Below are 266989 nucleotides of genomic sequence, written 5' to 3'. Positions count from 1 at the left end.
GTCGGACTGAGAACTCCCCTGGACCGGTAAACGAGGGCAGCCCTAGCGGGGCTGACACGAGAGGAGGCCGGCAGGGAGCTGCGAGTGAGGCGGCAGGAGCGTGGTCTGAAGCACTATCAGGCGCAGACATCAAGGAGGCCTGTACACGAGGGATTCAGCCTGAGGCAGCAACAGCAGCAGCGGTGATGGACCGGGGATCGCATAGGGCTGAAAAAAAATCAGAAACTCACCAGGTAAGATTGTCTAGCTTGGGGATCAAGAGGAGGTTGCTCGTGGAGCTCCATTGGAAAGTCGAGTCATCAGGCCAGGCAGGAAGCAGGAGTGGTGAGACTGAAGTGGCATCGAGAATGCAGGGTGGGAAGAAAGGCTGGAATGATGATGTTGGAGAGTGAGGTGGATGAGGAAGATGGATAAGAGGAGCAAGACCATGAGGGAGGAAAAAGAGAGTAAATAGAGAAGAACAGAAAAGAAAGGAGGCAGAGGGCTTGATGACCTCTATCAGGGACATAATGGTGGCTATTGGCCAGATCAAACAGTGAAAAAATTGATGGCAGGTCAGGGGATGATCAAGGACAGGCTAGATAACTTGACAGAAAGGGTGACAGAAGCAGAAGAAAGAATTGAGAGAGTGGAGGAAAGGTTGGATAAGCGAGAGGAGAGAGAGAGAGAGAGAGAGAGAGTGAGAGAAAGACTGTGTGAAATGATAGATTCTTTGGAAAATTACAGCAGGAGAAATAATATCAAGATTTTGGGGATGAAGGAAGGTATGGAAGGGAGAGACTGGTGGGGCTCTTTAAAAAGTGGATCCTGGAGGCGCTGGGGAGGAAAAAAAAATTGGAAAGATTTGGAATTAGAGGGCGCCCACTGGTCTCTTGCCTCTCCCCCCCCCCACCCAACCCAGGTCCAAACCAGCGACCCCAGCTCAGTCCTGGTTAGATTCCTTCGCTATCAGGTCGGAGAGCGGGATTTAAAGGTGGCAACTTTGGGAGTGAAGGAAAGGAGGGGTCCAAAGGTATATGAGGGAGTAAAAATTATTTTATACCTGGACATTAATGTGGCATTTTTAAGGCACAGGAAAGAATTTGATTTAGTAAAAAGAAATCTTAGGCAAAAGGGAATTGAGTATACCCTCCTTCACCCAGCAACTCTGAAGGTGACATGGGGCAGAAGGGGAGAAAAGGTTTTTTAAGGAACCTGGTGAGGGAATGGTCTATGTAAAAACCATCTCAGGACTAAATATAAATAAGGGGAATTAATGGAAGGAATAACTGTACATATTTTAAGCACTGTGAATATAGTGGGGAACATGTTTGCTGTATTATTGTTTAAATATGACAGTCAAGTTAAATGAGGAATTATTATGGGGAGCTTGAATAAAGAGGGGAGAGAACAAGTAAGAGGTAGATGGGTGCATTGTGCACACCTCAAAATGGTCGGCGAGTTGACAGCAGTATCTTGGGTATTGGTGGCGGGAAGGGAAAGGGTATACTAGAGGGGACAAGGGGGGGGGTGTTATTTGGAGGTTTCTTTAAAATGAATTGTTGGTTTTAGTTTTTTTTAGCTTGCTTCGGTTTGATTTGGAGCACAGTCATCTGTGTCAAAGATTGACGGCAAATAACTGGGATGGAAGATAAGTATCGGGTGAAAAGAAAGAAGGAGAGGATAATGACAGAAGGGTTCTGGTGTAATGGATAAGACAATTAAATTTGTGTGTTTTAAAATGAATGGTACAATAAAGAGACAGAGAGTCTTGGCAATCTTTTAAAAATGCAGGTAGACATAGTATTTTTACAGGAAACCCACCTTACAAATCAAGAACACATAAAGTTGAAGAGGAGGTGGATGGGCCAGGTGGCATCAACCTCCTTTAATTCCAGTGCCAGGGGAATGGCTATCCTGATGGGGAATAAAGTTCCGATGGTGGTCCGGGGTGTAGTCGCTGATCCGTCCAGGATATTTATAATGATGCATTGTCAAATATACTCTGAATCATGGAAACTTATGAATATATATGCCCAGAATTTTGATGAAGAGCCATTTATACAAGATATATTCTTGAAGGTAACAGAGGGGTATGGGAATATCTTGATTAGAGGAGATTTCAATATCTGTCTGGATCTGGTCATGGACAAGTCAGCAAAGAAAGTAACAAGGGCCAAAGTGGCTAAATATACCCTGGCCTTTATGAAATAGCTGAATTCAATAGTCGTATAGAGAAGGCAGAATCTGAGAGAAGGATTATTCCTTTTACTCAAGACAACACGGTTTCTACACCAGCATTGATCTTTTTTTGGCATCAGTCCAGTTGAATTGTAGGCTCGTGGAGACCAAGTACATGGCTCGATTGCTATCGGACCATTCACCCTTGACTCTGTTTCTCATAATGCCAGATAAACAGGCAATGACATATAGATGGCACCTGAACTCATTGCTGTTGAGAGAACAGGAATTTTGTAGCTTTGTTAGGACTCAGAGAGAATTATTCTGTGAGATGAGCTGCCCCTCTACTGAAGATAATTTCCTAATATAGGACATATTGAAGGCTTATTTAAAGGTCCAGATAATTGGATATTTTAAAAGTATCAAAAAGGGGCTCATGAAGGAAATCAATAATTTGGAACAGATAATAGCCCAATTGGAAAAAAGACTATCAAAGAGCGGGTTCAGAAGAAAAATACAGGAACTTAATAAATAAATATTCAAATATAATACACGACAAATTTATAAATCTGAGAAATTGATCTTAAGATCTTGGGAACAGTATTCTGGGGGAGAGGGCCCATAAAGTCTTGTTCTGGCAGGTGAGGATGGAAGAGGTCTCAGGAACAATCAATACAATTGAAATGGGGGGTAGCAAGATTTCACATAAACCAGAGGAAATAAATTAAACATTTAGACACTTCTATTAAGAGCTGTATAAATCAGAGTTGGGGGGGGGGGGTCCCCTCTAAAATAGATGATTTCTTGGATACATTGGAACTAACAAATTTGGTTTAGGAAGAATAAGAGGGGCTGAATGCCCCCTTCTCTAGAGAGGATATTGAAAATGCCTTGGGCTCACTGGGGGAGGATGGTTTTCCCATGGAATTTTATAAAGTGTTGAAAAATCTCTTAATGTCCCTTCTTACCGGTGGTGGATCAGGCAGCAGAGATGCATAGCCTCCCAGGTTCTTTCTCAATAGCAATCATCACGGCGATACAGAGAAAGGACAGGGACCCATTGAACCCCTCCTCTTTTAGACCCATCGTGATTATAAAATCATAACAATTTCATTGTTCAATAGTTGGAGATATATATTTGCCAAAATTAACAAATCCAGATCAAGCTGGATTTGTAGAAAAGAGGCAATCAGCAAATAACATAGCGAGATTGCTTAATGTAATGCATCTGGCACAGTCAGGGGTGGATCCAGAAGTGGCTGCAGCTCTGGATACTGAGAAGGCCTTCAACAGATTGGAGGGGGACTTTTTGTTCAAGGCAGTGGAGAAATTTGGACTGGGACAAACATTGATTAATTGGGTTAGGATGCTCTACTATATATCCCAAGCTAAAGTTTCTACTAATGGGAGATGTCTCCAGTGTTTCCATTGAGTAGGTCCAGTAGACAGGACTGTCAATTGTCCTCAGCGCTGTTCATACTGGCCATTGAGCCACTGGCAGAAGCCATTCGGCAGGATCCAGGCATAAAGAGTTTCAAGGTGGGCCAGGTGGAACACAAAATCAACCTATTCACTGATATTTGCCGGACCAGGGGTGGGGGGGGGAAGGTTGTTGGCCAGGCTGAGGATGATACTGGAGGATTATGGGAGGTCTCTGGTATAAGGTAAATCTGGTCATGAGTGAGATCATGCCTCTGACAAAGGGGGACTATGGACAATACAAACAGGGAAGTCAATTCAAATGGCTGCAAGAAGGCATTAAAAGTCTGGGGATAAAAATAAACAAGGATTTATGAAACTTATACAAACTCAGTTATCTCCCTTTGCTCCAGAAGGTTGAGAAGGACCTTGGAAGATGGAGAACTCTACCCATAATTTTGATGCATAGAGTTAACTGTTAAAATGAAGATGATTCCAAGGCTACAATATCTATTTCAATTGTTACCCATTCCATTGCCCCAGGGCTTCTTTAACATGCTCAAAAGATGTGTCAGAAAGTTCCTTTGGAATGGTAAAGTGGCTAGAATCTCCATTGGAAAGTTGACTTGGGATTACAAATTAGGGGGTATAAAATTGGCAGATTTCAAAAAATATTACTGGGCAGCCCTGGCAAGGTTTATTGCCTCAATTTTTGAGGAATGGACCCTCCTCCAGAGCACAAATTACATTACATGAGGTAGGTGAAAAGTTAGCAGGAGATTTTATATATAAATGGGTCACTAAATTAATTTCAAAGAAAATGGATAACCCCACACTAAAACATGTACTTCAGACATGGAAAAGAATAAATAAATGTATTGGATTGAAGGTGAGGATATCTCCCAAAACCCCCTTGGCCCAGAACAACTTAATACCCATGACTGGACAATAAGATCCTGGACATCTGGTGCCAGAAAGAGATCAGGTGTATCGAGGATTGTTACAAGTGAGGGCAGCTCATGCCATTCGAGCAGTTGAGGAATAAATATGATTTGTCTAATAGAACATTCTTCTGCTACCTGCAACTAAGATCTTTTTTGAGGGACAAATTGGGACCATCTATGACCCTGCCTCTGTGAAGTGACTTGGAGATTCTAATTTGACGGGGAGATGTGCGTAAGTTTATTTCTATGACATATTGCCTGAAGCCGGGCATACACAAGTCGAGGGAAAGGTGGGAGTCGGACTTGGGCACAACAATCCACGAGCGGTACTGGTCAGATCTGTGTCAGGACAGCATGACAACTGTTATTAATGCCAGGTACAGGTTGGTGCAACACAATTTCCTGCATCAACCTACCTCACACCACAAAATTTACATAAATCTAAATCAGAAATCTCAGAAATGTGCTTTAGGTGTAGTGTGGAGATTGGAACCTTTATCCACTCAACCCGGTTGTGTACAAAGGTGAGATCCTTTTGGGAGGACCTGGGGAGATTCTGAAAAAAAATTACAAAAGTAGATTTTTCTCAGGATCCAGAATTGAACCTTTTGGGAAACATTATGAGTGTCAATTTTAAACTGTCCAAGTACCAAATTCAGTTTGTGAAGGTAGCCAGGAAATGTATAGCGGTCACATGGAAGTCCGACTCCCAACTAAATATTACTCGCTGGAATATGGAAATGCAAAGTTTCATTCACCTGGAGGAAATCATGTATGATTTAAGGATGAAATATGACACATTTGTTACGACACAGGTGCACAGATATAATTTTTACCCCTTTGGAATAAAGGAAATTAAACTATCCGTCCCAGCAGGGAAACAATTGGGATCTAAGAAGTGGGACGTGGACGATGGGCTCTCGTTTTTTTTTGTCTCTTACCCCTTTTTATTTAAGTACCTGGGGTTTTCTCAGTTTTTTGCAAGGGTTGTTGACCTCACCAGCATTTGTGTTTTTTATTTGTTTAATTGATATAACCTTATTCTCTGCTGTACTGGGGCATGGGGGAGGGGAAAATGGACTCTGTAAGTTATACATCAGCATTGTAAAAAAGTGTAGTGTTGCCTGAATTTATACGAGTCTTTGAAAAGCAAAAACAAAATATTAAAAAAAAGACAACCAATTCACCAACCCAGTTCCAATTTAAAAACATGCTACAAAATCTCTCTTTCTCACACTCACTGCTCTGTGCACGTCATTAGAACATCACTTGAAATAGACTATATCCTCCACTCTTATCAAATAAATGCAGACAGACCCACAAAATCAACATTTTGTGTAATAGTCATGAAAGCCAAGGCTGGCATCATAAAGTGAATTAAACGCATGGCTTAGCTTTAGAAGAATTGCAGGTGGTGAGTGTTGGTGCTACAAACAGTGTCCTCCTATTCCTTTGTGCATTTTCGGATTAGGTCCCTCTCAAATGCTAGCTGAACCAACTGGACCTTTCAATGGAGGCTGTGGGCCTGCTGCACAAGATGACTAAGCCCACTGAATGTCTATGGTCCAAAAATACGTTTCTCAGAGTGGAGAATGAATTCTCATGCCTTGTTGAGGAGGCGCCAAAGGTTAAGGTATGTTTGAAAGCAATCAGTACACTTGGGATTCCGATCACATGTGTGTGGTACTTTGAGAGCATGTACTGTTTGGCTGCGACTGTTTTTGTGAGCTGAAAAACTGTTTAGCAACTTCGTACTCTGGCTCAATTATAGGTGATCGTGACAGGGCCATAATAATATGCTTCACAGCCTTTACATCAAGAAGCAGATCACTTTTGGGATTCAGTGCAACAAGTGCACTAGTCAACTATGAGTTGCACTCGCTGAATCTGGGATCTATCTCTCCAAGCACTGAATCAATAGTGTTGAAGTACAGTCTTTGAAGTTCTGTTTTATCATCATCATCCCTGTGTCCTGTAGTTCCCTTAATAACATAATCATCCATAATTGTGTTTACTTTGCATCTCCATTTGGGGATCGTGGGTCTCAGTGATGCGCTGGCAGATGTGGCCATGTCCCAAATCATATTAAACTCCTTGTCCCAATGATGTTTCCATACATAAGCTGTTGTACTAGCCACGATATTTAAACCAGTCATCAAATTAGTGTCCTCTTTCTGTGGGTGCAGTGGAATACTATTTTGCAGGCATTGTACTGGTTGGCCCACCCATGATAATGTAACTCCGCCCCTTCCAGGATTTCTAATAAAGGCAGTATCACCCAATCCCCTCCCTCAGTACTGCCTTGGAATCGGGCCAACAGCATGTAAGATATGACTGTAAGTTTATAGTGATTAAAGCCTATTAATCTCGACTTCTGATCTGTTGGATCTAATTGATAGCGCTACAATGGGCCCAACAGGGCAAGAACTGTGGCGCTAACTTGACAGTGAATGAGAAACTGGTCTTGGTCATCTTATGCCGCAGGCCCACAGCCTCCATTCATATTTCTGCGCCGTAGACCAGCACAGAATCAAAAGAGATGTAATGTCATTGAAGGATTTTAGAATGACTGACGTAGTGGGAAGATGTCCCTTCCATCTCTGTTCCAGAAGGCGTTTAAGATGCACACTCTAATAGTGCACAGCAATGGTAGGCTTCTTGCAGAATTTGTGGAGGCATTGGTGGATTAACTACCACTTAGATTTTAGGCTGATGTTTAGTATGCCACCCCCCGAATTTTCCCCCCTGCCCAGCCCCACAGCTCTTTGTCCGACGGGTTGACTGTGGTAAGTCACAGAAATCCTGGAAGAATACAGCCTGTCTCATAGCGTCCACTGGAGGTAAAGATACCTTGAAGAAGGGTTCAGGCCCGAAATGTCAGAAATACATCTTTACCTCCTACGGACGCTGTGAGACCGGCTGAGTTCCTCCAGCATTTTAAAACTTAATTTACAAACCTGAGTTCAGCTTCTCCTCTAGCATGTTTGTTTATTGCACTTGACCCTAACTCTGAAGACTTTCTTGTTTAACACTTTTAACTTTCAGAATGCATTGCACTATTTGTGCTCATGGTGTTAGAATGGACTCATCCAAGGAGAGTGAAGAGATAATATAGGATTACAAGCTGTGATTTAACTAGCAGTTGATTCACTGATGATAAAAATTTACTATAAAGAATGTAGTAAATAGCTATCTCAGTTCATTGTTATTTCCCGGGTGTTAACAACTAAGTAAGCCATGAAAGACCCAACAATGAAGACGCTGTTTACATCCGGTACCGCACGGATGGCAGTCTCTTCAATCTGAGGCGCCTGCAAGCTCACACCAAGACACAAGAGAAACTTGTCCGTGAACTACTCTTTGCAGACGATGCCGCTTTAGTTGCCCATTCAGAGCCAGCTCTTCAGCGCTTGACGTCCTGCTTTGTGGAAACTGCCAAAATGTTTGGCCTGGAAGTCAGCCTGAAGAAAACTGAGGTCCTCCATCAGCCAGCTCCCCACCATGACTACCAGCCCCCCCACATCTCCATCGGGCACACAAAACTCAAAACGGTCAACCAGTTTACCTATCTCGGCTGCACCATTTCATCAGATGCAAGGATCGACAATGAGATAGACAACAGACTCGCCAAGGCAAATAGTGCCTTTGGAAGACTACACAAAAGAGTCTGGAAAAACAACCAACTGAAAAACCTCACAAAGATAAGCGTATACAGAGCCGTTGTCATACCCACACTCCTGTTCGGCTCCGAATCATGGGTCCTCTACGGGCATCACCTACGGCTCCTAGAACGCTTCCACCAGCGTTGTCTCCGCTCCATCCTCAACATCCATTGGAGCGCTTTCATCCCTAACATCGAAGTACTCGAGATGGCAGAGGTCGACAGCATCGAGTCCACGCTGCTGAAGATCCAGCTGTGCTGGATGGGTCACGTCTCCAGAATGGAGGACCATCGCCTTCCCAAGGTCGTGTTATATGGCGAGCTCTCCACTGGCCACTGTGACAGAGGTGCACCAAAGAAAAGGTACAAGGACTGCCTAAAGAAATCTCTTGGTGCCTGCCACATTGATCACTGCCAGTGGGCTGATATCGCCTCAAACCGTGCATCTTGGCGCCTCACAGTTTGGCGGGCAGCAACCTCCTTTGAAGAAGACCGCAGAGCCCACCTCACTGACAAAAGGCAAAGGAGGAAAAACCCAACACCCAACCCCAACCAACCAATTTTCCCCTGCAACCGCTGCAACCGTGTCTGCCTGTCCCGCATCGGACTTGTCAGCCACAAACGAGCCTGCAGCTGACGTGGACTTTTACCCCCTCCATAAATCTTCGTCCGCGAAGCCAAGCCAAAGAAAAAAGTCTACAACTAAGTAAAGTTCAGGCTCTATTCCAGTCCCATTCACTGTGCCCTCAAAGAACGGAAATATAATCTCTGTTCTCTCTGTGACTGCAAAGATTGTAACCTATTCCGTCCCTCCAGACTTGCCTGGGCCACTCAACATTCTGCACAAACGATGAATTAAACAGTAAGAGCTGGAAACACCCAACACACCCAAAAGCCTCTGTAAAGAGAGGGATGAAGGGGAGGGAGGGAAGGAGAGAAAATTGATGTTTGCTTGGAACCCACTATCTGCACCTCGATCTCACTCCTGCTTGTTGGGGACTACCAGTTGCCCCAATGATCACAAGAACAAAGACTGAGGGGAACGATAGGCTTTATTATACATAAGACTTGAGTTGGCCTGGATCCAAGCTAGGGAAGTGCAGAGAAGGGAGAGGTGGCTCGACCTTTATGGCCTGGGTCACAGGGGAGGAGTTCAGGGGTGAGTGTCATCAGGGGCGGGCCAGCCCGAGCCTTTACTGGACAATGAGTGCATACAATCCATACCATTACACTGCTTTATCAATGGACACTGCAATACCACAAATTCCAAGGTTCGGGCACTTTCCTGACAAAAGGTGTCACTTCAACTTCCCAACAAATATTGCCTCTCATCCTCTTGCCCCTGACCCCATCTCACTGGGAAGGAGAGATCTCTATCCCCTGTTCCCCATCCCGCTGGGCAAAGAGAAGTTCCTATTCCCCGTCCCACTGGGCAGGAGAGGTCGCATACCCTGGTCCCATCCCCTGTCCTGATGCACTGGGAGAAATCGTTGTCTCCTCTCCTGCGGGCAGGGAGAGGTCACATACCCCTGTCCTTTGTCCTGCTGGGCAGGGAGAAGTTGCCATCCCCCATCCCACTGGGCAGGGAGAGATCGCGTACCCTGGTCCTGTCCCATCCTGCTGGGCTGGGAGAAATCGGCATCCCCTCTCTCGCTGGGCAGAAAGAGACTACATCCCCTGGCCCCATTCTGCTGGGCAGAGAGAGAGGTCCCCATCCTGTCATGGTGGGCAGGGAGAGGTCCTCGTCCCCTAGCTCGCTGGGAAAGGAGAGGTCATCGTCCCCATCCTGCTGGGTGGAGAGAGGTCACCACCCCCGGCCCCAACTTCCATCCTGCTGGGCAAGGAGAAGTCCCCATCCCGTCCCTTCCCCATCACGTTGAGCAGGGAGAGGTCCCTGTACCACTTCCCCATCCCGCTCGGCAGGGAGAGGTGGCTGTGCTGCTTAGGCTGAGCGGGCGACTGAGGAAACCTGCTGTGGCCACAGGTGCAGACTCGGGGAGGAAGGGCTGCAAATGTCCCAGCAGGTTTCAGCAGTACTGTGGCCATGGCGCTCCACTCCTCCAGTGCTCCTATATATATATATATATATATATATATATGCGCTCTTCTCCAACCTGCAACAGTGTGGCCCATTTCTGCTACTTCATAAATAGTTTTGACGCCTCATTGTTTTTGTTAGCACAAAAGAAAAGAATTACCCGGCTGACTTGCTCATCCAGAATATATTTCATCTGCTGGGAGGCTAAATGCAATTTTTAATGAAATCAAACAAACACAGAGAATGAAGGAGAATAATGAACCTGATTGTTTCTGTTAAGGCAGTTTAATCAGACCATAATGTGTCAGGCCCCCTTCCCTTCTGGGGCCCTAGGTTTCAGACTATTCAGGCTAATGCTTGATCTGCCACTGTGTGGAGGGCATCAAACACATGAAAGAAGTCCACTACAGCTGCTGATGTTGTGTATAGCTAGTGGTTAAGATAGTCAACATAAGGTATCACATAACCTAGTTTCCTTGCAGTAGCTTCTGGATGCCACCATGCTTCCCAGACATCAGAGCAGCCCCAACAAATACCAGTCCAGTCCAACTTCATTTAGCTCTGCCAAAATGGGGTCTGCTAATGTCTGGACATCACCTTTGCCAGCTGTTGCCATGATTAGCAGGCATTCTGTGACCTCACATGACTCATCTACAAATTGAATAACAATCGATATATTTTCAGCCAGTGGGGTCACGGGTTCTGGTGCACTATCAAGACTATCAAGGACTAGCGTTACAATAAACTTGAAGGCTGTGACCCAGGTTTTCTGGGGAGGGGTTATGGTGTTGGAGCCTTTATACAGGGTCAAGAGGGAGGGGCCACGGATACAGTCACAGAGCAGGGCGGAGCCAGATGAATGAGTGCACAGCAGTTCACCACAGGTTCCATCTTCTTTCAAAGTGTAATAGGAGTCACCTACCTCCTCTGCTATAGCCTCTGTCACCACACTGCTGAGTGTACTTATGAGTTCATTTTGCATGTCGCTACAAGTGTATAAGGTGTTGCGAGGGATCGTTTTCATGACCTTGGCCACTTCAGGGTCTTTTTGAAGTCCAGTATAGAGAGGAAAAGTCCATACGCCCATTCCGACATGTTATCTCTCTTCCCTCGTATAGGCAACTGGTTTTCCGCCAAAAATCCAAGAACATTGATGAGAGAAGAAACATTATACATGTTCTTTTGTAGTTGTTCTGCGTTGACAAGTGTTGAAATCTCCTTTCCAGTATTGACACACCTCTCCCACTCCTTCCACAGTGTATAGCAAGAGATATGCTCCTTTGAAGATTCGTGGTTATGAAATCCCTGCTCTCTCTCCACAGCATTTTTCCATTTACAAAAGCTCACACTCACAAAGGCATCCAGTGCCCATGACAGTTGAGAGCAAAAACAAAATGCCGCATCAGCCTTGATACCGTATTTAACCCAGTCTTGGTTGTGATGCGAAGTGGAGAAAAATGAATGCTTCCTACCACTGAAAATGATGACGGTACCGTTGTAAGATGATTGGTCTGGTCATTCCTGAGGTCATCTATGGCTATGGGTTGTCTTTCACAGCTAGCGCCTACTTTAGCAGGTGCTCACAGAAAGAGGCTCTTGCTTTTCAGAGGTGGTTGTGCTGGGCATAAGCGCATTTGCTCCCTCTTCCATTGATGGAGTTATAGGAGGCCTTGAAGAAGCAGATAAATGTAGTCATTTCCTTATATCCATTTCTATTGTGCGTGTGTCTTTAAGAATCGATTCACAATGGAGAAACGATAAACACACTTTACTCAGGTTTAAACATGGCACACATACTGCTCACAATCATAACTTTTGTTATGACGTCACATGCACATGCGCATTCCACACATTACCATCCTTTCTGACGTCATGCACGTATGTAATTTTCTTTTCTTATTTTTGTTTTATTTCATTTAGCGAAAAGGTTACTTTTAATATGATAAATATAAATTAATTAATAAAATGCAAAGTTTTGCGCCAAAGGCTTGGCCTGTGGGTGGGCAGGTGGGGAAAGCACAATAACTCATTTGGGGGGGTATGGCCCGCAAATGCCGCCCCCCCTTGAGGTCAGCCATTCTGTAGACAATTTGAGGAATTCTATGTCTTGCAAAGATCAATTTAATATATTTGATCACACAGGCAGCAGACATTGTTAGGAAGCTGCAGAATAGTTTGATACATAGTCAATAACCAGCAAGTAATTGTTCCCATCCATGTGGAACAGATCAGTCCCAACCTTCTGCCAGGGTTCCACTGGTAAGTCAGTTATGATCATATCTGCTTTGCGTGATGTTTCAAACAGGTATCACAGCTCGAAACCATCCTGTCAATGTCAGCATTTATCTCTGGCCAATAAACAGCAGTTCTACTCCCTCCTCTTGCATTTTCCCATCCCAAGGTGGCACTCATGCACCCAGGGTCGGTGCCAGATTATTTTTCCCCCTAGGCAAAGCCAACTACTTGTACCCCCCCCTCAAAAAATTCCCAACTACGATTTTCAAAAACATATTTTGTGGAAAAAAATGAAAAGCACAAAACTTAAAATTGCTAAATTTATTTTAAATTCCAAGAATAAGTAATATATCAATCATTGATTATCTTTCTCAAATGCAAAAGAAAATATTTTGGCATACAAATTATTTTGAACTCAAGGGCACTCGGTAGAATGCAAACCTCTGCCAAGGGCAACACAACATTAAAACCTTTTACGTCACGCACCTTTAAGTCTATATACCTTTTAAGGTTACTTGGTGTCATGTTAGGACAATATTTTGCTTACAGTCAGGCAAGAGAAACAAACAAAAAACAGACAAACAAGGTTAAAAATGTAACCTCCTCGTCTTGTGAATTGTGTTGTTAAAATTTAAGTCACAAAAGTTACAATTTCAGGCACGTCAAAATCTCACTTTGCCATCCTTTTCCTTTGCAAATTTTGTCAACAATTCAAACAGGTCAAGTGCTGATGCCTGGGCATGTCCAATTGATAAGAGTTGCCAAGCCATCTAGTTTCTGTTGCAACATTGTTGAGCGTATGTAAGTTTTTATAAGTTTGAGCTTTGAGAATCGTTTAGCAATGTTCGCAGAAGCTAAACGTATACCCTTGCACATGTTTCGTACTAAGTGAAGACTTAAACCTCAGGTTCTAATCTCCAAAGCTTAATGCCTGCCTTTTTGCACACCTCAGAGTGGGATATTTTCCCATCGTATTTTTAATACATATTCCAAAACACTGATCATTATCAATTCTTGTTTCTGCAATGGTTATACTAGCAAAAATACCAAACAGAAATAAAACCTACTTTTCCTGTTTGGTTATTTTAGTTCAGGAACACTGAGCACTTGTGCAAATGTAAGGAAGGGGACAGTCATTCTGAAGCTTACTTACTTTGTGGCTTCAACGCCAATTGTTCCCCGTTGCCTGATCGAGCTGAGATGGCACCATGGAATCTCCAAATTCATGGTCTTAACTATCACGCATGTGCCAACTGAACTACCATACACGAATCCACCATGCATGCACCAATCGACCCCAGAATGCCAATCTATCGCGCAAATGCCAGCTGGCACTTGCGCGTGCACACAGGAATAAAGATGGCTGCACTTAGCTATCGGACCCTGGGATGCCAACTAATAAGACAAGTAAACTTATGCACATTTTACCCTTATACCAGAGGTCTGGCCACCCTGACACTATTCCTCTGCAGTTTGCACCCTAGGCAGCTGCCTAATTGGCCAAATTGTTGCACCAGTGATTGAGGAATGACAATTCTGCTCAGTCTGAGTAAAGCCCATTGACAACACTCAGCTTAGCTCTAATGTTGCAGTATGGCTGACATACACCTCTAGGTCATCCTTTATTCAGATTCTTGATGACCTTCTGTAGAACTGTGTCCTTTTCTGTTTCACCTGTGATCTGCTTGGATTTCATGTCAGATATGGGAAGAGATTCAGTGATCAGGTTCACGTGGAGATTCTGTCTCCGGGACTCTCATTGTGTGCTTCACTCTGCACTGTTGCCCTATTACAAACACAATAAATTTCCCTGGTGTATACACCAATTCAAAGTCATAATGTTGTTGCTTCATCATCAGTCTTTGGAGTCGCGGCAATATTTCACTGAGATTTTTCTTGATTATCACTATTAAAGGCTTCTGGTCTGTCTCTGCCATGAATGTTGGTAGACCATACACATAACTGTGGAATTTCTCCAGTCCTAGACCTAGACACTCTTTCTTGATCTGTGCATACCGACATTCAGATGTTGTCATTGTCCTTGATGCGTATGCTATTGGCCTCCAATCTTCTCCCACAGCCTGAAGTAGCATGGTATCTATTCCATCTTTTGAAACATCCATAGATATTTTTATCCTTCTGGATGCATCAAAGGAGGTCAAAAGCACTGGTTCTGTAGTTAGAATGGTCTTCAGTCTTCCCCATTCTTTCTTGTGGTTGGCTGTCCACTTGAATTCACATTTGTCCTGTGACAACTTCTTTAGGTACTGTTATGAGCCCAGATGACCCCAAAACCCAGCACCAATAGAAATTCATCAAGATAAATGGTTACTTAAACAAAAGTTGCCTTTAATTTTCTTTAAACATAAAAACATGATAAAAATATAACTTATTACTATTAACAACAACCCCCTTCTAATTCTAAGCGCACATGTATGTAATGTGTATATGTTCAGGAAAGTTCCTTGGTTTTTATAGTCCAATCATTCACTTCTCACTTCTCCAAGCTCACCAGTATCAGGCAATTCTTATACTGTGTGCAGAATTTAACATTTATGAATTTTCACCAGGCTCTGGTGCTTAAAGGTTACGGCTCAGGAATATTCTTGTTGGTTTTAGAGAGATATTTGTTGCTTGTTGGACGCACACAAACTGATTTCCTCCAATCAGTCACTTCAGTGTTTTGCCAAAAAACCTGCCCCATCATGGGTTTTCCAAATGATAACTCAGGTCCCCACTGAGTTCCCCTTGTATCCCTTATTTCAGGAAAAACACTCTAGTCAGCCATTTCCTCTTGTAAGGACTACAAGAGTTTTGAATAGACTGAACTCAGAACTCACAACCCGTCTTCAAAAATGGGATTTTCAACAAGCCAGCCAGCTTGCCATTTTGCAGCCTCAAAAGCTACTACAGATCTCTCTTCTCTCTCTTTCTCTCTGCTTGTAAAAATCAGAACTCCTCCTAAGGCTCCAAACCCTGAAATATTTTTATCAGAACTTGAGCCTGAACTTTTCATTTGCACCCGCTTTTGAAATTCTTTCCAAAGCAGTTCCATTGTCTCAGCAAAGTCACTGGTGACACAATGTCTCACTTCATCAAAGCTCTTGCATTTTAAATGAGATGTGTCTTGTTACTCTATTTGTGAAGTGACCTACACTGAAACCTCACAATCTATTTCTTTTAAGGACATATTTATGTATAATATGAAGTATAATATAACCCGTAACAGTGCATTGTTGTGGAAGACAGATTTGGTATGAATTTACCAATGAAATTGATCATTCTTAGCACTCCCAATATGCCTTTTTATGTCATTGGGTCTGGGCATCTCTAAAATTTCTTTCACCTTGCTCTTGTCTGGGTCCACACCTGCCTCTGACATTTCATCTCCCAGAAAGGTGATTTTCTTCATACCAAACTGACATTTTTCTCTGTTTTACTTTAATCCATACTTCTGCCAATGTTGGCGCTGAGCTGGGTTCGTTTGGTGAGGCTAGTCCACAACTCATTTTGGATCTCCTGGAGTTTGCATTGAAGATGGCTGCATGCGAGACGGAAGGCTCATTTTTTTCTCTGGCCAGGAAGGCTTTGCAAGGTCCACCTGCATTGAATTCGCCCATTGTTATTGAATGAATATCTACCCGGACCAATGCCTGAAGAGGGCGCACAAAATCAGTGAACCGGTGTGGACTCGAAAGGCCAACATGGCCTGTTTCCGCTCCATAAATAGTTATATGGTTATATGGTTATATGGATGCATTGTAGCACTTCGATGAGCCTCTTCTGTTGTTCTTGTGTGGATCCCCCATAGGACCATGTCACCAATATGAACCCCATTTCTGCCTTCTATGATGTGCTCCATTGTCCTGTGGAACACTGAGTAAATTCCAAAAAGCATCCTCAGACAGGAGTATTGGCCAAACAGTGTATTAAATGTATAGTATTTTGTGCTATCTTCATGCAGTTCTATTTTCCAGAAGCCCTGGGATGCATCCAATTTAGTGAAAAACTTTGCACTAGCCATTTAGCTAATAATTTCATCCCTGGTTGGAATCTGATAATGTTTCTTCTTTATATTGACATACAGGTCTTTTGGGTCCATGCACATGTGCAGGTCGCCATTCTTCTTTTTGATACAGACCATTGAATTCACACTTTATGACCCCCTAGTGACATCATTCGGGCGAGTTTCTGCTTGAGCTTTTCGGTTAGTGGCACTGGAAACTGCCTTGGGGAATGCACTAATTTTAACTATATCTTATAGGTGAATGGTTGAACTCCAAAACCTTTGAATGTGTCTGGAAATTGATCCACTATTTCCTCTATATGCTGTTTTGTACATTGTCATTGCTAATGTGGTACGCCCTTTTGATTAGGCTTTGTCGTCAAGAAGTGAATCATGTCCATCTGGGACTACTGAGAACCTGAGGTGGTGTTCTTTATCTTTAACTTTCACCTAGAGTTTACATGTACCTTTCGTGTTGATGCTCTGTCCATTGTAGACTTTGAGCTGTACAGGATTTTCATGGATATATGGCTTTATCTTCATTGCCCTGATGTCCCGCTCACAGATCAAATTTGTCCCTGCGTCCAGCATGAAAGAAATATTTGTTCCATATGTATGCAGTGACACAGTCCATTTATCCCTCTTGACTCTGTTCATGCTTGGCTGTTCAGTGTCTGTTAGTTTATAGTCTTTCTGCACTACAATCCCAACGAACAATGCATCACTGAGAGGAGCTTCTTCTATAGTGTGTATAGTGTGCACGCTTTCACTTCTGTTTTGTTTCATAGAACATAGGACAATGCGGCATAGTACAGGCTCTTTGGTCCTCGATGATGTGATGATCCATATATCACTTCCTAAAAACAAACAAAAAAGAGACCTCGACCCTCCCTATTTATTTTTCTATTTATTTTTCTTTTATCCATGTGTCTATCCATGAGTCCCTTAAATGCGCCCAATGTTTCAGCCTCCACCATCACCACTCTCTGTAAAAAACTTACCCCTAATGTCACCATTAACCTTCCCTCCCTTCACTTTGCACATATATATGTACTATATATCTATATATATATATATGTGTGTGTGTGTGTGTGTGTGTGTGTGTGTGTGTGTGTGTGCGTGTGCGCGTGTATATATATATATATATATATATACACACACCACACACACATACTTGTCCATGTACACACACATGCATATACACACACACATTATATATACAAACACACATATACAGTACATATGTATACAGTAGAGTCTTGAATGGTTAGAGAGACCAGTTCTTTTGGTCGTTCAGCATTCTCATTGCCCATGGGAAGAAGCAGTTTCTCAGCCTGGTGGTGCTGCTTCTGATACTCTTATATCTCTTTCCGGAAGGTAACAGCTGAAAGGTGCTATGTAGGTGCCCTCTTCAGACAATGATCTTGGGAGATCTCGTCAATGGGGAAGGGAGACTCCAGTGATCCTCTCTGTCACTCATATGGTCCTGTGGATTGACCTCCGATCCGATTCTCTACAGCGGCTATACCACACTGTGATGCAGCCCGATATCAATGTTGGAAGGGATGCAGAGCAGATTTACCCGGATGTTGCCAGGCTGTTGGACCTGGAACTCAGGAGGCTTGAGAAGAGCAGAATGGAAAAATTGTCTTTTCAAACAAGGGAGAGAATTTTACATCTAGGGGCATAGAAGGGGAGATTTAAGTGGGGCATGAAGGGTATCTTTATCAATCAGAGAATAATCTGAATGTGGAGCGAGAAAACTGTAAAAGTGGGTATAATTTCAATGTTCAAAATACATTGGATAGGTACATGTTTCGAAGAGTCTTGAAGGATATGCATCAAATGCAGGCAAATGGAACTCACCCAGAGTGACAGACAACTTGGTCAGCATGGATGATTGGGCTGAAGGACCTGTTCTATGCTATATGATTCTAATAGTAGCCACACATGCTGGATATCTCTTGAACTTACTGAATTTATTAATTCTTTATTCCTTACATTGCTATGACCTTTATCCTCATCTATTTATTTCCTGCTTCGGTTTGTTATTTTCATCAAAATTTTCACTGCCAACCACTTTCCATTCCCCCACCTAATTTCAATCTACATTTAAACCCTTTCCCCCACCTAATTTAAATCTACATTTAAACCTGTAGCTGTAACAACTTGGATTTTGTCTGGTGCAGAGATAAAGCCCTTTGGAAAAACATTGCTTCGTGTATTGATTCTACCCTTTGCACTTATTAAAGACTTTTCCATAGGCTGGGCATTGTTTTGGCACATGTCTAGTGCCGCGTCGTTTACAACTGAATGTCTCTCCACTTTTTTGTTGTTTCCTATATCCTATTTTTTGTTTGTGTGTCAAGACACTGTGGCTATGACTATGCCTTTATTTTCATTGGGGCATTTGCTATATCACTGAACTCTTTCACATGCTGCAGGGCTATTTCATTGGCATGAAAAATTTTCACAGCTCCAGCTAAGGGAAGCTCTGTCTCCTGCAGCAACCTCTCTCTCTCTCTCGCTCTCTCTCTCTCTCTCGCTCTCTCTCTCTCTCTCTCTCTCGCTCTGTTATGAATAATTGAAAACACAATTTGACCACAGGTCAATGAACCTTGTTGTAGTCCAAAATTGCAGGTTCTTGCTTTTAATTTCAAGTCCGTTAAAATAGTATCGAAGCTCTCTCTCTCTCTCTCTCTCTGCAGCTGTGTGCGCAAGTGAAACACATAGCTCTTGAACATTTCATTTTTCTTTGGTGAACAGTGTTCATCAAACATTTCGATAACCTTATTGAACCCACCCTGGTCAGCTGTCTCAGCAAAAACAAATGTATTGAAAACCTCTAGTGCTTGAGGTCCCATCATGGTAAGTAGCAGTGGAATCTTCTGTGCGTTAGGTTTGATATTGAGTCTAATGGCTTGCAGAGAGAGCATAAATTGTTGTTTGAACAACCTCCACTCGTGGTTCACACTTCCAGTCCAATTTAAAGCACCAAGTACCTTTATACTCTCCATGTTTTCTGCAGCTATTGACTGATTCTCACTCTGCACACTCCTGGTCTTTCTTCCATCCCTGGAAACGTGATTTTTTAAAAATTGTAATAAAGAAGCTTGGGTTCTTTTATAACAACTATAATTTATTAGCTTTAGAACTTATGATCTCATGGAGGCATCAATTTTGAATCTACTCTAGCTGTCAAAACTCATCTCCAACTATCTATAGTGATCAGGATTATCATTAGCACTCTATTATTACAGTCTACCACCCCTTTTATTTCCAACCTACCCTCTGGGAGAAAAAATTATTTCATAGATATAATGTTTCTTTTATTTAATAAAGAAACTTGGGTTCTTTTAAAACAATTATAGTTTATTAGCTATAGAACTCATTCATGACCGTGTGAAGGCATCCATCTTGAATCCAAACGAAGTTGCAACAAATCAGTCTCCAACTCCCTCAAGTGGTCTGGAAAATCATGAGCACTCTATCACTACAATAGATCTGCTTTAAATCTCTCCCACTTTATAATAAACCTCTATTGTCATCCTGTGACATCCATCTTGAAAGCCCCTTAATGACTGTTTCAATTAACCCTACAGGCAGAGTGCTTCAAATCATAATGACTTCCTGCATTACAAAACAGATGTTCTTTACCTTTGCTCCCTTGTAATTTTTGGCCAAAGTTTTAAATAGGTGTCTTTTGAACATTAAACCAATCCACCAAAAGAGTCAACTCCTCCATCTAACCTATTTTGGAGTATCCAAAATCTCCAGTGCATTTTCACTACTGAAACTTCTCATTCTTGGAACCATTCTATTATGATACTCCACAAAACATTTTGCACGTTCCTTCATAGAATGTAGCCACCAACGGCAGTATCAGTTTGTGCTTTCCAGTCCTACCACTAAAATAATAAGCAGTTAAATTAACCCTGCAGGAATGAATTCCACAGATTGACTATCCTTGAAGAAATTTCTCATCTCTGATCTCCAGTCCCAGGTGCTCTTGCTGGCTGTACAAGTGATCTTTCTGTCTCTGTCTCTGTCTGTCTGTCTGTCTGTCTCTCTCTCTCTCTCTCTGAGAAAAAGCCTGTTTGATTCTCCCTGCTTGCAAAGCCATATGACACTCTTTCAGAAAGAAGTGGCTCTGGCATGCTCTTTCATCTGTTTCCTTTTGTATACAACAATCCATTAGTGAAGTCTTTTGAGCACTCTTTTATTCTGGGGCTGTGATCTCTGATCCTAGACTCCCTCTCTGTTGAAAACATCTTCTCCAGGTCCAAATTATCCAATCGTTTCAATAATTAGTCATCATTCTAAACTGCAGCAAGTATAGGCCCAGCATGCTCTTTGTATGTTAATGATTCAGATTTATTGTCAGAGAACGTACATAACATCACAGACCTGCGGGCAAGGCAGAATTACCCATTATTGGTAATCCAAAAAAACTGTACACATTGTACAAATGTAAACAAATAAAGAAATGTAAACAACTGACTGTGCAATACACAGAGGAAAGAAAAAAACAAACAATCAAGTTCAAAAGTAAGACTCCTTCAATGAGTCCCTGATTGAGTTTGTTGTTGAGGAGGTTGGTGGAACACAGTACTGCGGGCATGTGCTCACTGGGCTGGGCAGGCTGGCCTGCCTTCTGTACCTGTAGCCCCACCCCACAAGATCCCCTAATAAAGGCTCCTCCCTCATACCTGCCTTGGACGTGAACCAGCAGCATTGTTACGAGCCTAGAGGACCCCAAAACCCAGCAGCAATAGATATTCACCAAGACAAATGGTTATTTAAACAAAAGTTGCTTTTAGTTATCTTTAAACATAAAAATAGAATCAAACTTTAACTTATCACTATTGACTTACTTAACCTAACCTAACCCCCTTCTAATTCTAAGCACACTTGTATGTAATATATGTATAAGTCAGCAAAGTTCTTTGATTCACAGTCTAATATTACTTCTCATTCCTCTAAGTTCACTGGTTGCAGGCAATTCTTATAATGTGCACAGAATTTAACAATTATAAAGTTTACCAGGCTTTGGTGCTTGAAAGGTAAATGGTTACTGCTCAGGAAGGTTCTTGTTGGTTTTCAGAGAGAGGGACTTGTTGATCCAGGACATCCACAACTGATGTACTTCCAACAGCCACTTCCGTGTCTTGCTGACGAAACTTGCCCCTTCAGGGTTCTCCAGATTATCTTTCTTTCAGGTCATCACAGAGTTCCTTTTTGTTTCACTTATTCCAAGTGAAACATTTGACAGCCAGTCCTCTCCTCTTGCATGAACCATGAGGACTTTGACCAGGCTGTCTTCCAAAAAGGGGCTTTCCATAAACTTGCTAGTTTGTCCTGTTCCAGTCCCAGGTGCTCTTGCTGGCTGTAAAACTGTACAAGTGATCTTTCTGTCTCTGTCTCTCTGTCTGTCTGTCTGTCTGTCTCTCTCTCTCTGAGAAAAAGCCTGTTTGACTCTCCCTGCTTGCAAAACCATATGACACTCTTAGAACAGCAAGCTCTCTTTCAGAAAGAAGTGGCTCTGGCATGCTCTTTCGTCTGTTTCCTTTTGTATACAACAATCCATTAGTGAAGTCTCTTGAGCACTCTTCAAAGCTCTTGCAAAGGCTTGGGGTTGATATGTCTAGCATTAGCAGAGCTCCAGTATTTCAACTAAGATCTGTTTTAAAGTGTTTATATGTGACCTACTCTAACAAACCTTTCCAAATTTATCTCCCAAAAAATATCTATATACTCTGTCACAGCATGTAGAGGCACGTCTGGGTCTTCTGATTAATAATGCCTTTGACTACCTGCTTTGTGTCTGCGAGTGGTCATTGATCACACTTCAATTTATTAATCAGAATTTCAAAGTGTCAGGAACAAAGCAACTCTACCAGAGAAGCTGGATATCGATACAAAGGAACCAGAGGGCTCCGTAAAGTTTTATATGTGGCCATGAAATCACAGTCAATAGTGATCGGTATGAACTGCTCTTCGCAGCTCCAGTCCATCAAGTGTACCAAATAATTTGTGACTGCACTGGATACCAAGAGGCAATGTTCCTATTCCAACAGTAATACGGAGCCCTGAGGAACACGATGAACGCACGCTTCCAGCTTGGCTCCCATGCCAGGGTTTGGGTGAGTCGGTCGAAGATTTTGTGAGGGCCATGCAGGAGCTGGGACAAGACTGCAGGTGCCGGGATGTGACCACGGTGAGCTACCAGGGGGAGCTCATCTGCAATGGGCCGGTTGCTGGCTTCCACTCCCATCAGATACGGGGATAACTCCCAGAGAAAGGCAAACACTCCCTACAGGAAGTGGTGCTGATGGCCCGAGTGATGGAGACTGTCCAAAATAACGTGGAGGCCACCAGGTGGGGAGAACAGGTGGCACCATCTTTGGTCTCAGGGCCCCTGACTGCCGCTGCCACTGCCAAGCACACGAGGTGCAAATACTGTGGCCAAAGCAAACACCCACAAAAGTACTGTCCAACCTGTAGCGCGACCTGCTTGAACTACCAGAAGAAGGGACACAATGTCAGGATATGTCGCTATAAACCCCACTCTAACAAAGCTAACTGGTGTCCCCATTGTGGTGATATGTAATTACACCACTAGGTCACCAGGGGTCATCCCGGTGACCTTGTATATAAAGCAGTCCAGAGCTACACATAGTGAACTCCACTCCCGGTACAGGCTCATGACCAAGTCACAACAAGTAGGGAGTTCACCAGAGACTTTATACTCTCTCTGAAAGACCTGGCAAGAGGCTGCAACTTTAAAGCAGTATCAGCTCAGGAGTATGCGGAGGTCCTTATTAGGGACAGAATTGTTGCGGGCTTAGGGGGGATCCTAGCGGTAGCGTCAGGTCTCTGTGGTACTGGGAAAACTGCTGCTGGGGGAGTGATGGTAGCAGTATCTGCTTTCCCTGGCTCTAAAGTGGTTGGGAATTCTGCACATATGTGGCAATTGGGAGCACGACTTGTGGAGATCCTTCCACCCGCGCTTGAAGTGGCCCCTTTCTGATTGGACCGGGGTTTAGGGTTGGTGGTGCCTGTACCAGTGAACCCACAGGCAGGCAGGGCTCTTGGCCATTTTTTACCTGCCCTATCATACTTCTGTGGTCTTCCCCGCATTCCACCACGATTCCAGTACAGCGGTCCCTCACCGTCTCTGTCCTCGGATGCACATGCATGTTAGTCATCCCCAGATTCCATTCCATTCCTCAGGAAGAGTCTCCAGGTGGCCCTAGCATAGCGAACTGGTGTGGTTGAAAGCTGAAGCAGTACAAGACTAGTAGCTCTAAAATGGCGCTGGCCAGGCTGCCCAGCTAATAGAACAACACCAGGCTGGGGAAGAAGGGTATTTATATACAAGAATATTCCTGTGGGCGGGAATCCTGTTTTTGTTATTCAAATGGCAGGAACTTCAACTGTATAAAAGGAGCATTTCCAGCCTCGATTGAGCAGAGCTTAACCTCTTACATTGTGAGTGTGTGTGTTTCTTCGTAGCAGACAGCTACAATAGTATATTTATTCTGTCCAGGAACAATGCGCTATTTGCTTCTTATCTTGCTGCACAGTACATTGAAAAGTGTAAACATACTGACAGGAAAGATCATTTTACTTCTGCTGCAGACATATTAGTGGTAAAGATGGTGAACGTATGATCGAGGGAGGCAGAGGAACGCCTGCAAGATTGCTTTGAATCAGTGGATGGACCATATTTTATCCAGACCTGTGTAGATGAGTGCGCATCCATGTGTACCTATCAGGAATTCCCCAACCAGAAAGCTTGGATGAATCAGAAGATTCGCAACTTGCTGAGGATGAGATCAAGGGCGTTTAAGGCCGGTGATCCAGATCGCTCCAGGAATTCCAGGTGCCATCTGCAGATGCTATCTCAGCAACAAAGAAGCAATTCCAAGGGAAGATAAAGAGAGAGTCAGATACTTGCCACCTGAGGCAGGGATTTCAGGCTATTACCCCCTATAAAATGAGGTCATACACTATAAATGGCTGTGATGCTTCACTACCCAATGAGCTGAACGTCTTTTATGCTCGCTTTGAGAAGGAGAATTCAGTGGTGTCGACGAGAATCCCTGGCAAGGTTGATGACCCCGTGATATTTGTTTCTGAGGCTGATGTCAGAACCCTCACAAGATATTTGGCCCTGATGGTGTACCTGGCAGGGATCCAAAAATCTGTATGAACAAACTAGCTAGAGCATTTTAAAAAATTTTTCTTCAAAAATTATACATAGTAACATTTTAAATATACAATAAATTAAACTTTTTCTCACAAACTCAGCAAACAAAATCAACACAGTCGCTCCCTCCCTCCCTTCCATATATACCAATCCATTCACTGTCAGAGCTTATACATACACACACACACAATGAACTGGGTACATAAAACAATCACAGAAAAAACGTATATAGAATACAGTTGGGGAAACTATGTTTATATATATAAGTTACTTTTATACCCTTTTTTTGTTCCTTTTTATTCCTGTATCTGGTCCCCTATGTGGAGACCTTTACAAAAGTGTTATATTTGTCCTTTAAGTTATGTGATTATTTTTCCATAGATGTACATCTGCTCATTTCCACAGTCCATTGTCCTATGAGTAGAGGGGAGTTGGACTTCCAAGTGATCGAGATACTTTTTTTTTTGCTACCGCCAGTGCTATTTTTATAAATGAGATTTGATATTTAGTCAATTTGTTGTTTTTTTCCATAAAATTATCTAATAGATACAGCTCTGGGTCACCTGTGAAGGCCACTCCTGTTATCCTGGTTAATTTTTTTGCGATTTCTTGCCAAAATGGCCTCACTTTCACGCACGACCATGTGGCATGTAAAAATGTTCCTGTCTCAGACCCACATCTGAAACATCTCTGAAATTTTGGCTTTTGATCTGTGTAACTTTTGTAGAGTAAGATATAATTGGTGTAAAAATATTATACTGGATCAGTCCATATCTTGCATTTATAATTGATGTCACGTTGAACTAGCCGGAGTGTTAACAGACATTTTCAATCTTTCATTCCTGCAGTTGGACATTCCAACCTGCTTTAAAAGGGCATCATTCATCCCAGTGTACAAGAAGAGCTGCATCAATGACAATCGCCCAGTAGCACTCACTCATGAAATACTTTGAGAGGTTGGTCATGGTCAGAATGAACCTAAGTAAAGATCTGGACCCACTGCAATTTGTATACCATCACAATCGCTCCACAGCCAACACTATATCACTGGCTTTTCACTCAGCTCTGGATCACCTAGACAACAATATCGTATACAACCAGCTACTCTTCATTGACTAGAGCTCATCCTTCAACACCATCATTCCCTCTGTGCTGGTCAACGAGCTCAAAACCCTGGACCTCTGCATCCCCTCTTCAACTGGATCCTTGACTTCCTCATCAGAAGACGAGTCAGTGCGAATTGGAAACGACGTCTCCTCCTCATGGAAATCAACACAGGCACACCCCAGGATGTGTGATCCAAGGGTGTAGTCAGGTTCTAACTTTAGGGGGAGTGAGCACATAAAAAAAGCACCACAATACATACCAGATGGTGAGTCAGTGGTTGAATGGCGGGCTGCACTGATTTTATTTGGTTGTGGTGGATGGGATCGGACTGGGGGAGGGTCGTCAGATCGGGAGGGGAAATATTGGACTGGGGGGGTGCTGTCACACTAGGGGGGCATTGGATCAGGCAGAGGTCAGACTGGAGGGGGGATTAGACCTGGGGGGGGCATCTGACTGGGGGGGGCATTGGACCAGGAGGGGGACATTGGATCTGGGGGGGGGGGGGGAAATGACACATACCAAATAATTATAAATTCATTATACAATTTTGTTTTGTATTTGTCACTGACCTATTATAATTTTGAAAGCCAAGGAGAAATAAATACTTTTGGAGCTATTCCTCCCCAGATCCCTGAGATGCGCTTCCACCAGTGGCCCACCAGCACATCACAGGAGAACTAAGCACACAGTTCAAACAGCACCACCTTTGAAGAATGCGTTCGGGGACCTGTATCCCGCTAGATATGTCACTGGTGTGCTCAGCTCACTGTTCTGCTCACTCTAGTCCCATAACTGTGTGGTTAGGCACAATTGAAATGGTGTTGACAGTTGTCAGCGGAATCACAGACGGCAATGAGGAAGCATACAAGAGAGAGATAGATCAGCTGGTTGAGTGATGTCATAACAGCAACCTTGCACTCAATGTTAGAAAAAGCAAAGAGCTGATTTTTGACTTAGGAATTGTAGAGTGCATCGAAAGAACCAAAGACTTGTTGATCCAAACCAAGGCTTTTATTAACTAGAACACTGGAGCATATCACAAGTAGGTCGACCAGTCCAAAATAACCTGGTCTGGTTAGGAGCAATCCTTTAAGACCTGCCAGTAGGCGTGGCTATGCTCTCAGCCAATCACAGTCATCCTACACTTCAGTCTGTACATATACAGATTTGTGATAGAATCTGTACTATCACAGGAAGAAATCAGGAGAACATGAACCAGGTCTCATCAAGAGATCAGCAGTGGAGAGAATCAAGAACTTCAACATCTCTGAGGATCTATCCTGAGCCAATGGAGGAGAATTTGTATGTTACCAAAGACTTGTGAAAATGTCTACAGGTGTACCATGGAGTACATTCGGTCTGGTGGCATTACTGTCTGGTATGGAGACGTCAATGCACAAGACAGGAAAAAATTCCAGAGAGTTGTTAACTTGGACAGCGATATTACGGGCACTAGCTTTAACTCCATCAAGAACATCTACAAGGGGTGGTGTCTTAAGAAAACAGCCTCTAGCCTCAAGGACCCTTTATTGGGAAGGGTTGTGGCTGTCATGTGACAGCACTGCCCACTACCTGGTCAGAAGACACACCACCTGCCAATCAAAGTTTGGCCCCACCCTGCCCCACCCATGAGTGCATACCTTGCCTTTGTACATGGCCTTGGTCCATTGGCTTTTGTTATTGACTTAACCTTGCTGGCACCAAGCCATTGGATCCTTGTAAATTATCTGGGTTGGACTCCCCCTGCCCTCCAGCACTATAAAAGGCACCATGTGTGCTTGGTTCTTTTTCTTTGCCATCTTCGAAGGACCACCCTGCTTCACTCCAGGCTGAGAACCATGGAATGGAGCTGTAGAAATCATTGATAAAGAGTTAGGAGCATTTTAATTAGTATCCCCAGTAGTATAGAGCAGTGCTTGCACTCAGTCAAGGGTGTCGAGTATTGTATTGTTTTTCCGTGATTGTTTTATGTACCCAATTCATTGTGTGTGTGTGTGTGTGTGTGTATGTTATCTCCAGTGTGATTTTCCCATGCTCACTATAAATTGTGTGTGCACATTTTATTCCTGGTGTGACTTTCCCACATTAATTATAAAATGTGCGCATTTGTGTCTTATTTCCATTACCATTTCCCACGCTCATCTTTTGTAATAAAATCATTTTCTACCAGACGGTGTTCAGAGTCCTTACTTTTGGGACCCATCAAATCTGTTTTTTCACTCATAACAGTCCCCCATCATCCAGGCCATGCCCTCTTCGCTCAGGTAAGGGAGCCTGAAGATGAGCACCCAGCGGCACAGGGACAGCTTCTTTCCCTCTGCCATCAGATTTCTAAATGGACAATGAACCATAGACGCCAATAAATTTTGATTTTTGAATATTCAGCAGCAAATAAAATGAAAAATAATTCCTCTCTCTACTGATACAATATACAGATTTAGATTTCAGATTTATTGTCAGACTACATACATGACATCACATACAACCCTGAGATTCCTTTTCCTGCAGGCTCCACAGAATTACCAATTATTGGTAGTGCAAAAATAAACTGTACACAATGTATACATGCAAACAAATAAGGAAATGTAAACAAACTGTGAAGTACAAAGTGGAAAAAGAAACAAACATTAAGTGCAAAAGTAAGAGTCCTTAAATGAGTTCCTGATTGAGTTTGTTGTTGAGTTGTCTGATGGTGGAGGGGGAGCAGCTGTTCCTGAACCTGGTGGTGCAAGTCTTATGGCTCCTATACCTCTTTCCCGATAGTAGCAGTGAGAACAGAGCATGTGCTGGATGATGTGAATCCTTGATGATTGCTGCCGCTCTCCTATGGCAGCTTTCCCTACAGATGTTCTCGATGATGGGGAATGTTTTGCCTGTGATGTCCTGGGCTGTGTCTATTACCTTTAGCAGGGCTTTACATTGAGGGGTTATGGTGTCCCCATACCAGACTATGATGTAATCAGTGAACACATATTCCACCACACCTCTGTAGAAGTTTGCCAGGGTTTCTGATGTCAAACCAAACCTCCACAAACTCCTGAGGAAATAGAGGCACTGACGTGCTTTCATCAAGATGCCATTAGTGTGTTGGATCCAGGAAAGTTCCTCCAAGGTAGTGACTCCCAAGAACTAAAATCTGCTCATGCTCTCCACCTTGGATCTCCCAGTGATCACTGGATTGCACACATTTGGTTTTCCCTTCCTGAAATCAGCTCCTTGGTTTTGCTGACATTGTATGTGAGGTTATTGCTGGTGCACCATTCGGCCGAGTTTTCAATCTCCCTCCTGTATGCTGACTCATCGCCCCTTTTTATACAACCCACTACCGTGGTATCATTGGCAAATTTGTAGATAGTGTTGTTGTCGTACTGAGGCACACAGTCATAGGTGTAAAGTGAGTAGAGCAGGGCGCTAAGAGACTGTGGAAGAGTTGTTCTTACCAATCCTCACTGATTGTGGTCTGGAGGTGGAGAAATCCAGCATCCAATTACACAATGGGGTGTTGAGTCCCAGGTCTTGGAGTTTGATGATCAGTTTTGAGGGGATGATACAGTGGTGATATGTAATTACACCACTAGGTTGCAGCATGATGCTGAAACAAGCCATGAAAGACCTCAACAATGAAGATGCTGTTTACATCCGGTACCGCATGGATGGCAGTCTCTTCAATCTGAGGCGCCTGCAAGCTCTCACCAAGACACAAGAGCAACTTGTCCATGAACTACTCTTTGCAGACGATGCCGCTTTAGTTGCCCATTCAGAGCCAGCTCTTCAGCGCTTGACGTCCTATTTTGCGGAAACTGCCAAAATGATTGGCCTGGAAGTCAGCCTGAAGAAAACTGAGGTCCTCCATCCGCCAGCTCCCCACCATGACTACCAGCCCCCCCACATCTCCATCGGGCACACAAAACTCAAAACGGTCAACCAGTTTACCTATCTCGGCTGCACCATTTCATCGAATGCAAGGATTGACAACGAGATAGACAACAGACTCGCCAAGGCAAATAGCGCCTTTGGAAGACTACACAAAAGAGTCTGGAAAAACAACCAACTGAAAAACCTCACAAAGATTAGCGTATACAGAGCCGTTGTCATACCCACACTCCTGTTCGGCTCCGAATCATGGGTCCTCTACCGGCATCACCTACGGCTCCTAGAACGCTTCCACCAGCGTTTTCTCCGCTCCATCCTCAACATTCATTGGAGCGACTTCATCCCTAACATCGAAGTACTCGAGATGGCAGAGGCCGACAGCATCGAATCCAAGCTGCTGAAGATCCAACTGCGCTGGGCAGGTTACGTCTCCAGAATGGAGGTCCATCGCCTTCCCAAGATCATGTTATATGGCGAGCTCTCCACTGGCCACTGTGACAGAGGTGCACCAAAGAAGAGGTCCAAGGACTGCCTAAAGAAATCTCTTGGTGCCTGCCACATTGACCACCGCCAGTGGGCTGATCTCGCCTCAAATCGTGCATCTTGGCGCCTCACAGTTCGGCGGGCAGCAACCTCCTTTGAACAAGACCGCAGAGCCCACCTCACTAACAAAAGACAAAGGAGGAAAAACCCAACACCCAATCCAACCCACCAAATTTCCCTTGCAACTGCTGCAACCGTGTCTGCCTGTCCCGCATCGGACTTGTCAGCCACAAACGAGCCTGCAGCTGACGTGGACATTACCCCTCCATAAATCTTTGTCCGCGAAGCCAAGCCAAAGAAAAGAAGAAGATTACTAGGTCACCAGGGGTCATCTCAGTGACCTTGTATATAAAGCAGTCCAGTGCTACAGTCGAGCCTTCCAGGTTTGTCTTGCAGAGAGACAAGACCTCTTAGTGCACATCTTAATTTATTAAAGCTGTCTTATACTCACACTGCTGGCGTGGTTATTGTCAGTACAGATACTGAACTATAGTCAATAAAGAGCATGTATGTATCTTTGCTGTCCAGGTTCTCCAGGACAGTATCTCAGAAGATATCAAACTGCAAAAATGTGTTGCTGATATAATTGATGGAGCTATGTCAATGATGGAGAAGTGCTTGGAAGTGATGGAGAAGTGATGGAGAAGTGATGGAGAAGTGATGGAGAAGTGATGGAGAAGTGATGGAGAAGTGCTTGAAAGTGATGGAGAAGTGATTTGGAAGTGATGGAGAAGTGATGGAGAAGTGATGGAGAAGTGATGGAGAAGTGATGGAGAAGTGCTTGGAAGTGATGGAGAAGTGATGGAGAAGTGCTTGGAAGTGATGGAGAAGTGATGGAGAAGTGATGGTGAAGTGGAGGAGTCACGTGATGGAGTAGTGGCCGGACGGTGAACTCCAGCCCTCTCCAGAAAAGTCGGGAAAAACAAAGGAAAACACAAAGGCACAGAAATAAAAGTTACAGAAAAGTGAGTATAAAGGTGGAAAGAAGATGGCGACAAAAAAAGAAAAATCGAAAGCAACGGTAAGAAGAGAGGAAGAGAAGACAAAGGAGGAAAAAGGTGAAGGCCTTACCTGTCCGAAGAGGCCCGCTGCGGAGAGAGAAACCCGCTCCCTCAGGTCGGTAAATAATGGACTACAAAAATGGCTCGCAGAGCCGAGTAAAAGTGCGCGATGCGAATGAAAAAAAACACACCGACGGGAGGGGGGACCAGCTGGGGAGTCGATCTCCACAGCCGGCAACAACAGCTGCAGAACACCTGCAGCAAGAAGAGACCACAGAAGACAATAGAAACAAGAAAGAAGAGGAGGAAAGGGCACCAAAGAAACAACAGATGGTCAACCCAGAGGAAGAAGAAGAGGAAGAGGAAGAGTACAGGGAAATAGAAGAAGAAAAGAAAGGCAAGGTAAAGGATATACTTGCTCTTATTAAAGGATACATGGAGTCATTTAAAGAATGGCAAACACAGGAATTTAAGGATTTAAGAAAAAGAATAAACAACACAGAAGAGAAAATAAATAAAATGGAGATGACCTTAACAGAAATGGGAAAGAAAATGGACAAGATGGAAGAGCGGGCAGTAGCAGCAGAAATGGAGGTAGAAGACTTAAAAAAGAAATTGGAGAAATCTAATAAAAAAACTAAAGAGACACAAGAACTACTAGCTCAAAAAATAGATACAATGGAAAACCATAACAGAAGAAATAACATAAAGATAGTGGGCCTTAAGGAAGATGAAGAAGGCAAGAATATGAGGGAGTTTATAAAAGAGTGGATCCCTAAGACCCTAGGATGTCCAGAACTACAGCAAGAAATGGAAATAGAAAGGGCACATAGAGCATTGGCCTCTAAACCACAACCACAACAAAAACCAAGATCTATTGTAGTAAAATTCCTAAGATATACTACAAGAGAAAAGGTACTGGAGAAGACAATGGAAAAAGTAAGAGAGGACAACAAACCACTGGAGTATAAAGGGCAAAAAATCTTCATTTATCCAGATATAAGTTTTGAACTCCTAAAGAAGAGAAAAGAGTTCAATACAGCAAAGGCGATTTTATGGAAGAAAGGGTATAAATTTATACTAAAGTATCCAGCGGTATTGAAAATATTTATTCCAGGACAACAAAACAGACTATTCTCGGATCCAGAAGAACACGAAAATTTGCAGAACAATTACAAAAATAGACTGAGGGAGGAAGACGGGTAATGAGAGTTAAAATGATCACTATTGATATGTATGTGGGTAAAGACAAAAATAGACTGAGGGATGAAGACGGGTAATGAGAGTAAAAATGATCACGATTGATATGTATGCGGGTAAAGAGGTATAAGAGTGAATAGAGACAATGAGCATACATGAATGTATCTGTACTTAGAGGAAAATATAGATAGTATAGACAAGAATTAATAAGGGAAGGTAATGGAATAGAGAGAATAAGGAGGGAATTAAAAGAGTGACCTTTGTGACATATGAAAAGTGAAATCTTTTCTGGGGGAGGCGGGGTGGGGGGAAATAGCAGTCACTGCAAAATCAGTTGACGCTTGCGAGTGGATTCGCAAATCCAAATGGAGAGGGGAGATGTGGTTGTCCGACAAGGGATAAAGGACAACTCAGGAGGTGAAGGGGAGATTGGGGATAAATAAGATAGAAATAGGAGAATAAGGAAAATGTTGGATGTTGTAGGAATGTTGTCTTATAAAGAGTTGAAAATAAGAAAACAGAAATGGAAAAGGAGGAAAGGTAATGATGGAAAAACGGAAAGAGAAGATAAACAAAATATAAAAGGGCTCCGCTGAACTATATGTCTTTAAATATTAATGGAATACATAACCAAATTAAAAGGAAGAAACTACTAAATTTAAATGAATAAATGTATTCCATTAGAAAAAATAACATATAGGTTAAGAAATAATATTGAAATATTCGAACAAGTATAGGAGCCTTACATTAAATACAATAGCGAAAACCTACCGGGGACAAACATTACCTAAGTTGATGGAAGGAGAAGGAAAGAAAAGAATGGACTCAGTAGAATTTCTGGTGTAATTTTGTTGAATGACAACATTGTCTGACTGGCTTAATGCAACCTAGATTGTATACCTAAAATGGATGAGGGGGGTGTGGGGGTGTGGTTTGGGAGGAAAGGGGGGGGGAGAAAAAGTCACTGTATATGTGTGAAAAAGAAATAGTGTATATCATGGCTAATGTGATTTATGGTGTGAAAAAAAAAAGAAGTGATGGAGAAGTGATGGAGAAGTGATGGAGAAGTGCTTGGAAGTGATGGAGAAGTGATGGAGAAGTGATGGAGAAGTGATGGAGAAGTGATGGAGAAGTGATGGAGAAGTGATGGAGAAGTGCTTGGAAGTGATGGAGAAGTGATGGAGAAGTGATGGCGAAGTGATGGAAAAGTGATGGAGAAGTGCTTGGAAGTGATGGAGAAGTGATGGAGAAATGATGGAGAAGTGATGGAGAAGTGATGGAGAAGTGATGGAGAAGTGATGGAGAAGTGATGGAGAAGTGCTTGGAAGTGATGGAGAAGTGATGGAGAAGTGATGGAAAAGTGCATGGAAGTGATGGAGAAGTGATGGAGAAGTGATGGAAAAGTGCTTGGAAGTGATGGAGAAGTGATGGAGAAATGATGGAGAAGTGATGGAGAAGTGATGGAGAAGTGATGGAGAAGTGATGGAGAAGTGCTTGGAAGTGATGGAGAAGTGATGGAGAAGTGATGGAGAAGTGATGGAGAAGTGATGGAGAAGTGCTTGGAAGTGATGGAAAAGTGCTTGGAAGTGATGGAGAAATGATGGAGAAGTGATGGAGAAGTGCTTGGAAGTGATAGAGAAGTGATGGAGAAGTGATGGAGAAGTTCTTGGAAGTGATGGAGAAGTGATGGAGAAGTGCATGGAAGTGATGGAGAAGTGATGGAGAAGTGATGGAGAAGTGATGGAGAAGTGATGGAGAAGTGCTTGGAAGTGATAGAGAAGTGATGGAGAAGTGATGGAGAAGTTCTTGGAAGTGATGGAGAAGTGATGGAGAAGTGCATGGAAGTGATGGAGAAGTGATGGAGAAGTGATGGAGAAGTGATGGAGAAGTGATGGAGAAGTGCTTGGAAGTTATTCCAAGTATTCTTGCAATGACAATGATACATTTTAATGTGGCATATCTGGTAAATATATTTTGTTAACCTAATGAATCAAATCAGCCTTTGCAGAGTAAAAAACACAATTTGAGTGTTCTGTGGTGATCACTGTAAAGAGACTACATTGTGAACATTGAATGCAGTACACTAGGTCCCTGTACGGTGGGAGGGGAAGAAATGAAAGCACAGGCATTACATCTCCTGCAGTTGCATAGGAAGGTGCTCTTAAAGTGATGCAATAGGTGGGGAGGAAAGAGTGGAGAGGGAAGTCCTAAAAAGAACCACTGAAAAGGGTAGAGGAGAGTGATTTCTGTCTGGTGGTGGTATCTAGTTGAGGCTGGCAAAAATTGTGAATACAGAGACTGATAGGGTAAGGATCAGGGGAACAACTGTTCTCATTTTGTCTAGGATGAGATGGGGTGAGACCAGAGGTGCAGGAAATAGAGAAATCTGATTACAAGCTCTGCACACTAGAGAAGAGGGGAAAGACATAGTTCAGGAAGAAAGATTACTTGTCAAAAGCACCCTGCAGAATGTTTCAACGCTGGAGCAAATGGAATGGAGACATAGGTACTAGGAGAATGAAACAAAGTCTTTGCAAGAGGCAGAGCAAGTGGAAGTATGGTGAAGAGTCATTTGATTGTAGTTTTGAATTTGTTATTTATGAATCTACAAGGCATTTGTAGAAGGCTAGACAAGTTGCCAATGGCAATAAGGCACCACACCTTATATCAGTGAATCAAGGCAAAAGTCAGGACAGCAAATTGAAATTAAAAGCTTTGTGCTCCAAAATGATTTGCTCAGCATCACAGCGTTTCAATTTCCTCTACAACTGAACAACTGAACCTAAAGTTAGTGGCCCCTGTTTGAACAATAAAAGTATGTCTTGCCATTCAGAAAAAAAACCAAGTCGGACAATGGATGGGAGCTGAATGAACTCTGCTCTGCCTATTCTTATTGTTTCAAGTCATAGTTTAAAAAAAATGTTCATGGTTGAGAAAATAAATTTACAGCACATTTTCAAATCACATTTCAGAGAGGGGTCTGGTGCAAAAGAGGGAGTGAGACACAAGAGGATGCTCCACCGACCCTGTGGTCCAAGCTGTGCATTTAAGTGTCATGTCAGTTAACATTGGCTGGAAATTCATTGTTTAGAAGGCAATGAAATGCAGTCTCCCCCTTCCCACTGCATTAAATTTGGTACTGTAATAATCTTCGCTAAAATGCTCAAAGGGCTTATACTCCTTCATCTGTATGCAGCCATCTTTATTCTTCACCTCTTGACTCCAACTACAGGCAGCCCCCAAGTTGAGTAAGGGTTATTTCCAAAAATTTACCAGTAAGCTGATTTCTCTGCAAGTCAGAAACATTTGTTTACTATGGCCAGCCATATTGTTTTGCATGAAATAGACTTGCTAAAATTCTTGCTTGCACCTAACAGCACAGTGGGAGTTCCTCCTGGACAATGCAGTATGCAAGAAGGCAATTCATTTCTAACTTTTTATAGGTGTCGATCCTCATTCCAGGTTCTAAGGTTAGTACCCAATCAGCAGATTAGTTTCCAAAGGAATGAAAGACTCAGACTTTCTTCAGCCAATTTCCTTTATTTGATACATTCAGTAAGCTTGCAGGAGACCCGCCACCTCCACAGAGGATCAAGGAGCGACCCAAACATACAAATGCATGGATTTGTAGACCCCAATGCTAATTGACATTAACCAATCTCAAAACAGTCACCTGCAAGGCAGCAAACATTATCCCATCAGCATTAAGCTATGCAATGTCATCTACATGTTGCTCCATATTGTGGACCAATCACACAGACGTATCTCCCTCCCCTCAGGTGTTTTTACAGTTTCGATTCCCCTAATTCTTGAAAGTCACATGATTCCAGAGAGAAACGGGTTTGTTATAAATTTATCAGCCAGGCTGTTGTTATCAGCCAAATCACATCCTGGGGCTTCTTGCTGTCCTCGACCAGGGCTAGTGGAATTTCAGTTTAGCTGTCGTACACACCCTAGACCCGAGAGCCTCTCACTGACCTTGGCTATCAGCATCCGTCTCAGCATAAACATTAACCAAGTTGTATGGACGTATTGATATTTTGGTTAATTAATTAATGTATTAATGTACTTGATGTATTAAATTAGTGTCAATTGTAGAGTCTTGCAAAGGAGTCCATAAGTATTTGCTGTTGGAGGTGAGAGCGGAGGCAAGAAACAAAGGGTTTAAAGATTTGCAGTGAGAAGTTTGGGGTTAAACTTAATTCCTGAATGATCCAGGAATACTAATAGAAACCATGAAAGGCTAAATATGCTGGAATCTAGGTAGGAAGAGAAACAAGCTACTTAATTTCTCAAACCTGTTTTGCCATTATGTTAGAAAACAGACAGCAGAAAAACACCACAGAACCACAGCTTCTTTATTAACCCTTTGTTACACTAGCGGGAATGAGGGATTCAAGAAAGAGTTCAGTGACTCTTCTCTGAGCCCAATACTCAAAGTACCAGAGGATTCACCATACATTTATACAGAGTTTTGGCAGGAATCTTCCATGAGACCCTCACGTTTCATACAAGGTGTATTTTGTGTTTACCATTACATATTACCTTGTAATGTCTAGAATTGTCTGGGAAGATCAGAGTCTTTTGGTAAGAAGAATCAGAATAGGACATATGTGGTAAATGGGAGAGCATTGAGGAATACAGAAGAGCAGAAAGATTTAGGAGTAACGGTACATCGTTCCCTGAAGGTAGAAACTCACGTGAATAGGGTGGTGAAGAAGGCTTTTAGTATGCTGGCCTTTATCAATCATTGCATGGAATATAGGAGTTGGGAGGTGATGTTGAGATTGTATAAGACGTTGGTGCGGCCTAATTTGGAGTTCTGTGTGCAGTTCTGGTCGCCTAATTATAGGAAGGATATAAACAGAGTGGAGAGAGTGCAGAGAAGGTTTACTAGAATGTTGCCTGGGTTTAAGCATCTGGAGTATGGGGAGAGATTGGACAGATTGGGTCTTTATTCTTTGGAGCGTAGAAGGTTGAGAGGGGATTTGATAGAAGTATTTAAGATTATGAAAGGGATAGACAGAATGGATGTGGATAGACTATTTCCGTTAAGAGGAGGAAAGATTAAAACAAGAGGACATGAGTTAAGAATTAAGGGGCAGAGGTTTAGAGGTAACATGAGGGGGAACTTCTTTACTCAGAGAGTGGTAGCTGTGTGGAATGATCTTCCGGGAGAAATAGTGGCGGCAGAGTCAATTGTATTATTTAAGAAAAGGTTGGACAGGTATATGGATGAGAAGAAGATGGAGGGTTATGGGCATTGTGCAGGGAGGTGGGACTAGAAAGGGGTGTTTGGTTCGGTGCGGACTAGAAGGCCTCCCAAATGGCCTGTTTCCGTGCTGTAATTGTTATGTTATGTTTTATGTTAAGACGTATTGACATTCTTGTGGATAATACTCTCTCACTTCAGCACAGATGTTAAAAAGCAGTTATATTTCCACGTTTGCAGTAACTGAAGGCCTTAACCTAATGCATTAACCCTTTATTAAGCATATTCATAGAACTTATTCTTCCACATTTCCTCCTTTTTATCATTTCATGATAACTAAAATGAGTGTCAGAATGTGGTTTATTACATTTTTGTTAGGTGATATTCATGATTTGAAGTTAGATATTTATCTGAGGAAGTTTTTAAGTGTAGAAATAGCAGTAGCAAAGAAATGTATGGTGGCAACATTGAAACTAGACAATAAGGTGGGGTTCAATAGATGACAAATGGAATTACAAAATTGTATGTCATTAGAGAAAATAATGTATAATTTACAGAATCAACCAGAAAATTTTTATAAGATTTGGAAATCTTATATGTATTTCATTGGTAAGAGTTCATCTACGGCGTCCGCTGCTCCCTCTCCAACTCACCCTAGTTAATTTAAGGTTTAAGATTATATTTGTAAATTTGAAATTCAATTAATCAATGAATTATACGTGATAAATTCAGGCAGGCTTTTTCCCTTGGGCTGCTGGGGGGAACAGGGACTTCGAGCTGCCATGGGGAAAGGTGACCCCGGGCTGCTGGGGGGAACTGGGATCTTGGGCTGCCACAGGGAGCGGGGACCTTGGGCTGCCTTGGGGAACTGGGGACTTCCGGATGCCGTGGGGAATGATAACTGGGGATCAGTGACTTTGGGCTGCTGTTAGGAGCCATAACCACTGTGTACAGTACTTCTAATACAAAATATGTACTTGTACAGTAATTTTAATAAAGACTTTTAAAAATAAAATTTTGGTCATATGTGCAGGTGGACTTAACTCACAAAGGTCGAAAGTCGAGGACTATCTATACTTGAAGAGGCTTTTTGTATCCTCTGATATAACCCTGCATTTTCCACATTTTTTGTGAAAACTCTATCCATTACTGCTCTGCCATTTTCCCTACTTGTGCTTCCTTCCAATCTACTCTGTCCAGTTCCTCTCTCACACCACTGTAATTCCCTTAACTCTACTGAAATATTGACACACCTGACTTAGTTTTTCCTTGTAAAATCATAAATTGATCCCATATTATGATCACTGCTTCTAAATGGTTCCTTTACTCTAAGCTCTCTAATCACCAGTGGTCACCAATCCAGTACAGCCGATCCCCTCATAAGCTCATCAGCGATCTGCTCTAAAAAGCCATCTTGTAGACTTTCTACAAATTCTCTTGTGAAATCCAGTCCCAATCTGATCGCAGGTTAAAATCCCCCATGCCTACCATAACATAACGCTCCTGATGTCTTTTCCATCTGTTGTTGTCTGTTGTCCATATTTCAGCTGCTGCATGGAGGATGTATATCACAGGCAACAATTTATTTCCTAACTTAACAGATAATGATTCTATGTCTCTGATTCTGTCTCCTTACCAGCAGCCATGCTGTCTCCTTTTTTCCTGCCTATCCTCTATATACGGATAACATTCAGTTCCAATGATATTCATCCTTTAGCCACTACTCTGTGATGGCCACAACATAAAAACTGCTCATTTTCAGCTGTATTATAATGTCATCCACTTTACACTTTGTGCTGTGGGCATTTAAATACAAAACCTTTAACCCTTTATTAATTACATTTGACTCTGTATTCCTGTTGCTCTCCGTGGCTCCAATTTTGCCCTGTCTGCCTATCCTTCCACACAAATTCCCAATCAGTTGTCTAGTTTAAAGCCTTAGGGTCCAGTTGGAGTGGAATTCCCATGCTTAATGTCCTGTATCATTAAAGGGTATTGCTACCATAAACACCTTGACTACTATGGGTTGGTACATGGCGATAAATGCATAGTTTTAACATACATTATGGAGATGCATAAATAAGTATTTGACATGCCATTCCCATTTAGCTATCTGAGTGGGTCTCTTTTTTCTTCATCAAATTAGTCATCACAAGGGTACCCAAAATAAGGCCCAAAAAGCCCTTAAGTACAGTAATTGTCCATTTTGCCACCCAGGAGCCTGATCAGGGCTCTGGCTCGTCCTCTGATGCGTCATACAACCTTTTTCCAAGGCCAATCTTTTTACATTCAGTGTGAATGTATCTACCGAGGTTGCCCCTCGACCTTTACTGCCGTGGGTGTAGTAAATAACACTTGGAAGGGGCCCTTCCACCTTGGTGCCAACTTTTTCCGCTCCCAATTCCTTATCTGACTGGATACCAGGGACTGCAGTTTCCAGTTGGATTTCTTTCCTTTGAGCATTCAGAAGCTGTGAATGTAAAGTCTCAAGAATTTAATCAAATTACTTGTCCCTTTTGTATGAAAAATGCAAGAGGAGTTCAAAATTTATCTGGGGCATGTTGAGACTTTAAAAATAAAGCTGGAAGATGCAAAAAATGAATTTAACATTTAATGAAGATACTCCAAATCAAACAGTATAATGATCAACAATGCCATAAACATGAAATTTTGATGTTGATTTCCAAACATGAATTTGAAAAATAGAACAATTTTTCTGCCAATTTTTAAAAAGGATATATCAACACCAGCAGGTGATCACTGCTGATGAGCCTGGCCATCTTCTTAAGCTCTTATTAAAATAATCAGCAGATGCTAAGTTCATTAAAAAATATAATATTTAAGCACAGAGGAAGTAAATGACTGGAAATGGAATTGTAACCAAAGAGCTGCAAACCATGTAAAGAAGAAGCCTGTTTGTTGGACTCCGCAGTCTTGTCTCCTTTATCAATGATTTAAGTTTACATTAATCTGGAGATAGTTTTGGATTATACAATAGTGTGCATATTCTTCAATGTCAAAAAAGCTGCCATATTTACTTAAATTGTTCTAAATTGCATTGTTTTTGAAGGTTCTTTACGAGAACATGTAGTACTACTGATACAAAAATAAAGAAACCTTTTATCCGGGGCTTGGGCTTACTTGGTTCAGCTGGGAGTCGGAGGAGGAGCTTGGAGAGAGTCGGGGTGTAAGTCAGAGGAGCAGGAGCTTGCTGAAAGTGAGTCAGAGGAGGAGGAGCTTGCTGAAAGTGAGGAGAAGGTAAGCTATTAAAGTCGAGGGGCTGGGAGTCGGAGGAGGAGCTTGGAGAGAGTCAGGCTGTGAATCAGAGGAGGAGGAGCTTGCTGAAAATGACAGGGTTAATTGGTCAAGGGGCCAATAAAAGGAGTGAAAGGGGAGGGAGTGGCCAGTGAGGAGTGGCTCAGGCAAGGAGAAAAGGGAAGCTGAGTTATTTGCCTTCGTATTCAGAGTCATGACAATAGGGTTAGTGCTCTGTACTGGGTGTCAGATGTGGGAACAATGGGTGACCTCCACCCTCCCAAATGGCCACATCTGCACCAGGTGTACCGAGATGCAGTTACTAAGGGAGCGAATTAGGGATATGGAGTTGCAGATTTATGACCTGCGGCTTGTAAGGGAGAGTGAGGAGTTAATGGACTCCACTTTCAGGGTGATAAATACTCCAGAACCCGTGTCAGGTAAGTGGGAAACCGTCAGGGGGGGAAAGAAAAAAGCGAGAAAAATGGAGAGCACACCATTGCTCCCACTCAGCAACAGTTATGTTGTGTTGGATTCTGTTGAGGGAGATGACCAGACAGAAGATGGTCATGGGCACCAGGTCAATGGCAATGAGCCTGGCAGAGTGGTGTAAAAGAAAAGGAAAAGGAAAAATGCAGTAGTAATTGGGGACTCCATTGTCAGGGGTACAGACAGAAGGTTCTGTGAGCCAGATAAGTATACCTGCATGGTGTGCTGCCTCCCTGGTGCAAGGGTACGAGATATCACAAATTGGGTCCAAAATATTCTGAGAGGAGAGGGAGAGCAGCCTGATGTCTTGGTACATGTGGGTACAAACGACATTGACAAGAAAAGGGAGGAGGTAATGAAAAGGGATTACAGTGAGCTGGGACGAAAGCTGAAAGACAGGAATGCTAGGGTGGTGATCTCGGGATTACTACCTGTTCCAAATGCAAGTGATGAAAAGAATGTAAGGATAAGGAAAATGAACATGTGGCTGAGGTGCTGGTGTACAAGGCAAGGATTTGGCTTCTTGGATCATTGGGATCTCTTTTGGGGAAGGCATGAGAAAAAGTTCATACTGGCTCAAACGTGCATAAGTCACGTGCCATAACACTTCCAAGTGTTATGGATTGCACCTAAATCCAAAAGGTGTCAACATTTTGGCAAGTATGTTTGGTACAGCAGTGGGGCAAGGTTTAAACTAATTTGGCAGGGGTATGGGAACCAGAGTGATAGGAAAAAAGGGTAGGGAAGATAAAGTAATGGCCAGGAAAAGTAATGTTGGGAGGAGAAAGTAAAAAATCAGATGGTGCAGTGAGTTTTCGGGTCAATGATAGTGTTAAGAAAATTACAAAGAAAAATAGTGGACAGAAAAATCAAAAGAAAAGGTTATAGAAGTCATTAGATATTAAAAGGACAAAGAGCATAAGGGCACTTTATCTGAATGCCCGCAGTATTAGAAATAAGGTTAATGAACTTGAGGCGCAAATCGGTACCCATGCCTATGATTTGGTAGCCATCACGGAAACATGGCTACAAGGTGACCCTAAATGGGAATTAAACTTTCAAGGGTATCAGGTGGTGCAAAGAGATAGACAGGATGGTAAGGGAGGTGGAGTTGCACTCTTAATCAAAGATGAGCTCCAGATAGTAGTGAGGAATGATATAAGATCGAAAGAGCATGATGTTGAGTCCATTTGGGTAGAGATAAAGAATAACAAAGGGAAAAAATTATTGGTGGGTGTCATCTATCGCCCACCATATAACAATAGTTTAGTGGCACAGGAAATAAATAGAGAGATAAGTGAGGCATGTAATAATGATATGGCAGTCGTCATCGGGGACTTTAACTTCCACATAGATTGGGAAAATCAAGTTGGTCGTGGGAGTCTAGAAGAGGACTTCATAGAATGCATCCGCAATAGCTTTCTTGAGCAGCATGTTAAGGAAGCCACAAGAGAAAATGCTCTCCTGGATCTAGTGTTGTGCAATGAGATAGGTAGAGTAAATGATGTAATAGTCAGAGACCATCTGGGAAATAGCGATCATAGTATGATTGAATTTCTCATTCAGATGGAAGGGGAAATAGTTAGATCTAAAACTAATATATTATGCTTAAACAGGGGTGACTACCATAGGATGAGGGAGGAACTGGGCAGAGTGGACTGGGAGCACAGGCTAATTGATGAAACAGTTGAGGAACAGTGGAAGATTTTCAAAGAAATATTTTGTAATGCTCAACAAAAATATATTCCGGTCAGGAAAAAGGGCAGCAAGAGAGGGAAAAATCAACCGTGGTTAACAAAGGAAATAAAGGAGAGTATAATTGAAGGCGCAGTTGTACAAAGCTGCAAAGAGCAGTGGGAAACTGGAAGACTGGGAAAACGTTAAGAGACAACAAGGGGTTACAAAGCGGGTAATAAGAAATGGGAAAAAGGATTATGAAAGTAAATTGGCACAAAATATAAAAACAGAAAGCAAAAAATTTTATAAATATATAAAATGGAAGAGGGTGGCCAGAGTTAACATAGGACCCTTGGAGGATGAGAAAGGAAAACTGGTAGCAAAAAATGAGGAAATGGCCGAGGCATTAAACAAATATTTTGTGTCAGTCTTCACGGTGGAAGACACATCCAGCATGCCCAAGTGCGGAGTTAAGGATGCGAATGTTGGGGAGGGCCTTGATAAAATAGTTGTTACAAAGGAAGTAGTGATGGAGAAACGAATGGGACTAAAGCCAGACAAATCACCTGGTCCTGATGATATGCATCCAAAGATTCTGAAGAAAATGGCAGAAGTTATAGTTGATGCATTAGTGGTCATATACCAAAATTCCTTGGATTCTGGGCAGGTCCCGGCAGATTGGAAGACAGCAAATGTCATGCCACTTTTTAAGAAGGGATGTAGGCAGAAGACTGGAAATTATCGGCCAATTAGCTTGATGTCTGTGGTTGGAAAAATGCTTGAAGCCGTCATTAAAGATGAAATAGTGAAACTTTTGGAATGTAAGGGTTCAATCAGGCAGACGCAGCAATGTTTTAGAAAGGGAAGATCTTGTTTGACAAACTTGTTAGGATTCTTTGAGGATATAATGGGTGCGGTGGATAGAGGGGAACAGGTTGATGTTGTATATTTGGATTTCCAGAAAGCGTTTGATAAGGTGCCGCACAAGAGACTTATCAGTAAGTTACAGGAAAGTGGAGTCCGGGGAAGTCCATTGGTCTAGATTGAAAATTGGTTGTCTGACAGGAGGCAGAGAGTCGGGATAAATGGGAGTTTTTCAGATTGGCAGAGAGTGGTAAGTGGGGTGCCGCAGGGGTCAGTGTTAGGCCCACAACTGTTCATCATTTACATTGATGACTTGGAGGAGGGGACAAAATGTGGTGTAGCCAAGTTTGCGGATGACACCAAATTGAGTGGAAGAGCAAATTGTAATGAGGATGTGGAGAGTCTGCAGAGGGATATAGTTAAGCTGGATGAGTGGGCAAAGGTCTGGCAGATGGAGTACAATGTTAGTAAGTGTGAGGTTATCCACTTTGGCAAGAAAAATAAAAGAGCTGAATATTATTTAAAGGGTGAGAAACTACAGCATGCTGTTGTGCAGAGGGACTTGGGAGTGCTTGTGCATGAATCGCAAAAGGTTAGGTTGCAGGTGCAGCAGGGTATTAAGAAGGGAAATGGAATGTTGGCCTTCATCGCTAGAGGAATTGAATTCAGGACTAGGGAGGTAATGTTGCAACTGTATAAGGTACTGGTGAGACTGCACCTGGAGTACTGTGTCCAGTTCTGGTCTCCATATTTGAGGAAGGATATACTGGCTTTGGAGACGGTCCAGGGGAGGTTTACTAGGTTGATCCCAGGGATGAAGGGGTTGACTTATGATGAAAGATTAAATTATGTAGGATTGTATTCGCTTGAGTTCAGAAGAATGAGAAGAGATCTTATAGAAACATATAGGATTATGAAGGGTATGGATAGGATAGATGTAGGAAGGTTTTTTGAGCTGGCTGGGGAAATAAAAACGAGAGGACACAGTCTCAAGATTCGGGGAAGTAGAGTTAGGACAGAGATGAGGAAAAATAGTTTTTCCCAGAGAGTAGTGAATGTTTGGAATTCTCTAACCAGGGAAGTGGTTGAGGCTGCCTCATTAAACATATTTAAAATTCGGTTAGATAAATTTTTACATGGTAGAGGAATTAGGGGATATGGGGAGAAGGCAGGTAGGTGGAGTTAGGTCATAAATTAGATCAGCCATGATCGTATTGAATGGCGGAGCAGGCTCGATGGGCCATTTTTGGCCTACTCCTGTTCCTACTTCCTATGTTCCTATGTTATCCAAGTTTTTACATTCATAAAGTGCATATAAATAAGTGCTTTTTTCCCCCAAGACATGAGGTAGCTCAATCTTTGAGGTAGATCAATAATAACAAGACCATACTTATAGCTACATTCTCAAAGCAATTCTATAAAATCAATCTATATACACTCAAATGATAGACATTCATGTCCTTCCCGGAGGGCACTTAATTGCTTTACCAGAATTATTTTGTTGACCGATAATAACATTCCTGTGCATTTCTTTGTGCCACTTTTCTCAAATTAGTATGCCACTCCTACCATTCCCTCCTTAGCGAAATATATTATTGCATGTATTTCATTAAGCAGTACAGGTTTAAAAAAAATGCATTAAGTACATAAATTGTCCAGCAGGGATGGTTCATGATTCAGTTTCTAGATTTTGGCGCACCCTCGCTGTTTCCAGAAGTTAAACAAATTTGCAGGGGTGTCCCCCTGAAGTTATACTACATACCCCAAGACGGTTATATTTACAAGCAGTTGATTGCTTTCTGAATAAGTGGTGAAGGGACCGTTTATAACAGCTGCTTTCGCAGTGGCATCTGTGTAAGCATTCTCAAGGGATACAGGATTCTGCTTTGGGCATAAATATTAAATGACATTCCCTTTCCTGTGATGTAGGCTCTAATAAGGACAAAAAATTTAGATTGCTGCAAAAGGCTGGATGGTGGAAGGCAGCCACCTTTATTACTTCAACTGTATTTTAGACAATGGCATAAACTGAACAGTATTGACCTGTATCTTTAACAAAGACTGACCCATCAATAAACCAAGTCACAGCTTCATCAATGGGACTACCTATGAAATCTTGACATTCCAGAGGTCAAAAAATAATTATGCTGCAAACAATCATAATCTGGTCCTTCAAGTTCATCTGGAGGCCGTATTAAAAAGGTTGTCGAGTTAACAGTAATACAGGAGTGGAAGGTCAGATAGAAATTCACTAAGAGAAAAAGTTCATACTGGCTCAAACGTGCATAAGTCACGTGCCCTGTTTGATTAGACGTCAGGAGAGGTGCTTCTGAATGCTGGATATTAAACTTGTACTGACTGATGTCAGGTGGTATGGAAGGTAGTTGAGCAGGTTTATTCTACCTCAGAAGGCAACGCTGACCATACCTCTTCTGATACTTTTCCAGTATTTTGCGAACAATTGTGCCATGGACTTCTTGAGGTGTCATTCATTATGTCAATACTCTCTGCGAGAGATCTTGTAAAGTTGTTCATGTATCAATCAAAAATGGGAGAGACAACCTGCACCCATATTGTAATGATAGATTTCTCACTCCTTCTTTGTGTTACTACGAGGGAGGCAGTGAGAACCTCCGGCCCCTTATTGAATCACTAGCAGAAGGCATTATTAGTAATAAAAGATACCTAACAGCAATCGTCCTCTCCACAGTAGGGGCTCTCCCAGCACAAATCTCTTTCTTCACAACACTTCAAATTGGCACGTCGGTGAGGAGATGGTCCACGAGATAATTATTAGATGTACCTGGGCAGGGTGTCTAAAATCGGTCTTGCCCCTGAGGTGGATTAGAGTGATGAACCTATGTTGGTTTGCAGGAATAAAATCAACCTTTCTCAGTGTTCTTGAAATTCATATTTCACTCTGGGATCCAGTGGTGCCTCAGCTCTCTCCTTATTACTCAGCCAGAATGCCATAATTGCTCTTCTAGGTTGTACTTTGGTATTATCTGAACAATTTAAATTATTCTTAAACAATGATCCAGTTTTTTTTTAAAGATTGCATTAAATTAAATCAAGGGCTGGCCATTGTTAAATGTCTGATCTGCAGCACAAATCTGGTGTGCTATAATAAAGTGCTCCCAAAATTCCTGTGCAGTTTCTTTGGGGAGGGGATAAGATTCCAGGCAACAAGTCACTTTAAATGATCAGCTAGCGCCGTGAGCGTGATATTTATCTGATCGAATGGCTGGGCACAGGGGAAAAAAAGGCCTGGGGTTGAGCCCCATACATGATTTAAGTTGATTTCCTCATTGGATTTTTATTTCTGTCAGGAGCTTGTTGGGCTATTAACGTTTCTTGTAGTTTTTCCCTGGTTTAATTTTTATCTTTTCTGTGTCTCATTTTTACTCCTTCTGCTGTACAAGTTAGTAACTGAGATTGTGGGTGTGGCTGTAAACACCGAAGGAATGGAACACCATTTCTGAACTGTCACTTTAATGTCCAATAGCAGTGAAGCTGCTACATGAAATTGGCTTCGACGTTGTGACCTGTAATCTGGGTCAGCCAATTTAATTCTACAAAGTGCAAATGAAGCAGATACATTACAGCATGTTCATAAAAAAGGAGACGCATTCCATTACATGTTTGTAAGAAAAAAGGAGATTCATTCCATTACATGTTCATTTAAAAAGGAGACTCATTCCATTACATGTTTGTAAGAAAATCAGATTCATTCCATTACATGTTTGTTTAAAAAGGAGATTCATTCCATTACATGTTCATTTAAAAAGGAGATTCATTCCATTACATGTTCATTTAAAAAGGAAACTCATTCCATTACATGTTTGTAAGAAAATCAGAGATTAATTCCATTACATGTTTGTTTAAAAAGGAGATTCATTCCATTACATGTTCATTTAAAAAGGAGATTCATTCCATTACACGTTTGTAAAAAAAGGAGACTCATTCCATTACATGTTCGTAAGAAAAAAGGAGATTCATTCCATTCCATCTAGAGGACAAGATTCAAATTACTGCTGACAATGCATTCAGTTCAAGTTTTTTTTACCTCCTTTTCCTCAATTCCTGCACAGTATCATTAGATAAACAAAAGTGCTCGAGAAGCCTGAAAGGTGCGAGGCAAACCTTCATTTCTTTTTCCAAAATGAGCAACAATTCTCCATCAAAGCTGAGTATGAAACCTCATTTCGCTACTGTGTGGCTGCTGGAGTACATGTGGGAGTGGTCTTGACCACAAGGAATCTTTTGATTCCTCATCCGTTTCATTCTGCATCAGGTCCCTGGAGTCTTCTTCTATCACCTTCTGTTTGTTAATGACTCTCATTCTCTCTCCCATTTTTCACTTGATTTTCATCCCTCTCACACTCAGTTTGCAGAACTTCCCAGTCTTTGGGTGCACCCTCCTTTGCACATACCTTACTGAAGTCCAAAACGTTAGTTATGTCTTTGCTATAAAGAACACAGTTTGACCTGCTGAATTTCTCCAGCGTTGTGTTTTTACTTCAACCACAGTGTCTGCAGACTTTCATGTTTTATTTGCAGCAATGTTGCTTGTTTTGCTTGGACTTGAGTGTGGAAATAAAGGTGGTATCAAATTCAGATTTCATTATGTTAGAAACAGAAGAACCTTCACAGAAATTGCTCGAGACAAAAATTGAGAACAAAGAACATTTATAATACAACAATGCAAAGTTGGGTGCTTCCCCTTACCCTGGGAATACACACACACACTGGGGCTCACCCAACTTTTATACAGTTGATTTCAGTATAGGAATACCCTCCCCCTTACATTCTTCTGCCTCCTGGATGGGTTTGGCATTAGGCAATCCTGTCTGCCTACTGTCACATTTGTGGCCTGAAATGTGAAGTTAAGAACACTACTACTGCAGGTTTTACCAGTTAAATATCTCCGTGTCTTTCTTCTCCAGTTTTCATTGTTCCTCCATTTCGCGCTCTTCTCTCTCTCTCATACCATCTGACTTCCGGTCAGGTGAATACATCTCATGCATATTCATTATCATGAGATCCCTCCTTTCACCAGAAATAAACTTTACACCTTAATGTTGAAATGTAAACACCGTCACCTTATCAATATCCCTCGGAACCCACAAACAATTTCAAACTCCTTCTACGCACAATGTAACATAAACATGTCGTAACCAACTGTAATACAATAACTCAACTAAACAAAAATGTACTTCATACAGCACTTATACACGCACTTTATGATATATGATGAAATCACTGTCCCAATGTTCTATTATCATTCCAACTGTCACAAACTTTCCCTTTCGTGATAATGCGGGTACAATTAGAAATACGGCACAAAGTCTTCGTATCGTTTAGGTGGTTTCCTGTCTCGTTTCGGCCTTCCTGCGATGCTATCGTTGCCACTCGGTTGTTCACTCTCAGCGTTGGAAACACTGCTCGCTACGGCCTCGGGTGTTTCTGGCACTCTGGTCACTTCATCAGGAATGCTGGTAACTGCCTTGGGAACCTCATCTGGTCCCTCAGGTTGAGCATCTCGTATTGGACTTTCAACCACTTCGCTCGGTGTCGCACTGGACTGGTACCTTTTTACACCAGACACATTTCTTTTGTACAGGACTCCAGCCGGAGACTTGACTGTTACCATACTGCCACTTCTGGATACGACAGTGTAGGGTTGATGGTAATAAGGTGTGTCTAGCTTACCACCACTCTCTTGCCTCCCCAGAACATTATCTCCAGGCATGATGTCTGAGTACCTGGCTCCACGTCTCGAATCTGTGTACAGCTTTGCTGCTCCTTTCTTTTCAGCATCGTGGTCCCTCATCTCCTGGTCGTCCCTGATTTCCTTTATTTCGGGCATTTTTGTGCGGATTTTTCTCCCAAAAAATGCTTCTGCAGGACTTTTTCCTGTGGTTGCATGAGGCGTTGCCCGATAGACAGCTACATAAGATAGCAATGCTTGTTGCCAATTTTGTCCTTCTGCATGAGCAATCCGTAATCGTTTTTCAATGGACTGATTCTGTCTCTCTACTTCCCCATTGGTTTGCGGCCATTTCAGAGTTACTTTATGATGGTGGACACCTGTGGTCCTCATGTATTCAGCAAATGTCTCTGAAATGAACTGTGGACCATTGTCAGAGTATAGCGTAACAGGCAATCCATATCTTGCGAAGATCTCTGCTAATGTTTGTATTGTTTTTTCAGTGGTCGTTGACCTCATCACAGCGTACTCTGTAGTATCTGCTGTAGTAATCTATCACTACCATGATTGATTCACCAGTCGGTAAAGGTCCAAGAAAATCAACGGCTACGTCGATCCACGGTCCTGTCGGGAGTTGCATACTCCGGATCGGCTCTGGAGGATTACTCCTACTTGTGATTTGACATCCATGGCAGGTTTTGACGAATTTCTCTGCGTCTTTATCACAACCTGGCCACCATACTTTACTCCTGAGGTTTTGCTTGGTACCAACAATACCTAGGTGTGCTTCATGAGCTAAGGATACGATTTTCGGTCTCAACCTCTGCGGTATCACCAATCTACAACCTCTCAATACACACTGTCCGATGCAACAAAGTTCGTCACTAATGGAAATGTAAGCCTTGTGAGTACACTTGTCCCATTGTCCACTCTGGATACATTCTCTCACTTCCATGAGTTCTGGGTCATGTTCGGACTCTCTCTCGACTTCCTTCGTGGTCACAGCTTTCGGTGTCGACTGAATAGCTACGAAGCGTACAAAGCTCTCTGCTTCTGTCCCCAATTCTGACTTGGATTGTGGGCATCCATCCTTCACCAATCTGGACAGCGGATCAGCAATGTTTGCTTTCCCGGCAATGTGAACTATTTTATATTTGTAGGGTTGGAGTCGGAGCACCCATCGCTCTATTCTGGCACACGGTTTGGATCTAGCGGCATAGATCACCTCTAATGGCTTATGATCTGTGATGAGTTCAAATTCAATGCCATACAAATATGCATGGAACCTCTCACAGGCCCATACAAGTCCGAGTGCTTCTTTCTCTGTCTGAGAATATCTCCTTTCCACATCTGACAATGATCTGCTGGCATAGGCAATTATTCTTGGTCCTACATCACGCATCTGGACCAACACGGCTCCTAAACCAACAGGACTAGCATCTGCTATGACTTTGGTTGGTGCAGCCGGATCATAATATCCAAGAGTATCAGCGTCCGTCAGACTTTGCTTCAGCGCTGTGAATGCTTTCTTCTGCTCCAAACCAAAATGGAATAGTACACTTTTCCTGGTTAGTTTCCTTAGTGGTTCTGCCACTGTAGCAAAGTTAGGGATGAACTTTGCGCAATAATTGACCAATCCCAGGAAACTCCTCACCTCCGTTGCGTTCTGGGGTGCACGTGCATCTGCAATAGCCTTCACCTTGGTCTCTGCTGGGTTTAGTCCTTCCCGTGTAAGTCTGTGTCCCATGAAGTCCATTACTGACACACCGAACTGGCACTTGTTTCCATTCACGGTAAGGCCTGCCTCCTGTAGTCTAGATAGTACACGCCTCAACCGTCTGTCATGCTCTTCCTTTGTAGGCACATGGACAATGATGTCGTCAGAAATGTTGGCAACTCCAGGAATGCCTTGAATCACTCGATGGAATTCATACTGGTAGATCTCAGAAGCTGCATTAATGCCGAACGATAGTCTCGTGTATCGGTACAATCCACAGTGAGTCACAAATGTTGTTACGTCTCTGGATTCTGGGTCCAGCTCTAATTGATAATAGCCCCATTTTAAATCAATTTTTGAGAATATCTTACTGGTAGTTAACTCCTGAAGTATTTCCTCCACTGTTGGTAGAGGGTGTCGTTCTCGAATTATAGCTTCATTGGCCATCCTCATATCTATCAACACACAGTCTTATGTCGCCATTTGGTTTGGGCACAATCACTACTGGGCTGACCCATTGTGTCGAATGTTCCACAGGTTCAATAATGTCTTGCGCGATCAACTCTTTAATTTTGGCTTCGACTCTCCCACGAAATCCAAACAGAGGTCTGCGCACCGGTTGCGCCTTGGGTTTGACCGTTTTGTCCACCGCTAGCTTTAGTTGTCGACCTTTCAGCTTTCCTACTCCCTGGAAAACTGCGGGGAATTCTTGCTTCATATCCTCGTATGACTGAACTGAATTGACACGAGCTCCAATATGAAGTATTGCCAGGTCTTGCGCTTTGCGTCTACTCAGCAATGGTTTTCCCCTCTTGTCTATGACAACAAACTCTGCTTCGGTGTACTTATCACCAGCTTCAACAGTTGCAGTAAAACATTCAATGGTCTGCAATGGCTTGGTTGCTGTGTATGGATACAGTTTCTTGGAGCACTTCTTTGATGTACAGATGATCTTTTTCCTTTTCAATTTCTCCCATAAATGTCGGTCAATTACATTACTGTCACTGCCTGAGTCTACAATGACCTGAACTGTCACACCACCAATTTTCACTGGGACCTTCTCATGATGTACATCATTCAATGTAAATTGATAGTATCTCGGTCCATCCTGGTTATCATCATCATCGTCACTTTCTGGGTCACCGTCTATATGGCGAATAGTGTCTTTCTTTCCAGGATACTTTCCTTTCCCCCAAGCTTTGCCTTTGGAAGCTGTGCTCTTCCCCTTCTGGTCTGCATTGGACTTGCTTTTGCACTTCTTTGCAAAGTGGTCCTTATCTCCGCACTTTCTGCAAACTTTGCCTTTTGCTGGGCAGCATGGGACTTTTCCAAAATGACCTCTGTTTCCACATCGATAACACTCCACGTCATGTGTCGACGTATATCTTGGCTGGTTATGGCGATGCGAGAGCCTCTTAACTTGCTGGCTTGTGTTGTCCTTCAGGGTCATGGTATGAAATTGCCCCTCAACATCCTCTAATGCAGCAGCAATGGCTAAAGCATCGGTGAGCTTCAACTCACTCCCTTTTTCCAGCAGACGTCTCCTGAGCTTGTCTGATCTGCAGTGCTGCACGACTTGATCCAATAATTGGTTGTCCAAATCAGCTGACATGTAATTGCATCCAACAGCCAGCTGTCGCAATCTCGTCACGTACCGAGCAATCGTTTCTCCATTTTCTTGTTTCGTTCTCCGAAACAAATGGCGTTGAAATGTAGCATTCGGTGTCACTACTTAGTGTGCATTCAATGCATCGACGGCTTTCTGGTATTCATCCTTCCTTTATTCAAAAGTGTTTTAAAAGTTTCCCGAACTGCGGGTCCTGCAGTGAAAAGAAGTAACGCCCTCCTCTGCGCTTTTTGTTCCACCGTACCGCTATTGAGAAATAGGCCACGACTGTCGGCGTAGGCTTCAAATTCTTCCAGCCATGCCTTCCACTTCACACTCACAGTGCTTGCATCACCCGTCGGGTCAAAATGAGGAACACCTCGAAGTGTTAGAAAGTCAGCTTCTGCACCTGCCATGAGGAAACTTTTTCAGCCCAAAGCCACCGATTCAAAAATCAAAATGCTTATAACATTGAAGTTCCAAAATGTTGTTGTTTTAATCCTCGTCACCAATGTCACATTTGTGGCCCGAAATGTGAAGTTAAGAACACTACTACCACAGGTTTTACCAGTTAAATATCTCCGTGTCTTTATTCTCCAGTTTTCATTGTTCCTCCATTTCGCGCTTCCGGTCAGGTGAATGCATCTCATGCATATTCATTATCATGACACCTACATGCAGTTTCTGTGAACTTGGAGGACCAGGGGGTATCCTGTCGGTGTCCCAGGCAGCAACCTTCTTTGAAGAAGACCGCAGAGCCCACCTCACTGACAAAAGGCAAAGGAGGAAAAACCCAACACCCAACCCCAACCAACCAATTTTCCCCTGCAACCGCTGCAACCGTGTCTGCCTGTCCCGCATCGGACTTGTCAGCCACAAACGAGCCTGCAGCTGACGTGGACTTTTTTACCCCCTCCATAAATCTTCGTCCGCGAAGCCAAGCCAAAGATTCACAAACCTCCCTTTGTTCTAATTCACACCTTTTCGACCCGCTACAACCTCTTCATATGCAGAACTTGCTAAAACTGTCTAGGGCTAGAAGACCCTTATCTTATTCAGACTAACTTTACTTCCTACTTTCTAATATCTATTCTTATCCTATTCATACTGGCTTTATTCATTACACATATATCTATACTAGTTTCCTCATCTTCATATTTTTATATCAGTTTTACTCATCTCTCACAATCCTCACTTTTCTTTTAGATCAGTGTTACTCATCTGTCACAATCCTCACTTTTCTTTTAGCTACGCTTTGTGACTTCTCAACTGGAATGTATTACTTGCAAACTTGGTCTTTTTCCCAGCTGGTCAGTAAACGAACTGCAGTCTCAGCATCATCAGACAGAATTAGGGAAACATACATCCTTTGGGTTATAATGTTCTGACGAGGGGTTCAATTAATTAAATACTGCACACGTCTTTAGGCAGGGGAGCACCATAATGGCCAGAATAGCGAGTCCAGCTGCTATAAGGGCTGTGGGTATCAGACTCAAGTTACCAATAAAAAGTCTAGTCCATCCCACACTGGACCAAGGCTGCCAAGTCTGAACCTGGGCATGGGAAGATTTTCGAACTCCTGAAGAAGTGTCTTTAACCGCCTGACCGTTGTGAGCATTGTCATTAACCAGTCTTTCACAAACGCTGCCTTCAGCAGCCAACGAGTAATCGAGAGCCAGGCGGTTTTCTTGAACTGTGGCTCGTATCTGTTGTCTCTCTTCAGCCCATAAATTCAGGGCCATCACTGTCTGTTCGGTGATGATCTCCAAGGCTGGAGTTTGATTAAATGATTTAAATGCCAAGCAGGTGTGGTGTTCTGGAGCAGCTTACGTCATTTACAACTGGAACTCCCCTTACAGTGGTGGTTCTTAACATTCCAAATGTCTGTGTGACCCAAAGGATGATTTACAGGAGACCAAGTTGGGGAGGGGTGTTTCTTATCACTTAACCTGTGAGTTGCAGCTTGTCTGTGAACATTACCATAAGTATCACTGAACCTGTGAGTTGCAGCCTGTCTGTGAACATTAGCATTTATATTCACTCTATCTCTGCTACATGTACAATCCTGACTAACATTCTGTCTGTCATTGTCCCACCATCTTCTTTGTGCTATCCCTTTAAAACTCCTCTTTTTAATGCCTGTAGAGGCCAAAATACAAATCAAATCTACTCCTCTAGAGCCGTTCTGTTCCCCTGGTGCATGTTGGGATCCTATATTAACCCATACCCCACTATGACTATACTTTATATCTATGGCCTGTCTACATTCTAAAGGTAAATAATTGTCACCTCTGCTGCCCCTATTCCAGGAGGACTTAATACATTGTGAGTAATTTAGTGATGTCCCAAAAATTGGGAACCAACAAGTAAACAATACAGTAAATGGAAAAAACATTACAGCACTTTTTCCTGGCGTAGTGTAACTTTCAGATCAGAAGGATGAAGGACTGCACGCCAGGTGGAGGGTAGATTATCAATGTCGTTAGTCAACCAACTGAAAAACCTCACAAAGATAAGTGTATACAGAGCTGTTGTCATACCCACACTCCTGTTCGGCTCCGAATCATGGGTCCTCTACCGGCATCACCTACGGCTCCTAGAACGCTTCCACCAGCGTTGTCTCCGCTCCATCCTCAACATCCATTGGAGTGCTTTCATCCCTAACGTCGAAGTACTCGAGATGGCAGAGGTCGACAGCATCGAGTCCACGCTGATGAAGATCCAGCTGCGCTGGGTGGGTCACGTCTCCAGAATGGAGGACCATCGCCTTCCCAAGATCGTGTTATATGGCGAGCTCTCCACTGGCCACCGTGACAGAGGTGCACCAAAGAAAAGGTACAGGGACTGCCTAAAGAAATCTCTTGGTGCCTGCCACATTGACCACCGCCAGTGGGCTGATATCGCCTCAAACCGTGCATCTTGGTGCCTCACAGTTTGGCGGGCAGCAACCTCCTTTGAAGAAGACCGCAGAGCCTACCTCACTGACAAAAGGCAAAGGAGGAAAAACCCAACACCCAACCCCAACCCACCAATTTTCCCCTGCAGCCGCTGCAACCGTGTCTGCCTGTCCCGCATCGGACTTGTCAGCCACAAACGAGCCTGCAGCTGACGTGGACTTTTACCCCCTCCATAAATCTTCGTCCGCGAAGCCAAGCCAAAGAGTCTGTGGTTCAGCAGCTCGTGTAATTCGTTGGATGTGGCTCCATCCCTTTTCTTTCGTTCGCACGGCAGTGTGTGTAATCAAAAGTACACAATAGGGGCCATCCCAGACAGGTTTTAGTTGGTGATCTTGCCATGCTTTTACATATACCCAATCACCAGGTTTAATAGAATGAATAGGATACTCCAGGGGTGGGCAGTAACAGCTGCATGTCTATTTTCTCCGTGAGCGCAGCCTGTTTGGCAGCTGCATCTGCTTGTCTGTTCCCCTGTGCTTCAGGACTGTCACCACTTTGATGGCTTCGTACATGAACTACAGCTATTTCTTCAGGTAATGTAAGAGCATCTAGAGATTGGACAATTAAGTTTTCATGGATCAACTTTTGTCCTTTTCCAGTTATCATTCCCCGCTCTTTCCAGATCTTCCCAAAGGTGTGCACTACACCAAAAGCGTATTTTGAGTTAAAATCTTTAATCTCTTCCTCTGTCCAGACAACAGCTTCGCCCCCTAAAGTCGTGAGTTTATCATAGAGAAATCTGACCAGGCTAGAATAATTTTCAATCCAGATTCTACAGTATTCCACTAAACCAAGGAATTTCCTAAGTTCTTGGGCATTCTTTGGAGGTGGGTGGGATCTGTAGAATACCACGTATCCTCTCTGGACTTATTTTCCTAGTTCCCTGACTTACCAGATGACCTAAGTATTTAACTTCTGATTGAACAAATTGTAATTTGGATTCGCTCACCCTGAGACCCTTAATCTCCAGAAATTCAAAAGTTCAACAGTATACTGTTTAACTAATTCATACGTTTTTCCCGTAATTAACAAATCATCAACATATTGTATCAACTGACAATTCTCTCTCCGAGGAGCCTCATCTAGCATTTGTTCTAAGACCTGACCGAATAAATTTGGTGATTCTGTAAAGCCCTGGGGAAGGACAGTCCACCAGGTTTGATTCTTGTGTCCAGTAAAAGGACTTTCCCATTCAAAGGCAAACATGTCTCTGCTCTCTCTTGCTAACGGACAGGTCCAAAAAGCATCTTTGAGGTCAATCACGCTAAACCATTTACTATGGGGATCGATTTTACCCATTATTGTATAGGGATTAGGTACAACCGGGTGACGGGTGAGAATAATTTTGTTCAGCTCCCTCAAGTCTTGCACTAATCGATAGGTACCGTATGGTTTTTGGACAGGTAAAATTGGGATATTAAAAGGTGACATACAAGGTTCGAGTATACCATCTTCACCAACTGGTCAATTACTGGCTGCAGCCCCTTTCGGCCAGCCATAGGAATTGGATACTGTTTTCGAAACTTTATTTATTAATTTTAACATATAAAGAAAGTAAGTAATACACGTACAGAAAAAATACAAAATAACGTAATACAAGTATAAAGTAACATATGTAATACAATACCAATCTCGGCATCTCCCCCTAACAACTAAAGACTAAGACTAAGAAAAAAACTATTTTTAACCCCTAAACCCCCCCTCCGCACCCCCACGATAAAGAGTGAAGAATTAATACTATTAGTATAATAATTTTAAAAAAAAATCTTAAAAAAAAAGTTCAATATATATATATAAAAACAAACAAAAAAAAGGTATTAAGTATTAATTATTAATCCAAAAATTTTTATTATATAAAAATATATATGAAAAAAACAAAAACAAAAAGAACTTAAACGAAAATGATGAATTCAAACTTATTTAAATTGTATATAATCAATAAATGGGGTCGACTTTAACTCATAAAAAGACATCTTATCTTGTATAGAAAAAGATACGTGTATTCTTTCCATAACCAAACAAAACTTCATCTCTGAATACCACCTTTCTAAAGACAATACATTTCTATTCTTCCAAGTAATCGCTATACATTTCTTGGCCACTGCCAGCATTAAGTAAATAAAAGAGATCTGGTAATTATCTAATTCTAAATCAATCAACGGTTGCATATTCCCTAATAAAAATATATCAGGGTCCAATACAATATGAAGATTATATAGATTATTAAATACAGATTGAATAGCTTTCCAAAATTGTTGTAACCGATCACACAACAAACAGCATGTAAAAAAAGTACCAGAAACCTGATCACAACGAAAACAAAGATCTGACTTACTAAAACCAAATTTTTTAATTTTTCGGGTGTTAAATATAATTGATGTATAAAACTACAATTAATCATCACCAATCTAGCATTAATCAATTTTCGAACACTATTACGGCAGATTTCAGACCAATCTTCTTCAGTTATTGTTAAATTTAAATCTTCTTCCCATTTCATTTTATCTTTATCCCAATCTATTTTACTTTCACTTTCCAACAAAATACGATACAAACCTGATATATAACCCTTTTTTGGAAATGAGAACACGTATTTCTCAAAATCAGTTTCAGACAGTAAATTCATTTGACGACCGCATACCTGTTTTACAAAAGATCTTAACTGATAATACACAAATATAGAATGACCACTTATATCAAATCTCTTTTGCAATTCTACAAAAGAACAAAAATGATCTTCTAGAAAACAGTCAGATAAATTATCTATTCCTTTCTCCTCCCATTGTTTCAAAATAGTATTAGATACTGTGAAAGGACCAAGTTGATTATTATATAATGGTAATCTTCCCGACCACTTATTTTTCAATCCCATTTTGTGTAATTTATTTGTCCATAAGTTCATTAAATGTTTCAATATTGGTACATCATAAGTTCGTAACAAATTTTTATTCCATCGAAATAAAAATTCATTCGAAAATTTTTCAGAAATAACTGCCCATTCTATCTGTGCCCAACTAGGCGTATCTTGTGTGGCCATTAATGCGCTAAGAAATCTAAATTGAGCTGCTTCATCATAAAATTGAAAGTTAGGTAGCCGTAAACCTCCAAATTGAAAATCCCACATCAATTTTTGCAACGCCACCCTAGGAAATTTTCCTTTCCACAAAAAATCCCTAATTACTTTATATAGATCCTTAAAAAATCATTTTTTTAAACAATAGGGAATTGATTGAAATAAATATTGTATACGAGGAAAAATATTCATTTTTATAGTATTAATTCTTCCTAATAAACCCAAAGGTAAATCTTTCCATTTAACTAAATCTGCCTCAATCTTCTTCATTAAAGGAAGATAATTAAGTGAATATAAATTTTGGTAGTCAGTATTAACATTAATTCCCAAATATTTAATTTGTTTCGTCCACTTCAAATTTGTAATATTTCTAAACATTGAATAATCATCTTTACTAATTGATAAAATTTCACTTTTAGTCCAATTAACCTTATAATCAGATAATTGACCATAAATCTCTAAGGAATCTTGAAATGCTGGCAGAGAAACATCGGGATCCACCAAATACAGCAAAACATCATCCGCAAATAAATTTATTTTATAAACTTCATTCAAGACCCTCATGCCTTTGATACTATCATTCTGATGTATTAATTGTGCTAAAGGTTCAATAACTAAAGCAAACAAGGCAGGTGATAATGGACATCCTTGTCTAGTAGATCTTGTTAAATTAAATGATTCTGAAAGCAAACCATTAGTAACAACTCTAGCTTTCGGACCATTATACAAAGCCATTATACCAATAAATGAGAGACCAAACGAAAATTTTTCAAATACTTTAAATAAAAACTTCCATTCTACTCTATCGAATGCCTTTTCTGCATCCAATGAAACCACCATTGGATAATTCTTCTGAGATTTAGATCTATTTATCAAAGTAATTAATCGTAGAATATTATCAGAAGCATACCTATTTTTTATAAAACCTGTTTGATCACGATGTATTATCTTTGGTAAATACTGAGCTAACCTATTAGCCATAACTTTAGCCACTATTTTATAATCTACATTTAAAAAGATATAGGACGATAAGAAGCTACCTGTAAAGGATCTTTATCTTTTTTTGGTATAACTGTAATTATAGCATTAGAACAAGACTCAGGTAATTGAAAAGTATCATAAAGTTGTTGTATTACATTCTTAAATAAAGAAGATATATCAACATAAAAAGTCTTGCAAAACTCAATAGAAAAACCATCTCCACCAGGCGCTTTTCCATTTGGCATATCTTTTATAGCCATTTCAATTTCACTATCCGTAAAAGGTTTATCTAACTCTTGTCTATCTTCTTGAGATAACTGTGGTAAATTAATATTTTTCAAAAAAGAGTCTATTGCATCTTCTTTTATCTCTTTACATTCAGTCAAATAAAGTTTTTTGTAAAAATTACAAAATTTATCGTTAATTTCTTTTTGACTAAAAGTAATACCCAATTTATTTCTAATAGCTGGTATAATCCTAGATAACTGTTCTTTTTTTAACTGCCAAGCTAATACTTTATGAGCTTTCTCACCCCATTCATAAAATTTATTTTTTGAACGATTCAACAAACATTCAAATCGATATGACTGTAACTTATTATACTTCAACTTTAAATTAGTTATTTGGATCTTTTGGAATTCAGTAGCTTTCTTTTGAAATTCTTTTTCACAGATTGTTATTTTCTTCTCCAAATCCTCAATTTCTCTAACTCTCTCTTTCTTCAGTTTAGATGCATAACTGATAATTTGACCTCGTAAAAAAGCTTTCATTGCGTCCCACAAAACAAACTGATCAGAAACAGAGTGAACATTATTAGCAATTAAATCCTCAATTTGTTTTCTCAAATAAACAATAAATTCTGGCTTTTGTAATAACATAGCATTAAATCTCCATCTTAAAGTATGTTGTGTAACTTGAGAACTTTGATATTCCAATAATAACAATGAATGATCCGAAACTAACCTCGCCTTATAATCCACAGATATAACCTTATCCTGTAAATGTGCCGAAATTAAAAAATAATCAAGTCTTCAAAAAGAATTATGTCGAGAAGAATAAAAAGAAAAGTCTTTCTGTGTAGGGTTAAATCTACGCCAAATATCAACTAAATTCAAATCTTTCATCATATTAGCCATATGTATCACCATCTTAGATTTCTTAATTACCTTTGGATACTTATCCAATAACGGTTCTAATATCATATTTAAATCCCCCCCAATCATCACATTGGAATTAGCTTGTCCCAATAATAAAGATATTTCTGTAATAAAAGCAGTGTCTTCAACATTTGGAGCATAAACATCAATCAAAGTCTAGGCTTCATTAGAAATCATACAATTCAACTTAAGTAGTCTTCCTCCATTTTTCTCCTCATCTTGCAATTGAAACGGTAAATTCTTATGTACCAAAACCGCAACTCCTTTTGCCTTTGAATTAAATGAAGAATAGAAGACTTGTCCAACCCAGTCCTGCTTAAGTTTCAAGTGTTCTTTATCTGTCAAATGAGTTTCCTGTAAAAAGGCCACATCTACTTTAATTTTTTTAAAATAAGCAAGTACTTTCTTACGCTTATTCAAACCCTGAACATTAAGAGAAGCAAATTTAAATTTTGACATGTCTTACAACAATTAGGAAAAAAAAACCCAAACTCTTACCCCCTTACCCTCTCTTAATACAATAAAAAAAAGAAAAAAAAGAAAGAGAAAGAAAAAAAAAGGAAAAGAGAAAAAAAAATTAAAATTTTTTTTATATTAACAAAAAAACCCCTTCACTCTTTAATCTAATAATACAAAAAAAAAGAAAAAAAACGGGTGGGAGGTTAAAAATACCCCCTCCCGTCTAAACCGCGCGATGTGGTAACTCCCAAAAAAAAATGGGTGTGAGATAACTCACACATAGCAGATGACTTTCAGAAAATAGTGCCTTTCCAGTTCTCTCCCCCAAATCTCACTTCATCTTAAACTAACATCATCATTATTTAATATCCCTTTTTTTTTTTAAGAAAGAAAAGCATTAGAAAAAAAAAGGACAACTCTTCTTTTAATCAGCTCCAACTGCTGAGTCACTGTTACGACCATTCCTTCTTGGAGCACGGCTCTTTTCTTTCATCTCTTGTCTCCTTGGAGATCGCGGCGGACTATATCTCTGTTGAAACTGAGTGATTGGTAGCTCTTGAGCAAATGCTATAGCTTCCTTTGGAGAATCAAAGAACTTTGGTTGGGAACCATCTTGAAAAACCTTCAAAAGGAATTGGATACTGTTTTCGTCTAATTACTTGTTCAGAATCTTTTAAAGTAACTTGCAGGGGAGGAATATCTAACACTCCTCTATTGCCTCTTTCTGCCCATACTCCAGGATTTATTAGTTCTCGATCTTCCTCGCTTAATACATACAATTGAACCCCGATACCTGATTCCTGTGGTCTGGTGCCGATAGCCAATTGGTCCTGTAAATCTCGTCCTAACAAACAAACTCCAGCTTGGGAAATTAGTAAAATATCCTCTGTTATTACCTTTTTTCCCATTTGTATTCTTACATCTCTTAATACAGGGACCGTAAAGTCCCTTCCTCCTACTCCCGAAATCATCACTGTCCCCTCTATCTTAACACCCTCGGGTGGTTGTAAAATACTTGACCGGGCTGCCCCAGAATCTACTAAAAATACCATCTTGTCACTGTGGGGTCCTATGCTTAAATTTACCAATGGTTCTCCGTGCAGCCCCACAGTGTGTATTGACTGAGAACCGTGACCCCCCCCCACTATTCATAATCTGCTTCCATCTGTCAGACTCTGGCTTTACCCTACCCTTAATTTAGTCTATGTGTCGTCTGAGTCCAGCGTGTTCGTTAAATGAAGTGATAGGAGAATCAGTTTATTACACAGCATAAGAATAAAGCTAACAGAGCTGTGGTTCAGTCGTTAGTTCATAGGTCACCTGCACAGTGAGCTATTCCCCAAGACTGACCTCTACTGTCCAGTCTCTACAGTTTATATAGCTCAACCTGCTGAAGATCCAGCTGCGCTGGGTGGGACACGTCTCCAGAATGGAGGACCATCGCCTTCCCAAGATCGTGTTATATGGCGAGCTCTCCACTGGCCACCGTGACAGAGGTGCACCAAAGAAAAGGTACAAGGACTGCCTAAAGAAATCTCTTGGTGCCTGCCACATTGACCACCGCCAGTGGGCTGATAATGCCTCAAACCGTGCATCTTGGCGCCTCACAGTTTGGCGGGCAGCAACCTCCTTTGAAGAAGACCGCAGAGCCCACCTCACTGACAAAAGGCAAAGGAGGAAAAACCCAACACCCAACCCCAACCAACCAATTTTCCCTTGCAACCGCTGCAATCGTGTCTGCCTGTCCCGCATCGGACTTGTCAGCCACAAACGAGCCTGCAGCTGACGTGGACTTTTTACCCCCTCCATAAATCTTCGTCCGCGAAGCCAAGCCAAAGACATAGTACTGGATTCATGTATACAAACTGAATAGTATATAAGCATATATTCTACATATTTTCTATGATTAATTAACCCCTATATTCCAACACATCAGTGCGTAAGGTCGCGTCTCCCTGGCTTGCATTGGGCACTCTCTCTTAAAATGTCCCTCCTTTTACAATGGTAGCAAACTAATGCTCCTGTTTCCCAATTCCTACCGGGATTACCACGAGGTCTCGGGAACAGTCGTCCCCCCCGGAATTCCCCTCTACCCTTGCCCCTGCTCTGGTCTCTACTCTCCCACTCCCGGAGCTCCTCCCAATGTCCAGGAGCTGGCACACAGCCCCTACCCTTTCCTTGCTGTCCCTCCACGACTTCCTTGACTGCCTGCATCAAAATATTTCCTTTCTGTTTATTGGGCATTCTCTCTTAAAATTACGCACCTCCGTACTAGTCAGGGGCACATTTACAAAACCGACATCCCCTCCCAAGGGAACTTCCCGTAAAGGTCTCATCCAGTTAATTTCTGGCTTATCCTCTCCTTTATAATGTCTATATTCCTGCTCTCCGGGAAATGAATCAAAGGGTTCTGCCCTTCCCTCCCGGAGGGTCTCACACTGTTTTGAATCAAAGTCTCCTCCCTCTCTTGTCAATTGAGCTGTTAATCTAGTACTTTGTGAACGGGTCATCATACCACCCCTACTTTCTTCTCCTTTCTTTAGCTGTGGGGGAGGAGGGGAAGGTGCAGAAGGGTAGAGCATAGGAGAGAGGAGAAAGATAGGAGCCGGCATAGGAGGAGCATAAGGTGGAGGAAGGGAATGAAACACATCCCATCCTTGTGTTTCAGGGACAAAAGGTTCCTCATCCTTCTTGTCCTTACATCCCTTTTCATTCAAAACCAGTTGATCAACTGATCCACTGAGCCAGCAGGCTGCATATTCCATGCACTCAGTATTATCTCTTTGGTTTTGATAGAGCCAGATGTTCAATGCCTGACACATCCAGTCATCCTCGGATCCGAGCTTTGGCCAATATACCGAACTCCCTTTTATCGGACTTTTAACCCATTCCAGACAGCAATACCTGACCATGGTCAGTTTGTCTTTCGCACGGGTTCTCCCCGCACCCCAATCAGATAGCATTAATCCTAACGGACTTTGCTTGGTTATCTGATCTTCCCATCCTTCCTTAGGACTCCCTTACTACTCACACCTCCCATATTAACAGGTAAATAAAATTTCTCTTCTTCTTCTTTGGCTTGGCTTCGCGGACGAAGATTTATGGAGGGGGTAAAAAGTCCACGTCAGCTGCAGGCTCGTTTGTGGCTGACAAGTCCGATGTGGGACAGGCAGACACGATTGCAGCGGTTGCAGGGGAAAATTGGTGGGTTGGGGTTGGGTGTTGGGTTTTTCCTCCTTTGCCTTTTGTCAGTGAGGTAGGCTCTGCGGTCTTCTTCAAAGGAGGTTGCTGCCCGCCAAACTGTGAGGCGCCAAGATGCACGGTTTGAGGCGATATCAGCCCACTGGCGGTGGTCAATGTGGCAGGCACCAAGAGATTTCTTTAGGCAGTCCTTGTACCTTTTCTTTGGTGCACCTCTGTCACGGTGGCCAGTGGAGAGCTCGCCAAATAACACGATCTTGGGAAGGCGATGGTCCTCCATTCTGGAGACGTGACCCATCCAGTGCAGCTGGATCTTCAGCAGCGTGGACTCGATGCTGTCGACCTCTGCCATCTCGAGTACTTCGACGTTAGGGATGTAAGCGCTCCAATGGATGTTGAGGATGGAGCGGAGACAACGCTGGTGGAAGCGTTCTAGGAGCCGTAGGTGGTGCCGGTAGAGGACCCATGATTCAGAGCCGAACAGGAGTGTGGGTATGACAACGGCTCTATATACGCTTATCTTTGTGAGGTTTTTCAGTTGGTTGTTTTTCCAGACTCTTTTGTGTAGTCTTCCAAAGGCGCTATTTGCCTTGGCGAGTCTGTTGTCTATCTCATTGTCGATCCTTGCATCTGATGAAATGGTGCAGCCGAGATAGGTAAACTGGTTGACCGTTTTGAGTTTTGTGTGCCCGATGGAGATGTGGGGGGGCTGGTAATCATGGTGGGGAGCTGGCTGATGGAGGACCTCAGTTTTCTTCAGGCTGACTTCCAGGCCAAACATTTTGGCAGTTTCCGCAAAGCAGGACGTCAAGCGCTGAAGAGCTGGCTCTGAATGGGCAACTAAAGCGGCATCGTCTGCAAAGAGTAGTTCACGGACAAGTTTCTCTTGTGTCTTGGTGTGAGCTTGCAGGCGCCTCAGATTGAAGAGACTGCCATCCGTGCGGTACCGGATGTAAACAGCGTCTTCATTGTTGGGGTCTTTCATGGCTTGGTTCAGCATCATGCTGAAGAAGATTGAAAAGAGGGTTGGTGCCAGAACACAGCCTTGCTTCACGCCATTGTTAATGGAGAAGGGTTCAGAGAGCTCATTGCTGTATCTGACCCGACCTTGTTGGTTTTCGTGCAGTTGGATAATCATGTTGAGGAACTTTGGGGGACATCCGATGCGCTCTAGTATTTGCCAAAGCCCTTTCCTGCTCACGGTGTCGAAGGCTTTGGTGAGGTCAACAAAGGTGATGTCGAGTCCTTTGTTTTGTTCTCTGCATTTCTCTTACGAGTGTTAGAAACAGAATTACCTTTAAAGAAATTGCTCGAGACAAAAATTGAGAACAAAGAACATTTATTATAACAACAATGCAAAGTTGGGTGCTTCCCCTTACCCTGGGAATACACACATACACTGGGGCTCATCCAACTTTTATACAGTAAATTTCAGTATCAGAATACCCTCCCCCTTACATTCTTCTGCCCCCTGGATGGGTTTGGCATAGGCAATCCTTCCTGCCTACGTGCAGTTTCAGTATACTTGGAGGACCAGGGGGTATCCTGTCGGTGTCCCTTCATGTTATTGTCCTTATTCACACCTTCCTGATTCTCGGAGCTACAGTCTCTTGGTTTGCAGAGTTGGCTCATCCTGTTTAGGGTTGACTAATTTAATATGTATAACTTTGTAAATCTGTGTAAGGTTAACTAATTAGATATGTAGAACTTGGCACTTCTGTCTATCCAGACTACCTCAACTTCCTACAATCTATTGTTCCTTACCGCTCCTTATCTTATTCTTATGGTGGCTCATTGATCTTGTCACAAAGACTAGAAGATTCTTATGTTAATCGTGCTGACTCTGCTTTCCTGCATCCTAATTCCCAAGCTCATCCTGTTTGTACTGGTTACAGCCATTAACTGATGTATGAATTTGTTTCCTTCATGTTCATAATTTTAGATCAGTTTTCCCATCTCTCACAATTCTCACTTTTCTTTTAGATCAGTAATACTGATCTTTCACCATGATCAGTGTTACTGATCTTAGGTTACTGGTCTCAGTGGTACTGATCCCCCCCCCCCCCCCCCATCCTCACTTTTCTTTTAGATCAGTATTACTGATGCTGTAAAGTGTAAGGTGTTGTTTTTCCCAGCTGGTCAATAACCGAATTGCAGTCTCTGTGTCGTTGGAGAGTTAAGGATTTGGGGTGTAGTGTTCTGATGAAGGGTTCGATGAATTTAAAGTCTTTAGGTAGGGGAGCACCATAAAGGTCAGAGTAGTGAGTCCAGCTGCTATTAGGGTTGTGAGTATCAGGCTAGTTCTCAGTAAAGAGTCTAGTCCATCCCACATCAGTTCGAGGTTGCCAAGTCTGAACATGGGCATGGGCAGATTCTCGTTGAAGTCCTGAAGCAGTGTCTTTAACCGCCCGACTGTTGTAAGCATTGTCCTGAAGAAGTCTGTGAGAAACGCTGCCTTCAGCAGCGAACGAGTCCTGAAGAAGTCTCTGAGAAACGCTGCCTTCAGCAGCGAATGAATAGTCGAGAGTCAGGCGGTTCCGTTGAATTGTGGCTCGTATCTGCCGTTCCTCTTCAGCCCCAAACCCTAGGGCCACCGATCTCCGAAGGCTGTCTGGAGTCTGATATTGAAATGCCAAGCAGCTTTAGAGTACTGTAGCAGCTCACGTTGTTTGTAACTGGTGCTCCCCTTCACGGGGTGGTGTTTGTGATGAGAAGAGACCAAGCTGGGGGGATTGTTTCTTGTGATTTAACCTGTGTGTTGCAGCTTGCCTGTTAAGCTTAGTCCGAGTATCAGTGAGGTTGTGAGTAGAAGCTAATGTGTGTGAATGAGAACATGTATTCTCTCCCTGTGTGCGAAATGTACATTGATTAGTAACATTCAGTGTGTCTATGTCAAACCATCTCCGTTGTGCTAGAGGTTTAGAACTCCTGTCGTCAATACCTATGTAGGCTGTAAACTGACTATAGCTGCTCTGTTCCCCTGGTCCGTATTGGAATGCCTTATGAAAACATATCTGTCTGAAATCTATGCCCTGTCTACACTGTAAAGTAACACAATTGTAACCTCTGCTGCCCCTATTCCAGGAGCACTTAAAACATAGCAAGTAATTAAGTGACATCAACAGTTTAAAAAAAAACAATACAACAATAAATGTAACATTACGGCACTTTGTCGCGGCGCAGTGTAAGTTTCAGGTCTGAAGGATGAGGAACTGCACGCCAGGTTGAGGGTTGAGTCTGTGCGTCGTGATGTTGTGGTTCGGAAGCTAGTTTCATTCTTTGAATGTGGGTCCAGCCTATTTCTCTTATTCGTACGGCGGTGTCTGTAATTAAAAGTACACAGTAGGGACCATCCCAGGCGGGTTTCAGTTGGTGATGTTGGCATGCTTTTACATATAACCAATCACTAGATTTAATAAAATGAATAACAATCTGACTTTTCTTTGTGTTAGTGTAAAAATTGTAAAATAAAACACAAACCATATTTCCATGGGTTTTGAATATATTAGACCTTATTAAAATGCAGTTGGAGCTGTTTGTCTGTATGGGGCAACAACCCTCCAATTTGTTAGAGTGAGTACATAACAGACATTGCAGCACAAGAGCCCCTGCAAGAGAACTTGAAACATATTCAACCTTTAGTTCTGCCTTAAGTACACAATTAGCCATAATGATTCGGCGAGTGATATTAACTGTATTCTAAATGAATTTATTTTAAAATAGCCGAGTGGGAATAAGACATGTCTTTGTCACTGCAGACGGCAACGAATTTGACGATTATTTAACATCGCTACTGTAATTTTAAAATTAAATGCCTTGTGCCACAGCTCACAGGAGCTGGCCTTATTTAAAACAGTCTGTAAAACCGGCACCAAAAAAAGTTAAAAGATGTTCTTATGAAGAGTGCACACACAATCATTTAAGTACAGGCTAGTTTCTATAATATTGCACTTAAAGTTCTGCTGCATGAATCCTGGAGCTTGTGGAGTCATTATTGAATCAAGAAATATTGGTGCCGTGCCGGAGGAGTCACGCGATGGAGTAGTGGCCGGACGGTGAACTCCAGCCCTCTCCAGAAAAGTCGGGAAAAACAAGAGAAAACACAAAGGCACAGAAATAAAAGTTACAGAAAAGTGAGTATAAAGGTGGAAAGAAGATGGCGACAAAAAAAGAAAAGTCGAAAGCAACGGTAAGAAGAGAGGAAGAGAAGACAAAGGAGGAAAAAGGTGAAGGCCTTACCTGTCCGAAGAGGCCCGCTGCGGAGAGAGAAACCCGCTCCCTCAGGTCGGTAAATAATGGACTACAAAAATGGCTCGCAGAGCCGAACAAAAGTGCGCAAACGCGCATGCGCGAAGTTTCGCGCATGCGCGATGCGAATGAAAAAAAACACACCGACGGGAGGGGGGACCAGCTGGGGAGTCGATCTCCACAGCCGGCAACGACAGCTGCAGAACACCTGCAGCAAGAAGACACCACAGAAGACAATAGAAACAAGATAGAAGAGGAGGAAAGGGCAACAAAGAAACAACAGATGGTCAACTCAGAGGAAGAAGAAGAGGAAGAGTATGGTGAAATAGAAGAAGAAAAGAGAGGCAAGGTAAAGGATATACTTGCTCTTATTAGAGGATACATGGAATCATTTAAAGAATGGCAAACACAGGAATTTAAGGATTTAAGAAAAAGAATAAACAACACAGAGGAGAAAATAATTAAAATGGAGATGACCTTAACAGAAATGGGAAAAAAAATGGACAAGATGGAAGAGCGGGCAGTAGCAGCAGAAATGGAGGTAGAAGACTTAAAAAAGAAATTGGAGAAATCTAATAAAAAAACTAAAGAGACACAAGAACTACTAGCTCAAAAAATAGATACAATGGAAAACCATAACAGAAAAAATAACATAAAGATAGTGGGCCTTAAGGAAGATGAAGAAGGCAAGAATATGAGGGAGTTTATAAAAGAGTGGATCCCTAAGACCCTAGGATGTCCAGAACTACAGCATGAAATGGAAATAGAAAGGGCACATAGAGTATTGGCCTCTAAACCACAACCACAACAAAAACCAAGATCTATTGTAGTAAAATTCCTAAGATATACTACAAGAGAAAAGGTACTGGAGAAGACAATGGAAAAAGTAAGAGAGGGCAACAAACCACTGGAGTATAAAGGGCAAAAAATCTTCATTTATCCAGATATAAGTTTTGAACTCCTAAAGAAGAGAAAAGAGTTCAATACAGCAAAGGCGATTTTATGGAAGAAAGGGTATAAATTTATACTAAAGCATCCAGCGGTATTGAAAATATTTATTCCAGGACAGCAAAACAGACTATTCTCGGATCCAGAAGAAGCACGAAAATTTGCAGAACAATTACAAAAATAGACTGAGGGAGGAAGACGGGTAATGAGAGTTAAAATGATCACGACTGATATGTATGTGGGTAAAGACAAAAATAGACTGAGGGAAGAAGACGGGTAATGAGAGTAAAAATGATCACGATTGATATGTATGCAGGTAAAGAGGTATAAGAGTGAATAGAGACAATGAGCATACATGAATGTATCTGTACTTAGAGGAAAATATAGATAGTATAGACAAGAATTAATAAGGGAAGGTAATGGAATAGAGAGAATAAGGAGGGAATTAAAAGAGGGACCTTTGTGACATATGAAAAGTGAAATCTTTTCTGGGGGAGGCGGGGTGGGGGGAAATAGCGGTCACTGCAAAATCAGTTGACGCTTGCGAGTGGATTCGCAAATCCAAATGGAGAGGGGAGATGTGGTTGTCCGACAAGGGATAAAGGACAACTCAGGAGGTGAAGGGGAGATTGGGGATAAATAAGATAGAAATAGGAGAATAAGGAAAATGTTAGATGTTGTAGGAATGTTGTCTTATGAAGAGTTGAAAATAAGAAAACAGAAATGGAAAAGGAGGAAAGGTAATGATGGAAAAACGGAAAGAGAAGATAAACAAAATATAAAAGGGCTACGCTGAACTATATGTCTTTAAATATTAATGGAATACATAACCAAATTAAAAGGAAGAAACTACCAAATTTAAATGAATAAATGTATTCCATTAGAAAAAAAAATAACATATTGGTTAAGAAATAATATTGAAATATTCGAACAAGTATAGGAGCCTTACATTAAATACAATAGCGAAAACCTACCGGGGACAAACATTACCTAAGTTGATAGAAGGAGAAGGAAAGAAAAGAATGGACTCAGTAGAATTTCTGGTGTAATTTTGTTGAATGACAACATTGTCTGACTGGATTAATGCAACCTAGATTGTATACCTAAAATGGATGAGGGGGGGGGTGGGGGGGTGGTTTGGGAGGAAAGGGGGGGGGGGAGAAAAAGTCACTGTATATGTGTGAAAAGAAATAGTGTATATCATGGCTAATGTGATTTATGGTGTGAAAAATAAAAAAATTTAAAAAAAAAAAAAAAAAAAAAGAAATATTGGTGCCGTGCCAATTTCTCTGTACCATGCCAATTTCCCAGTCCTGAAGCCGAGACATAGTGAATAGCATCTGGTACAAGATCTGTGAGTAATTAATGATATTATTATTCCTATGCACCCAATTGTTCTGAACGATGCCACCAATTTATATCATATTTCACCTATTGCAGTACTCACACACCACCATAGACCAGTTTGCAGGTTTATTTCTCCATTAAGCTAAATCCAGTCGCGCAGGGTTTACCTCCGTGATTATTTACAATGTAACTTCCGCACGACCAGATTTAAATATAAACCTGATGAATGGGGGGGAAAGTTATCATGAATTAAATAACAGCGGCAATACAGAGAAATTGTGCTGAGGCATTAATTTCACTCCGGAGGAAAATGCACCAGAGAAATGAATGATTAAATTTATGGGAATCACCAGAGGTATCTTTATTCACCAGAGGTGGGTGGTCTTTAAACTCACGGACCTTGACTGCTGAATGTGTAGAAGGAATGTACTAAATCTATTGATAGGGCTCCATACCTCTAACTGCAAGACAAGAGCCTGAAGCCTCAATTTCAAGTGCCACAGTGCACTTAAAGGGACATGCACACTCCCCCTTCAACTGGCTGATCCAGCAACTTAACACATCAGATCCTTTCTTTATCTTACACATACTTAAAATAAGACGTGTAGAGCTCACCTTATTAGCGCAAACATTTCTCCCTGCGACTGTTATAACATCGCTCAGTTCTCATGTACTCCCTGTGCAAAATCACGTTTGAATACAATTTATTTCTTGAAATGGAATTAACTGGTAGTTAAATTAGCTCATTCTCTTCTTTGGCTTGGCTTCGCGGACGAAGATTTATGGAGGGGGTAAAAGTCCACATCAGCTGCAGGCTCGTTTGTGGCTGACAAGTCCAATGCGGGACAGGCAGACACGGTTGCAGCGGCTGCAGGGGAAAATTGGTTGGTTGGGGTTGGATGTTGGGTTTTTCCTCCTTTGCCTTTTGTCAGTGAGGTGGGCTCTGCGGTCTTCTTCAAAGGAGGTTGCTGCCCGCCAAACTGTGAGGCGCCAAGATGCACGGTTTGAGGCGATATCAGCCCACTGGCGGTGGTCAATGTGGCAGGCACCAAGAGATTTCTTTAGGCAGTCCTTGTACCTTTTCTTTGGTGCACCTCTGTCACAGTGGCCAGTGCAGAGCTTGCCATATAACACGATCTTGGGAAGGCGATGGTCCTCCATTCTGGAGACGTGACCCACCCAGCGCAGCTGGATCTTCAGCAGCATGGACTCGATGCTGTTGACTTCTGCCATCTCGAGTACTTCGACGTTAGGGATGAAAGCGCTCCAATGGATGTTGAGGATGGAGCGGAGACAACGCTGGTGGAAGTGTTCTAGGAGCTGTAGGTGATGCCGGTAGAGGACCCATGATTCGGAGCCGAACAGGAGTGTGGGTATGACAACGGCTCTGTATACGCTTATCTACATTCTACAGTATTGATAAATGATCATTTATGACATTTACAACAGAAATGGGAAAAAAAATGGACAAGATGGAAGAGCGGGCAGTAGCAGCAGAAATGGAGGTAGAAGACTTAAAAAAGAAATTGGAGAAATCTAATAAAAAAACTAAAGAGACACAAGAACTACTAGCTCAAAAAATAGATACAATGGAAAACCATAACAGAAGAAATAACATAAAGATAGTGGGCCTTAAGGAAGATGAAGAAGGCAAGAATATGAGGGAGTTTATAAAAGAGTGGATCCCTAAGACCCTAGGATGTCCAGAACTACAGCATGAAATGGAAATAGAAAGGGCACATAGAGTATTGGCCTCTAAACCACAACCACAACAAAAACCAAGATCTATTGTAGTAAAATTCCTAAGATATACTACAAGAGAAAAGGTACTGGAGAAGACAATGGAAAAAGTAAGAGAGGGCAACAAACCACTGGAGTATAAAGGGCAAAAAATCTTCATTTATCCAGATATAAGTTTTGAACTCCTAAAGAAGAGAAAAGAGTTCAATACAGCAAAGGCGATTTTATGGAAGAAAGGGTATAAATTTATACTAAAGCATCCAGCGGTATTGAAAATATTTATTCCAGGACAACAAAACAGACTATTCTCGGATCCAGAATAAGCACGAAAATTTGCAGAACAATTACAAAAATAGACTGAGGGAGGAAGACGGGTAATGAGAGTTAAAATGATCACGATTGATATGTATGTGGGTAAAGACAAAAATAGACTGAGGGATGAAGACGGGTAATGAGAGTAAAAATGATCACGATTGATATGTATGCGGGTAAAGAGGTATAAGAGTGAATAGAGACAATGAGCATACGTGAATGTATCTGTACAGAGGAAAATATAGATAGTATAGACAAGAATTAATAAGGGAAGGTAATGGAATAGAGAGAATAAGGAGGGAATTAAAAGAGTGACCTTTGTGACATATGAAAAGTGAAATCTTTTCTGGGGGAGGCGGGGTGGGGGGAAATAGCGGTCACTGCAAAATCAGTTGACGCTTGCGAGTGGATTCGCAAATCCAAATGGAGAGGGGAGATGTGGTTGTCCGACAAGAGATAAAGGACAACTCAGGAGGTGAAGGGGAGATTGGGGATAAATAAGATAGAAATAGGAGAATAAGGAAAATGTTAGATGTTGTAGGAATGTTGTCTTATAAAGAGTTGAAAATAAGAAAACAGAAATGGAAAAGGAGGAAAGGTAATGATGGAAAAACGGAAAGAGAAGATAAACAAAATATAAAAGGGCTACGCTGAACTATATGTCTTTAAATATTAATGGAATACATAACCAAATTAAAAGGAAGAAACTACCAAATTTAAATGAATAAATGTATTCCATTAGAAAAAATAACATATTGGTTAAGAAATAATATTGAAATATTCGAACAAGTATAGGAGCCTTACATTAAATACAATAGCGAAAACCTACCGGGGACAAACATTACCTAAGTTGATGGAAGGAGAAGGAAAGAAAAGAATGGACTCAGTAGAATTTCTGGTGTAATTTTGTTGAATGACAACATTGTCTGACTGGCTTAATGCAACCTAGATTGTATACCTAAAATGGATGAGAGGGGGGGGTGGGGGGGTGGCTTGGGAGGAGGGGGGGGGAGAAAAAGTCACTGTATATGTGTGAAAAAGAAATAGTGTATATCATGGCTAATGTGATTTATGGTGTGAAAAATAAAAAAATTAAAAAAAAAAAAAAATTTATGACATTTACATTTCAGGATGAACTTTAATTAATATTGGTCAGTGACTGAAGTGAGAAGTTGTGATTTATGAAATTATCTCTGTTCTCAACTCTCCCACTCCCGACACTTCTCCCAATGTTCAGGAGCAGGCACACAGTCCCTACCCTTTCCTTGTTGTTCCTCTACTACTCCTTTGACTGCCTGCATCAAAATGTTAGCCTTTGCTTTCTGCTTATCCTCAGATGTCTGGACAAATGCTTTTTGTGCGATCTGTAGAAGCTGGGTTATTCCCTGCTCATGCCAATTTTCTGTCTTTTGTAATTTTCTTCTAATGTCTGGGGCTGAGTTGGTAACAAAACCCATTAGAACCAATTGTTCCCCTGCTGGAGATTCTATGTCGAGACTCCCATATTGTTGAATTGCCGTGCGCAATCTATTGAGAAATGCAGTGGGGGTCTCCTCGGGACCTTGGGGAACCTCAAAGGCTTTCTTGAAATTCTGTCCCTTGGGGACAGATTCTCTGATTCCTTTGATCAAATTAACCCTGTATTCTTCCATCAGTGTGGGACCACCACTAGTATTTTTGTCCCAATTTGGTTTTGTGAGGGGAAATTTGGCTTCTCCAGGTATCGCCTCGTGTCCCCCTTGGTGTTCCTTATCCCAGACTCTAATGCCTGCCTGTCGGATAATTCCCCGCTCATCTAAGGTAAACAGAGTCTTAAAGATAGATGTTAACTCCTCCCAAGTATACAGGTTTGGTCCCAAAAATTGGTCTAACTGTTCGGCACATCCCTGGGGGTCTTCTATCAGGGAGGTCAATTCTTTCTTAAAGTTATGCACTTCAGTCACATTTACAAAACCGAGACCCCCTCCCACGGGAACCTCCCGCAGGGGTCTCATCCAGCTAACTTCTAGCTTATTATTTCTGACCCTGCCCTTTCTTCCAGTAGGTTACGCACCTCCGTACTGGTCAAGGGCACATTTACCCTGCCCTTTCTTCCACAAGGTTCTCACTCTGTTCTAAATTACAACGATCTCTCTCTCCTGTCAACGGAGATGGTAATCGAGCGCTTTGTGAGCGAGTTACCATACCACTCCGGTTCTCTTCTTTCTTCTCTAGTGGTGGGGGAGGAGGGGGAGGTGCAGAAGGGTAGGTCATAGGAGGGGAAGGAAAGATAGGAGCCGGCATAGGGGGAACATAAGGTGGAGGGAGGGAATGTAGCACATCCCACCCCTGTGGTTCAGGGACAAAAGGTTCCTCCTCTCTCTTATCCCTGAATTCTTTCTCGTTCAAAACCAGTTGGTCAATCGATCCCTTGAGTCAGCAGGCTGCATATTCCCTGCTCTCAACATTGTCCCTCTGGTTTTTATAGAGCCAGATGTTCAAAGCTTGACACATCCAGTCATCCTTGGATCCGAACTTTGGCCAGTACACGGAGCTCCCTTTAACCGGGCTTTTAACCCATTCAATACAATACCTGACCATTGTCAGTTTGTCTTTCCCACGGGTCCTTCCCGTGCCCCACTCAGATAACATACACCCAAGCGGGCTGTACGTAGCTATCTGGTGTTCACATCCTGAACCAGGACTCTCTTCCTTGCTACTCATAATTCCCATACTGATAGGCAAGTAAAATTCCTCTTACCGGGTTCCAGTAGCAATGTTCTAGCGCGCTTCCTCCCATCGTTTGTTCTCAATGCCTCTTCTCGGATATCACTCGCTTCTTCCACTGACCAGCCACCCGTCGCCCGTGAGTCCAGCTGAATCAGCCGGGGTGCACCTACTCTCGTCGTCGGGGTACTCTGTCAGTGGAGGGAGTGTGATCCCAGACGAGCCTCCATTTGTTAGAAACAGAATTACCTTTAAAGAAATTGCTCGAGACAAAAATTGAGAACAAAGAACATTTATTATAACAACAATGCAAAGTTGGGTGCTTCCCCTTACCCTGGGAATACACACATACACTGGGGCTCACCCAATTTTTATACAGTTGATTTCAGTATAGAAGTACCCTCCCCCTTACATTCTTCTGCCTCCTGGATGAGTTTGGCATTAGGCAATCCTGTCTGCCTACGTACTGTTTCTGTGAACCAGGGGGGTATCCTGTCGGTGTCCCATCATGTCATTGTCCTTATTCACACCTTCCTGACTCTCAGGGCTGACTAACCTCTTACATGCAGAACTTGCTAATTCTGTCTAAGGCTAGAAGACCCTTATCTTATTCAGACTAACTTTACTTCCTACATTCTATTATCTATTCTTATCCTATTCATACTGGCTTCATTCATTACACATATATCTATACTAGTTTCCTCATCTTCATATTTTTATATCAGTTTTACTCATCTCTCACAATCCTCACTTTTAGATCAGTGTTACTCATCTCTCACATCCTTGTCAGGGGAAAGAGTGAACTACCGTGACCATTGTAATGGTCATTTTGATTAACCCATATTGGGGTGAAAGAAGCAGGTGAATTCCTGCATTTGGATCGTGACCATTCTGACGGTCATTTCATTTGACCCATGCCTGGATTTTGGAAACATTGTGGAAGTCGCATGTTTTGTATCCCCTATGCAAGGATGAGGGGAGTTGTGACAACCATTCGTATGAAAGAATATTTCTCAGAAAGCAACTCAACAAGGATCAATGAGTTTTGAGCAGTCTAATCACTCAGTGTCTCACCTCCTTTGTAATTACTTTTGAACATTGGTTTAAAAGTTCTGAGTTTCAACACAGGATTTCTAAGACTGAACTTTGGGAATTGACTTTCCAGAATTGTGCCTGAGCTGTAATGGTTTGGGTATCTCACATGCACATTCACATATATTTGTGCTTAGTTGGGGTTGAGTTTAGATTTAAGTAAGGTCTTATATTATTAGTAATTATTAATAAACATTTTGTTTTAAAAGTAACATTATCTTGGTGAATTTCTATTCCTGCTGGTCTGTGACGTAACACACTATAAATATATTTTAAAGGCTGAAGCTTTTTAATAGATCCTATCACACGCAAGTCTGATGATTCATTTTGAAAGTGTTTGTTGTCAATGAGGCTCATAGATGCCAGTTTTACCTTCCTGCCCTATTGACCTATTTCCTATTTCAAGAAGAGATTGGCTATCTTGTATCTCAATGTGGCAATAAAAGGAAGTCAAAAGGCACAACTCTTCTATCCTGCCACACACATCCTGCACAACAGAAGGTAAACAGTGCAGGATGTGCATGGCAGGATATTCAATTTATGAATTATACTCCGTTAGGCGAAATCCGAAAGCATCTAGACAATAAGTAACTTTAACCAATTCATTACTTCTAGCTGCTCTACAAATCTGCATGCCACCGATAAAAGTTGAAAGGCCACCATTGTCCAAGATTTCCCGACATATTTGGCAGGGTCGATATTACTAGTGTGAGGGGCAGAGCAAGAGCAGATGTTTGGGGGGGGGGGGGGGGGTTGAAGGGTCCTAGTGTCCAAGCACTCTCCCAGGAGACCCTCTCACAAGTAGAGAGGGGGAGGGACTTGGTAGGGGGTCAGAACGTGAGAAGCAAAGGCGTGGAAGAGGGATGAAAGGCGAGAGGTAGAGGATGGGACACGATTAGGTGAGGGTGGGAAATAGCATGTGAAGAACGGGCATTGCAGACCATTGCAACCACAGTGAGTAGCAGATAATTAGAGGCTGGGGGGGGGGGACTTCTTGAACCTCCATTGGGAAACGATGCAAGGCGAAGATGCTCACATGTTAATTTGCGCCTGGTGGAAGAGGGCAAGTTCAGAGCTCGGCAGGCACCGTCGGAGCCGGGGGGTGGGGGGGGGGACAGGGGCGGGGCGCGGGGGCGGACAGGGGCGGGGCGCGGGGGGACAGGGGCGGGGCGCGGGGGGACAGGGGCGGGGCGCGGGGGGACAGGGGCGGGGCGCGGGGGGACAGGGGCGGGGCGCGGGGGGACAGGGGCGGGGCGACGTATTTACCGGCTTCCCATGGCGGATGCTGAAACTGTCCCAGGAGTTACTGGGCAACCACCTCCTCCTCTCCTGATCACCCCAGCCCAGTTCCAAAAGTACCCTTAAAGATGGATTCTTTAAAACTTTTCTCTTTAGTAAATAAGTCCCCCCCCCACACCCCCACCCCCTGAGGTGGGGACGAGCCGCACGTCCTCGCAGCCTGTAGGCAGGTGGCCCTGGCCGCCCTCAGAGGTTGTCCGGGGGTCTCGGCTCCCTTCTTCCGCTTCGACTTCCCCATGTCATTTCCTGCAACATGGTGGTCAAGGCGAAGGGACGTGCGAGCCTCCCGAAAATAGATGAGCCCCACGCCCAGAGCCCACTGCACCCTCGCCTCTGACGGGCGAACGCCGCAGCACCGTCGGCAACTGGAGTCAGCGACCTGCAGGCCGGGTGGGCAGGAGGAAGGAGGAAACAAAAGCAGCCAGGCGGGGTTGGAGGAGGAGGAGGAGGAGGAGGAGGGGGGGGGGGGGGGGGGCAAAGGAAGAGTGCAGTGGATTCCACTCCTGACCCTCAGCGCTTGGTTCTTCTCAGAGGTAAGCGAGCTCCACTGGCCCATATACATATATAATGAGGCGGCCTGGTCCGCAGGACAAGCGCCTACCAAGGAGCAAGTGCCATTTAATGGGACGCCTCTCCGGGACGGAGCTGGCGGGAGGATTAAAATGCCATCTGGCCTCTCTTTATTTCTTGGATGGGGTGGATGATTTTGCTTTAGGCACCGGCCCACTTTGCGAGGGGGCGGGGGGAGGGGGGCGAGGGGCGGGGGGGAGACACACAGACAGGGCAGGTAGACTTGTGGTCAACCGTACTTGGAAGAGAGGACAAGGGGGAGGAGGCCAATGGAAGGAAAAAGACTCACCCGCCGCCGCCGTGATGGCCAACCGCGCCGGCCAATCGCGGCGTTCCGAAGTGGGGTGGGTGGGGGGACACTGGCGACGTCATGCTGGCGGCGGGCGGGTGCTCCATCAGGTTTGGTGGTGCCGATGACCTCATCAGTGTGGATTTCATGCAGCTTTTTAAATTCTGGCTGTGCAGAGTGGGCAGATTCTCGCTCGCACTTCTGTGCCTTTACGATCTTTCGGTGATGGCCGAGGTTGCTATTAATAGCATTGGAGTTGGGCTGCTAGCGCTTCGTGAAGCTCGGTGACCTCCGTGCGTTGAACGAGCCTTGCATTTGTATGGTTTAACTCAAAGTCTTTTCCGGAGTTGCAGACGGTGAAGCGTAATGAGAGTCACTGTTGTAAAATAGAAACGAGTACCCCTTTTACACAGAGGATTCTGTGTAAAGCTTCGCCTACCTCTGTGAACGAGTTGATATTGGGGTGGTCTGAATTTACCTGCCAAGGTAATTTACCTGCCAAAGTGGGGCTGTACTATGTGTCCCACTTTTTTTGGGGGGGGATGGGGGGTGCTCTGAATTTACCTGGTTTTTACCTACCAAGGTAGGTAGTGTCAGAGGTGAAGCAGGGCTGTACTATGTGTCCCACTTTTTTTTTGGGGGGGGTTGTCAGAAATAAAACTTCTCACACATGAGTCTCTTTAAAACTGATGACACGACAAGCTTTATTTACAAGTCTGCAGAGTTGGACTCAACTGGTTTCTCACCAGTTAAGCCCCGATACATACAGTGCATTGATTTTTATACCTTTATTATTTGCCCTTCCCCTTCTTATTAATACTGTTTTAATTGGTTAGTATTACAAAAACATTCTAAGTATAACTGCATTATTAATTATCACGTTCGTTACGTACGCTGTGAACTCTACATTCACTGAATTCTGTTTCTCACACTTCTTATCAATCCTTTGTCTCCTGCATGTCTCTCACTATGACCATGAAAAGATAGGTTTAAAAAAACATATTCAGCAGCTCCTTCTGTCCTTGACTGCTAGTAAACTCTCTGTCCATTCTGGCTTCCCTGTTTATGATTAATCATCACATTTTAACTTAAGTCTTTTTAACCTAAATTCTCTATATCACAGGGGTGGTCTGAATTTACCTAGTTTTTACCTGCCAAGATAGGTAGTGTCAGAGGTGAAGCAGGGCTGTACTATGTGTCCCACTTTTTTTTGGGGGGGGGGGTGGTCTGAATTTACCTGGTTTTTAACCTGCCAAGGTAGGTAGTGTCAGAGGTGAAGCAGGGCTGTACTATGTGTCCCACTTTTTTTTGCTTTGGGAAGCCGGCTTGTTGTGTATAAGGTCTCACCGACTGGCTTTTTTCTGTGTGAACAAACAAGCTGGCTTCCAGAGACAGGCTTGTGCGTATGGGATTAAGATGGCTTTTCAGTGTGTACGCTCCAAACTTCCATAAACACCCTTGATATTAACCAGATTAATATTTTTCACATCACTCTGAAAAGCTGGGTCAGTTCAGACCCCCCCTCCCCATTCTGTCTTCGACATGCTCACAAAGATAGGTGAAGCGTTCAAAAGGAGGGTAAAACCCAGCTTGAACCCTCTGTGTAAAAGAGGTATAGGTTTGCACAGGGCACGGGGGATCAAATTTTCTTTTGTAGTTTTGAGTATTAAGCAAAATTGGGTGGAGTTAAATGTTTAACTATTGCACATCAAAACCAACAAATCGTGTCATTCTGCTATTAAAATAACTTTAGTTCTTTCCTTCAAAAGGAATTGGAAAGTCATCAACTAGATTTGTTACCATGCACTTTCTCACCACTATAGATCTGGCATAGTGAGTATTTTGACCATTTTCTTTGTTTTTAAAAAAAAAAGTGTGTTCTGGAACACTTGTCAGTGGGAAGAACACTATGAAATTGTTAAACTGGAAGGACTTGAGAAAGTGTTTTTGTATTTGTTTTTTTTGGCACAATGTAGGAAGCTTTGGAAATGGAAAGCTTGAACTAGGACAGACTTAAATCAATGCTTAAAATGTGTTTGGTCTTCTCAGGCATATCTGAAATTGCATTGAAATGTGAATAGAGTTAAAGTATGTTAAATTGAAAGAAGTTCAAATGGATCTCTGCTTTACATGGAAGATCGAGCCCCAGGTGGTGGACAGAGGGATGATAACATGACTTTTGCTCGATCTCCTTTATTTGCATGGAAGGTTTCCAATTAAATAGAGGTTTTGGTGTTTGAAATACTTCAGATTGCTTTACAGGAAGAGAAAGGAGTATTTTATGGTGACAGCATGCTAGTGATTCTGGAAATGGCAGAGATCATCCTTTGGAGTAGCTGGAAGAAAAACTGATTGTGTTTCTTAGGAGGAAAGAGAAAAGTGAGCATGTGGGAAATGGAGACATTGATAGTCCTTGCCTGCGATGATCGATTGGATCCTCTGATGCTACAGAAGGTGGAATTGTCAGAACAATGTGACAGATGGGAAAAATTGCAAAAATAGAATATATTGCTTTATAGAAAACAATGTTAAGGTAGCTATACAGGCCACTGAGGTTGTAGTGAATATCAGTTGCTAGACTTGCCTGAACAAAGCTTGATTGACATCCTTTTGACCATTTGAAACATTTATTATAGCATATTCATAGCCTGCTCTGACATTGTCCAAACCTGCAATGCCTATTATCAAGGACAAGACCAGCAATTATGTTGGAATAGAATTACCTGTGGGTGTCTTTGCCAGAAATATTTTCCATTGACTTGATATGAATGTTCTTAATTGTTGTTTATCTAAATCTTGGAGTTCCTGATCCAACACTGGGATTACCTCTACCAGGAGAATTGTTGTCATTCACCAATGACCTCTTACCTGTGTTATATGAGCCCCAAGGATATTTCTACTTCTGTCTCTGTTTTTGAAATGTGATGTTTGCTTGTGAAAAGTGACCTAAAACTACCTAATCTTCTTCCCCCTTTCAAAACCTATTTTATTAACTTATCCTGTTACACCTGTCAGCTTGCACTGTTTTCTCTGCCTCTCCTCTCCCACATTTTTATTCAGGCGCCTTCCTGTATTTTGATCCCACCTTGTTAAGGGGCTTAGGCCTGAAACATGGGTCACCCTTGACTTCCTGTAGATGCTGCGTGACCTGCTACGTTTCTCCAGCACTTTTGTGAACAAGGCTAAACATTTTTATTAGAGGGATGAGCAGGAAGTGATGCTGATCCGGTCATCAACGGACCAGGAAAAGAGGGAGGACAAGGTAAAAATGAATGTTCCACATAACTGTGCTGAGTCTTCAAGCTTGGAGGGTAAGGAGCTCGTGGACCTCTTTATCTTCCCAATTTGTAGGTTTTGCAAACGAGACTCTTGGAGTTTGCCAAGGTGAAATAACGGAAGAATTCAGCCACTGAAGTTGGAATTCGAGGGCCAAACCCATCGGGACCATTGCCTGAAGAGGGCGCAAAAATCAGTGAACCGGTGCGGACTCGAAAGGCCAATATGGCCTGTTTCCGCTCCGTAAATGGTTATATGTCAAAAAGCATTGCCAGGGCCTGCAGTGGTTTTCATTGCAACATGTTATTGAAGGAAGTGAGTGGAGTCGAAGGAAAGTTGTTAGTTGGGAGGGCAACTTCAGCGAGCCATAGAAATTTCATACTGTACTGATGCATGAGAGCTGGTTTGATCTCGATTGCTGCACCACAGCAGATTTCATACAAAAAAGTTTGGATCTCTGATGACAGCATTGTTCAGTTTTAGAGGAAACTGGACTAGAATGAGTTAGTTGAGAAGAACTGAGGCAATTTGTGCCTTGCCTGTCAGAAGTATAAATTCTCACACATGAGTCTCTTTAAAATTGATGACACGACAAGCTTTATTTACAAGTCTGCAGAGTTGGACTCAACTGGCTTCTCACCAAGTCAAGCCCCGATACATACAGTGCATTGATTTTTATACCTTTTTTGTTTGTCCTTCCCCTTCTTTTTAACACTGTTTTAATTGGTTAGTTTTTGCAAAATCATCCTAAGTACACTTGCATTTGTAATTATCATGTTTGTTACGTACACTACGAACTCTACACACACTAAATTCTGTTTCTCACTCTTTTTATCAATCTTTGGCTCCTACATGTCTCTCTGTGACCATGAAAATCTCTGTTTGTTATAACATTGTCTAGCTGAACTTTTATGGTAAGCTCCCTGTCTATTCTGGCTTCCCCTTTTATGATTAATCATCACATTTTAACTTAAGCCCTTTTTAACCTAAATTCTCTATCTATAACAATCCACCCCTTTCTTTCTTTAAAATGTGTGTATTATTTCTGAATGGGGACCTTAACCCAGGGAAGAGAACCATCTTCTGATAAATCAATTTCGTGCTGAAGTAAAATTCTAACTGGGTCTCCCAGGCCCCCTGGTTGCATGGTCTGCTGGACCATCGAAATCACTAGGCTGCGCAGACAGGGAATAAGACAGGGCAAAACAAGCAGGAGGAACAAAACACCCCCGATGACCCACATTACTTCCCTCTTTCTCCATACAAGGGGTATATGGATGTTGGGTGGTATTTTCTGCCCAGCATTTCTTAGGAACTGAGGTATGGGAAATGAAATTACCCTCCTTTCTTTCCCAAGTGCGGTCCTGAAAAAGGACTACTGTGTCTCTGCACTTCTTACACTTCAGACCTGACAAAGACATAGGCAAACCAAGAAAAATCAAAGCATATAACAATAACATTGTCAATCAAGTCTTTCTGCGAAATCGCAAAGTAAGAGGTTTGTCTCCAGGAACACAAGTCCAATCTGAGTCCGTATCAGGGTCCTGAGGCGCCTCTACAGGTCCCTTAAATCTGGATGCGTGCGTCCACCCCTTCTCTCTTGTCCGTACTGCAGCCTCTGTAGTCAAGAGAACTTGGAATGGACCTTCCCACTGTGGCTGGAGTTTTTCAGTTTTCCAGGTCTTGATGAGAATCCAGTCTCCCGGTTCCACCTTGTGTAAAGAAAAGTCTAGAGGCGGTGTTTGTGCCAATAGTCCCCTTTTTCGTAAATCTGTAAGAGAGCGTGACAGTGCCTGTAAATAGTTCCTAACAAAAATATCCCCTTCCACCAAGGTGGGACACCCCTCAACTGTACTCCAGAAGGGAAGCCCAAACATCATCTCATAAGGGGACAACCCCACATCCCTGCGTGGGGCAGTACGAATTCTCAATAAGGCCAGGGGCAGACACTTTATCCAAGGCATTTTAGTCTCCACCATTAATTTTGTCAATTGCGTCTTTAGGGTTCCATTCATACGTTCAACCCTCCCTGAGCTTTGTGGATGCCAAGGGGTATGCAATTTCCAAGAGACCTGCAATGCATCACAAATCAATTGCTGGACTTTGGAGCAAAAATGTAGACCCCTGTCTGAGTCTATAGAATCCATTATACCATATCTGGGGATCACCTGCTCTAGGAGGAGGCGAGCTACTGTAGAGGCTGTAGCATTTACTGTTGGGAAGGCTTCCACCCATCGGGTAAAGTGATCTATCACCACCAACAGATACTTCCATCTTTGGACTTGAGGTAACTCTGTGAAGTCAATCTGGATTCATTGGAAGGGGCGTATGGCCAACAGTTGACCTCCCATGGTACTCGTCCTCATTACCTTCTTATTAATTCTTGTGCAGATGTGGCAGTTCTGCACCTCCTGTTGGGCCAAGGTGTAGATCCCCCTTACACACATATTCTCGAAGCACTGTGTCGCACAAGGCCTGGGTGCCCCAGTGGCTCTGATGATGCAGGTGTTTTAAAATATTGCGAGTTATTTCCTTATTTAGAACCATTCTTCCATCCGGTGTCTTCCATGTTCCATCAGGCAGCTGGCTTGTGCCCAGCTGAGCCATGTCCTTTTCTTCCTTAGCAGTGAAAATGGGAGCCTTTTTTATACCTTGTCTTATTGGGATTAAGGTCAGCAAACGGACTTCTTGTTGCATGGCTGCCCTTTTGGCCTCTTCATCAGCCAGTCTGTTCCCAATTGCGGTCGGGGTATCTCCTCTCTGATGGCCTGCTATGTAGACCACTGCTATTTCCCGGGGTAATGTCAGGGCTTCCAAAGTCAGAGTAATCATCTGTTCGTGTGCCAATTCCTTTCCTCTTGATGTAATCAGACCGCGGTCCTTCCAGATCTTACCAAAGGTATGCACTACCCCGTATGCGTATTTGGAGTCAGTGTAAATTGTTCCAGTTTTCTCTGCCAGTACTCTGAGGGCTCTCTGCAAGGCATATAGTTCACAGGACTGTGCCGACCAGCTTCCGGGTAGCCTCGCGGATTCTACCACTTTCCAAGCATTTCCTTCTATTATGGCATACCCGCTTCTCCTCATTCCGTCAACACATCTGGCGGAGCCGTCAATGTAGAATTCATATCCCTCTCCCAGAGGAGTATCGCAAAGGTCCTCTCGGGTCTTGGTCTGAAGATCCGTCAACTCGACACAGTCGTGCTCCACTTCTTCCCCTGTTTCACTGCCGTATAAAAACTGAGCTGGGTTGCAACTATTATTCTTAGCAAACTGTAGATCTTCTCTGACCATTAAAATGGTCTCGTACTTTAATATGCGGGAATCAGTCAGCCATCGATGGGCGGTTTGTGTTAATAGAACACTCACAGAATGGGAGGTGTACACAGTCATCCTTCCTCCAAAAGTAAGTTTACGTGCCTTCTCCACCAACACAGCAGCAGCCGCTACTCCCTGGATACACGTCAGCCATCCGCGAGACACTGGGTCCATCATTTTGGATAGGAAAGCCACTGGGTGTCGCTGACCGCCTTTTTCCTGCGTTAAAACTCCCACAGCTGTTCCTTGGTTATGAGTGACAAATAGCTGGAAGGGTTGTTTTAAAGAGGGCAGAGTGAGTACCGGGGCTCGCGTCAGGCGATGCTTCAAGTCCTCAAACCATCCCTTCTCCTCCTGGGTCCATTTCAATGGATATTCATCTTCATTTGTCAGCTTTTCATACATAAACTTCACCAACGCTGAGTAGTCCTCTATCCATAACCTACAGTAACTTAAGAGTCCCAGGAATTGTCTTATTTCCTTCTTATTACGGGGTAACGGCATTCTAGTGATTCCCGCAATCCGTTCAGGGGTAATCCGTCTCTGTCCTTTACTTATCTGGTGTCCCAGATATACCACAGTCCTCTCAACGAACTGTAACTTGTTCCTGGACACTCGCAGACCCTTTTTCCCCAGATAATTCAAGAGTCTAATTGTATCTCCCCTCATTTCCTGTTCCTTGGGTCCTGATGACAGTAAATCGTCCACATACTGCATCAGTTGGGAATCATCGGATCGTGGATAGTCCGCCAGGATTTGTTCTAGCATTTGTCCAAACAGGTTCGGAGATTCAGTGAACCCTTGGGGCAATACAGTCCACCGAAGCTGCCTCCGTCTACCTGTCCATGGATTCTCCCATTCAAACGCGAACATATCTCTACTTCCCTCTTCTAGTGGTCACGTCCAGAAGGCGTCCTTCAGGTCGATAACACTAAACCACTCATGGTCTGGGGGAATCCGACTCATAATAGTATAGGGATTAGGCACCACTGGGTGGCGGGTCTGAACAATAGCATTCAAACTTCTTAGATCCTGAACTAGACAATAGGATCCATCTGACTTTTTCACTGGGAGTATAGGGGTGTTATAGGGTGACATGCATTCCTCCAATAGTCTGTCTCGTATTAGGGTCTCAATTACCGGCTGTAGCCCCTTCCTCCCTTCCAAAGAAATAGGATACTGACGTTTCCTTACCGGCTGATGACCTGGTATTAATGTGACATGTAAAGGTGGGATGTCCAGACCTCCTCGATTTCCCTTCTTATACCAGACTCTCTCGTCAATCTGCCGTTCATCCTCCTCCTTCAGAGCACAGAGGTGGACTCGCACTTCTCCGTCCACGGGGAGAGCACCCAAACCTAGGAGAGCCTGTAAATCTCTTCCTAGGAGGTTAAATCCGGCCGACGGTAACAACAAGAGGTCCTGTACCCCTTCTCTCCCTTCCAGCTTCACTGTCACTTGGGGAATTATCGATACCATTCTGGGAGCCCCTTCTATCCCAGAAATTTTCAAATTGCTTTTTACAGGCTCGGTCCCGATCGGCACAGTTATTACACTACTTCGTTCCGCTCCCGTGTCCACCATAAACACCACCTCTTCTCCCTGGGGACCAATTTTTAGTTTTACCAAGGGTTCCCTCTTATACCTGGTCCCCAACATTCGGAACCCCTGACCCCCCTAATCTTCTTCCATGAGTTCGAGGGTCCGCACTTCCCTCTTATATTGGGGGCATTCCCTCTTGAAGTGTCCTTCCTCGTTGCAGTAATAGCACTTAATGGGTCTCCGGGGTCTCCCCTCTCTTGGATATCTTGGGTTGCTTAGAGGAAGGTTTTGTTTCCTTTCCCCTCTGGACTCGGCATTTATCTGTCGGATAGTCTGTACCATAATCTTCGCTGCCCTCTTTTGACCTTCCTCTTCCCTCTGCACATATACTCTTTGCGCCTTTTTCAACAGGTCGCTCAGGGGTTTTTCATTCCAGCCCTCCTCCTTTTCTAGTTTCTTTCTAATGTCCTGCCACGATTTGAAAACAAATTCAATTCGAATAAGCTGTTCGCCCATTGGTGTACTAGGGTCCACACCCGCATACTGTTGGACATTCTTTCTCACCCTCTCCAAGAAATCAGTAGGGGACTCATCTTTCCCCTGGTGGTTCCCAAATGCCTTGGTGAAATTGTGACCCTTTGGCACAGCCTCCCGTATCCCTTTAATCATCCACTCTCTATATTGTCTCATACTTGCCAATCCCTCGGGTGTTCGTTTGTCCCACCTGGGTTCATTCAAGGGATATTTTTGTTCATGGGGTCTGGGGTCCCCAGGTTGTTCACGTTCCCACATGAGGAGGGCAGCCTGTCGAATCATCTGCCTCTCCTGGGGTGAGAATAATGTTCCCATTATTGCGTGCATCTCTTCCCAGGTATACGTGTTTGGTCCCAGGAACTGGTCGAACTGTTCGGCCAGTCCCATGGGATCTTCCAATAGATTTTTCATTTCCTTCTTAAATCCCCGCACCTCCGTACTAGTTAGGGGAACGTTTACATATCCCGTTCCCCCTCCCGGTCCTCCCATAGGAACTTCCCTCAGGGGATTTAGGCTTACTGAAGACTTCGATGGTCCTGGACCAGTCTGGGATCTGGTCCAGGGTCTGTTTACCGGTGGAAGTTTAGGGTCCGACTCCCTTAATTCATCCCTTTGTTCCCGGCCCCTTCCGGGGCAATCAGATTCATCACCTTTCCCCTCCAGCAGCGAGCTTCCCTCGGGCGCAGTGGGCACCGGGGGAACATAAGGAGGGGGGAGGTTGTCCAGAGGTTCCCACTTCTTTTCTCCCGCTACCCTCAATTTAAAACATTTTGTTAAGGATCCTGGCCAGGGAACCCAACAAAATGCATATGCTGACTCTTCTTGATTCACCTTTTGTCTCGAATTTACATATATGTTTAATGCTTGTCTAACCCAATCCTCATCAGATCCAAATTTCGGCCACCAGACCGAGGAACCTTTGATAGGCTGTTTCGACCAAAGAAGATAATATTGAACCATCTTTTTCTTGTTTTTGTCTCGATATCGTTTACTATCCCAATTTTCAAACATTCTCCCCAAAGGGCTGTCAAGGGGAACTCCCGGGAAATGTTCTGATCTTTCAGACGAGTCCTTAGATTTTGATCCTCCCATTTTTCCCACCTAGATCCGTTTATCGTTGCTGAGGACCCTCCCGTTCGGGACCCTACTCCCTTTCTTCTCGGACGCCTCGTCGGAGGTACTATCCCTCCGCCGGTTCCTGCCGAGGTTTCCCTGGGGTCTATCCTAGGTTCCCACGACAGGGTCCTCACGCCACGACAAAGGCTCTACACCTGATTTATCGTTTTATAGTTTTTTTTATCCCGTCATGACTGTTACCTGGGTGGTCTCATCCGTCAATCCCCACACCACAATCGTAAGTCGTCACTTACCGGTGTCTTCCTGGGGATTGAACCGTCACCCCTCTCCTTTTCGTCTTGTCGTGTCACCTTGTCCGGATACCACTCGCTCAAGCCGCCCGAGGCGACGAGCAAGGGACTAGGAGCCGCTGAACTCAGCGGGGTGCACCACCTCCGATGTCCCTCTTTCTCGCCTCCCCCCACGGCTGGAGTGTAGATCCCGGACGAGTCCCCAATTGTCAGAAGTACAAATTCTCACACATGAGTCTCTTTAAAATTGATGACACGACAAGCTTTATTTACAAGTCTGCAGAGTTGGACTCAACTGGCTTCTCGCCAAGTCAAGCCCCGATACATACAGTGCATTGATTTTTATACCTTTTTTGTTTGTCCTTCCCCTTCTTTTTAACACTGTTTTAATTGGTTAGTTTTTACAAAATCATCCTAAGTACACTTGCATTTGTAATTCTGTTTCTCACTCTTTTTATCAATCTTTGGCTCCTACATGTCTCTCTGTGACCATGAAAATCTCTGTTTGTTATAACATTGTCTAGCTGAACTTTTATGGTAAGCTCCCTGTCTATTCTGGCTTCCCCTTTTATGATTAATCATCACATTTTAACTTAAGCCCTTTTTAACCTAAATTCTCTATCTATAACATTGCCCACAATTTACAATAGCATTTATAGAGCAGAATTAAGTCTGTGGATGGTATATTTTGATGGAGCAAAAAAATCCCCATGCAGTTTGACTAATGACAAAAAAACTGAGCATAAAGGTGATGGAGGAAGACTTCAACATGTTGAGTTTGAAGTTCTTTGCAGTTTACTATAAAAGGAGGGTACATCCTGAATAGATAGTAGCAGAGAGATTGAAGAGTAATGGTGGGGGGGGGGGGGGGGGGTGGGGGGTGGGTACAGAAGAAAGTGAAGGCGAAGAAAATGAGTTTGGTAATATCAGAATTATTGATGCCTACAATCTTTGACATGTGAAAGAATGGAAAAATATTTTTTTCAAGTAAAAGGACAGATATAGTTGTAGCAAGTGGGAACATTGCTAAAATCCAGTAAGCTTTCATTTCCAAGCTGAGAGTTGCACCTGATGACGTGATTTAACAATCTCTGGCCCAAAACGTAGGTTACTCTTTGTATTGCGAGGGAATACTTTAATTGCATTTCCACTTGCTGTCATTGAAAATAGTTTATTATCAATTTGCTTTATATTATTTTTCTGTCTTCTAATGAGTCTGCTGCTTTTTGGAAAAACTTTGCACCTCTTTATGGCATTTCAAACATAAACTGTGAGATGCAGCAAATTAGTTCTGTGACTTCTTACTGTGCTGTTTCTCTGCTTTTGCATTATCTCCAAAATTCCCTTTTACACAGCATATCCGTCATCAGCCTTCCCCATGTCTTCAGCTGCTGGATTCCAACCTTAGAATTCCCCCTCTGAAAACTCTCCACCTCTCTTATTTTTCTTTACTTTTTTTTACAATTTGCAGTTATCAATTAGTTCACAGCAGACTGTGTGTGACATGATTTGTAGCTGAATGAAAAGGCAATAGGGCACTGGATAGTGGAAAGAATGGTTTAAAAGGTGATAGTAAAATTGCTAAAATGAAACAAGCAGTGTCTGTACTCTTAAACTACATTTAAAATTGGATATTTACATCAATGAGACATTTTAATTTTTGAGAGAGCAAGGTAGAAGGTGCCAAAAACCAAATAAATAATTAAAAAAAAACTTTTGTGAAGATAGTGTTGAGAATGTAAAACACAATACCGGGGAAAGTGTTGAGCAAAATTGATGCATCCTAGTAAACACTTAAGGGGAATGTGCATAAAGTGTTTTTAATGAATAATTTTTCTTTTTTTTAATATAAGTATATTCATACAATCTTTAAACTTTTATACATTTCATATATAAATTTCCCCCATTTTCCCCACCCCCACCACACTGATAGACATAGACATGGACCTGACAAGTGTTATACTAATTACAGGGCTTTTATTAACAGACTCTCAGCCACCACTATACTGGCCAATGGGAAAGCATCTCCATCTGTTATACCAGTAGGGTGGAGCATCTCTACAGCCATACCCAATAGCAAGCAACTCCATACATGAGAAGCAGTCAATATAATACACCCCCATTACATCATCACATTAACCCCCACAAAAATCGACCAATCTTAATAAAATATTATACTGACCAAAGCAAAAGCTGGAAAAACAAGTAGGTGAAAAATTTCAGAGGTAAAGGGTCACAACAGGACAATACAAAACCAGAATTAATTTTGAACAGAAAACAGACAACAGAGATAACAGTAAGTATCCTTGGTAATTACGTCTACGATTAGAAATGGTCATCACACAGTTTCTGGGGAGGTTTAGAAATACGAGCAGATCTGCGCAAAGGCACTGGTGGGAGCGGAGCTTTATCTCCTAACGAAGGGCTTTTAACATCAGCTGTGGAAGGGAATGGAGAGCAAGAAGCAGCATTCTCATGTGGAGTGTATTGTTCCTTGGACAATATATCAAGTAACTGGTTTTTTCATGGTGGGGAGGGCAATGATGGTGTCAGAATAGTGGAAGGGCTAGCAGACCACAGACCAGGTGAAGCCAAGTCTCTAGGGGCAACTGTGTCCTCTCTCCCATCAGGGAAAAGCAACATGAGCCTACTGCAGAGCATAAAGCAGTTGAACATGAGCATAAAGCAGTTGAACACGTTCTACAAGTGGGTCAGAGTTGCTGAGTCTAAGATGTTTTCTTAATAAGACTTCTCCGGGCTCAGATAGTGAAGTCAGCAAGGTCAATCCAATCTTCGAATTTTCTAGGGAAAGTAAAAGCACATTGGTGAGGCCTTTCATTGGTAGCTGTACAAAGCAGTGTACTGTTACAAGTCCAGAGGACCCATAAACCCAACAGCAATAGATATTCACCAAATGGTGACTTAAACAAAAGTTGCTTTTAATTATCTTTAAACATGAAAATAGAATCAAACTTTAACTTATCACTATTGACTTACTTAACCCCCTTCTAATTCTAAGCACACTTGTTTGTAATGTATGTGTAAGTTCAGAAAAGTTCTTTGGTTCACAGTCCAATCTCACTTCTTATTCCTCCAAGTTCACTGGTTGCAGGCAATTACCAAAAACATATCTATATATGTGTCACACGTTCCCCCTTTAAAGGAATTTTCACTCTTGAGTGAAAATTCAGTTATAACTAAATTGTCTTTAAAATCACTAGATAACGATGCACAATATATAACGTTATAATGAATTAACTCAATGCTGAGAGTATTTCTATACATGATCAATTTTAACAACTTGATGAACAATCTGCTATCACATTATTTGTATCTCTGATATGATTAATTTGCAGATTATATTCTTGTCATATAAAACTCCAGTTTAACAATCTTCTGTTTTTATTCTTCATTTTATTCAAAAACACCAGAGGATTGTGGTCAGTAAATATCACAATTGGTTCATGAGAGATACTGAGATATACATCAAAATTCTGTGGAGCAAATATTATAGAGAACAGTTCTTTCTCAATAGTGTAATAGTTCCTTTGATGAACATTGAATATTTTGAAATGTAGACAACTGGATGGTCAATTTCATTATCTTTTTGCAATAAAACTGCACCTGCTGCTCCCTCACTGGCATCCACTGCTAAAGAAAATGGTTTCCCAAAATCAGGAGATTTTAACGCAGGGCAATGGCATAGCATCTCCTTTAAATTTTCTAAAGTTGTCTGACAACCTTTAGTCCACACAGATTTATCCCCTCTCTTCAAAAGGTTTGTTAAAGGAAGAGCAACCTCAGCAAAATTTCCTATAATATCCTGCCATTCCTAAAAACCTTCCCACTGCTTTCTTGGCATTGGGAATAGGAAACTCAGAAATTGCATTCACCTTAGCTTGAATAGGTGTAACTTTGCCATGGCCAACTACATGACCCAAGTATGTTTCAGTGGCATTTGTAAATTGACTCTTTGCTAAATTAACAGTTAAGTTTGCAACAGTTAAGATAATCTTGCAAGCAATTTGTCCAATTCCCTTAGATGTTCTTCCCATGTGTCACTTTTTGTGACCATGTCATCAATAGAGTGTAAAGCCCTTGGCAGCATGTCTTGCCAGTGGCTGGTGGGGAAACCTTTAGATTTTAGCTTTCCAGATTGTACCATTATCCCGCAGGTTATAGCTTGTAGTACGACTAGTAGTGATTTCTCTATCAAGAAGGTATTGTCTAAGTTCTGTACTCATGAAACATGACCCTCTGTCACTATGAATGAATTAAGGATAACTGAAAACATTGAAAATCATATCAAGACTTTTAATAACAGTACTAGAAGAAAAATCAGCACATGGTATAGTGAAGGGAAAACGAGAGAATTCATCAATGATGTTAAGGAAGAAGACATTCTTATTGTTTGAGGGTAGCGGTTCTTTAAAATCCATGCTGAGGTGTTCGAAGGGTCTAGACGCCTTAATCAGCGTAGAAGAGGGAGGTTTGTAATAGCATGGTTTGCATTCTGCACAGACTGGACACTCTAATCAATTGTTTGATGTCTTCTCGAGAGTACGGCAAATTGAGGGACTTAACATAATGATAAAATCTAGTGACCCCTGGGTGACATCATTCATCAAGAAGGCCTTTCAAATAGTCCAGCAGACTTGGACAGGTCATGCAAGAAAGAGCGTCAGGTGGGGGTGGGGGGGGGGGTGGTCATTAAACTTCTCTAAATTCCGATCATGATCATTTAAGTCCTTGCCACATATAGTGAGATTGTCCATATAAGGGTAGGTGGCTTACAAGTTGTGAGCATCTACTAGAATTTTCCATTTCTCTTTGGAAAACGAAACACCATTGGTAACTCCAAAAAGGACCCTTTTAAATTGAAATAGTCTGCCATCTGCCTCAAAAGCAGTAAGCTGCCTTTCGTCCTAATGCTAGGCTGATTTGAAATCATTTGTGGAGTATATTTTGTGTTGTGCAATCTGGTTTATTCTGTCTGAAATACTTGGCAGGGGATAAGCATCCAGTTGTGTAAACTTGTTTATAGTTTGGCTGTAGTCCACGACCATTCTACGTTTCATGCCATTTTTTGACGACTACTACTTGTGCACGCCAAGGACTTGTACTGGGTTCATTGATTTTTTTTCTCTCTCTCAATGAACGGCTAACCTCGTTCTTAATAAAGAGTTTGTCCTCAATACTATAGCACCTACTCTTTGTAGCTATAGGCTTACAATCCGGGGTTAGATTGGTAAAAAGACGCGGAGGTTTAATCTTAAGGGTTGACAACCCACAAACAGCCTCTTGGGGTACCGTGATCGATGGTGGGCCATTAAATGCCAGTACAATACTTTTCATTTGGCATTGGAAATCTAGCCCTTGTATCATCAGAACCCACAGACCGAGTAGCAGGTGTAATTTATAGTCTGTATAATAAACCCCCCCACCAATATAAGAATATAACTTTGTGTACCATCAGAGCTCTCAATTTTTTCAAAATTTTTTTTTCTGGGATATCACACCTTGATATCTTGAAGGGTCAGGTTATAAAATTGGGCCCCAACGTAATCCAAATATGGTTGCCATTATCTTAATGAAAACGTCATATTTATTTTTTTAAGTTAAAAGTGGTTTTCTCCATGGTAAATAACTACACGTATCCCCGTCCAATCAAGCATTAAGTAGGGGAGAATCGAACTTCCAAGTGATTGCTATATACTTCTTGGCCACAGCCAGGGCTACCTTAACAAAACAGATTTGAAGTTTAGTCAATTTGTTGCTCATGTCCATTAGGTTTCCCAGAAGGTATAGCTCTGGGTCATATGTGAAGGTTATTCTTGTTAGTGTTTCAGCGTTATCATACCAGAACGGTATTACCTTCACACACGACCATGTAGAATGTATAAAGGTTCCAATTTCGATGCCACATCTAAAGCATATTTCAGATTCTGATATATGTAGTTTTTGTGGCGTATGATATAATTGATGTAGAAAATTCTATTGAACCAATCCATATCTCGCATTAATTGCTGATGTCATAACGTCCAAACACCAGTCAGACCAGCATTCCTCTAGTATTGTAACAACTAGATTCATTTCCCACCTCTCCCTAGACTTTTGTAGGCCTGGTTTAACACTTTTGCCTTGGAGAGCAGAATACATCCTAGTTATGAATGCAGGTGCATGTCGCAGTTACTTGAGGACAGGGTCATTGTGGGATCCCATCTCTCACAAGAAGATCCTCAACGAAGAAAGCAGTGGAAGGTTCCATTTGACAGGTTATATTTCTGCTTTAGTTGTTCAAAGCCCTTCATACCATCTTCAATATGCCAAATATTTAAAATTCTATTGCCCAAGATCATGGGGGAATAATTCATTCTGGCACAATAGTGCTTTTATTGATATCCCCACTTTTTTTCCTATACTCTCATTAACCTCATGCCAAAGTTTAATCATGTGCATTAGAATGGGGTTATTGGTTTTTTTTGTTATTAATTTGACATTCCATTTATAAATGAAATCCTTAGTTGTATTCTCTCTCATTGTATATAGTCCCAATTGGATCCATGAGGGAGAGTTCCCTTCTTCGATAAAGATGAGAGGAGCCTCACCTGGGCTGCTAAATAATATTTTTTTAAAATCTGGTAATCATAATCCTGCCAACCTATATTCCCACATCAATTTTTTCCCTACTGATCCTAGGAACTTTTGTTATTTCAAATAAATTGTCTTGTATGACCATTAAGTATCTTTTTTTAAAAAAAAGTTCTTAGGCAAAGAAATCAACAATGATTGAAAGAGGTATTGTAGTCTCAGCATCACTTTCATTTTCACTCAATTAACCCTTCCAATTAAAGTAATAGGTAGATCTCTCCATCTTTTTAAGTGCTCCTCTATCTTTTCAAGCAAGGGGAGATATTTAAGTTTGTAGATTATTATCTACTATTATGCCTAAATATTTATTTCCATCCATTTTCCATTTGAACCGTCTTCCATTTTGATATTTTTCATAATCAAAATGTTTTAATGGCATAATTTTACTTGTATCCAAATTAATTTTGAATCCTGAAACTCTCCCATATTTTGGGAGCTGGGTCTGATAAGCATAGCAGCATGTCATCTGCAAATAAATTTATTTTATGTTCTTCCTGGCCAACTCTGAATCCCTTCATATCGGATCTCTCCTTATAATTTCTGCTAATTGTTCAATTGCAAGACAAAGAGGCTTGGTGACAGTGGGCACCCCTGTCTACTGGATCTACTCATTGATGACATTTGGCTATTAGTTATAATTTGGCTTGTGTTTCATGATAGAGTTTTTATCCAATCAATAAATGTTTGGCCCATTTTATATTTTTTAGTACTTTGAATAGGAATGGCCACACTGGTCGACTGAATGGCTTTTCTGCAATATAATGATACAATTATTATCTTTAAACTTAGCCAGTGAATTACTGTTCATTCTGGCATACAAGTCCAGTCATGAAGCCCAAAAAAACTCTCTATAATGGGGGTTGACTTGTACGCCAGATATACTTTTGAGACCTTAAATTCAGCTCAGGTCCAATCCGCGCTGAACTGGTGTACAAGTCGACCCCTGAAAAAAATCATTTGGTGTATAAGTCAACCCATGAAAAGCAGATTCAGTATACAAGTTGACCCTTGAAAAACCAAAAAAAAACTCCGGCTGCAGCAGATTTTCATTGAGATTTTTATTGAAAATAACAGCACAATTTGAACCCTTCAAGATCACTGTCATTGTCTGAGGCAAAGGTGGCGGCAAGTACGTCCATACTCCCACTGTTTAAGCAGTCATCATATGGGTCCCAGTCTGTATCTGATGAGGCAGTTTCAGCTTCATCTTCCATGCCATCAATTGCACAAAATTTTATTGCAATCTCTACTTTAACTTTGTCCCATGCCTTGAGCACAAAGTTACACAGCATATCAAGTGATGCAGCATGCATTGCCCTGCCTTTTGTAAGTGACTTTTCTGCACTGGACATCCATGTATTCCATTCCTCGTGCACGTGGTCTTTGAATGGCCTGTTCAAGCTGACATCTGGATGTTGCAATATAGACGTCAAACCACTCTGGATAACTGTCATGTAAGTATTATGTAGTGCTAATTTATGTTCAGTGTTCTTAGTTAAATGGCTATGAAACATATGCCAGACGAGCAAATTCCGTTCTTTGAGAAAGCCGCCTGGCTACCTGTTTCACACATCGTTCATAGTTTTACACCATTTTCATCCATCCATACTTTTTCACAAAAATGAACAAAAATACCTGCATAGAATTTTATTTTTGGTTTAATTTTGTGTTTGGATTACCATGAGTCTTAACTTCATCCCATCGGCCATGCACGATAACAGCACTGGTTTGCACAGTTTTAGCACTTTTCTATTCCACTGTTCTATGACCTATCATGTTGAAATTCATGGGGGTTTCATCAGTGTTTCCAATATTTGCCAATACAAGCTGGTGTTTCTGCTAGTTATGTATAATAAACTGGTGAAAACTTGCAACTTTATGATCAAGATCTTTTTGGTAGTTTCTATGCAATTTTTGTTTTTTGTTGTAATACCAGATTTTTCCTGTTCATGAAATTATTGCAGAGTTTACTGAAGTCTGGGTGTGACTTTGTCCACTGCAATGCAAATGTTTTTATTTTGAGTGACTAGCAACCTTGCCTCTGTTCACGTACCCATTCTACAACGTGATTTTCCAACTCTGGCCAATGAGGGATTCCTTTTCTCAGTGAACATTGCCTTTTTGGTATTTTTTCTTAAAGTCTCTTCTTCCTTCCTCCAATCTCTTACCAACTTCTCATATATATCAAATCTTATTGCAGCAGCTCAATTGGCCATTTCTATCACTTTCAACTTAAAACTCCTTTTATACTTTCAATGTGAGTTGCATTGTGTTGATGGACCCTGTATGATAGCATTTAGCACCAGGAAACACCCAGCAGATCAATCGAAGTATATGCTGGTTAATGATCCATTTCAGGCTTCACGATCTTTGGGGGTCAACTTAAATGCTTGTCAATGGTATTGGGGTCGACTTGTATGCTGGATATACCATAAAACCCTTAAAATGAGGCTGAAAAATGGTAGCCGACTTATATGCTGAAATGTACGGTATATTAAATAGTCTGCTCAAATTATCTGAAAATTGTCATTTTTTGATGAAGCCCACCGAATCTGAATTTATCAGTTTAGGTAGATAATCCCCTAGTCTATTGGCTAGCGCTTTTGCCAAAATTTTGTAATCTCCATTTAACAAGGTGTATGATAACAGGTTTAGCAGGTCTCTTTTTTTTGGTAGTACTGTAATAATAGCTGTTGAGAAAGATTCTGGAAGAGTCTTAGTTTCCACTGGCTGATCCAATGCCTCTATAATGAGAGATCTCAAAAGATCTTTAAATTGTCTATAAAACTCAGGTGGGAAACCATCCTCTCCTGGTGACTTATTTGCCTGTAATTTATTCAAGGGTTTTTAGATCTCTTTAGTGAAGGGGGCATCTAATTCCATCTGATCTCTATCTTCTAATTTTGGTAGTTCAATCACTAAAAGAAATTCATCTATTTCAGTAGAATCTCCTCAAGTCTGATTCATACAAGTTTGTATAGTATTGTTTAAAAGTATCATTGATTTCTTTCTGATTACATGTTAATTTGTCAGGCTCTTTTTGAATTGCATTTATCATCCTTGATGTCTCCTCCACCTTTAATTGCCATGAAAAAACTTTGTGCTCTATCTCTCAATTCATTATACTTCGGTTTTAAAAAGATAATTTTTTTTTCTATTCTATATGTTTGTAGAGTATTATATTTAAATATTTTAAATCCATTCTCTGGTATTCTTTTTCCAGTTCTGTTATTTCTTTTCCAGGCTATTAACCTCTGCCATATACTCCTTAATTTCATATACGAAAAAAAATAATGTCCCCTCAAATAAGCTTTAAATGTATCCCATATTAGGAAACTATCACGAGTACAGGGTCTGTTTGTTTCACAAAACAAGTCTATTTATTCCCTGATAAAATTACAGAAATTTGTCCTTCTCAACAGTGTAGAATTAAGACACCATCTGTCTACATTCTCTTGCCTCTTGTGCATCTGACCTTAATGATAACGATGCCTGAGGTCAGAGAGTAGTCTGGTTAGGTATTCCATTTCAACCACTCTGTTTTTCAATTGTGTAGACATTAAAAACAAATCTATTCTTGTATAGGAGTCATGAACCTTTGAGTAGAATGAATAATCTCTTGCTGTGGGGTGTAACTGTATCCAGGTTTAAATCTTTCATAAAAGATAGAGTAACTTTCACTACCATTGCCTTTGTATCTCTCCTTGCTGATTTATCAAGGATGGAATCCAAGCAAATATTAAAATCTCCTCTAATCGGTACATTTTGTCAACACTCTACTGTTTTGAAGAAGACATTTTGTATTGAGGATTCATCATCAAAGTTTGGAGCATAAAATATCATGAGCATCCAGGATTCTGCAAATATCTTACAATGTGCTTTTACAAACCTTCCTACTGAGTCAATGGATGTCTTTGACCAACATTGGTATATTTTTGTTTATTAAAATCGCTACTCCCCTCGCTTTGGTAATTAAAAAAAGAATACGACTTGTCCCACCCAGTCCCTTTTAACTATTGTGTTCTGATTTTGTAAAGGGTGTTTCTTGTAGAAAAATTATATCTACCTTTAAATTTTTTGTGTGCCAAAACTCTTGTACTCTATGCGTCTGTTTATCCCGTTAATATTATAACTGATAAATTTTAACATTCTATTCATATTTACAATTGTGCATATTCAGCTCTATCATTAGACCCTTTTGATTACTTGTACAGTAAAGTGACTTTCCCTTTTAACAAATGCATGTATTGCCCTTGCTCTTATTGTGACATAATCAGGAAACTCCGGAAGCCCGCAAAAAAAGCCTGCTGTACTGTCCAAGGAAGAACCCCACCCCCTAAGCTTCGATGCCTTTTTGAAAAAATTCTCCCTCCTTAATTTGGAGTATCTACCCTGCTACTATTTCACTAACTATTTACTCTGTTGAGCTCTCTGTATTCCTTTCAATATTACTTTAAATAACTGATAATAAATAGGTCAAAAATATAACTATCATTTTACTTTCTGTCTGATTTTAACAATTACAGTATTATTCATGTTCTTTTCTTCTTTTTGACATCTATTTTTGGAGCCCCTTTACAGTTCTTGTAGAAATCTCTCTATTTCCTTTACTGTTTTATAAAATCTTCAGGGTCCCTCTGTTATATCAATCCTAAGCGTTGCTGGGTACAGCATTGCATATTTTATATTTCGTGTTCTTAATTGTCTTTTAACATCGTCAAATTATTTTCTTTGTTTTACCAAATTAGTGCTAAGGTCCTGAATAGTACCTTTTCTCCTTCCTTCTCAACTAGGCCACCTTTTTCCCTGGCATACTCCACTGCTGCTCTCAATGTTGCCTCCCAATCCCAGTAACTCCAAAATCTCACAAGGACCGGTCTTTGGTCGTCTGCTCTCCTGGGATCGAGGGCCAATGGCTCTCTCTATAAGTAGTTTTTCCTTGAATTTTCCCGCTCCCAACGCTTGCGGGATCTACTCTTCAAAGAAATTCACCAGGTCCTTCCCCTGACAATTCAGACATTATTTCTTCTGCTGAAATTTGCCATGTGGTCATTTTTTGTCCAGCAGCAGTTGTTCATCTGCTTTCCATTTCTTTGCATTTTCCTCCAGGATTTTGAATTGTTCTTGAGCCATGACAGGTCATTTTCAACCTGGCCCACCTGAGTATTCAGGTCTTCAATCGCCATTGCCATTTATGGTTTTTAGACTGCAATATTTGGAAAATCATGGAAAGAATATAACATAATTACTGCCAATGTGGTCGTTTATACTGGGTGTTTTTATAGACTGCAAATACCTGAGTGCAACAGTCCCAGTGGTTGGACGTGCAGCAGAGTGGATGACCATCAACAAATTTTTCTGGTACGATTTAGACTGCAGGCTTCTTCCAAAATGTTGTAGGGGTCCTGCAGGATAAATTGTGGTACAGGAATTGACTCAAAATTCCTGCACATTCCTTTTCAGATTGCCCGTGGAGTGGCAAAATTCTTTGATTGTGCCATTACGTGCCTGAAGTCTAAAAACTATAATTTTGTTACTTTTCCTGCCATCTCCCTTAGTACATTTTCCACCTTGGAGAATTGTACACTCAGAATCTCCATAGATTTTATAATTTTTTGGGAATCCCTGTGTCAATCCCCCACTTCCTTGGGTTTGTGCCGATGACGTGGCTGCACCTTCTTCATTACTCCCTTGTGGAGATTTCGGATGATGGGCTTAGTGACTTTTGAGCTTCTTCAGTTTTATTTTTCTGGGTCTTGTTCTTCTGATCCATTAATACTTTGTTTTTAACACTGAAATATTTTTACTTTGATGACTTTAAATCGGACTTTTAATCAATCTTCATGGAGAGCTCTTCCAACTTGTGTCTGTCTAGGTCCTCAGCATGGCCATGCTCCCAAATGTGCATAAAGTGTTGTGCTAGTAGAAGCAGAAGATGTGTATTCAAAGCAAAGCTAATGTGTTTTTTTGCTACCTTTCATCTGGAAATACATTGCAGTTCAGTATAGTCCATTGGCACTTAGTGTATGGCATCTGTTTTTTTTTGGGGGGGGAGACTTGCTTCAAAGAAAAAAAAGGAAATTTTCATGCTTTGGGAAATCTCTTCCTCTAACAAGTATGTCAAAGTTTAGAATAAAAATCCAAAAATATACACACAGTGTAGAAGCATTACAAAATGTGATCTTTTTTCAAAAGAACTTTGTAAGTGTTAAGGTTTGTATGTAATTAACTGATTAAATATAAAATACACATCTCTTTATCCACCATTCACCCAAAAAATATTCCTTCCATTACCCTTTATCTTCTGCATGGTCTCTGACATTATTATCATTTGTTCTTCCTACCTTATTCCAGCTCCCACATATTCCTTTCCCTCAAATCTCTTACTACCTCCTTCCAACAGACGTCACTCTCCATTATTCCTGTGACCATCACATTGTTTATTCATCTCCCAATCCTTTCTTTGAATCACTCCCCCCTTAACCCATGTGTAATTATTCTCTCCCTTATCACTTCAATTACTTAGACAGTCCCTTTATTTCTTCCTGATGCTGCCCCTTGAGATGTTTCTCCCTTGTCTTACATTCACCTTCTGACCCATAGATGGACTATGTTATTAATAAGGAGGTGGTGTTGGGTCTCATGAAGCTCATTAAGATAGATAAGTCCCAAGGGCATGATGGGATCTACCTGAGGAGGGAGCTAAGGCAGGAAACTGTTGAGGCTTTGGCTGTGATCTTTGAATCCTCTTTGGCAACATTTGAGATGCCAGAAAATTAGAGAATAGCTAATGTTGTTTCCTTGTTTAAGGACATTTAGGAAATTGTAGGCTGGTGAACTTCGTATCAGTCAGAGGTAGGGAAATTGTTGGGAAAGAGTCTGAGGGACCGAATTTCTTGCTTTTGCAAAACGTGGACGTTAGGGATGAGAAGGTCAAGCTCACAAACTTGGTTGAGGTAATGAGTGATGATTGATGAGTGTAGGACAGTGGATCTGTTTACATGAATTTTAATAAAGCAATTGACAAGATCCCTTATGGAAGGCTGAACCTGAAGATTAAGTTGCACGGAATCCACTGTTAGGCTGACACAGAGTGGTGGTGAAGGGTTGTGATCAATGGTGTTCTGCTGGGACCATTATTGTTTGCAGCATACATAAATAATTTGGTTAAAATGTCAATGGTCTATTTCGTAAGTCTTCAGACAAAATAAATGGATGAAATTGCAGTTAACGATGAAGATTATCAAAGGATTTAACCAGAAATGGACTTGTTGGAAATTTGGGGGTGGGGGGGGAGAAGTGGCAGATGGAATTTAATCTAGAAAAATGTGAGGTGTTGAATTTGAGGAGGTCCAACTCATTAGGAAAGTGTACAGTTGTTGATAGGGGCCTTGTGAGCATGCACTGGTATCTACATAAGGATCTTGGTAATTGTGGTACAGGAATTGACTCAAAATTCCTGTACATTCCTTTTCAGACTTCCCGTGGAGCGGCAAAATTCTTTGATTGTGCCATTACGTGCCTGCAGTCTAAAAACTATAATTGTTGTTACTTTTTCTGCCACCTCCCTTAGTACATTCTCCACCTTGGAGAATTGTACACTTAGAACCTCCATAGATTTTATCATATTTTTGGAAAACCTTGTGTCGATCCCTCATTTCCTGAAAGCGTCAGCCTGTGTGAATTTGGTTGGAAAGAAGGCATATTGCATTCTTGTTGTATGATTGCCTTTTTTGGTTGGGCAATAGAATATAAAAGTGAGAAAGTAGTGTTGTTGCTGTGCAATATAGCAATTTGGCTTCATTTGGAGTATTGTGTGCAGATTGGTAACTGCATTGTAAAAGGATGTGGAAGCTTTAGAGAGGGTGCAAAAGAGGTTCACTAGTGTATTGCCTGAATTGGAGAGTTGTAGGCATCAGCAGAGCTTGGAAAAAACTTAAATTGTTTTTGCTGGAACTTGGAGTCTAAGGGGCGACCTGATAGAAGAATATAAAGCTATGTATTAATAGGAGAGATGGTCAGTCTTTTCCCCAGGATGGAATTGTCAAATACAAGAGAAGATGGGTTTTGGGTGAGAGAAGGAAAGTTTATAGGAACTAGTCAAGGTAAGGTGGATTCCTGGAACGTGCTATTTGGAAAGGTGGTTGAACCAGTTACGCAAGCAAGTTCAAGAAGTATTTAGACAGAATAGGCTGTAAATATTGTAGCAACAGGTCTACAGCAGATGCCATCTCTCTGGCCCTATACAAAGCCCTGGAACACCTGGACAGCAAAGATGCATACATCAGGATGCTCTTTGTCTACAGTTTGGCATTTGACACCATCATCCCCTCAAAACTGATAGCAAACTCCAAGACCTGGGACTCAATACCCCACTGTAATTGGATCCATGATTTCCTCACCTCCAGACCACCAACATCTCCTCCACAATCTCCATCAGTACCGGAGTACCACAGCACTGAGTTCTTAGCTCCCTGATTACTTGCTTTACGCCTAGTACTGTGTTGCTCAGTAGGACAGTAGTGGGATGTATTAAAAGGAGTGATGAGTGAGCATTACAGGAGGGAGATTGAAAACTTGGCTGAATGATGCACCAAAAACAATCTTGCACTCACTGTAACCAAAACCAAGGAACTGATTATTGACTTCAGGAAGGCAAAACTAGATGCGTGTGATCCAGTGATTATTGGGGATCAGAGGTGGAGAGGGTGAGCAAATTTTGAGTACTTGGGAGTCACTATCTCTGAGGATCTTTTCCTGGGCCCAACACACTAATGGCATTACGAAGAAAGCACATCAGCGCCTCTATTTCCTCGGAAATTGTGGAGGTTTGATATTACATGGGAAACCTTGGGAAATTTCTGCAGATGTGTGGTAGAAAGTGTGCTGGCCAGCTGCATCATGGTCTGGTATGGGGACACTAATACTTCTAAGCATAAAGCCCTGCAAAGGTCATGGATACCGCCCAGGATATCACAGGAAAAACCCTCCCTACTATCGAGAATATCTACGGGGGATGCTGGTCTCGGGAGAGGAGCAGCAATCATCAAGGATCCACATCACCAAGTACACACTCTGTTTCCACTGCTACCATCAATTTTTTTTGCACTACCAATAGGGTAATTCTGCTTTGCCCGTAGGAAAAAAAAATCTCAGGATTGTATGTGATGTCATGTATGTAATCTAACAATAAATCTTAAATCTAAATAGAGGGAACAGACAATAATCAAGACTAGTGGGAAGGGGTGATATTACATGTATAGATGGGGAAAGAAGCTGGGGATATGGTCCAGAGATGATTGGGCAGAAGATGTGAGAGGCATAGAGACAGGTTGAGGGAGAGACCACAAGTCTCCATGATGCTGTCTGACCTTCTGAGTTCCTTGAGCAATTCTTTGCTCAGTCTTCCAACCCCTGCACCTTTTGTGTTTCTCTAGGAAATAGAGCTAATATCAGATCAGATTGGATATCGGATGCTATTTATTGTCATGTAATAAAACAGAAATGTAATATTGCATGAAATTGCCTTTAGTTGGCCGTAAGGCAGACAAAAATTTGCCATTAGCAGAATCATATGATGCTGAGAGTCCAAAAGGATGTGTTCCAAAACAAGGAAAATAACAGTTATAAATAGCAGTTAAACTTTCCCTCGCTGTAGCAAGATGGACAGGAAGAGCAAGAAGCAGGCGGCAGAGGATCGGGACCTGCTAGAAGTGAAACATCAAGTAAAAACTTGCTTGACGCTAGTGACCTGCAAGCTCCTGCACTGCTAGCGGGGCCTAGTGCTGAAGGCGTGAGGACGAAGCCTGTGATGTCGGGTTCACCCAACCAAGATGTTCTGTCAGCGGTGTGGTTGCTGGTGAACCAGATTGGAGGTCTGGAGCAATGACTGGACACCAGACTAAAAGGTCTCTTAGGGCCTGCTCAACCTGCAGACTTCAATTGGGGCTCTGACAAATCATGTCAAGGCCCTGGAAGGCAAGATGGTGGACATCCAAGATAGACAAGAAAGACTGGAAAATGCAGCCAATGCATGGTTGTCGAAAAAACCCCAGCTGATAGATAAGTTGGACTATCTGGAAATCTATAATTTGCGCAATAGCATTAGACTACTGGGACTGAAAGAGGGGGAGGAAGGGAAGAATTCTGTGGAGTTCTTTGAACACTGGATCCCTGAAGTGTTGGGAAGGGATCAATTTGGAGCCTCCGAACCATAAAAAGGGCCCCCTGTCCTGCTCCAAATCAACACCCGAGGCTGGTTCTGATCTGGTTTGCAGGGAAAACTGATGGTCATAAACTACAAATTAACCAAATTCAATTCTTATTTATTTCTTCGGCTATAGCAAAAAAAATTGCATAGCGATGACCTGGAAGTCTGACTCCTCTTCTTATCAGTAAGTGGATTACTGAGATGCATAGCTGTACTCCCATGGAAAAAAATACGTATAATCTTAGAAACTGACACAGCACCTTTGTTAAAATATGGCAGCCATATCTGGCATAGTTGGGAGCACAGCCTGATAAAAAGACACAGAGATTTGCCAATAGATGGATTATTAAAAGTAATTATATACGGGGACAAGAGTAGTTCTCAAACCGTGCATCTTGGCGCCTCACAGTTCGGCGGGCAGCAACATCCTTTGAAGAAGACCGCAGAGCCCACCTCACTGACAAAAGACAAAGGAGGAAAAACCCAACACCCAACCCCAATCAACCAATTTTCCCTTGCAACCGTGTCTGCCTGTCCTGCATTGGACTTGTCAGCCACAAACGAGCCTGCAGCTGACGTGGACATTACCCCTCCATTAATCTTCATCCGCGAAGCCAAACCAAAAGATATACGGGGGTGGCTCCACAGCCTTACGAGAAGTGCTGACATCACATCTAGCCTCTTTTTTTCTTTACTTTGTCTTTTCCTTGTTTTTTGGTGGGATGGGTGGGAATGGGAGATGGAGAAATACCACATGTATGTAGATTGCTGGGAGACGTTGACATATTCTGTAACAATCAGTGATGTAATCTTGTTTATTGATGGAAAACAAAATATAAAATATTCATAAAAAATTTCCATTAGCATTGCCTGGCATCCCTTGCAGTCAGAGAAAAAGAAGCAGAAGACGGGGCTTTTTTTTCCCTCTCCCCATCCCCAAGTACCCCTCACAGAGTCACTGAGTATCTGTGGATTCACCTCCATCACTCTTGCAGCCTCTACACCTGCACAAGACTCTAGTTCAGTTTGAACCATCAGCAACCGGAGCCCAGATCCAAATCTGATGAGGAAGCCTTCAGAGGCCTTTGGGAGCCCTCTTTGCCCTCCTTGTCAGCATCCTCTCTAATCCTGGTTCCAAAGTCTGGTTTTCATGAGCCACTCTCCCAGCCTGTGTGGGTTCCTCACCCACATCGCCAACAGCTCATTGCCTGTCTGTTTCCTTCAGCCGCAGAGCCCCTTGTGGGTCAACCATCATGGTCACCTGTCCATGGGGTCATCTCTGCTTCACCTTCTCAGTGGGAATAGTCTGGGGACCTGAGCCAGTCCACTGCTTCCTATGGAGTTTACACTGCCAAACACAGATACCACAGCCTTGAGTGCAAACCTCCCAGTTGGAGGATTTTAAATAAAACATAGTTGGCTCCTTTAATATGCAATTTAAAGCCTGAATGGGGCTGTTGGAAGTAGGGCTGGGCAGCACGGTGTCTCTGCTCCCCAATCTCCCTAGGTCTGCATGAACAGCAGCACTACTGTTACAGATGCCATATGGACCATTTGCAGGCAGATGGGATTTTTTTTTTAAGGATTGCCTGCACTGACCATGATACCATTGTGGACAGAAGGACCTGTTCTGTAACAAGTCCTTCATTTTCTTTGTCACCACTGGGCTTTGGCTGGTTTCTGCCACGGCAGACATCCTAGAAAACAATAGAACACAAGTGACATTAGCGAGATGGCTCTTTATGGGAAAACCCACTTACAAAAATGCATTAAAAAAATGTTAATCAGGAAAAAAATGTTTTTACCTGTTCGACCATGTGGCCCAGATTCACTGTTTTTATTGTTGACCTCTGACAATGCTGCTAAAGACTCTAGCCGCTGGTCTCTAAGGTGTTGTCCCAGCCTTTCCAATATCAGGCCATCCTTTACCTTCCGTGTTCTATGTCGTCCTCTCCCCGGAGGGTAAGGAGCTTGCAGATCTCTTTATTTCCCTATTTTGCTGCTGCCTGCTGATTTAAAAGTTTCAAATTTCCTGCAGGTAGGTCACACACTTAACACATCATCAAAATGTCACCTTCCTTTCCCGACTTGGTCCCAGAATGCCAGATCGCCCCTTTTACACAGACATTGATTCAGCGCTGTTACTACCTCTGCTGCCGGGAAAAAAAGCCGTGACTGGAATGAGGCTCCCCCCCCCCCCCCCAAACGATTCTGTGTTCGTACCTTTTACACAGAAGATGTAGCGCAATAAAGGTGAAAATATCACGGAACAAAGTGGCTTTGTGAAAGGGACAAGTGTTGCTTGTTCTGCCTCTGCATGATGCTGGAAATCTGACTTGGGTAGGGGTCATTTCTTAGTGGATGTGCATCTTTGCCTTCCCTGTGATACTGACCCAATCCTGCAAGGTCAGGACTACTCATGCCCTCTGGCCACCTGATAAAGCCCTCCTTTGTCAGGCTCATCTATGAGCCCTTCTACCCACTGCAGGCCCACACAACTCACCTTTGACAAATGTCCGTGGGCTCCCAACTGATCATCAGCATTTCACTCCAGTCTTTGACGTGATATATCTCTGTGTTAAGGAGGTATGTTGTTTGGGACTTCCCAAATCAGTGCCTAAAAATTCGAGTTACTTAAGTAACTCGAACACAATGCAAAATAAATAAATGTTAATTTTTGTCATGGAAAATTTCTATGAATGATTTAAAGGAACACAAACCCTTTGGTAATGGAGGTATGTCCTGTAGCTGGTTTCCTTCCTGTTTTCTGCACTAGCACAATGGTCCCTGGAAATCTCCATGGGCTACAACTGCTTAAAGGTTGAAGCCCAAGGCTGCAGTGCAGCAGGCAGTATAGTTCATTCTTGATCTCCAGAATTGTTTGTATGGAGTGTGTAGATTTATACTTTTCTCTGGGAGTTTGGATTTCCTCTGTTTTAATGCAAAGAATGCAATGCAAGTGAATTGAGCCCCCCCCCCTCCCCCCACCGGTATCTCTGTTACAATTGTTGTGAGTGTTTCTCAGTTCTAAGCAATACAGTAGGTAACATGAGGTAATATTGCAGCTTGATAAAACTCTGATTAGACCACTTTTGGATTATTGTGTTCCATTCTCTTCACCTCATTACAGGAAGGATGTGGGAGCTGTGGAGAGGGTGCATGGGACACTTACCAGGATATTGCCTGGATTGGAGAATGTGTCTTATGAAGCAAGTTTAACAGAGCAAGGGCTTTGTAACAGAGATACTGGGGGAGGGGGGGGGGGGGGCTCAATTCACTTGCATTGCATTCTTTGCATTAAAACAGAGGAAATCCAAACTCCCAGAGAAAAGTATAAATCTACACACTCCATACAAACAATTCTGGAGATCAAGAATGAACTATACTACCTGCTGCACTGCAGCCTTGGGCTTCAACCTTTAAGCAGTTGTAGCCCATGGAGATTTCCGGGGACCATTGTGTTAATGCAGAAAACAGGAAGGAAACCAGCTACAGGACATACCTCCATGTGACATGTGAAAAAATGGCTAGAAATATATTATTTAAATGAGAGTCAGAGATCAGTTTTCGGGATTAAAAACTCCTGTGGCACACATGGGGGTTGGAACCTTGTGAAAGACGAGGTTGATTTACAGTAACCAGAATAGGTGCTGGTGTGTGTTACTCCTGGAAAATGGGGAATACAGAGTAAATGGCTTTTGAAATAAGGAAGACTGCTTTGCTATCTCTTTGGAAAAGAGGACAGAATTCTACTGAGCTCATTTTTGTATGGCCCCTTCATTTAACCCTTGTCTGGGTATGTGAATTCATTGTGGAAGAAAATAGCCATATTGGTTATCTCATTGAAAAGAGGGCAGATTCTTCGTGTGGAAAACTGTTTCCAAAATCTTCAGTAAGAAGATTTGATCCTGGGAAGACAGGAATTGTATTCTCCTTTTCATAGTAGGTACATTGGTGGCTCAAAAGATGATCACAGCTATTTAAATACAATCTCTCGAGACATTTCATCAAAAGAATTGTGAGTAAAGAGGCCTGAAGATGTGATGTTTAAAAGCACTTTATAATTATTTGTGAACTGAGGATTTAAGACATCCAAGCAAGAATAAAATGATGCTAAAATTAAAAAAAAAAGACTTTTCAGAGTGGGACTTTAATCTCTCTCTCTCTCACTCTCTCTCTCCCTCTCCCACACACATTACATTTGCACATAGTGGGGTTAAGTTTAGAGATAAGTAAGAAATGTTATGTTATTAATAGTTTAATAAAAACTATTTTGAATTTACCTTTGAATTTTCCATTGCTGTTCGTTTGTTAGAGCTAACAAAGTCCCTTTAGTCCCAAACAAAAAAAATCAAATGAGTTGTTAGTTCATAACAATAGGAACATACAAGTTAGGAACAGGATTAGCTCACCCAGATACTTTAAGCCTGTTTCAGTATGTTATAGGATTGAGGCTGATCTGATTGTAACCTCAACTCTCTTGCTTATCAAGTTGCCTTAAAAAAAATCGAAATCTCAGCTTCCACCACTCTTTGAGGAAGAATAGTATTGCACTGAAAATAAGTCCCAAAGATTCATAACACTCAGAGAAAAGAAATGGTCTCTTTTGTGGGTGACTGCTTATTTTTAAACAGTGATTCTCTTGTCCTAGATTCTCCCCAGGAGGGAACATCTACTCCAGAAAAATCTTCGGAATCCTAGGTCTCAATCATGTAACCCTGCATCAGTGCTTATAAGTCATCCTGTGTAAAATTTCCCCTTGGGATAATGGCTCATTCTAGGTATTACATTCTTAAACTGCCCCAATACATTAACATCCTTCCTTAAATTGAAGACTAAAATTGCACATACAATTCCAGATTAGGTTTTATCTCCATGGCTTCATAGTCTAAGCCCCTAGCAAAACAAAACAATTAAGGTTTTATTAACTTTCTTAAGTACTTGTATCTGCTTTGTAGCCTTCTGTGCATCATGCTATGTCACAAGATCCCACCACATATAAAAACTCTGTGATCAATTATCGTTTAGATAAAATGGTTAATTTAAAAAGAAATCCTACTAATTCCACACTTTCCCACATTATTCCATTTTGCAGACCTTTGCCCACTTAACCTATCTATAACCTCATTATGTCTTCAGAACAATTCCTATACTGTCTATCTGAACAATCTTTGGTGCCTTCATCCAGGTCATTTGGTATGAATTATGAAAAGTCAAAGCCCCAACTCTGATCCCTTTGGCACACCATTTATTGTGTCTTTAACAGTTACTTCCTATATCTTGAGCTTTTATTTTCCCCCAGTAATCTTTTATCAGAAACACAGTAGTGAAATTGGCCTTTTGGTGCACTGTGTCAGACTTGAACACCAACCATCTGTTTCCACTAGTCCAACATTAATCTGTTATTTTATCTTCCTCATATTCTCATCAACTAACCCCAAGTTCAACCACACAGCTGTATACTAGGGGCAATTTAGTGGCAAATTAACAGACCAACCTGGGATATTGAGAGGAAATTGAGGTCCTGGAGGAAGCCCATTCAGTTGAATGGAGATCGTATAAACAGACAGCACCCGAGGTCAAGGTAGAAACCAGGTCTCTGGTACTGTGAGACAGTGGCTGTGCTAAATATGCTGGTTTGATGCAACACCTTGTTAAATTACATGTAATAATCTAAACATAGTTCATTCATGTTTCCCTTTACCTAAAGCAGATATTATTAAATAAATATGTCAAACATGGTCCCTTTTACAAAATCATGTTGATTTTCCCTTAAAACAGAATTTTTCCCTGTGTCCTGATGCAATGTGTTTAGTACTAACTTCTAAAGGAAATTTATGAAGAAAGGTTTTTACACAGCAAGTGGTGGCTGCCTGGAATGCACTACCATGGAAGATTGTGGAAGGAGATAAAATGGCAATGTCTGAGGCATTCACACAGGCACATGAACAGTCAGAGAATAGAGGGATATGAATCATTTGTAGGAAGATGGGATATGACCATGTGCAAGAATGTTGGCATCATAGCCAACACAGACACCATTGGCCAAAGGGCCTGTGCTGTATTTGTATTCTAGCATTTTTCCTATGACAGGTGTAATGCTAACAGATCTGGAGGTTCCTACTGTACGTGTCCTTATTTTTGAACAAAAGTATTATTATTTTCCAATCTGCTGAAACTCTCTTGTCATTCAGGAAATTCTTAAAAAATTTAAAAGCAATATACTGTATCACCTATCTTGGAAGCCACTTAAGAGCTGAGGATGAAATCAACCAGAATCTGGAGACTTGTTGAACCACAATTCCATGTGTTTTGTTCAATACCACATCCCCATGGGAGTAAGCTGAGAACCTGTCAGTTTTCATTGTTTTTCTCTCTCTGCCAATTCTCTATTTAAGATTCAAGATCAAGATTAATTTTGTGACAGTATATAGATATGTTTTTGGGAGATAAATTGTGGTAGGTTTGTTAGTGTAGGTCACATACAAATACTTTAAAACAAATTTTATTTAAAATACTGGAGCTTTGCTAATGCTAGACATGTCGGGGCCTCAGAGCCTTTGCAAAAGCTTTGGAGAATGCCCAAGAGACTTCACTAATGGATTGTTGCTTACAAAAAGGCAACAGATGAAAGAGCTTGTCAGAGCCACATTCTGTCTGGAGTGGAACTTGCTGTTCTATGAGGGTCATGTGGTTTTGCAAGCAGAGAGAGAGTGTAAAACATGTTTTCCCTCTGTGTGTGAGAGAGAGATCAGTTCTACAGTTTTACAGTCAGCAGCAGCAACTGGAACTGGACAAGCTGGAAAGCTTGTGGAAAACCCCATTTTGGAAGATGGGTAGTGAGTTCTTAGTTCAGCCTTGTCAAAGCCTTTGTGGCTCGTGCAAGATGAGAGGATTGGCTGTTTAATGTTTCATTTGGAATAAGAGAAACAAAAAGGCTCAATGTGGTGACCTGAAAGAAAGGAGTTATCATCTGGAGAACCCTGAGGGGGCAAGTTTCTTCGGCAAGGAATCAGTTGTGGGTGCCAGCGAACAATAAATCTCTCTCTGAAAACTGACAAGAACCTTCCTGAGCGAAAACAATTTACCTTTGAAGCACGAAAGCCTGGAGAACTTTATAAATGTTAAATTCTGTGCACAGTATAAGAATTGTCTGCAACCAGTGAACTTGGAGGAATGAGAAGTGAGATTGGACTGTGAGCCAAAGAACTTTTCTGAACTGACACACATTACATACACGAGCACTTAGAATTAGAAGGGGGTTAAGTCAATAGTGACTTAAATCTGTTTTCATGTTTAAAGCAACTTTTGTTTAAGTAACCATTTGTCTTGGTGAATATCTATTGCTGCTGGGTTTTGGGGTCCTCTGGGCTCGTAACATTTTATTGTCATGTAATAGAATAGAACACGTAATATTACAAAAATTCCCTCTCCCTTCAGTAAAGCAGACAGAGTTGCCAATAGTGTTGGCCGGCACCCTTTATAGTATGAGAGAAAGAGAAGCAAAAGGGAGTCAATGAGTGTCCGTGGATTTACCTCCAACACTTCTGCAGCTATACAGGCCCCAAATCAATTTATCGGCAACCTGACCTCCCGATCCAAAACTCTGATTATAAACAGGATGCCTTCAGCGTCCGAAGCTGATTTGGAGCCCTTCAGCACTTACTTTCGTCCTGGCTCTGATACCTGGTTCGCATGAGCCAGTCTCCCGCAGCCCGTGCAGGTTGCCCCACCAGAGGTAGACCACAAACTTTGTGGGTCCTTCATCCACTGAGCTCATCACTGGTCTGCCACAGTAGTCACCATCCTTTATGGTCTTCTCCTCCTCAACAAAGGTGGTTGGTTGGCGAAGGAGTTTTTTCCTTGTTTCTGGTGCCCCATGCTGGTCTACTGGTCCCCAGAGACTGCTGCTGAGGACAGGCACCATCGTCTTGGTCACAGACCCTGGTTGCAGGATTTCGGTTTAAAAATACTGTTGGCTTCTTTAACAGGCCTTTTAACACCTGTAGGAAGCTGCTGGAATCAGGACCGGGCAGTTAACCCTTTCGGGGCAGTACTGAGTCTCCGTTCTCTGCTCTCCTAAGACCACACCAGTAGCAGTGCTGCCATTACAGCAGATCTGACAGCGTTGCCTTTTTTTTAAGGATGTTGCAAGTAGCATTCTGTATCTAGGATTTGAGCTGCAACACCTACAAAGAAGTCTAATGCAAGATTCACTGTTTAATTCAGTGGTTTTCAAACTTTTTTTCCACCTTCAGTAATCCCTATGCTATCAGTGCTCTGTGATTAGTAAGGTATTACTTACATTTTGTAAAAATCTTTTTCAAACATCAATGATTCTTAAGGTTAAATTGGTACCTTGTCCTTGCTATTTTTGGATCATTTCAAGATGATATTTTGACTTTAAATCAAAATCAAATTTATCTTTTACATTTAAAAAATATTTTATTTAAGAATTATATATCCGCATCTACAATTATTAAATGAATAGGCTGAAAAAATAATGCCTATGTTGTGTGTGTATGAGATATATAGTAAAGGTTAAAACCTTGTGTTTTAGATTTTTGTTAATTTTATGACTATCCCTTTAAGGATAAATTGTTTTTGTAGAGTTACCGTAGTTACTATGACATCACATGTTGTAATATTTGGGCTAACTAAGAGTTTTGTTTCCCATTCTTTGGACAACCATGGAAGATGCGTGAGATCAAATTACTTTTCTTTGAATTTGTTTTAATCATCGTATCTTATTTCGTGTTGATAATTTCTTATCGTCTGATATTGTTATGTCTTTAAATATAATCTTGATGCGAAGTTATGCAAAATATTATGTTTATATCAATGAATAAAAGCTACTTATAGCTGCAATTACAAAGTATGATTTATATTAAGGTAGTAATTCTGAATATGGATGCTTTGAAGATGACATGTTGAAATTGGGAATTAACAGAAAATAGAAAGTGTTGTCTCCATGTGTATGTAGGTATTATATATGAAGAAAATAGGGTGAATGCCAAAAAAAGAAAAAAAAAATTTGTTACACATAATATTAGATCCAGTGTGGCAAGCTTTAAAGAGTCCTTCAAATTTTCAAACTAACACATTGTAAGTATGGGCTCATACAAGAGCACAATTCAGCATATTATCTCTCTATTCTTAAATCTGTATTTGATTTCCAAGTAATGGCAATGCACTTTCTAGAAACTGCTAAAGCTAATTGAAAAAAAATCAATTTGATTAAATAGTTAATTTTAATCTAAGACTAATCATTTTAATACCACCGAACAAAAATAACATCAGATCTAGTGGGAGTTTTTTCTTTACTTACTATTTTCTCCAAATTTCTTTTACCTCTAAAAAGATTTTACTCTAGGACACTCTCAAATATAATGAAAAAAAATGAACCAATTTCTTGATTACACCTGAAACATAAATCTGATACTACTAAATTCAACTTTTTAAGCATTTTTTTGGGGAGTTAAATATAATACTGAACTAATCTATATCTTAATAATTTTCATCATACTATCCTTACGAAGTTACTTCCAATTATTTTCATCTATTTGTCTACCTAAATCAACCTCCCATTTTAATCTTGAGTTATGAATTCCTATTCTAGGAGCTGATTTTTGAAGTGATTTGTACATCTCTGAAATAAATTTATTCATACAGCCCTTAATTATTAATAAATATAATTCATTTTCTCTAAGTAATCTCAAATTATGACCTACCTTATCAATCAAAAAGGCTGTAACTTCATAATAACAGAAAAATGTATCATTCGGGACACATTTTTTCTTCATTCATCGAAAAGTAATAAATTCACCTGCTTCAAAACAATCTTCTATGTTTGTTATCCCCATATTATCCCCAATCTTCTATGCTTGTTATCCGCATATTATCCCCAATCTGCTATGCTTGTTATCCCCATATTATCCCCAATCTGCTATGCTTGTTATCCCCATATTATCCCCAATCTGCTATGCTTGTTATCCCCATATTATCCCCAATCTTCTATGCTTGTTATCCCCATATAATCCCCAATCTTCTATGCTTGTTATCCCCATATTATCCCCAATCTTCTATGCTTGTTATCCCTATATTATCCCCAATCTTCTATGCTTGTTATCCCCATATTATCCCCAATCTTCTATGTTTGTTATCCCCATATTATCCCCAATCTTCTATGCTTGTTATCCCCATATTATCCCCAATCTTCTATGCTTGTTATCCCCATATTATCCCCAATCTTCTATGCTTGTTATCCCCATTTGACTCTGTCCCAAAAATTGATTCTTCATAGAAAAATAAGTCTATTTTGATATAAAGGGAAATTAAACATTTTCCACCTTTCTCATAATCTAAATCAAATATCTCATAGTTAGGTGTATCTCTAATTCCTATTACTAATTAGAATTCCATTTGTAAATAAAATCCTGTATATGATCTTCAATTATTTTATTCAATTCTATTTTAGCCCAAGTGAATGATTTCTCTAAATCAAACATTCCATTAATAAATTTCAATTGGGCTGCTTTATAATAAATTTCAAAATGAGGATGTTATAAACCTCCTAATTCAAACTTCCAAGTTAATTTCTGTAGGCAAACTCTAGGGCATCTTTCCTTTCCATAAAAACTTCCTAATACTTGAATTTAAATCCTTAAATAAGGGTAAATAATTTAATTTATACAAATTATTTAAATCTTTGTCAATTCTTATCCTCAAATATTTAATTCTATTTTCTGACCATTTAAATGAGGTAAGTTATTTACACTGAATATCATCTCCTTTTACCAAGGGCATAATTTCACTTTTGTCCCAATTAATTTTATAACCTGATATTTCACCATATTCTTTCGATCTTGTACACAATGAACACAAAGAATTTATAGGATCTGTCACATAAATCAAAACATCATCAGCAAATAAATTAATCTTATGATCATCTGCACTAACTTTTATATCCTTAAATAGCAATATCCTGTGTTATTAATTCTGCTAATCGTTCAATTGCGAAAACAAACAAAGCTGGGAATAATGAGCATCCTTGTCGACTTGATCTAGACAATGAAAAAGCCGAAGAAATTTGTCCATTTGTTACAACCTTGGCAGAAGGATTTTTATATAATATTTTAGTCCAATGAATAAACAAAAATCCAAGATCAAATTTTTCTCAGACCTTAAATAAATAATTCCATTTCAAAACCCTTCACAGCATTTAAAGCTCACACCACCACCAATTCCCCTTTTGAGATGTATGCATTAAACTAATCAATCTAACAATATTATCCTTTAACAAACCCAGAATGATCCATATGAATTAAACTGGGTAAATAATTAGCCAATCTATTTGCTGAGACATTAGCTATTATAATCAATATTTAATAAAGATATTGATCTATAAGATTCCATTTTTTAATGGATCCCTCTCTTTTTTAGGTATAACATAATCTAATTCAAAAAAGATTCCAGTAGTGAATGGGTTTTATTTGCCTGCTTTAATACCTCCATAAAAGGAGTTATTATTAAGTCTTTAATTTTTTTGTAAAATTCTGGTGGGAAACCAGCCTCTCCGGGAGATTACCAGTTTGCAAAGAATTAAGGGCATTAATAATTTCCATCACCATAAATGGTGCATCTAAATCTTTCAATCTTGGCAATTTAATGTAGGCAAATTCATTTTAGATAAAAAAATTCTGAATCTTACTTTCATCATTATCAGTCTGAGATGTATACAACTTAAAATAAACATCTTTAAAGGAAAAACTTAGTTTTTGAGGCTTATAAGTAACTTTTTTAGAGTTCCTTTTAATAGCATTAATAGTCTTGTTCAGCTTTAAGTTGCTAATCCACAACCTTATGTGCCCTTTCTCCCAATTCATAATATTTTTGTTTAGTTCTTTCAATTGATTTTTCAGTTCTATGTCTACCTCAAATTATAATGTAATTTATTCTTTATTAATTCTTTCTTTTCACTTCAGATGTATTTTTATGTAAATCTTTTTTCAAATTCTCTATTTTCTTTTCCCAATTTATCTAAATCCTTAACATAATCTTTTAAATATTTTAAAACTGAATAACTTATTATTTGACCTCTTAAGTCATCAAGGATTTAAAGCTTCAAGGCATCCCATAAAATAAATGTATTATCCATTGAATCTGAATTAATATCTAAATATTCCTGGATTTGTCTTCTTATAAAATCATCTTTTTTTAAACAATGAATAATTAAATCTCCATCTAAACGACATTGTTTTCCTTTTCAAGAATTTTCAAGAATCTCAAGAAATAACATCAAAAGTGATGAATGATTTGATAAAATCCTAGCTTTATATTCTGCTTGCATAACTCTTCCTTGTAAATTTGCTGACATTAAAAACATATTTATGCTTGAATAATAGTCATGTCTATAAAAATAAAAAGAATAACCTTTTTCAGATTTAACCTTTGTCAGATATCAACCAAATTCAAATCCTTCATCAAAGTCAAACTTCTTTTAGAAGTTTTAATCCTAGTAACTGATTTTTGTGACTTATCCAAAATTGGATCTAAACAACAATTAAAATCTCCAATTAGAATATTTTCATATGCTTCAGCAAAGTATATAAAAGACTCACTAATACATTTTTTATCATCTACATTGGGTGCATAAATGCACATAAATGTCCATATTTCTGAATAAATTTGACAATGTACGAAGACAAATCTCTCAGCAGAATCCATAACTACAGATTGTATCTTAACAGGAACTTTTTTATTAGTCAAAATAGCAGCTCCTCTTGCCTTGGAATTAAACGACGAAGCTACCACTTACCTATCCATTCCCTTTTTAATTTTTGATGTCCCTTTTCAGTTAAATGTGTTTCTCATATGTGTGTGTGTGTGTGTGTGTGTGTGTGTGTGTGTGTGTGTGTGTGTGTGTGTGTGTGTGTGTTTATAAAAAAAAACAATATCAACCCTTAATTTTTTTAATACAAAAGCCTCTTCCTTTTGTTACGATCCCAGAGGACCCCAAAACCCAGGAGCAATAGATATTGACCAAGATAAATGGTTACTTAAACAAAAGTTGCTTTTAATTATCTATAAACATGAAAACCGGATCAAACTTTATCTTCACACTATTAACTTAACCTAACTTAATCCCCTTCTAATTCTAAGTGCACGTGTATGTAATGTGTGTGTCAGTTTAGAAAAAAATTATTTAAATCACAGTCCAATCTCACTTCTCATTCTTCCAAGTTTACTGGTTGCAGGCAATTCTTATTACTCTGCACAGAATTGAACATTTATAAAGTTCACCAAGCTTTGATGCTTGAAAGGTAAATGGTTACGCTCAGGAAGGTTCTTGTCAGTTTTCAGAGAGAGAGAGAGAGAGAGAGAGAGAGAAGGAGAGATCGCTGAACACCCACAACTTATGCAGAATTCTCTCTCTAACTCTCAAAGACAAAGCCTGTTTGACTCTCTCTGCTTGCAAAAACTGCATGACCCTCTTAGAACAGCAGGCTACACTCCCAGACAGCCTACAGCTCTGAACTACTACTCCAATCTCTTTCATCTGTTGCTTTTCAAAAGAACAACCATTGTTGAAGTCTCTTGGGCACTCTCCAAAGTTTGTGCAAAGCACCCCCCCACCCGTCTTGCTTGAGCAGATCTTCAGTTATTTTAAATGAGATCTGTTTTGAAATGTCTGCATGTGACCTACACTGAAAAAAAAATCTGCCCCAATTTATCTCCAAAAACATATCTATAATCTGTCACACTTTTAATTACTTTATTAAACCTATTTATATTAAAGGTTACAGAATTTAATTTGTTATTACCCTTCATATTCAAATCAAAGAACTCTCACCACTTCTCCCACTGGATCCTACTCCATAAACCTATTCAAATAAATTTGACATCTCTAGGAAAAAAAAGGGAAAAAAACCCCCAAAAAGTATCAGTATTTTTTAAAAAAAAACTGATTTGCTCTACTATGCGGGAAGTGGCCTTTGCCACAAAGTGGCATGTGGCTATGGAAGAAGATGACAAAAAGTCCACTCCTCCCAGACTGAAAACACAACTTTAATTGTAGTATATTCAGGTGTAGGCGGCTTCTTCGAGATCTTTATTCACTTGGTCATCATCAAACTCCATCAGTTCTTGGTTTTAAAAACTGATGCACATCTTATGCCCTCTAATTTTGATGAAATGAAAGCTGTTGAGTGAGTAGCCAGACTGAAACTTGAAGTTTGATCTTGTTTAACATTTGGCAAAGAATTAGCAAATTTCAAAACCTCTTCTTCATCGTTGAAAAACCGTGATTGATTATCTCCAGAAAACACTTGAAGTATGGCGAGGTAACGAAAAGAAAAGTTGGATACTTTTTTCAAAAGAACTGATTTTTTGCAGGGTCAATTTACTTTCTTCTTTGAACAATTGACAAACTTAAATCTGCATAGAAAAACATTGTTATTTCCCACTATTGTTGGTTTTGAGCATTTTGAACCGTCAATCTTAATATTTACGTTATCTTGATAACGTAAAGACCTGATGAAAATCAACCGTGGCGCTTAACCTGGAAATGGTTTCTTACCATTTGCTCTGAGTGCTCTATCCAAATCTAATCCATTAGAAAAATTTTCAGGACCCATGATTTCTGCAAAACCATCTTTGAAAAAATTGGACTGAATTAGAGCCTTCAAAATGTTCAGGTAGCCCAACAATCTTAACATTATTCATACTTTTAATTTTCTTTGGAAAAAAAGAACATTTAACTTTTTTCTTTCAGCAATATTTGAACTGAAGAGACCATTTTTTGATTCCTTAAGTATATCTAATCAAGTATTCAACTTCAGTTTGAAGCCAGCTCACTTTCCCCCTCCTCTTCTTCCCCTCCTCTTCTTCCCCTCCTCTTCTTCCCCTCCTCTGCTTTCCCCTCCTCTGCTTTCCCCTCCTCTGCTTTCCCCTCCTCTGCTTTCCCCTCCTCTGCTTTCCCCTCCTCTGCTTTCCCCTCCTCTTCTTCCCCCTCCTCTTCTTACCCCTCCTCTTCTTCCCCCTCCTCTTCTTCCCCCTCCTCTTCTTCCCCCTCCTCTTCTTCCCCCTCCTCTTCTTCCCCCAACTCTTCTTCCCCCAACTCTTCTTCCCCCAACTCTTCTTCCCCCAACTCTTCTTCCCCCAACTCTTCTTCCCCCAACTCTTCTTCCCCCAACTCTTCTTCCCCCAACTCTTCTTCCCCCAACTCTTCTTCCCCCAACTCTTCTTCCCCAACTCTTCTTCCCCCAACTCTTCTTCCCCCAACTCTTCTTCCCCCAACTCTTCTTCCCCCAACTCTTCTTCCCCCAACTCTTCTTCCCCCAACTCTTCTTCCCCCAACTCTTCTTCCCCCAACTCTTCTTCCCCCAAATCTTCTTCCCCCAACTCTTCTTCCCCCAACTCTTCTTCCCCCAACTCTTCTTCCCCCAACTCTTCTTCCCCCAACTCTTCTTCCCCCAACTCTTCTTCCCCCAACTCTTCTTCCCCCAACTCTTCTTCCCCCAACTCTTCTTCCCCCAACTCTTCTTCCCCCAACTCTTCTTCCCCCAACTCTTCTTCCCCCAACTCTTCTTCCCCCAACTCTTCTTCCCCCAACTCTTCTTCCCCCAACTCTTCTTCCCCCAACTCTTCTTCCCCCAACTCTTCTTCCCCCAACTCTTCTTCCCCCAACTCTTCTTCCCCCAACTCTTCTTCCCCCAACTCTTCTTCCCCCAACTCTTCTTCCCCCAACTCTTCTTCCCCCAACTCTTCTTCCCCCAACTCTTCTTCCCCCAACTCTTCCTCCCCCAACTCTTCCTCCCCCAACCTCCCCCTACTCATCCTCCCCAACTCTTCCTCCCCCAACTCTTCCTCCCCCAACTCTTCCTCCCCCAACTCTTCCTCCCCCAACCTCCCCCTACTCTTCCTCCCCAACTCTTCTTCCCCCAACTCTTCTTCCCCCAACTCTTCTTCCCCCAACTCTTCTTCCCCCAACTCTTCTTCCCCCAACTCTTCTTCCCCCCACCTCTTCCTCCCCCCTCCTCTTCCTCCCCCCTCCTCTTCCTCCCCCCTCCTCTTCTTCTCCCCTCCTCTTCCTCCCCCTCCTCTTCTCCCCCTCCTCTTCTCCCCCTCCTCTTCCCCCCCTCCTCTTCCCCCTCCTCCTCTTCCCCTCCTCCTCTTCCCCTCCTCCTCTTCCCCTCCTCTTCTTCCCCTCCTCTTCTTCCCCTCCTCTTCTTCCCCTCCTCTTCTTCCCCTCCTCTTCTTCCCCTCCTCTTCTTCCCCTCCTCTTCTTCCCCTCCTCTTCTTCCCCTCCTCTTCTTCCCCTCCTCTTCTTCCCCTCCTCTTCTTCCCCTCCTCTTCTTCCCCTCCTCTTCTTCCCCTCCTCTTCTTCCCTCCTCTTCTTCCCCTCCTCTTCTTCCCCTCCTCTTCTTCCCCTCCTCTTCTTCCCCCCTCCTCTTCTTCCCCCCTCCTCTTCTTCCCCCCTCCTCTTCTTCCCCCCTCCTCTTCTTCCCCCCTCCTCTTCTTCCCCCCTCCTCTTCTTCCCCCCTCCTCTTCTTCCCCCCTCCTCTTCTTCCCCCCTCCCCTTCTTCCCCCCTTCCCCTTCTTCTTCTTCCCCCCTCCTCTTCTCCCCCTACCCCTCCACCTCCCTCTCCCTCACTACCTCGCTCCAATTCATTTTCCTTTTCATTATCTTCTTTATCCAAAGATAAAACGGTCCAGGCTCTGAATATGGTCACTGCTGTAAATGGGTCTGACTAGCAATGAACTCTGGTTCAATCGACTCTGTAAGTCCCTATGTAGACATCATTTGTGCGGACTTTGTGCATGCGCATTCATTTCTGTGCAGTTTGCGTTCTTCTGAACTGTAGCGCCATGTTCCCCGGCTCCCTGGTGAAGTTGTGCTGATGTCAAGTGAATCTTCACCATTGTCGCTTGGGTCTTCCTCAGCGGGAATGGAGCTTGATTTGGAGGCTGAATTGTTATGGTAGGCCCAACTTCTTCAGTTATACTAATGCGTTTAGTAGTAGTTTTCTTAGCTATTTGAGTCTTTGTCTTCTTTGTAGCCATCACTTTAAATCGATCCCAAATTCTCAATTTAGAAAAATGTTTTTTAAAATTCGGGTTTTAATTAATTCTGTTGGGAGGGGCGTATTTCCATGTCTCCAACCTACGCCATCACGCCACCCGCCCCCACCCTGAATTTTATCTCTAACTTCATTGATAGCCGGATGTTCATTTTCACTAAATGAAAAAGCAGCATTCCACCTACCCATCTTTGGCTTGGCTTCGCGGACGAAGATTTATGGAGGGGGTAAAAAGTCCACGTCAGCTGCAGGCTCGTTTGTGGCTCACAAGTCCGATGCGGGACAGGCAGACACGATTGCAGCGGTTGCAAGGGAAAATTGGTTGGTTGGGGTTGGGTGTTGGGTTTTTCCTCCTTTGCCTTTTGTCAGTGAGGTGGGCTTTGCGGTCTTCTTCAAAGGAGGTTGCTGCCCGCCAAACTGTGAGGCGCCAAGATGCACGGTTTGAGGCGTTATCAGCCCACTGGCGGTGGTCAATGTGGCAGGCACCAAGAGATTTCTTTAGGCAGTCCTTGTACCTTTTCTTTGGTGCACCTCTGTCACGGTGGCCAGTGGAGAGCTTGCCATATAATACGATCTTGGGAAGGCGATGGTCCTCCATTCTGGAGACGTGACCCATCCAGCGCAGCTGGATCTTCAGCAGCGTGGACTCGATGCTGTCGACCTCTGCCATCTCGAGTACTTCGACGTTAGGGGTGTAAGCGCTCCAATGGATGTTGAGGATGGAGCGGAGACAACGCTGGTGGAAGCGTTCTAGGAGCCGTAGGTGGTGCTGGTAGAGGACCCATGATTCGGAGCCGAACAGGAGTGTGGGTATGACAACGGCTCTGTATACGCTTATCTTTGTGAGGTTTTTCAGTTGGTTGTTTTTCCAGACTCTTTTGTGTAGTCTTCCAAAGGCGCTATTTGCCTTGGCGAGTCTGTTGTCTATCTCATTGTCGATCCTTGCATCTGATGAAATGGTGCAGCCGAGATAGGTAAACTGGTTGACCGTTTTGAGTTTTGTGTGCCCGATGGAGATGTGGGGGGGGCTGGTAGTCATGGTGGGGAGCTGGCTGATGGAGGACCTCAGTTTTCTTCAGGCTGACTTCCAGGCCAAACATTTTGGCAGTTTCCGCAAAGCAGGACGTAAAGCGCTGAAGAGCTGGCTCTGAATGGGCAACTAAAGCGGCATCATCTGCAAAGAGTAGTTCACGGACAAGTTTCTCTTTTGTCTTGGTGTGAGCTTGCAGGCGCCTCAGATTGAAGAGACTGCCATCCGTGCGGTACCGGATGTAAACAGCGTCTTCATTGTTGGGGTCTTTCATGGCTTAGTTCAGCATCATGCTGAAGAAGATTGAAAAGAGGGTTGGTGCGAGAACACAGCCTTGCTTCACACCATTGTTAATGGAGAAGGGTTCAGAGAGCTCATTGCTGTATCTGACCCGACCTTGTTGGTTTTCGTGCAGTTGGATAATCATGTTGAGGAACTTTGGGGACATCCGATGCGCTCTAGTATTTGCCAAAGCCCTTTCCTGCTCACGGTGTCGAAGGCTTTGGTGAGGTCAACAAAGGTGATGTAGAGTCCTTTGTTTTGTTCTCTGCACTTTTCTTGGAGCTGTCTGAGGGCAAAGACCATGTCAGTGGTTCCTCTGTTTGTGCGAAAGCCGCACTGTGATTCTGGGAGAATATTCTCGGCGACACTAGGTATTATTCTATTTAGTAGAATCCTAGCGAAGATTTTGCCTGCAATGGAGAGCAACGTGATTCCCCTGTAGTTTGAGCAGTCTGATTTCTCGCCTTTGTTTTTGTACAGGGTGATGATGGTGGCATCACGAAGATCCTGAGGCAGTTTACCTTGGTCCCAACAAAGCTTGAAAAACTCATGCAGTTTGGCATGCAGAGTTTTGCCGCCAGCCTTCCAGACTTCTGGGGGGATTCCATCCATACCTGCTGCTTTGCCACTTTTCAGTTGTTCGATTGCCTTATATGTCTCATCCTGGGTGAGGACCTCATCCAGCTCTAGCCTTAGGGGCTGTTGAGGGAGCTGGAGCAGGGCGGAATCTTGGACTGAGCGGTTGGCACTGAAAAGAGATTGGAAGTGTTCTGACCATCGGTTGAGGATGGAGATCTTGTCGCTGAGGAGGACTTTGCCGTCTGAGCTGCGCAGCGGGCTTTGGACTTGGGGTGAGGGGCCGTACACAGCCTTTAGAGCCTCGTAGAAACCCCTGAAGTCGCCAATGTCCGCGCTGAGCTGTGTTCGTTTGGCGAGGCTAGTCCACCACTCATTTTGGATCTCCCGGAGTTTGCGCTGAAGATGGCTGCATGCGCGACGGAAGGCTTGTTTCTTCTCTGGACAGGACGGCTTTGTAAGGTGAGCCTGGTGGGCAGCTCGCTTCTTTGCCAGCAGCTCCTGGATTTCCTGGCTGTTTTCGTCAAACCAGTCCTTGTTTTTCCTGGAGGAGAAGCCCAGTACCTCTTCAGTGGATTGCAGTATGGTAGTCTTCAACTGATCCCAGAGGGTTTCAGGGGACGGGTCCGTGAGGCAGGTTGCAACGTCGAGCTTTGCTTTGAGGTTTGCCTGGAAGTTTCCTCTCGCTTCGTCTGACTGCAGTTTCCAACATTGCACCTCTTTCTGGGGGCTCTATTGTTCCTGGGCTTTGGCTTGAAGTGAAGGTTGAGCTTGCAGCGAACCAGCCGGTGGTCAGTGTGGCATTCCGCGCTAGGCATGACCCTGGTGTGGAGCACATCTTGTTTGTCACTTTCTCGCACCAGGATGTAGTCCAGGAGGTGCCAGTGTTTGGATCGGGGATGCATCCAGGTGGTCTTAAGGCTGTCCCTCTGCTGAAAAAGGGTGTTTGTAATGACAAGTCGCTGTTCTGCGCAGAGCTCCAACAGGAGGCGCCCATTGTCGTTGCACTTGCTGACGCCATGCTTGCCCAGGATTCCTGGCCAGGTTTCTGAGTCTTTGCCGACACGAGTGTTGAAGTCGCCCGGGATGACAACCTTGTCGGCTGTAGGGGTACGTTGGATGAGGTTGCGCAGGTCGGTGTAGAACTTGTTCTTTTCTGCTGGTTCCGCCTGGAGGGTTGGAGCATAGACACTGATGAGGGTGATGTGACGCTTGTTTTGAAGTGGGAGTCGCATGGACATGATTCGGACCGAGAGGCCTGTCGGAAGGTTTTCGAGTTTGGAGGCAATGAAGCTCTTGACCATGAAGCCTACACCAGATAGGCGTCGTTCATCCGAAGGCTTGCCAGACCAGTAGAGTGTGTAGCCCGCGCCGCGTTCTTGGAGGCTGCCTACATCTGCCAGGCGGACTTCACTGAGAGCTGCTATGTCGATGTCAAGTCTGAGGAGTTCATGTGCAATGAGGGCAGACCGACGTTCAGGTCGGTGGCTGTCAGCCTTGTCTAGCATGGTTCTGATGTTCCAGCATGCTAGCTTGAGTTTGTGAGCATCTTTTGAGGGGGAGGACGTGGAGGGGGAGGACGTGGAGGGGGAGGACGTGGAGGGGGAGGACGTGGAGGGGGAGGACGTGGAGGGGGAGGACGTGGAGGGGGAGGACGTGGAGGGGGAGGACGTGGAGGGGGAGGACGTGGAGGGGGAGGACGTGGAGGGGGAGGACGTGGAGGGGGAGGACGTGGAGGGGGAGGACGTGGAGGGGGAGGACGTGGAGGGGGAGGACGTGGAGGGGGAGGACGTGGAGGGGGAGGACGTGGAGGGGGAGGACGTGGAGGGGGAGGACGTGGAGGGGGAGGACGTGGAGGGGGAGGACGTGGAGGGGGAGGACGTGGAGGGGGAGGACGTGGAGGGGGAGGACGTGGAGGGGGAGGACGTGGAGGGGGAGGACGTGGAGGGGGAGGACGTGGAGGGGGAGGACGTGGAGGGGGAGGACGTGGAGGGGGAGGACGTGGAGGGGGAGGACGTGGAGGGGGAGGACGTGGAGGGGGAGGACGTGGAGGGGGAGGACGTGGAGGGGGAGGACGTGGAGGGGGAGGACGTGGACCTGTCCTCGGGCCTGCGCAAAGGAGCTTTTAGGTGGAGTGCAGTGCGCGCAGTACTGGCCCCACCCTTTACACCCATGGTTCGTGTGCCGTGGCCGAGCAAGCTGGGACGTGGCAGCGAGGTCCTTGGGTCGTAGGTTTTATATCGGAGTGGCCTTCTCCTATGCAGGTTTCTTACCCGGGCTGGAGGGGCCTGCCTCCCCTCCTAAGTCGGTCCATACTGCCCGGACCGGGGCGAGGCCGCCGCAGTTCACCCTGTGCCTGGATTGGGGCCGCCGCCTCCCACTCCCTGCCCGGACCGGGGCCTCCGCCTGCCCCACTCGACCGAGGCCGGGGCCGCCGTCTCCCCCTTGCTCCTGCCCGTATCGGGGCCGCCGCCGTCTACCCTTCGCCCGGACCGGGGCCGGGGCCGCTGCTGCTCTCCCTGTGCCTGGACTGGGGCCGCTGCCTTCCACTCCCTGCCCGGACCGGGGCCTCCGCCTGCCTCACTCGACCGAGGCCGGGGCCGCCGTCTCCCCCTTGCTCCTGCCCGTATCGGGGCCGCCGCCGTCTACCCTTCGCCCGGACCGGGGCCGGGGCCGCTGCTGCTCTCCCTGTGCCTGGACTGGGGCCGCCGCCTCCCACTCCCTGCCCGGACCGGGGCCTCCGCCTGCCTCACTCGACCGAGGCCGGGGCCGCCGTCTCCCCCTTGCTCCTGCCCGTATCGGGGCCGCCGCCGTCTACCCTTCGCCCGGACTGGGGCCGGGGCCGCTGCTGCTCTCCCTGTGCCTGGACTGGGGCCGCCGCCTCCCATACACACTGGCTATATGATATATGTTGTTTAAGTTTAGAAAAAATTAGATATGCCATTAAAGGTTCAAATACCAATTTCATAAAGACATGGGACCCTTTTATGGACCATTACCACAATCTAAAGCTTCAGGGTTGTTATAAACTTCAAAGCTGTGCTGTCTATTTCCAGGTTGTTACCACTTGATACTCGCATGCTACTTTTTTTCCCTCAAACTTGTATCGTGATAGTGGTTTTGAATTAATGGGTTTTTTTTTTGTTTTTGTAATTTGTACCTCAATGTATGCTTAATTTTTGTATTCTTGCAAACTTCAATAAAAATATTTTAAAAAGAGAGATAACCACTGTTTTAATCATACCTAATTGACTCGTTATGTGCACGGTTTCATAACTCCAAAGGAAATGGGTCAGTGACAATTTTTCTCAAGCTAAATATTTCAGTAACAATTGGGTCTAGAGCAGTGATTCTTCATCTTTTTATCCCTATTCACATACCACTTTAAGTAATCCCTTACTAATGGCATAGGGATTATTTAAAGTGATATGTGAGTGGAAAGAAAAAGATTGAAAGTCGCTCGTTTAATTATTCTAACATTTCCTTATTTTTCAGTATTGATTTCCACAACTCACTTTTTCCAACATGGTTTCCTGCAAATTTTGTTTTCTAATCCTTATTGATCTTTCAGCCATTCTTTCTCTTCCATATAGTTCAGTTTTCTGATCCGCTGTCTATCTTTGTATGCTGTTTTGTATGATGCTTTCACTTTTCTATTTAACCACAGATAGTAGCTCTTCACCTTAGTTTTTATAACCCTTTGGTGCCTTGTTATAGAATGATATTCTCTGCATATTGTAGCCGAGATTTTGTATCATTGAGAAAATGATACCAACCATTATGTTGTCTCTGACTTACAAATTTTCTATCGGCTTTTGTTCTGTAGCATAACTAATTAGGATGCCACATCTGAATCATGGCTTCTCCAAGAGATTTATACACAGTATAGCCACCAATCAGATTAAAAAATTGTTACTTGGGCAGACAAAATATGCACAATAACAAAAAAGAATATTTTAGTTGAATGCCAAATGGATATGGAACATGAAATGAGAGAAAAACCTAGGTGGGATTCAATTTAAATCTGTCACAATAATACAGCATTTATAAAAATTAATTTGCAGTATTTTTGGTTGTTAGCATTTAATGCTTGCCATACTGGAAATATTATTAAAACGGGGTCACTCCAGTTGTAACTTTCCTGTGCATGCAGTAGTAAGTACCTATCCAACAAATAGTGCAGCATCTTGTCCTTGAGTCTCTTTATTTGCTATATCATTCAGTCATGTAATGAAGTTCCTGAAAATACAGGACAACTCATAGTTGAATTAGTCTTTAGTAGACCGCAGAGCCCACCTCACTGACAAAAGGCAAAGGAGGAAAAACCCAACACCCAACCCCAACCAACCAATTTTCCCCTGCAACCGCTGCAACCGTGTCTGCCTGTCCCGCATCGGACTTGTCAGCCACCAACGAGCCTGCAGCTGACGTGGACTTTTACCCCCTCCATAAATCTTCGTCCGCGAAGCCAAGCCAAAGAATGATGAATAGCAATAGCTTCACCACAAGATCTGAACTATTGTGTAATACAGTCTGGGAGTTGATGGAGTAATGAAAGTGAGAGATATGCAAACATAAAGCTTTCTGTTCAAAAGCAAATTTCTTTTGTTCATTGACCCATTCCTAAAAGTATCTTTGATTATTGGTCAGGAATGGGGAATTTTTAATATGCATTCATTACTACATTTGTCTGCCATTTATCTCTAACCTGTATTTTTTTTCTTTCTTAATTTACAATCTTTCTTCTTTTAAGTTGCTAAATCTCAGCCTCTGGGCTTGTACATAAGGGGAAGCAAGTAGATGCCTGATCAATACTTAGCATAAAAAAAACCCTTGTTCCATGAATGCAGACATTCAAAATGTGTCTTTCAAGAGAAAATAACCCTTATTTCACTTTGTTTTGCAGATAAAATGAATGAAAACTGGTCTTCAAATCAAATCAAAGAGCAATTAGACCAGGGACAAATAGCTGTGAAGGTGAAAATAGAGAAAGTGTTGCCTGAAGAGGAAGCAAAGTATGGACAATGGTAAGCAACAAAATAAATATCCAATTTAAAGCCAAAGCTATTTCCAGTTATAACAATGTCATGTGCAAATGAATAAATAATTTATTCAGAAGTTTTGAACCATGCTGCATTAGTGTGTGTGAACTATTGCAATTTTGCACAAGTTTGATGTTGGATTGGACCAATTGTATGTCGCCTCATACAAAACTTGTAGTACAAAAGTAAATGGTCCTTTTTATGTCAGTTTCTCTTGTAAAGAATTGTACTTTTAGAAGTTTAAGATAGCTACAATATTTTCTATTCATGATTATTAATAGTAACTGCACTTACTGAGAAGAATGAAGCAGGCACACCTACCTGCCACATCATGTTGACCTTCTACAAGAGCTCTATTGAAAGTGTCTTGGGTGGCTGCAACATTGTATGGTACAGTTACTGCAGAGAAATTGATTGAAGGTCAATCCACAGGACCGTAAGAGTGGCAGAGGTGTTCACTGGAGTCTTTCTTTCCCCCCCCCCCACCACATTGATGTGATCAACAGGGAACGTTATCTGAAGAGGGCAGGCAAAATTATCGTGAACCCTTCCATCCTGCACACAGCATTTTTCAGTTGCTCCCATCTGGAAAGAGATACAGGAGCATCAGAGCCAGTAACACAAGGCTAAGAAACAGCTTCCCATGAGCAGTGAGAATTCTGAACAACAAAAAAAAACTGCATACTAACCATTCGAGACTTGTATTCACTGCATTATCTATCTTTTTAATTATTTATTTATTTGTATATATGAATACTTGTCCTGCGTATATATTTGTCTGTATGTATGTTATGTCTGACTGTGTGTCTGAGTGTCAAGAGAATGCTGTTTCGTCGGGTTGTACTTGTGCAATCAGATGACAACAAATTTGACTTCAATACCCCTCTGGCTTTTGTAGATTTAATTGAGTAAGGAACTAATCAGCCTTGATAGGGTTGGAAAGCATGCAATAATCAAGAAGAGGTTAATGGTCATATTTAGCTTTTGAGCACAAGATCTTTTCTGGAAGACCTGGTGCAAGTTGATGTTAAGGCAAGGATTTTGAATTTCCGACAGAAACTGATGCTGAATTCTGTGTAATGAATATAACTACAATGCACATCAAAAATGTAATTGTAAGAAAAATAAGAAAAGGTTTGTTAGTGAAACAAATGGCCCAATCTAGAGATATGTTTAAAAGAAGAATATTAAGTAGATATCTAGTGTAGAAATAGATATGCTTTTACAAAAAAGAACTGGCAGGAAACTGTGGCACTAATTAAGCAAATAAGTCTCCAGAAAAGGTATATTACAATGTAATATCGCAGGGACTATTGAAAACACCTTTTTGTGTTTTTCATATGTTTTAATCACAATTAATACAGAGGTTAAGGTTCAATTTTTGTGACTGGTATGGAGGTGCCAAATCTCAGAAAAAGAAAAAGCTCCAGAGGATTGTCAACTTGGCCAGCGACATCACAGGCACCAGACTGTACTCCATCAAGAACATCTGCATGACCCAGTGTCCTTAAAAAAAGCAGCCTCTCTGCTCAAAGCCACCATTTCCCAGGCCATGGCCTCTTCACTCTGCTACCATTGGGAAGGAGGTACAGGAGCCTAAAGGTGAGAATTCAGCGACACAGGGACGGCTTCTTCCTCGCTAACAACAGATTCATAAATGATCAATGAGCCAAAGACACTGCCTTACTTTTCGTGTAGTACAATTTTTTTGAAAATTTTACTTTTAATTTGCATAAATACATACATATAATTCTTCATCTATAACAATACAAAGTTATAAAAATGATACAAAATGATATATAATTTTTTTTATCCTCCCTCCCCTCCCCAAAAAAAGAGAAAAAAGAAAAAAATACCTGAAAATTTATTTATAATTCTCTATTCATATATTCCTAATATATTATTCTATCCTGTACATATTAATTGGGAGGAGTGGTTGTTATGGACAATGTGGATGGACTCTTATTGACAAAATCCATACATGGTTTCCAAATCATATAAAAATTCTCAGGTTGATTCCTTAAATTATAAATAGTCTTTTCCTATGGTACACAATTTCAATATTCCATCTATCCAACCATATAAAACTATCTGACTTCCACGTTACTGCCATGCATTTCTGTACCATCACTATTGCTCCACTCAAAAATTTTCGTAGATATTTGTCTAATTTCAATTTGGTATCCATATCATATAAATAACCAAGCAAAAATATTCTGAGATTTTTTTGTATCTATATCTTCATAATTTGTCTCAAGAATATACTCAAGTCTTCCTAAAATTTTCCCACTTTTTCACAAGACCAAACTGCACATAATAAGGTTCCTGTTTCTTTGTCAGAACAATTTGAATTAATTATATGTAATTTATATGGAATGTAGTATAATTGGTGAAAAAATAAATTATATCCTACCATTTAACACTCACCTGGCATAATCTTGACCAGGCCTCCTCATGAATTTGTATATTTAAATCTTTTTCCCATTTTTTTTTGACTTGTACAGCTCCTTTTTCTGCATTACCTTGTAATTGTATATACACATTAGCAATAAATTTCTCAATAAATGTGTAGATTATTAAATACTCAAATAAGCTCTGTTCTGGAAGTCTAAAATTTGTGCCCAATTTCTTTTTTAAATATGATTTAAGCTGATAGTATGAAAAAATAATTTTATTTGGTAGATTATATTTCTCTTTCATTTGTTCAAAAGTTAAAAAAAAATAACCCAAGAAACAATCCTTTATCCTCTTTATCCCATTATTGTGCCAGATATCAAAGAAAGAAATAAGTGAATTCTGCTTTAACATCATTCTTAGCTATGATAGTTCTTAAATTTTCTTTCTATAAGAATTCCGTTCCATATCTTGAATAAATGTTTTAAAATTGGTACCCCTTTCAAATGTTCCTCATTCCATTTATACGAAAAATGTTCTGGATTAGTTTCTCCTATGTTATTCATTTCAATATGTATCCACGCTGTCTTCTCCCCAATTTTATATCTACTATTTTTATATATTTTTTAATATATTATTGTTGTAAGATGGTTCATAATATGAATGCTTGCACTACGATGCTGCCACAAATCACCGAATTTCGTGACTTGTTCATGACAATAAATTCTGATTCTATTTTTAAGAAACAAGAGCAGAATTGGGCAATTCAGACCATCGAGTCTTCCCCACCATTCAATCATGAGCTGATCTATTTTCCCACTCGCCCTCGCAATCCAGCCAACTCCCCATAACTGTTGCCTTGGCTAATCAAGAACCTATCAATCTCTGCTTTAAATTCATCCAGTAACTTGGCCTCCACTCCTGCCTGTGGCAATAAATTCCACAGTTTCACCACCCTTTGGCTAAAGAAATTCTTCTTTTCGAAGTGGCCATTCTTCAAACCTGGAGTTGTGCCGTCTTATCCTAGATTTTACCACCATGGGAAACAAACTTTCAATGTCTACTCTGTCCATGCCTTTCAACATTTGAAGTGTTTCAAATAAGATTTCCCCCTTATTTTCATAAATTTCAATGAGTACAGCCCAAGAGTCATCAAACATTCCTCATGATAACCCTTTAATTTCTGGAATCATCCTTGTGAGGTGACATTTGCTATTTTCCTGTCTTTCCTGGGAACATGGCAGAAACTATTGATTCCTGAAAGATCATTATCAATGCCTGCACAATCTTGACAGCTTCTTCTTACAAAACCTGACAGTGCAATCCATCAGGTTTTGAAGACTTATTGACCCTTAGACCATTCAACTTTCTGAGCACCTTCTCCCTTGAAATAATAACTGCCTTTACTTCCCATTCCTGATACCCTTGGGCATCCAGCACGCTCCCCTGAAGGGTCCTACCTCCCAGTCCAACTCCTGACCACACTCTACAGGGTTGAAATGGCATGTTAAAGGAGCCAACTATGTTTTATTTAAAATCCTGCAACGGGAGGCGGGGGAGGGGGGGGTGTTTTGGTGCCAGTGTGGCAGTGCCTGTGTTCAGCAGTGGCCTCGAAGGGTTGCAGACTCCATCAGAGCAGCAGACTGGCTCAGGGCACCAGTAACAGGAGAAACACCCTCCATTGAAGAAAGCATAGGAGACAACCCTAAGAACGGTGACCACAGTGGTGGATCACCGAGGAGCTCTCAAGCTAAAGGACATGGAAGCGGCAAGATCTTGTCTACTTGCTGGCAAGGAACCCACACAGGTTGCAGCCTGTTGGCGACTTGAGATCAAAGGACTGGTACAAGGTTGTGAGCTGTTGGAGACTGGCACATGAGAACAGTGTCGGAAATGGGATTTGAGAGGGTCTTGAGGGCAAGAAAGCCTCCCAAAGAGACCTGGGTACCAAAGGCTTCCACGTAGTGTTGGAATTTTGGATCTCAGTTTGCGTTGCTGATGGTTTACTAAACTGGAGTCTTGGGACTGCAAGAGGCATATCCACAAAAACTTGGTGACTCTCTTTTGCTTCTCTTTCTCTGTCTGTAAGGGGTGACAGGCAATACTAATAGTGAATCTGTCTGCCTTATGGCAGACTAAGGCAATTTTGTATAATATTACATTTCAGTTTTATTACATGACAATAAATAGTATCTGATCTGAGCTGACACTACTAATGTTTTCCATGGTGAAAGACTAATGCAAAATACTCATTTATCTCCTCTGCCATCTCCTTGGCTCCCATTATTATTTCTCCAGCATCATTTTCTAGCGGTCTTGCATCTACTCCCAGATCTCTTTTACTCTATGCTTGAAGCTTTTTTAATCTTCTCTGATAGTATTTGCTGGCCTACTTTCAAACTACAGCTTTTCTCTCCTTGTAAGTTTTTTAGTTACCTTCTGCATTTAAAAAAAATCCCAATCCTCTATCTTTCAACTGATACTGTACAGGTGCCTAACCTTTTATCCAGAATTCTGAAAACTGGCAACCTCCAAAAACTGGGAGTTTTTTCAGTAGATGGCATCTCATCAAAGATGGAATTTGGTGCTAATTAGTGCGATTTATCACTTTATGAGCAACTCCCTGTTGGGCGCTGTCGCTGATTAGCGTGATTGTTATTTTGTAAGAGTCCCTCCCTGTCGAGTGTCATCGCCACTCGCCCTCCCATTTGACATGAACTGTTGGATGCCTCTGTGAAGCCTATGAACCTATGGGTAGCAGTGAGAGGCAGAAAAGGAAGAGTCTTTCATTATTGATTGCACAAAAGGTGGCGTTATTGCGGAAGCTTGATCGTGGCATATCTGTGCGTTGTCTAATGGGATCTTCCACCATATATGATTTGAGGAAGCAGAAAGAACAGTTGTTGAAATTTTGCAGTGAGATATTGAAGAATAAAAGGAAAACTTGCATAGGGCAAAAAAAAAACAGGTATTGGCTAGGTGCTTATACTGAGTGGGTGCAACAACGAAGAAGTGAACACATGCCACTGACTGGTCTGCTTGTAATGAAACAAGCTTGAAAGTTCCACGAAGAACCGAACCTTGAGGGTGAGTGTGAATATTCACATGGTTGGCTGAAAAAATGTAAGACGCATCACAGTATAAAATATCTGAAAATCTGTGGTGAAAAAGCTTCTGCAGATTATGATGCAGCTGAATGTTACATGGATGAATTTGTAGTTTTTCGTGTCCGTAACAAAAGGAGGACAGTCGCTTTAACCTAATTGCCGACACCAGAAGTGTTGCAGCAGAAAATGTAAATGTTAGAGGCAGCTGACGTCGAAGAAGTGCTGAACATTTACAATGATGCACCCGTTGTGCTTTCCCTGAGAGATGGGTATTACTTAATTCACCCTCTGAATCCTGCACTCTGAGTTGCTTAGCCTCCTGGATGATCCTCAGTTCATTCAAATCTAGCTCCATTTCCTAAATATAGTCTTTCAGGAGCTGGAGTTGGCTGCATTTTCCACAGGTGTAGTCATCAGGTAAAACCATCAGATTCAATTAATTCCCACATCTTACTGGAGGAATATTCCATTGCCACATCTGCCATTACTCCTGCACAGTACTCTAGGCTACCAAGACCAAATGGGCAATAACAAAAGGAAAAACTTGCCCTCTTGTCTATTTGGCCTCAGCTTCTTTTCATCGAATCCTCAACTATCCCCTCCTAGACTGGACAACTCACACAATGGCCGCTTCTCTTAAGCTTCCCTTCCCTTTATTGTCAATGGGGAAAGTTAAACAAGCACCTGTCTTTCCTGGTGCTTTTTTAAATGCTAATTTTCTCATTCCATGTCCCAAATCTCCTAATCTTGTTGAATTTTTTTTATGATGCATAGATCCAGTTTTGTAGATCTTCTGCAATTAATTATCTACTTCTCTAAAGTTAACATATATATTGATTCCTCACTGAATCTGGTTTTGTACTGTAAAAATAATCAGTATTAATTGATATTTAAAGGCTTTGCATTTGACCATATTGGTAGATATATTATACTGAAGCTTTTAGGAAAGCTCAGGAAATGTGACTTCCTGGCATGCAGTTACACAGTTAAGACTCCGAGATGTGATGCTTTCTCATCCTTTATTAGACTAATATGGCTACTGAGACACAGGGCTATATTCTTTGGCTTGGCTTCGTGGAAGAAGATTTATGGAGGGGTATGTCCACATCTACTGCAGGCTCGTTGGTGACTGACAAGTCCGATGCGGGACAGGCAGGCACGGTTGTAGCGGTTACAAGGGAAAATTGATTGGTTGGGGTTGGGTGTTGGGTTTTTCCTCTTTTGTCTTTTGTTAGTGAGGTGGGCTCTGCGGTCTTCTTCAAAGGAGGTTGCTGCCTGCCGAACTGTGAGGCGCCAAGATGCACGGTTTGAGGCGATATCAGCCCACTGGCGGTGGTCAGTGTGGCAGGCACCAAGAGATTTCTTTAAGCAGTCCTTGTACCTCTTCTTTGGTGCACCTCTGTCTCGGTGGCCAGTGGAGAGCTCGCCATAGAACATGATCTTGGGAAGGCGATGGTCCTCCATTCTGGAGACGTGACCCACTCAGCGCAGTTGGGTTTTCAGCAGCATGGATTCGATGCTTGCAGACTCTGCCAGCTTGAGTACTTCAATGTTGGTGATGAAGTCACTCCAATGAATGTTGAGGATGGAGCGGAGACAGCGCTGATGGAAGCGTTCTAGGAGCCGTAGGTTATGCCGGTAGAGGACCCATGATTTGGAGCCGAACAGGAGCGTGGGTATGACAACGGCTCTGTACACGCTGATGTTTCTTCAGGTGGTTGTTTTTCCAGATTCTTTTGTGTAGTCTTCCAAAGGTGCTATTTTCCTTGGCGAGTCTGTTGTCTATCTCTTTGTTGATCCTTGCATCCGATGAAATGATGCAGCCGAGGTAGGTAAACTGGTTTGAGTTCAGTGTGCCCGATGGAGATGTGGGGGGGCTGGTGGTCATAGTGGGGAGCTGGCTGATGGAGGACCTCCGTTTTCTTCAGGCTGACTTCCAGGCCAAACATTTTGGCAGTTTCCGCAAAACAGGACGTCACGCGCTGGAGAGCTGGCTCTGAATGGGCAACTAAAGCGGCATCGTCTGCAAAGAGTAGTTCACGGACAAGTTGCTCTTGTGTCTTGGTGTGAGCTTGCAGGCGCCTCAGATTGAAGAGACTGCCATTCGTGCGGTACCGGATGTAAACACCGTCTTCATTGTTGAGGTCTTTATTGGCTTGTTTCAGCATCATGCTGAAGAAGATAGTAAAGAGAGTTGGTGCGAGGACGCAGCCTTGCTTTACACCGTTGTCAATGGAGAAGGGTTCAGAGAGCTCATTGCTGTATCTGACCCGAACTTGTTGGTTTTCGTGCATTTGGATAACCATCTTGAGGAACTTGGGGGGGCATCCGAGGCACTCTAGTATTTGCCAAAGCCCTTTCCTGCTCACAGTGTCAAAGGCTTTGGTGAGGTCAACAAAGGTGATGTCAAATCCTTTGTTTTGTTCTCTGCACTTTTCTTGGATCTGTCTGAGGACAAAGACCATGTCAGTAATTCCTCTGTTTGCGCGAAAGCCACACTGTGATTCTGGGAGGACATTTTCGGCGACACTAGGTATTAGCGCCTTTGGAAGACTACACAAAAGAGTCTGGAAAAACAACCAACTGAAAAACCTCACAAAGATAAGCGTATACAGAGCCGTTGTCATACCCACACTCCTGTTCGGCTCCGAATCATGGGTCCTCTACCGGCACCACCTACGGCTCCTAGAACGCTTCCACCAGCGTTGTCTCCGCTCCATCCTCAACATCCATTGGAGCGCTCACACCCCTAACGTCGAGGTACTCGAGATGGCAGAGGTCGACAGCATCGAGTCCACGCTGCTGAAGATCCAGCTGCGCTGGATGGGTCACGTCTCCAGAATGGAGGACCATCGCCTTCCCAAGATCGTATTATATGGCGAGCTCTCCACTGGCCACCGTGACAGAGGTGCACCAAAGAAAAGGTACAAGGACTGCCTAAAGAAATCTCTTGGTGCCTGCCACATTGACCACCGCCAGTGGGCTGATAACGCCTCAAACCGTGCATCTTGGCGCCTCACAGTTTGGCGGGCAGCAGCCTCCTTTGAAGAAGACCGCAGAGCCCACCTCACTGACAAAAGGCAAAGGAGGAAAAACCCAACACCCAACCCCAACCAACCAATTTTCCCTTGCAACCGCTGCAATCGTGTCTGCCTGTCCCGCATCGGACTGGTCAGCCACAAACGAGCCTGCAGCTGACGTGGACTTTTTACCCCCTCCATAAATCTTCGTCCGCGAAGCCAAGCCAAAGAAGGTATTAGTCTATTAAGGAGAATCCTAGCGAAGATTTTGCCTGCAATGGAGAGCAGCGTGTAGTTTGAGCAGTCTGATTTCTCGCCATTGATTTTGTACAAGGTGATGATCACGAAGGTCCTGAGGCAGCTTTCCTTGGTCCCAGCAGAGCATGAAAAACTCATGGAGTTTGGTATGCAGAGCTTTGCTGCCAGCCTTCCAGATCTCTGGGGGGATTCCAACCATACCTGCTGCTTTGCCTCTTTTCAGTTGTTCAATTGCCTTATATGTCTCTTTAAGTTCTGTTAAGTATACTATGATGTCATCTGCAAATAAACTGATTTTATATTCCTTCTCCTTTATTTTTTATTCCTTTTATTTTATTTTCTGTTCTTATCAGTTCTGCCAATGGTTCTATCACTAAAGTGAACAGTGAAGGAGATAGTGGACATCCCTGCCTAGTTGACCTGCTTAATTTAAATTGGTTCGATACACATCCATTTACTGTCACCTTCACCAATGGTTACCTTTTATCTTTATCTTTTTCCTGATGGTAGCAGTGAGAACAGAGTGTGTGCTGGGTAGTGCGGTCCTTGATGATTGCTGCTGCTCTCCAACAAAATTGTTCCCTCTAGTTTAGTCATTTCCAAAGTGGGACATGCTGCCGCCCCCAGGGGCAGTGAAAAGATCCAAGGGGTGGTGAGGAAAAAACGGGCAATCTGACCGTTTCAGGCAAACTCAGCCCACAACGCTCATCATGCGCTATCCATCAGGTGAGGAGGGGGTGGGGGTGATGACCAGAGACTGACTGTCCAGGTCGGTGACTGCCTGAGACTGGCGACGGCAGGGGATGGTGACTAGCTGGGTCAGGACTGCTCTGCTTGGTTTACTATAAGTTTTATTTGTGAAATACATATACTTGTTTATAGTGTTAGATTAGTTATTGTTTTAAATTTGCAGTAGATCTAATACTAAGAAAGAGGTGTGTGTTCGTTGAATGTATGTGTGTTGGTGGGGGGGGTGGTGGTTGGCGGGGAGCGCTAGGGATGGGGCAGGGACCCAAGGGGGGAGCAGCCTGAAAAAGTTTGGTAACCACTGCTGTAGATGTTCTTGATGGTGGGGAGGGTTTTGCCTGTGATGTCCTGGGCTGTGTATATGATCTTTTGGAGGGCTTTTGCTCAGGGGTATTTGTGTCCCCATACCAGAGGAATGGGGACACCTGAGGAAGTAGAGGCGCTGATGTGCTTTTTTCATAATGTTATTAGTGTGTTGGGCCAAGGAAAAATCCTCCAAATATAGTGATTCTCAATAACTTAAATTTGCTTTAACACAGACAAGCAATACATATGCGGAACAAATATACATACATTAAATTAAATAATAAATAGTAGAGTTTTGGAGGGTTAGTGTGAGCAGTTTAGTTAGTTGTTCAGGAGTTTCACTGCCCGTGGGATCAAACTGTTTCTCAGCCTGGTGGCATTAGCTCTGATACTCCTGTATCTCTTTCCTAACAGGAGTAGCTGAAAGATGCTGAGTGTGGGGTGGTAGGGGTCCTCAATGATTTTGCACATCCTCTTCAGACTATAATCCTGGTAGATCATGTCAATTGGGAAGGGGAAGGGTGTCGAGGGAGACCCTTTCTGCCTCAGTGTTCTCAGGAAGTTCTTGACGAGTGCAGAGATGTTGTATGTCCACAATATGTTACTTGTTAAGTGGACTCTGAGTAACTTAGTGCTCTTCCCTCTCCACAACTGAGTAATTGATGGGTTGTGATGGGTGATTGTTCCTGGTCATCTTGAAGTTCATGATCATCTCCTTTGTTTTGTCCACGTTGAAACTCAGGTTATTATTCTCCGCCATATCTCGTGATTTTGCACTTCTCTATTAAGCGATTCATTGTTGCTGATGAGGTCAATAACTGTTGTGTTACCTGCAAACTTGATGACTCTATTGGAGCTCGTTATGGCTTTGAAGTCGTATGGTCAGTAGCTTGAACAGAAGTGGGGCAAGTATGCAGCCCTGAAGTGCTCCAGTGCTCAGCATGGCGTTGCTTGAATTTCTGCTGCGATGCAGTCACACTGTGGCCTTTCTACGAGTAAATCCAGAATCCAGTTAGACAGGGGTGTTGAGCCCAACAAGGACAGCTTCTCCATCAGCTCTTGTGTGTGATTGTGTTGAACACTGAGCTGAAGTCAATGAACAGCATTGTGGTCCTGGTGGGTCACAATGAAGTGAAGGGACAAGGCTTTAGCATCATCAGTGTTCTGTCTGTAGGCAAATTGAAATGGGTCCAGTGTGTCTGGGAAGCATGCTTTGATGAGTTCCATCACCAGATGCTCGAAGCATTTCATAGTGGTGGAGGTTAGTGGCACTGGTGGTAGTCGTTGAGGCCTATTCCTATCTCCCTCTTTCATACTGGGATGATGGTGCCTGCCTTGAAACTTGCGGGTACAATGGACTGAAATAATGTATTGAAAATCTCTATAAGGACTTGGATCAGTTGGTCTGCGCAGTCTTTCAGTACCCAGCGTCTATGTTGTCTGGTCCTGCTACCTTTTGTGCATTCACCCTGGATAGATTTCCTCTCACCTCGGCCACAGCTATGCAAGGGTCCTGTTCTTCAAGGGGGAGCTGGAGCTTTCTTTGGCGTCAGCCTGTTCTTCTCATCGAACAAGTGCATTGCAGATACTCAGTCTGTCTGGAAGGAAAGTGCCAATTTTGTTAACTCGCAAGATTGTCTTGATCTGCTATTTTGAATCCTTGCCACATATGCTTGTGTCGCTGGTGTTGCACAGCTGACTATGGATCTCTGTGTGACCCACGCTTTGCATTCTTGATTGCTTTCCTATGCTTATAAAAATAAACAACCATACTAGCTGTGACTTGGACAACTCCAATTATCCAAAATGGTTGGGACTTGTCCAATTTCGGATAAATAGTTTTTTTGGAGAACCAGTCATTTTTTAAAAACAGGCCAGTAGCAATGGCAAATCACTTGTAACAGTGTTTATACAACAAAAAAAAAACAAGATAAGGCTTTTTAAGCATTAAAATAAAGTTTAATTTTCACCAAAAAAAAATGCTGGCCACTGCTGATTGCAAACATTTCCCCACTGAGGCCCTGCTCGTGCCGGGAGCCCGAGCTTGAGCTCTCCGCTGCTGCCGGGAGCCCGAGCTTGAGCTCCCCGCTGCTGCCGGGAGCCCGAGGTTTGCTGCTGCCAAGTGCCAAAGGTCCACTGCTGTCAACGCTTGTGGCCTGAGATCTGCTGTTGCCAGCACCAGGAGCCTGAGGTCTGCTGCGCTGCTGCTGGTGCTGGGAGCCCGAGGTCCCAATTCAGCTCTGAAAAAATTTTGAATAAATGAGGATTTCAGATATCCTTGTGTATCCAAAATTTAAAAAAAACTTTGGATAACTGAGGAATTTGGAGAATCTGATTTTGGCTAATCAGAGTTGTATTGCATTCTTTTTTAAATCTTCTTCAAAACAATATACTTACCTTTTCATCATTTTCAACATGCTTTGAATTGCCTATCTGGAAAAGAGGAGAGAGCGGACTATTTATTCCAATTGTAACTTATGGTTGAAGTTTGATTAACTTGAAATTATTTAATTGGCAATTATTTGTAGTGCATGGTCATGTTCAATGTATTCAACACCATTTAAACCATTTACACTGGAGATGCCAATTCATCCAGAAATTGAAATGGGTAACATGCAATCCAGGAAAAAGCTATCTGAACAACTCAAAAAGTCCCAGTGGTTTCCTGTATTAATTCTGGAAATGTTGGGGTTGGAGTTGGGTGGGAAATGTTTGTTGATCAGAGAATTTGATGTTGATCATGATGAAACCTCTAAAAAAGCTAAGAGAGGAATTAGGAAAGCTAAAAGAAGGTACGAGAAAACTATGGCAAGCAGGGTGAAAACTAATCCAAAAGAGTTCTACAAATATGTTAATGGTAAGAGGAAAGCTAGAGACAAAATTGGTCCCTTAGAAAATCAGAGTGGAAAACTGTGTGTGGAGCCTAGAGAAATGGGGGGAATATTGAACAGTTTCTTTTCTTCGGTATTCACTAAGGAGAAGGATATTGGGAGATGTGGGATAAAAAAAGCAAATTGGGTAAATATGGGGAATATAGAGATTACAAAAGGTGTAGTTTTAAGGCTTTTGAAGAATATAAAGGTGGATAAGTCTCCGGGACCAGACGGGATCTTCCCCAGGACATTGAGAGAAGTGAAGGAGGAAATAGCAGAGGCTCTGGCGGTAATTTTTCAAATGTCATTAGATATGGGGATAGTGCCGGAGGATTGGCGCATTGCGCATGTGGTTCCGTTATTTAAAAAGGGTTCAAGGAGGAAGCCTGGCAACTATCGGCCTGTAAGTTTGACGTCTGTGGTAGGTAAATTAATGGAGAAAATTCTTAGAGATAGTACTTATAAACATCTGGATAGACAGGGTCTGATCAGGAGCACTCAACATGGATTTGTGGGAGGAAGGTCATGTTTGACCAATCTGATTGAATTTTTTGAAGAGGTGACTAGGAATGTGGATGAGGGTAGCGCAGTGGATGTTGTCTATATGGACTTCAGTAAGGCCTTCAATAAGGTACCACATGGAAGGTTAGTTAGGAAGGTGCAGTCTTTAGGTATAAATTTTGAGATAGTCAAATGGATTGAACATTGGCTGAAAGGGAGAGGCCAGAGAGTGGTAGTGGATAATTGTCTGTCAGGTTGGAGGCCGGTGACCAGTGGTGTGCCTCAAGGATCTGTATTGGGCCCATTGTTGTTCGTTATATACATTAATGATCTAGATGATGGGGTGGTGAATTGGATTAGTAAATATGCAGACGATACTAAGATAGGTGGAATAGTGGATAATGAAGAAGGTTTTCAAGGATTGCAGTGGGATTTGGGCTGCTTAGAAAAGTGGGCTGAAAAATGGCAGATGGAATTTAATGCTGATAAGTGTGAGGTGCTTCATTTTGGTAAGAAGAATCAGAATAGGACATATGTGGTAAATGGGAGAGTATTGAGGAATACAGAAGAGCAGAAAGATTTAGGAGTAACGGTACATCGTTCCCTGAAGGTAGAAACTCACGTGAATAGGGTGGTGAAGAAGGCTTTTAGTATGCTGGCCTTTATCAATCATTGCATGGAATATAGGAGTTGGGAGGCGATGTTGAGATTGTATAAGACGTTGGTGCGGCCTAATTTGGAGTTCTGTGTGCAGTTCTGGTCGCCTAATTATAGGAAGGATATAAACAGAGTGGAGAGAGTGCAGAGAAGGTTTACCAGAATGTTGCCTGGGTTTAAGCATCTGGAATATGGGGAGAGATTGGACAGATTGGGTCTTTATTCTTTGGAGCGTAGAAGGTTGAGAGGGGATTTGATAGAAGTATTTAAGATTATGAAAGGGATAGACAAAATGGATGTGGATAGACTATTTCCTTAAAGAGGAGGAAAGTTTAAAACAAGAGGACATGAGTTAAGAATTAAGGGGCAGAGGTTTAGAGGTAACATGAGGGGGAACTTCTTTACTCAGAGAGTGGTAGCTGTGTGGAATGATCTTCCGGGAGAAATAGTGGCGGCAGAGTCAATTGTATTGTTTAAGAAAAGGTTGGACAGGTATATGGATGAGAAGAAGATGGAGGGTTATGGGCATTGTGCAGGGAGGTGGGACTAGAAAGGGGTGTTTGGTTCGGTGCGGACTAGAAGGGCCTAATGGCCTGTTTCCGTGCTGTAATTGTTATGTTATGTTATGTTAAATGCATTTCTAAAAACAGTTGCTGTTCCAAGACTTGTTAATTTTTTACATTAAGTCTTATTCTTTAGGAACAACAACTTTGCTGTTCTTATTTTAGTTTAAATTTTACTACTATTGAACAGAATGTAAATTTCATTTATGACATTTTAACTTTTCATGTCCCAACTATAGCATTGCATCAGAATATACCCAGGCATACCCTGCAGAAATGGAACTGGAATTGGGGAAGGTAAAAGGTGAAGAAGTGATGATGAATGAAACCCCTGAGCAATATGATTATTGGTGTAAGTTTTATTATAGAATTAACTCCAGTTGTAACAAATCATTCATTCAGAAGTGAATAACTATGCAAATCAAGTTTGAGGTCCTCAGTTTTACTTCAGATTAAGGCAAGATTTGTTTAAAAAGTGAAGATTGACCTGGTGGGCTTTACTGGATTAATGCATGAAGATGATAAACTTTGAACCTTTTGGTGCAAGGGAAATAAAAGATGAATTCATTGCAGAATTTTATGTAGGAATTGTTAATTCACTTCTTCTGTAAATGTTCATCTAACTATAGACTTGTTGTTTGTATCCTAGTTTGTGAGATCTGCCAAGAATACTTCATGGATGAATGTGCTCTTCATGGGGGTCCAATATTTGTTGCTGATACACCTATACCTGTAGGCACGCCAGACAGAGCTATTCTTTCTGTTCCTGCTGGAGTAGCAGTTGTGAAGGAGCCTGGAGGAGAAATCGACGTCTGTTGTTTAGATTCTATAATTTCAAGAGGAAAAATATTTGGACCATATGAAGGAGAAGTGTGTCAAACTGATAAATCCTCAGGGTTTTTCTCATGGCTGGTATGTACCTTTAATGATGTACCTTTAATGCATTAAAGATGGGGAGGGGTGGAACTGTTTTTACCTGTTGAACATTGCTGTTAGAATACAATAGCCTTATAATTACTTTTTAAGCAATGTATTTTTGATACTTATGAAGTCAGAAATATGTTTCGTTCTTAATGGGTATGCAGTTAGAGAGTTGGACACTGAGACTCAAACATTCTGAATTTAGCATCCCTAAATACCTTTCTGATTTGTATTTCTGTTGATTGAGAGTCCTCATTAAGGATTTTGCAAAATTAACTCGAATAATGGACTGTGTTTTTGCAATGGGAAAGATGCTAGAATAGTTCCAGCACAAAATACCAAATTTGATGTATAATTTACTGAAAGAAACCCCATAAATACCATTGAATTGAAGCATGTTTTGTGGTCAAGGGAGGAGAGATGGATATTAAATATTTTAATGAATTAGAGGGATATCAATGTGCACAAAATGAAAATTAGGCACGAGGAGAATTTGAGCGCAGGTAAAGGAAGAACTTTGGTACACTATGAGGAAGATGGGTCATGGTCCTGATAAAGAATAGAATAATAGTCACATAAAAAATAGTCCCATCTTCAGAAGGAGATGGCAAGAATTCCAGAGCAAAAGTCCTTTTTTTTCCAAGCAGTCCTTTTTTTTTTAAAAAAAAAGTTGTGGATCATCAAAACATGTTCTGGAGTACTGCTATTCCTCAGTTTATAAACATGTTAAATTCTCAGGCACTGTGTTAAGTGGGGAAACTATAAGTTGAAAGATTTATTTCCCAGTAGTATTAATAAAATTCTGGAATTCAGGGGTTGATTATCGTGAACAAAAATCCTGAATATTTGTAGCTTTGTGGAGCTGTGGTATTGATAGCATCAGCACATGTATCTGAAATAATAAAATATTACTTTATCGTAATCTAAGATTTAATTGTTAATAATAAAGCTAGCTACTGTATTTGTTCAGCATCCTCAGTAAGTGAAACACACAAGATCCTGAGGGATGTGGTCAGATAAAAGCGCCTTCTTGTGAGGGGAATCTAAAATCAAGCAATTGCTGTTTCAAACTTAGGGCTTGCTCATTAAAGACGCGAGATGGAAGTATTCTCTTAGGGGGGCATGAGTACTGTATTTGGAACTCTTTCTCAAAGGCAAGTAGAAATGAAATCTGAGCATTTTTAGGACTCTGCTTGACAAACAAAAGGGTTTAATGTTACCAGGGATTGACATGAAAGCAGAGTCGAGATTACAGTCAGATTGGCCTTGATTTTGTTGAACAGTAGAGCATCCTTGAAGAGCTAAGTGGTCCTAATTTGCATTATCTTCACATGCAAGTAGTAGCAGGTGAGTATTAGAGATGAGAGGAAGATTTGTCACAGTAGTTTGGATAATGGTGCAATTAGTGAATCTGAGTTTAATGGAACTTGTGCTACTAATGACAAGAGTTCTTCATATGCCAGGTCCTGTGGGATTGATGAACAAGACTTAAAGAAGCTGTTGGTGAACAACTCTCATAATGTGCCTCTGATTTAGCAAAGCCACTGCACCATAATTTTGGGATTGTCATCTTTGAAAGTGGTTGTCTTTTTTTTTGATGTAATGATTGATCTGCCATCAATCATCCCAGTGCCCAAGATGAGCAGGGTGAAATGGCTCAATGACTGTCCCCCAGTACCACTCGCATCTACTGGAATGAAATACTTTGGCTGGTTGGTCGTAGCCAGAATTAACTTGCATCTAAGCAATTTGCTTGTCACCACAATCGGTCCACAGTAGATGCAATATCACTGGTTCTCCACTCAACCATGGATCATCTGGACATCAATTATAGCTCAGTACTGGTTAGCAAGCTTTAAAAGCTGGGCTTCTGTACCTTCGTCTGCAACTGGATTCTTGACTTCCTCGTCGGAAAACCACAGTCAGTGTCGATCTGTAACAACATCTCCTCCTCACTGATAATCAACAGAGACACACCTCAAAGATGCATGCTTATCCCACTGCTCTACTCTCTCTACACTTATGACTGTCTGGCTAGCCACAATTCAAATGGCATCTAAAAATTTGCCAAAGACACCACAATTATTGGCAGAATCACATATGGCAATAAGAAAGCATATAGGAATAAGATAGATTAGCTAGTTGAGAGGTGTTACAACAACAACCTTGCACTCAACATCAGTAAAACTAAGGAATTGATTGTGGACTTTGGGAAGGGGAAGCCAGGAGAACCCAAACCAATCCTCGTCAAGGAGTCAGCAGTGCAAAGGAAAGAAACTTCAAATTCCTGGGTGTCAACATCTCTGAAGACCTATCCTGGGACCATCGTGTCGAAACAATCATAAAGAAGACATGCCAGTGCTATATTTTGTCAGGATTTGAGATTTGGTATGTCACCAAAGACTCATGCAAATTTCTACAGGTTTACCTTGGAGAGTATTCTGACTGGTTGCATCATTGTCTGGTATGAAGGTGCCAATGCACAGGACAGGAACAAACAACGGGGGTTTGTAAACTCGGCCAGCGCCATCATGGGCATTAGTCTTCACTCCATTAAGGACATCTTCAAAAAAGCAGCATCTGTTAACAAGGACCCTCACCACCCAGGCCATGCCCTGTTCTCATTTCTCATCAGGAAAGAGTTACAGGAGTCTGAAGGCACTGCTTTTTTCTCTCCGCCATCAGAATTCTGAACAGAGAGTGAACCAATGGACACTACCTCACTTTTTCTTTTTTTTGCACTAGTTATTTAATTTTTTTAATTTATGAAATTGTAATATTTTTGCACCTTGTTCTGCACAATACTGCTCTGCAAAACAACAACTATCATAACACATGTTGATGACAATAACCCTAATTCTGATTCTGATATAGTAGAATGCCCATGAAAGCCTTTTCTAGTGAGCTGTTTTGGTTGGTGGTGTTATGTCGGTAGTTTTGTTTTCCTCCAGTGAGCTCTGTTGCACAAGTTCCAATCCTGTTGGTACAGTTAAGGGACAGAGAGAGTGATGTGTTAAAGGAACGGTTGGCATAGCGGTTAGTTCAACACCTTTACAGCTCTGGTGATCGGGACCAGACTGGGGTTCAAATCCTGCTTTGCCTGTAAAGAGTGTGCACGTCCTCCCCATGTCTGCGTGGGTTTTCTCCGGGGGCTCTGGTTTCCTCCCACCTTTTGAAATGTTCCGGGGTGAAGGTTGATGGGGTGTAAATTGAGCGGTACGGACTCATGGGCTGAAATGGCCTGTTACCATGCTATATGTCTAAATCAGTAGTTTTCAATCTTTTTCTTTCCACTCACATACCACTTTAAGTATTTCCTATGCCATAGGTGCTCTGTGATTATTAAGGGATTGCTTAAGGTGGTATGTGGGTGGAAAGAAAAAGTTTGAAAACTACTGTTTTAATAGTTCCTAATTGACTCGTTATATGTATGGTTTCATTACTCCAAAGGAAATGGGCCAATGACAATTTTTCTCAAGCAAAATATTTCAGTAACATTTGGGTCTAGACCAGTGATTTTCAACCGTCCCTTCCCTCTCACATACCACCTTAAGCATCAATGGCATAGGGATTACTTAAAGTGATGTACAAGTGGAAAGAAAAAGGTTGGGAACCACTTGTCTAAATTTAAAAAAAAATTAAATTTGAACTATTAATAAAACTTGTAGCAACCTTATGATTTCTGTTATGCATTACCATTTTAATGCATTACCATTTTAATTTCATAGCCAATAATAGCCTTTTTATACAGTTTCATTTGTAAATTTGATTGTGGCAATAATATTATTACAGTACATTAAATTACACTGGTAATGCATAACAAATGTATTGGAGGAAGCAATCAAGAGAGTATCAAATAAATGGGAAGGTGGCAAAACAATAGGTTAAAAATCTATTCCATATCACAAAGGCATGGAATGCTTTGTGGGAATGGTATGCAAGTCTAGGTAGACCACAGATTGAATACTATACACAATCCTGATCAACTTATTACAGGAAAGATGTGTTTTCACTGTAGAGGGTGCAGAGGAGATTTACAACTGTGTTGTCATTGTTCCAAGCTCCTGCTGATGAGGAAAGTTTGATGGGCTGCAGTTGTTTTCTGTGGAGCAATGGAGACTGAAGAAGAAAAATTGAGATATATAAAGCTGAGTGAGGCTTAGACTAAAAATGTGAAATACCGTTTTCTCTTACCTGAGAGTTTTAAAAAAGAGGGGAAATAGACTTGCAGTGATTTATAATGATTAGAGGAGATGAGCAATTTGTTTTCACCTGAGGGTAGTTTGAATTTGACAATTGATGCCTGAAAGGACAGGGGATGGAATAGTAGTAGAACTTATCACATTTTTCAAAAGTTGTGACTTGCAGGGATGTGGCACTAATGCTGGAAGGCAGAATTAACTGGGGCAACTTTTTTTTGACAGGCTCAGATATGTTAGATAATGGTCTCTTTCCATGATGTAAAATTTCTGATTCAATGAAATCTCGTTTATTTCATTGACAAGCTCTATTAATTTATATTGTTATTTTAGATACTTGGCAAAAATAACACGTACAAGTCCATTGATGGCACAGATGAGACCAAAGCCAATTGGATGAGGTGAGTCAGGGGCTCTGGTCAAAACTTCAATTCCAAAGTCAAAGTTCAGATTTATTGTCAGAGTACATCACCTAAAACCGTGAGTTTCTTTTTCCTGTGGGCCAGGCAGAATTTCTACTTATCATTAGGGAAAAAGCTGTACTCAAGAAAAGATGCATATACTAAAGAGAGAAATGTAAACAAAGAAAGAGGTTCAAATAAACTGTGCAATAAAAAAAATCAATATTCAATATCAAATAATGGGGAAAGTAAGAGTCCTTAAATGAGTCCCTGATTGAGTTTGTTGTTTGGGAATCTGATGGTTGAGGGGTAGTAACTGTTCCTGAACCTGGTGGTACCCGTCTTGTGGCACCTATACCTCTTTCCTGATGGCAGCGGTGAGAACAGAGCATGTCCTGGGTGGTGTGAATCCTTGATTGCTGCTGCTCTCAGAGGGCAGTGTTCCATGTAGATTTTCTTGATGGTGGGGAGAGTTTTGCCTGTGATATATCTTTTGTGGGGCTTTCCGGTCAGAGGCAATGATGTCCAGATACTGGACTGTGATGTATCTGGTCAGAACACTTTCTACTCCTCATCTGTAGAAGTTTGCCAAGGCTTTCGATGTCATATCAAACATCCACAAACTCCTGAGAAAGAAGAGGCGCTGACGTGCTTTCTTCATGATGACATTTGTATGTTGGATGCAGGAAAGGTCCTCCAAGATGATGATTCCAAGGAATTTAAATTTGCTCACTCTCTCCAACTCTGATTTCCTTCCCTCGCCCGCCCCCCCCTCCCCCCCCCAAACCAATGATCACTGGATTGTACATCTCTAGTTTTTCCCTCCTAAGTTCCACAATCAACTTGTTTATGGTGACATTGAGTGCAAGGTTGTTGGTGCGCCACTCAGCCAAGTGCCAGCAAATGCATCTCCAAATCTTGCAGGAACATTGTTTCATCCTTCCAGTGCCCTCCATAATGTTTTGGACAAAGACACTTTATTCCTTTATTTGCCCTGTGCTCCACAGTTTACATTTGTAATCAAACAATTTATATGTGATTAAAGTGCACATTGTAGATTTTATTCAAGGTTATTTTGGTTCGATCATGAAGAAATTACAGCACTTTTTGTAATAGTTCCCGCATTTCAGGGCACCATAATGTTTGGCTTCACAGATGTTTGCAATTACTCAGATATGTTTAATTGCTTCATTGGTACAGTTTTAAGAAAGTTAGGCTTGCTTCAAAGTTTTTGATCACCTTTGGAGTCTGTATTTGCCAGTTTTCAACATGAGGACCAGGGTTGTGTCAAAGAAGCCATTATGAGGCTGAAAAACAAGAATAAAATAGTAAGAAACATCACTGAACCTTAGGATTGCCAAAATTAACTGTTTGGAACATCATTAAGAAAAAAGAGCTCAGTAATCGCAAAGGGACTGGTATTCCGAGGAAGAACTCCATTGCTGATGACAGAAGAGTTCTCATCATAATGAAGAAAAAAACCCAAACTTCTGTTCGACAGATCAGAAACACTCTTCAGGAGGCAAGTGTGGATGTGTCAATGACCACTGTCCGCAGAAGACTTCATGAACTGAATACAGAGGCCACACTTCCAGTTGCAAACCACTAGTTAGCCATAGAAAGGGTTGCCAGATCACAGCTTGCCAAGAAATGGTTAAAAGAGCCTGCAGAATTTTGGAGAAAAGGTGTTATGGACAGGTGAGACCAAGATTAACCTGTATCAGAGTGATGGCAAGAGCAAAGTGTTTAGGCATAAAGGAACTGCTCAAGATCCAAAGCATACCACCTCATTTGTGAAACACGGTGGTGGGGGTGTTATGTCCTGGTCATGGACACACCTGATGATGTAACTGCTGATGGCAGCAGCAAAATGAATTCAGAGGTGTATAGAAATATCTGCTCATGTTTGAGCAAATGCCTCCACACTCATTGGATGGCACTTTATCCTACAGCAAGTCAATGATCCCAAACCTACTGCAACAAATTTTTTTTTCAAAGCTAAAAACTGGAAAATTCTTGAATGGCCAAATCAGTCACCCGTTCCAAATCGAATTGAGCATGTCTTCTATATGCTGAAGACAAAAATAAAGAGGACAAGCCCCCGAAAGAAGCAGCAGCTAAAAATTGCTGTAGTTGAGGTCTGGCTGAGCATCACCAGAGAAGATAGTCAACACTTGATGTCTATAAATCACAGACTTCCAGCAGTCACTGCATGCAAGGGATATGCTGCAAAGTACTAAACATCACTACTTTAATCTACATACCATTGCTATGTCCAAAATATTAGGGTGCCCTGAAATGAGGGGGACTCTGTATAAAAAGTACTGTAATTTCTACATGGTCAAGACAAAATGTACACAAATAATCTTGAATAAAATTTAGAATTTGCACTTTAATCACATGAATGGTTTGATTACAAATTTAAAATTGTGGAGCACAGTGACAGATAAAGGAAAAAATGTTTTTGTTCCAAACATAATGAGGTCTCTGTATATCCAATCCATCTTTAGTTACTATTTTTATAAATTTAACTTGATTATACAAGCCTGGATAGTTCCATGGATGTATCCACATGATTTTTGTTGTTGTTGCCCATAAACATTTTTCAGTGCAGTATCCTTGTTGAAATTGAATTGGCCAGACCCGAGTGCTAAAGGAACTCCAGATTTACAAACGTCTGTAGTTGGGATTGAAATTCTACCTTGTTTAAGAATCCAAAATTCAGAATCTCTTATCTAGGATGGAATCTTGTATTTTTGAAGCATTGATCATATATTTTTTCTTTAGGTATGTAGTAATATCAAGAGAAGAGAATGAACAGAATCTTATGGCGTTCCAGCACAAAGAGAAAATTTACTTCCGTGTGTGTAGGGACATTCGCCCTGGAGAGAGGCTGAGAGTCTGGTATAGTGAAGAGTATATGAAACGTCTACATGCAACTACACAAGACACCATAGACAGAAGCCTCCAACCTGGTAAGTGGTTTGTGAGTGAACATGCACTGATTCAGTTGGAATCATTAATCATCAACATTTTGATGGGTTAGCATTGTTATAAGATGAATTAAAGTTATTTTTTAATTTTGGAAAATGAGGATTATAGGAATTCCAATTCAGAATTTGTTTTGGTCTGTGCCTTTTTATTTTCCCATTGAAGGTCGCTTAACTCTTCCATTTTTCTCACCATGTCTTAAAATCTAACATCAATGCCAGATTGTGGGTATATGAACTTTTGTTCATAGAATATTAATTGCATGTCTTAAATGGATGAGATAGACTGAAATTCATTCTTAATGCATTAAAAGTGATGCTTTTCAAAATCCTATGGAAACCTAAGATGATACATTTAAGGAAGCCTCTGAACTCTGTTCCAAAGTGAGATACTTGCAGATTTCTCTTGTGAATATGGAATAGCTCACAAAAGCTTTGTGATTCAACAAACTCCAGAAACTGGTATTTCAGGAATCTCTTGATATACTTCATTATCTGCATGAACCATGTTAATATCAGAACAAACCAACGTATGACCAGAGTATCAGATGCCGATGGTAGGACCATGTTTTGGTACTGTGATAATGATACTCAATTTCAATGCTCTCTGTAATTTTGATAATGCCAGTAGTCCTCTTAGTTTGTGTCCTCTATCTGCATTGTCTTGTTGTTTATCAAGAATATCAATGAAATCACCTATGATGGCATCAAATAAATAATCTTCAATGAGAGAATGGTGTTGATTCCTCAATGATAAGATTGAAATCTGCAGGAGACTTTAGAAGATCAGAACACTTTGAAGAAATACAATATAGGCTAATCTGCCATAAATGATATTAAGGCCCAGAAAAGTAAGTTAATTTAATTGTATGCAAGCTCTGAAAGAGTTGGTAGACAAATGGCATACTCTACACAAACCTAAATGATATTAGCTAGACAGTGCTTTGAACAAATGGGTTTCCTTCAGACATCCTTAAGGGATGCTTATTGAAAAGGCTAAAAAATTTGATGAGCCAGTGGGCCTAACTGTACAATGTGCATTTTCTGTCGACTGGCTTTTCTGCTTTAAACTCCGTCACGGAGTAAGACCCAATGGAGGTGTTGGCTAAGCAGAAACGAGTGGATTATGCAGCAGCTGAGGAATTTGGCAATTCCTTCTGTGAAATTGGGATGGAATTTGATTTGTCTCCAATATGGATGAAATGGGCCTCTTTTGGTGAAGTTTGCCACCTTCTGCTCTTGTTGCGGGTGCTGATGAAATGAGTGCTAGGTTTGAGCAAAACAAGGATCAAGTTACTGTTCTACTCTGCCAAAGCCGCAACAACTGAGTAAATCTTCTGGTGATTGGTAAATATAAATTGCCTGAAGTATTCAAAGCTATGAAGCATTTGTCAGTGTCATACAGAGCTTAAAGCATTGAGTGGATGGACAGAGAAATTTTTCACTCTTGGTTCAAGCATATATTTGTGTCTGCCATTAAAGAGCATTAGAAAAGTTGGAAAACTTAAAGAGTTTCCTTGCTGGGTATAGATTGTTTCCATCAGAGATCATTTTTGAGTGTATTTTAACATCTTGTTTCCCAACATAATTTAAACCATAGGTTGCAAAGTTATCATTAAACCTGTGAGATGCTGTACAGGAAAAATTTCCTTAGCAAGGTGATAGATCATAATAATCACCTTACCTTAAAGGTGCAATTTATATTGTAGCTCATACAGGGCTCAAGAATTGCGTGGATGTACAAACAAATTTTTCATTATTGGTTCTTTCACATATTTGTGCCTCCCATTAAAGGACACTTTGGAAAAATGGAAGATAGCAAGTGTATTCTCTTCCTGCGATTAGGGTTCAGTTAGAAGTAAAACTTTAAGAAGGATTTGGAGAAAATTGCAGCCTTCACTGATCTTTGCTGAAGAATTGGGTAGTGTTAAGGTTGATGCTGAAAATTAGTGAAATTGGCACTATGCATCAGAACATTTCCTTCATAAACCTAGTGCAACATCCCAGTGCTAAAGAGACAGAACGTTGGGTGGAATTGATCAAAGAGTTGAGGCTTCCCATGTTCAAAGTGATGCAGAAATGATAGAAAATATAATAAATTTCAAGAAACTGAAAGAAAATATCAAAACTCTGAAGATTATCACAAGGAGGATAAAATTAGTTGGGCTCTTGCTATCTCAGCATTTGATACAATTCTCCAATTCGCAGAGAGGCAGCTGTGTTATTCGACATAGGTTATGCAGCTGCCAACTTTGCACTTTAATTTTATTCAAAAATGGGCAAGAGTCAATGATGCAGGCTGATGTCCTTGATTTAACTGGACTTTGAGGGCTTACTGTATGAATAAAGATGATGGCTCCAAGGAAGTACAGCAAACCCACTAAATCCCAAGTTAGTGGAAAGAAACCTGAAAGAAGTGTAAGCTACATTTTCATTGTAAATTAGCAAAAGTTATTTTTAGTTTTAAGTGTGGGGTTGAGTTTTGTACAAGTGAAACAACTTGAATGCATTTCCTACAGTATTCAATAATTTAATGTTGAGTACTGTATGTTTCAAGATTCCTTTATTGTCATGTAATAGTACAGAACATTGTAATATTACACAAAATTGCCTTCTGCTTGTGGTAAGGCAGACGAAGAGTCGCCATTAGTATCACCTGGTGCCCCTTACAGTAAGAGAGAAAGAGAAGGAAATGAGAGTCCCTTCAGAGTCACTTTGTGTATGAATACGAGATTTCACCTCATTCAAGAAATCAGCATCGTATTTAGCTGGTGAGTATCCTATCCTCTACTGTTCTTATTTTGTAAAACAAATAGATTTACAGAATATATTTTTATTGACATTTTGATTAGTCAGCCTGATAATAGAACTTGTATGCAATAGGATTATCCCTGAAAATAGACTTTTTATTGATCATTGTTTTTGAAGATAAATGCACTTTTCTATCAGAGGCTTGGCAACTTAAAATTTTGTTTATTTTGAGCACAGTGGTACTCCTAATATCTTATTTTCCCTGGAGCATTATCATGGGTATTGTCCAGATTGACATGATAACCTTTCTTATTGCTGTCAGTTAAGGTATGAAAGTTGCCTATCATTTATTTTAAAAAGGTTTCTGCTGTAACTGGTGGTTGAGAATTTCACAGTTTTTCTGAGTTGCACAGGAATGTAACGATGACTACTACCTCATGTATTTAATGCTGCATTGAAGCATGTTTTTTTGGATACTGACGAACGAAGTCAGACATACAAGTTGAGTCAAGCCATGTGAGTTAATCATGAGGCATTTCAAAGACTTTACTTGTTAAGTTTTTGTTAGAGCACAATGCAATATATAGTGATATTTGTTAGCCAAAGTACCTTCAGTATAGAAATGTACTAATTTAATACTGGAGTGGAAAATTGCAAAAACACATTCCTTTTCTAATCTTGGTATTCTATGATATTGGAGAAAACACTGAAAAGGAATAAGAGGTCAATGTTGTGGGACATATGGGGTGCAAGAGGTTATTTTAAGATGTTATTAATTTCACTGCACAAATAAAAACTGCACTTTTCACGAAGATTCATTGAATTGAATGAGTAACATTCTGATCCTTGGGGGCTCAATTAGAAATATTGCGCAGTTATTTTGCTTGGAGCATCATGTGTCAATTTCTCAAAGCATTTTAAAATCAAACTCTTATAGATTTTGCTGTTGTTATTTCTATGCGACAGCAAAATCTAATGCACTACTAATTCTACAAAGACTGGAATCAATTCTCTGAAATACTAAAATAATTCAAATGTCTTTATTACATAGTGCTTCAATCACTGATAAACCTGGTGTAATTATGAATATATTAGTGGATGTTAAATGTGTAACAGAATAGGAAAATACAAGTTATTTTTCAATCAAAGTTTATGCCAGTCAGAAAAAGTATTCAAGTTCAAAGTAAAGAAACTCAGTTCATTGCCATTTTAACAATATTCCACACTTTAAATTGAATCAAAGAGTATAGTATATCTTATAAGGTCTTCCAAACTATTGTGCATGAAAGTGATAGTATAAAATTCAACATGGTTTTTGTCAGACCTGTGGCCACTTAAAACTATGATTGATCTGCAAAAGTGGATGAGATTCTTGATGTGCGATTAACTCCACCCATTGAGCACAATGCAGATAGCAAACCACTTTGTGCTGCATGAAGACTTAGCAAATAAAAAGGCCTGCTCTCTCATTCCCCAAGATTAGCTGATCTTTTCTCTCAGCACCACTTTTCTGTATTGCCACATTCTTTAAATCTTTTACTACTGAAAGATCTATCTAACTCTTCATCGTATTTATTCATTGACTGAGCCATCACAGCTGTTTTGGATAGAAGAGATTTCTAAATATTTACTACCCTAAAATTTATTCTTTTCTCAGTCCTAAACGATGTACTCCTGTTGTTGCCTAACATCTTTTTTGTATGACTCCTTTTTAAGTCCCATAAGTGCTTTGTTTTAGGGAAATTGCCTATCATATTTATAAACTTTAGAGAGTGAAGGTTCATTTTTCCAAAATCTTTCTTCCTTGCACTACAGGCAATGTGGTCCTATAATTATTCAGTTACTGCGAACAAGTCAACAGCAATTAAGAAAAAGCAATTGCTAGCAATAGGAAATTGTATATCCAAACTGATCCCACTGACCCGCCCTCTCCCCTCAGCCCTGTGTCGGTCCCCCCTCAGCCCTGTGTCGGTCCCCCCTCAGCCCTGTGTCGGTCCCCCCTCAGCCCTGTGTCGGTCCCCCCTCAGCCCTGTGTCGGTCCCCCCTCAGCCCTGTGTCGGTCCCCCCTCAGCCCTGTGTCGGTCCCCCCTCAGCCCTGTGTCGGTCCCCACACACTGATCCCACAGTTCCGCTCTCTCCCCACAGCCCCATGTCGGTCCCCATACTGATCCCACTGCCCTAGCTTCTCCCCACTGTCCTTTTCTCTCCTCACAGCCCCGTGCCGGTCGCCTCACTGATCTCTAATTACAAATAAAAAGTTAACAGGTACACACCAGTATCCCATATAGCTTTACTAAGTATATAATATGGTGTTCGTGCAACACCCATAATGCACAATTTCACAGAATGTATTATGGACTTTAAGGGCACCTACCTGTTTTCTCCCCCCTCCTCCATACACCAAATCATCTGACAAACTTTGTTTTTCCATTCTTTCTTTTGCAAATGTACTCGCCTGAATCTGCATACAGTATATAGTGTCCAGTGTCTCCGGGACTGGATATAATTGCAGTAGGATGCATTTCACCTTTGTACTTGAATGCTCCTGCAACACAGGCAGACATACCATTTTCCTTTCAATTTGCTTACTGTAGTTGCATGTTAACATGGAACAAGTTGAGATCTTTGCATAAGGTTGCCCAGAGCCTCTGAACGTGAACATTTTTCAGTCTGCCGCCATTTTAAAATAAAAACTCCCTGCAACACCCTGTTAGTAACAGTCTCCCATCCCAAAAATGACTTTTATTCCTCGTCTTTTAATTCTGTGTTATATTTATACACTCTCATGTCTACCTCCAAACTTGTGTGCTTTTAAAAAAATAACCGCTGGTACCTTCTCAAAGGTCTTACTGTTGCTCTTGCAACAAAAGAAACTGCTCGAAATACTCAGTGGGTCAGGTAGCATCTGTGGAGGCAAAGGGATAGCAAGAGTTTCCAGTTGAGACCCTGTTTGAGGACCTTGATATCGTGACCCAAAGTGTTGGCTATTCCTGTGCTTCCACAGTTGCTGCCTGACCTGCTGCATTCCTCCAGCGATTTGCTTTTACTCCTGATTACAGCATCTGCAATCTATATCATTTGGTCTTTTCTGTTCACTGCAACTCCATAAAAATCTTCACTGAATTTTCAAATATGATTTCCTTTTCAAAAATCTACATAGACTCCACAAGTTCCAATTGTGATTTTACTTTCTCTTTCTTTATCAATTGACCTCTGCTGAATTCCTAAAATTTTCCAGTCTCAGACTTTCATTGCATTTTTTGGCAACTTTTTAAATATTATCTTTTTGACCTAATACTACTTTTAACTTCCATGAGTCATTTCTCTTGTTTAGTTTTTCTTGCGGTTAAGGGGGATGTGTGACTTGTAGGCTACGTATTAAATGTTAGTGATCTCTTCATTCTGTCGTACCTTTTAATGCAACTTTCCAGTCTACCATAGCTAACTCACATCTCATTGACTTTTGTGCTTGCTTCACTTGGATTTAAGACTTCAGTTTTGGATTGAATTAAGTAAAAACCCACAATGTTGGAGAAACTTTGCAGGTCAAGCAGTGTCCTTTATATAGCAAAGGTAAAAATATGTAACTGATGTTTTGGGCTTGACCCCTTCATCGAGGTCTGGAAAAATGTAGACAGGCGTCCGAGCAAAAGAGTAAGGTGGGGGAGGGGTGGTCTCAAAGGCAGGAGATGATAGGTGGAGAAGGAAGGGAGGGAGGAGACAGCAGCATTCAAGGAGAGGAGGGATGAATGGGTGATGGGAAGGGAGGGAAAAGAACTGGGAAGGGAAGGATGGAGAGGGGGCAGCAGGTTAGCAGAAACCAGAAAAGTCTATGTTAATACCATCTGGTTGGAGAGTGCCCAGATGGAAAATCAGGTGTTGTTCTTTCAATTTGCGGGTGGTCTTGGTGGGATAGTACAGACATGTGAGTATGGGAATGTGACACAGAAATTAAATGGTTGGCTACTGGATGGTCTCTGTTACTGTAGCGGTGCTCAGCAAACCGATCTCCCAATTTGCGCCCAATCTCTCCAATGTCGAGAAGGCCACAAAGGGAGCACCAGATGCAGTAAGTCAGTCCTGCGGATCCACAAATGAAGTGTTGTTTCACTTGATAGGCCTGTTTCGGGCCCTGAACTGTCGTGAGGGGGGAGGTGCGAGTGTTGCACTTCCTGCAGCTACAAGGGAAGGTACCAGAGGGAGATTGGTGGGGTGGGATGAATGCATGAGGGAATCACGGAGGGAGCAGTCCCTACAGAAGGCAGAGAAGGAGAGGGGAAGATGTGTCTGGTAGTAGGATCCTGCTGTAAGCGTCGGAAATTCCGGAGGATAATGTGTTGGATGTGGAGGCTGGTAGGTTGATAGATGAGGATAAGGGGGACTGATTGGAGAGGGGGTTCCAGGGAAGATGAGCGGGAGATGGAGGAGATGCAGTTGAGGGTTGAGTTGATTGTGGTCAAGAGGAAGCCACGTTTGTGGAAGAAGACAGACATTTTGGAAGATCTGGACTGGAAATCCAAATCTTGGGAACAGATGCAGTGGAGCGGAGAAATTGAAAGAAGGGGATAGAATCCTTTCAGGGCACGGGGTGTGAGGAAGTGTAGTCCAGGTAGCTGTGGGAGATAGTGGGCACATCTCCTGAGATGGAGACAGAGAGAGATCCAGGAAGGGGAGAGAGTTGTAGGAGATGGACCAAGTAAGTTTGAGATTAGGGTGGAAGTTGGCTGCAAAGTGGATGAAGTTGACAAGCTCATCGTGGGTGCATGAGGCAGCCCCGATGTAGTCATTGATATACCGGAGGAAGAGTTGAGGGGTCTTGCCTGTGTAGGTTTACTTGGATTGAATTAGACTTCTTCCATCTTCAGTGTGAATATCATAAATTTTTTACCAAATGTGCTTAACAGTAAAATGTTAGTTAACCTGTACTCACTGTATTTACTAGATCTTATCTGTTTCCCTGGAGTTAAACAGGAAAATCTGTAGATGCTGGGGTTGTAGTGCAACGCATAAAAGTGCAGGAGAAGCTAAGCAGGTCATGCAGCATCTATAAGAAAGTAAAGAGTAACCAATGTCTTGGGACTGACCCCTTTGTCAAGGTATGAATTAAGAAAAAAAACCGGCTGGTGTCTGAATAAAAAGGTGGGAGTGAGGAGAGAGGATGTTGGAAGGGAAGGAGCCGAGGCTAATAGGTAAGAAGTCATAGATGGATACAGGTATAAGAGTAGAAGATAAAAAAGCTGAGAAATAATAGGGAGAGGGGGTAACTCTCTGAATGGAGAGGGAAGGCAATGGGGAGCAGGAGGAAAGGAGGCAGAGGGAAAGTGAAAGAGAGAGACATAGGGGAGAAGTTTAATGGAAATTGGAAAGATCAATGTTAATGCCGTCTGGGAGGAGAGTGCCCAGATGGAATGCAATTTGCAGGTAGCCTTGGTTTGTATGTGCATGAGGCCATGGATAGACATATTGGTGTGGAAATGGTGTGTGGAATTAAAATAGTTGGCCACTGGGAGATCCTTGCTTTTGCAGTGGACAGAGTGAAGGTGCTGAATGAAACAATCTACCAATTTGTGTCCAGTTTTTCTGATGGAGAGGAGGCCACCTCGGGAGCACTGGTTTCAGGAAATGACCCTGCAGATTCATAAGTGAAGTGTTGCTTCACTTGGAAGTACCATTTGGGGGCCCAGAATGGTGTTGAGGGATGTGGTGTTCAAAGTTCAGATGCTTTTTCCCCCTGCAGGCCAGGTAGAATCTCTACTTATCGGAAGTGCAAAAAAACTGTACCCAAGAAAGGATATGTATCCAAAAGAGAGAAATACCAACAAGAAGGAAGTGCAAACAAACTGAACAATACAGAAAATCAATATTCAAAAATAAAAAGTGGGCAAAGTAAGAGTCCTTAAATGAGTCACTGATTGAGTTTGGTGTTTGGGAATCTGATGATTGAAGGGTAGCAACTGTTCCTGAACTTGGTAGTAGAAGTTTTTGTAGCACCTATCCCTCTTTCCTCATGGCAGCTGTGAGATCAAAGCATATCCTAGATGGTGTGGATCTTTGATGATTCTGCTGCTCTCCAACGACAGCATTCCATATATATTTTCTCGATGGTGGGGAGAGTTATGCCTGTGATGTGTCCACTACCTTTTGCAGGGCTTTCCTCTGAAAAGTATTGGTGCACCCATACGAAGCCATGATGCAGCTGGTCAGCAACTTTCCACTATACATCTGCAGAAAGTTCTACCAAGTGGAGAAAGGTCTGGTGGAGGGGGACAGATTGGCTCTGTTATTGAGAAAGACGCATTGGACTTTGAGACTTTCAGTAAGGGGGATGGAGTTGTTTGAGATTGGACATCCATAGTGAAAATAAGCGCTCTAGACTGCGGACCTGAAAGTTGTTGAAGTGATGGAGAGCATATGAGGTATCACAGATATAAGTAGGAAAGGACTCGACCAGGGGGAACAAAGTGCAGTCGAGGTAAGATGATACCAGTTTGGTGGGGAAGGAGCACACTGAAACGGTGGGTCTATAGGGCTTGTGGATCTTGGTTAGGAGGTAGAACCAGGCAGTGTAGGGTTGGGGAAACAATGAGATGAGATGCTGTGGGAGGGAGATGACCAAATGATGAGGTCAATGATGGTGTGTGATACGGTGGCTTGATGTCTTTTGGTCGGGTCCTGTTCAAGGGGCAAGTAAAAAGAGGTGTCTGAGAGTTGTCCTCTGGCATCAGCCAGGTAGAGAACAGCACCATACTTGTCTATGGGTTTGACGAATGAAGGAAGTGATGAAGTCAAGGTGGTTAATGCCGTGGCCGAAGTTGGAAATAAAAAGATCCAGAGAAGCCGATGGTTAGAATGAGGTGTTGAAGAGGAGAAATAAAGCTGCAAGTGAGAGAAAGATTCTTCGATGAGAAAAAGGATCTTCAGTAAGAGGTGGAGAAACATGGTTGAAACAGACACAAAGACAACAGAAGAACAGATTGACATCGTCACGAGCATGGAACCCGCTGAGGTGTGGGTGATGAAGGTGAGGCCTATGCTGAGGACAGAGCATTCCATCTCAGAGAAGGGGAAGTAAAGACCTGGCAAGAGTTAGATTGAGGGTCAGTGGGTTGGAGGGAATAATGATTTATTACAGAGCTGTTCCCTAATTTGTTCCTTAATGCACTGATCTAGGAAACCATCTTGAATACCTTTGCATATTTTAATGATTTTGGTGTTCAGTTGTTGCCAACTGTAGAAGTAATTAGCCTGCACTGACTTAGTTTGCTAGGATGGATGGGTGCATAGTAACTGAAGCTCGTGTTGCCATTCAAGCCAGTGTTAATCCAACATTGGAATAGTTTAACACTGGTGAAATTTACTGGATTAGTAATCCAAAAGTTTCAACTAGCATCCAGTTCAAATTCCACCACATCAGTTTGGAAATTTACATTCACTTACTTAAATAATCAGGGATTTAAAACCAAACAACTGGTCTTGGTAAATCATACCTGACAAACCTATTGCAATTTTTTTGAAAGTGATTAGGTTGTTGTGTTTATAAGCAAAAAAAAAAATTCACTGATGTACCTCAGGGAAGGAAATCTGCTGCCTTGTACGGTGATACGGCATTGCATTCAGCCTCTTAATCAGAAACTTCAGAACCACTGAGGCCACATTAACTGCCATGAATATCTTGGAACTGGTGTCTGAATTGGGAGAGCTAGCCTGCAGGCAAGTAAAGCTTAAGTTCACAGAATTCTAGGTTTGTGCTGGGTATTGACCAGACACAGTGGTATACTGGCAATCTTCGAATTTCCTCTGAGTGCCATGCAATCTCATGGTATTAAGTTGAACTTGGGCAAGTGAAACTCTTCCTTACTATCACTATTGCATTCTCAGCCAATAATTCACCATTTCTTCTTTCTAAACAATAGATGGAAGCAACAGTGTATAATATATTCTGACTGGAGGAACTTCATTACCCCACACCAAGTGCTTTTCAGTAATGCCATTATTGCTATCTTTAAATGAGTCGTGCAGCAAATTGCAAAGCTTTGTAAGAGATAAATCTTACTGGACCTTGTTTATCGTTGATTTGCCTGTGACAGCGTTTGAAGAGTCTCCACCACAATCATTGTGGAGACAAAGTTCCATCTTCACACTGAAGTTGCTTTTCACTTTGTTTGGCACAAGCGTTGTGCAAAATGAATGTACTTGGACCTGTGAGACATCTCAAAGCTGGTCACTCATAACAGGCCATCGTCTGCAGCAAAATTATAGATTCAAAATTACTTTGTCATGTACATTTTTTTCTTTCCTTTGTTTGCTCCATAAAGGCAAAAGGCAAAGGAGGAAAAACCCAACACCCAACCCCAACCAACCAATTTTCCCCTGCAACCGCTGCAACCGTGTCTGCCTGTCCCGCATCGGACTTGTCAGCCACAAACGAGCCTGCAGCTGACGTGGACATTTACCCCCTCCATAAATCTTCGTCCGCGAAGCCAAGCCAAAGAAGAAAGGCACACAAAGAGATGCCACTGGTTCAGTGCCACAATCAAGCGAGAAAGAGAAACAAAAGATAGTTCCTTGAGAGACATCGGGTGTCTGTTGATTCCGCCACCTCCAATGCCACCACCTCCTGTGCTTCCAGAACCCATACCATACTGCTTCCTGTCCTGCCCAGCGGTGAACCTGGACACAAGGCATCCAAGTCACCCATGGCTCCTCATTCCAAACACCTGATGGCATTCATTCCAAGCATCTGAAAGATATTTGGCCTCATCAGCAACAACAATGAGTCACGCTACAGAGAAGAGATGGAAAATTTTGTGATATGGTGTGAGAATAACAACCTGAGTCTCAACGCGGACAAGTTGAAAGAGATGATCGTGGACTTCAGGAGGACTTGGAACGACCACCCTCCACTACACATCAATACACGGTAGTGGCAAGAGCAGAGAGCATAAGGTTTCTCAGAGTCCATTTAACAAGTGACTTATAGACACACAACATTTCCTTGCTTGTCAGGAAGGCACAACAGCAATTGCACTTACTGAGAAAACTGAAGTGGGCAAGGCTACCGGCCATCATTATGTTAACCTTCTACAGGAGCTCTATATTGAGAGTGACTTGGCTGGCTGCATCACAGTGTGGTACAGTTGCTGAAGCGAATTGAATCAGAGGTCAATCTACAAGACCAAAAGAGTGGTAGAGAGGATCACACTGGGGTTTCCCTCCCCTCTCCCACTCTACCCCCCCCCCCAAACCATTAACATGATTTATAGGGAAAGGTAATGGGGGAATTATAGACCAGTGAATCCTGCATCAGTGGTGTGAATACTATTGGAGAAGATTCTTAAAGACAGATTTATGAGGATTTGGCTCAGGGATAGGCAGCGTGGTTGGTTTTGAGAGGGGTAAATTGTTTCCTCACAAGCCTAATTGAGCTTTTTGAGGTGGTAGCAAAAAAGAGTGAAGGTAGGGCAGTAGATGGATTTTATAAGGCATTTGACAAGGTCTCCCAATGGAGACTCGATCAGAAAATCATGAGACGTGGAATCCCTGGAGCCTTGGCATGTCTATAGAAAGCAGAGTGGATGGCAAGTATTCTGCCTGGAAGTCAGTGACTAGTGAAATTCCGCAGGGATCTGTTCTTGGACCCCCTCCTCTTTATTATTTTTATAAATGATCTTGATGAAGAAGCGGAAGAATGGGTTAGTAAATTTGTGGATGATACAAAGGTTGGAGGAATTGTAGATAGTGTTGAAGGTTGTCATATGTTACAACAGGACAGAATGTAGACTTAGGCAGAAATGTGGCAGATGGAATTCAATCCAGATAATGGTGAGGTAATGCATTTTGGAAGGTCAAACCTGAAGGTTAAGTACAGGTTAATGGTTGAATACTTCACGGTATGGAAGAACAGAGGGACCTTAGGGTCCAAATTCATACATCTCTCAAGGTTGCCACACAGGTTGATAGGATAGTTAAGAAGGCCGATGGGATTCATTTGTCGAGGGATTAAGTTCAAGAATCGAGAGGGCTTGTGGCAACTCTACATACCTCTGATGAGACCACACTTAGAATATTGTGAACATTTCTGGTCACCTCATTGCTGGAAGGATGTGGAAGGAGATTTATCAGGATGTTACCTGGTTTGGAAAGTGTCTTATGAGTCATTGTTAACAGAGCTAGGATTTTTCTCTCTGGAGCAAAGAAGGATGTGAGGCGATTTAATGGAGATCTACAAGATTCTGAGAAGCATAGATAAGATAGGCAGGCAGCACCTTTTTTCCCTGGTTGGAATAGTAAACACTAGAGGACCTCTGTACAAAGTGAAGGGAGAAAAGTTTAGGGGTGAAACATTAGGGCATTTAAGAGACAGGCGCATGGATGAAAGGAAGATAGAGGGTTATGAAGGTTTAGTTTTTGTTTGGTAAGAATATATAGGTTGGCACAACATTGAGGGCCAAAGGGCAGGTAGTGTTCTCTGTTCCAAAGTTGTTGAGGACACAGCATCTTTCAATTACTCCAGTCGGGAAAGAGATAAAGGAGTATTAGAGTCAGCACTGCTAGGGTGAGAAATGGGTTCTTTCCACGGGCAGTGAGAATGTTGAATGACCAAAAGAACCACTCACACTAACCATCCAAGGCTCTAATATCACAAAACAATATTTATTTATTTTTGTATATGTATGTTTGTCCTGTGTATATATTGTTTGTCTGTATTTGTGTTGTGTCTAGTTGTGTGCCTGCATGTTTTGCACTGAGGACCAGAAAACACTGTTTCATTGGGTTACTTAAGCAATAGGATAATAAATTTGAGCTGATGCAATTAGATGTCAGCACCTGATGCCCTTTGGGAGGCTGTTCACCATTAAGACCATAAAGTCCTGGTCCCAATACCTAGTTCCCACAAGATGGTCCCAAGCAGCCTTGTGTGAGTCCCCTGTCCACTGCTGTAGTTCCATCTCCTGTCAGATCCTCTCCTAGTTTTCTTCTTCTTGGCAAATATGTTCATTTGCTCTGGTGCCTTGCGCTGATGCATTGCTCGCCCAGACCCAGCAACACATAGACTGGGCTCTGAGCATGGGTGCTGCCATCTCTGTCAGTCATCAGTGTAAAAGACTGGTTCCCAACCTTTTTCTTTCCACTCACAAACCACTTTAAGTAATCCCGATGCCATCGATGCTGTGTGATTAGTAAGGGATTGTTTAAGATGGTATGTGAGTGGGAAGGGGAGATTGAGAATCACTGGTCTAGACCTAATTGTTACTGAAATATCTTGCCTGAGAAAAATTGTCATTGGCCCATTTCCTTCAGAGTTATGAAACCGTGCACAGAACGAGTCAATTAGGTACGATTAAAATAGTGGTTTTCAAACTTTTTCTTTCCACCCACATACCACCTTAAGCAATCCCTTAATAATCACAGAGCACCTATGGCATAGGGAATACTTAAAGTGATATGTGAGTGGAAAGAAAAAGGTTGAGCAAATGCTGCTGGTCTCCTAGAGGCAGCATCAACCTGTACGGGACAGCCAGGATGTATGAAAGGTAAATCTCTGCTTCCTTGCTCCATCCTTGTCTGCACCAGTGGCAGCACTGCCATTGTAACATCTCAGTCTTTAAATAGTATATGATTTTCCTTAAACCACATTAGTTGTGAGTAGGTGGATCCATCCAGTTCAACTCAACAAGGTTAGGGAGTGTTCTGTAAAATTCTGTCAATTCAAATTGTGTCACTGGATATTCGTAATTCAAATATTCATACAAGTCTGGAATTAAAAAGCTAACATTGTCACTAAGAAACTGCAGGATTTTTGTTAGTACCTTTTGAGTTAACTGGTGTCCTTCAGGGAAAGAAATCTACAATTTGCGTGTGTCTGGGTAAGACGTGGAACAATGGGGTGGAATCTTACATACTCTCTGAAATGGCCTAGCAAGGCAACACTGTTTCAACAGCATTTGAGGAATAGCAATAAAGGATGGCTTAGTCAGCAACACATATCTGTGAATAGTTTAAAAAAAAGTGCAAGGCCCCCAAACACCCCTCGTAGAAAATTTAATTTCTCACTGTGTATTTCCATTGCCTGAAATCTTAACACGGTGATTTCCGAGCATAGCTGCATTACTGGTAGCCATGAAACTGGGCTCCCAGGTCACTTATTGAATCACAGATTTTGTACAGTAAAGAAGAAAAGACGTTTGAAAATTAGAGACTCGAACTTTTCAGAGGACTTGGCAAAATGTACCTGGGTTATATTGCTAAATCGTGACTATAGAAATTATTATATTCAGCTTTATTGAAATGATTGGGAAAGAGTTTCTAAAGCTGCTCAAAATCAACAATCATGTTTTCTGCTAGCTGCACTTATTGTTTGTACCTTTGTGGAGTAAGTAGGCCAATGAATTATCTGACCATTTAAATAGGCTTACCAACTATGAAATAATATATTCTAAAACTACATCGCTCTGTGAATCATGAAGAGGTAGCCTAACTTGGCAATTTAGTCTCTTTTCAATAATCGAATGGAGAACATCAGGAAACATTGCCGCAGTCTTGCTCACATCTATCAACTGTTTTAAAGTCACACAAATATTTGTGCATTGTGTGAGAAAAAGCATAACTAATCTTATTTCTCATGGTATTCTAGGGTTTATTGTTTGTTCTGTAAATATTGATGAACTGGACACATGCAATGGGAGAACTGCAGAATATGATGCAAGAATAAGCTGTAAAAAAGGAAACTGCTCATCATCTTGATTTTCAGTTCCTTTGCTGGTTTTGTTAAAAAGGATAGCTGTAAAAGTGTTAACGGAAATACTACACGTGGAATTGTGCAATCAGCAATGGTGTAAGGATGTGACTAGTGTAGGATTTAATTATTTCAACAATTCTAACATATTACCATAGAGCTATACGGAGGTTGTCAAATGACATTTAAAGCATTTTCAATGCTGGGGGTAATTGTTAGTAACTGTTATGTAAGATCATAAGAAATAAGAGTAGGCCATTTGGTCCATCGTTACATCTCTGCCATTCAAGAAGATCAGTGCTGATCTGGCTGTGTACTCGGCTCTATCTTTCCCCCCATAACCTTTAATTCCCTTATGATGCAAAAATTCACATGACTGTGCTTTAAATATTTTCAATGAGGTAGCCTCTACTGCTTCCTTGGGCAGATTTCCACAGATTCATGTCTCTCTGGGAAAAGCAGTTCCTCTTCATCTCTGATCTAAATCTACCCTCCCAAATCTTGAGGGTATGTCCCCAAGTTCTAATCTCACCTATCAGTAGAGACAACTTTTCTGCCTCTAAGTTGTCTATCCCTTTTATAATTTAAAAAAAAATCTTTCTGTAAAATCTCCTCTCATTCTTCTGGATTTAAATGCGACTAGTCCAATGCGACTCTATCCCTCCTTAAAAGTAACCCCCCTCATCTCTGGAATCAACCTTCTGTACAATTTCTGCACTGCTTCCAAACCCAGTATGTCTTTTTCTCAAGTAAAGAGACCAGAATTGTGTGCAATACTCCAAGAGCAGCCTCACCAATGCCCTGTCCAGTTCCAGCAGATCTCTTCTGCCCTTAAATTCAATCCCTCAAGCGATAAAGACCAACATTCCACTTGCCTTCTTGATAACCTGTTACATTTGCAAACCAACCTTTTGTGATTCATGTTCGAGCATTGCGAAGTCCCTCTGCAAAAACAGCATGCTGCAATCTTTCCCCATTGAAATAATAACTCTGGAAAACAATTTTTTTCAAAATGTTTTCTTTCAGAGAAAAATTGGGGATTATGATAGACAACTTCAAGATGAACACAAAGTTAATTTAAGATTTGGTACATCATCTAGGAAGTTGGAGAAACATTAAATTAACTTTGATTCAATTTAACATGTTTAATTGGATAATAATGCTGACTCATTGCGTTAGTTTAACTGACCTAAAATGTTTTGCAGCTTATTTTCATTTGCACTCAGTCTCTGATGCTTCTCAAGTCAGTGTCTAACAATAGTCGGCCAGCATTGATGGATTCCAGTTGCACTGATATTACTTTTCCATCATTTCAATATCCTGGTGAAACCTTCCACCAGGTTCAATTCTGACTACACCAGGATTTCCATTTCTGTGTATTGAATCTTCCTGAAGACAATAAATGCTATTTAGAAGCTCACTGTGTTATTGCCTGAAGAATGTCCATCAATGTGTGTTCAGTCTATAACCATATAACAATTACAGCACGGAAACAGGCCAATTTGGCCCTTCTAGACCACACTTATCCAAGTACCCTCCTCTAATCCCACCTACCAGCACCCTGCCCATATCCCTCCATCCCCCTTCCATCCATATACTCATCCAACTCTTTCTTAAATTACAAAATTGACCCTGCCTCCACCACCTTTCCCGGAAGCCCATTCCACACAGTAACCACTTTCTGAGTAAAGTTCCCCCTCATGTTACTCCTAAACCTTTGTCCGTCAACTCTAAACCCATGACCTCTTGTATCCATCTCTCTTACTCTCAATGAGAGAGATTCACATCAACTCTATCTATTCCTCTCATTATCAATGTAATGCACAGCATCTGTATATGCGAGCTGCTTTTAGAACCTGCCTGCCTCTATCCTGTCTAGGTATGCCCAGGCTTAAGCCAATATTTGCATAGAATCTGCACTGAGTCCAGGCATGCTTGGACTGACCACAACAGCTTGCTTTGTGGACAATGTACTAGTAGACCTAAAATATGACAGGAAATCATAAAAATTGTTATATCTAAAAATGGTACATGATAGGAATATTTTAAGGTGATTTCTGTGATCAGCAGCTCAAAATCCATAAAATACATCCACAAATGTTCAGGAAGCAAAATCTTCATTGACCAATGTAAACTTGATCTATTTTTCCTGACTGCAGGAGGGAGGGCTTCTGATTCCTGGGTCTTTGGACCTGGTTCTGGGGGAGGTGAAACCAGTACAAACCAGACAGGACAAAGATCAATGTCCAAGGGGGAATTGTTTGCTCATGTTGGAGAGGATTAAAGTAGAATTTCCCGGGATTGGGAATCCAGGCAGCAATGCAGAAACCGAAGTAAAAGTTAGAAAAAAGAGTTGAGTACAGAAAAGTCGATTAAAAATGACACAAAGATTACTTGATTCCAAAAAGAGAATAAGGGTAATGGCACTTGATCTGAATGGCTGTAGTATTTGAAACAAACTCGGTGAACTTGAGGCACAAATCAGTACAAAGGGGTACAATTTAGTAGCCATTATGAATATATTGTTGCAGGATGGTGATGATGGTTGGGAAATCTTTAAAAAGCATCAAAGAACCATTAAGCAAGCAATAAAGAAAGGAAAGATAAATTATACAAATAAATGAGACAAAGCAGTAAAAAAATGTATAGGGTGGCCAAAGTGAACTTGGGTCCTTTTGAAGATGAGAAGGGGGAATTAATATTGGGTAACATTGAAATGGTAGAGGCCTTGAATAACTATTTTGTGTCTGTCTTCACAATGGATGACGTCTCAGGCCATAGATGCAATGGGAAGTGAGGATCTGGATACAATTACAATCACAAAAGCAGTAGTGCTGAGAAAACTAGTGGGTCTGAAGATAGTAAAAACACAAATGCTAGAGGAGCTCACCAGGTCTCGCAGTGTCCATAGGAGACAAATATGTACAACCGACATTTTGGGCCTGAACCTTTCTTCAAGGTATATGTAAAAAGCAGGCAATCGCCTGAATTAAAAGGCTGGGGAGAAGTGCAGACTAACATACAAAATGTGGTAATTAGATATGCAAAGGAGGACAGGAGAGGAAAGATGAGATTTAATTTGGATGGTGGGTGGAGGTTTAGCTCTATGTGTGCAGAGCTGGGGTAAAGGAAAGAGAGGGGAAAAGGAGAGTCAGAGCTTGAGAGGACATAGGGATAGATCAAGTTCAAGTTTATTAACATCAAGCAATTGTAAATTATAACTGGGAAAAATGCTGTTCTTTGTCCCTCAGTGTTGGAAAAAAACATGCCAATGTGGCGGCACATATCGTGATGCAGGTGAACCAGCTCTGTGTTTGTCACGGCCGTGAGAGCAGAGCAGCCAAGTCAAGATGGCACCACCAGGTTTTGATTTCTTCATGGTCAGAAACGGACACCGCCAACGCAGAGGTGGGGCTTGCTGGCTGCCTTATAAGACGCAGTGTGGGTTTTTCGTTTTAAGCGAAACTGACTCACAGTGTATAGTCGCGTTCTTTTGCTCCCTCTCTATAGCAACCACTACAGTTGGTGACCCCACTGAGTCCAGATGATTCTGGACTCTACATCACGGACATTGCAGCAGTCAATGAAGTAGCCATAAAATTACCGACCTTCTGGATGCTTCATCCATGCACTTGGTTCAGGGAAGCAGAAACGCAATTCCACCTCCGCCAGATCACCTCCGACTCGACAATGTTCTACCACATCGTCAGTTCCCTCGACCAAAAGACTGCAGCCAGGATGGACAACCTGATACACAACCCCCTGGAGGAAGGTAAATACCCAGCTCTCAAGAAGCTCCTCTTAAGTACTTTTGGCCTGTCCAGACGACAATACACCACCAGATTCATGCACCTAGACGGCCTAGAAGACCATCTCCTCTCATGGACGAAATGCTCGCGCTAACAGAGGGCCACAAGCCATGCCTCATGTTTGAGTAGGCTTTCCTGGAGCAGATGGCATACAGTCGCTGTTAGCAGATGAGGATTTCTCGGACCCACGCAAGGTCACGGCCAGAGCAGATGTCCTATGGCGCATGAAACATGAAAATGAGATGGCATGAGTCAGGTATCGCGTCCCCACCCCAACCGAGCAACTGTGCTCCAGCAAGCCAGCAGAGGCACCAAACACTAACTGGTGCTTTTATCATCAATGCTGAGGAGCACAGGCATGAAAATGTAGGCAACCCTGCTCGTTTCTGGAAAACGGCCACGGCGGATAGCCACACCAATAGCCTTTTGCACGTCACTGACAAGGTTGGTAGCTGACGGTTCCTAGTCCACATGTGTGCCAAACTCCACCTCATCCCACCAATCGCACTGGAGACACAAACATGGTCACGAGGCCCCACGCTCCGGGTGGCAAACAACACCACCATCAAAACCTTCGACATGCACAACGTGCAAATATAGCTCGGCAATGAAAATTTTCGGTGGAATTTCACACTGGCTGCAGTGGACCCATCGCTCCTCGGTTAATTTTCTTCGGATGTGCAGCCTGCTGGTGGACATGAAAGCCAAACGCCTAGTGCATGCCCAGACCTTCCAAGCTGTTCAACTCGAAGCTACCATTGCCCGCAACCAAGGCGTGGGCACGGTGAGCGCTCCTAAGGACGAGTACAGTTGCCTCCTGGAGGAATTCCCGGCTATCATCAGGCTGCAATTCACTTCCACCGTGCCACAGCAAGGGGTGCAACACAACATACTGACCAAAGGGCCCCTGCTCCATGCAAAACCCAGGAGGCTTTGCCCAGACAAACTGCAGTTGGTCAAAGAGGAATTTTCCAGGATGCAAGAGTTGGGCATAGTACGCAGGTCCGACAGTCCATGGGCATCCCTGCTACACGTGGTCCCCAACTCCTCAGGTAGGTGGCGGCCCTGTAGGGATTACCGCCACCTTAACGACTCCACCACACCCAACCGCTACCCAGTCCCACACTTTACAGCCAACCTTCATAGCAAAGGTGTCCTTCAAAGTCAATTTGGTGTGTGGCTGTCATCAAATCCCTGTCTACATGGACGACATTGGCAAGACAGCCATTATCACCCCATTCGGACTTTTCAAATTCCTCCGCATGCCTTTCAGCGCTAGATGGATGCAGTGGGCAGAGACTTGAACTTGGTGATCATTTATTTAGATGACAATCTCATCGTGAGCACAAGGACCATGAGGAGCACAAGACATTCTCTGCAGACTCTTCACTTGTCTGTCGGAGTTTGAACTCACGGTCAACGTGGCAAAGTGCCAATTCAGAAAAGACTCCATGCAGTTCTTGGGCCATACTATCACTGTGAAATGGGCAGCACCATAAGCGGAAAAGGGTGCAGCCATACGCCAGTTCGCCCGCCCCAACACCCTCAAAGGCCTCCAGGAATTAATGGGGATGGTTAACTTCTACAACTGATTCATGAGCAGCATGCATTATGGAACCACTATTCACCATGATATTGGCTGAAAGCAAAACCATAGCGTGGACTGAGGAGGCGGACACAGCTTTCAGCGCAACAAAGAATACCCTAGCCAACACCCCCTTGCTGGTTCACCCCAGATAGGATGTACCCACAGCACTCGCCATAGATGCATCGGCGACAACCATCGGGGTTGGGGGATGGGTCCTTGAGCAATCCTTCGAAGGTCAATGAAGGCCATTGGACTTTTTCAGATGTCACCAGCTCTCCCCGCCCCCCCCCCCCCCCCCCCCCCCCCCGGAATTTAAATACAGCGCATTCGGCATTTGACAGGCACCTTACCTGGCTATCAGGCACTTTTGTTATTTTCTGGAGGGCAGGCCGTTCACAGTTTTCACGGACCACAAGCCCCTCACCCACACCCTCACCATAGTCAAAGACCCCTGGTCAGTGCACCAATAATGCCACCTATCCTATATATCCAAGTTCACCACCATCCGGCATCTCTCTGGCAAGGACAATGTTGCGGTCAACACACTCTCTTGACCCCCCCATCCACATCTTATCCCCTAGGCTGGACTACTCCCGGCTGGCGCAGGCCCAAAAAGATGACAAGGAAACACAGGCCTTCGACACAGTCATCACCGGCCTCCACTTCGAAGACTTCAGTCTACCGGACAGCCCTGACACACTTCTGTGTGATGTCTCCACTAGTGTACCGTGTCTGGCAGTGCCACAGCAATGGAGGCACCAAGTTTTCAAGGTTGTTCACAACCTCGCACACCCGTCCATAAGAACCACAACCCGTATGGTAGTGGAGGGGTTTGTGAGGCACGGCCTAAGAAAACAAGATGCTCAGATGGCTCGCAATTTGCCCCCAGTGTCAAGCATCCAAAGTCCACCGTATGTCAAGACCCCAATCCACCCCAGTTCAACCCTCTGAAGAGGCGGTTCAAATATATACATGTGGGTATTGTGGGCTCGCTGCCCATCTCCCGAGACGCCCGGTACCTTTTCACAGTAATAGACTACATGACAATGGCCAGAAGCCATTCCTTTAAAAGACACCTCAACTGATTCCTATGCCAGGGCACTGTTCATGCATTGGGTCACGAGGTTTGGGATACCAGCCCATGTAACCACTAACAGAGGGATGCAGTTTACGTCAGCTCTGTGGACGCAGCTCGCAATGCTCCTGGGCATCAAGCTGCACCACACCACTGTCTATCACCCACAGTCCAACGGACTCGTTGAGCATTTCCACTGCCACATGAAGTCAGCCCTCATGGCCCGTTTAAATGGCCCCAGTTGGTCGGACAAGTTCCCCTGGGTCCTATAAGGCATCAAAGTGGCATCTAAAGAAGATTTACAGGCATCCTCAGCGGAATTGGTGTACGGCGCCCTGCTGACCCTGCCAGGCGAATTCTTCCCACTGTCCAAAGACTCGGGCACCGAGGGGAAAGCATCGTTACAAGACCTATGGGATATGTTAGCTTCTTTTGCACTGCCCCACCCTCACACTATGGACGTTGGCCTGTGTCCATCCCCAAAGACTTATCAACCACAGACTTTGTATTCGTCTTCCATGGTCCGCATTCGCCTCCCTCCTGCGCAACTCAGGTGAAACTTTTACACTGGACATTGGGGGTTAGGGAGGAACTGTTCACAGTGGACAGGCTGAAACCAGCACATCTGGACCTCAGTCAGCAGATTGTACCAACACAGCCCAAACACTGGCGGTGACCTCCTAAAGGCACAGCCCCACAGTGCTCAGTGACAATGGGACACTAGAGCTGGTTCTGGGGCGGGGGGGGGGGGGGGGGTGGTGGGGGGTTGTGTGGGGCGCACATCTTGATGTAGGCAAACTGGCAATGTGTTTGTCACGGTCGTGGCAGCAGAGCAGCCGTGTCAAGATGGCGCTGCAGGGTTTTGCTTCCCTCGTGATCAGAGGCCGTGCAAGCAGACTCGGCTGCGTTGTTACATCACTGCCAATGCAAAGGCGGGACTTGTCAGTCGCCTTATAAGGCTCAGCGCAGGTTTTTCAAATTAAACCGTTGGAAGCAAAACTGAGTCAGTGTGTAGTCTCATTCTTTTGCTCTCTCTCCGTAGCTATACCAACATATATGACAGAATATGGACATAGAACACAAGAGATTTACAGTGTATGCACTACATATCTAAAATAAATAAATATTGTTAGATAATAGTAGAATCTCAGAGGGATTTGTATGAGCAGGTCATTAGTCATTCAACCATTTCACTGCCTGTTGGAAGAAGCTATTTTTCAGCCTGGTGGTTCTGGCTCTAATACTTCTGTATACCTTTCCCAATGGGAATGGCTAGAAGATGCTATGTGTGGGGTAGTAGGGGTCCTTAATGATTATGTGAGCCCTCTTCAAACAGTGATCATAGAAGATCGTCGATGGAGGAGATCGTGACCCCAGTGATCCTCTTTGCTACTCTTGTGGTCCTGTTGGTTGACCTCCAATCCAATGTTCTTCAGCAACCATACTATACTGTGATGCAGCCAGCCAGGACGTTCTCGAAAGAGCTCTTGTAGAAAGTCAACAGATGATGCCAGTAGCCTTGCTCACCTCAGTCTTCTCAGCAGTCCCTGTTGCACTTTCCTGTTAAGTGTGGAGATTATGTATATCCAGGATAGGCCACTAGTTAAGTGGACTCCAAGGAACTTGGTGCTCTCTACTCTCTCCACTTCAGAGTTATTGATGTGTTGTCCTAAAATCCACAATTATATCCTTTGTCTTATCCACATTGAGACTCTGGTTGTTAATCTTGCACCATAACACAAGATTTTCCACCTCTTCTCTGTAGTGCAACTTGTTGTTGTTGATGAGACCATCTACTGTTGTGTCACCTGCAAACATAATGATTCTATTGGAGCTGGATCCGGCTTTGCAGTCGTAGGTCAGTAGCATGAGCAGGAGCAGGCTGAGCACACAGCCCTGAGGTGCGCCAGTGCTCAGTGTGACAGTGCTCAACATTCTGCCAACCCGGATAGACTGTAGACCTTCTGTTAGGAAATCCAGAATCCAGTTACAGAGAAGGGTGTTGAGTCCCAGTGAGGACACTTTCTCCACCAGTTGTTCTACAAGTTCGTCAGGACAGAGTGGAAGGACAAGACTATAGCATCGATTTTGGGGGGGGGGGGGGGGTTCTGCTAATGGATACCAGAAAAGTCCATTTGAATTCCATCTAGATGGAATATGAGGTGTTGTTCGTCCATTTGTGGGTGGTCTCAGTTTAGCAGTACACAAGACTATAGGCAGGCATGTTGACAAGGGAATAGGGCAGGGAATTGAAATGAGTAGCCACTGAGAGATCTTTGCAATTGCAGTGGACAGAACCAAGGTGGTCAATGAAGTGATCACACAGTCTGCGACCAGTCTCTCCGATGTAGAAGTGATCACACCAGAGTACCGGATGCAGTAGATAAGACATGCAGATTCACAGGTAAAGCGTTGCTTCACTTGGAAGGAATGTTTGGGGCCCGAAATGGTGGTTAGGAGCACTGACATGCTGAGCACTTGCACACCTCAGGGCTGTGTGCTCAGCCCACTCCTGTTCATGCTACTGATCCATGACTACAATGACAGATCTAGCTCTAATAGAGTCATCAATTTGCAGATGACTCTACAGTAGTTGATTTCATTAGCAACAATAATGAGTCATACTACAGAGAAGAGGTGGAAAATCTCGTGTATGGTCTGAGAATAACAACCTGAATCTTAACGTGGAGATTTTGACTTTAGGAGGACCAGGCCAACCACCGTCCATTACACATTAATTACTCGGTAGTGGAGAGAGTAGAGTGCACCAAGTTCCTATGAGTTCACTTAAGAAGTGAGCTATCCTGGTCACATATCTCCTCATTTGTCAGGAAGGTGCACCAGCATCTGCACTTCCTGAGAAGGCTGAGATGGGCAAGGCTATTGGTCACCTTTCTGTCAAATTTCTACAGGAGTTCTATAGAAAGCATCCGAGCTGGCTGCAGTGCAGTGTGGTGCAGTTGTTGTAGAGCATTGTATTGGTGGTCCATTCACAGAACCATATGAGCAGTTGAGAGGATCAATGGAATCTCTCTCCCTCCCGTCGATGTGATCTATTGGAATCATTGTTTGAAGAAGGCTTGCAAAATTGTTGAGGACTCCTATCACCCTGCACATAGCATCTTTCAGCTACACCCATCTGGTAAGAGATATAGGACTATCAGAGCCAGAACCGACGGGCTGAGAAACAGGTTCTTCCCACGGGCAGTGAGAATTCTGAATGAACTGCTCGTACAAACCCTCTGAGACCCTACTATCTATTAAACAATGTTTATTTATTTTTTATATTTGTAGATGCATACCGAAAATATATCATTTTTCTGTACGTGTGTTATATCTAGATGTGTGTTTGCATTCTTTTGCAATGAGGACTGGAGAACTCTGTTTTGTTGGCTATTTGTACAATCGGATGATAAACTTTAACTTGAAATGGGTGTTTCTCTGGTTGGCAATCAATGGTGAGTGGAATGTGGCAAAATTTGGTGTTGCTGAAGCAATTTGGGGACTGAATATAGTGTATCTGAGTATAGTACTGACTTATTCGGTTCGGCTTGGAGTCGGAGGAGGAGCTTGGAGAGAGTCGGGCTGTGAGTCAGAGGAGGAGGAGCTTGCTGAAAGTGAGTCAGAGGAGGAGCAGCTTGCTGAAAGTGAGGAGAAGGTAAGCTATTAAAGTCAGGGGCTTACCGGGGTTTGGGCCTACTTGGTTCGGCTGGGAGTCGGAGGAGGAGGAGCTTGGAGAGAATCGGGCTGTGAGTCAGAGGAGGAGGAGCTTGCTGAAAGTGACAGGGTTAATTGGTCAAGGGGCCAATAAAAGGAGTGAAAGGGGAGGGAGCGGCCAGTGAGGAGTGGCTCAGTGAAGGAGTGAGACTTCCTGGCTTTGGCTTATCAGGCTTCAGCGAAAGCAGGCAAGGAGAAAATGTAAGCTGAGTTATTTGCCTTCGTATTCAGAGTCATGCCAATAGGGTTAGTGCTCAGTACTGGGTGTCAGATGTGGGAACAATGGGTGACCTCCACCCTCCCAAATGGCCACATCTGCACCAGGTGTACCGAGATGCAGTTACAAAGGGAGCGAATTAGGGATATGGAGTTGCAGGTTGATGATCTGCGGCTTGTAAGGGAGAGTGAGGAGTTAATCGACTCAACTTTCAGGGTGATAAATAGTCTAGAACTCGTGTCAGGTAAGTGGAAAACCGTCAGGGGGGGAAAGAAAAAAGCGAGAAAAATGGAGAGCACAACAGTGACTATCCCACTCAGCAACAGTTATGTTGTGTTGGATTCTGTTGAGGGAGATGACCGGACAGAAGATGGTCATGGGCACCAGGTCAATGGCAATGAGCCTGGCAGAGTGGTGCAAAAGAAAAGGAAAAGGAGAAATGCAGTAGTGATTGGGGACTCCATTGTCAGGGGTACAGACAGGAGGTTCTGTGAGCCAGATAAATATACCCGCATGGTGTGCTGCCTCCCTGGTGCAAGGGTACGAGATATCACAAATTGGGTCCAAAATATTCTGAGAGGAGAGGGAAAGCAGCCTGATGTCTTGGTACATGTGGGTACAAATGACATTGACAAGAAAAGGGAGGAGGTAATGAAAAGGGATTACAGTGAGCTGGGACGAAAGCTGAAAGACAGGAACCCTAGGGTGGTGATCTCGGGATTACTACCTGTTCCAAATGCAAGTGATGAAAAGAATGTAAGGATAAAGAAAATTTACGTGTGGCTGAGGTGCTGGTGTACAAGGCAAGGATTTGGCTTCTTGGATCATTGGGATCTCTTTTGGGGAAGGCATGATCTTTACAAGAGGGACGGTTGCACCTAAATCCAAAAGGTGTCAACATTTTGGCAAGTATGTTTGGTACAGCAGTGGGGCAAGGTTTAAACTAATTTGGCAGGGGTATGGGAACCAGAGTGATAGGGAAAAGGGTAGGGAAGATAAAGTAATGGCCAGGAAAAGTAAAATAGGAAAAGTAATGTTGGGAGGAGAAAGTAAAAATTCAGATGGTGCAGTGAGTTTTCGGGTCAATGATCTTCTTTCTTTCTTTGGCTTGGCTTCGCGGACGAAGATTTATGGAGGGGGTAAAAAGTCCACGTCAGCTGCAGGCTCGTTTGTGGCTGACCAGTCCGATGCGGGACAGGCAGACACGATTGCAGCGGTTGCAAGGGAAAATTGGTTGGTTGGGGTTGGGTGTTGGGTTTTTCCTCCTTTGCCTTTTGTCAGTGAGGTGGGCTCTGCGGTCTTCTTCAAAGGAGGCTGCTGCCCGCCAAACTGTGAGGCGCCAAGATGCACGGTTTGAGGCGTTATCAGCCCACTGGCGGTGGTCAATGTGGCAGGCACCAAGAGATTTCTTTAGGCAGTCCTTGTACCTTTTCTTTGGTGCACCTCTGTCACGGTGGCCAGTGGAGAGCTCGCCATATAATACGATCTTGGGAAGGCGATGGTCCTCCATTCTGGAGACGTGACCCATCCAGCGCAGCTGGATCTTCAGCAGCGTGGACTCGATGCTGTCGACCTCTGCCATCTCGAGTACCTCGACGTTAGGGGTGTGAGCGCTCCAATGGATGTTGAGGATGGAGCGGAGACAACGCTGGTGGAAGCGTTCTAGGAGCCGTAGGTGGTGCCGGTAGAGGACCCATGATTCGGAGCCGAACAGGAGTGTGGGTATGACAACGGCTCTGTATACGCTTATCTTTGTGAGGTTTTTCAGTTGGTTGTTTTTCCAGACTCTTTTGTGTAGTCTTCCAAAGGCACTATTTGCCTTGGCGAGTCTGTTGTCTATCTCATTGTCGATCCTTGCATCTGATGAAATGGTGCAGCCGAGATAGGTAAACTGGTTGACCGTTTTGAGTTTTGTGTGCCCGATGGAGATGTGGGGGGGCTGGTAGTCATGGTGGGGAGCTGGCTGATGGAGGACCTCAGTTTTCTTCAGGCTGACTTCCAGGCCAAACATTTTGGCAGTTTCCGCAAAGCAGGACGTCAAGCGCTGAAGAGCTGGCTCTGAATGGGCAACTAAAGCGGCATCATCTGCAAAGAGTAGTTCACGGACAAGTTTCTCTTGTGTCTTGGTGTGAGCTTGCAGGCGCCTCAGATTGAAGAGACTGCCATCCGTGCGGTACCGGATGTAAACAGCGTCTTCATGATAGTGTTAAGAAAATTACAAAGATAAATAGTGGGCAGAAAAATCAAAAGAAAAGGTTACAGAAGTCACTAGATATTAAAAGGACAAAGAGCATAAGGGCACTTTGTCTGAATGCCCGCAGTATTAGAAATGAGGTTAGTGAACTTGAGACGCAAATCGGTACCCATGCCTATGATTTGGTAGCCATCACGGAAACATGGCTACAAGGTGACCCTAAATGGGAATTAAACTTTCAAGGGTATCAGGTGGTGCAAAGAGATAGACAGGATGGTAAGGGAGGTGGAGTTGCACTCTTAATCAAAGATGAGCTCCAGGCAGTAGTGAGGAATGATACAACATCTAAAGAGCATAATGTTGAGTCCATTTGGGTAGAGATAAAGAATAACAAAGGGAAAAAATTATTGGTGGGTGTTATCTATTGCCCACCAAATAACAATAGTTTAGTGCAGGGGTGTCAAACTCAAATTCATGGAGGGCCAAAATTAAAAACTTGGACTAAGTCGAGGGCCGAACTAAGTATTTATTGAAAATTTTCAACAACATCTGCATGTTTTCTCTTCTTTCAACATATGTAATGTTAAACTTTTTCTTATTAAAATAAATGTTTAATAATAGTTTTGGATAAACTCTTTCCAGAAGCATTAACAAATGAGAAATAAAATATTCAATAAATAATATTTCTCTAAAGAGGATTTGTCAAATGTTGCTGTCGAATAGTAAAATCTGAGGGCTATTGAGAATGTGGGAGAATAACATGATTCCTGAAACAATCAAATGGGTGACTGATTGTGGGCATGAACTCTAGCAGGGTTATTTGCCATGCCCTTTTTCCATTGGTACAGATATCCTTTGATTTACACACTTTTCAAGTTTTATGCCTAATGAGCTTGTATCCAGGTGCAGGACCATTTTTAACCAGGAATATATTTATCACTGTGACATGAAACTATTGGAAGATCATTTTATCCTGAGATTAAAGTTCATAATACTTACTCAGGCCTGTGTGCGGGAGGGCGGGGTTTGCGGGCGATCGGGTTGGACAACGACAGTGTGGGGACATCGGCTCTTGCTGCAGGGCGGCATCTCGGTGGATCAGCGGCCCCGTCACCGTGAGTCGCGGATCGGCCTGCGGCAGGGAGGGGGAGTGGACAACGGTCCTGGCGAGGTCAGGCCCGAGGCCTCTGGTTCTGGGCGCTGGGAAGCGGCCTTGGCTTCCCCTGACACCGGCCAGGCCCCAAAACCAGAGTCCACGGTGAGACCCTGCAACGTAAACAGAGGAGGTGGGGACGATTAGCAGGCTGACGCCAGTGCATTCTGGGATTTGTTGTATTACTGTGCATGCGCTATACTGGCGCGGCGGCCAGCGTGCCACCTCTAATACATTTTTGAAATGATCTTGCGGGCCAAATATAATTATATCGCGGGCCAAATTTGGCCCGCGGGCCAGAGTTTGACATGTGTGGTTTAGTGGCACAGGAAATAAATAGAGAGTTAAGTGAGGCATGTAATAATGATACGGCAGTCGTCATGGGGGACTTTAACTTCCACATAGATTGGGAAAATCAAGTTGGTCGTGGGAGTCTAGAAGAGGACTTCATAGAATGCATCCGCGATAGCTTTCTTGAGCAGCATGTTAAGGAACTCACAAGAGAAAATGCTCTCCTGGATCTAGTGTTGTGCAATGAGATAGGTAGAGTAAATGATGTAATAGTCAGAGACCATCTGGGAAATAGCGATCATAGTATGATTGAATTTCTCATTCAGATGGAAGGGGAAATAGTTAGATCTAAAACTAATATATTATGCTTAAACAGGGGTGACTACCATAGGATGAGGGAGGAATTGGGCAGAGTGGACTGGGAGCACAGGCTAATTGATGAAACAGTTGAGGAACAGTGGAAGATTTTCAAAGAAATATTTTGTAATGCTCAACAAAAATATATTCCGGTTAGGAAAGAGGGCAGCAAGGGAGGGAAAAATCAACCGTGGTTAACAAAGGAAATAAAGGAGAGTATAAAATTGAAGGCGCAGGTGTACAAAGCTGCAAAGAGCAGTGGGAAACTGTAAGATTGGGAACAAGGCAACAAGCGGTTACAAAGTGGGTAATAAGAAATGGGAAAAAGGATTATGAAAGTAAATTGGCACAAAATATAAAAACAGAAAGCAAAAAATTTTATAAATATATAAAATGGAAGAGGGTGGCCAGAGTTAACATAGAACCCTTGGAGGATGAGAAAGGAAAACTGGTAGCAAAAAAATGAGGAAATGGCCGAGGCATTAAACAAATATTTTGTGTCAGTCTTCACGGTGGAAGACACGTCCAGCATGCCCAAGTGCGGAGTTAAGGATGCGAATGTTGGGGAGGGCCTTGATAAAATAGTTGTTACAAAGGAAGTAGTGATGGAGAAACTAATGGGACTAAAGCCAGACAAATCACCTGGTCCTGATGATATGCATCCAAGGGTTCTGAAGGAAATGGCAGAAGTTATAGTTGATGCATTGGTGGTCATATACCAAAATTCCTTGAATTCTGGGCAGGTCCCGGCATGCTGGAAGACAGCAAATATCATGCCACTTTTTAAGAAGCGATGTAGGCAGAAGACTGGAAATTATCGGCCAATTAGCTTGACGTCTGTAGTTGGAAAAATGCTTGAAGCCGTCATTAAAGATGAAATAGTGAAACTTTTGGAACGTTAAGGGTTCAATCAGGCAGACGCAGCATGGTTTTAGAAAGGGAAGATCTTGTTTGACAAACTTGTTAGGATTCTTTGAGGATATAATGGGTGCGGTGGATAGAGGGGAACAGGTTGATGTTGTATATTTGGATTTCCAGAAAGCGTTTGATAAGGTGCCGCACAAGAGACTTATCAGTAAGTTACAAGAAAGTGGAGTCCGGGGAAGTCTATTGGCCTGGATTGAAAATTGGTTGTCTGACAGGAGGCAGAGAGTCGGATAAATGGGAGTTTTTCAGGTTGGCGGAGAGTGGTAAGTGGGGTGCCGCAGGGGTCAGTGTTAGGCCCACAACTGTTCATCATTTACATTGATGACTTGGAGGAGGGGACAAAATGTGGTGTAGCCAAGTTTGCGAATGACACCAAATTGAGTGGAAGAGCAAATTGTAATGAGGATGTGGAGAGTATGCAGAGGGATATAGTTAAGCTGGATGAGTGGGCAAAGGACTGGCAGATGGAGTACAATGTTAGTAAGTGTGAAGTTATCCACTTTGGCAAGAAAAATAAAAGAGCTGAATATTATTTAAAGGGTGAAAAACTACAGAATGCTGTTGTGCAGAGGGACTTGGGAGTGCTTGTGCATTAATCACAAAAAGTTAGGTTGCAGGTGCAGCAGGTTATTAAGAAGGCAAATGGAATGTTGGCCTTCATCGCTAGAGGAATTGAATTCAGGAGTAGGGAGGTAATGTTGCAACTGTATAAGGTGAGACTGCACCTGGAGTACTGTGTCCCGTTCTGGTCTCCATATTTGAGGAAGGATATGCTGACTTTGGAGACGGTCCAGAGGAGGTTTACTAGGTTGATCCCTGGGATGAAGGGGTTGACTTATGATGAAAGATTAAATCGTCTCGGATTGTATTCGCTCGAGTTCAGAAGAATGAGAGGAGATCTTATAGAAACATATAGGATTATGAAGGGTATGGATAGGATAGACTTAGGAAGGTTTTTTGAGCTGGCCGGGGAAACTAAAACGAGAGGACACAGTCTCAAGATTCGGGGGAGTAGATTTAGGACAGAGATGAGGAAAAATAGTTTTTCCCAGAGAGTAGTGAATGTTTGGAATTCTCTAACCAGGGAAGTGGTTGAGGCTGCCTCATTAAACATATTTAAAATTCGGTTAGATAAATGTTTACATGATAGAGGAATTAGGGGATATGGGGAGAAGGCAGGTAGGTGGAGTTAGGTCATAAATTAGATCAGCCATGATCGTATTGAATGGCGGAGCAGGCTCGATGGGCCATTTTTGGCCTACTCCTGTTCCTACTTCCCATGTTCCTTTGATGACAGTAAACTGGGTGGAAAAGCAAAGTGTGCTGAGGATATAGAGAGGTATGGATAGGTAGAGTGGGAAAACGTCTGGCAGGTGGAAAACAAAGTTGGTAAGTACAAGGTTATTAGAAAGCTATTTAGATTTGAAAATGCCAAAGCTTTCTTGCTACGGTGAGTTTAGGTTATATATCAATGCAAATACAGCAACTCTATGGTATTTAATGTATTTCAGCAGTCAGACAGATGGCAAGACTGCTATTTTCAGGAAATTTGTGCATGTGTATAATATTTCTAATGCAGATCTGTAGTATTTTAAATTCGCACACTGGAATCGTTTAATAACTTAGGACAGTGAGGATTTTGAAAGCTGGAATGAAATTAATATAAAAATGGATGCAGCCTTTGAATATTTATCTCAATTTTTTTTTAAAATCCAATAATAACTAAAAATTGAATGTATTTTGGATGCATATACCCTGTATTCAGTCATATTTATTTGTAACACATCATTACTTCAATTATTTTTAACTGATTTATAAAACAAATGTCGGGATTTTGAACACAAGAATGTTGCAATATAGTAAAAATATTCTTTATATTTCTGAATACTGGAATGAAATTTTGTTTTGATGTGAAATTAGATCTTTTGTAACTGCACCTTTGTAAAAGCAATTGGGTTTTACAGTAATGAAAATAATTATGAACCCATTATATTGCATAACAAAGCTCTTGTGCATTTTTTTTACAATCAACATTTATTCACTGTAGTGGAGGACAGTTTAATGAGCCTTACCTGTGTAGGCTTGTAGCATGGAATGCTCCACATAGCCAACAAAAATACAGGTGTAGCTGAGACCCATACGGGTACCCATGTTTCCATACCCAATTAGTTTTGGCTCATCAAGTGAGTTTGATCCTTGGTCAAGGGCATAGCACTTTATAAATATTTCCACTGAACCGACTAGCTCTCATCTTGGGAAGCAGCCAGCAGAAGATTCAAGATTCCTTTTATTGTCATGTAATAGTCCATAAAACAGTGATGCATTTCACATACTGTACTTCAGCCTGTACACAGAGTCGCCATGAGAATTGCCCGGCATCCCTGGCAAGAGAGAAAGAAGCAAGAAAGTATTTCAATGGCACTGAGTGTCTGTGGATTCACTTTCAGCACTTCTGAAGCTGCACAGACTCCTGCATAAACCATTCATAGCCAAGCTCCAGGCCCAAGCATCCCATTAGATCAGGAAGTCTTCAGGAGTCCTTCTCATTCTAAGCACCCTCTCAACTCCCACTTCTGAGATCTGGTTCTCATCAGCCAGTTTCCATCAGCCCATAGCTTGTGTGAGCACTTTGACCGCAAGTCACCAATTGTCTGTAGCGTGTGGGTCCTTCATCTGCTGAGCCGCTCAATAGTCCTCTGCCGTAGTCAAGTCACCTTTGTTTATCGTTCATACCATGCTCGCACCTTAAAGACGAAATAGCGTTTCTCCAGGACCACGGAGCATATTTACATAAATATGTTAGAATCAATGTTAAACCCATTGAAGAATTATACAGTAACAGTCCATGGTACCCTTATCTCCAAATATTCTGGGGAGAAAGTTATTGCCCAATCTGGACAAAAGTGCCCTAGACACAAGGGCCTGAATTGTAAGGACATATTCCTTGTCAGGTCATCTCCCATGCTTCTTCTCAATAGTGGTGGTGGTGGGGGGGGGTGTTCTGTGCTGATCAGCTGCTTTCCCAGAATCTGTAATATATGGATTGCACTGAATGAAGTCTCTTCCCCACCCCAACCCCACACGCACACGCACCTGCACATACACACAAACCCAAACCCCCCCCCCCCCCCCATCATACACACATGGGGGCAGCCAACTATGTGCACACATACACACATCCATCTTGGGCACAGACTTCTGAGGTTGCAGGATTTTTTAAAAGAAGTATGCTCCTTTAACAGGTCTTTTAAAGCCTGTACAGAGGCATCGGCCTCATAACCGGGCTGGTTCTCTGCTCTGACTCTCCTGGGTCCAGATACAATGGCATTTCCAGATTCAAACCTGCTGTAATCTAAATGATAAATCTAAACTTCTGTCAAAGTCGTATCATCCATTCATTCACTGAAACAAGGGCAATTGTCTTTCTAATTTCATGTCCGGTGAATTTCTTTTCAACCTGTGAGGTTTGTTCAGCTCTGAAAAAATATTTTGATAAATGAGGATTTCTAAGAATCCGATTTCAGATAACCAGAATTGTACTGTTATACTGGTGTGTGTATTTTTATATATACTTGGTCTGTCTGTGTGTGTGTGTGTGTGTGTGAGAGTGAGAGAGACGATATGCATGTGTATATGGGTATATACGTGTGCTTGTGTGTGTATATATATATATATATATATATATATATGTGTGTGTGTGTTTGTGTATATGTGTCTATATCTTTGGCTTGGCTTCGCGGATGAAGATTTATGGAGGGGTATGTCCACGTCTGCTGCAGGGTCGTTGGTGACTGACAAGTCCGATGCGGGACAGGCAGGCACGGTTGCAAGGGAAAATTGGTTGGGGTTGGGTGTTGGGTTTTTCCTCTTTTGTCATTGAGGTGGGCTCTGCGGTCTTCTTCAAAGGAGGTTGCTGCCCGCCGAACTGTGAGGCGCCAAGATATACGGTTGGAGGTGATATCAGCCCACTGGCGGTGGTCAATGTGGCAGGCACCAAGAGATTTCTTTAAGCAGTCCTTTACCTCTTCTTTGGTGTACTTCTGTCTTGGTGGCCAGTGGAGAGCTCACCATAGAACACGATCTTGGGAAGGCGATGGTCCTCCATTCTGGAGACGTGACCCACCCAGCGCAGGTGGGTCTTCAGCAGCATGGATTCGATGCTTGCGTACTCTGCCAGCTCGAGTACTTCGATGTTGTTGATGAAGTTATTCCAATGAATGTTGAGGATGGAGCGGAGACAGCGCTGATGGAAGTGTTCTATGAGCCGTAGGTGATGCCGGTAGAGGACCCATGATTCTGAGCCGAACAGGAGAGTGGGTATGACAATGGCTCTGTACAGGACCCATGTGACTATATATATCCCACATATATCATATATATATATATATATATATATATATATCATCTATATATATATATCCAGAATGGAGGACCATCGCCTTCCCAAGATCGTGTTATATGGCGAGCTCTCCACTGGCCACCGTGACAGAGGTGCACCAAAGAAAAGGTACAAGGACTGCCTCTTGGTGCCTGCCACATTGACCACCGCCAGTGGGCTGATATCGCCTCAAACCGTGCATCTTGGCGCCTCACAGTTTGGCGGGCAGCAACCTCCTTTGAAGAAGACCGCAGAGCCCACCTCACTGACAAAAGGCAAAGGAGGAAAAAGCCAACACCCAATCCCAACCAACCAATTTTCCCCTGCAGCCGCTGCAACCGTGTCTGCCTGTCCTGCATCGGACTTGTCAGCCACAAACGAGCCTGCAGCTGACGTGGACTTTTACCCCCTCCATAAATCTTCGTCCGCGAAGCCAAGCCAAAGATATATATATATATATAGATATATACATATCTATATATATATATATTTACACGCACATGTGTGTATGTGTATATATCTATATATATATATATATATAAACATTTATTTATATTTATATATTTTTTAAATATGTATATACATATATGTATTATTTATATATGTATGTATGTATGGGTGTGTGTATACAGTGCCATTGTTAGGTCTGCTTTGTTCGAGAATGAGTGAGTCAGACACCAGACTGAGTCGAAATCAAGGTTCTTTATTACCGGATTGTAACACTTGCAACTAACAGTGTTAGTTGGAGAAGGCGCATTCTCCCGATATCAGCAAGTGGTGTTTTTTTTATACCTCAGGACACGCACTTAGTAAATTATCATACCGTTACATCGTCCAATGAATAAGCTGTTGCTACCCTTCTCTGTTAGTCTGCTGCACATCATCTTGTTATTGCCACACTTATCTTGAGCGTACAAGGTCACACCTGCATCCTGTTACTCCTTAGTACTGGGTGACTCCTTCTCCGGTCCCAACTCATGATGTTTTTACCTTACACCCTCCATAATGTTTCAGACAAAAACACTTTTTTCCTTTATTTGCCCCTGTGCCCCACAGTTTTTAATTTGTAATCAAACAATTCATTTCTTATTAAAAAGCACACTACAGATTTTATTCAAGTTTGTTTGAAACATTTTAGTTTGACCATGTACAAATTACAGTAATTTTTATACGTAGTCCCCTCAGCTTTCGATAGAGTATACTAGATCTATCTCAACCATGCATTAGATGAGATGGAGTTTCACCTGAAATTTATAAATTGGGTGAAACTATTATATTTAAACACAAGGCCAAGAGTGAGGGTGAATGGATGGTTAAAATGTGGAGTTAGGCAGGGAAACAATTTGTGTCCCCTGCTCTTTGATATATGCTTAGAGTCACTTGCTGAAATTTTTCGGCAAGAGGGTATTATAAAGGGGATAAAAGAAGATAGAGGTATAGAACATATTTGGAGATGATGTCATGCTGTATGTTACTGACCCTATTTCTTCAGTACCTCGCATGATGCAAGTTTTAAAAGAATATGAAGTAATATAACCATATAACCGTTTACAGCACGGAAACAGGCCATGTCGGCCCTTCAAGTCCGTATCAGTTCACTTGAACAACTCCACTAGCTCTTCCGCAAACTCCTGAGGAAGCAGAGGCTCTCTTAGGTCGGTACATCCTGAGATTTTCCAGGTCGTCATAGATTCTCTTTATAAGACCCCTCTTGTATCTGGTTATTAAATTAATGACTCAAAATCAGAAGCAATGATGCTGTCGGGAGTTAGCAGCCATCACAATTAGATAACCAGGTCAGGTTTCAACGTTCCGGTGGTGGGGAGGGGGGTGGTGGGAGTGGTGGCTTCAGATACCTAGGCTGTATTATCACTCCCTCCCTCTTTAAACTGTATGAAACCAATAAAGGCATTTATGCTCAAATGGGAGATTCTCCCTTATCATTAATTGGTAGAATTGAAACAGTCTGAAGAAATGTTTTGCCCAGACTGCTTTTTTAAATTCCAATCTTTGCCAGTAGGAGTTCCTATGATAGCATTTAAAGTTCTTGACGAATTGATATCAAGATTCATATGGGAAAATAAAATGCCAAGAGTGAGACTTGGATGTTGTTATTGTCAAAACAAAAAGGGGGCCTTAATTTGCCCAACATTAAATATTAATACTGGGCAGCACAGCTGAGAACTCTGATGAGATGGATAACAAATGAAATTGGAAAAGGGTTGGTTCAGAATAGAACAAAATTCATGCCCCAGTACTTCTCTGGAAGGGCAAGCATTCCTAAACCAAACAAACTGAAAGAAATTAAAGATAGATAATGAATGGATTAAATTCACAATTAAACTTAGAAAACGACTAAAGTTTTTTAACTCCAGAGCATTAAAAATAGTAACTATCCCAGAATTCCTACCTGGAAAAGTGCATAATGGCTTTAGAAAATGGGATGATAAATGGCCAACTATTTTGGATCAGCTTTTTTGTGGGGAAATTGAAATCATATGAATATCTTCAGAAAGAATTTGGTTTCTCAGGGATGGATTTTTTAGATTTCTTCAAATGCAGGATTATTTACAGATACTTGCAGTTTGGAAACTGATATGCAAAAAAAAATCATCTGCACTAGAAAAGATGTTCATGCTGACTTTAAAGGGAGTGATAAAGAAGAACCTGATAGCTCACTTATACATATGGCTTCAAGATAACGTAACAGGAAACACTATGGAAATAAAACAGAAATTGGGAATTAGAAATGAATATTCGTAACTTCTTTGAAACATGAATGCTGGGAGAAGACCAATTCAGAGAAAAATTACATATTGAAAGGGCTCACTGGACCCTTGGACCTAGGAAAGCCGGCAATCACTGATCCTGGTAAGACTTTTGAGTTACTGGGAATGGAAGACAATTCTGGGAGTAGCATATGAATACTTTAAGCAAAATAACATCCTGCCTGAGATTGACCATGAAAAAGTGTTGTTTTTTTCAAGATTTTAGTCCTACTTTGATTAAGCAAAGGAAGGAGTTTGATGATGTCAAAAGACAATTGCATTCTAAAAACTTGAAATGTTCGATAATATACCCCATGACTCTGCGGGTCAAAGTAGCAAAGGTAATCAGCAATTTTTAAAAACTAAGAACGAGGTGGAAGACTTCCTGCAAGGTTTATGAAAAGACTAAAGTTGCCAAAGAAGAAGATTGTGAAGAATGTTTACAATAGAATTAAGTAAAAGTTGTAGTGTTTTTAAACCATCATGTACTTATTGTGGAAAAGTAAATTCTATTGAAATGTTCACAGAGTTCAGGAAAGAGTGAAAACTTAGAATAGAGTATCCACACTGCTACTACTTTTTCCAAGGGGGAGAATGAAGCCTAAGAAGACACTAAAGGGAGAAAAGTATGGAAGAGTATCAGGTTATAAAATGAATATGGACAAGAGTAAGATAATACCATTAATGAATTTTGATTATGAAAGGTATCAAAAATGTAGTAGATTTAAATGGAATATAGATGGAATCAAATATTTAGGAATAATAATAAATGATAATTTACAGAACTTCTATAAATTACACTCCTCATTTAGAAAAAATAGAGAAATATCCACAGAAGTGGTAAGACTTGTATTAAAATGCGCAGATTACAGTGTCTTTTTCAATTGTTGCCTATTGCACTACCTAAAAATTTATTTAAATTATTAAATAATTATATAAGGTGATTCCTATGGAATAACAAAGTGCCAAGAATTTCATTGGAAAAGATAACATGGGATTATAAACTGGGAGGATTTAGGCTTCTGGTTTTAACAAGTATTATTTATCAGGCACAAGCAAGATTTTTATCATTCTTCGAAGAAGACAGACCCCCCCTTTTGGATCCAAATGGAATTGAATTTAATAAAAGAGGGGACAGCGAAGGACTTTATTTACAAGTGGAATGTTAAGTTAATAACAAAAGAGATGGATAACTCTATATTAATACATACGATTAGAACATGGCAAAAAAATAAATGAGTGCATTGGAAAAATAGCAGGTATTGTGGTGGTGTGAGCAGTGGAAGAAACACAGCCACCATGTTGAGGCTCATTCATTCAAATTCAGCACACCCCTTTAAGGGCAGCATGAACTCAGTCACCTGGTGCATTGTGACATCATAATCGTTGCCTAGGGTGGGCGCTGGAAGGGATGCTGGAGTCGGAGAGAAACCTTGACGACGCCATTTCCCCATGGCTGCCCCGCCGCATGGCGATACAAGCGGGGCCGGTTCGCCATGAGAATGTGCGCCGCTGCCACACAAATCCCCAGAACCGGCTACACGTCCTGTCGCTTTGGCGACTGGCCCCGGTGCTTGGGCGCAGCTGATTGCACTGGGTGTGATAAGTCCAGATGGGCTGCCTTCAGGTGGTCCACCATAAAAGGTTCCGCCAGACCGGTGCAAGACTTTGTATGGCTCCTCGTACGGTTGCTGTAGTGGTGCATCTTGTGGTCCCCTCCACACGAAAACAAACTGGGCCAAGTCGAGCTCTTTGGGGAGATGAAACGGCCAGGTGCCGTGGCGTGCAGGTGCCGTGGGGGAGCTAGGAAGGTCAGTCGCCTGCGTAGGTCCACCAGCAGGTTTTAGTCGGTGGCCGTGGTGTCAGGGTCTGGGCCGAAAAACTCACCCGGCAGGGAAAGTGGTGCACCATAGACCATCTCCGCTGCAGCAAATCATTAAGAACACAATTATGTAAAAATGTGTTGCTGGGCAACAAAATATTAAATTCATGGTATGACAAAAAAAATAAGAAAGATTGATGACTGTTATGTGGAGGGATCTTTTATGTCTTTTGAACTATTAAGAAATAACTATGGAGTAGCTAATGGGATTTTCTTTTGTTTTCTCCAACTAAGATCATTCCTAAGAGAAAGACGGTCTTGGCCCCACTTGAAATTAGTGAAATGGAACGAATGATTTGACTGGGAAATGCACCTAAATTTATATCCAAGATATACAATGCTCTCCAGAATCCAAGTGCCAAACCAGGTTTACACAGATCGAGAAAGAGATCTAGGTGTTGCAATAATGGAAAGATGTTGGTCTGATTGGTTTTTGGATGGCATGACATCAATTATAAATGCAAGATATGGATTAGTGCAATATAATTTCCTACATGAATTATATCTCACACCACAGAAGTTGCATAAATCAAAAACTGAAATATCAGAGATGTATTTTATGTGTGGGACAGAAATAGGAACTTTTTGCATGGTCGTTTGTGAAGGTGAGACCTTTCTGGCAGGTTATTACTGAAATACTAACAAAGATAACAGGGTGGCCTTCATGATGGCCCGGAGTTTTATCTTTTGCGCAACTTTATTGAAATAAGCAACAAAAAAATTAAATTCTAATTTTCATCTTTTAAAATAGTCTTAGCAGTGGCTGAGAAATGTATTGGAATTACTTGGAAACCCGACTCCCCTCTACATATAGCACAATGGACTGCTGGGATGAATAATTCCATACCTATGGAAAAAAAATTACATAAAATATAAGGAACAAAAATTACATAGTTATCAATATATAGCAGCCATATTTGGATCATATAGGGGTCCAATTATAATTATAAATATAATAATAAAAATGGCAATAATAGATGCTGCTGCAGTATTAATCCAAGTGAGTTCCCCATAAAAAATTTTTTATGGCCATCATAAATGTGAACCCTGACAGTGTGTGGGTTTATATTATGAAAAGGGAAGGGGAGGGGTGTTGTTTTGTTTTTTGTGTTACACACTATTGATGACACTTTCCTTATTTTAATATCTCCTAATTTCAAAGTATCATCTTCCAAAGGCATGAGCTATGATATTCGGAATTTCAATCTCTTTAAACCAATAAATCCAAACTCTGTGACTGCTGCTTTATGTAGCTTTAATTTGTTGATAAAACAGATAAACATTTTGCATAACCTCGCATTAAGACTTTCACAACAATGAATAATGCAGTATTTACCTTATAATAATAGAGATATAAAACGTATATAAAGAAACTCAATCATTAAAGGGATTCATAATGATAGAGATAAACAAATTTAAAGAGAAACATAAAAATTCAGAAAAATGTCTCAAGCTTACCTTTCCTCTACATTGTTGTTGAATTATAAACAAGCTGTTAGTCTGCGAGAATATTACAACATATTACATCATAATCACTATAGTAACACTACAATCAATCTCTGAAACAGATAAGCACAAGATTAACTAAGAATTAAAAATTACAAAGTTTTAACCTTTACACTACAACCCTTTTAATTAAAATGTTTTTGTTAGCACTAACACAGGTACATTAATGGAAAATTCACCAGACAATGGTAAATTCAAAATAATAGCTTTTTTATTAAACTATTAATAACATAACATTTCCTACTTATCTCTAAACTTACTTAACTCTAAACTTTTCCCCGCTATGCACAAATGTAAAATGTAAATGTATGTGTGTGCGAGATATTCAGTCCCATTCTGAAAAGTCAGTCTTTAAAAGTTCAGCATCATTTTAGTCTGTCTTGAAGGTCTTAAATTCTCAGTTCAGAAATAATTATAAACCGCTTTTAAACATTGTATCTTCAGGCCTCTTTTACTGATAATTATGTTTTCCACACAAAGAATCTGCCCTCTTCTCAAAGACAGCAAATGTGGCTATTTTCTTCCACAATGAATTCACAAACCCAGAGAAGGATTAAAGGAAGTGGCCAAACACAAAAATAGACTAATAGAATTCTGACCTATTTTCCAAAGGGACAGTAAAGTGGTCTTCATTAATTCAATAGCCACTGATTGTGTGTTCCCTTTCGTCCAGAAGTAACACACACCAAACAGTACCAATTCTGGTTACTGTAACTCAACCTTGTCTTTCACAAGATTTCAACACTTGTATGTCACAGGGTTTTCATTTCTGTGAACTCCAAGCTGAACTGTTCCAAAACTGAAAGAAAATGTCTGAATTCAATAACATATTTATCCAAATCATGTGACTGTTACATCATCACCAAGGTGAGTCCCAATTGTTGGAAACCACATGACCCATCAGTTTTATTTCTACCAAAATTCTGTTCCTCTTTCAAAACCATTCCATATCTATAACAACCGCTGACCTCATCTCTGTTCAAGAGGCTTAAGTGGCTTTGATTAAAAGCAGATGGGGCTTCTTCAGCAGTTCTTGAACAATTAAGACCCACTTGGAATCTATTAGCTCTGTCTGACCAAGACATATCAACTCCAAGAATGAACACACTTCTCTTAAAACAATGGTTTTCTATAAATGTGCCTGTTCACCTGTTTGTGATCCTGCACCAACCCACAGCTAACTTACTAAGAATACAGATACAATATTTTAACTCTTTAACAGTGGTTCTCAATCTTTTTCTTTCCACTCACATACACCATAAGCAATCCCTTACTAATCACAGAGCACCTATGGCATAGGGAATACTTAAAGTGGTATGTGAGTGGAAAGAAAAAGGTTGAGAACCACTTCTCTATAATTTACTGAGACATTTTTATAAAAGAAATATAATTTAGCCTTAAAGATGAACATAAATCCATTACATAAGAAAAAGTAAATACTTTGATATTTATAGAAAAAAAAACAAAGAATAAAATATTAAAAAATAAATTAATTAATATTTGTATTACAGATGAAATGTGTGGAAAAGACATGCCTTGATGGTCACAAGTTAACAAATGGTCCTACCAGGAGAGAGTTTGAATGGAAAATTAAAATGAGAGTATTTAAGACTCCTCAGGTGTTGACGAGATCCAGTAGCACCTCAGAATTATGCTGGAGAGAATGCAGGAAGATTGGCAATTATACCCATATTTTTTGGAAATGTCCCAAACTATATCAATATTGGATGTAGTTAGAATAAGATTAATTGGGCGCCAAAATCTGTGATTCTTCTTGGAACGAAACTCAAATTTAAAATAGATTGATGTGCAGTCTACATCTGTTATGTGATCTCTGTATTTTGTTTGAATGGGCTCACATGATATGACTGCAGATGGAAATAAAGGTTAAGTCAAAAAAGAAAAGTCAAAGAAGTCATTATGTGGCTGAGAAACAAGAATTAAATGGTAAGAGACATCACCCAAACCTTAGAATTACCCAAATCAACAGTTTAAAACATCATTAAGAAGAAAGAGCTCAGTAATCACAAAGGGACTAGTAATCTAAGGAGGAATCTATTCCTGCTTATGACGGAATATATATGTATGTATAACACACACACGTGTGTGTGTGAGTGAAAGAGGTGTACCCATATATAGGTGTGTGTGTATGTGTATATAGTAATGTGTGTGCATATTTATGTTTACATATCTATGTGTGTTTAAATGTATATATCATATATATATATGTGTGTGAATATATAAATATGCACACATACATGTCTATTTATGTATTTATTGTGTGTGTGTGAGAGAGAGACACTGTTTTCCAGTCCTCGATGCAAAAACATGCAGACACAACCAGACATAACACACATATAGACAAATAATACATATGCGGACAAGTATTATATCTATAAAAATAAATATTTTTTTTTTTGCATATGAGCGTATCGAATGGTTAGTGAGAGCAGTTCCTTTGGTCGTTCAGCATTCTCACTGCCCATGGGAAGAAGTTGCTCCTCAGCCTGGTGATGGAGGTAGGAGCTACTATTGTGTCATCTGCAAACTTGATGACACGGCTAGAGCTGGATCTAGTGATGCAGTCGTGGGTCAGTAGAGAGAACAAGAGTGGGCTGAGCACTCAGCTCTGAGGTGCATGTAAAAAATATATATACACGCGCATACGCGCACACACACACACTGTGTATATGTGTGCCTTTGTGTTTGCATGTGTGCGCATGTGTATGTATCGTATGGATGAATGTGTGGTTCTAGTGTGGATACATTTGTGCATTTATGTGTGCATCTATATGTGTGCATGTGTATATGTATTTCAATGTATTTGCAGTGCAGCTTTTTGTTCAGAATCTAGTGGTTGTTTTTGCCCTTGTCCATATTCAAAATCAGAATGAAAGATCATTGTGCCTGGAATCAGCGATTCTCTATTCCAATAGTTGTGAGATTTCAATAGACTACCAAGACACAATCAATCTTGTTGCACATGTTATGTTAATACATGGAGGAGGCTAGACCAGTGCATTAATTCCTGACATTGTGAGTGTAAGTAGTCCACAGATGATGGACACTGTTTCTGTAACTTTCAGTCATTCATCACTTGTGATCCCTGTTTCAGTGCACCATAAAAGGGACCTTCCTGAATGTGTTTCAAGTTGATATGGACAACCCAATGAGGATAGGTCTCAGTAGCCAACTTTAATTCTGACTATCTCAGCTCACCCTTGCTGAACTCTACCTCCTAGTCTTCTGATCACACTTCTTACTTGACTATCATTCCCTCACTGCCGCTCACATTTCACTGATTTTCACTGATGACTAACCACAATCAGTACGCAGTCCCTGCAGCAGATAGTAAAAACAGCTGAGGAGTTATTGGGGTCTCTTTCCCTGCCATGATAGACATTTATAATGGCCATTGTTCGCGGAAATCCAAAAACATCGTGAAGGAGTCCACATACCCCTGCCGCAATCTGTTCTCCCTCCTGCCATCCGGGAAGAGGTACCAAAGCGTTTGGGCCCTCATGACCAGATTACGAGACAGTTTTTTTCTCCCAAGACGTGAGACTTCTGAACTCCGGGAACACAGGGCTAGCATATTTAATAAGTGATAAGCTATTTATGATATTATTTATAAAAATGTTTCTGAGATCATTTATCCATGTAAATAACCAGCTCCATGGTCTGGAGAAACGCTACATCGTTTTCACTGTACACTGCAAGATTTATGGTATGAACAATAAGTCAACTTGACTTCACTTGACAATCCATACCCCTATCACTCCCAACCCGCTGCCAGCCCTTGTGTGGACCCTGCTAGTAGCATGCATAGGAAAGAGTTTGATACCTCTTTTGGTGCTAACCATTTTTCTTAGCTTTACAATCCACAAGTATTTCTTTACCAAATCCTTTGTTGGAAAATTGAAGCAAAAGTATTAACTCATAAGAGCAGCATAACCATTACCACCAGAACTACGTCCCTTGTCCATCTATGTAATTTTACCACCTTCTTTTCCAGCCAGCTTTAGAGGGAAACTCATTTTTCAGATGAGATGTCAAAACAAAACCTTGTCTGCTGTCCCTCAATAAACATAATTTTTCTTTAAAAAATTGTCTCTTTATTGTTTGTGGGACCCATTTGAGCAAATTGGCAGATGTTTCATACCAGTATATTAGTACAGTGTTTATATTTCTCATTGATTGTAAGCTATTTAGGATAACTTAAACTTGTGAAAAATGCAATCAAGTAGATTAGTAACTGTATTTACTTGTTTATCCAAATAAATCTAAACATTTTAATTATAATGGCGCGCAGATCTCTTATGAAATCTCATTCAGAAGATGCATTCTTTATTTTATGAATGTACAGTTTTAATAGGTAATATAATTTATCCCACTTGATGTCATAAGATGAAAACATAGCAATTTGAAGTCAGTGGAAGAATTAGTAAAACTATTTTAATAGTAACATGAAAATAATAGGATATCTATAATTTAGCTAGTAAATTGATTTAAATAAAATGCACTGCAATATTTTAGTTTTTTTTTGTCCTGGTGAAGTTTTGAAGGTTATATTTTGCAGATTATATGTCTAGAATACAGACATTGGTAGGTATTTTCATTCATTCAAAGTATTAATCTCATTGTCCAAGCAAGCTGCAGCCAAGGGAATCTTTTGGTAGTATTTATTCAGAGTGCACATGGTTAAAACGAAGAACTGAAGAAAGCTACAACAGGTACATGATCCTTTATCTGGAAAGCTCCAGAATCTGGCAAGTGGGGAGAAAGAGAGAGCAGTGCGGTCAAGGGGGGAGAGTCCAGCAGCGCGAGTCAGGTGGGCGAGGGGGAGAGACCAGCAGCGCAAGTCGGGCGGGTGGGGGGGGGGTGGGAGATGGTAGTGCGACTGGAAAGGGGTGGGGGTGGATGCGGCAGCACAATTCAGGTGGGTTTAAATCTGGCTTTCCGAAATATGGAAAAATCCGAAATTCGGAACACACTATCCCCCAAGGGTTCCGGATAAAGGATTGTGTACCTGTAATCATTTTAATGAAAGCATCTCAGGATATTTGTCTATGATTATTTTGTTAGGAAGAGTAAAACTATTGATGTTTAACTTTTCAATCCCTTTTCATTCCTTGAAAAGCAAAAAATACAATAAAGCATGCTGATTGTACTCACATTAACAGTAAATGGGATTTTTTAAGTGTACTGCACGCAGTGTTTTGAGACTATGCATTTCTTTTTCCAAGTCTTATCTGTCAGGACTAAAAAACAGGGCGATCAATACAGAATCTTTTAGAATCCTTTGCCATAAACGAACAAACAAAAATACAATTTAACTATTATTTGCATGTCTAGGTCCTCAAACCTGTCAGGGGAAATGTTTCTGGGTTTTAGTTGTAATATTTAGTGTTGCAACATTTAATAATCTTGTGTTAATTGGAAATCTTGGCTGATCACTTAAAAAAATACATAAAACCCTTTTGGAGATGATCAAGTGGCTGGAGTAACACTTGTATTAGCTCAACATATAACTATTCAAATTAATGTCTACAACATATATTATAGAAATGTTCTATTTACCAAGGAATATACACAACAACTTGCATGTCATTCTATTTGGTGAATTACATAGATTGCAATTGTTGCTTAATAATTAATGTCTTGTTGATGTAGGTGTAACTATTGCAATTGAATATAGAAGAATCTGCTCTTACAGTTAAAGTCTGAGGAAAATCATGTTTGAATTCCAGTCATTCATACAATTTTGCTATTTTGCTTTTTTAAAGTAATATTTTTGTTCAAAAACTCAAGGTAAATGCTTTTCTTCATTAAAGTAGACCTAATCATGCAAAATAGAAATGTGTTTTTCTGACTGATGACGTATGTTAATTCCAAGTACATCTGACCTGCCTGCTTACTGGTAGGCCAGTTCTCACTAAACTGCTTCAGACTGAGATATGAGCAACTAGAAATGTGATTTATGAAAACATAACAAACTAATTCTATACTGAATTATTTGGGTTCATGGTAAAATAAATGCTTTAGCTCATCATACCAACATTCCTTTATCTTGGTGACATAATATAAACAATACTGTGAACATGACCATACCTACAGATAAGTCATTGCTGTGAGCTCAAAAAAAAATGACATTCAAATCCTGTATTTTGGCAGTAATTTACATCATGTACCATTTCAGCGGAAGCAAAGTGCAAGAAGGCTAGCCTAGGAAGACATTCCACTGAAAAATCTACTGGAAATCCAGGGACCTCCAGAAAGCCAGGGCTTCTAAATAAGGATGATTTTGAAAGACTTGAAAGTACCAATCCTAACAAGAGTGGAAAACGAAGCAACAAAGATGGAGACTGCAGCCCAAGCCCTAAAAAGAAGAAGCTGGAACAATTTTTCAAAAGCAGCCATGACTTGCCTGTTGATACTCCAAGAGAAATGCTTGGTTGTTCAATTTCTGGTCGGGGTCCATATGAGCATGTATTTTCTATGAAGCAAACTAGCAATCTTCATATAACTACCTCATCTCCTGGGCCTCAAATGTCTCCGTTTGTAGGCCGCTCTGGACAGGAACATGAAATGAATAAATCGAATACAGCACAAACAAAATATCCATCATCAATGGACAATCGATTTTCTGTTCGACAAAGACTCAGGCATCAAGAGGTTGACACATTTAACAGGCCAGGAACTTCCTCACAACAAAGTACACTCTCTCAATCAAGCACCAGAGGTGAGATGGACTTCAGAACCCAACAAAAGGTTAATGAAAAGCATTTAAGTTCTGGATTTCTCCAAACAATAGACTCTGGGTTCCTTCAAAATCCTGAGGAAAACAGTAGTGCTCTACCAGCAGAGAATTCAGGTGGACGGCATGGGGTTGTGGCTGAGGAAGGTCTTCCAAAAAGTCAGCCCACGTCATACTGTCCAAATTGTGTAATACTGCAAGAGAAAATTCGACAGCTCCAGGAGGAACTAGATCGATTGAAGTCTAACTTACCAGGTAAGTCCATACATATGACATGCCTTAGCAAAGTCATGGTTCGTATGCTTGTTTTTGCATTTGATTGATCAGTTTTAAAGCTCTGGGCTGTCAGTTTAACCAACCTATTGACTGTAGATTTTGTGTTATTTGTCAAGTGGTATAGCTCATCTGGAGATAAATCTGCTGCTGCTCTTTGTGGTCAATGCTAACTTGATGATTGATTCAAGATAGCATTAATGCACCTAGCCATGGTTCTTGGAAAGAGGAAGGTGACCCTTTTAGATATTTAGAAGAGTTGGAATGGGAGAGAAAAAGAGGATGTGCGGATTCCAATCTAAATTAGAAAGAAAGAGACAGTATCCTGTTTGTTGGCCTGCATAGGTTGTATTTTAAATCATCGCTTCCTCCACAGATCATCATAAAATTAATATTTGATATTAGGGTTGTAAATGGTGGCCGACGATCTACAGGCTAGGCTCTATGTGTATGTAAATTTTTTTAAATCAGAAAAAGGACTTTTCAAAACTGCTTATATAGCTATAAAACTCTGGAAAGTAAAGAATGCTGCAAATAGCATACAATTTTGTCATTTCTTTGTATTGGTTACAGTCATATTCACTGAACTCTACTATTCAAAATTCAGTAATTTAGTAGAAACTATTTGTGCCATTTTTTCAAATGGTCCAGATCTTCCTTGGTGCTGGAGTTTGGAGCAACATTACTTCTACATTTTTGTTTCAAAGAATACGTCTTTATTTTGTTTTTTTTTGCTGTTCAAGCAAGTAATTGAGGAAAATAATGAAATAGTCTTTTCATAGTTAATGTGCATTTGAAGTGAAGGAAGATGAATAGTATCAACATCCTCCCAATAGGAAATAGAAAAATTAGAAAAGTATGAGAGGAGATTTTTTGAAGAAATGAACCTTGATTACTGTCAAGACTGCTAATAAATTTCCTTTTCCCAACCAGGTTAGTCAAATCCTATTTAGTTCATTATAATAAATGTAATTTAAGATATTGATTATGGAGAAGGGAATGGGATTTTAACTATTTTTGAGGATTGTGGTCAATCTTTTAGTTCCTCTTATTTTTTTTTACATTGGGCTTAGGACTCCTTACAGAATTACTTTCAGGTATAGACAATAAAGAGACTGATTTTTCTGCTCTTATCTAAACAATTACTTTCCCGTTTGCTCCCAATTCTATCAGATCTAAAAGATCAGAAATGCAGGTGTACTTAAATGGCTAATTTTTCTGTATAGTTGCTAACATTTTGAACATTCAAACAAAAAACAGTCAAGTGTGGAGATAGTCAGTCCTAAAATGTAAAAAGTGTTAAATTTATAGTATTCGTTTTGCAGATTTCAAGATCCTCAACTTTTTTGTACATTTCCAATGCACGCTGATGCAAGTTAAGCTTTGTTTTTTTCTGTCATCCATTTAATTAATAGGGCATTACAATCAGTTGATGTATAAAGAATAGCCATAGCTAGTCTCAGCCAACAATAAATCAAATGTCTTTTGGATTTATTCACAGTAGTTCATTATTAAAATTCTTTTTTGTAATTAGGTGACAAAAAACTCGGCTGTATTACACAAACGTGACAAAATAGAGTGTGGTGATTCCAAAGAATGGCTTATGGTAGATGTGACAATCGCTAGCAAGCTATCTGATTCAAGTGTGTTATATCTATAATGCTTGTATAGTGTTTTCAATGGAAAAATATATTCTGATACCTTTTATTTGCTTCCAACTCAGATCTGATGAACTTTATATTTTGTTTTTTTTGATTTTTAGGGAGCTAACTAGTTAAAAACTTCCTTTTGATTTTTGGACTTTAATGATATTTTATAGTAAATCTTGTTTTAGATTGAAATCGTTCAATTGTAAAATTATTTTTGTTTATGATTGGATGATTTATTTATAAAATTATTGAAATAAACATTCTAGGATGCAAGGTGTCTTTTTGTCAGCAGATGGAGCTGTTGCATTTGGTGAATAATTTAAGTTATATGTTTACTTGGGGCATACATGCTAAATTGGCAGAAGACAACATTTTTATTATGCTGCCCAGTAGTCTTAGGTAGTGGCAATAGACTTTATTTAATTTTACAGATGTGTCCCAACTAATAAAGTCAAGTTTTACAAGATTGTGTGCTTTTAAGACAGAGTACAATCAATTACCATTCAACTCTGTGTTCAATAATCACCATTCGGGAGATCAAATATGGTGGCATAATTCTGAACCTCATATCTCGTGGGATGTGGTATGAAGATGTAAATTTATGCCTTCTTCAGACTATTAGACTTTTCTCTGCATGTTTACATGTATGTATATACATATACAATTCTGACAGTGGTAATCTAATTTGTGTAGTTTCTATCTTGTAAAGAGATGCTCTACTTGAACATTTTTTCCCTCTGCAAATTTAATTTTCATCAACAGGTTTGTCCTGTTTTAATGATACAAAATCAATTAAGTTACTTTATAGACTATTGCGTTGTAGGCTTGGTAAGACCACAACAGGAGGAAAGCATACAAGTTTGATTTTCATGATATAGGCATTTTGTCACCAAAAGGGAGAGGTGTGGAAGTTTTTGGTAGAATAGTTACACATAAACATACTCTCTTTGTGAGGTACAGCAATGTTGAAGACCATCTTTACGAGATAAGAAAATAAAGAAATTTCTGAATTTCTATCAAGAGGGTAGTAAGATTTTGGAATCATTTAATAAAATAATGTAAAGCATAGTGTTCTCAGTGAATGACTAAATTAACTAAGAATGAAAAGGGGAAGTAAGTAAAGTGTAATTATTGGTATGGACTAATTGGATTGATCAATTTATATTCTAAGCAGTTTAATATATGATTCTTCAATTAAATTCAATTGTATTGCACTTTTTTTTTAATTTATCCAATTTGAAATGGTTTATCCCTGGATGAAATACAATGGCGTCTTTTGGATTACTTAATGTCACTTTGAAAATTTGTCCGATTGTACGTCACTTTTGCAATCCCGCATACATTCTGTGTCAGAGTTGGACAGGATGACTTCATTTTCCATGCAATATATTGTCATTATGCACATCTGGCTCAGTAGGGCTTTATCAGCATGGCTTTAGACAAGGTACCTCAGATAAGCAAAATATTTCCCTAAATTTCTGCTCCATTTCTCTCCCTAGATAGTTTATCTTAATACTCCCTGATCTTGTGTGCACCTCTGATCAGCAGGCTCCCTGACTTCCTCTTCCCCTGTGCTCTCACACCAGTGTCAGTAATGACATGGGATAAGTCTATCACAGGCACAAACCTCCTGTCCATTGAAGACATCTCTGTGAAGCATAACCTCGAGAATGCAACCAATATCATAATAAATCCTCATCGCCCTAGTCACAACCTCTTCACACTGCTACCTTAAGTCTAGCACCTCTAGGTTCAAGAACAGAGGTTTTCCAACATCTATCAGGCTCTTGAACCTTCCTGTACTACCTTAACCATAATCTGCTTCAGGACCTCCAAAAAAAAACTACACTATTGAAGCATTGTTTTTCTTGCACTGACTGCAACTGTGACATTTATGTATCTATCCTTTTGGCACAATGCTATTGCAGTGTCAACAACCTCGGTTTGAATCTGGCACTTTCTGTACGGAGTTTGTGCATTCTCCCTGTGTCTGTGTGGGTTTCCTCCGGGTGCTCTGGTTTCCTCCCACCCTTCAAAAAAATGTTTGCGGAGAGGTGGGTAGGTTAATTGGGTGCATTTAATTGGCTGGAAGGCCCTGTTGCCGGACTGTATGTCTAAAGTTAAAATTTAAATGTAATTTATTATCTCTTTTCCTGTCTCATGGTCCACTGAGGTAATTCAATGTGACATTTCTGCTGAATGCATCGTCTTAGTAGCACCCCTCCCTCACTCTTTCATAGAAAGTTCTAGAGGCCTGTAGCTATCCCCTTGAGCCCAACCTTCAGGGTGCACCAGAATTTCTAGGCCTACATGAACAATACAGGCTTCTTTTTCTTCGTGAAGATAAATCAATAGCTTATATTTGTCACTTGATGGATCTCTTGATTTTATTTACTGAACTTGATCAATTTCATAAAAGCTCATCAGAATAATTTGAATCAAGAAACTATTATAGCACAAAAAAAACATAATGTCGTTGCAGAGCTTATTTACTCCTTGAACTAGAATCAATTGTGCTATTGAAATATGGAGCACAATGATAAATTTAATTTTTTGTAATTTCTCATTCATTTGAATTGTCTTGTTGGGCCTATTGCACATTGTAGAGGAAGGAAAATTAGGACCAGTCACCTTCTTTGGTTTGACCAGGGGAGGAAGGAAACCTTGGAAGTTGCCTGGTAAGATGTAGATTAGGTACAAAGTAAATGTGGTGGTGTATATACTCTTTGATGAACACATGGCTATTCCATAGTGATTTCTTCAGCTTGCCATTATCACTTTATATTGCAAAACAAGAGTATGGGAGATGTGGCAATTCTATAAACTGTAACTAATGCGTTAAATTTACATTTTCTTGCAAAAATTAGCAAGATTATCTGTGATATGTTCTGTCCATCAAATGGATCACATCACTTTTCTGGTGAATTAAATCTTTTATCCATCTCCTGAGCCCTCAGCTCAGTTTTGCTTCTTTTGGCACATTTCCTTTTCTTGTTGATAAATTTAGTCATAAAGCTGTAGAGTGATGTGCTTGGGAGCCAACAATCCATTAATTTACTTGTTTAAATCTATTGCTTTCTCTGCTCTCTTTATATAAGGTTATTGTTGTAAAATACCCAACATCTCAGATTTCCCTTTACCATTAAAAATGCACAGGGCTCATGAGATAATGACATGGTTTTATTGCAACAGGGTCATTTTGAATACAATCAGGATGTATAGACTAAAAGTGAACAGCATTTTCTTTTTAATTGAGCTATAGGTCTACAAATGTTTGAATATCTGGAGCAACTGATGAGATCGTCAAGAATTTTTAAAGAAATGAGATCTTGGTGCTCTCATTTCTTCATGCTGTTTTATGATAAGCTGATAAAGATTTCTTTGATTCCTTTCCTTATTATGACTATCTGTTAAGCCTTTTAGTTAGTGAATAATGTTTTTTTTTTCTCATTTCTATGGTTGCTAAATCAGTAACAAATTTATGTGAGTGATATTGGCACATTTTTGAAGAGGTTATTTAAATGATTGCTGATGAGCTGCCATATTTGAGAAGCCCTTTCTGTAGGGTCTTTTGAATTTACAACTGCATTTTCACAACACTACTACTGACTTCTGATCACATCATTAAAAGGAAATAAGTCTCTAAGTGTTGTCATTACACCAGAGGAACAGAGACTCTGATAACTGCAGTTCAATATCTGAGACCCAATCAAAATGATGGCATGACAATATCAACAGATAAAGGTAAGAAGTTTATATTTTGTTTTTATTTGCTTGGTTAAGTAATGCCTTTGTCTTGGGAAGAATCACAATTCCAGTTGGCATTTTATATGTAGAAGCCATAATGCTAATACATGGAGGATATGAAGAAACACTAATAATATATGCAGTTTATAATATCTGTGGTATAGAGTAAAGCTACAAAAGAAACTCCTGTGTATGATATATGTCGTGGATGGGGTAATAGTCCACATCATGTTCCGTTAGTTCGTTATTGTCTACTCATATAAAATAATTTTGCTGAGTTTTGTACATGGTGGTTGTAGCTACAAATTCTATGTACCCTTTTGAGTTAGTTTCTCTGTTAATAAAATGTATCTTTCATCATTTTAATTTGAAACAGCATTCACTCTCAAACATTGATTTCTGTGGGTCTAGTAAGCACAATTGGGATCTACTTGGCTGAAAGTACTTTTTTTAAAAAAAATCACTTATTCACTTCCTGTCACCCTTTCCTGTTCTCTTGCATTAAAACTATGCAGTTGTCTTCAGTTTTCCAGCTCAACCTTTTTTCATTGTCACCAACAATATGCCCTACATGATTCGCACTTTGTGCGAAATAACAAAATCTAAACTATCCATTCACTTCTGTGCTTGAATCGCATGTTTGTGAATATGTCAAATAAGTTTATATGAGAACATGAGAAAATAAATGATGGAGTAGGCTATTCGACCCCAGATGTCTGCTCCATCATTCAGTAGGATCAGTCCAGAATTTGAACACTTCAAAAAGATTACCTCTTCTAAACTCAAGAGAGTAAGTGCAGTCTGCATATCTCTTCTCATGGGTCCAGTCTCCCCAAACAGGAAATCAATTTGGTGTACCTTCATTGCATTTCCTCCATTGCAAGTATAGTCTTCCTTACATCAGGAGACCAACATATACAATATTCTAGGTACTGTTTCATTGCAGTCTTAAGTAATTGCAGGAAAAAGATTTTTACCCTTGTATTCAATGTCATTTTTTCAATTGTCAAAATACTGTTTGCTTTCCTAACTTGCATTTTGAATTTCTAAGTTATTAGAGTAAAAGGACACACTGGTTCCTCTGACCACCAGTATTCAAACTCATCAAAATCCCTTCAACCAATGGCAAATTAATAAAGTCTTTCCAGACTGGCTTTTCTCAGTTAGTGTTTATGTTTTCTTGAACCTTTCCTTGCTGGTCTTGTATTTGGTTCCTAAATAGCTATTTATTTGGCCTCCTCTGTACTTTTTTCAAATCAAGAATGATAAGAATTAGCTGGTGAGCTCTATGCATTATTAAGATTTTAATCTTCCTACGTTTTTCTCTAAATAAAATATAATTATTTGTTCAAACAAAATCAGCTGGCTGTTTCTGACTTACAGAGCACCACAGAAAACTGAGCTCTCAAAGCCTCTTAAGTTTAATACATTTGTTAGGAACTGGGCTTGCACATGCAATTTCTCCAACTTGATGAATTTATGATTGAAATTGTTCCTTTGAGGGAACACACAGACAGAGGAGCAACCACCACCATATCAAAGAGGGAAAATCAAAAGACCATACTCAGAAACTACATAGGTGATATTTCTGAATCACTCTACCCATTTTCTTTCTGGTGCACTTCATTGAGTTATCAAATATTTTTTCACTTTGCATTTTGTGACAGTACTAAGTAGACTTAAGCTAAGGAGAAAACAAATCAATAGCAGGACTCTTTAAATGAATTGAACTCATGTAAATAAATACAGTTATGATATTTGATGCATTTTTTAATATTTCTTTGCACCAGACAGTTTATGTTTGCATGTTCTATAAACTTGTGATGGAGCTGAGGCATTACCATGCCTAGAATGGTAAAGAAAATTAATGGACTTCCAGCCAGATATGACAAATAGTAAGATACTTGTTGTACTTTTGCTTTCCCTTGTGATAAACTATTAATTTCAATCAAGAAATTATTCTATCACCATTAACAATGCACGTTTATTTGGCTTCCACAGCAAAACCCTGAGTCAACTTAGCTCTACTTTAATTGTAGAAAAAAAACACAGAACATCCAAAAGGTACAAAGGTTAATATGCTACATCTATTAAAATTCTTCAATATACACAGATTTTCAGATTTATTGTCAGAGTGCATACATGACATCATATAAACCCTGGGATTCTTTTCATAAACTTTATAAGAATTACAAGTTTTTATAAGAATTGGACTTTCCTCACAGGCTGTTTTCTTGACTTGGATTTTGTTTAGATTGAATTCATTCGACAAAAATATGTAAAACTTTGATTTTGTATAAAACATTATATGAACCACTGTGAAGAAATGTGTTTTATTAAAATATCATAAATGTACCTGGCACCTTTGATCCTATAAAATTCTACTTCTTTTCAAATGCAGCTTCCAGAAGAATTTAAGACTACATAACAGGCAATTGCCCGTGCTTCATGAGATGGTGTACCTCATTTCCCTTTTTCAGAAGGAATGGGAGCCAATCAAATAATAGGTATCATGAAGACTAGAATCCAGCATATTTCAGTATTCACCCACCTTAGCTACCTGATCAATCAGAACGTTAGTAGTTAGTGTATTCTCTTATGGATCTAGGCAACTGATTTTACCAGAGTTTTATTTAGTTTAATGTTCACTCCCCTCTAACGAGTGAGAATGTCTAAAATAAAGTAAAAACAATTCCATTATATGAATTTTTGCTTTTTTGGCTATTCCTTGTTATAGTGGTAAAAAGATTTTTGGATTTTGTAGCACTCACTGATTTTAAAGGGAACTTTGTCCTTCACAGTAATTGTACAAGAATATAATACAAATATCTCCCCCATGCTTGAATTACAACATTTTCATAGCTAATAACTTACCCCATTACTAAAATTGTCAATTTATGATCAGTTACTTCGTGACATGGATGCAGCAAGTCATTGAACTCAGTTATTTAGAATTTGCTTTCTTCTAAAAAGCAATATGCTTCATAACATCAATTCCTGCCCAGCTCTCAAAAATAGTCAACTGTCATATTCATTTGATCAACCTGTTGAGAATAATGGGCTGATTTTATTTCTCAAGTTTATTTTTAAAAAATCAAGCTAAGTTTTACAGTCATCAAGTTGGAAATATGTTAGTTTTAATATTTTAGGTTTCCCTGTTAACATTAAAAATAGAAAAAAGCTTTATTGACAGATTTCCAATCATCAAATCATTGAAAAAATAGTTTAAATGAGTTGGAATAAAGAATAGAAAATTCTATAAATACTTAGCAATACTTAGTTTCAAGGAAATCAACATGCAGTATTCACTGTTTCTCTCTCCCCCAATGCTGCCAGTACTGTTGTGTATTTCCAGCATTTTCTCTCTGTATTTCAGGGAGCTACATTTTCTTTCTATTTTGAATAAGTCATAATTTACAATATGCCAACCAAGTTGTCCGCCCTTCCTCGTCCCATTTGCCTGCATTTGGCCTAGATTGAAATAAGTCACACCCTAACTTCTACACAATCTCTGTATTGTGTTTGGGTATGGCAAATTCAATGTGCAAGTGCATTTTCTTCATTTGCTGGCTAGTCATTAGTCAAGCAAGGTTATGTTCTTCTGTGTATTCTAACACACTATCAGCCACTATCAACAGCTGTATATAATATTTTATTATACATTTTCTAATGTTCCATTATTTAGGAATACCTAAAATGCATTGCATGTCACAGAAATTGACAATACATTTGAAGGTCATGGAGCCAATTGCACTTGAAGAGATCCAAGAGCATTCCACTAAAAAGATTCATCGCAACTTTCCAGGTTAATTTGTAGCCTTTTAGGTAGTTGCCTTTTAAATAAACATGCAACTATTTTTTAAATGTGGCAGAAGTTTCCGTTTCGACTTTCCTTCCAAGCAGAGAGCTTCAGACACACCATTAGAATGGAAATGTTTTCCATTGACTCTTCTATTAACATTTTATCAAATATTTTTCACATCTGCAAACAAAATGCATATAATTTTTGCAGAGAAATGGACAATTATTACTTCAGATCAGTGAAGGTTAATCAAAACTGAAAATAGATGTATATTTTGAAATGTAGAAAAGTGAAGGAGGATAGAACAGAAGAAATTATCTCAGAATAAGTGGGATGACAGTAAAAGTGTTTATGCAAGATTTTAAGACATTAAAGGAGTGAAAATGCAGAATCATCCAAAATGACTAAAGGCATTTCAAATGAATGCTTTAAATCTGAAAAGAGAATGCAGTAATGGCACTTCTCTCAAACTGTTAGCTCAGTGTTAAGTTTTGAAATTTCTTTCATGAGAGTCAACAAATCATTGGGGGATCAGAGGTGGAGAGGGTGAGCAAATTTAAGTTCTTGGAAGTCACTATCTCGGAGGATCATTCCTGGACCCAACACACCAATGGCAAAATGAAGAAAGCACGTCAGCCCCTCTACTTCCTCAGAAATTTGTGGAGGTTTGGTATGACACTAGAAACCCTGACCAATTTTTATAGAAGTGTGGTGGAAAGTGTGCATCACGTTCTGGTATGGGAACACCAATACCCCTGAGCGTAAAGCCCTCCAAAAGGTAGTGGACACAGCCCAGGACATTACAGGCAAAACCCTCCCCACTATTGTGTACATCTACAGGGAATGCTGCCGTCGGAGGACAGCAGCAATCATCAAAGACCCTCATCACCCAGCACATGCTCTGTTCTCACTGCTGCCATCAGAAAAGAGGTATAGGCACCACAAGACTCACACCATCAGGTTCAGGAATAGCTGCTACCCTTCTATCATCAGAATCCTCAAAGACAAAGTCAATCAGAGACTCATTTAATGACTCTTGTTCACTTTATTGTTAGATTTCCTTTGTTCTCTCTGTATTGCACAATCAGATTGTTTACATTTGTTATCTGTTTACAGTTTATTTGTTTACATATTTATACTGTGTACAGTTTATTTTTGCACTACCATTTAGGGTTAATTCTGCGCCTGCAGGTAAAAGAATCTCAGGGTTGTATGTGATGTCATTTATGTACTTTGACAATAAATCTGAAATTCGAACGTGTCTCTAGGCCATTTATTCAAGCTTCTGGATTACAGCTCCTTAAATTGAAATAATGTGATTCTTTGTTCTTTCACATCCATAGGTGAGTTCTGCTTTTGTTTTTGTGGCACTTTTATTTCCTCCTCTACTGACAATATAGGTATTTTGTTATTTTACCAAAATATTCAAATCCCATCTATATTATGTAAATATTCACACTCTAAATAATGATAATTACTGTTTTTTATGGATTGAGAGCTCACTGTGGTTGCAATTCCCTAAAGATTCTGCCACTGAGCACCTCAAGTTGTGAGGTAAAGAAAATTGCATGACCCCTTTTTTTTATCATATCCAAATAAGGTCCAAAAAAATAATAGTGTAAAATTCCAAAGCAATATATTAAAAAAATCTTCCGTATCTTGTGCTGTCAATAATGCCCTGTTTTATTGGATTGTACCTTGGTTCCTCTTTTCCAACATTAGTGGTGGTTTCACACCAACGTAAAGTTCAATAGAATTCAATAGCTCTTTTATAGTCTGTTTAAGCAGGTGTTTGTATAGTTTACTGCTGCTTCATTTCTTCTTTGTTATTATTTTGATCTTCATTTTGACTCTTGGGCGGTTTCAGTCCTTCAGTTAATATTGTTGATTGCATCAAACTTGATTCAATTTCCATAGTTTCTGTTTTTAAACACCTGATGTTACAATAGTTTAAAAGACTATCAAGCAAGGCATTAACCAAGTGCTTTGCTGCCATTCTATCAAGAAATTCTTAACCATAAAATCAGAAGGAAATTCTTCAAGTTTCTTAGTAACTGGAAGATGCTCAGGTAGTTGACAGCTAGAAATTATAAATACCTTTGTGACTTTGCAGAGGTGGTTACAGAATTTGTTGCAAATGAGGTAGGAAGACGTGGCAGTTGGAAAAAGATTCTTTCTGTGGTACAGATTAATTCAGACCATAGTCAAGAATGTGTTGCAGGTATAAAAACACCTTAGCTGAATTATTTAATGGGATAATAACTATTTATGCTAAAGAAAACCATCAATGGCCAGATATAATGTTTGGAAGTATGAAGAGATTGGTAGAGGTCATAATAGTGAATTAATCATAGTCTGTGGAAGAAATAGATTTGATAGGTCAAGCTGTCTTCACTAAACCACAATGTCTCATGTTCATTTTAAATCAATTTTTTTGGAATTTCACCTTTCCCAATAATAATCTCAATGGATTAATATATAAATTATGTACATCTGTTGAAGGGGTAGAATAAAAAATGCTCTGATATTTTTTGCATAATGTTAATATTCTGTATCATTGAAATAATTTGATATTGGCACCTTGAAGGTGTGGGTATCTTTTGTTGTTCAATCGTGAATTTATTGTCTCGTTTAAACTCCAACAAATCATTGCAAAAACAGGGATTTTTTAAAGGGATAAATTTAGGAGATGTGGTGCATTAGTTAGTTATCAATTTAATTAAAGCCTCTCCATGATTATGAATGTCGTAACAATTTTTTTCAGGGAACTCTATTAGAAGACCCAGCAGTAAGAAGAAGCTCCTTTCAGCTGCGACTTTTATTGCCTTAAATACAAGAATTCATTGGATGGAGGGTGATGGGAGGCACATAAATTCTTCTTGAAAATAATCATATCTTTTTAATGTGAAATTGTGAAAAAAACTCCAGAATATTTTTAGATCTCCTGTGCCTCAATTTCATCTGACAGTAAATTGGTGAGGGGTGACTATTGGATACTGACTTGAAATAGACAATTAAATCTGAAAATGAAGAACCTCTAAAATTCATAAACAAAGAAACTGAACTTTTACATCTGTATCATACCAAGTTGTACTTGGCTAATGGAAAACACACAAAATCGTCCAACAAACTTGCAGCTTTCTTGTTGAACTTGTGGGTCCAGAAAAAAAAAAACTTTAATATATTAACCCTGGATTAACTTTAGTCCCCAACATGCCTCTGCATCCCCATCCTCATCCCCACATGCAAGAATTAGACAAATCCTGGAGGCCAATGTACTGAGGGTTCAAATGACACCCACAGCAGTTCCGCCAAGTTTTAGCTGCATGTCAAATTTCTCATGTTGCTGCAGTGCTTCCATATGCTTACAAATTCTGGTGTGTACAGCTGTGGGCAACAATGCTTGTGAATTTGTTCTCACATTGTTTCCTCAGATAAGTTCTCATGAAAGTAAGAAAGTGATTTGATGTGGTGGTTTTACAGTTATGAATATAATTATTCCATTCTGAGAAATATTTTATTTTTGTGTGGAAAAACACATTATTTTTTTCTCAAATTCTGTTAACTAATGATATGAGGGCCTTGAACAAAATGTTGAGGTGGACAAATAAAATAACTCATCTATGTTGAAATATTATTTGTAGTCCGGTTTCCATTGACTCAAAAACACCTACATTTTCTAAAAAGAGAAAAGTTAAATTCGAATGTTTGAACATTGGAGAATGAATAAACATTTTTTTAATTTGACCCGAGTTTGAGAGCCACAATGAAATTGGAATATTTTCAGGACTTAAAATAACGAGAGAACATGAATGCATTTTGTAAAGGTAACACACTGAATGGATTGCAATTCCCCTTGAAGCTAATATTATTCTTTAGATGTGAGAAATCACTACCAGATCTCATACACAATTTCTCTTTATTAGCTTCTGATTCTGCATATATCTGGGTATTGTGGAACTTGATTGAATGCACATTGAATACTTTGTGGAGTAAGACTGTAGTGATTCCAGTTCTGATGGTGGAAATGAAAATGATTTTAATTTTATTAAATCTCCAAAGTAAAATCAGTTTATCACGACGCATTAATGTCCCTTTTTGGCAGTTTTTAAACATCCTTCTTTTTCTCAACATGTGACCATTCTTGCCAAAGACTAAATGTTATCATGTTTGATCTTCCCTTGGGTATTGAGAATAAGATCCCAGATTTTACAATTAATTTGTTTTTGTTACTTTTGATGGTTTACAGTAGAGAATAGATACACAATGCCCAATTTTGTACTTTATTCCCCTGTTTCCGTAGTTAAATGGGTTGATTTATTTGGTAAAATTATTAGCAATTTATTTATGTGGAAATTGGAAAAAAAAGCAGAAGTACTTAGTACTGTCAGTAGATTCAAAGTCAAAACATTTTTAGACTGGTCCACTACAAATGATTAGAAAGAATTGTGCACAAGAAAGATGACCTTGAAATGAATAGTGAATAAAGATATTTGCCATCATTAAGTTGTGCGTTTGGGGGAGGGCAAATGCATTTTCTCCCTTAAAATACAATATGAATAATAGCATTACACCATTTGTTTTAAAAAACTCTTCTTAAATACAGCCTATGTGTTCCAACAAAAGATACTGTCTACCCTGTGCAGATGATTACAGAAATACTCTTTGTAATATGTCATGTTACCTTTACAAAAGTTAGCAATGTCTATTTAAAAATCTTATTTCTTACAGTTTGACAGCAGTTTTTAAACAAATATTCATTGAATTTGATGCAGTTAACCTATGTTTTATTTTTTTTAAGTTCCTTCTATGGCTACATTTGCCTTTCTGGAAAATCTTGTCCAGTTCTACAGATTCCATCTCTTGCAATCAGAAGCTGAAGAAAATACCACCTTAATACCTGTGCTACCTGTCCAACAGCAGTGTCCAACAATACCTGTGCTACCTGTCCAACAACAGTGTCCAACAATACCTGTGCTACCTGTCCAACAACAGTGTCCAACAATACCTGTGCTACCTGTCCAACAACAGCAACCTATGAAGAATAAGGCTCATCATCCACCAGCACTGCTACACCTTTCACAACAATATGAAAATCAGCATGCAGAAGAACAACCATTAACGATTGAGCAGGATTCAGAACCTAAACTGACACAACAAAAGTGTTCAGAGCAAGAACTTAAGGTTGAACAATGTGATGAAATTCTAGAACATCAATATTATCCAAAGCGATCAAAACACCAATACCAGCAGAAAAACCTCAAAGAACAACTCATTGAGGTGCCACAAAATAACAGCCAGTGCCAACAACATTTAATGGTGGAGCACCATCCATTAAATCCAAATCATTTATCTCATCTCCAGCAACAGTCGCCGCAGCCGTTGCCACACCTCCAGCAACAGTCGCCGCAGCCGTTGCCGCACCTCCAGCAACAGTCGCCGCAGCCGTTGCCGCACCTCCAGCAACAGTCGCCACAGCCGTTGCCACACCTCCAGCAACAGTCGCCGCAGCCGTTGCCAGACCTCCAGCAACAGTCACCACACCTCCAGCAACAGTCACCACACCTCCAGCAACAGTCGCCACAACATTTGCCACATCTCCAGCAACAGTCGCCTCACCGATTATCACAGACTCAGCGATCATCCCCACATCCACTGTCACAATGCCAGCAGCAACAACCTGACCAGAAGTCATTTTTGTGGCAGCAAGAAAATCTACAGCCATTGCCACTGCCACCACCACCTCCATCACGACCACAGCCTCAGCTTCCACAGTACCAATGCCCTTCACTGCAGGAACCACCCCGCCTCCAACATAGGTCGCAGCCTTCATCTTTCAAAGATATTTGTCGTAATCTGAAAGCAGTAGCTGCTCGTAAACGTATGCAGCAGAATCAGCCATCGGTAAGAACCATCATTTGATATGAAAAGATGTTGTATTGATTGATTTGTTTTATTTGAATGAAGATGAATCAAATGGAAATTGCTGCTTGTCAATGTGAATTTTTTTAGGAGGCATGTATGATTACTAAGGATGGGAATCCAAAGGCTAAAATTGTTTTCTTAGATAAAGTGCAATTTTCTGACAGTTAATTATCATGTCTTTCTTTGTGCATGAATATGTATATATGTGAATGAGTGAAAGACATTGAGACAACGCAAGTGACTTTGGTTATGTGAAAAGATGCTCTCCCTAGACTAGAGAAAGGGACATTTAATAGAGGTGTTAAAAATTGAGCAGGGCAGAGTAAAGAGCTGTTTCCCTCAACAGAGGGGATGATAAGCAGACAATATAGATTTCATGTGATTGACAAATGGACCTCTGTGAGATCGTGATAGAGATGGGCCTGTGGCTTTGCATTTGGCATTTTGAGCATTGTTAGCTATCTTCAGCAGCAAATATGGCTATTATACACCTCCAGGGCTTCATCACCCACGACATGTAAGAAAACTAACGCTTTCACTTTATCACTTTTCTCATCAGCTCCAACTACTATTAAATACAATCCAAAATGCTGTTTAAATCTGTTCCAATTTTCAGCCACATTACCTGTCAGCTGAAGTTTCGCTGGTGGATGTAATCCTTCCATTTTTCACTCTGTTAGCTTCTCTTCACTGATCAGTTGCTGACTTTAGATTTTATCTTTTAAAGTATTTCCTTCTAATTTCCTTCAACTCACTTCTGACACCATGTTTCATCTTGTATTCATATGTGCGAGTTCTTAAGATAACACATGGATGAGGGAAAAGGTTATTTATTTTAAAAGTTGTTGTAAATAGCACCATGAGGCATACCATGAGGCTACAAGCCTCCATTACTGATCTCCATTGTCTCCTGCTCTGTGTCAGCCCCTGGTGGCAGCCAAGTAAAATCAAACAGTAAGGCTTTGCTAGTTACTTGCAACCATGATAACTATCATTACACCCATGCCCTCTGGTTTGTATCTCACCTGCCCTCAGTGGAAAAAGCCTACCTACATTTACTCTGTCTCTACCTCTATCAAGACTCACCCGTCTATAATTCCCCGGGTTCTCCCTATTTAAACAAGGGGACCACATTTGCCATTCTCTAATCCTCCAGCCCCTCCCCTGTGGTCAAGGAGGATGCATAGATTATAGCCAAAACCCAAGCTACCTCTTCTCTCCTTTCTCACAGCATCCTGGGTATATCTCATCTTGCTGTGTGGATTCAGAATCGGCTTGCCAGTAGAAAGCAGAGAGTGGCAAATGGACGGAAAGTATTCTGCTCGGAGGTCAGTGACTAGTGGAGTCCTACAGGGATCTGTTCTGGGACCCCTGCTCTTTGTGATTTTTTTCAGTGACCTAGATGAAGATGTGAAAGGATGGGTCAGTATGTTTGTGGATGGTAAGAAAGTTGGAGGAGTTGTGGATTGCGTTGTTGTAGGTTACTAAAGGATATAGTCAGAGTTGGGCAGAAAAGTGGCAGATGGAGTTCAATCTGGAATTGTGTGAAGTGATGTATTTTGGAAGGTCAAACCTGGTCTGAGCGCAGAGTTAATGGTTGGATGTTCAATAGTGTAGAGGAACAGAGGGACCTTGTGGTCCAAATCCATACATCTCTCAAGGTTGGTTAAGAAGGCCTATTGGATGCAGGGCTTCAAAGGCTGGAGGATTGAGTTCAATTGTTGAGAAGTCGTGTTGCGACTCTACAAAACTCAGGTGATCTTGTTGAATGTCAGGCGTAGGCTCGATGGGCTGGATGACTTGCTTCTGCTCTTATTTCTTATACTGTTATGTTAACATAGTGAAAATTTGTGCCATTGGCTTATTTGTCTCATACACCAACATGCATGCTAATTGAGTTTGGATGTTCATTGAAATAATTTACTTGAAATTTGTTGAGGTACAGCCTGGTTGTCCTGTAATTGAGTGTATATTTTTTGTTTTTAAACACTATGTTCTATAATGTTTCTTCTTGCTTATATTAAAAGGAAGATGTGCAGCCTGGCTCTGGGATTTCAGTTAGCTGTCTTAACTTAAACTTCATCAGTCCTGCTGAGAGGAGTGACCCCAGCAAACTTACAAGAGCTCTGCTGGAATACTTTTACACTGAGCAACATCTGGCTTCACATTGTGCTCGGGGCAAAGGCAAAAACAGTGGGTTCAACATGTCCAGACCAGCTCTCGATCCAGATGTTGTAGATGCAATTAAAGGTAATAGAACAAAACATTCATTTAAAATTTCAATCATGATCAATTGTATAATTGGCACCACAAGGACTATTGAGGCAGCTAAGAGTCAGTTTTAGTTTATTTGGGTAGTCAGTTGTATACTTGATCTGTGGGTACCTCAAACTAATGTTTAGCCCCAAGAACACAAAATATATTTCATGAATGTTTATCTGCTGGGCCATGCCCATCCATTAAAAAATAGAATTAAAAATAATAAATTGGCGTGATAGCATTCATTCTTAACTTAGTATATGAATTATATTTTTAGTCTTTCAAAATTCATAGTGAATTGGATAAGACTGAGAATACAACTTCAAAGAACAACACATATAGCTCTCATTTTCACAGGATGACATGCCCATTTGAGAACATGATTTCTATTTAACAATTTAAGTCAGGAAATCTGATGGTGAATTAGACACAGGCATAATTCCTTTTCAGAACTGGAAAGAACAGGAAATCTTTCATTTGGAGGTAAACAAAAAAAAAATCTGCCGATCTTGCAGTCTAGTGCAGTCTGCAAAAAATGCTGGAGAAACTCAACAGGTCAAGTTGCATCCACTGGAAGTAAAAGGCAGTCATCATTTCAGGCCTGAGCCCTTCTTCAGCATTGTCAAGTAAAAAGGTGGTGGAAAAGGGTTGGGGAACACAGGCTAACAGATAAAGGGTAGAGTAAAAGATAAAGAAGCTGAGAAGTGAGAGGGCAGAGGGCTAAGAAAGATAGTTCTCTGATAAGAGAAGGAAGGGAAGGGGGAGGAGAGTTAGAGGAAGAGAGACAGAAGCCTCTCTATGATTCTCCAACCAAGCTTTTTCCACAGTCAGTTTTCACTGTTGAAGTGTTTCCCCATCAAACCTGGATCCTTACCTTTCTGCTTGGTGTCTGACTCCACCATCCATGATTCCTCACAGTTGCTGTATGTGGCTTCCTGCTGCTAGCTTTATGGCAGGTAATGGCAAATAATGGAATAAAGAAATTATAAAGTCCTGCAATAAAATTTCCAAGCAGGGCCTCTATGGCCCTGGGATTTTCAGATTCTTACCTGCCCCAACTACAATGTTCCACTACTCCCTCCCTACTTTAAATAATGTGTGTGTAACTATAATAGAACATTACAAAGCACCAGAAGCATAGAATTGTATTTACCCTCAGCAAGAGTGAAAAAAGTGATGTATGAGAGTTCGTCTTTATTCATAAATTCTTACCATCACAGCAAAATGATCTGGGTTTCCCATTTCTATATTCTTTGGTTTTTATTTAGTTTGAATTATTAATGTCATCTTCTCAGTATTTAGTTTAAAAAAAATGTTAATTGAACACACCAGACAATTGCACCCAAAATTCAAAGCAGTTTCCCCACGTGATTGATTAATTTTTGTGAAAGGATTTGGATTGTTCAATTTTGTGATCTAATTAATTGGAGCTGGTGATTTTTAGAATATAAGAAATAGAGACTATAGAAGGCAATGTACCTTTGCTGTTCAATATCAATTCCATTCTCCCTTCTAATACCCTTGAATCAGTCACTAACCAAAAGATATTGGTTCAGTCATGATTATACACAATCTCAAAGTATCCACAGTCCTGTTAAGTGAAAAATTCTAATGATTTGCAAACTGCTAAGAGATGTCTCCACATCTCAGTCCTTCATCCTGAGACCAAACCTCTTAGTTCTAAATCTCCTAGTTGAAGAAACAATCTTTTAGCATCACCCCAAGCAATCTTAGTCAGCATCTTGTATTTTTGAATGTGATCTTCCCAATCATATTTCGTTGTTATGAACTTTAAGGAATAAAGGCCCAACCTACTTCATCTCTCCTCATGGGACAAACTACTCCTCCTTGGAATATTGTAAATCTGATTTGATAGGCAAGTGTATATTTCTCCATTTTCGGTTTCACAAACTGCTCACATTATTCCATGACTGGTCTCATCAGCACCCTGTGCTATTGTAATTATCCTGGGTTGCACAACCTTTCAGGCCTCTTTTTTTAATGCAATATATTCAAATTATTCAAAGAGCTTTTGGAGAAAGCTTGCAACAGGAAGTTCAAATGGAAGGTGCCATTGCTTCAAATCTTGATATTAATATTAGTAATCGTAGTAAATGGAAAAACAAACAGACTGGTGAATTGTTCATTCTAGGTTCAACTTGATACACATGTACAGTTCTTCAGTGGGGTGTCTGGACTTGCTTTAGGCACAGTATTAAGAATGAATTATCATGGTCAAATAATCCTTATTTAACTTGTTTCTTCATTTTGTCTTTTGCAGCATATGTGCAGCTGAAATTCGCATACGTGACGGACAAGGCATTTTATGCCATGGTAAACAGCAAATGCAGTGACAGCAGAAAAAAAATTCGTTATATTTTGGGAGTCCGGGACAAACCTGAAGATGCTCCCAAGTAGCAGGAATGTGTCGGTCACACAGTAGAAATTGTGGGGCTAACAGTGAAGAAGGAGAGAAGATGGGAGCTGGGTTAATGGGTGTTTTACCAATGAAGGAGGAATTTTTTGTTTAGTCTGCATCAATAATGTCAAAACAACCCACAAATCAATTGATTCTACCAGGAAAGAACCACCTGAAGATTCAATCCAGTTCATTACTTTTTCATCACAATAGATTTAAATTAAAAGGCTTTAAGTTAATCTGTTAATCCTTATGTCTTGATATCTATCACCATTGCAAAGCAGTGTATATTTATTTAATGTGTTCGTTCAGTATCCGTACTACAAAAAGCAACTGACAACATTGCGACTACAAAATAAAGTGTATGGAACCTTGTTCTTTATTTGTGCAATTTGACTCCTATTGGGTGATAAAATTACTTCTGTGGAAGAGAGTCTCATTCGCTGAGATGTTACACAAATGACTAGTAACCAGAAATGATAATGACATTTACTGGCAGCAAGTTTGTGATTCCAAAAGGAATTTTTCCCCCATTTCAGTTGCAGTACTTCTGGCCAAATACTGACTTAATAACTGAATACTTGAGAGGTTTGTGGTATATTGGAAGCTTATTTTAGTCTTCAGAACATTCACATAATCTTGACCTTTGCTTCTATCCCCACCAAAGGTTAGGTGTGGCACAACAACTGTAAATGATAAAGCACAATAAGAATAAGTTTACTTTTTGTAATTTGATGCTGGATATATTTGTCATTGATTGCACTTAAGCAAAAGCTGAGAAACCTGGTCACGAAAGGGAGCAGGATTTGCTCATTGTGCATTATTAACACATTTCAATTTACTGGCTCCTGGCAGAGCATTTTGTTTTCTGCTGGCAGAAAGTGTTGCTGCTTCAAACCAAGTCGTAATTTAACATATTAACCTCCGAAACATTGAACGTATCTTAAACTGAAATGGAAATCTTACTACAAGAAAAATAGTTTTATCAATGCTCATACACTTCTTCATCTTAGAGCTGCATTTCTGAATCTCTGTTAGAACGGATGTGTGAACTCTACTGCAAGTTCTGATTACAAAGCTGGTTGGGGGTTGGTAAAATTGTGGAATCCAGCTTTTGATTGTGAGTGACTGTTCTTCATCTATAACATGGGAGAAACTTACTAATGTAAGGAAGGTCAGAGAGATTATTCGAAACATGAACTAGAACTGGTCCATAAGAAAAATAAAGTTAGTTTATTTCAGGATGTAGATCCTTTCATACATGTTATGGAAATTAAAGGATGGTGTGCAGAGGTTAGATTTGATTTGTATTTGCATAAATAGGTGTATCAAAATATATAGTCTGTACTGTTTTAATCTACATTTGATTGAGGTAAAATAAAACAAGTTAGTAAAATAAATAATCTGATTTGAACTATATATAAAACTGTGGTTAAAGTTAGAAATAAAGATCTGGAAATACCTATCAGGGTATTCTGAAAATAAAATATAAAGTTAATGTTTATAAGAGGATATTGTTCTAAACTCTGAGTGGGAAGTTCACTTTAAAACTATAATAGTCTGCTGCAGGGTATAGAATTGTTATATACATGTTCAAAATATTATGAACAATTACAAAGATAGTCATTCTCTATGCCTCAATTATTTTTTCATGCCCATTCCTTGGTAAATGAGATTTATTTTAAACCTATCTCTGTTAGGACAGGAAAAAGCTGTTTAGTCCCTTAATCCTGTTGCACCATTCAAGCAATCCATGGGTGATCTGTTTTCGAAGCTCTCTCTACAATGCATTTATGTACCTTAATACATTTAAATAACATAGATCTGTCACTCATATTTTAATTTGGCAATTAACAAAACATTAACTTTCATTTGGGAAGGAAATTTCAAATTTCTGCTATATCTCGGATATATTTTGAACTTCACTCCTGAAGTTTTATATTTTTCACACCATATCTGCAAACTTGCTGATCCAGTTTACCACATTATAATCCAGATCATTGATCTAGATGACAAGCAACAATGATCCCAGCACTGATCCCTGAGGCCCACCACTAGTCACAGGCTTCCAGTCTGAGAAACAATCATCCACCACCACTCTCTGGTATCTCCCATATATTCTTCTTTGGCTTCGCGGACGAAGATTTATGGAGGGGGTAAATATATATTCCCATATAGAATCCATTTTACTACCTCACCATGAATACCGAGCATCTGAACCTTCCTGACTAACCTACCATATGGAACCTTGTCAAGGACTTTAGTAAAATCCATGTAGATAATATCCATAGGCTTACCTTCATCAACTTTCCAGGTAACCTCCTCAAAAAAAGAACTCTATAAGATTGGTTAAACATGATCTACCCCACACAAAGCCATGTTGACCATCTCTAATCACTCCCTGACTATCCAAATACTTGTATATTCAATCTCAGAATACCTTCCAATAATTTACGTACTCGCCAGCCTACAATTTCCAGGATTATTTTTGGAGTCTTTTTTAAACAACAGAACCACATGTTCTCCCCGCCAATCCTTCAGCACCTCACGTGTGGCTAAGGACATTTTAAATATTTCTGCCAGGACCCTTGCAATTTCTACACTAGCCTCCCTCAAGGCCCGAGGGAATATCTTGTGAAGCCTGGGGATTTCTCCACCCTTATTTGCTTTAAGACAGCAAGCACCTCCTCCTTTTTAATCTGTATATGTTTTCCTTACTTCCTGAGACTGTGCCAGTAAATACTGATGCAAAGATTCAGCTTCTTCTGGCTCGATACACAGTTGACCAGTTTGACCTTCAAGGGGCCAAATGTTTTTGTCAATTCCTATCCTTTTGCTCTTAATATACCTGTAGAAACCTATAGGATGTTTTTTCATGTTGCCTGCCAAAGCAACCTCATGTCTCTTTTACCCTCCTGATTTTCTATTTAAAAGTTTTTTCTTGCATTTTTATACTGCAAGTACTTCATTTGCTTCGTGTTGCCAATACCTGCCATACACCTTTCTTTTCTTCTTAACCAGATCCCCAATATCCCTCAAAGTCCAAACCTGACAGGAACATACAAACTTTGCACTCTCAAAATTTCTCCTTTGAAGTTCACTAATAGCCTGTAAGCCATTATTGAACACATCCTTGCCAGAAAGCAATGTATCTGAATCCTCTCTCATTTCTTCAAAATTGGCCTTTCTCCAATTTAGAATCTCAACCCGAGGACCAGGCCAATCCTCATAATTAACTTGAAACTATTGGAATTATAATCACTGGACCCAAAATGTTCGCATTTTCATCCTTCTGTCACCTGTCCTATCTCCTTGCCCATATTTGAATACAGTACTCTAACCACGACCATGTATTGATAGTATTTGGTTTCCATTCCATTTGCATTTTGATTCTGATTTAATTGTACAAAATTTCATCAGCTTTCCCAGATTTTTTCTGCATTTTTTTTCAGTCCAAAATATCTTAATGATTTATATTTAAAGATCCTCAGATCTCTTTGGACAACAATGATCTTGAATTTTTCACCACTTAGTAAGTATAATGGTTATTGTATTTTAGGATCCAACTGTGTGACCTCTTGAAATCCATTGACCACATAGTGTTTCGTCTTCACAACTTATTAATTTCTCTTTATTACGCTGCCCTATTTTGTTCATTAGCAAAATTGTACATGTGGTTGTAATGTATATGTCCATTAAACCCTTAATTAATATATGGCAAATAATTGAGGCCCCACAAATCATATTCTGTCAATTTATGTACTTGTCCATTATCCATCCAATCTGTCTCCTGTTGGTAGGCTTATCCCATGACCAGATGAATACTCTGCATTCAGTTTGACAGGCTTATCAAAGAATATAAAGCTGTATTCATGGAAAATTCTGTCTCATCTTTAATTAGAATAATTGAATGCTAAATACTGCAACCTATTGAAGTTTAATGAGTATATCCAGAAAACCTAACCCCAGGGCAAAAAAATGAGCTGTTGGAGGGACTCAGCAGGTCAAGCAGTATCCATAGATAGAAATGATCAGTCAACATTTCTATTCAGGACACTTTATTGAGATTGACCAAACTTAATTTATTTACTGACTATATCAAACTTTACCCTGGGTTTGGACCACAGCTTCAGTTGATTTAGGTACTGTATTTTCACTCATATAACGTGCACACACATCTAACCTGCTCATACATATAATGCGCGGGTGTAGTATTCTAAATTCCAACTCACAAAAGAAATTTTACTTGGGACAGGACACAATACACATTCCATAGTCCCACTATCTGCCAGGGTTAATCTCTCATGACTTACAACCCATTCAACTTCACTCAGAGATGTCACTCATCCATTATATAGACGATCTGCAAGATCCTTCTGAGACCGTTGTCGCAGAGGTATTTGATATGTTAATCTCCTCCCTCAGGGGAGGGTCTTGGCAATTACCATTGATAAGGTGCTGTGCCCTAGCCAGAATATCTTGTTTCTCGGAATACCATGGCACTCAGGCCAGAGAGATATTCCCGAGACTGCCAAGATCAAATTTTTGAATTTTGCGATTTTTGAATGTACCTAATTCCCATATTTGTCTGTAAATTGTATGCACATGCTTCATTGCCACTATTACTTTCCCACGGACACTATGAATTGTGCGCATTGTTCATTGCTGGTGTGACTTTCCCACGATCACTATGAATTGTGCACTTTGTTTTATTGCCGCTCCTACTTTCCCACATCCACACTAAATTGTGCGCATTGTTTTATTGCTGCTACTACTTTCCCATGCCCGCTATAAATTGTGTGCATTGTTTATTGCTGCTTCTACTTTCCCATGCCCGCTATAAATTGTGTGCATTGTCTTATTGCTGCTACTACTTTCCCACGCCCGCTATAAATTGTGTACTTTGTTTATTACTGGTGAGACTTTCCCACAACCATTATAAATCGTGTGTGCTGTTTGAACATGTTAAAAAAAAATTGTACAGAGTGCACATGCATATAACACATGGTAGGTTACCTCATTTGTATATAATGCACATGTTATATGCATAAAAATACAGTAATCTTAACCAGTAAGTGCCGAAGCGAATTAAATTGATTTTATTTCTCTGGGTTAAAGAGCGTGAACTTGGTACTTATCTCTTCATTGTCATCCTATAGTTCATGATGGAAAATGTTTGTAGGAAATAACTCAAATTTGAATAATGGCTGCTTATAAAATCTGAGCACAAAAAATGGGATAATCCTTCGTAAGTAATTGGTATCTTGAGGTAAATAAGGGAGAAAATAGTGAGGAAAGATCAGTATTACAAAATTCATTGGTATAAATGTGGTCCTTTTTACTGGAGAGCACATTAAGAAAGCTGATCAAAGAAATTAAAATATTGCTGTTTCTCAGAATTAGAAGCAAAAGTAGAATGTTTTTTTTCCTGTTATCCCATTGATGATTATTGCAAATGAGAAAAATGTCAGGAATAGCTTAAGAATGACAAAAAATACTGTGGTTTGAATGTTCCATAATAATTTTGAGAAAAAATTAATAATACATTGTGTCCTAATACTTGAAATTATTGTCAATTTATCTATTAAACTGAGTCATTGAGAAGGTTTAGATGTGGCTCAGTTTAATGAAACATTCACAAATGAGTTTGTGTTCTAGGTCCATTTAATGGAGCAGGATATTGTAAGGATAGTACATTCAGAAAGAAAATTATATGATGTCGATAGTGTTATTAATCTGAACATTAAAATACAGTTAATTCCTTGTAAAGAAATCTGGCAGTATTACCTTTCCTAGAGCAAAAAGCATCATTAGTCAAATTGTCATTAGGAAATGTGATTAAACATTGCTAAAGTACAGCATGTTTGTTGGTGAGCATGTCTATTCTGGCATCTGAAAATAGGCCTGCTTGGGAATAAAAATAAAACACACTAAGCATGGCTGGGAACCAATCCAATTTAAACCTGACATGTCATGAGACTCGATTCGAGTACCCAGACTACGAATTTGTAACCTTGCCACCTGTCACCCAGTGTTCTTCCATTCTGATCTCCAACCAAAGAGCAAATTGATCATTTTAAATATTATATTGCAACACTTAGCAATTGGTTAAGTGTTGTTATCCCATTAGTGCCATATGAATCACTTGGCCTAAAATCTGAATTAATGATTGAAACTGTTTTGTTGTGTTGATAAGCTAATGGTGAAGTTATCAGTGCAATCTGTTGTAGAAATGCTTTTTGCTGAACTGTTAATAAGTTATATTGGTCCACAAGTAATGCCCATGTTACAAGGATGGACAAGTATGCCTAGTTTTATAGGCTTTTTTAAATGTTTTGTTAGTGGAGATTGATTTTGGACTAATCATTATTAAAGTGTGCTGATTACCTTTTGATTTTCCAGAAAACACGATAGAATTTTTGGGGGTTTATTTTCTACATTTTCCCACTACCTGAGGTTTCCCTGGTCACTTCCAGGCATGGTTTCCAATCTTACTAAACTAAAGAAAGGAGCCAAGTTTCAGAAAAGCTCTCGTTAAAATTTCCATGTCATATCCTTGTTTAATATACATTAATTGTAATTCTGGTTCTTTTTCTTGTCTCAGGGGTGATAGTTTTGGCTCCTGGTTTTAAGCAAGTGTTGAAAGTCTCTGGCGCATTATTTTCCTTTTAAACGTAAAGTGGAATCCAGTTTGATTGCAGAGGAGGAAAAAGTCATGTCAAAATATAATTTTTACAGCATAGTGAGCAAGAAATTTATGAGGCTTTTTCTAGGCACTTTTATGATTGTTATGTCTTTCATTTATTAGCATTCTGACAGGCAAACGGTTCTGTTTATTACATCTCAGATATTGGTAATTTTCTGCAGCTTGTTTGGTTTTTTGGTAGATACTATGCTATGCTCATATTTTAGATTGCAATTTTATTGCTAATCGAGAGGAGCAATGAGAAGAAGGACTCTTTTACGTGCAATACCATATAACCATATAACCACTTACAGCACAGGACAGGCCAGTTCGGCCCTACTAGTCCATGCCGTAGCAAATCCCCACTCTCCTAATCCCACTGACCAGTACCCGGTCCATACCCCTCTAGTCCCCTCCTATCCATGTAATGATCCAGTCTTTCCTTAAATGTAACCAATGATCCCGCCTCGACCACGTCTGCCGGAAACTCATTCCACATCCCCACCACCCTCTGCGTAAAGAAATTTCCCCTCATGTTCCCCTTATAATTTTCCCCCTTCAATCTTAAATGCCACTGATGGAAATGTAGAAAAAGTATAGAACAAGCCAAAAATGAGATAAGTGTCAAGAAATATGTCACATTAGCAGTTCTGAAATGTGTATCAATAAATTTTCGTATAGAAATATATCATGACGATTTCTGGAACTGCTGGTACCCTTCTTAAGAAATTACTTTGAGGAATGCTAAAAAATAACTTAATTTTCCAAATAATCTGAACCAAACTACCCTAAAAATGTTTGATGAGATTGTTGGCAGATGACAAATTATGAGCCACAGATCCCTTTGTCATTAGATTCTGGATTTTTGTTGACTAAATTCATTTTACTTAGAACACTTCTGTGTGGCACAGGCATTTTTATCTCATTGGCCTGGACTAGATTCAGTCAAACACGAGATGAATTTGCAGTACTGTTAGCAACTGCAATAAAATGCTTTGAATTTGTGTTCAAATGCCACAACCTGTTCCATATTTTATCTATGACTCCATAATCCCTATTTAAGAGTATTACAATATGGGAGGACTATTTCTACATTAATTATACTCTACACTGGGAAAAGTTAATAATAATGAAAGGCGAGAGCAAGCTAAAATCCTGAAGTAAATCTGAAAGTACAATAACTTATTGAAGCTCAAGTCAGCATGTAAGAAGAGAAACAACACTTTATTAGAACATATTAGAACCCTTCTGAAGAAACTCTTCATCTGAAATATCAATTGATATTTCTCTTGTGTGTTGATTGCTTTGTTTTTTTCACCCGTTTCAGTTTCTACATTCTCTTTACCTGGTTTCTAGCAAAAGAATTCACAGTCACATGAGTGTGGAGGTCAGTGTATCTTTTACTGAGACCTTGTCAAAGTTACGAGGACAATAACTTAGGAGCTCTGGAATTTCTGGTAGTGAAATATTCAAGCCACTGTTATTTTGAAAAGATTTTGAAGAAGTAGTTAATCATTTTTGTGTTGCAACAAATAATAGCGTTTAGCCATAATAACATCCAATTCATAACAAATTGAATGTACATTAGTCAGAACAAGAATTTCAGTTTTTAAAAATTTTTCAGGGGTATTACACAAAATGGTGAACACTGACTTTTTGATAATGATGTTCGAGTGAAACGATTGTAATAAATCCATCAGCTGGAAATATTTCTATTGTTATACTTCATAATCTTTGCATTATAACAAACATTTTATTCTTAAATGATTGAAAAGTTTTCAGAATTTTTTATGGCAGTACATTCTTGATTTAACCCAGTCTTGGTCCCCACTGTAAGCTTAATTCCTTAGCCATTAACTCCATAGTCTCTGTCTGAATCAGACAGTTTAAACTTCATTATGTTGTCGTGCTTTATCTCTTTCAAACCCTCTTTCTCCCCCTTCAGCAACACTTCATGCTTTGCACTTTTCCAAATCATCTACAGCATATTCTCTTGTTGCCTATGGAGAGAACTCATTCAAACCAACTCAGGCTGACATCTCACCTGACTTTTATTTTTGTAAATGTACTCATCCAAGCCCCAGTTAGAAAGAGGCTTCCTGTCTACTTGCAGAAGATACTGAGGAACAATTTGTGCGGGTTTTTCTTTTTCCAGATTTCCTCTTGATGCAGGACATCTGTATTCTATTTTGAAAGGCAAGAATAAAAGTCGAGTTGCATGGAGAATCAAATCAGTATCCCACTTTTTAAACTAAATTAGTGCTTCAGGTGCACACACCATTTTAACCCCACAACATCATTATAAATTTGGAATATTCCTTTAAGAGTTGCCTCCTGAAATGTAGCTGCAGTTCTTTTTGAGAAGAAATTATATATTAGGTGTTATATTTCCTGGACTGTGCACTTTGAATTTGCAGAACAATAAGCTTTGGAGAAATTGCTAAAGCAACAATGAAACTAGAGACACAAAAATATTGGAACTGTCTTAATTTGAATTCTGAGAGAACAGTGTGATTGAGCCATTTCCCAGTTTCCCATTGCCGTTCTAGAATCTGAACAAGATAGAAGCAGCTTAAACCTCATAGTCAGGGAAGACTTGTTAGAAATAAAATAAAAGTGTTTGTTTATCTGACTGAAATGACTTGTGTGCAGTGTACAGTAAAACTATAAGCTTCACTATTCTGTTAAAAGATATGATAATCCTGCTTTCTTCTCCATAGATGCATTTTGACCTGCTGAGTATTTCCAGCATTGTATTTTTAATTTCTTGATTTTCGCTGTTGTTCTGCTCTCTCCTCTTCTTTTAGGTCAGTGCTATAAAAAGGAGATTTTTTATAAATTACCCTACAAGTCCGAATAAACTTTTTCTTCTTCTTCAGCAATTGTATATTTTGGAGTGTTTGTTTTTTGTTGATTTCATTTATTGGTTTATTTGAAATACAATAGAGTACCCCTAAATTAGCAACTTCAGTGGTGTGTGTGTGTATGTGTGTGTGGCATTTGTAACTGAAGTATCTCAAAAGACGTTACAAGAATAGAGATGAAATGCAACCTGACATTTTCAAAAGTGGAGTGAACAGGAAAGGAAATAAAAAGAAATGAGGAGCATGGAGATAGATTTTAGAAAGATTTTGAGGAGTAGAGTGATACTATTCAGAGGTTGTACTATGTCAGAGGTAGTACTTTACTGAGATGTCCGTGAATAGTTCAGAGTACTTTATCATCAGAAAAGATGCTACTATAATCTCTACATCAAAAAAGTTTATATCAGTCAAGTGACTCTTTGTAAAATATAAAAATCACTTAGTTTTGTCAATCAGTAATTTATTGGGGAGCCACCCCACCCCCCAAGATGAAATGGTGAAGCCTGACCCTATGAAAACTGGGTGACCTTTGAAATTAGTATGTTGTTATAAGAAATTATTTTCTGAAATTTCAGTTTCAAACAAATTCCTATAAAAAATAGATTGTCTTTGAGATATCCTTCTACATTAACAACTAATGTTTTAGGATGTTCTGGAACAATTTTACAAGATATCACTGAACCTTTACTTACCCGTCACTACTTCAGAGTTCTTCTAAGGTTGTCCTAACCTCCTTTGTTATACCTTCCAATATACTGAGCAATTCGCTTCACTTTCTTTTACCAGAATGGGGATGGGAAATGTTAGGTTAGGACATGATAAATGAAATGCAAATTGAAGAATAACATTATAACATTTTCCTCAAATTATTGAGTAAATGTTTTGCCCAGAAAATAACAGTTTAAGGTTCAGTATAGTGATGTTTTATATATGTGAATAAAAACACCTTGAAAATTAAAACCCCCTCTACCTCAACATCCAGTTCCCATCCCCATGCTCCACCTCCTACCCACAGGCTGGCAAGTGCTTCTATAATCAGTAATTTCAAGAGGAAAACCAATTCTCTAGATTGTATCCTCGATATGTCACGAATAAAAGACAACTTGAACATTCAAGAGCATTATAATTTCCTTGGAGATAAAGACATTTATCTCCATTTGTTTTCATTGCTGTTTACCATGCTTTGCATATATGATGTAGGTTTATGATTTCATTTTTGCTTGGCTTATTTTTTGTTTTATTGTTACACTGGTGATAAATTAAAATGAATATTTAAAGATGAAGATGCACTTGTTTTTTTAATTCTTTCACTGTTTAAGTTAAAATTTGTTCCCTCATGATGTATTCTCTCATTACCCTCACATTAGTCTTGGAATTGTGATCGAAATTAGGGTGTAGGAGGCAGTGCTGTGGAAGATGATATTTCTGCTTTATTGTGTTTTTTGAAGCATAGAAAATAGTGAAAATTAAATTGATAATAAGAAAATGAAGAATTAAAAAGGTAAGCCAATTTTAAAATCTGCTGCAATGGGTGAATAGTTGTGAATGTGCGAATAAAGGAAATGTTCTTGACTTTACTGCAGATTCTATCATGCACCCGAGAGCAATGCTTAAATATCATTTGATATTTGGTGAATTATTGGTGAACCTTGAGTGTCATTTGTGACTGAGTTAACAGCATTTTTGAAGATTGGGTTAACTTTCAATTCCTTTGACTTGACAAAAATGTATGGTTATCCTATACTGTAATTCTATACTGGGGTACGCTTAGGCAAGATGCTGAATTGAGGCCCTGTCTGCTCTCCCACGTGTGTGCAAGTGATCCCAGGACAGGAATGTTACCTCAGGTGTACTGGTCAATAATTATTCCTCAATCAACATCACTAAACAGAAGCAAGATAATTTATCATTATAATTTTTCTGATTGTGAAGCTTGCTGCATATGCTATTTGACTGCTTTTCTTTACATTTACAAAAGTGACTTTGCTTTAAAAAGTGTGTCATTGGCAATAAAGTGCTTTGGAGATTCTGATGTCAATCAAGTCTTTAGGTGCATCACTGTTCCCTAATTTTTTTTTAAAGATTAAAAGGGCCACAAAAGGTTACGTAGTTCCAGTGTTTGGAAGGCTGAGGAATTGACCGTAATATCACATATTTTGTGAGGCAAGGTGAAAACAGATTTGTTTGTATCATAATTGGTTAAAATATCAACTGTATTGTTGCAATGTTCTTTATTTGCAATCTAGGATCATGTGACAAATTATAATACAAATCTGAACTATTTCCTTTGTTGCCTTCCTAAAAATCTGTTTGTAATTAATGTAATTTCAGATAAGATTCGTAATCACCTCAGAAATCAAAGTCTGTAACCACAGAATGAGGGGAATTGGGAGTGCAATCACACCAGCTCCACATCTCATTTATAAAATAACCATGATATACTAAATCCTCTTCATCCTATGTATCCACATTGGTCCTCTGTGTATGACGAAAGTTTGCATTTATAACTTAGTAAAACATCACAGAGCACTTGAGATGCACAAGAGATTGCAGATGCTGACGTCTGGAGCAAAATAAACAACTGCTGGAGGAACTCAGCTGGTTGAGCAGCATCAGTAGGAGAAAAAAGGATTGCCGACACCTCCTTTTGGAACCCTTCATCAAGACTGAAAGTGCAGAGGGGAGATAGTCTCGTTGAGTTCCTCCAGCAGATTATACATGTTAAATTACAGGCCACTTTGCAGGAATACAAGTTAGTCAAGAATTGACAAGGAGTCAGTCCTGTTCTAAAGTATGAAGTGAAGCTGACATTTTTGGAGGGGCATATCTTGCACCTATGCATAATCTAATTTTTTTTAGATAACTGTTGGGTAGACTGTACCCCAGCTTGCTCTGTCATGCTCTTATCCTGTTCCAATCAGCACAACCTGTGTTTTCAAAAGGAATCATTGATAATTTATTTAGTTTTTATTTAGAGTTATTCCCCTCACTGAGAAGGTCATCTAGTCTTTCAAGTTTTTTAATGTTTTGTGCCAATGGTTACTCAGTTCATCCAATTCTATGCAGTAGGAACACACTGCCTTCAATCTCTACTCTTCATCAGTCTTTATATATTCAAATTATTTGTACGAATCTTACCAAATTTTAAAGATTGTGTTTTGTTGGTTTTTTTAAACCACTGATAAAGAAGTAAATTACATATAATTATTTTAAAAATTGGTAGCTTTCAAATTTTTCAAAAATATATTTGTGATGCAATTTCCTTTAGAAGACTAATGAAATTACCAAAATGGTTATTTTCCACTCACTGCACTTTATGTGAAATGGGGCAGCTACTTTTAACGATCACATTCATCTAGTTATAAAAATCTTTGTTGTCTGAGATTCATTACTCTTCCAAAATGAAATGCTGCTTTTATACACGTTTTGAAAATGTTATTTTACTTTTGGGCATAGACAAGATTCACCATAAAATAATTATGGTTTGTGACTTCCAGTTTAAAAAAAACTACCACAGTTTTAATTACTGCAAAAAAAATTAATTTGTGGTATTCACAAATGGGAACAAATAAATGCTAGAAGTACACAATGGGTCAGACATTTGTGTTTGTGGAGAGAGAAAAGGAGTTACGATTTTAAACTGGTGACCTTGCATCTGGACTGAGAAATAATTTCCTTCAATTTATAATTATTGAAGGTTTCTGTTTTAAAGAAAATAGTGGTTTTTTGGTCTGTTTTGTTTTTCTCTCTGAATATTCTTTTTTTTCCCCCCTCACTTTCTTTACCTGATTTTTGAGCTCAGTGACTGAATCATGTTTGCATGTGGCTGGCAATTCCATAGAGTTCCTTATTGATTAGTTTGCTTCTGTTTTCTATGCTTCTTCAGTGAAATGCAGAAGTCCCAAATGAGCTAAAGATCAAATGTGCATTTGAACTCCTGCTCTTCCATTCTGTCCAGTGACAAAGTATTTTGAATTGGACCCATCAGCTTCAGTGAAGCTTTGGTTATCTTGATACTGTGTTCCTTTTTTTCAAATGGGGTCACCAACCACGAGTTAAAATGCAAGCGTGGTTTAATGTTAATTTATGGGATTTTACATCCTTTTTAAATATGGTATATTGCTTTCTTATTATTTGTATTTTAATTACTTAAGCCTATTTAAACTGTTACTTTTAAGTGTCTCTTTGATTTATCAAGTGGTATTTTGAAGAATAGTTCAAAGGCCTTTGACAACTGTGAGTGGTCTTCCCAAAAATTGAGTCTCAGAATGAATGGATCAAAGCAACATTGCTGCACAGGCACCTAGATTAATGCAACAGCATCAGGCAATGACCTAGATCCAGAATAGTTTGACTCATTATTTAATTCTTCCTCATTCAAATTCTACATTTCTCATTAATCATTCTTTAATTATTCAAAATATTTCTAATAGTCCGTAGCACCAGATTAGTAATTTCTGGATTCTGGTTTCAAACTTAAGCACTAACATCAAGTCTGATGCCATTTGCACTCTCAGTTGGATAGAATCAATCCTTATACAGATATCAGGCATCTAAACCTTGCATCACCCAGAGGGTAACACTATTTCAAGACCACCAGACACACTTTTTTCATGACCTGTGAAAATTTATTATTTAATTTCTTTTATATTTATCTTTTTTCATCTTCGTGGTATATTGTGCATAGATAACTGGGAAATTGTAGCAAATAAGACTTTCATTGGATCTGTACCTTGCACTTGTGGGTGTAATAATAAACTCTCATTTTAAAAAGAGCTGCGGACTTGGCCAATATTTTTCCCTCAACCAACAATAGGAGAACAGATGACCGACCACATTGCTGTTTGTGGGAAATAATCGTGTTCAAAAATTCTTAGGATATCCTGAGTTCATTAAAGGCACTATATAAAAGCATTTCCCAGTCTAATTGGTTTAGGTTACTTGTCTGTCCCCACAGGTTTTAGATGCTCTTTTCAGGGCACAAAGGTTTTTGAATCATTAGTTGCTTGCACATGCAGGGCAAAGCATAAGGCCATGAGCAAGTCAAACTCTAATGGCTTATACTGTTCATTTCCTACACTGCAAAATCTAACCCATTATTTGGCATAGGCTTGTTTTTTAAAATTAAAATTAGAGGTTTTTCATATGTTTTTATTTTCTATCTATAAAAAGTACCCTATGATACTTTTCTGTAGAAAATTATATCCTTTGCTTGTTTCATTGTTTGCTTTTTTTGCACAACTGACTGAAAATTTTGCACTCTTTCACATAAATACATTTTTAAAACTGTTTAGATTTATGACTCTGCTTTGTTTCCTTAGTTGGCTCGCTGACATCAGTTATATCTAGATTCCCTTAATATTTTTAATCCAGTTTAGTTAATGGTGTTCCTGTCTGTAGGTCATTACATGGAGGTTGCATTCTTTTGTATTTCTTCCACTTGCATTTTCCCTGTGCTGTCAAGAAGGAGGAAATAAGCTTTTGCACTCACAAACGAATCAAGATCACAATAAATACATTTGCTAATTCATTCTTTGGGAATATTGGAGAAGTTTTCAGTATTGCTTGAAGACTTGATATGTATATGGAAAAGCAGAAGATGGAATAAATAATTCAATGATTAAGAAATATTTGTAACACTTTAGTGGGTCAAGAAATTACATCTGCCTCATAAAAAAATTATGTTTGTATGTTTTCCCTTATATGTGTGAATAATATATCAGTATTATCTGCTGAGTTCCTCTGGCATTTTTGTGTTTCCGTTACCTATCACGCTGTTCATTTTTCTCTTGTATGTTTGTGCCTTAAACATAAACAATGGTATTAACTTATACAGCATAATTTTAAATGTACTCTGTCACAAAATAAAAGAATTTTGCGATAGAAGGGCTTTAGTAATAGAATGTGATTTATTTTCCCAGTGTTTACTTTTGTATTGTACCTGGCTGTGTGTTTATTGCACCATACTAGATATTATTACACAAATGGTGCACCAAACAGAAAAAGTAGCAAATTATAATCTAGTATTTGTTTAAGCAAAATACAGTAATTTTTTAATTCATCGTAGATGGTGATAATTTAATTTCATTTTAGGTTTTTGTCTCAAATCTGAATTCTGTCATTTGTGTAAATCGTTTATGTTTATTAAAGGTTTATAATAGGAAAATGTTTGGAACAATGGAAACCAAAGGCATATTAGTTGCATCGAGATGTGTTTACTGTATATTGTATTTGTGTAAAGCTGTTTTAATTTGGTGAGGTAGTTTTAGTGGATTTAGTCCTGCAGCATGTATCACTGTCGCCAAACAAAAGGTTATCTTCCTTAAAGTATTACTTTGATAGAATAATAACAAGTGTTATTTTTAGTTGGTTAGATTGTTTAACTTCTTCAAGTCATTGCAAAACTATAAATATATGAAATAATACCAGCCTTCAAAATAGTTAAGATCAAAACATTTATTTAGGTTGGGATAGTTTTAGAGTTGCAAAGAAAAATACATTATTATATACAAATAGCAAATAATAACTTGATATGCCAAAACTGACCTGGATTTTCCTGTCAGCATTGCAATAATCAGTGGCAGATTATGCATGTGGCAGAGTAACTCAGGGTGTTTTGAAAGACGTGATTAAACTCAAGTATTTAAAAGTTGTTCCGTTTGCTTTGCGGAAGTAGCATCTGGTATTCTGGCTTATTGATTTGCATCAAATGGCATGAAATTGCTGTAATTTTCCAGTAAATAGCCCCAGGATCCAAGCAGAAAGTTATGTATTGTCCTTTCTAGTCTAAAGTATCTTTTTTTGACATAATAAATGTTTATTACTGCTAACCAACTTCCCTGGCACTAAATATTAATTATATCCAGTGAACAATCTAATTCTATAGATTTAAAAAATATAATTTTAATGTTTCTATTTATCTTCCTTAATCCTTTGTCTCTTTTTTAAATTATTTTAAATCCTATTTGAAGTTGAATTCATATGCTGTAATTCACAATTTCTTAGTCCTTGGGCAGTTAATTTCATTATTCTTCAACTTGATTGATTCCAAATGCCCGTTCCCTCTCAGCAACATTGTTGGCTTGTGTTTATAGCAATCTGCTGCATAAGAGAACTGTAAGAACTAATTAGCAAGATCTAGCTTAATTAATAATGATCTGAATTGATTTTTCTCCTACTGCAAAATATGTCCCAGTACGGTTGTGATTAGATTTAAGAAAAAAGTTGCATTTAGTTTCTGAACATTTTTTTTTCTTTTTCCCTCATCCTAGCTCAAGAAGGACAGACTCCTGTTCCAGTTGTCATGGATGACACAAGTGAGCAGGAGATGGATTCAGCTGATGAGTCGATGTCTAATGAGATGCTGGCTGCTACAGATGAAATATCAAAAATATCGACTGGTACAGGCCGGAGGATTAGACGCTTCAAGCACGAGTGGCTGAAAAAGTTCTGGTTTCTCCGCTATTCACCCACTCTGAATGAAATGTGGTGTCATGTTTGTCGGCAGTACACCGTTCAGTCTTCCAGGACTTCAGCCTTCATCTTAGGTTCTAAGCAGTTCAAAATTCACACAATCAAGTTGCATGCCCAGAGTAACCTTCATAAGAAGTGTTTGCAGCTTTATAAGCTCAGGATGCATCCAGAAAAAACAGAGGAAATGTGCCGGAACATGACACTATTGTTTAATGTAGCTTATCACATCGCCTTTGAAGGAAGGCATTTTTCAGATTTCAGACCATTGGCAGAGCTTCTGAAAAAATGTGACCTAAAGATTGTTGACCAATATTTGAACGAGGGAGACTGTCAAACTTTAGTTCATCACATTGCGCTGTCTCTTCGTGAGGACCTCTTTGAGAGGCTCAGGGTGTCCCCATTTATGAGTGTGATTTTGGATGGTCAAATGGATGACTTAGTTGCTGATAATGTTGCAATCTACATTCAGTACATTACCAATGAAGGGCCTGCTGCTACTGAGTTATTGTGCCTGCAGGAATTGAGCTCTGCCACAGTGGATGGTTACACTCAAGCACTGGACAGGGCCCTTGGAGGCATAGGGATCAAATGGAAAGAGGAAAAATTAATTGTAGGACTAGGGGTAGATGGAACCAATGTGACAACTGGACTAAGGGCAGGTTTAGCCATGAAGATCAAAAAGGCTTTGCCTTGGCTACTCTCTGTCCCGTGTGTGATACATAGGCCTCACTTGGAAGTATTGGATGCTATTAGTAATAAGGAATTAACCTGTTTGGAAGAACTGGAGAATAACTTAAAACAATTGCTGAGTTTTTATCGATATTCTCCCAAACTCATGTGTGAACTAAGAGCGACTGCAGCAACACTCTGTGAGGAGACAGAGTTTCTTGGTGACATTCGAGCTGTCAGGTGGATCATTGGAGAGCAGAATGTCTTGAATGCCTTGATCAAGGATTATTTGGAAGTGATAGCTCATCTTAAAGATGTCAGTGGTCAAGCCCATAAAGCAGATGCTGCTGCCATTGCTTTGGCTCTGCTGCAATTCCTGATGGACTATCAATCAGTTAAGCTCATCTATTTTTTGTTGGATGTCATTGCCATCCTTACACGGCTAGCATTCATTTTCCAGGGTGATCATCTTCTCATTACCCATGCTGATGACAAGATTGAAGAAGCCATTGAAGAAATAAGCAGATTGATGGAAACACCTGGAGAGTATCTCCAAGAATTTGAGGAGACTTTTCATGAAAACTTTCATGGCGTTCCTCTGAAGAACTTAAGAGTAGCAGAGGCAAAGTTTAATTCAATAAGAGAGAAGATTTGCCAAAAGACTCAACTCATTCTAGCCCAAAGGCTGGATTGCAATAGCCGTGCTATTATTAGAGCATGCCAAGTGTTTGATGTTGCTTCGTGGCCCCAAAATGAGGAAAACCTGATGAGTCACGGTGAAGAGGAAATCATGCATATATATAAGCATTTTGAAATAATTCCATCTTTTACAAAGGAAATCGGGCTGGATGGCAGAGACATTCGCAGTAGTTTATTGCAGGAATGGAGGGAGCTCAAATCTGAGTGTTACAACAAGAATGGTTTCAAAGAGTTGAGCCGTCACATTTTTAAGTATAAACAAAGATTCCCAATATTAAATAGGATCATTCAGTTATTGCTTGTCCTGCCAACTTCAACAGCAGCTTGTGAGAAAAGTCGTGGTGCCTTTTATCAGATACGTAAAAATAACAGGTCTCGACTTCGCATTGACCAACTCAATGACCTTCTGACGATTGCTGTTAATGGACCACCCATTGCAAACTTTGAGGCAAAGAGGGCACTAGACTGTTGGTTTGAAGAGAAATCAGGAAACCGATATTCCTTGTCTCCAGAGATGTTAAGCAGAGTTACTTCGCTGGATCAGAGACCAATATTGCATGGCCTAGACATGGGATCTGATTGCCTAACGGATATTCATGAAACTATATTGTAAACGATTGGTGTTTTATAAATTATGCTACATTCTCAATCTAATAGGAATAACTCAAATACATTGGTACATATGAAAATGACAATTTGTGATCACCAGAGGAGTCAGTAGAACTTTAGTGAAGTAAACTTTGACACTGCTGTCCCAACCTGTAGGATTAAATTCCTTGATTTTTTTGCCACATTTGGGAAATCAAATCATCTGAGTTAAAAAGTCTGCTAAAATTTTGGTACTGTTTTGTCACCAAAAATATTGACTGCAGTTTGCTTTCAATAATGCAAATATTAGATACTAAGCAAAGTCCTCCTAATTTGTTTCTTTGAAAACTGTGGTTATTTATGCTGCCTGAGATTGATATAAGGGTCAGCCTTGTTCAGTCTTTAAGTAACCTCTTATTTACATAAACAATAAATAAATATTCATAATTAGTGGCTCGTGCGAGTGGAAAGGGGTGGGGGCTGAACAGGAAACTAGTATTTGTGGAGTTACTGTATAAAAAGACATAGCTGAAAGGGTTCTAAAGTATATGTATCTACATTATTTTTATAGATAATGATTATTGATAATTGTCATTTTTTTTCTGTTAGGTGAGCATGTCTTTAAAAAAATCAGGAAGGCAACAGATGTATCAAGGGGATGCATTTTCCTGTCTCATTTCTTTATTTTACTGAAGGAAGAAGCACATACTATCAAGCACTGCATTAGCTGACCATGCTCACCTATGTTCAGTAATCTAAGATAGACTATAAAACTATCAATATGTATGATTATATAGGACTGGTGATAGAAATTATTTTCATGGCCGAGATATTTGACAGACTCAGCCCAGTAGTAACTGGATGAAAGTCTGTTCTTAAAATGTCCTAAAATTAGGTAATAGTGAGATTATTTTGATAATTTCAATTGAAAAGGATGATCATTTTGAGAATGGTAGTCATACAGCAGTATGATTTATTACAAGATTAATATTTAAACATTATATTTCATAGCATTTGTGGAAAAGCATAACTTACTTATAATGCCAGATGCTGTCGATGGCTGCAAAGCACTTTTATACACGTATAAATACCACAAAAATTACATTGCATTTTGTTTGACATATCTTAGTCATGCTTTATGCCAGTGATTTTTACTGAGAATGCAGTTCTGCACAAAACTTTATTATTGTTGTTAAATCAATAAATTCACACCTTTAAGCTATTTTTTTTCTTCAGAAATTTCCTGAAGAATGAGACTTTAGTTGTATGAATTTTGAGAGTTCTAAATAGAAACCTTAGAAGTCCAAGAAAAGAGATACTTAATGTAATCAACTTTATCAGTAGAAGTACGAGTCCTGTCTCCAGGCACCATTGGCCAATTAAATATAAAAGGCTGCTAATTCCAGCTGCCCTTGTTGTGAAAGTTACTAAGTGACTTGAGCGGCTCTTGCTTTTGTGTGACACGCAAGCCGTTACCAATTTAAATGCTGAACAGAAGCATTGCTAGTATCTTTAAGGTGTATCTACCCAATTTTGGCAGGATGTCTAATAGTCCTTTGCAATGTCATGTGTATCTTGATATTATGGTGGACAATGTTACTGTACAACCATAGATTCAAGTTATTATAACTTATTTTAAAAAGGAATCTCTCAATCTTGATAACTCAAGTGGCAAAAGATGTACGGAAAATGTGTACCTGCTCTATTCACTTCACTGTGTAATTTGCTTGATACATATGAATTTAATTCTTTTAGATATCAAATGCAGAGTGCAGATTTTAGATTGCAGAAACACTTTCTCTGAGAGGGAATACAAAATTTAAAGTTTGATAGCTAATTTGAATATACCTTAAAAGTCAATGTGAGAATGAGTGGCTAAATTTGTATTGCACAGTCTTGCTAAGTACTAATTTTTTAGTAGATATTTTGGATAAGAATTAAGGAACTATAATTTAAAACTGATTATAGTGAAGTCATAACTGACTACATACACAATTCAGAATGTTGTAAACGTGCTAGCATAATATTCAAGAGTTTGATTTGTTAATTTTGGTTCTAAATATTAAGATTGGAGCTGATTTTTCTGGCAGATCCATTTCTATAATATCCTCAACTCAAACTATATTTTTAAAATATCTTGTCTGGTATAAGCTTATTTATGATTTGCGCTACTAATAAGTTCTTAAATTGTCTTAAAATGTTATAAGTTGCCAGGGACAGAGATTTACCAAATCCAGGAATCCTCCAGAAATTAAAATATTTGTGTTTAATCAGAATCAAAATTCGTTCTTCCTAATTAGTGGACTTCATTTCTAATATCTACAGATGGAGAATAAAGAAGATATGTTTAGTCATCATAATTAATCCCATTTTAGTATGGTTTATATATTTTAAATACATATATATTTTTGTAACTAAGTGTAAATTCTTATATTTTAAGTTGCTAAATATGATTGGTGCAGTCTACCAAGTAATTGATGGATTAACAAATGTAATGAAGTAACTGATTAATAATTTAGCTGCAATATTTAAACAATTTTATGCAGAACTGATGAACTGAGAGTATAGATATACAATATAAAAGAATCAAATGGTCACCATGGCAATGTCAAGATATAAATGATAGTCGAAAGGCTAGAGATTAATTGGAGAGGAGAATGATATATTGGATAGATATTGCTTCCATAAATGCAATAATATGACCAGGCGAAATTATAAGGGTGCCTGGACTTAGCCATCTTTCTAGATTTGCCTTTTTATGTTTGCACAATATGTGTCTATTCAATCATAATGCATATAAAAATGGATCTATGTGGAGCTAGCAGAAAAAGTATCAAATACTGAAGGATCCTTTGGCATGTTCAAATGACATTTTAGTTGCCGTCCATCCAGTTGGCATTGTTGATCTCTGTTGTTGAAAGTAACATAGGAGAGAATGACCTCGTCAAACAGGACTTTGTGTTAAAATTTCACTTCAATGTTGCCGTTCACCTGGAGACAAAAGCCACAAGAATGACTTACATTGTATTGTATGATTGGTTATGGTGTCACTCAAGATGCTGAAGACAAATGACTGTGTAGCACATAGCACAGTAACTTAAATACTGGGCTCTATGTATGATTTCTCTTTCTTGTTTGGTTAATAATGTAGATTTTTTTCAAGCACAATGTAGCATTTGTTCATATTGTGTTTCCTTCAACAGAACCAATTTCTTTGTATTTGGAAATGAATTGTTAACTACACATTAAGTGCCATTTTTGGCCAAATTATTTATTTGCTGATTGATTTTAGTTTTGTATCTTTCCCCCAGTGCCATTATCTCGACTACCTAACCTCCAAGATCACTACCAGCAAATTGTCAACACCAACACTTGCAAACTTTCTTTTAAAATGTTCTGCATTTGCTGAATCACCTAATACTTCATCCTGATCTCCTCCTTGATAAAGATATCTATGGGGGCATTGTGGATGGGGGCATTGTGGATTCAAATTCTCTTGGTTGATATTTGTTTTGATACACCCTTGCAATGCAAATATGTGTCCTATGGGGTTATTCTTGCCAAGACCATAACAGTTAAATGAAAGAAGTAATGATATGTAATAAAACTGAGTTACCTTCTGAAGGTTCCTCAGTCACATAATCAATTCAGATTTTCTGTTAAAGAACTTAATGGTTAGCTCCTATCTTTTACCATAATTTGATGCAGGTTGTTTGAAAAATAGCTTGTGAACAGTTCATGCTCAAGACTTGGTGGCTTCATTTGAATGGTAAATATGTTTGGTTTGATTTTTTAAAATGATATAGTAAGGAGGATTTTGTTTATATTTTTATTTCCAACTGGTGTTTTATTCACCTTTGCCACCTGCCTCCTTCACAGTCTGCGACAGGATACATTCAACTTTCCACAGTGTAGTTCCTGCAATTTTTTTTTGCTAAAGGTTGCACTTACAATCCTTACAAAGTTGGTGAAAAGCAATTTCCATTTCGGAGGGTTATGAAATTCAATATTCGTCTGGAGTTGACATTCAACTAGATGCAAGAGCAAGGAAAGAAGATTTATGCAAGTATAAGGATGGACTGTCTTTGGCTTGGCTTCGCGGACGAAGATTTATGGAGGGGGTAAAAAAGTCCACGACAGCTGCAGGCTCGTTTGTGGCTGACCAGTCCGATGCGGGACAGGCAGACACGATTGCAGCGGTTGCAAGGGAAAATTGGTTGGTTGGGGTTGGGTGTTGGGTTTTTCCTCCTTTGCCTTTTGTCAGTGAGGTGGGCTCTGCGGTCTTCTTCAAAGGAGGCTGCTGCCCGCCAAACTGAGGCGCCAAGATGCACGGTTTGAGGCGTTATCAGCCCACTGGCGGTGGTCAATGTGGCAGGCACCAAGAGATTGCTTTAGGCAGTCCTTGTACCTTTTCTTTGGTGCACCTCTGTCACGGTGGCCAGTGGAGAGCTCGCCATATAATACGATCTTGGGAAGGCGATGGCCCTCCATTCTGGAGACGTGACCCATCCAGCGCAGCTGGATCTTCAGCAGCGTGGACTCGATGCTGTCGACCTCTGCCATCTCGAGTACCTCGACGTTAGGGGTGTGAGCGCTCCAATGGATGTTGAGGATGGAGCGGAGACAACGCTGGTGGAAGCGTTCTAGGAGCCGTAGGTGGTGCCGGTAGAGGACCCATGATTCGGAGCCGAACAGGAGTGTGGGTATGACAACGGCTCTGTATACGCTTATCTTTGTGAGGTTTTTCAGTTGGTTGTTTTTCCAGACTCTTTTGTGTAGTCTTCCAAAGGCGCTATTTGCCTTGGCGAGTCTGTTGTCTATCTCATTGTCGATCCTTGCATCTGATGAAATGGTGCAGCCGAGATAGGTAAACTGGTTGACCGTTTTGAGTTTTGTGTGCCCGATGGAGATGTGGGGGGGCTGGTAGTCATGGTGGGGAGCTGGCTGATGGAGGACCTCAGTTTTCTTCAGGCTGACTTCCAGGCCAAACATTTTGGCAGTTTCCACAAAGCAGGACGTCAAGCGCTGAAGAGCTGGCTCTGAATAGTTGCCCAAGGATGGACTGTAAATGGTATGCAAATTCATTGAATGGTCTGCAAGTGCATGTGTTTTTGTCCCAACCTAATGTTTTAAACACATTTAGCCTTAAGGTAAACATTTAACAGGCACGGACTCTTCCCTTCTCCATTCAGAACATGGGCATTTTTGAACATAGAAAGTGATAGTTGAACGGCAGCTACTGGTTTCAGACTGGTAAATTGACTGTAAAACCCTGCTTGTCCCTGGGTGTTTGTAAACACAATTTCCCCTACAGGGTGCAAACTTAGTTGATGATTGTATCAGACCATGTCATCTTGAATTGTTATCTCTTCAGTGCTGCTCACTTCTGGATGTCACCATGATGGGACTTCAGTATAAATGCAAGATACGTTTATCAAAAAGATATGCTTATTCAAAGTAAACTGTGTTCAAAATAACATATGAATTAGATTTGGAGTACCCTCGTTCTGAAATACCAATTTTTGTCATGAATTACCTGAAAGGAATTCTTGATTATATATACCAGGGATAATTTGGGTAGATTATAATTCATAACACAGCAACTTAATCCATTTTTGTGGGATTAGGACTGGAAATAAAAACATTGTGACCACTGATAATGAATTCAACAAATTTACTTTGACATTGAAGCTACGTGAGCAATAATTGAAAGTCGACAGGAGAGGAAAAGTTCATTTTATTCAAGATGGATCATTTGTTTAATAGGTTTGTAGGTGAATTGGTGCATTTGGGCGGCACAGGCTTGCAGTCCAGAAAGGCCTGTTACCTGTATCCCTAAATTTAAAAATATACACTCAAAAAATTGATCGAACCTCCAATTTGTCTGCTCTATTGCCCAAAGCTTAGCTAATATTTCTATTTCAAATATACATCTGATGTGCTTTAAAAATGCCAATTCCTTCCTTTATTCTTTCAGATCTTAACACTACATGTTAACAAATATGTTCTGTTTCTTTATGACATTCACCTTCCACTCTCCCATTGATTTTAAAAATGATCTTAAATTTCTATAGTTGACCCGTAGTTTTCTCATCACTCTATAAGTTCTTCATAATTATTAACATCTTTATTATATTTCTTTTAACTCTTTACATTAATGAAAACGTATATGGTCCCTCATCTCTGGTGCCATTCTACTGCACACTTGACATATTTTCTTATATTTGCTACTTGAAATTGGGCAGGTTATTATTTATCAAAGCACAAAATATAATTTTAAGTGGATTAACATGCCTTGTTTTTGTTTCTACCTTCTGGAATATTAGACAGTGACTGCAATTTTAGAAATAATATTAGTAAGTCAGAAAATGTTGGTAGAGCAGCAAATTGAAAGTATCCTAAATCTAGTTTCATGGAGATGCATCATTACAAAAGGTACTAAAGTCATAGAGTCCCACAGCATGGAAACAGATCCACAGGCTCAGTTCATCCATGATGAACATGCTCTAGTGTCTGCATGAGGCCATACCCCTCCAATCCCCACCTCATTCATGTAGATATCCAAGTGTTCCTTAAAATAAGCCAATGTACCTGTCTATAACTGGTGTATCATTTTCAAAATTCTCACTGTTTTATAATACTCAAATGTAGATTAGATGCTCGAGTAGTTCCTGCAGTACATTATAAACTCCCATTTCTTGGTGAAATTCTGAAAAGGCGTCAAGTTCAATTTCCATTCTATGTTGTCTTAAGATCTCTGAGAGCATAGCAGCAAAAGTCTTCTCGTTCCATTAGACTCTGGAATCTCAAGGGTGGAAAAGGCCAAGATTAATTTCCATGATGATTTATAGAAGATGACAAGGAAGATGATGGAAAAAGGTAAGAGTGAGACATCAAAAATTAGAGAGGAAATCCTCGCCATTTAGAAGTTCAGAATGTAAAGATTATAATCAAATTTTTATTGATGTCAACAAAATAATATATTGAGATTTTAAAATTGTAAGTAGTTGAAATAAGCAGTGCTAATGTTCTACAGATAAAATTAATAGATGAGCTGTAAGTTTGAAATTTGTTGGATCTTCTCCAGAGGCAGCAGATTGATTTAATTAAAATATTTAACAGACCCATTTCTTAAAGTATGCTCTTTCTCCTCTCTCCACTTCAATAATTGTAGAGTTGATTTTATTTTTCATTTTATTGTAGGTTCTGTTCGAGGAATTACAATGTGTAGTTATTTTCTCTCTGAATATTCAGACTATATTTCCTGTCTAATTAACATTGCCTGTGTAATCCGGTGCCTTTAATAAAAAAAATAACAAGCCCTGATGCCTGATGATTTCAAATAAGTTGAAATGACTTTCATAGAACATAGAAATCGACAGCACACGACGGGCCCTCCAGCTCACAGATATTTCAAATGTAGTTCCTGCAGCACAGAAACAGGTCTTTTTTGCCCACAAGCCCATGCAGCCCAAATACCCCAATTAACCTTCACTCTCTCTTTTGTTTTTTGAAAGAAGAAACTAGAGCACCCAAACATGGGGAACACATACAAACTCCTTACAGGCAGTGCCAGGTTCGAACCCGGGCCGCTGATGCTGTACTGGAGTTGTGTATGCCACCCAACATAATAATGTATTCTACAAACTGCCTTGAATTTCCCTACTGCATAACCCTCCATTTTTCTCTGTTCCTTGTTCCTATCTAATACTCCCTTAAAAGATTCTATTGTACTTGCCTCCACCACCTGGCTAGCAGTACATTCCATGCACACACTACTCTCTGTGTGGAGAATTTACTTCTTGCATCCCCCTTTACTTACCCCAAGCACCTTAAAACTTTGTCCCCTTGTGTTGGCCATTTTAGCCCTGGGAAAAATCTTCTGGCTGTCCACTTGATTATTGCCTCTTATCATCTTGTACACCTCTATCGAGTCACCATCATTCCAAGGAGAAAAGACTCAACCTATCATAGGGCATGATCTTCAATCCAGGCAGCATCCTTGTAGATCTTCTCAATACTGTCTCTATAGCTTCCACATAATTCCTGTAATGAGGTGACCAGAACTGAATACATTCCAAATGGGGTCTCACCAAGGACTTCATAGCTGAAACATTAGCTCACAGCTCTTGAACCTGACCCCTCGCCGCCTTAACGCTATCAAGCAGTGCAACATCTTTGAGTGTTCTGTGGACACGGACACCAAGATTTCTCAATTTGTCCACACTGCTCAGAGACATCCATGAAAATTGTACTCTGCCTTCAAATTTGAACTACCAAATTGAACTACCTCATACTTTCTGGATTATTCTCCATCTGCCACTTCTCAGCCCAGCTCTGCAACCTATCAATGTCCCTTTGTAACTAGTCTGGCAACTCTCCAGACTATCCACAGCACCACCTACCTTCATGTCATCTGCAAACATATTAACTCAGCCTTGCATTTCCTCATTTGGGTCATTGATAAAAATCACAAAGAGGAGGGCTCCCAGAACAGAACCTTCTCCATGCAAATTATTAAGCACCTGCAATCACCCTCTGACTTCTCTGGGCAAGCCAAATGTGTATCTACAAAACACTGTTTCCTTGGATTTCATGCCTCTGTACCTTCCTCTGACACAAAGTAAAACAAAAAATTGGAAATCGTATCTCTGGAAAGAAACAGGTTTAAAGTTTCAAGTTCTAGTTTATTATCGTTTAATTGTATATAAGCAGGACTGGATGAACAGTGTTCTTCAGTCATCGATGTAAAAACATGCAAACATATATAAACAGCACACATGTTTACAAGTGATTTATATGTAGTACATGTGTAAAAAATAAATAAATATTGTGACATATAGATATGTTTTTGGGAGATAAATTGGGAAAGGTTTGTTAGAGGAGGTTACATACAAGCACTCTTATTTGAAATACTGGAGCTCTGCTAATGCTAGACATATCGGCTCCACAGCTTTTGCAAGACCTTTGGAGAATGCCCAAAAGACTTCTCTAATGGATTGATGTTTACAAAAGGCAACAGATGAAAGATCTTGTCAGAGCCGCCTTCTGTCTGGAGTAGAGCTTGCTGTTCTGAGAAGGTCATGTGGTTTTGCAAGCAGAGAGAGTCAAACAGTCTTTCCCTCTAAGAGAGAGAGAGAGAGAGATCATTCTATAGTGTTACAGCCAGCAGAAGTAGCTGGGACTGGAACAGGACAAGCTGGAAAGCTTGTGGAAAACCGATTTGGAAGATGGCCTAGTGAAAGCCCTTATAGTTCATGCAAGAGAAGAGGACTGGCTGTCTAATGTTTCACTTGGAATAATGGAAACAAAAAGAAACTCGGTGATGACCTGAAAGAAAGAGGTTATCACCTAGAGAACCCTGAAGGGGCAAGTTTCATCAGCAAGACACTGGAGTGACTGATTAAAAAGGAATCAGTTGTGGATGTCCTGTAACAACAAGAATTTTCCAGAGGGGTAACTATTTACCTTTCAAGCACCAAGTTAAAGTTTGATTCTATTTTCATGTTTAAGGATAATTAAAAGTAACTTTTGTTTAAGTAACCATTTGTCTTGGTGAATATCTATTGCTGCTGAGTTTATGGGTCCTCTGGGCTCGTAACAATATTGTTAAATAAATTGTGGAGCGTCAGAGGCATTTTATGTGCAGTTCATCAGTCTCACTATCCATGGTAAGAATCCTGGTGGTTCTGGCTCTGATACTCCTACATCTCTTTCCTGATGGGAGTAGCTGGAAAATGCTATGTAGGCATCCTTAACGATTTTGCAAGCCCTCTTCGGACAACTATTCCGTTTGACAGTCTTTCATTAGAACTAGCAAATATTAGAAATGTGAGATGCAAAGAAGGGAGAGAGAATAAAGAGAATCTCAGTCAAAGGGTAAAGACCTGGACAGAATAATAACATACGACAATGTGACTGGCTAAGAGAGGATGATAAGACTTGTTAAATGCAACTGATGATTTTGCATGAGATACAAATAAAATATGAATGGAAATAGTGGGGAATGGAATAAAATATTTGAAAGATATGACATGGATCATTTCAACTGCAGGAAGTTTGAAATAAAAGAACACTAGAAATTCCCAGCATCTGTGAAGAGAAAAAATAAGTAATGTTATAGATGCAATGCTCTTTATTCAAACTAATCAGCTCAGAAGCAAACTGGAAAGTCTGGTTGTTGGAAATTGTTGAATTCAATATTGAGGCTTTGACATGCATGTTCTGAAGATGAAATTAAACTTTGTTAGAACAATGTAAGAGGGCCACCTGCAGTCTCTTGAGTATTCCATGTTGAACATAATATTTGGTAGAGAAAATAATGTTGAGGGGAAATCTATCCTGGGTCTGTTTGGGAAGGAAATGGTGAGAGTAGACAAACGAAAAATGGGACAATTGCTGTTGAGAGTTCTATCAATGATAGTAGCAGAAAAATCATGTCATAGGGTAGAGAAATAGTTTCGAGGAACAGGTGGGGAAGAAGAAATTCGAAGTGATAGAATGGTAAAATTAGGAGCATAAAATCAAGTATTTGCAAGAAGTCGTGTGGGAATCTCGGGGGCTTGTAATGGATCTTGGACATGGACCTATTCCCTGTGAAATTGAGAAAGGGAAGGGAAGAGTGAGATTAATCAAGTAATGGAAATTGGAAGTTACAGTGAGAAAACGTTTCTTTTGTTTAATGGTTATAATTCCAGGATAGGGAACAGGCTGTGTCCAGAAATAGCACTTTTGTATGTTAAACTATCACATTACAAATGAAAACTTTCTTAGAAATAGGTAGAGGTTGTCACCTCACTGACAAAAGGCAAAGGAGGAAAAACCCAACACCCAACCCCAACCAACCAATTTTCCCCTGCAGCCGCTGCAACCGTGTCTGCCTGTCCCGCATCGGACTTGTCAGCCACCACCAACGATATTCAACACCTTATGATGGGCCCCAGCATCCTATCAAAATACTTGTGCCTCATGGGTTTCTTTTAATAAGTCACTTGCATACATCCATAATAAATTCCTTTCATAGTTTCAACCAAGTTAATTTCAAATCAAGTCAACTTGGCGTTTAAAAACAAAGTATGTTCCGCTTCTCCATCCCTGCTTATTGGTTTAAAAAAAATCATATATGATCTGCAAGCTGTGAAGATACCTGGCATTAAGCTCTTTCAAAGAACGCATGCTCACACATCAGAATGAACACTACTGATTCATTGTGTTGCTGCCAGCTTTTCAAAAGAACTCTTCGTTAGTCTTGTTCACTTCTATCCTTTCCAAGGCAATGAATTCCAGATTAAAGGTGTTATTTTTTTCTCATATATATGTCGACTTAACTCAGTATCTGTGCAAAAATGAAACCAATCACATTTTAGCTGCTTTTCAACATAATTTAATCTTCTGGGGCAACACAAGTTAAGATGACAATGTGGTAAAATTCTTCTGATCAGGGATGCCCTTGTAAACCTGACCAGTGGTTTGCTTATGAAACCATATACCCAACATTGTGCAACACCTGTCACTCTATTCTACATCTGCATGAAAATATACGGGAAAAGCCAATATACAATTGCTGATGTCAAATGGCCTCTTCAGCCCTTTATTGAAGCCTTGGCACATTAGCTCCTACAATTATAATTGTACTCATTAGTTTACCATGAAGGTTCTCCAATCACTTTTGCCAATTGGGTAGTGGATCACTGAGGACAGACATTAACTGCTTCCAAAGTGTGCTGTGCAGGGGAAAATAGTCTCCTTGGATAAAAGAAACCTTTCTGTTCTGCCTTTGAAGTTTCATACTTTCCCCAAAATTTAAGGAATGCTAGTTTGAATTCCTCTCTGCTATAATATCAGGTCAGGCCCAGTTTACAGGAACTCGGCATCACATTCTTCTCTCAGTTTAGGCAAGAGAAAGACTGGACATTCAGCCATTCTGGATTATGAAATGTACTAGATACCTGTTCTTTGAATTCTGGATTATGAAATGTACTAGATACCTGTTCTTTGAATTCTGGATTATGAAATGTACTAGATACCTATTCTTTGAACCCTTCCTTAAGCCAATAAAACCCAAAATTCCAAGGTGGGAATTAACTGCATAAATGTCAATTGCTGCCCTAAGGAATTTTTATGGTGTTGGTTGAAATTTTGTGGGAACATTTAGAATGTCATGAGATTAGAACATTTTCTGAATGGTGATAAATCAGGAATTGTGGATGAAAAAGTGATTTAGATGACCAGTACACAAATTCCGCATCACCCATTCCTTAACAGGTACCAATGATTTCTGCCAAATCCATCTGTATCAACCTTGCCTCAAAACATCAGTGTCAACAGATGTGCCATAAAAAGTATAATGTCAAAGCTCTCAAGGACACCCACAGCTGGTAGAAAAGCTATCAACTCACAGCTACAGGAGGTACAAAAAATCCTTAGGTTTTGGACTCAATAAAGGATTCTGACCTAAAACATTGACTTTTAGTGAATGATAAAGGATCCCAGCCTAAAACTACCCATGGATGCTGTCTGACCCATGGAGTCTCTCCATGCTCCATGGAGCATCTCATTGTTTGCTCAAGATTCCCGCATCGTGCAGCTTTTGTATTTCTCTGCTTTTGAGCTGTGCTGATTGTCACCTGTGAAGATACTTTTCTCTACAAGAAAAAACAGGCTAATTAATCTATAATTAAGGTGTTCTGGATTGGAAGTTCCTGCATTCCTCAAGGGCAGACAATCAATTCTACAAGCACCTGAAGGCAGACGTTTAGCTGAAAACCTGTGACCTGCACAATTTGGCAGACAGAGAGAACAAGGATGAACTTGTCAAGGTAGTCAGTGTCCGGGAAGCAACACTTTGAAGAAGTATCCTTGACACAACTTCAGGTGAAAATTGCTGCCACTCTTGACTAATAGGAAATCACAAAGGCCACATCCAACAAAAAAAAACCCCAAGGCTTTGGGAGAGACGATATCCCATTCAAAAGCTGAAAGCTCAGCAGTTACAACTCAAGTGTAGGATGAGGATATACCAAATGAATGACACAGATGCCGTAATCATGACCTCCTTCAAGGACTCCCATCTACCTGATGCTTAAATAAAGGCAATTATAATGGAATGAAGGTGAACTTAGTAGAATAAATTAAGGATCACTTTAGTAGATTAACAGTGTCAAGTGTTCACACATCTGGTCCAGAAGCTCAGCAATAATTTAACCCATTTGTAAAAATGGGTTCTGTGAGAAAGTGGAACAATCTGTGGTTAATGAAAGAGGTCAAAATAATGTTGAAAAGTAGGGTGCACAAAGTGGCAAGGGTTGGTGGTTTTTGGGGATCCAGCAATGAAAGATTTAAAAGATTGTAGTTTCAAAGCAAACATGAAGAGTTTCTATGGAAATATAAATTGGAATTTAATGAATGGTTTATTGGTCATATACATAAATACAACCAACAAAAGCTATTATAAGTGTTATCTGTTACTGCTTTCCAAGTACATAAGAAGATAATAAGGATAAATATAAATGGAAAACAAAAATAAATGAATAATCAATACTCACTGTTAGCCTGTAGTCCAACAAATTTACTGTGTCTGCAGTGCAGACCCTTTCATTGTTTTGATATAGTGTTATGGTTAGGGTAAGATGGGGAGTTGGGGGGGTGGGGGGTTCAAGTGCCTGAACCTGAACTTGATGCTTCTCTCTACCTTCTGCTTCTAGGCCACAATAAGAAGGTGGCTTAAAGTAGCTGTGTGAACTCTACAGAGAGATTGTGAATTAATACTATAACAGGAAACAAAGAAATGGCAGAAATTAATTTTGCATCAGAATATGCCCAGGAAGACAGAAGAGCTGATCTGAAATAACATATTAAAAATCCCAATCACAGGGGATAAAGTATCAAGGAAACTCAAAAGCACAATGGTTTTAAAGGAAGTGGCTGGAGAGATGCTGGACAATTTGCAGAAATTTTTAAAAACTCACTAAATTTTAGGAGGTTATCAGAAGATTGGAAAACAGCCGATGTAATTGGTTTGTTCAAAAGGGCAGAAGAGGGAGAAAATAGACCAGCTTAAGATTGATTTTTCACAAGATAATAGTGTCAATAATCAAAGACTGAATAATCAAACTGATCATTTGGGAAAGCTGAAGGTGATCAAACCTGCTTGACAGGTAAATTGTATTTGACAACTTTAAGGATATGACAGGAGGAGTAGATAGATCTTGAGAGGCTTGTACATAAATTGAGCCCAAGTTATCGGAGGAAGTGTGTTTGCATGGATTGAAAACTGGGTGTCTCAGAGAGAGCTAACTTCGAATGACTGGATTCTCTTCAGGCTGTAGGGATGTAACTAGTGGAATATCCCTGGGATCATTTCTTGGCTCTCAATTATTTACTATTTACATCAGTGGCCTAGAGAAAGAAACAAAATGTAAGGTTTCCATGTTAGCTGATGAAATGAAAATGGGGGAAAAAAATTGAAAACCTCATTGAATAAATGAATGAGACTTTATTGTCATATGTTGTACATTAGTACAATGTACAGCTGCAGTGAATATCTTAGTTGCTGCTCTTCCCCGTTAAATAGTTAATTAGTGTGTTTTATGTAAGTATAATTAACATTTAATATTGCCAGAAAGAGTAAAAAGGTAATAAGTATAAAAGGGAGAGAAACAAAAATAAGTAATAAATATTCACAGTTGCTTGCAAAAGTTGCTCTGTGTTATCAGTACAAACAAATCTTTGGTCGTCTTGTAGTATGGTTTGGTGATATGGTGAGGAGAAAGAGCCCGATGTCTATGGGGAAAAAAGATGATGAGGTTCTTGTGATTATGCAATGGAATATAGATAGACTGAGTGACTCGATGAAAACCTGGCAAATTAAATTTAAGTAGAAGGAATCAAAAAGTGGATTACTATATAATTGAAAAAGACTGTAAATGAGTGAATGCATGAATCACAAAAATGTATGCAGATAAACAAATAGTTAAGAAGGTAAATGATATTTTGGTGTTTATTGCGAAGGAGTTGGAGGTTAATAAAAGGTTTTGTTGCAGTTGTACAGGTTGTTGGTGAGACCGCAGCTGTAATACTGTATACAGTTATGGTTCCCTTACCTAAAACTGAACATTGACGGTTGTATTGAGCTTGATCATATTTTGAGTACAATTAGATATAGTATAGATTTATGCACCATTAGATTAAATCTGGCTAATAATAGATCTGATATAACTTTTTGCCTTTGTGTTTCTAGGAATTTGTTGGAGTAAAGCATGGTAATTACAAGATCACTTGCATCTATTACACAGCTCCAGAAATTGGATTGTTGCTGAAGTTTTACCAGTGGAAGACATCTTTTCAGACTTTCTTCACAACGAAAGTCAGCTTATCTTCTCTGTATAGACATAAGCACATTTCTCTGTAGGGTTGTAAAATATTTCAATTATAGAACCATAGAATATTACAGTACAGAAACAGGCCCTTTGGCCCTTCTTGTCTGGACCAAACTTATTCTGCCTAGACCCACTGACCTGCATATATCCCTCCATACCCCTCCCATCTATGTACCTGTCTAAATTATTCTTAAATGTTAAAATTGAGCCCGCATTCACAACTTCAGCTGGCTGCTTGTCCCATATTCCCACTACCCTCTGTGTGAAGAGATTATCCCTCATGTTTCCCTTAAACTATTCTCCTTTCATCCTTAAACCATCTCCTCTAGTTTGTATCATCCCTAACCTCAGTGAAAAAAGCTAACTTGTATTTATGTTATACCCCTTATAATTTTGTAAACCTCTATTAAATCTCCTCTCATTCTTCTACAGTCTAGGGAACAAAGTTCAAACCTATTTAACCTTTGCCTTTCCCTCAAGTCTCAGCAAAATCCTAGGAAATCTCCTCTACACAATTAAATGAGCAATCTTTTATTACTTTGGTTTTCAAAGCTTTACTGTGATTTAGAAGAGAGTCACAAATTAACCAAGGATTGCAATTTCTGTGTGAAAGTCCTGGCTGAGTTGTGGAGATCGTCTTCACACTTATTGAGAATCTCAATAAAGTGTCTTGACGTGAAATGTTGACTGACCATTTCTATCCATAGATGCTGCCTAATCCACTGAGTTCTTCCAGCAGCTCATTGTTTGCTCAAATTCAAGCATGCTCCATCTTTGTGTTTCTCTAAATTGTGGAGAATTCAATTGCAACACATTGTGTAAAAGTCCTTAATGAATCCACTTGATTGGTCCAAATGATTCCTCTGAGTATATTGATTCTGTGGTGCCAAGCACCGATGCTCAACTATCAGGACCGTTTGACACATTGTTTTCTTTTTGAAGCTCAGAAAATTATTATTAATTCCATATAGCATTATTTACACTATATAGATGGTCAAGAAATCTTCCATTTTTCAGTAGATCCCTGTAATCTGTAATTGGCAACCTTATTGCAGTTTTCTTTATCAATACAGTATGTATTAAAATCTTCAAAAGCAACTGAAGGAGAGGTCTACTGCAGTTGACATTTAGAATGGTACAAGAATGAGAGACCTGGGAATACATGACAGCATGGGAAGTTGAGAAAGCGGACTGAGGACATTCAACAGATAAGGTCAGGTGAGATTTTTCCACAGGAACAAAGAGTAGGTAGTGGAGATGGCAACTAGGGCAGTAGAATGCTCCATTTGTGGGAAATCTGGGAGAGCTCAGTTGTTCCTGATGACAGCACCTGCAGGAGGTGCATTCACCTGCAGCTCTTTACAGACTATGTTAGGGATTTGGGATGCAGGAGTTAGAGAGAAGCTATAAGGACACAGTCACACCCAAAAGGCAAGAGGTAGGCAAATGGGTGACTGTTAGGAGAGGAAAGAGGAATAGGCACTCAGTGCACAACATCTGCGCCATTCCCCTCAACAATAAGTATAATGTTTTAGATACTGTTGGTGGGGACCATCTACCGGGGACATCGTAGGGGTAAGGTCTCTGGCACAGAGTCTGAGCCTTGAGCTAAGAAGGGAAGGGGAAGAAGAGGAGGCCTATAGTGATTGGAGATTCGATAGTTAGGTGAATAGATAGGAGGTTCTGTGAATGAGATTAAGTCTACCAGAAGGTGCCAGGTCAATGATGTCTCTGATCGAGTCCACAGCATTCTCAAGTGGGACGGTGAGCAGCTAGATATCATGGTCCATGTTGGAACCAATGACATAGATTGGGGTAGGGATTTGGTGCTGAAGAGGGAATATAAGGAATTAGGAAGGAAGCTGAGAAGCAGGACCTCAAGGATGGTAATCTGAGGATTGCTACCTGTCCCTGAACCACGAGTACTGCTACTTCTTTGTGACATGTCCACTGGCTGCCCGAGACCCATCCTTCCTGCTGTTTGGAGACGCCAGATGTTCAACCAAGTGCAAGGACTTTAGCACCTGCCTCATCTCAGTTTGCTTCATATGGCATGGATAATGCCATGAAGTCTCTTTCTGGGCAAAGAGCTCCATATAATGTCAATGTGCCAAAACCCAGCCACATACCAAGGCACCGTTACAACCTTTCCCACCTACGGAAAACATATTCCATATCCACGTGGTCATTGTAGGACCACTGCCAATCAGCCAAGGGATGAGGTTCCTGTTCACTGTGGTCGACCATTTCACACGCTCACATATTACTTCCGACCGAGGAGTCCAGTTCACCTCCTCCCTATGGTCAATGCAATCAAAATTCTGTGGTAGCCAATTACACCACATGACTCCCTACCACCCCCAAACAAATGGACTGGTGGAATGCTTTAACTGTCACTTGAAAGCATCTCTGAAAGCTCACCTCCAGGGCCAGAACTGGATGGTCAAACTCCCTTGGGTCCTGCTCGGCATCTGCATGGCACCTAAAGAAGGCCTCCCCACCTCATCGGCTGAGATAGTCTGTGGGATGCTGCTCACCATTCCAGGTGTCCTCCATATCAGTGCCACTGAACCTCAATCCAATGCCATGGATGTCCTGCAGCGTTTAAGGGACAGCACAGCAAACCCTCACCCACTCCCTACTACCACACACGGGACACCACCCTGCCACGCCCCAGAAGATTTGAAAACTGCAGATTTTGTGTTCGTCAGGAGGGGCCAGTCAGGAACCCCTTTATGATACCCTTATGATGAACCTTTTAAAGTTCTTAAGAGGTTTGGGGTGGTTTTTACTCTGGATGTTGGGGATAGACAGGACATGTTCACTATGGACTGTTTGAAATGGGCCCATTTAGATGGCACAGAACCTTTCCCTGCTCCTCAGTTGCAACAGCATGCCCGCCCTCCTAAGGACTCTAAAACAAAGACTGTGAGAACTGTTTGTGATTCTGGGGTGGGGGGGGGGGTGTAGTGGTCCAGTCCAGCCCCGTACACAAGGGGCTGAATCAGTACAGCACACAGCCTACACACAATGGTGCAGAGACCGCCTCCTCATGAGGAGAAGCACCAGGGTTAAAGAGTGGACTGTGGGGAGCAAGTGCCGCTGCTGAGACTGTGCCCTGACATCACTCCCATGAGTCAGCGCGGTGGGTGGGGGGGGGGGGGGTTTCACAGTATTGTTCTTGTAGCATGGACTGTTTATGAATAAAGAGTCAGTTACTGGTTCACTCAGCTCGGTGCAGATGTGTTCCTTTCTTTTCACAATGCCACCGTATTGTGGGCGCTACAGGCTCATCTGCAAGATACTCTAAAAAGCCATCTTGTAGGCCTTCTACAAAATCTGTCTCTGATGTCCAGACCTAACCCAGTTTTTCCAATCTACTTGCATGTTAAATTCCCCGATGACCACCATAACGTTGCCCTACTGACACGCCTTTTCTATCTGTTGTTGCAATTTGTTGTCCACATCCCGGCTACTGTTTGGATGTCTGTTTATAACAGCCAGCAGCATCTTTTTACTTTGCCATTTGTAACTCAACCCTCAATGATTTGTTATACTGTATCTTCTGATCCTAAGTTACCTCATTTTGTTCAGAAAATCATGAGCATGGGAATCCATGGATCCATAGAACCTTGGCTGTGTGGATAAAACTTTGTATTGCATGTAGAAAGCAGAGAGTAGTAGTGGAACAAAAGAATTCTGCCTGGAAGTCAGTGGCTTGTGGAGTTTAGCAAGGATCTGTTCTAGGATCCCTGCTCTTTCTGATCTTTATAATGTTCTAAATTAAGAGGCGGAAGGAAGGGTCAGTAAGTTTGCAGATGATACGAAGTTTGGAGGAGCTGTGGATGGTGCTGAAGGGTGTCGTAGGATCAAAAAAAGGACAGAGTTGCATGGAAAAATCGGCAGGTGGAGTTCAATCTGGATATGTGTGAGGTGATGTAATTTGGAAGGTCAAACCAGAAGGGTTAATGGTCGGTTACTTAGGAGTATTGATGAACAGAGGGACCTTGGAGTCCAAATCCAAACACCCCTCAACGTCACCATGCAGGTTGATAGGATATTTAAGAAGGCCTATGTGATGCTGGGCTTTATTAATAGGGGGATTGAGTTGAAGAGTCAAGAGGACATGTTGCAACTCTACAAATCTCTGGTGAGACCCCACTTAGAGTATTGTGTTCTGTTCTGGTTATCTCATTACAGGAAAGATGTGGAAGCTATGGAGAGGGTGCAGGGGAGATACCAGAGAACATGTTACAAAGTTAAGGGAGGGAGGTTTAGGAGTGTGGTGAATGTCTACCAAGCTGTCTGTCTCTCCTCCCCCCCCCCCACCCCCCCCCCCACTCTGGCGAGCCTTGCTGTCCAACATTGGCTGTGCATTATCTCTACTGTTAAGGACTCTCCCCTTGGGTATAACTGTGTATGAACCTTTCATTATTGTACCATGAGTTTCTGCTAATAAAAGCCATGATTATTTTTTGACCACACCATCTTTGTCTACTTCATCAACTGGCATTTCAAGGGGAGACATCAGAGGTAAATTTATTTTACACAGAGAGGTATGGGTGCTTGGAATACCTTGCCAGTGATGGTGGTTGTGGTGGCTGAAATATTAGAGGTATTTAGGAGACTCGTAGACAGACACAGTATGGAAGAAAAATAGAGGATTATGGGGTAAGGAGGGTTGAATTTTCTTTAAGGAATATATGGGTCAGCTCAACATCGAAGGCTAAAGGGCCTGTACTGCCCTGTAGTGTTTTATGCTCTAAGATTTAATGTTGATCCTAACCAATAGAGCCATGCTGCCCCTTCTGTTTACCTGCCTATCCTTTTGATATATGTGTCTCCATGGACATTCAACTCCCAATGACATCTATTTAGTCACAACTCCATGATGGCCACCACATCTGTAGCTGTACTACAAAGGTTATCCACTTTATTTCTTATGCTGCCAACAATAAGTTACAAAACCTTTAGCCCTTTATTTGTTACATTTGACTCTGTCCCTGTTACATTCCAATGCATCCCATGGCTGCAATGCCCCATCTGCCTGTCCTTCCACACAATCTCCTGACCAGCTGCCCCTACTTACATACCAACTACCTCTTCCTCAGCTTCTTCACCTTGGTTTCCACCCCACTGCAAATCTAATTTGAATCCCCTCCACCCTGTCCAACAGCATTAGCAAATATACCTGCCAGGATATTTCTTCTCCTCAAGTTTGAGTTCAGGTCAACCCATCCCACTTGTACAAGTCACCCATTTCCCAAGAAAAAGTTCCATGGATCCAAGAACTTGAAACCCTGCACTCTACGCCATCTCTTCAGCCACACACACATGTCTGCACTATCTTCCTGTCCTGACCTTTCCTAGCTCATGGCACTGGGAGTAATTCAGAAAGTCATGAGGTGTGGGATCCATGGAACCTTGGCTGTGTGGGATTCAGAATATGGGCCAGTTTTATGTTCACTTTGATAAATCTGGCAAGTTTTTAGCCAATCAATTAAGAGGAATAGGAGGTTAAGCGACATATTTCAAAGATTTGGAAGGATAATGGTAACATTAATACAGAGATAAATGATGCATTTAGAAAACATTACTCTCGACTTTATACTTCTAAATGTACAAGTGATGATAGTTTGATGATGAATTTCCTAGATTGGTTAAATATTCCCATGATCTCATTGAATGATCAAATGAGTTTAGATGAGCCTATATCACAGAAGGAAATAGTTGCTGCTATTTTCACATTATAGTCTCTGGGACCCAATGGGTTTCCAGTGGTTTTTCAAATCATTTTCTCATTTTCTCTCACCCCACTTAGATTCAGTCCTATCCGACTCGTTTAAGCAGGGCAAGCTTCCAGATTCATTTAATGAGGCCTGTATGTCCCTTATAGTGAAGAAAGGTAAAGATACAACTGAATGTTCCTCCTATAAACCAATTTCTTTATTGAATGTTGATGTTAAAATTCTAGCTAAAGTTTTGGCCAATAGGATAGAGAATATTTCTGAAGATCTGTGTGAGGGTTCTGCTATGACAAATTCCCAAAATACTGTCAGATACTGGCACATTACAAAAAATTGGAACGATGAGGATAAAATAGGCATCGACTCGAGAAGTGTAAGCCACTGAAATTGGAATTCGAGGGCCAAACCCATCGGGACCATTGCCTGAAGAGGGCGTACAAAATCAGTGAACCGGTGCAGACTCGAAAGGCCAACATGGCCTGTTTCCGCTCCGTAAATGGTTATATGGTTATCATACAGGTTTTATTAAAAATCATCATTCATATTTTAATATATGTCACATTGAATTTTCAGTATTTGCCCTCTGGTGAGGCTCCTGAATGTGTTCTTTCATTAGATGCAGAAAAAGCATTTCATCAGGTAGAATGGTTGTATTTGTTCATGATCTTAAAAAAATTAATTTTGATTCTGGTTTCATTACATGGATTAAATTATTGTATTCATGCCCTACTGCTTCAATTCTTACTAACAGTCACAACCTTTTAATCTTCAACAAGCCACCCATCAAGGATGCCCTTTAAGTCCATTACATTTTGATTTGGCTATCGAGCCACTTGCGATTGTGTTTCAAAAGTGTAAGGATATTTCAAGGATATGGAGGAAGGAAATTGAACATAAAATTTCTCTTTATGCAGATTATCTTTTTTTCTTTTCATTTCAAGCCCTGATACCTCCTTACCCCCCTCCCACCATGATGTTATTATTTTCACAATTTATTCAGTTTTCAGTTTTATAGATTAAATTTGCATAAAAGTGAACTTCTTCCTTTGAACACACCTACATTAATGCATGCTTTTAAGATTCTTAGAAATCAATTCACTTACCTTGGTATTACAATTACAAAGAATCATGAACATCTTTTTAATGAAAATTTCCTTATTTTGTTAAAGCATCAGTCTTTAATGCAATGGTCACCTTTGTCTATATCTTTAGTGGCCATATTAATTCCATTAAAATGAACATTTTACACAATTTTTTGTATCTTTTTCAATCAATATCAGTTTTTATTCCTAAATCATTTTTTGATTTGCTTGATCTGACTATATTGGAAGGGTAAGCACCCTCATTTAAATAAAGTACACCTGCAAAAATCTAAAAGAAATGGAGGTATGGCATTACTTAATTTTCAAATTTTATTGCACGGTCAATATACGTTGCCTTACATTTTGGCACATATTTATAATCGTGTTCACCATCCATTAGGGGTAGCAATGGACGCAATTCTGGGTAGCAATTCTGTGAAAAAATTCCAATTTGGCACTTCTTGGATCTTCATTTCCACTTCTTTCAACTAAGTTCATTGTTAATTCTATCGTTAAACATTCTGTAAGAGTATGGGTGCAGTTTAGAAAACCTTTTGGATTTCATAGGTTTTCTCTTTCAAGTCCTATTTTATCTAATCATTTTTTTCAACCTTCTTGACATGACTTTGTCTTTTAGGTATGGCACAGAGTGGGTATTCAATGTTTTAATGATCTTTTTATTGACAACAGCTTTGTATCATTCAATCAACTCTCTGTAAAGTTTAATTTACCCAACACTCATTTCTTTAGATATTTGCAAATTAGGCATTTTCTTCAATATCAGATTTCTAATTTCTCTGGAGCTTCTGACGTGAACTTTGTGGATGACATTTGTAGTTTGCAGCCTTCTCATAAAGGTTTAATATCTATTATTTATGATAAGTTATGACAGGCCTCATTATTTAAAATTAAAAATGCCTGGGAATGGGGCATTTCAATATCAGATGAAGTTTGGGATTTAATTTTTAAGTTGGTCAATAACTCATCATTATGTGCTCATCATTGTTTACTAAATTTAAAGTTGGTCCAAAGCTAAATTATCTCATTTTTATCCAGATACAAATTGTTGCTGTAAGAGAGGAGAGGCTTCTTTAATTCATTTTTTTTCTAGAAAAAATACTGGAGAGATATCTTACATACTTTATCTTTAATTCTTAACATAAATTTAGAACAGAATCCTTTGGTTGCTCTTTTCCGTACAACTGGAAAAGATGATGTTCTTTTGACTTCAATCATTGAACTCTATCCTTCGCTTCTCTTTTAGATATACATGTGATATTACTTAGATAGAAGGACGCTGCCCCACCCCCATAATGCTCAGTGGCTGAGAGACATTATGTCATGTTTAAACTTAGAAAAGATTTGTTATTCAATTAATAATTCAGATATGATTTCAAATGCTGTGGAGATCATTTATGAGTCATTTTCTTGGTCTTTAATATAATACTTGCCCTTTATTTTTTTTCTCTCTCTCTCTCTCTTTTCATTTTAAATATTAAGTATGTTTATTATCATTCAATGTTGATAAAGTAGGGATGGGGTTTGGATTTCTCTTTAATTGAGATAAAATTGTTAATATGTTTATGAATTGTGGATACGTCTTTATGATCCCTGTATTTTTTTTGGTAATTATTTAATGTGTTATTTACACTTAGCACTCCACAATTGCTTTTTGTACTTTTGTGTTTCTATTGGTTTACAATCAAAATCAATAAAAATAGTTCTGAAATAAAGAACTTCTACAAAGCACTGATCAGGCCACAAGGAGAGTATTGGGTCCATATTTGAGCACATCATCTTGAGAAGGTCGTGAAGACCTTGAGGTTGCAGAAAAGATTTACAAGAATGGTTCCAGTGAAGAGATTTAAGTTTTTAGAGAGTCTCAGGTTGCTCTCGTTGGAGGAGCGAAGGCTGAGAGAAGATCTGTGAAAATCCTCATGGTGTTGGACTGTGTAAATACTCTCAAATTGAAATGTTACCGTTGGTGCAAGTGCATAGGACCAGAGGATCTAGACTTAAAATTATTTACCATAGCACCATGATATTAAGCACATATAATCTGAAATGGTCTGTTTGAAACTACATGGATGCAAATTAATTTAAGGCTTTCAGAAGTGAGTTGGATAAATATTTTGAAGATTTTTTTTTAAAAAAGCCGTTCCAGTATAGTTGAAATCTTTAATTTGCCTGATAATGTGGAAAATTGTCCAGGTATGGCCTGTTCACAAACAGCAGGACAAATCCAGTGTGGCTAATTACTGCCCAGTCGGTCAACTCTCAACAGCACAGTGATGGAAACTGTTATCAGCAGAGATACCTAGAGACATATTCTCCAGAAACATATTCACCAATACCCAGTTTGTGTTTATCACCAGGGCTGTGGCTCCAAACCTTATTGCAGCCTTGGTCCAAATATGATAGTTCTTGACATCAAGGCAGTATTTGGTCAAGCATGACATCAATCTGTCCTGATTGAACCTAAATCAATAGATGTAAAAGAGCCAACACACCATTGATACTCATATGTCATACAAAAGCAGCTAGTTAGAGATCAGTTGTCTCACATCCAGGACACCAATGCAGGAGTTCCTCGGGCAGTAACCTATGCCCAACCATCTACAGCTGTGTTATCACAGATCTTTCTTCCATCATCATACTTTGTGAGGTGTCTGAGGAAATTCCATATGCCACCGAGGACTCTCATAAACGTCTACAGGTGGACCGTGGAGAGCATTCTGGCCGGTTGGATCACTGGTCTGGAGGCGTCAACTCTCAGGACAAGAATAAACTCCAGAGGGTGGTTAACTCAGCCTGCAACATCACAGGCACCGGACTTCACTCCATCGAGGACATCTACATGAGGTGGAGTCTTAAAAAAGCAACCTCTATCCTCAAAGACCCTCACCCACCCAGGCCATGCCCTCTTCACTGCTGCCATTGGGAAAAAGGCACAGGAGCCTAAAGATGAGCACTCAGTGGAACAAGGACAGCTTCTTCCCCACTGCCATCAGATTCCTGAACAATCAATGATCCAAAGACACGGCCTTACTTTTTGTGCACTATTATTTATTTATTTATAGTAATGTTATATGATTGATGTTGGCACTGTGACGCTGCCGTAAAACACTGAATTTCATGATTTGTTCATGACAATGAATCCTGATTCTGATTCTCAGAAGTGGGGATGTTTGCTAATGTGATTGTACAAGGTTCAGTTCCATTTGTAAATGCTCCGTGAATAAACCAACTCAAGCAGCAACACTGAGGGAACTTTCGGCCATTTGTGCCGCAGAAGCACGACTTACCTTGTTTTTGACTCACCCAATGCAATATTATCCAGATAACAGTCGGGTTACTTTGCTAGTGAACCTCCCATATGTACCAGCCCTGGAAGTCTTTATTTATCAACTTTACCCAAACTTTAACCAGTATTATCACCACTTGCTATTCTCTCCTAGGCTTCACTCAATAAAATTCCTTATCTTTGGCTCTTCCTCTTGGCATCTTGCAACTTCAAGTTTGATTACAAAATCTTTAAGACAGTGTTTTCTATGCGGCTAAAATAATGTCACTATTTACTATTTTGGACTATGCATTTGGTTGAACTGGAAATTTATAAATAAATTATGCCATTTTAATGTACAGGAAGTTTGTAAAAACGTTGGTTTCTAGAAAGGAGTGATTATTAGATGTAAAGCTTTGCTTAATATTTCATGGCTGCAAATGGACATAGAAAATGACAATCTAATAAGGTGGCATTTGCAAAAGTGTTCTTCCTTTTGAAGCTGTTCTACAGATGCAGTGAATCAATGGTCCTACCATCAAAGGAATACATTGTAGTCAATTGTACATTCTAAACAGAAGATCAAAGTCTTCACTTGATTGTAATGTCATTAATCCAGTTTATTGATTAATTCCATGAAACATGAATGTGCTTCTAAATATACCTTAAATCAGCCTTTAGTCTGCTGTATCATTAGTAGTCACCCAAGAAAGCATCTGATGTGATTCGTCATGACAGGTGAAGTTATGTATTATGTATGATGTTGGAAACCAATCAGAAGTATGGGAAGTTTTGGTCAAACAGCCAAAGCATATTTGCAAATGATTATGGATAACTTCAAAAACCATATGGAGATCAAAAATAAATGACCATATATGTAAGGAAAATAATATTGGAAGTTTTACAAGTAGATTTTAAAGTAGATTTAATCTTTTGCTAAAGTGGTTCAGTAGTCCAATGAGACTAGAACTAGGTCATAGACTCAAAATAAAGGGCAGTGTTTTTTTAGGATTAAGGAGAAATTTCTAGACGGATTGAATTTAAGATCAGGGAGGTTCTGCTACAACAGTACAGGGGACTGATGAGGATGCACCTTGAGAACTGTGTGTGGTGGTGGTGGTCTCCTAACTTGAGGAAGGATATACTGGCTTTAAAGAGAAGGCTCACCAGGCTGATTCCACAGATGAG

At 40.6% G+C, this 266989-nt stretch overlaps 1 protein-coding gene across 3 annotated transcripts; it reads left to right on the top strand.

Annotated features, from left to right (window-relative positions):
• The first annotated feature begins 78917 nt into the window (after positions 1 to 78917).
• On the top strand, positions 78918 to 243958 carry prdm11 (PR domain containing 11). Of its 3 annotated transcripts, XM_069895833.1 has the most exons (11): positions 78918 to 78982; positions 81078 to 81141; positions 130082 to 130202; positions 144883 to 144995; positions 145293 to 145555; positions 150097 to 150164; positions 152952 to 153139; positions 200703 to 201515; positions 215533 to 216635; positions 218684 to 218906; positions 221197 to 222064. In XM_069895833.1, the coding sequence occupies exons 3-11, from the start codon at positions 130087 to 130089 to the stop codon at positions 221331 to 221333; spliced, it is 3024 nt and encodes a 1007-aa protein (XP_069751934.1). In that variant the 5' UTR covers positions 78918 to 78982; positions 81078 to 81141; positions 130082 to 130086; the 3' UTR covers positions 221334 to 222064. The 3 variants fall into 3 exon arrangements, with proteins under 3 accessions (XP_069751934.1, XP_069751928.1, XP_069751941.1); XM_069895827.1 differs by lacking the exon at positions 81078 to 81141 and having other exon boundaries at positions 78923 to 78982; XM_069895840.1 differs by lacking the exons at positions 81078 to 81141; positions 200703 to 201515; positions 215533 to 216635; positions 218684 to 218906; positions 221197 to 222064 and adding an exon at positions 238155 to 243958 and having other exon boundaries at positions 78923 to 78982.
• Positions 243959 to 266989: the final 23031 nt, after the last annotated feature.

This window comes from Narcine bancroftii, chromosome 1 (genome assembly GCF_036971445.1).
Source record: "Narcine bancroftii isolate sNarBan1 chromosome 1, sNarBan1.hap1, whole genome shotgun sequence".
Lineage (NCBI taxonomy): Eukaryota > Metazoa > Chordata > Chondrichthyes > Torpediniformes > Narcinidae > Narcine > Narcine bancroftii.
Note: the sequence above shows the minus strand (reverse complement) of the source record. Positions and strands in the feature narration are given on the sequence as shown.

Bases quoted from the DNA above. Each gene is read 5' to 3' on its own strand.
- prdm11 (XM_069895833.1), top strand. From the start codon at position 130,087: ATGAATGAAAACTGGTCTTCAAATCAAATCAAAGAGCAATTAGACCAG. The intron at 130,203-144,882 runs GTAAGCAACAAA...TCCCAACTATAG, and splicing joins GAAGCAAAGTATGGACAATG to CATTGCATCAGAATATACCC. The intron at 150,165-152,951 runs GTGAGTCAGGGG...TTTTTTCTTTAG, and splicing joins ACCAAAGCCAATTGGATGAG to GTATGTAGTAATATCAAGAG.